Raw genomic sequence first — 288358 nt, 5'->3', positions numbered from 1 at the left:
GGAAGGCTTCTATGCACTCCTTGCCAAATGATACTGGGTCACTGAAGCCATTGTGTGTGAGCCTCTGGAGTGGCTTCAACACTAGGGAAAGTTAGGAATCCACTGATGACAGTGGTACACCATTCCCAAAATCATTCTCACATCCATCTGTGTGAAAGGGTGCTTCATTTTTAGGGCTGCGGAGATGCACTCATGGGAGACTGTCCTTGCTACTTTCTCAATCTGGTTCCTTAGATATTGCATTTCTTTCTGACAGTACTGCAATTTTTAGGGGGAAACCCTGTGCCCATTCTCAGCTAGATGGCTGAGCAGTGCAACTGTGTCCTGCCTGCAGTCTTCTTTGGTCACAAATGGCATGAGCAGATCATTCATGTGCTGCACCAATCTTGACCTATAAGACAATTGTAACGTCTCCAGATGTGTCTTCAATATCTTGTTAAAGAATGAAGAGCTTTATATATACCCTTGAGAAGCCCAACAACACACAAGCGTTTCATCTTGGAGTCTGAATGTGAAAAGGCATTGTCTGTCTTCATGTAGAGGAATGGAAAAGAAGGCTTGACATACATGATGGTAAACCATTCCGCATCAGAGGAAATTAGGAAAGAATCAAAAAAGGATTCTGTACCACTGGACAGAATGGAATAAATGCATTATCTTTAGTTTTTTAATTCGTTTGTGAAGAGCCACTATTGAAGTGTTTCATGGGCTCTCAATGACTTCCTTTCAAATCCCCTGAATTAACATGTCGTCAATAATAGACGTTATACCTGCTATTACTACTGGTAAAAGATTGAATTTGAGCATCTCTGGAAAGACTGCATCTGCCTGAACATGATTTTCAAGGATTTAGCAAATGTGATCAGCCCTGTTTTCTTTCCTATTTAATCCAATACTTCTTTCTTTACTGTCTCTTTCAAATCAGGGGGGGAAATCCTCCATGAAGGGCTGGGTACAGCTTGACTGAGAGTTTGCTTGAATGCTGAATCTGCTTCCCGAGTCTCCATTTTCACACCTTCCAGTGTGCAGTAGATCACACAGTTTAGTTTACAGAGCAAGCCTCTGCCCAGTAGTTTAATGGGACTTGAATTGCATATCAAATATTAGTGGTTTCTGTTTTAAACTATTTTCATAGGAACAGGTGCTAAAACTTTATGCACAACTTACTCGTGATGTCTACAACTTGGATATCTTATGCTTAGAGGGGTCGTTTTGGGAACTCAACGACTTTAAGGGTCGAGGGTGGGTAACTCTAGTATCAATCAAGAATGAAACAGAATGGCTATTCATCTCACCTTCTACATATGGACCCTCTGGTCTACTTCTAGAATTGCGCAAAGCATGTAAGCATTCCCTCTTCTCCCTCAAGCACCATCTGATTGAATCCAATGGGATTCTAGAACATCACAGCGACCTGTGAAGCATTTGTCAATCATGAACAAATCTTCTGAACACTGAACAGGACTGGACGTTTAAACCTCCATTTTGCATTTACGGTTATATCATGGGGGCTTGGGCATATTTGACCACATGTGTCTCTGGTTTTGCATGTTGTGAATAAGGGCCTTTGGTATTGGGATTTCTATTTGCATTGCCTCATCTTGTAGCATGATATTCTGTATTTGAGAAACAAATTGTACTTTGTTAGGATGCAATCTGCAATCTCTCTTCCAATAGCTTACACTATTCCAGAATAAGAATGGGGTAACCTTCCTCAATCCATTATCATTCATACCACAATAATTTCCTCAACCTCTATTCTGTAGGACTACATTCCCTCCTTGAGCGTACTGAATTGGGACACCTTACAAATTCAAGTGTGCACCAACTGGAGGATCGGGACTTGAATCCTTTGTCACTGAACCTCTAAGGCAACCATTCTGTACCAACTTTTCTTGCACTGTCATGTACCTCTTCATCAATTTCCAATACTTTGCATCTTGGGTATCACGGTAATATTTTGCGGGTTACTCTGTCACAACGGTGACAGATATCTTAGCCACCGAAATATAAATCCCATTATAGCCTATGGGGGTTATAGTTTGGTGCGCAGGTTATCCATCACTGTTGTTACAGAGTAACCCGTCCCCCGAGATCTCAATCAGGCCCTTTGTTTGCCAATAAAACACAATCTGAGCAATAATTTTTGTGAATAACTCAAGCACAAAGGTCTAAACGAATCAACTAACATTCCCTGAAATCAGATCTGTATATCGACAAATCAAAGTTCCTTGTAAATCTGCATCACTCTCTCAAAGAAAGTATATACCAACACTTTTTGAGATGCGTAAACCTGTGCACGTTGCTGAAGGAGTAGAGACCCCAACTCCTAGACTGCCTCCTTTGCTCAAGAAGGGGTCAATCATGGGCGTGGTTAGCCAACACCCAAGATGGCCGCATTGGAATAGAGCTCCGACTGACACATGACTCATTTTCCCTCACATCTGTTACAATTATCCATCGAGCCTGCCGTAATGAATGACTGGGGGCTCCTTGAGCTCAGGAGTCACCCGGTCTACCAGTGACGAAAATCAGTCTTCCCCACCCAGAGATATCGGCGCCATAATCCTGCGCCGGGCGGAGGGAGCTCTGGCCGTGACGGTGCTCGGCGCCCGGCTACAATACCCCGGCTGCTTGGAAGCGGGCCCGTAGACCCTGGAGTGTGCACCAGCCTGTCTCCGGCCCAAGACATACCTAGGTTCCTGACCTGTCCCTGCTGCTCATCTCCTGCAGGTATCTGGTGGGTTCCCAGCTGCCAGTGGCTGCAGCGACGTGCCGGGTGGGCCCTGGTGCATACGGACTCCATCAGAACATGTCAGGTGCCGCTGGCCTAAATCCGGTATTGGTGCAGTAGTTGGAGGTGGTATCGGATTTCCGCCCCGCCTTGAGATTACCATTATATCCTGTGCGCGCCTCTGGGGCAATCGGCCATTACTCGTCCAGATGGCCCAGAACTGCATCTCCATATTGCGCTCCTCCACCATGGTGAACATTAGGCCCGATTGAGGCCTTATTGCTGCATTTCCTTTGAGGGTGCGCAATGAGGGGTTGTTGCTAGCAAGACCCCCACATCCCATGACAGTTACTGGATGGACTGCTGGTCGGGGTGTTGACTTGGGGGTCAAGGTCTGTTCTAATATGGCCCCAAGACTGCTGCAAGACCGTGCATCGGTGGTGAAGGTGAAGAACTGTGGGTGCGGGTGATGTGTTGCATGTGTGGGGGACTGCTGCACTGAAGTTGAACTCTTATCCCTGGGGCTGCTGCTGAAGTGGAACACTGCAGGTTCTTGGTGTTGAAACACGGTTGGCTTGTCCTTCCTCCAGGTTATTGGCCGCATCCATCCCATACGTTTGCGCCCCTGCTACCTCTAATACTTGTGGTCTTAATTCCACACTTGGTCCTGACACAATGACCACCACGAAAGTTTCCAGATAGACCCACCTGCTGAAATTAGCAAAATTTGCCCGCTGTAAGCCTGATGCTGCTGAAGAGAAGCACAATGACCCTGAAGTGAAGCACAAATTGATGAAGGGGCCCCAACGCCAATGGATGTCATGGAGGCTGTTTAGGGGGTCCAATCGGCGATGGAGCAAAAGATCAATATGGTGATGACTGAAGTCACCCTTATTCGCACTGAGCTCGTAAACATGGGAGAAGGGGTCAAGGCGACTGAAGATTCAGTCACAACGCTTCAGTACTCCACAAATACACTCAAAATGACGGTTAAGCGACTACCGGCCTGAAGGACTGGGCTATTCTAAGGCCCAGCGGTGCCAGGGGACAACACCTGAAACCTTCGTGGGTTACCTGTTCCGGTGTACAAATCACAGAGACACGGGACACTTCCTTCGGCGTCAAAGATCAGCGTTTATTTACTGCAGGGATACAGAGATCGCAAGAAGTACACAAAGTGTAGGTTCTGAGAGACTGCCTCGAATTGCAAAAATGGATCGCTCCTTTTATACACATTTTCGTCATTGCACAACATGGCAAACAAAAGGTTAGGTTACAACTCAGTTCCCGCAGTAAACTTCAAAAGGGTTGCTTTCATGTTTTCAGGAGCCCGGAACATAATTACAGTAACATCGCCGGTTCCCAACTGTAAAAGCACGTTATCCCACCATTAGGCACATTCCATTCTGGCTGTAAACGAGCTAAGAGAAGAGACAGAAACAGGTGCAAGGAAGACAAAGACAGACAACAGATTGAAAAATAGTGTAGGGGGCAATATCGGAAGCATGATTGCAGGATCAAAGGATTCGTGCCTAATGCATGCACGGCTGAAACAATAGACCGGCACGGCAAGATGAGCCTTGAGCGGAGCCATCTGCCTTTGCCGTGTCATCCCCCTTGTCATAAAGACACCCTCAAAGGAACATGTGTCTTCCGCAAGAGCTTGGGAATCCCAGGGTCACGAAGCGGACAGTGTCCGTTCGCTGGCTACTTGAGTGCAAGAAACAAAATGGATGCCGTATCTAAAATGGAACCCGTGGGTTCAGATGGAGAAACCCACGAATAAGACGAACGGTGCAAAGTAGTGTAGCGAAAACGCGTACACCCACTAAACTCGTCATTTGCGGTTCATAGATACCAAACTTGTCCATATTCGAGGCATGTAGGCAAGCACTAGTTGATATCAGAATCGATCTCGATATTCATCAGATCGTTCAGATGTTGCTGCAACATTATTCTGTCCATCAATGCTTCTTTAGTAACAGATGGCCGTCTTATACACGTTGTAGCACAGAGGCCACATAAGGCAGGACCACACTGCACGCAAAGACAACACGTGAACAGAAACTCCACAACAACCCCTACGATCATCAGAATCTTCCAACCCCAAGTCAACATCAGGCCCCAAAACCATCCTAGTAGCGTCCAATCACCTACATCCACGTGTATGGACTCGGAGATCTTATGCAACTTCGAGATGGCTTGATATACAGTTGAAGCGTTATCAGGAATGAAAATACAGCAACTCGAATGGATCACCTTGCACACACCGCCTCTATCTGCAAGAACAACGTCTAGAACCATACGGTTCTGCAACGTCATAAGCCTATCCGCCTGAAGCTCTGCTGCCAGATTACCAAGAGCACTTGCAGTTATGTTAGCAGTCGATTCTACCACACGAGTCAACTGTCTCAGGTTCCTACTATTAACCATAGGTCCCCAAAATGGCAGGCAACCCTTAAAGAAGTCTCCTGCTTCTTGACCGGCAGTGTCCTCTTTGCTAATAACGCCTCTCACAACTCTAGTCTTGTGATAGTCCGAGGCAACTGTGAAAGTCGGTGGCAAAAGATTCGCAATATAACAGGTGCCCGAGAAGTCACGGGGCAACCACGTATATGCGCGATCATAACATACAAAATAGGTACCCTTGGCAGTCAGGAAAACAGGGGAAGAGAGCATTGGTAAAACATACGTTTCAGTACAAGCACTTTTCCCAAGCTGAGCTCTCAGATTTCGACCAAGACCTTGCAAGCAGAAATTACCGAGGTGGGTTACGATCCAGATCGGAGACGAGCTCTTAAGCTGTCTATCACCCACTGACATGCTATACTCAGCCTCACTCAGATCCTTGTATGCTCGCACCTCTTCCTCCGGAATAAGCGACGCATCAAAAATATCTCTATCTAAGTCAGCAATCGCTATTGCTAAAGTTTTGTGGTACGGGCCGGGACCAAGGTCTGCAGAGCGTGGCTCTCGATGGGGGTAGGAATCTAGTGCACTACGGAACATAGTTTGGAATGCCCGAGCTGACCCCTGGGAGCTGTAAGGAAGAACCAAATACGGAATACCCGTGTGGGTTAATGCCACATACCCAACAGTTAGTAGTATTCATCACCAACTGATGCTGATGTAGGAGTTTGACAAAGGAGTTGTTCATGAATTCCGCACGTCTAACCTGTTCATGTTGGGGCAGAGGATGAAAGGAATGTGGAGAAACAGTGGGAATAGAATTCAGTTCAGGAGAAGAAGAAGTAGGTGAAGCGGAAGGCACTAACGACTGTATTACAAAATACACTCCACCCACCAGTAGTATAGAAACAGTCAGAAACAGCAGGAATACCTGAAACAGAAAACATTTTGTTCATACAACCTTATGCAATTTTGATCTTTGCGCCAACATCCTCTCTACTTCCGACAGCTTAGAGAACTCCATCCTCTAAAAACCGTCCGTAACGTTCTTGACACACTTCATTCTGAGTAGCGATTATCAATTCCCAGGAGTTCCCAGGAATCGACAAAAGTAACTGACCTAGTGTCAGGAACCTGCTAAACAAGGAAGTACCCGCACGGCCCTACGGTCAACCCGGATGAAAGGTTTTTTTGTTTAACAAACGTTCAATTTAATACAAGTCTCCTAGCTGTACAAAAAGAGGAATACACGTGAAAAAGAACTCAAAAATCAATAAAAAATCAATAAAAGATGCAATTGTTCATAATGTTTGTAGCAACAGTAGGGGGGCGTAATATGAATTCAAATACGAAAAAGATATTTTTTTATTAGTCTTTGTCACGTGAACGACTTCTTCCAGGTCGAGTCTGCTCTTCAAATAACTGTTCAGATTGCGAAACAGTGTTCGATCGATCAGATGACAGTTCAGACCTTGAATTCTCCAATGCTGACGATTCAACAGATGTATCTGGCTGCGCTGAATTGTTTCCTACAGGTTGAGCATCACTGAACGGCACATAACGTAGAGGGGTCTTGGTCTCCGTTGCGGCAATTCCAGTTCTGACCCAGTTATCTGCCGGCAAAGGAATTGGGACTTTCTTTGTATGAGTGGCATGCACCCAGTTCTTCCTGCCTTCCAACCGAACTGCAGTCCTTGTTGCCAGCAGAACTTGAAAGGGTCCCACAAATCTTGGCTCGAGATTACGCTTTCTCCCAAAATTGCGGGTGACTACCTAGTCACCCGGTTGGAGCCGATGTCCAGGACCCTCTGTCTGTGCCGGTAGAGCTTCAAAAACCTGTTGATGAATTAAACTCAATTTAGCAGTCAGATCATAAAGATAATCAATCAACATTGGATATTCGAGACTATCAAATGCCTTAGGCCTCGGAACTCCCCAAATGTTCGCAGGACGGCCAAACACAATCTCATATGGGCTAAGCCATACTCGAGAATGCACAGTCGCCCTGGTCGACAAGAGAGCTAGAGGCAGGGCATCGGGCCATGACAGACCAGTCGTCGCTTGAATCTTAGCAAGTTTCAGTTTCAGAGTGCCATTGTACCCTTCCACTAAACCTGCTGACTGGGGATGATTGGCGCTATGGAATTTCTGCCGTATTCCAAGGCACTTACACACACTCTTCATCACACTCCCCACAAACTCACTTACGTTATCCGACCATACGATCCGTGGCATTCCATACCGAGGAAAGTATTCCTTCAGTAGGACTTTCGCTGTGGACAGGGCAGTATTACCTTTAAGAGGATAGGCCTCAATCCATCTGGAGAACGCGCAAACCACAACCAAAACATATTTCAGGTTATTGCATCTCTCCATATGGATGAAGTCCAATTGGATAACTTCAAAGGGACATGTAGGAGGAGCAAAATGACCAGGTGGAGTGGGGGTGCCCTTGCCAGGATTATACATCAAGCATACCATACAATTCTTAACACCCTCTCAGCACACTTAGCAATACCATCATTCTTCCATACAGGAGACAACAACTTACATATACCTTTCGCGCTAATATGTGACAAGCCGTGAGCCATAGTCACAACGGCTAGCACATATGCATCCGGTAACATCCACCTCTGACATTCTGACAAGTCAACCCAACATCCATGCGCGTCTAACTTTCCCGTGCTTTCTTTCCACTTAGTCTTTTCAATCTCGGTAGCCTCATTCTGAATCGTTTTCACGCTCTCAACAGTGTCCTCACACATACCAGTCTCCGCCGGCCATCTCACTGAACTCATAACGTACATTCGAGTTGTCAGATCCTTAGCCGTTTCCTTAGCAATCTCATCCGCAAATGCGTTACCACGACCAACATCATCCGTAACCTTTCGGTGCGCGCTGCATTTAATGATTGCCACCTGCTTAGGCAATGTAAGTGCATCCAAAAGATCGTTCACGAGCTGTCCGTGTTGGATCTTCGTACCATGCGATGTCATAAATCCTCTTTCTCTCCACAATCGACCAAAGCTATGAGCAACGCCAAATGCATATTGACTATCAGTAAACACATTAACTCGCTTTCCTTTAGACGAAACGCAATCAACTCTGCCGCTTGCGCTGAATTCTGGCTCAATCTCGCAGTTTCCACAACCGTGCTCAACGTCACCACAGCATACGCAGTCGTCACATCACCATTCGGCAACTTAAAACATGAACCATCAACGTACAGAGTACCATCAGGATCTGCCAATGGAGTGTTTTTTAGGTCAACACGACCCTTCGTTTCTTCTTCAGTTCTTAGATAACAATCATGTGGTGGTACATCATCTGATTCCATATTAGTCGGCAACAAGGTCGCCGGATTCAGCACATTACAACCCTTTATTTGTATATGACTTGCCAAAAGTGTCAACTCGTAACCAGACAACCTTGCGCTCGTCAAATGTTGAGTTTTCGTTTGATTCAAGAGAGTGTCAACTGCATGCGGAACCATCACCGTAAGCATATTATCCATGACCAGTCCTGAAGATTGCCGGATGGACACCGCAGCTGCCGCTGTCGCTCTTATAGACAACTCGGCAATGCTCTAGCTACTGGGTCCAAGGTCGAGGAAAAATATGCACATGGACGCTGCTTACCGCCAAATTGTTGGGTCAAGACACTCAACACACAACCCTCTCTCTCGTGAACGTATAGTGTAAACGGCTTACTGTAATCAGGAGTACCTAACACAGGAGCCGAACACAACGCATCACGCAATTCAGAAAAACTTTTCTGACACTCTTCAGTCCATGGCAAAGGAGTCGGAACATCCTTGCACGTGAGAGCTAACAATGGCTTCGCTAGCAATGAAAAATTTGGAATCCATTGCCTGCAGTATGACGTGATACCTAGAAAGGCACGCACATCTCTCTGAGTTGTTGGCACAGTCATTCGAGCAATCGCTGCAATTCTTTCTGGGGTCAACCTTCTTCCCTCCTTTGACAATAAGTGACATAGATAGGTTACTTCTTGACAACAATACTGTAGCTTAGAAGGTGACACCTTGTGATGTAAGTCACATAGATGCTGTAACAGCGATACTGTAGCAGTTTTGCAAATCTGCTTAGTGTCAGCAGCCACTAACAGATCATCAACGTACTGAATCAAGGCCGCACCAGCTGGTAACACAAATGCGTCAAGTTGACTCTTAAGAGCTTGGCTGTAGATCGATGGACTCTCACAGTAGCCCTGAGGAGCGCGTTTAAACCTGAAGCTGCGACCACCTAATGAGAAGCCGAATAGATCTCTGCTTTCCTCAGCAATCGGAATGCTAAAGAAAGCATTCTTCAGAACGATTACCGAGAACCAAGAGGCAGAGGCTGGAATCAGAGTCAGCAAAGCTGTAATGTCAGGCACCACAGGAAATTGTGGAATCACAATTTTATTTACCTCTCTCAAATCAATGACAAAACGGTACACAGAAGGCTTGGATGGATCACTTCGTTTCAAAATAGGTAACACAGGACTATTACACACATTTCCCCGAGTTTCCTCAATAACATCCTTCTTGATCAAGTCATAAATGATCGCTAATAGCGCTCATTCACCATCAAGAGAGATACGATACTGGGGGATACGTGGTAATCGCACATTCAATTTCAATTGGACAACATAAGGTGATATGTCCAGCAGGCCCACGTCATTGGGACCTGTTGCCCACAAAGACTCAGGTAGAGAACTCAATTCCGGTGGGAGCTTATCAGTTGACAAGTACATAGGAGAGATCACTCTCTGACCCAATGTAAGCTCCACTGCCGCAGGAGAACAATACAGAGTCGCATATAACCGCTTCAACAAATCCAGGCCCAAAAGATTCTCACCACAACCAGTAGTCAAAATCAAAGGAGCTTCTAGCTCACGTGGCCCAATTGTAAGGGGCAAAGGGCTAGAAACTAGATTGCTAACCGAGGCGGCAGAGAATCCAACGGAAACATTCGTTAAGCCAGACAAAGGTGCGCCAGGGAGTTTCGAATGCATGATGGAACTTTTCGCTGCACCAGTGCCCAACAGAAAAGGCTCAACTACGCCCGATGTGGCAACTGCGACGTAAGGCCCTCTCTGATCAACCGGAACTGATACCACTCCCTCTCTTTGTCTGTGGCTGTCCTAGTAATTACCATCAGCATCAATGTCATGCTCGACGTAATAGTCGTCCACATGATACTGTGCAGATCTACCAGACGATGAATCGCGCTGATCAAAGCAATTGTTCGAGTCCGATGAAGTAGTAGAACGCTCATTCTGATTTTGAGAGATACCGCGACCTCTACCACGAGATGCCTGTTGAGGACCACTACGACCTCCTCGAGCCGAAACGCCATTATTTCGGTCACGTAAAACCGGACAATTAAACTTCAAATGACCCTCACCCCTACAATATGCGCATTGATTATACCCCAGCATAGATCTTGGTGTAGAGGAGTCCTAGAAGACTGTGATTGCGATCGATTTTGCTGTTGTCATTTTGATTCGAGCGCGGAGGATACGCTTGCTGCAACAAAACCTTAGTTTTAAGCTCCTTCGTTTTCTTATCTGCACGATCACTTTCTTCCTTTTCTCTATTTTCATAATATTGAGCCGTGGCTAATATTTGAGCAGTGGTCGAAACAGCCCACGAACTTTCAGAATTTTTCAATTTGTTGCTTAGCTCAGGTAACAAATTTGACACAAATTTATCAACAAACAGTCGCAGACCTCCCTCAGTGCTCATGTCCTGACCACTATGATCGATAAATGCCTCCTCAAATCTGGTAAAGAAATCGGAGACACTCTCGTCTTTCTTTTGCTTGCACACAGACAGTTTATCCCAGTTAACTCTCATTGCTGGCATAAGTGTCTTCATAAGTGTAATGATCCTTTGGGGCAGAGCCGTAATCAACTGTTCAGGCTTAGCCCCACCAACTTGTAGTGCGTCAGCCGCTACAAGTGCGGCCCAATCACCGCCTAACTCAGCTGCGTGATCCTCATGATGGATTTTCGCCCAAATCGGTTGCGGTACTATATTGCCAAACAACATGTCAATATCGGCAAGGTTCATAATAGTAGCATCCACAAGTTGGGATAACTCCTTATAATAACCTGCCGGATTTTTCCGGGGGTCAGGCAAAGACTGTTTCACCTGCAAAACTTCTGATAGCTTCCATGGGAGGTGTATCCAGACTCTCTGGAAGAATGGCAACATTGGAGGATTGGCAGCAGCATTACCTGGCATCCACACTGGGGGAACTTCTCGCATGGGATACTGACCAGGTTGTGCTATCCAATCTTCAGTGTCGTCATCAAACAATAATCGAGGATGCACTGTAGATCGAAAAGCTAACAGACGCTCTAAAGCACGTCGGACATTACCACCCACAATCATACCGTTCAAAAACTGATTCTGGAGTTCAGTCATTTCGGGCGGTACATTGTCTACCTCATCATTATCCCACTCCTCTCTTAAGTATGTACACATTTCCTCAAATACGAATCTTTGTGTGGGCTCATTAAACTGAGAGAATGTGTCAAAAACTATGCGCGGGGTGTACTTAGCAGGATGCCTAATCCATTTACGCGTCATTTTCACTAACGTCTCACTCTCCCTACCACCAGGAATTTGACTTCGTCTCTGAGAAACATCAGAAACATCGGACCCAAGTATCGGTCCGAACAGTGGAGAGTAAAGCTTAGCCACCGCATTAGGTATGCGACTACGGACAGAAGGAGAAGAGGAGAGAAGTACAGGGGCAACAACATGAGGACTGAACGTAGGAGCAGTAGGAGTAGCCAAGATAGCAGAAGTAGCAGGAACAATAGACTGAGAAGGTATAGGCAGTGGAGCAGTAGGAAGAAGGGTAGGTAAGGGAGCAGGGACAACTTGAGGAACAAGTGGATTCGGAGGAACAGGACCAACAGCAGGCTGACCAGCAGCTGCCGGAACAACAGGTTGAGGGACAGGAGGAACAACAGGGGCTGTAGTATCCTGTGCATAAGGAGGTGGTGATTTCAGTAGATAGGACAGCAAAGGGTCCTCTACAGCTTCTTCTCCCTTTTTATCAGAACTTGACGGTAAAACCGGATAACATTTATCCACCGCCATATGATGCAGTCTAGTAAAAACTTCCTTTTCCTTCTCGTCTTTGTCTCGCTGATGCTGTTCTGCATTTCGCATCACCGTAATGATACCTTCTCTCTTATTTTTCTTAATCTGTTTGATTTCTTTCTGCTTGGCCTCTTTGCGCCATAACCGAAAGGAATCAAACATAGCCGGCCTAGCTTTCTTTTTAAACAATTTTGCTTCAAGATTATCTAAAATTGCAGTTTCGAAACTACCATGGGGTGGCCAACTAAGGACACCATCATCTTTAGTATAACGGATCCAATATTCATTATATATGATGGGACCCACTCCGTGTCGACTATAGAGCTCATAAATCGGAGTTCCAACTGGAGGTATCGGACATGAGTCCTCCAACCGGGAATCCGTACCACAACATTTAAGGAAACCAAACAAAGTACTACGGCCAGGCATCGTGCACACTAACCGAGTTTACAAACTTCAAGGGTTTTCGAATTACGATGTCCTCGCAAAAATGCAAGACCCTCGGTTTTTGGCAATTGCAATCGTCAAATAAAAACTCAACAACTAAGAACCACAAATGCAATGGAACCATGCAAACAACCAAGTTTCAGCAACAACAACCAAGGTTCCTGGGAGCGACCCACAAATACTTAACTGAAAGAATAATGGCGTCACCAGGAAGACCCGTCTATCGTCTCGCCGTACAAAGGACTACGCCAGGTGCCAAAACAGGTCGTCAGTCAGGGCAGCAGTCCGTCGCAGCCATCAGGAGGCGGGAATCTTCGCGGGAAAAGTCTTCGGACCACTTATTTTGACAACAGGATCGATGAAGCGGGGTGCACCTTCTCTCGGAGATTTCACACTAAGTTCCTCACGATCGTCGGGCTTTGGACCGGTACCGCTGATGCCGCCCCATGTTGGGTGCCAACTGAAGGACTGGGCAATTCTAAGGTCCGGCGGTGCCAGGGGACAACACCTGAAACCTTCGTGGGTTACCTGTTCCGGCGTACAAATCACAGAGACACGGGACACTTCCTTCGGCGTCAAAGATCAGCGTTTATTTACTGCAGGGATACAGAGATCGCAAGAAGTACACAAAGTGTAGGTTCTGAGAGACTGCTTCGAATTGCAAAAATGGATCGCTCCTTTTATACACATTTTCGTCATTGCACAACATGGCAAACAAAAGGTTACACCTCAGTTCCCGCAGTAAACTTCAAAAGGGTTGCTTTCATGTTTTCAGGAGCCCGGAACATAATTACAGTAACATCGCCGGTTCCCAACTGTAAAAGCACGTTATCCCACCATTAGGCACATTCCATTCTGGCTGTAAACGAGCTAAGAGAAGAGACAGAAACAGGTGCAAGGAAGACAAAGACAGACAACAGATTGAAAAAGAGTGTAGGGGGCAATATCGGAAGCATGATTGCAGGATCAAAGGATTCGTGCCTAATGCATGCACGGCTGAAACAATAGACCAGCACGGCAAGATGAGCCTCGAGCGGAGCCATCTGCCTTTGCCGTGTCATGCCCCTTATCATAAAGACACCCTCAAAGGAACATGTGTCTTCCGCAAGAGCTTGGGAATCCCAGGGTCACGAAGCGGACAGTGTCCGTTCGCTGGCAACTTGAGGGCAAGAAACAAAATGGATGCCGTATCTAAAATGGAACCCGTGGGTTCAGATGGAGAAACCCACAAATAAGACGAACGGTGCAAAGTAGTGTAGCGAAAACGCGTACATCCACTAAACTCGTCATTTGCGGTTCATAGATACCAAACTTGTCCATATTCGAACAAGTCAAAAACGTCATTACGATTCTCACAAAACCTCAGGCCCAAACATCGGACCTTGACGCAAACTGGAGGATTTTGAGGGACACGCACACAGAATTAAGGTGCAAATTTTGGGGGTTCCCGAGCGGGCTGAGGGGTAAGCCACATATCGTTTCGTAGAGTACTTAATTCAAAACCATCTAAACTCCCGGTCCCTCGCACAATACTTCTCAGTGAAGCGTGCTCACAGAGTACCTGGGACCCCCAGAAGCCTGGCGCCCCTCCGCGTCCCATACTGGCTAGGATATTCAACTTCCGCGACCGGGATATCATCCTCCAAATGGCAAGTACTGCCCCACCGCTCAAATTTGAGAACTCTACAGTTAGATTCTTTCCTGACCTCACCTAAAAGATACAAAAAAAACACAGATCCTTTTTGGAAGTAAAGCGGGCTCTCCATGATCAAAACCTGAAATATGCGATGCTCTTTCCGGTCACGCTGCAGGTGCAAGCAGAGGGGAAATTGTGGCTTTTCCAGACTCCGGAGGAATTCTGGGACTGGCTGGAAAGTTGGTGATCCTCTGGTGCGAAGAGGAATTCCTCTCCCAGACGACTGCAGAGGCAAAACGGCCACCTGGTGAAGGTGTTTGATCGTCTGTGGGACTCTTCCCACAGCTATGACTCAACCCACCTCTTATGGTCAGCGGGGTCCATCGATGTACAGCAGTGACTATGAGTACGGGCTAGCCCCATGAGGGCAGGGGTGACTATACAGTGAGAAATAATGTTTGTTGATTGCATCTTTCTTATGCATGCAGTATTGCATTGAACCGCCAGGCAAGTCCATGTACTAGGCACTACTGTCGGGGGTGGGACTGCCAGTTGGGGTTATTTCGGCTCCATGGTAAATAAGATTTATTGCTCCTAACAATATATTCTGGGCTCATGCATTAGTTATTATGGGGGAAAGAGGCTATACACTTGGGCAGTTCTGCTGTGTAGGGTTCCCCTTCACATAGTATAATACTTTTGAGTACACAGGCACTCTGCAAAATTGGGGGGGGGCAGTTCTAAGTCCACGTTGCAGGGAGGCAGGGTGGGGGTGGGTCTCAGGGCATTTTTACAGGCTTTGTTGCCTTTGTTGGTTTTTGCATATGTTTTCAGTGCAGCCTACTAGATGGTGCCACCTTCAATGCAGTATGCGTCGACAGTAATGCTATCAATAGTTTCCCTCAGACATTAAATATATTGTCTCAAATGCTATCACTCATCGGTCGAAATCAGATAGACCTACATTATTGCTTCTTTGTTGTCCTTTGGGCGGAAGGGGCCCTTGCCCCACGTATAAATGAGCACTGATCAGGATGCGGCTCCGCTATTGGGCCGCCTTAAATTACTCTCTTGGAATGTGAATGATTTGAGTGACCGTATTAAGCGGGGAATACTATTGCAATATCTGAAATGCCACACCACAGACCTTGTATTGCTCCAAAAAACACATATCCGGGGAACATCCTACTGCGCACTCAATAGATGGGGATATAAGTTTGTGGCTCACGTGGGTTATGCTAGGGGGTCCAGAGGGTTGGGTATTTTGGTACGTAACTCCCTCCCCTTCCAAATACAAAAGGTTACATGGGGCCCACTTGGTAGGTTTGTCACTGCCTCTATGTGCCCCCTAGACTTCACTCACAAACTCTGATTGACTTGGGTCTGCATATGTTGAACTTGCCTGACGGTGAAGTATTGGTGGGGGAGACTGAAATGCAGCTTTTAATGGATATTTTCACCGGATGCCGCCCAAACAGGGGGAACCACCATGGAAACTACTGACAGACTTCCTGGGGGCACTGGGCTTGACAGATATATGGAGAATCTGCAACCCTACAACCAAACAATACAGTTTCCACTCTGGGGTACACTACATGGGAGAATGTCCTGCATAGATTATATCTTTCCAGCTCCCTATGTTCAACAAAATCTCCTTCCTTCCCTGGGGCATCTCAGACCATTCCCCGATTATGGCATGCAATGGAGGCATTCCATCTACCACTCATCACAAAATGGTACTTAATCCCTGGTACCTCAAAGTTCCAACAATAAGAGACAAACTGGCGGAAACTACCAAAAATTACTTTGCCAAAATTGACGCTTCTGTTGATTCAGATGTAACACTATGGGAGGCTTACAAGTTACAAGACGGTGATCCGGGGTTGTGGGGTTGCTACGATAGCAGGTCATAGCAGGTCATAAAAAAGAAAAAAGGAAACATCTTGAGGCCACTTTGGCGGCATTGGTCGCACCGGATACCATGCATAAGTTAGCTTAAAGCAAAAGGAGTGTAGGGACATTGTGGAGGAGCAAGGGCCCAATATCAAGCTATTCAACATCGTATCTATGATATAAGTGACAAGGCCAGTAAATTGTTAGCAAGGCTTGACAAAAAGGAGATGGCCAATAGGTGGGTGGCTCAGATCAGAGACCAAGGAGGAGTGAAACTACAAGATAGAGCTGGGATTGCGAGGGCATTTGCCGACCACTTCGAGCGGGTAAATACCACTACGCAGCCGTCCACCCAAGTGTAGGTGGCAGAACTGTTAGCCACTCTGCCTCTGCCTGTTCTGAATCCCCAGGATGTTAAGGATCTTGATACCGCCTTGACAACCAACGAGGTGTCAAAGGCGACTGGCGCTTTCATCCAGTAAGGCCATGGGCCCCTGTGGCCTTCCAATGGAACTTTACAAAACTAGTGCCTCTACGATTGCCCCGTTCCTGGTGCGGATGTATGATGAAAGGGCGACAAGGGGTGTCTTGCCTGAGACGCAGCGACTTACGACTATTGCAGTCATTCATAAAAAGGGTAAACCCCCTGAGAAGTGTAGCTCGTACAGACCTGTTTCCCTCCTAGACCTAGAGGTCAAAATATTAGCTAAAATCCTGGCTCTCACTCTCGCCTTATCTTCACAAGCTGATACATCCAGACCAATCCGGTTTTATGCCTGCTAGGAACACAGCGCTGAACCTCCGCTACTCTACGGGGTTCTGGGTCGGGCCTCCGCTATACAGGAGGACTCTGTAATTATGTCTCTTGACGCTGAAATGGCATTCAACATGATTAAATGGCCTTTCTTGTTTGCCTCACTTGAAAGATATGGGTTCGGAGGTCGGTTTTTGTCCTGGGTGCCTCTTCTTTATTCTAGGCCCCTAGCTCGGATTGCGTTTAACGGCGGTCGGTCGGCAACCTTTGCATTGGGGAATGGTTCAAGACAGGGCTGCCCCCTTTCACCACTGCTCTTTGCTTTGGCCCTTGAGCCCCTGGCTATCTGGATAAGGGGGGACCCTCTCATTAGGGGTCTCAATTGGTCGGTGGATTGGATGGAAAAATAATTCCCTCTAGGCCGATGATATCATGCTCTACTTGACAAAACCACGTTTTTCTATCCACAGATTACTACATACTTTTACTGTCTTCCAAAAATACTCCAGTTACACTATCAATTGGGATAAATCACTGATTTACGTCTTGAGCAGAGACCCCCCGATGCCACTCGCAGTTTGCAAAGCCAAAATAGTCACAGATGGCTTTAGTACCTAGGAATATATATAACGCTTGATTTCTCAGTTTTTAATGATCGGAATCTTGTGAATCATGGTACTCCCCGTGTTGCCCTCACTAAGCTCACAAAAAGCTGGTTTGATGGTGGCATTGCCCTGCCCTCCATTAGATCCTACTATTGGGCCTCACATTTAGTGGTTCTGAACCACTGGATGCATCGGCCCATTGCAGGTCCCGCCTATAGGATGGACAGGCATAATATGTTTCTGAGTAATTATTTAAAGGCACTCTATGGTGGTGCGAAACACGCGGCCAGACCCACCCCAACTTCCACCATGGTCGCTCTATGGCATAAGGCTACACCTGCTCTTGGATGGAAAGATAGAATTACGCAAGTCTCTCCATTGCTTGACTCTTGTCGATTGGGTGTGCAGTTCAAGCAACCAGGGTTCAATAAATGGGACCTGATTGGCCTCTCAAAGGTCGGGGATATGTGGAAAACGGGTGGGGCGATTCCGTTTAGTGACCTGCAGAGGGATTACCAGGGGCGGTGACCTTTCGTTACTTCCAGACCTGCAATGCATTACATTGAGCGATCCCTAAGGGAGCAGACTTGCCGGTCTCCTCGCCCCAAGAGGACAGGCTATTGGATGATTATCTCCAGGAAAAAGCTATTTCATTGACCTAACGTAAAATACTGATTAACACACCAGATACCCAGGAGAAAACTCATGCAAAATGGGTAGACGACATAGGAGATATAGACGATGACGCCTGGCGGGAAGCCATGGCCTCTCCTCCTGAGGTGGCGATCTGTTCCTGTTTCAAACTCATCCAACTTAAATTACTCCACCAAGCCTATTATACTAGCTCAGTCCTTGTCAAAATGGGGGTTCTAGATTGCCCGGCCTGTCCCAGAGGATGCAGCTACACCGGTACCTACATACACCAATGGAGGGAATGCCCAATCCTCCAGAAGTACTGGGAGAAGGTTATAACTGTTATGTCCTGGATAAGTAAAGCACCTATTGATGTCTCCCCCCGGCTTTGTCTTTTAAATATCTGGGCAGACACGGTTTTGGCACGATCTGACAAGCTATGGTTCTCTTTCGGCTGCATGGTGGTGAAGCGCAATATAGCTAGAACATGGAAATGGAAGGGAGGGGCTCAGCCAAGATACACTGATTGGGAGTCAGGTATAGATTGGTGTATGCAAGCAGAGAGGGTTGTTTACGAAAGGAGGGGATGCCCGCACAAATGGACAAGAATATGGGGACCCCTTTCAGTGACCCCCCCTCATTGGTGATTGATAATGTGGACATTTAATGTTTGGAATATACAGGAAACTATGAAGCACATGACTGCACTGTAGTCCCTGTGCTGCTATTTGTCTTTACTGTACTAATATACTTCTATTACCTGAAAATGTTGACGACTGCGCCACAGTGCACTTGTTTTTGTTGTATTGTCTTTTTGTTGATTCTTTCAATAAAAAAGATGTAAAAAAATAGAAGAGGCCATTCACCGTTGAAGCGCTAGAAAGCATGTATGCCTTTTGCACCCGATGGGACGCCTGAATCTGTACGCACTATTAAAGGAGGGGGATGCCAACTGCCAGACTGCCTCTGGTGGTCATGGATGGCCTAATCTCTGTGAAAGCACTATAAAGCGCGTTTACCTTTCGCACCCTGGGGTACACCTGAATCTGTACACATTGCTGAAGGAGGGGAGACCCCAACGGCTAGACTGCCCCTGGTGATCATGGAGGGGGCCAATCACTGTGGAACCTCCATAAGGAGTATTTGCTTTTCACGCACCATGGGACATCTAAATCTGTTCAGATTACTGCAGGAGAAAAGACTCTAACTCACAGACTTCCCCTGGTACTCAAGGAGGGGCCAATCACCCTGTAAGTGCTATAAAGCATGTTTGCCTTTCACGTACGGTTACCAGGAGTCCTGGATTCGGAGGGACTGCCCCGGTTTTTTATCAGCTGTCCCAGCTGATTTCAGCAAATTTGGCTTGTGTCCTGGTTTTTAGAGAAGGTCGACTACAAAACTGTGAGAGGCACATGCTTATGTGTTCGAAAGCAAGGATAATTAGCGCATGTTATAAGAAAGCAATTTAACTCACAGGTATGATACTGGCTTTAACAATTGCATTTTAATTATTCTCATAGTACCTATTGTATAATTCTATGTTGATGAGAGGTGTCCTTTGGTGCCTGGATAATGTAAAATTGGGGGCGTTCTTTCATTTTTGGATAATTTCCGGTTTTTGATTTTAAAAATCTGATTACCCTAATTTGTTATCCTGCGTGGCATGCCTGGCCATCCCCGAACACGGCACAGGCAAAGACCGAGCCAAGAATAGGCCGGTTTTCACCCATCAGCAGCCAACAGAGGTCAGGGCAGAGCCCCCCTCTTTCATGGGTTAATCTTTTACCTGTTTGTTTGCATGAATCCTAATTGGAGGAAAGATGGGGGAAAGGAAAGCTGAGGTGGCTCGTCCAGGTAAATATTCCTTGTTCACTTTAACCATTGTGACTTTTTCGACTAACTCTATGGGGGCGATAAACAAAGAGTTTTGCACTGTAGAAGAAAGACTGGTCAAAAATCACAGGGAGGAGATGGGGATAAGTTACAAGACCTGCTGTTTGCATCCTCAGGAGGAAAACCCTTTAAGTGCAGACACAGATGCCTTACGATGGACAAGTAATCCATGTATTGAATGTGATTGGTAGATTATTGGTTCAGCCTCTCCAGGGGATACTCCGGATTTGTCCCGTACCAAGAGATCTAAAGAGAATGTAAAGTCAAAGCAAATACCTAGGGAAAAAGGGGATGACTCCATCCGAGGACAAAAAAGCTGGAATCGAAAGAGGATGCTGGCTGGCACAACAGAACTCACGTGTTCCGGTATTGCATCTCCTAAACACACTTTGTTGGACAATGTGGGAAATATTGTTAACTTCCCCAACCTAGGCCTAAGTAGCAAAGAAAACATTTACCTACATTTGTCCTACCTTGCTCAGCATAACAGTTCTAGCACTGAACGTTTATCCAGTTATGTGGTGAATAAATGTTGATTGGTTTCCTTGAAACTAGCCTCATTAACTATTCATGAGGATTCTTACTAAAATCTCTGCATATGATGTACATAACAGGATTAACATACTCTGTACAGAAGTCATTGCTATCTTCATCCTAGGGTGAAAGAGCTACTTTGGAAAAGTACAGTTATTGATTTATCCTCATCTACATAATCGTACTAACAACATATTGGTTGAGGTACAACCCAGATGCTACATTTTTGGTATGAAAGAACCTCACCTTCAATAGGTAACTAGAGAAGACCCTTCCATGCTACACGAGACACGGAGGTCAATGAACGCTGAAGCTTCAACAAGCTGCAGGCTGACATCCCTTGGGGGTGTCCAACTCATGACCAAGACAGGATCCTTGATTCTCTCCCAATAGGTAATGGGGTTATATATTCCTGCATATAGTCACTGTTTTAGCACCATGGTAGAATTCTACCTTTTATTTACTCTGTTGGTGCTTGTAATCTCTTATGTTAGCTTCTGTCTATTGATTGTCCCAGCACGCATGTTTTATATTAGAATTACGCTGATAAAATAAATGCTTATTGTAAACGTCCCCAACATTTATTCTATGAATCTCTCTGAAACTAAGTAAGCATGATTGACTGAGAGAAAAGGACTGTACTGTTTCCTCGATCCCTGAAGGGTTAAGGGTTGTCATGTTTAATGGTTGCCAGAAACAAATCACTCCTTGGTAAGGTTAGGGGGATTATGGTGGCACTGTGAGCTAGCTGGTCTATAGGCTGACATATTCTTTGGGGGTGTATAGAATCAGTCTAGACACCAATCCCTTAGTTTATGTTGTCCAACAAATGCGCAGATCCTGTGGATTTTTAGAAAGTACATGACAATATATTAGGTACATTGGGATCCTTGATAAGAGATTCATTGGCAAAGTGGGCAGAGGGCATCAGTTCCTGGAAAAGATAATAATGGTATGTCGTGTAACTTGGAAAATTTGCTATACGGACTGTGTGGTGGTGAATTTTAATTATCCTTACTTTGCAGAAAGAGCACTGTCCCTTTCTGCAACCCGGATCTGAGCAGAGCACGCGATCTTAGTGGTCCCGCTAGGCTGCTGTTATTGCACACATTGATAACATTCCAGCAATCAGGGCCCCAGCACTCACAGCATTTACCGGTGAACCGGTGCACATATAATCATTTTATTCCTCTCATGGATGACCAATCACAGGGTTGACTGGAGAAAGTAGGAGAGGCGCAGATGTCACCCCACCTATTTGTAGCTGACATTCTGTATGAAGTGATGGACGTGGAAGTGGTTGAGAAGAGAACAGTCCTCAGAAACATGTAACATTACACCAGTACCCCGGCCACCTCAGTTGACAGAATTAAAGGCCTATGTTGACATATTGCAGGCGTCTGAGCTAAGTTATATGATCCAGACTGATTAAACCTTGTTCATAACTATAAAATTTTGTGTTTCCAAGAAACCTTTGCTGATTGAGCCTTTTTACTTGGAAGGATTCGATTTGTTTTGCTCACCAGTGATCAAATTAAGCCTTCGGAGAGCGAAATGGGTCTAGCACTTCTGTTATCCTTAAACATTCAAGGCAGATTCACCAATAAGTCTGTGCAAGTTCCACATTGCCAGATCATTAGGGTTAGCATGAAGGGTTCAGTGGATCTGTTATTAATTAATTCTTACAACAATATTATTGCTTGTTCAGGATTGAATTTGGTAAATGCGCTAGAACATGATCTGATAAATTTGTTGGATAAATGGGGAAATTATTGTTTTGTTATCTGGCTTAGGGATTTTAAAACACCACAACTAAGGGAATGTTTCAAACAAACTCTTAATGAAAATGAATTTGTGTTTTAATAGTGATATTTGCCATTTTGAATCCGAATATTTTCCAACTTTTGTTAGTAAGAACTACCTGTTGTTATCCTGCCTGGGGCTGACGGTGACTCCTGGTGGTTGTGCTATGGAGGAGTGCTGGGCAACAGTCCTTGTTCAATGGACCTTGAGGAGGAGGGCCAGCAAGGGATTTCTTCTGCTGCCCCTGGGGAATGACTACAAGTCCCATAATCCTCCTGTTGCCTCGCACCTGAGCCACATTGCGTGGTAACCTTTGCCAATATAGTACTCCGTGCTCCAACAGGCCCCACCCAGGCAAAACACTGGCCAAGAGCGAGCCCACCCTGCACCCATCAAAGCCCAGAGGAGGCTGGTTCCGGCCATCCCTTTACCGCCTACCATTTGGAGGTATTGCTGTAAGTTGTTTTACCTGCCTATGCTTCCCCTTGAAAGTGTTATCAGATTTTAGTTTTCATCTGCCCACTATGGTCATCATATTTCTTCCCCATTTGAGTGTAAATCATTCTGGTTTTCAATCCTCTGGGCTGCAATTGATGGCCAAAAGAGAGGCTATGGAGGAAGGCCATGGAGCAGCTAAACCTAAAAAATCCAAGTATACTTTTAAGTCTGCTGGGGACAATTGTGTTGTTGAAAGGATTACAATTTACTACTAGAGTGTGAACAAATGTTGCTGTCTGATCTGGTTGATCCCCCTCCTAGGGTTCCCAATGCATCTATTCACCATTAAATGGTGAACCAGTGGAAAATACCAGAGATGTTTGTAAAATGTAGAAAGCAGGATCAGGATTTCACTGCCTCTTTTCAAATTTGCCGGCCCCCATTTTCATCTCCTGTTTCCCTGGCTTTACCAATTAATTCTAGCATAAAAGCATATCACAATGAAGCTTTTCTCTGTACTAATCATGTTGACCTTTTATCAGAATCTTCAGCTGCACAAATGCCAAAAATGACTAATACAAAGGGGCCGGACAGTCAAAGTACTGGTGCATTCAGTTGTATTACAGTGGCAGCATAGTCAACACAGCCCCTCTGGTGGAATATTTCTTGGAAAAAGGACATTCTCAAAATTACTTCAACTGGCAAGAAATTGACATTTTGCATCCACAGCCCGGAGGGGGCAACAACTAACTGTTCCTGAACAGGCTGGCACGCAAATGCACTCCCCCATGCACTCACCACGGTTTATCTCTCATTCTACATTTACAAGGGCTCAAATATCCCCCTGCATTCCCCTTGGCTCCCATGCATTTACAGGAGCTCAGATCTCACCATGCACTCACATAGACTCACCTCTCACCATGCACTGTCGTAGGCGCGCAACACCCATTGGACGCACCGGGCTTCAGCCCCCCCTGTCGTGTGTGGCAGCCCGGGATTAGACAGATCCCGGGCACACACGGAGTCGCACCCGAATGTTTCACAGGTCTTTAAAAGACCATTTGAATATTAATTAGGTCTTGCAGTTGTTTCACCCCTTCTAAGAGCCCCTGCAGCTCCACTCTGCCTACTGATTAAAGGTTCAGCCCCCCCCCGAAATTTTTTCTTAGCCCCCCGGAATTTGGCTCTAGTTGCGCCTCTGCACTGTCGCACACTCACCTTTCACCATGCACTAACGTAGGTACGCCTCTTACCCTTCATCCACACAGACTCCTCTCTCACAGAGGCATACCACTCACCCTGCATGAACATCAGCTCATGTCTCAACCGGCACTCACAGAGGCACACCCTGAATTCACAAGGTCTGAAGTGCACTCACTGAGGCCCCCCTTTCACACTGCATTCACACGGCTCAGCTGTCACTCTGCTCTCACATGGGCTGAACAGGTGCATCATTCACCCTCCGCTCAGACTGGCTCACCTCTCGGGCTGGAATCACAACTTCAGCTCTCACTGTACACTCACAGCGCCACATATCTCAATCTGCATTCTCAGTCACACCTCTCACACTGTATTCACAGTCACTATTCTCATACTGCATTCACAGCCAGACTTCTCACACTGCATTCACAGCCAGACCCCTCACACTGCATTCACAGCCAGGCCTCTCACACTACATTCAAAGCCAGACCTCTCACACTGCATTCACAGCCAGGCCCCTCACACTGCATTCACAGTCAGACCCCTCACACTGCATTCACAGCCAGACCTCTCACACTAATTCACAGCCAGACCTCTCACACTGCATTCACAGCCAGACCCCTTGCACTGTCTCGCACTGCATTTACAGCCAGACCCCTCTCACTGCATTCACAGCCAGGCCCCTCGCATTGCATACACAGCCTGGCCTCTCGCACTGCATTCACAGCCAGGCCCCTCGCACTACATTCACAGCCAGGCCTCTTGCTCTGCATTCACAGCCAGACCCCTCACACTGCATTCACAGCCAGACCCCTCACACTGCATTCACAGCCAGACCCCTCGCACTGCATTCACAGCCAGGCCTCTCACACTGCATTCACAGGCAGGCCTCCCACACTGCATTCACAGCCAGACCCTTTGCACTGTTTCGCACAGCATTTACAGCCAGACCCCTCGCACTGCATTCACAGCCAGGCCCCTCGCCCTGCATTCACAGCCAGGCCTCTCGCACTGCATTCGCAGTCAGGCCCCTCGCACTGCATTCACAGCCAGGCCTCTCGCACTGCATTCACAGCCAGACCTCTTGTACTGCATTCACAGCCAGGCCTCTCGAACTGCATTCACCCCTTACACTGCATTCACGGCCAGTCCCCTCACACTGCATTCACAGCCTGGCCTCTCACACTGCGTTCACAGTCGCATCTCTCTGAGCGCTCACGCGCGCACACAAACCTCCACAGACGCTCTTCTCCCGGGTTGAAGGAAGGGTTTGGATTGTTGGCGGAGAGAAGTATCCTCTAACAGGATTCCTAGCCTGGGATTTCTTCAGAGAGCGCAGCCTTTGAGACAGCTGCTGGCCCGAATGCTGCTCAGATAAAAAGCATTCTTGAGACTGGCACTTTTTATTCTCAATCACTGCCTGCACAGACAAAGCAATGGGCACGTCTGCAATGAGGGTGAACATTTTCCTACTAGAGTGACATTACAATCTCTAAGAAACACTGGAGGAAAATGCAAGATGTGCGGAAGGGGCCCGCACATGAGTAGGGGCTGAGGGGGGGCCCCCTCGAGGACGGGTAAGCCTGCCCCCCCCCCCGCACCGCGTGGGCTGCAGGGGCCTTTGTTACGCCCCTGTGTTCCTGTGCTCTTGCAGTAGGATTTTTGCTCCAATTACTCTTAATTTCTCAAGCTGATGTAATCACATCATTTATGTAATTTCACATCACAAGAATAATGCATAATTACTAAAATGACTCCAGTGTAATTAAAATTTCTCCAAGGCCTTATCTCAATGCAACATGTATCCACTAAAACATCACTCACTCACTAATGCACTCACACATTCATTTATAGATGACATGCTCTGACTAAATATATTATTAGTATAGAGTAATATTTTCCTATCACAACATGTAGCACACTTATATTTAGGAGGAGCTTAGTGTTGACTGCATGCAAACAGCTTCATTTAGACATGGATATTCTTCTAAATATATTTACGAGACTTTTTAAAATGTATTTTCAAGTAAAACTGTCGCTCTTTTTGTACAGACATGTGTAGCACTTTTTGTTTTGTGCTAGAACAATTTTATCTGCCTACGTTCTGGATTTCTACACCTCTGCTATGTAGGCAGAGAACTTCTTATTGGAGGTGGGAACCCATGCAGTTTGGGGCGGAGTTATTTGCTGACTGTGAGGAACAGGAAATGACATACAAGAACAAAAAGGTCTGATTCACAAACTGCACTTTTGAGAACGTTTGCACTTTTGGGTAAGTTTACTACATTTTTATACTCAATAACTGCACTTTTTTTTTTTAAGTTTACCCTTTTGTAGTAATTTACACTTTTGTAGTAGGAGCAGCACTGCACATGGCCAGCCACTGGTAGTGCTACACCCTCCCATAGAAAATAATGGAGGATGAGACTTAAAAAAACCTATAGGAAAGAATGTTACATTAAATTAAATGATTTTAATAGTTACAAATATTAATAAATATAACTGAATGATAGAAATGTAATACAAATAGTGCACATTTATATTTTATTTTTAAAATATTCCAGATATTTTAAATATGTTATATAATTAAATAAATATTTTCTACATAAATAATAAATATGTGTTATGTTTATTTTGTTAACATTAATGTACATTTATTTATATTGTCAACTTTAGGAATTGGACTGCGGGTTTAGGGGGGTGAAAACCCTTTGCAGGCATCAATCAAAATTCTTGTCAGGGTCAAGTCACAAACAAACCCCAAATTAAACTGTTCTCCACTCTCTTGTTGCATGGCATAGAGCAGTCAGGCTTAACTTAACAGTAATGTGTAAAGTATTCCTGCAACACTTCATACAGTAATAACATTAAAACACACCACACCATATTAGTAACATAGAGTAGGTTTTAATTAATAAAGCAAGATCAAAGTGGCAAAAATTGAAACAGTGCTACCGGAGATATGCAATTTAAAAAATATCAATGAAAATAGCACCAAAAAGCCAAAGCACCACTTGAGACAATCTGGTTGTATGAAAACAAGAGAAAGTCTAAACATCAGGATGAATAAAAGATCGGATACTGGGACCAGGTAGTCTTGCTGGAAAATTATCTTCTCAGTCTAGCGCAGAGCACTGTTCATGGTGGAGGGGGCCACGAGGAGCATAGAAGTGTCACGGACGGTTGTTTATGTAGCCCAAAAAGTTGGGTTGGGCAGAACTCGTGGAGTTTCAACCTAGAATTCTGTGGAGTTACATGAAAACTCAGTGAGATTTCATTAAATTTTGTGAACAGGCGAAATTAGGCATGTCATGCTGCCAAAATGGTGCCAGCACAAGGGGAAAGGACAGGAATGTGCCATAATGTAGAAATCAAGCACATTCCTGCCCTTTCCCAGTGATGCAAGACAGAGTAGCTAGGTGACTTGATACTCTAGTCTGCGCCACTATTTTCATAAATTTGCTTCTGAGTATGTAATGCACCGAGGGGTATGCACAGCAGTGCATACCCCTAGTTGCCCTTACATTCTCTGCAGTAATCACTTCAGAGTATTTAAGGGCACCGAGGAGTATTCCGTGCAGTGCATACCCCTCTGTGCCCTTACATGCTCTGCAGTGACTAGTGGTATGCATAGCAATGCCAAACACCAAATGCACTTACAGCACAAATCTCTCAGTGCCCTTACATACTCTTCAGTAATGAAATTCCACAATTTCCAGCCACCCCTAACAATGAATGGGTGATTCAGAGCTTTGTGGTAGCACTCTCTGCAAGCGGTCAATGCTGGTAGTTCAGTTGGGTTGACACGACTTTGCGATGGAGGGCTGTGCAAGTTACATGGTTTCAGCACTAACTGGCCCATTTGCAGTCATAAGGAGTCCAAAATCATCAATTCAGCCTCTCTGAGGCCACACCTAGGGTCCAGATCCTGAAGGGCACCACATGGAGGATAAGGAGCTTGCTCTGGTTGGATCTGTGTGCTGGTTCAGTGGGCGTTAGCCTATTATGTCCTTGTTGCTCTGCATAGGAGGCTAGCAGACTAGCCCTTTGAATCACTCTGGCAGTCTTGGGTTCAGATGCAGTCCAAAGCATGGGCGAATTTTGCGAATCTGGCGTTCATGAATTTTGCGAATTTACGAACTCGCAATCCGCAAAATCCACGAATTCTCGCGGATTTGCAGATTTTTTTTTTGTGTTCGCAAGGATTTCTGACAGTTCGCGAGGGTTTTGTAACAGTTCACAATTGCGAACTTACATGTCGGCTCGCAACAGTCACGATTATGTTGTTTCTACGTCTGGTTCATCATCACAGGTTCCCATCACCCTCTGTTTCACCCCTGCCACCCTCTGTTTCACCCATGTCACCCTCTGGTACATCAATGCCACCCTCTGGTTCATCATCACTGTAGATTATGGGGGAAAAAGCAAGCACACCTGCCTGCTTCAACTGACATGAATTAATTTGGGGTTGATTTATTAATGTGTCACTGTTTTAAAATTCCAGTCTGGCACCTGCTTCCTTATCTGTAATTTGCTTTCTGTTGCAGTGCAATTTTTTTTTCCAGGACCTTTGTGGCCCACTTGTAGCTATTCTATGAGCCTGCTGTGAGGGTCAGAGCAGGGTCATACAATTGTTGCAACTAGCAACTGAACTCTGGAGGGGCCCTTGTCAGGAATCACTACAGGGAACGGTTACTAATGAAGAGTTTGAACTTTTGAACCTGCTTTCACTTTTGCAAAACTCGTTTTTCTGCAGAACAGCATTACAGCAACTGTAATGCCCCACCAAGCTTATATGAGAAAGTTGATTTCTAATCCAAAAGTTATCCAAAGAAAATCAAAAGGCCTCAAATCCAAAAAAGTGCAGGCAAATGTCAACCTGAGGAGTTATTCTGATAAAAATCATCATTTTCAGATGGTCTATGCTGCTTGCAAGTAGATTTCTTGCGCAGAATTGCAATTTTTGTAATTTCGCGAGTGCGAGATTGTTGCTGCCCGCCGCACCTACATGTTCGCAATTGCGAACTTACACTGCAAAGAAAAAAATGCGCTGCGTGCGAATTTGCGGATTTTCGGTAAATTTGCGAGCGTTCGCGGATTGCGAATTTACCAAAAATCCGCAAAATTCGCGAGCGTAACGGATTTTCCGCCCATGCTTAAGTCCAATCCCTCCGATTCAGGCAGGAAGGCAGCAGGGCAAAAGTGCAGTAATCCAGCAAGGCAGCAGTACAGCAAGGCAGTAGTCCAGCAGCATACCAGCAGGATGGCACAGCAGTCCCCACAAGTCCAGAAGTGAACTGAAGAGTTGGTGTCTGAATTCCAATATTCATACCAGGTGCCTCCTTTGAAGTGAGTGGGAGAAGCTTCTAGAGGTTTCCCTCTGAAGTGCACAGTTTTCCTGACTCCCCTGCCCTGGCTCCAGACTAATTGAAGGGGGAACGTAGCCCTTAGTGTGGAGGCAGGACACAGCCTATTCAATTGTAAGGAGGGCTGTGTCCAGCTCTGTCCTCCTATCCTACCAATGACGGCGCATCAAAGCCCACCTAAGCTCTATATTATGTGTGGCTGTCTCAGAAGGGTATACACCTGTTACAACGCATTTTTTATAACGCAGTACTGTTACAACGCATCTTTTACAACGCAGGTACTGTTACAACGCATACATTTACAACTTATACTGTTACAACGCAGGTACAGTTACAACGCAGGTACTTTTACAACGCATATATATATATATATGTATATGTATTTTTTTTAAAATAATTTTTATATGTTTCATTTAAAAATAGGTTTGATTGTAGTAATATTAAAATAATTAAATAATTAAATTTGTTCATTGAAATTTAATATTGTATATAATAAATATAGGACTGTATATATTTTAATTGTAAAATAATGTATTAATCATAAGAAAAGTTTTTTTGTAAATAATTATATACAGTTAATTATAATTATAATTATATATAGAAAATTATATATTTTATATTATTATAAATTAAATAAATATAAGATATATATTTTAAAATAGTATTTATTTTATTGTATCTATTGTATATTATAATTATAGGAATGTTTATTTAATAATTGTAAAATAATGTATTAAAAAAATGAAAAGTATTTTTTTTAAATAATTATATATCTATTTAAATATAAATTTGGGTATTAATAATTAATTATTTTAAGATATATATTTTATTTTAGTATTTGGTTTATTAATTACTTTAGTATTTTGTTTATTATTATTTTTGGTATTTAAGTATTAATTAATATTTATATATTAATAATAGTAAATGGTTTAAATATATTTGAAAAATATTACATTAATTTTACTTTGTTTAATTTTTTATTTAAATAATTATTATATATGAATATATGTTTATTTTAATTTATTTATTAGATTTAAAATATATTGGAAAAAGTTTACGTTCTAATTTAGTTTAATTAAATTTAAATAAAATGTTTTCTACATTTAGATTTTATTAAGTTTAATGATTTTAAAAGAAATTAATTTATTATTGATTTTATTTGTGATATACTTATATTAATGTTTCCGTTCTCACGCTTTACCATTGTTTTCTATGGATACATTTGTCCTTCATTTATTTTCATGAAAGATCTAGATATGCAGAGCGGTTCGGAATTAATGTAAAGGAAACGAAAGGAAAGAGGAGGAAAAAAGCGGAAAAGAAAGAAGAAAACAGGTATAGTAAGGAAGTATATAATTTACATTATATTATAAAAGTTAAGATACATTATATGAATTAAATAAAAACGAAGAGATATGTATTTGATTGAAAAAATAAGTTTTTATTACATATAAAATATATTAAAAAATTCATTCTTTTTTTTACATTTTATGTATATTTTTGTAAATTTTAACATATACATGTAATCATATATAAAAATAATATTTATTTAGAAATTGTATTATATTACAATGTACAGTAGTCCTTTGTTTATTGTTGCAGCATATCCTGACGTTATTACGTATACGCGTGCGTCGTCGGCCATTTTGTGGGTAACCGGAGCTGGAAGCAGCAGGAAGCAGCAGGACGCTGAACTACGATCAGGTAGGAAAACAATTTAATACTAACTAATAAAGTAAAATAATAAAAGATTTACATTTATTGTAAGGATAAGTTAAGTAGAGGTTGCTCGAAATAAAAAAAAAGGTTAAATAAACAACATGTCGCTACTCGTATTGTTAGAATATGCCGATGTTGGGTCGGTGGGCGTGGGGAACATCGGTAAATATAATTAAAGTAAGATTTAGTTCATTTAGTAGAATGAAAACTTGAAAAACGGTTTCGAAAACTATATCAAATATTTCTAATTGTATTTATGTATGCATAGTATTAAAATGCATTTTCAAAATATATTACAGTTTAGAAATATGGAGTTTGAGAAAGTTAGTTGCTATGTTGTTAAAATATTATATGAATGTTAATAAAGATATTTCCAATGTTATCTTGGTGCTTCTTTGAATCTAATGTGTATTTTCAGAAGATCTTGATCTAGGGTTTGTTTGCGAATAATTGATTGTCTGATCGATTATATTGGTTACATTTTAGTTGTTTTGTATCAATTTGGAAAACATTTTAGCTTTGTTTTTTCTTAGAAAATATGATAGCTAAAATTTTGGAGCCTTTGTATATTTTTTTTGATTGTTTTTAAAGGCTCAATTGATGTTTGTTTATTTGTATTTAATTTAGTTGAAGTCTGTATTTTTTGTATGAGGAGGAGTTGAGAATTTTGAATTTATAAAAATAGGTCATGGAGATTAATTAAGTTGACAAGGTTAGATTGTTTGTCACTTTCTGAAGCCAACAAAGAAAAATTAAAAATAATTTTTCTATGTATGGTTATATGTTGTAGGAATTAGCACTTGATGTGGAAGTATGGAAATATCAATATTTTGATTATATAAATATTTTAATCATTCATTTTAAGGTGTGGTTTTCATAGTATAGTTTTGGAAAAAAATGAAAATGCATTTTTTTTATTTGCACTGTAATTTCCTATTATTTAAAAATGCAGTCCCCAATGTTTTTTTTGGGAAAATATTGATTCTGCTAATTTTTCAAAAGTCTTATGTGAATCAAAAATTAACAAAATATCTCATGTAAGGGATTTATTTTTCAAAAAAAGTTTAAAAAATAAAAACGAGGAAAAATGACCCAACATCAAATATTAAAAAATGTTTAAGGAATAATGTTTTAACCAATTCAAATTAGAAAAATATTTAATTTTGGTAAAATCAGGAAAGTAATGTAAATAATAGTTTAAAAAGAAAGGATGTTAGCTAGATTCTCAAGGTAATCTAAAGCCACACACAACGAAAATTGTTGCAATAGTGCCAATAGTCGTTCAGACATATTCTTAGTTCTTTGGGTAATCCGTGAGTTTAGACTACCAGTGAGAGTTTGTGAAAGTCTCATTTCTTGGAAACTTTGCTCCTTCTTCAAAGTTTCCAGAAATGAATAGAAATTAGGGTGGGGTTTACCAATTACATGATTGAAGGAGTTATGCCATCCCTCAATGGCATTATTTGTTTTGGCCTCTCCCTCTAGGCAACTCGAATAACAGTTCCACCACTGCACATGGAAACGTGGCTTCCTCCTGCGACCCGATCTGCCTAGGTGTCCAATCCATGTGTCTTCCATATAATTTAAAATGGGTGCCAATTTATCTTCGTTTGTTAAATAATAATCTGATTCTGTAATTGCAGTGTAGTACTCGTCTACACTTTCGGGAGGGACAAAACAAAGAGCAGTTAATTTTTTTAATTCGACTTGTAGTTTGCTGTCCGTTGAGTATTCAGTAACTAAGGGTGTTTTTTGTAATTTACGCCAGAATGCCTGGGAAAAGTGGAAAAAACACCCTTGAATTTGGGTATCCGTGTACAGTTTGGTGATCACATTGATCATACTCAATTCAAAATCGATAATAATTTTCCTAGGACTTTGGTTTGTTTTGGATTTAATCACAGATAATAATTCTGTGTAAGTTGCTGAAGTCTTATCAGGCAGCAAACTATATACTAGGGGTATTACACTATTATTAATTTTGCCATGAATAGTATAAATTTGGGTGAATGGATGGGGCGTGCTTTTAAACGTCCCATCCATCATCCAAATTTCACTTGATTCAAGTTTAACAAGGTTGCGTGGGGAACTAAAAATTAAGATGCGCTTAAGAGGGTTTTCGTTGTCATGCAGGAGGAAAGGTTCATTAGAAAAAGTAATAGTAAGTTCAGGAGGAATAACGATGTCAGAAAAGGTGTGAGGTGTGTTTGTTTGAGTGTTACTTGCCTGCTTTTGTCTTTGTATAATTCTTCGCAAATTATGAACGTTGGGAATATTGCTAGCAATATGAGTAGGGACATGTTGTGCAACCTGTCTCAAAATAGATCCAGTGGATTCATTGGAGGTGCTTGCAATAGCTTTCATCTCATTCACAGTTTCTCTAACATCAACTTCCATTGCAGAGGCAGAGTGGTTATGGTCAGTTGTCCTTACAATAATATCATTGACCGTAACCGCTCTGCCGCTGCAACGAGTTGTATGGTATTGCACGCATCTCCAATTAATCCGTGGATTACTTAACCTATCCTTACAATAAATGTAACCTTGATGAGCTAATCATTGTTTTCCTTTTCTGGAAGGAATATATTTAGCAGTTTGTTGTTGTGAAGACATTTTCTGAAAAGAAAAAATAATTTGTTTTAATATTTGAAATATAAAAATTGAAAACAAAGAATTTGTATGCAGTTTTCATTTTGCTAAACTTTAAATATTGTTTATTTCTATTGTATCTTGCACATTTTACATGTTTTTTCACTTGCTAGCACTTTACTTATTGCTGTAATTACCACTAGTTTGGATACTAAGTTAGGCTTTTGGACTATCGTGCACTTTCTGTTCTGTTGTAGTTATCAGGAGTTGGGATAGTAATTTAGGCCTCTTGACTATCCAGCACTTTCCTTACTGTAGCACTTAGTCCGAGTTGGAATAGTAATTTACATCTGTTTAGTATCCTGCACTTTCCCTACTGTTGCACTTTCCAGGAGTTGGAATAGTAATTTACACCTCTACACTATCCAGCACTTTCCCTACTGTTGCACTTTCCAGGAGTTGAAATAGTAATTTACACCTCTAGACTATCCAGCACTTTCTCTACTGTTGCACTTACCAGGAGTTGGAATAGTAATTTACACCTCTACACTATCCAGCACTCTCCCTACTGTTGCACTTTCCAGGAGTTGGAATAGTAATTTACACCTCTACATTATCCAGCACTTTCCCTACTGTTGCACCTTCCAGGAGTTGGAATAGTAATTTACACCTGTTGAGTATCCAGCATTTTCTCTATTGTTGCACTTACCAGGAGTTGGAATAGTAATTTATACCTCTAGACTATCCAGCACTTTCCCTACTGTAGCACTTGGTCAGAGTTGGAATAGTAATTTACACCTCTAGATTATCCAGCACTTTCTCTACTGTTGCACTTACCAGGAGTTGGAATAGTAATTTATACCTCTACACTATCCAGCACTTTCCATACTGTTGCACTTTCCAGGAGTTGGAATAGTAATTTATACCTCTACACTATCCAGCACTTTCCATACTGTTGCATTTTCCAGGAGTTGGAATAGTAATTTACAACTCTAGACTATCCAGCACTTTCCCTACTGTTGCACTTTGCAGGAGTTGGAATAGAAATTTACACCTCTAGACTATCCAGCACTTTCCCTACTGTAGCACTTACTCCGAGTTGGAATAGTAATTTATACCTGTAGACTATCCAGCACTTTCCTTACTGTAGCACTTAGTTAGAGTTGGAATAGTAATTTACACCTCTAGACTATCCAGCACTTTTTCTACTGTAGCACTTTCTAGGAGCTGTTCATATATACTTTGTGTTATTTATTACTGCTTATGTATGACTTATATTTGTATCTGCAAAACTGTATTTCACTTACTATTAGTGTTTTTGATCTTTACTTTGAAGAAATGTGTCCTGGTGTTCTTGTGTAGGTTTTCCTCGAGGTTGCCCAAGTTTTGGTTAGATGGAGTCCTGAAACAAAGAAAAGCATGTGTGAAAATGTGTGACACATAATTTTGGAGGAGACTGATTTCTAAGGTTTTCATCACCGGCATGAGATATCATATTGAAGTTTATTTTAGCACTTTTTCTGCACTTTATTTATAGCAGTACTCATGCAAAGAGAGAAATGCAATTTTGGCCTCTGGATTCCACAGTCCTTTGTGTATTGTAGCATTTATATGTATCTGGGATAGTAAATGACAACTTTACAGTTTCCAGCACTTTCACTACTGTAGCACTTACCAGGAAAAGCAATGTTATGTTATACCTCTAGAAAATCTAGCACTTTCCCTACTGTAGCACTTAGTCGGAGCTGGAATAGTAATTTACACCTCTACTCTATCCAGCACTTTCCCTACTGTTGCACTTTGCCGGAGTTGGAATAGTAATTAACACCTCTAGACTATCCAGCACTTTCCCTACTGTTGCACTTTCCAGGAGTTGGAATAGAAATGTACACCTCTAGACTATCCAGCACTTTCCCTACTGTTGCACTTACTCCGAGTTGGAATAGTAATTTATACCTGTAGAGTATCCAGCACTTTCCTTACTGTAGCACTTAGTCGGAGTTGGAATAGTAATTTACACCTGTTGAGTATCCTGCACTTTCCCTACTGTTGCACTTTCCAGGAGTTGGAATAGTAATTTGCATCTCTAGACTATCCAGCACTTTCCCTACTGTTGCACTTACTCGGAGTTGGAATAGTAATTTACACCTGTAGACTATCCAGCACTTTCCTTACTGTAGCACTTAGTCGGAGTTAGAATAGTAATTTACTTCTGTTGAGTATTTTGCACTTTCCCTAATGTTGCACTTTCCAGGAGTTGGAATAGTAATTTACACCTCTAGACTATCCAGCACTTTTTCTACTGTTGCACTTTCTAGGAGCTGTTCATATATACTTTGTGTTATTCATTACTGCTTATGCATGACTTATATTTGTATCTGCAAAACTGTATTTCACTTACTATTAGTGTTTTTGATCTTTACTTTGAAGAAATGTGTCCAGGTGTTCTTGTGTAGGTTTTCCTCGAGGTTGCCCAAGTTTTGGTTAGATGGAGTCCTGAAACAAAGAAAAGCATGTGTGAAAATGTGTGACACATAATTTTGGAGGAGACTGATTTGTAAGGTTTTCATCACAGGCATGAGATATCATATTGAAGTTTATTTTAGCACTTTTTCTGCACTTTATTTATAGCAGTACTCATGTAAAGAGAGAAATGCAATGTTGGCCTCTGGATTCCACAGTCCTTTGTGTATTGTAGCATTTATATGTATCTGGGATAGTAAATGACAACTTTACAGTTTCCAGCACTTTCACTACTGTAGCACTTACCAGGAAAAGCAATGTTATGTTATACCTCTAGAAAATCTAGCACTTTCCCTACTGTAGCACTTAGTCGGAGCTGGAATAGTAATTTACACCTCTACTCTATCCAGCACTTTCCCTACTGTTGCACTTTGCCGGAGTTGGAATAGTAATTTACACCTCTAGACTATCCAGCACTTTCTCTACTGTTGCACTTACTCGGAGTTGGAATAGAAATTTACACCTCTAGACTATCCAGCACTTTCTCTACTGTAGCACTTACTAGGAGTTGGAATAGTAATTTATACCTGTAGACTATCCAGCACTTTCCTTACTGTAGCACTTAGTCGGAGTTGGAATAGTAATTTACACCTGTTGAGTATCCTGCACTTTCCCTATTGTTGCACTTTCCAGGAGTTGGAATAGTAATTTACATCTCTAGACTATCCAGCACTTTTTCTACTGTTGCACTTTCCAGGAGCTGTTCATATATACTATGTGTTATTTATTACTGGTTATGCATGACTTATATATGTATCTGGAAAACTGTATTTCACTTACTATTAGTGTTTTTGATCTTTAATTTGAAGAAATGTGTCCAGGTGTTCTTGTGTAGGTTTTCCTCGTGGTTGCCCAAGTTTTGGTTAGATGGAGTCCTGAAACAAAGAAAAGCATGTGTGAAAATGTGTGACATAATTTTGGAGGATACTGATTTCTAAGGTTTTCATCACCGGCATGAGATATCATATTGAAGTTTACTTTACCATTTTCTATGCACTTTATTAATAGTAGTACTCATGTAAAGAGAGAAATACAATTTTGGTTTCTGGATTCCACAGTACTTTGTGTATTGTTGCATTTATATGTATCTGGGATAGTAAATGGCAACTTTATAGTTTCCAGCACTTTCCCTACTGTAGCACTTACCGGGAAAAACAATGCTAATTTAAGCTTTCAGAGTATCCAGCACTTTCTCTACTGTTGCACTTACCAGGGTTTGGATTAGTGATTTATACCTCTAGAAAATCTAGCACTTTCCCTACTGTAGCACTTAGTCGGAGCTGGAATAGTAATTTTCACCTCTAATCTATCCAGCACTTTCCCTACTGTTGCACTTTGCAGGAGTTGGAATAGTAATTTACACCTCTAAACTATCCAGCATTTTCTCTATTGTTGCACTTTGCAGGAGTTGGAATAGAAATTTACACCTCTAGACTATCCAGTACTTTCCCTACTGTAGCACTTACTCCGAGTTGGAATAGTAATTTATACCTGTAGACTATCCAGCACTTTCCTTACTGTAGCACTTAGTCGGAGTTGGAATAGTAATTTACACCTGTTGAGTATCCTGCACTTTCCCTACTGTTGCACTTTCCAGGAGTTGGAATAGTAATTTACATCTCTAGACTATCCAGCACTTTTTTTATTGTTGCACTTTCCAGGAGCTGTTCATATATACTATGTGTTATTTATTACTGGTTATGCATGACTTATATATGTATCTGGAAAACTGTATTTCACTTACTATTAGTGTTTTTGATTTTTAATTTGAAGAAATGTGTCCCGGTGTCCTTGAGTAGGTTTTCCTCGAGGTTGCCCAAGTTTTGGTTAGATGGAGTCCTGAAACAAAGAAAAGCATGTGTGAAAATGTGTTACACATAATTTTGGAGGAGACTGATTTCTAAGGTTTTCATCACAGGCATGTGGTTTTATATTGAACTTTACTTTACCATTTTCTCTGCACTTTATTTATAGCAGTACTCATGTAAAGAGAGAAATACAATTTTGGTTTCTGGATTCCACAGTACTTTGTGTATTGTTGCATTTATATGTATCTGGGATAGTAAATGACAACTTTATAGTTTCCAGCACTTTCCCTACTGTAGCACTTCCCGGGAAAAACAATGCTAATTTAAGCTTTCAGAGTATCCAGCACTTTCCCTACTGTTGCACTTACCAGGGTTTGGATTAGTAATTTATACCTCTAGAAAATCTAGCACTTTCCCTACTGTAGCACTTAGTCGGAGCTGGAATAGTAATTTTCACCTCTAATCTATCCAGCACTTTCCCTACTGTTGCACTTTGCAGGAGTTGGAATAGTAATTTACACCTCTAAACTATCCAGCATTTTCTCTACTGTTGCACTTTGCAGGAGTTGGAATAGAAATTTACACCTCTAGACTATCCAGTACTTTCCCTACTGTAGCACTTACTCCGAGTTGGAATAGTAATTTATACCTGTAGACTATCCAGCACTTTCCTTACTGTAGCACTTAGTCGGAGTTGGAATAGTAATTTACACCTGTTGAGTATCCTGCACTTTCCCTACTGTTGCACTTTCCAGGAGTTGGAATAGTAATTTACATCTCTAGACTATCCAGCACTTTTTTTATTGTTGCACTTTCCAGGAGCTGTTCATATATACTATGTGTTATTTATTACTGGTTATGCATGACTTATATATGTATCTGGAAAACTGTATTTCACTTACTATTAGTGTTTTTGATCTTTACTTTGAAGAAATGTGTCCCGGTGTCCTTGAGTAGGTTTTCCTCGAGGTTGCCCAAGTTTTGGTTAGATGGAGTCCTGAAACAAAGAAAAGCATGTGTGAAAATGTGTTACACATAATTTTGGAGGAGACTGATTTCTAAGGTTTTCATCACAGGCATGTGGTTTTATATTGAACTTTACTTTACCATTTTCTCTGCACTTTATTTATACCAGTACTCATGTAAAGAGAGAAATACAATTTTGGTTTCTGGATTCCACAGTACTTTGTGTATTGTTGCATTTATATGTATCTGGGATAGTAAATGACAACTTTATAGTTTCCAGCACTTTCCCTACTGTAGCACTTCCCGGGAAAAACAATGCTAATTTAAGCTTTCAGAGTATCCAGCACTTTCCCTACTGTTGCACTTACCAGGGTTTGGATTAGTAATTTATACCTCTAGAAAATCTAGCACTTTCCCTACTGTAGCACTTAGTCGGACCTGGAATAGTAATTTACACCTCTAGACTATCCAGCACTTTCCCTACTGTTGCACTTTTGAGGAGTTGGAATAGTAATTTACACCTCTAGATTATTCAGCACTTTCCCTACTGTAGCACTTACTCCGAGTTGGAATAGTAATTTATACCTGTAGACTATCCAGCACTTTCCTTACTGTAGCACTTAGTCGGAGTTGGAATAGTAATTTATACCTGTTGAGTATTCTGCACTTTCCCTACTGTTGCACTTTCCAGGAGTTGGAATAGTAATTTACATCTCTACACTATCCAGCACTTTTTCTACTGTTGCACTTTCCAGGAGTTGGAATAGAAATTTACACCTCTAGACTATCCAGCACTTTCCCTACTGTAGCACTTACTCCGAGTTGGAATAGTAATTTATACCTGTAGACTATCCAGCACTTTCCTTACTGTAGCACTTAGTCGGAGTTGGAATACTTTCCAGGAGTTCTTCATAAATACTATGTGTTATTCATTACTGCTTATGCATGACTTAAATGTGTATCTGGAAAACTGTATTTCACTTACTATTAGTGTTTTTGATCTTTAATTTGAAGAAATGTGTCCCGGTGTCCTTGTGTAGGTTTTCCTCGTGGTTGCCCAAGTTTTGGTTAGATGGAGTCCTGAAACAAAGAAAAGTATGTGTGAAAATGTGTGGCATATAATTTTGGAGGAGACTGATTTTTCATGTTTTTTTCACAGGCATGAGGTATCATATTGAAGTTTACTTTAGCACTTTCTCTGCACTTTATGTATAGCTGCATTTTTCATACTGTAGCACTGTTCTACATTTTTTTTCCTTGCTGTAATTACCTAGAGTTTGTAGATGTATAAGCAGTTTGATATCACTCGCATTATTTATTGTTTATGTAGAATTAATACATTTATTTCGTAATCAGTTTTTCACTTACTTTTCGGTTTGCTTTTTTGAATTGTGGAAATGTGTGCTTCGACTTGCTGTACGATTTATTTCTTTCTGGGATTGGTGTGTTTTTCTGAAATTTATTTAAAAACAAATAATATTTTTTTTAATCCGTGTATACTGATTTATTTTTTGACTTAGAATTGCAGTGTTTAGTTATTTTAGAAATATTTAGATTACCTTTAAAATAGGTGTTTGGTATTTTTTTTTAGTCTAATTATGTATCAAGGTTTAATTTACATGTAGTATCGCTTTTATCAAAACATTTTTAAAATGTTAATCCTAATGCGGCGATTTACAATTAAAAAATAATAAACTATTATTCATAGAAATAAGGATGTACCTTATTTTAATTTTCGAAAACCGGTCGCTTTCAAAAATGAATGAAATATACCAAGATTCGTTTGTAACCGTTCTGAATAGATTTCTAAGAGAAATATAATAAATAAGTAACATATTAATACTATTGTATTATAATGAAATCACGTTTTATTCTTGAAATTATTAATTAAATAATTTTTGTCGTACTTTATAGTGGACGTATTTTTAAAACATGGCATTATTTAATTATCTTTTTTTATTGACAGGAATATTTTTCTTACATTTCCATTAATTAAATATAGTTAATATTAATATAGTAGTTATTTATTTAACATGACTATTATTTATGCTGTTATCGTTTTCCGAAAACTTTACTTACTTGTAAATAGTTGGTATTTGTACTATTATGTAGAGTAAGAGATATCGATGGGATGACAGGGTGAAAAGTTCACACAGTGCAATCTCACGTCTGCTCTCTCGGGTAGTTGAGGATCAACTAATCTCAAAATGGTGTCTCAGTACTATTTATAAGTTTGGTGTAGTATAACAAAAATAATCGTAAAAATATGTGTTGGGAATCGTTTTAAATTTTACATTTAGTTCTCTGAGAACATATAATTTAAAAATCCATTAAAAGACGTTTATATTCCGTTATGTTTGCCGTTTTGGCATCCATTTTGGGTATTATGTTGTGGTATGAAATCATTGAAATAATAGTAGGACTCATTATTGTGATACTTATGCAAAATGGCGTCCATGAATACTATATATATGTTTCTTGTATCCGAATACTTACAAATCGTGTAAAAGAATAAGAATGAGTATATTTTTGATTCATAGAAAGGCAGTAAGTTAATTGTTTTAATTTTTACTTATCGAAATACTGTTGTAATTACTCGATTATGAATTTAAATACTCGAGTACTTATTTAATAAATAAATAAATGGAATTCGTAATAATATGGTAGCTTTTCATGCCGTTTTTTAAAACACTTACCCACCCAAAACCCCTATTTTCCCTGCATCCCGTTGACAGGTTTTATTTTACAAAAGAAAATAAAAATATATATTTATATGTGATTTTTTAAAAAGGATGAGTAATTTTTTATTAAATAATAATGAAAATTAATACTCGAGTAATTTTTAAATAAATAAATAAATGGAATTCGTAATAATATGGTAGCTTTTCATGCCGTTTTTTAAAACACTTACCCACCCAAAACCCCTATTTTCCCTGCATCCCGTTGCCAGGTTTTATTTTACAAAAGAAAATAAAAATATATATTTATGTGTGATTTTTTAAAAAGGATGAGTAATTTTTTATTAAATAATAATGAAAATTAATACTCGAGTAATTTTTAAATAAATAAATAAATGGAATTCGTAATAATATGGTAGCTTTTCATGCCGTTTTTTAATACACTTACCCACCCAAAACCCCTATTTTCCCTGCATCCCGTGCCAGGTTTTATTTTACAAAGAAATTTTTTAATATATATATGCGTTGTAATGGTATACGTTGTTAAATGTTGCGTTGTAATAGTACTTTTCCTATTAAAGTACTATTTTGCGTTGTAATAGTACTCGTTGTAAAAACATGCGTTGTAGTAGTATTTGCGTTGTAACATCCGCGTTGTAACGGTATGCGTTGTAACAGTATGCGTTGTAACATCATATATCCTCTCAGAAGAATACACAAAGCCCAACTCAGTCATGTGACCCAGAGGCAAAATTGTAATTTAAAAAGCGACTTTACCATAAGGGAGATTTTTCCCTTATAATTACAATGACACCAAACATGAACTGGTTACCTTTTCTCATTTGTAAGTTGCATCTTATTAAATGTAATAAGGCAACTCCAATGTTTTCCTGTTGTAGAGGAAGGTCTTGCAGTAGAGAAAAACAAATTTAAGAGTATTTCACTAACAGTAACATGTCAAACGTAAAAGTACATGCCCCAATTTTTGAAGACACAGCACCCTGCCCATTGGGCTGCCTATCGCCTACCCAAGGGGTGATTTATATGTATTAAAGGGAACGTTTGAGCTAGGCAAAATCTTTTCTTTAAAAAATTGGATACTAACAATCTCAGGGCGCTCCTCACTATATATCGGGGATAATGTATGTTCTGTACTATATCTAAATGTGGTGCATCTAGAGGAAGGGCGTGTACCCAACACCCCAAATTTTCTGTCACAAACAGAAATTAACACTTTGATAAACCTCTGAGCACTCAACTATATATTAAATCAAGTATACCGAAAAGATGTTCATATGCTTCAAATTACTCAGCAGTCCACAAAATACAGTGATTGAAAATCAAATTTGACAAAGTGAATGTCTCTTGGTCCTCTTCAAAGATTTATTCAAAGTTCCTTGTAAATTCCAAATTTCTGATTATAAATCTTCAATACATCAGTTTCAGTGAGGATAATATTGTTGCCAACACGTGTTTCGTTGTGTGTAAATATCACACCCAGACTTCCTCAGGGCTGTAACAAAAACATATATTGCCCCACATTAAAATACTTTAAGTTATAAAGTTTTCAGGAGAGAAAAGTATAGTCCCCTCCACCTCAAGGAATCATTATTATGTGCAAACTGTCATGTAGGTATTATATGTGAGAAATTCAGAGAGCAAAGATATCCCACAAAAAACCTCAGTCAATAGAGGAATGTGAAGTTCTGTGACTACCTTATAACCCAGTAACATCACAACAGGAGGTAGTCGCCAATATTCACCTGGAAAATAGTAATCCTCTCCTGTACGTTCAACCTCCCCTCTATGTTAACTTGGCCAATGTCTAAGTAAAAACCAGACATTATAGTTAACACTCCCAGTCATATAATCAACAACTCCTTAAGATCGCATCAGAAGCCTTTTCAAAGTAAAAATCCTTCTTGTCAAGTTATACATATATTAATTACTGGAGCCATCGTCCATAGTGTTCATCAGAAACTATGTATCAAACTTAAGGTTAAACCAATCGAGTACGCATGCTGGTTACGTTCCTCAGACTTAAATATAAAGGACTCACTCACCTAAATAGAACATGAATATAAATGTATCTTCGTGTATGGTGTACCACTCTCTAAATCAGAAACGTCCTAAAGAAACAAGTTACCACATTATTATAAGTCATCGCTAAAATTTAAGTCCACTCAACAAGATCATCAAGGTTTCCCATAATATATGTTATGGCAGCTATTATTCATAATGCGGTAATTATAAATCGTAGGTTCAAAATTATATAATAGGCGACATAAAGTTTGTATGTACACCCGAAAACGAGAAAGTGAAAGGAACCTCAACTCACCCACTGCATCCATATATCTCATTGCTAAGGGGCGCTGTAAAATAAGAAATTATGTCGCTCACTATACTATCCTTAAGTCTATTATTTACATTGCTTGTAGTGATTCCTATTAGTTCTTACCCATGTCTTATGTCAATATTTCAGTGTCCCCTTACGTTCCGTTCCGACTACTCAACTCCTCTATTTCGAACTGTAGTCGATATAATGTCTGAATACCTATATAACCAAACAAGATAAAAATAAATGAGACCAAATAGGCGATAGCCGTGCTCTACATAATTAACTGAACACTCCCGGGTCTAATCTTACCGTGAGGTTACTTGAATTCAGTTATGTCCAATCGCGCAATGTTCCTCCTACAAACGGAGAAATCCATTGTAAATAGATATATTGGGTATATATTTTCGGTCGAGATAATATTCTAAATCGCAGCGACTCACGTACCCGTATAACAGCGGCAAGTGTCCTCGCTGTCCGTCGGCGTTATGCGTAAGCGCCATCTTGAAAGATCCATTTATCTGTTAAATTCACAGTCGCCATATTGTAGTGTGCAAATGTCTACGAGATAACGTTACAGCGCTGTTAAATAATCTAAACATTTGAGTGGTAGTTCAAAACGTACTTGTATATTTGTTGAGAACAAAACCAATATTCGTATCGTATTAGTAAATTAATTGACCCGCACTGATAACCATCAATGACTATCGCTCAATGCCTCTAATCTCGCAACATAAAATCCTTGCTAGACGCGATGGTAGTAAGGAAAGGCGGCAACCTCCTACGATCATATGCATTAAAGCGTATATATGAGAGCCAATGCAAAAATAGTTGTCTCTATACATATAGAAATGCTCATACGTGGCTCAAGGTCCAACCTTAAACACGAAAAAAAGTTACTTATCCCAGTGTTTTATGGTGTTAAAAGTTAAAAAGATGTGTAATAGAGGAAAAGAAAGGTGAATTAGCAGATCATTCACCAAAACAAAGCCATAGTCCTATTAATACATACAATAACATTGAACAACAATAGTCCACTAAGGCATATATCTGTACCTATTCTTGTAAAAGGCTATACTTAGGAGATAGCATACAATCTCATCAGCAGCTAATTTTCAACTGTTGGGATCAGTTCATTTCATCTGAATAAAGTTATGTAGTACCAATCGTACACCACAACAGTATCATTAACAAGCATAAGAAAAACCAACACTTTTCACATAAAAATAATACAATTTTTACATTTTTACATTCCATTAAGCATGTCATAGCAACAGAGTTAATCTTGCCCCAGATAATATTGGTACTCATTATCAATATTCAGTCCTCTTTCTACTGCCCTCAGCTTCATGATCCAGATCACTTCTCTTCTTCTTAACTTCAACTGTCTGTTGCCCCCCCCTAGGGTCAGGTGTAATATGGTCAATACCATGATAGCTGAACTGATGTTGTTCCTGATTGCCATAGTTTTGGACACTGTGGGCAGCAATAGGGTATCTCGTGTCACCATTCTTCCAGGCTCGGAAGTGCTCCATCATCCTGTCTCTCAGTCTCCTGATGGTGCTACCCACGTATATCTGGCCACATGAGCAAGATATAACATAAATAACATAAGTCGTGTCACAATTAATAAATGTATCAATGTCAAATGTATCCGAACCATTATAACTAAATTGCAGCACCTTCTTCTTTGCCCATCTACATGAGTTACAGCGTCCACATTTATGGAAGCCCTTCCTTACATCAGTTAACCAAATTTCCTTCCTAGTTCTAATAGGATAACTTGGGCTCAAATCATTGGCTAGTGTTCTGCCTTTCCTGTACGTTATAGATGGTCTTTCTGTAATATATGGTAGCAGATCATTATCTGCCTTTAATAAATGCCAATGCTTCGTGACAATGGAATATAATACCTTAGACTCTATGTTATATTGGGTAATCAATCGTACTTTATCAATGCGTCCATCAGTTTTCTTTTTCTCTGCTAAGGTATGCTGCCTCTGTAGATTTTCTGCTCTCCTTCTAGCCTTCATAATCACATCACTATTGTAGCCTCTGGCTAAAAATCTATTTGACATATCTGATAGGTTGTACTCAAAATCTACATCTTCAGAGCAATTTCTCCTTGCTCTAACCATTTCAGAGTAGGGAATAGACCTCTTTTGACAATTAGGATGACAACTCAATGCATTCAAAACTGCATTGCAGCTGGTATCTTTCTTAAACATTTTAGAACAGAGTTTCATGTCCTTTACATACAATTCTACATCTAAGAACTCAATTTTCTTTGTGTCATATTTCGTAGTAAAACGTAAATTAACTTCGTTGTCATTCAAGTAATCAAAGAAGCTGTGTAGGTCATCAAGCGAACCAGTCCAGATCATCAGACAATCGTCAATAAATGTGCCCCAATATTGGATATTGTCAATCCATCGCTGTCCACGGTGGCCCCAGATCCACTCCGCCTCAAACCACCCCATAAAGAGGTTAGCAAAAGACGGAGCGAATCTGGAACCCATCGCGGTACCAAGGCGTTGTCTGTACCAATTCTGGTAAAAAATAAACACATTATTCTTCAATACCATTTCAGTCATATCTAACAACATCCTTGTATGTTCAAAAAACTCCACTGATCTCTTATTTAGAAAGGTCTCCACTGATGTTATTCCTAGGGAGTGTTCGATATTAGAATAAAGAGAAACAACATCTAATGTCACCAAATACATTCCTTCCTCCCAGATAACATCAGACATAATGTTCAGTACATGTTTAGTGTCTTGGATATATGAGGGCAATGACTGTACATAAGGTCTTAAAAATATATCTATATACTGTGATATCCTCTCTGTGGGACCACCTATACCGGAAATTATTGGTCTTCCCGGTGGATTGTCTCTATTCTTATGAACTTTCGGTAGTGTATATAGACAAGGTGCCCTGGGTGTTGAAATAGTCAGGTAGTTGTATTCATCAATGTCTAATAGTGTTAAGTCATACCAATCCTTGAGTTTCTTGTTAATCTTGGTTTTCAAAGTATCAAGTGGATTACTGCTTAACATCTCATAGTATCTAGAGTCATTCAGCTGAGAATAAATCTCTGCATTATACTTAGTTGTGTCCATGACAACAATATTACCACCTTTGTCCGCCATGCGGATGGTAATATTGTCATTGTTTCTCAAAGTCTTAAGTGCTATTCTTTCTGAAGCAGTCAAATTATCTGGCTTTCTGTGATGTCCCCTTCTAGAGCCCTTGTCTATAACTTTATCAATATCCAGTTCCACCATTTTGTGAAATGTGTCAATAGTGTTACTAGTTCCCAGTTGTGGTGTCCACTTAGATTTAAGGTTTAAGCCACTGCTCACACTCAGATAGTGAGTCGCTGCGATTTAGAATATTATCTCGACCGAAAATATATACCCAATATATCTATTTACAATGGATTTCTCCGTTTGTAGGAGGAACATTGCGCGATTGGACATAACTGAATTCAAGTAACCTCACGGTAAGATTAGACCCGGGAGTGTTCAGTTAATTATGTAGAGTACGGCTATCGCCTATTTGGTCTCATTTATTTATATCTTGTTTGGTTATATAGGTATTCAGACATTATATCGACTACAGTTCGAAATAGAGGGGTTGAGTAGTCGGAACGGAACGTAAGGGGACACTGAAATATTGACATAAGACATGGGTAAGAACTAATAGGAATCACTACAAGCAATGTAAATAATAGACTTAAGGATAGTATAGTGAGCGACATAATTTCTTATTTTACAGCGCCCCTTAGCAATGAGATATATGGATGCAGTGGGTGAGTTGAGGTTCCTTTCACTTTCTCGTTTTCGGGTGTACATACAAACTTTATGTCGCCTATTATATAATTTTGAACCTACGATTTATAATTACCGCATTATGAATAATAGCTGCCATAACATATATTATGGGAAACCTTGATGATCTTGTTGAGTGGACTTAAATTTTAGCGATGACTTATAATAATGTGGTAACTTGTTTCTTTAGGACGTTTCTGATTTAGAGAGTGGTACACCATACACGAAGATACATTTATATTCATGTTCTATTTAGGTGAGTGAGTCCTTTATATTTAAGTCTGAGGAACGTAACCAGCATGCGTACTCGATTGGTTTAACCTTAAGTTTGATACATAGTTTCTGATGAACACTATGGACGATGGCTCCAGTAATTAATATATGTATAGCTTGACAAGAAGGATTTTTACTTTAAAAAAGGCTTCTGATGCGATCTTAAGGAGTTGTTGATTATATGACTGGGAGTGTTAACTATAATGTCTGGTTTTTACTTAGACATTGGCCAAGTTAACATATAGAGGAGGTTGAACGTACAGGAGAGGATTACTATTTTCCAGGTGAATATTGGCGACTACCTCCTGTTGTGATGTTACTGGGTTATTAGGTAGTCACAGAACTTCACATTCCTCTATTGACTGAGGTTTTCTGTGGGATATCTTTGCTCTCTGAATTTCTCACATATAATACCTACATGACAGTTTGCACATAATAATGATTCCTTGAGGTGGAGGGGACTATACTTTTCTCTCCTGAAAACTTTATAACTTAAAGTATTTTAATGTGGGGCAATATATGTTTTTGTTACAGCCCTGAGGAAGTCTGGGTGTGATATTTACACACGACGAAACACGTGTTGGCAACAATATTATCCTCACTGAAACTGATGTATTGAAGATTTATAATCAGAAATTTGGAATTTACAAGGAACTTTGAATAAATCTTTGAAGAGGACCAAGAGACATTCACTTTGTCAAATTTGATTTTCAATCACTGTATGTTGTGGACTGCTGAGTAATTTGAAGCATATGAACATCTTTTCGGTATACTTGATTTAATATATAGTTGAGTGCTCAGAGGTTTATCAAAAAATCTTTTCTTTGCTAGGCAACATAGCTGTTTAAAACTGCACTCATAGGCTGCAATGGCAGGCCTAAGGCAGGTTTATAGGGCTACTTAAATGGATGGCACAATTGGTGCTGCAGCCCACTAGTACTATTGCCCTGGGCACCTATAGTGCACTTTACTGTATACCCCTACCCTATTCCCCTAGATATTACAATTGAAGAGGTTCTATTGGCCCTTACATCCAGTAAAAACAGGAAGGCACTGGGACCGGATGGGGTCCCAATAGACTTTTTTAAGTCTAACTTAGATCTATGGGCCCCAGTGGTGACAAGAGTATTTAAGGCATCCTGTGAGGTGGGGCTACTGAACTCATGGTCCAAGTCAACTATGGTCCCCATTTTCAAAAAGGGGGACCGTCAGGAGGTATCTTGCTATCGTCCGATCTCACTGCTGGATTCCCTGGGAAAGGTGGTGGGTAGAGTCATACTTGAATGCCTCCAGCAGTGGGCGGAGGATGGCGCGATCCTCTCGGACCTTCAATTTGGGTTTTGGGAAGGGCTGGGGACGATAGAACAAGCCCTAAATCTGGTATTGCTCACAGGCAAATATGTCAGTGCAAAGGGAGGCTCGGTATACATGGTCTATGTAGACCTATCAGCAGCCTTCGACTGCATAGCCCATAATAAACTTTGGGCTATCCTAGCGGAAATGGGTGTCGAAGAACCATTGCTGAATTTTTTGCGTGAACTGTATTCGAACGCATCAGCAAGGGTGAGGTTCGGAACAAAGGGCGAGCAAACGGCATCTTTGGGAATAGAGAGAGGAGTGAGACAAGGATGTGTCCTGGCCCCATTCCTCTTCACGTTTCATACCAACGGGCTGGAGAGGGATATGATTACTGGGAGCCGAGACCTCCCTTTAGTAAATAACCGACCGATTCCCGCTCTTCTCTATGCCGATGATGCGATGATACTCGCCAGAACGCCCCTTTGAATTGCAGAAGGCACTAAATAGATATGCATGTTTTATAAGCAACCTGGACCTACGCATAAATATTAAAAAAACCTTTGTTATGACGGTAGGTTCTGGGAAAAAAAGGCAAACCAATACACACTTAGGAAAGGAGAAACTAGATACTACAGGTTACATTATCTTGTGCCCTTCTCTATCCGTTCCCTACCAAGGAAGACATTGAAGGTTTTGTGCTTAGCGCACTTAGATGAATTAAGATTGGCTAAAGAGATTATCAAACCATCTGTGCAACATCCAAACCACATTTTCCATTCAGCCATTCCTAACCTACAACTTTTCTGTGCTTGAAACATTTCTATTGGTTAGATTTAGGCTCAATGTCTTCCATTGTCTGGTTGCCTTTCCGCAGACCAAAAAATAGGCCTTGAAACTACCACCATGCCCGTGTGATGATATTTCGGTGCAGGCAACAATTCATACCCTATTTTTCTGTAACTTTTATACGGAACACAGAAATATATGGCTGATGCTGATATTACAATTCATGGGCATTAGAAGATGCCGCCCGGCCCTGCTCTATTTACAGTTTTTGGAAGAGGAGGGGATATCGAGGCACATTGCTAGATTTTTTAAATGTATTTTCCGACATCGCTCCAATTTGTAACGAAGTTTGTAACTCATAGGATTTATTTTATTTTTAACACTGAATTTGTGCAAATCACTAACTGAAATTATGATTGCTAAATTGCTGCACTAAGTTGTATTGTACATTTAATTCCTTTCGGGATACATGAACTAGTACATACTGTGTTTTAAGTTTTTTTTATCATGTATACTTATTATCTTTTTAAGATGTATAATTACAAAATGAATTGTATTTGCAATAACTGCTTTTATGGGTTTTTCTTGTGATAAATAACCGAATAAAGATTGATTTGATTTGATTTGATTTGATTTGATTTGATTAGTGCACTTTACAAGGGATTTTCAAGTAAATTAAATATGTCAATTGTAAATAAGCCAATGTTCCACATATTAGCACCGGTTAGCAGTAGTAAAGTGCCTAGAATCCTAAAGCCAACAAAAACAAGATCAGAAAAATTGAAAGAGAAAGGAATAAGGTTTGGGGGTGTGTCTGCCATTTCCAAAAACAACCCTGTGTCTGATCAAAAAGACGAGTTTTCATCAGGAGCCAGGAAGTTCTCAGAGCTAGGCATTAAGAAAGTCAAAACCAATTAATCTCTGTGGGGTACTTACTAGGAGCCATAGGTTGTGACGGTAAGTAGCCCCTCATCTACTGCACATTCAGAGCAGGTAACTGCCTCTCAAGCCGCCTTATGCCCTGCTGTCAAAATTGAGTGAAAATCCCGACCTGCAGTACAAAAAAAGATAAAAGATTCTGAACAGTGACCTTTGCTCGGGAGTAAAGGAAACTCACTTTGGAGGGATGCAATGCAGCACTTGTTTATGAGAATGTCATGCATAATATGGAGCTTGAGGCAAGGCACTTCCACCACCAGCCAGTGTCTGTAGTAGCAACAAACCATTGGTGAATGAAACATTGGTGAGAATGCCAAAATGCTAACTTCCTATGTTGTTGGTTTTCAGTTGTATTACTGGGGATAACTCTGGAAAGTTGATATTATCTTTTCAGTTAGGCTGTGAGGGGTCCAAATAAAGCAGGACTGCGTGTTCTGGTGTTTTTTAGGGTTATTGCCTGTTAATGAGAGGGAATGCTTTCACTTGAAGCAACACAATGGACAATGCATACCCCTATGATTGAGATTTAATTAAGGGATTTTAAGATGATATCTGAAAAGTCACTCCAGAACTACATGGACACAATTTAACATTCTCAAAAATCCTAGTATGACTTTGTGTGTCTCTTTAAAGTTTTTTTATTTTTTAGAAGGCCAGACTGAAAAGTAGCCAATTAACATACTACATGAGATTTAATAATTTAATTATGCAAAATCAAATTTCTAGTGAGTGTTTTCAAAAACTTTACCAGCATTAGGCGGACTGAACTCCGGAGACAGCTAATGTTTGGATCAGTCCAACAATGGTTCAAAAAGACCAATAAGCGTTCACCAGAAGGGTTTTCCAGACCATTATCAGACAAAATGACATGTGAACTTCACTGTGTGTTTAGTTTTCAAAATATCAGAGTTTAGTAGATTTTCCTGTGTTGCAACAGGTGTCGGGCCTAAATACAGCTGGTACCTGCATTCCTAAAAAAGGTGGATGTTGATGGAGAAAGGTTTAGTTGTTCATGCCGTGTTTTGAAGCCCTTTATGTTGCAGGTGCTCTACCCAGTCTCATAAGTGCAGAACCATTTTTATTGGGAGAAATGTGAGAATGGTGGGTAGGATGAATGTTTTAGAGCTCCACTGATTCCAGAAAATCCCCTCACAGGAATTTGAGGAAAATGCACAACTTAAGTTAAAATTTGAGTTTTACAGTCATTCTGGGCCAGAAAACCTAGCATGATTCACACAAGTGACACCACCCTACACTCCACTGAATATTGTCTGGGTATAGTAAGCTCCCCTGCCTGCAAGCCAAGCCCAGGTCCAAATGCTAATGATACCCACATTGCCAAAATGAATAGATTTTGTTGGTATACATTTTATGTCTCCATGTTGTATTTTAGGGTCTTTCTTGTCGCAAGCGCCAGGTCTAGTACACATGGGGGAAGTGTGGGAAGAATGGTTAATAGGAATTGTGTGCGTCTCCACAGATTCTGGAACTTTCCCTCACAAATGTGAGAAAAATGCTTGATTTAAGCCAAGGTTTAATGATATCTGGTCATTCTGAGAAAGCAAAAGTGGTTGGATCCATCCAAATGACCAATCTGGAAACACCATGTTATCTAGTTTTCAGAAATGTTTGGGTTTTGTAGGCTTCCATGGGTGGTTGAAGATCCTAAGTTCAAATACCACTGCTAATAGCATACATTTCGATAATGAGCTTCTTTTGACAGCAAAAATGTTATGTCTCCGATTTGGGGGCTTTTCTGTCATGGGAAATAGGCCCATTTACACAGGTGTGGTACTGGTTTAATTGGGACAAGTGTGAGAAGACAAAATAGTACAACATGGGTTAAACATTGGGAAAAAGTTGCTTGTGAATGGAAGTTTCATGTAATCTGCTGCATTTTGCTGTAACTTAAGCAGCATTTATTTACATATTTAGAGTAAACGACTGAACATCACAGGAAAATAGTTGAGACTCAATGCAATATAACGATCATAGTACAAGGCAGGAACATCCATTTCATTAATAGATTACAAAAACGCAGCTGCCCAGAAAACAACAGAATCCATCACCACCACAATGAAATGCCACAAACCAAATGTGCAGAAAAATTCTTGTCACGTTACCACCTTCAGAATCCCGTTTACATAATACAGTGGTAAAAGGTGTTTAGTGCAAGCATAGTCTTAACTTTGACATGAAATCCAAAAAGGCTCCAAAGCACACATGTTACAGGTACTATCATCCAAAGATTTTCTCTATAATCATGCACATTTCTTATTGTCAAATGAAGTCCCAACAAATGACGGTACAGATATCTTGTTTATTGCAAGAACACTTCCGAATGGTCATACATGCCGCAGCCAACACGTGTTTCATCCTCCTGGACTTTTTCAAGGCTGCAAACCCATGTGCAAGAATCATTTGCACCTTTTTGTACATAAAAATCATATTCCTAAAAGTCATGCCCACACCATGGGATATGCCATCACTTTTGCTCATGTAAAATTACAGCAATAGGAACAAATGATAGATGCACCACAAGTAAAATGGTGAATGTTAGCAGATTTGTGGAATTGAAATAAAAAATTACTGAAGTGTGTATTGAAAAACAATCTTGCATGGATGTTTTTCTATCCTTACTCAAGTGAAACAAGAAATCAGTATCAATTGCTTTCACAGCAAATCCCAAATGATTCAAGGATCTCCCAGTTATTGTGACCTAGAAGACAACAACATCCTGGACCCATCCCAATCCGGATTCAGACGAAACCACAGCACCGAGACAGCCCTCATCGCCGCCACAGATGACATCAGGCGCCAATTAGACAACGGCGAAACATCAGCCCTCATCCTCCTGGACCTATCTGCCGCCTTCGACACGGTCTGCCATTGCACACTAAAGACTGGCCTCCATGAAGCCGGTATCCAAGAGAAGGCCCTTGACTGGACCACGTCCTTCCTCTCTGGCAGATCCAAGAGCATCCGCCTCCCGCCTTTCCGATCCGAAGCCACCAACGTCATCTGTGGCGTCCCCCAGGGCTCCTCCCTCAGCCCGACGCTGTTCAACATCTACATGGCCCCCCTCGCATAAGTGGCCCGCCACCACAACCTCAACATCGTCTCCTATGGCGACGATACTCAGCTCATTCTCTCCCTCACCAAGGACCCACGCACTGCCAAAACCAACCTCCATGACAGAATGAAGGCCATCGCCGACTGGATGAGGAACAGCCGTCTGAAACTGAACTCAGACAAGACAGAGGTCCTCATCCTCCGGCCCAACCTCTCATCCTGGGACGACTCCCAGTGGCCTACCACTCTGGGGACAGCACCGACACTTACCGACCACGCACGCAACCTGGGATTCATCCTCGACTCCACCCTCTCCATGCCCAAACAGGTCAACGCTGTCTCCTCCTCCTGCTACAACACCCTCCGCACCCTTCGCAGGATCCACAAATGGATCCCGGCCGAAACTAGAAGAATGGTGACACACGCCCTTGTCAGCAGCTGGCTGGACTACGGCAACGCACTCTACGCCGGAATCCCAGCCAAACACCTACGACGACTCTAGCGCATCCGAAATGCCTCCGCCTGACTGACCATCAACGCACCCCGCCGCTGCCACATCACCCCCCACCTGAGGAACCTACACTGGCTCCCCGTCGACAAGAGGATCACCTTCAAACTCCTCACCCACACACACAAAGCACTCCACAACGCCGGACCAGCCTACCTGAATAGCAGACTCAACTTCCACACCCCCACCCGCCAGCTCCGCTCCGCCAGCCTCACCCTCGCCACCGTCCCCCGCATCCAGTGAACTACCTCCAGCGGAAGATCCTTCTCCTACCTCGCCGCCAAGACCTGAAACACCCTTCCTACCCACCTACGTCAGACCGAAGACCTACTCGCCTTCAGAAAACTCCTCAAGGCCTGGCTCTTCAAACAGTAGCATGCCCCCCCCCCCCCCCAGTGCCCTTGAGACCCTCACTTTTAAGTAGCACGCTTTACAAATCCCCTGATTGATTAATTGATTGATTGACTTAATCGTGCACCTCGACTCGATTTGCCTGTGTGTTAGTTAGGTTGTCACCCAAAATATATTCTGACCTGAGTCACCTAAGCACAATCACTTTTAATACCAATATTTCTTGATAAGTACTTGTCCTCTCATTTATAAACATCCTTATTAACCAACAGTTGGAACTTGTCTATTTGGTTTTCCCCTGGTAAACATGGAGTGAATATTGATTTATTTCTTAGTCCACTATCACTGTCAGAAAGTGTGCTTATGTCTAAATTTGTCAAAATTGCCTATATCGAGGATTAGTCATCCTGATCCTTCAAGAATAACAGTAGTTGTAGATCCCTTATGTCCCCAATGGTAGACGTATTGTCCATACTCAGAGATGGTGCTGCGATAGATCTAGGCAGCTTTTTGCCTTGAAAGTGTTTGTGCAGTTCCAATTTCCTTGTGGATTTAAAACAATTTATATGTAATGAAGTAAAATTGGGTAAAGAACCTGGACAAGAACAAAGGCCTTTGCTGAGCAAATGTATTTCTGCTTTGGTCAATTCGCGGTTAGATAGATTGACAATGTTAATGTTGTTGGCCATTCCATTAGTATTGGACCAACTCACACTGATTGATATTATCTCTGATTCCGAGAGATCAATCTGATAGTGACACCCACCCTTTCCTTTGTTCTTATATCTCTTTCCTGATTTACCCCTCATTGTTTTCTTGAAGCAAATTCATTTTTGTTTACCTGTTTGTTCCCTTTGCAGAATCTCTGCAGTTCTAAAATAGTGGATCTGAACAGGAGGTTTATTTATTTTATTTATTTCATTTCTAGAGTGCACTATCACCTAAAAGGCATCCTGGCGCTGGCAGACTCAATAACAGAGGGGGGACAAACTGATGGCAAACTAGAGCTTCAGGAATAGCCATGTTTTTAAGCTCCTCCTGAATAGAAGGAGGTCAGAGGTATGTCTTACTTCAACCTGAAGGGCATTCCACAGTTTCGCTGCAGCCACATCAAACGATATATCGCCAGCTTTGGCTTTCTTAAACCTTGGTATTGTCACCAATCTAGCCGAGGAGGATCAAAGGTTACGGACTGGCGCATGCCACACAAACTTCCTTTGCAAAAGAACAGGGCCCGACGCATGGAGGGATTTAAAGACCAAGCAGAGAGACTTAATTTGGACTCTCTGTCTCACCGGGAGCCAGTGCAGCTGAGCCAGAGCCCTAGAAGAGGATGATCTTGTGGGCCACCCCAGGGCTAATTATGCCACCACAGACTGAATTCCTTGGAGTCTATCCATAAGGTAGTTTGGGGACTCCAACAGCAGAGAATTACAGTAGTCTAACCTACTGAGCACGGTGCAACGCACCACCTCAACCCGGGCTGAGGACGGCAGCAGAGGAAGGATTTTCCTGAGTAGTCTAATAATGGCCAAACAACCAGCCACTATCTTCAAGACCTGCGTCTCCAGGGTAAGATTGCTGTTAAACATGAAGCCCAGGTTCCGAACTGACTTCACTGGCTGCACCGATGAACATCTCAGCAGTACTCAACTCCCTGCTTGTTATGCAACTGACACTCGACATGTCAGAAGCACTGGTCGATTCAGTTGTATGTGTCATGCGTTCTAGAGTGTCTATTGGTGTACCCCATTTTTATATTCTATTTTTTTGCAACCTTATGCGCTCTACCACTGTTGTAATCTCTTTCATCCCTTTTGATTTTCAGCATTTTTTTCTCCTTTAAGTCAAACTGGTGTTTATGTATTGACACTTTAACCCCTTCCATGCTGGTGACGAACCCCAGCCGTCATGCACTACGGTGCTCGTGTGCTGATGACGGCTGGGGTTCGTCATGGCCCGCCCGTGTCCGGCCGGCGGCCGCACACGGGAAAAAAACCGGCCGCATCGAAGGGGTTAAGAAATTCATAATTCTTCTCTGTGGCGTCCGGTAGGTTTAGATCTCTAATTTCCCTCTATAATGTTGAAATGTACAATAACAATTCCTTTCATATATACATCCCTAGTTAATATATCCATCATTTCTATGGATGAGGTTAGTAATAGTTTCTCCCATTCTTTTAAATGGGTCATATCCATATCCTCAAATGTAGGAAAAATGAGAATGCTTAAGCCTCTAGGCACTTGTTCTTTTTCTATGTATTTGCACAGAACCCTTGCATCCCACTATCTAGATTACTTTAACATGACATGAAGCAAGGACATGAAATAGCGCCAGTCAAAAATGTTTTGCCCGAAATTTGGGATCATGTTCCTGGGTGAAAAATGCTCTAAACACAAGCTTGAAAGCAGAGCCCTATAATAATTGAAAGACTTGAAACCAGAATTGGTCCATATCGCTCATGACTGATCTTCCACACTTGACAAGGCATTGAAGGATGTCTAATTGGCACCGTTTCTTCGTAAATTGGACTTCACCTTCTTCCCTAGCAACCTTATGTACAGTCACTGACGTAACCAAATGGTGAGGTACAGTGCTCTATAAAATGATTTAACAAGTAATTACCACCTCTTGCCTTCCCTCATCTCAGTCTGATTCACTGGGTGAATTGAATATGTCCATTTTCACCAAAACCTGAAGCTGATTTTAGTGTCTGTTGTGAGTCTGGGAATCTAACCAAAAAACCTCCACCACCCCAATGTATTTCCTGTTTATTTTTTGGGTGCTTTTTTCTCCTAGGAATTGGGTTTCCTGCCTGAAGGTAAGAACTTTCTTTTGCATTTCTATTCGAGGCTGGGTAAAGGGCAGAAGGAGATCGGACCAGTGTATAAGAAGAAAAACTGTTGTTTTTCAGTTTAAAGAAGTTGCTTGTGACCTAAGACAGTATGTTTAGATTCCTTCTCTTGTCTTGTCAGCCAAATAGGAAGAGCAACTCTAAGCAGGGGTCCTGACTATGCTGGGATTCCTACTGCTCCAGGAGGAAGTTCCCTTTGACTATTTTGGCAGGTTTGGAACAGGCTAATTGGAGAAAAATGGGTCCTACAATAATTTATCCGGGCTATTTCATAGTATTCTCATCAGACTTTCCATAGCCATATTTTGTCTAGACAACACGGCCTTGGATATATTCAGAAGGAGGGCTCTAATGGACAGTATTTCCAGTGCACAGAAGAAGAAGACCATACTCCCGGTTTCTCTGGTAGAAGGGGGTATGTGTTGCTTCTTCAAGGTATTCCTTGTACAGAAAGCCTCAAGCAATTACATAATGATGATAGATATATTCCAATTACTCGTTTCAAAATGAATACCCTGCGATAAATCGTCTCACTGTTCTCCAGAGGTGATTTTCTTACAAAACAATTGTTTACAGGGCATTTATCTGCATGTACTAGTAGCTCCACAACAAAAGAGATTCCTGAGATTTCCTATAAAAAATCATCACTGGCAATTTCAGGTGTTACTCTTCATTCCCAAGACTTCACCTAAAGTTTTTACAAGGGTTCTGGCTCCGGTATTGGGCCTCCTTCTTGGCCAGGTGGAAATTGCCCATCCATATATAGATAATCGCCTAATCCATTCCACTTTTTGAAATCTTTCCCTAATGGATACAAGAACAATGGTCCATGCCCTAGAGAGATTCGAATATATGGTGAAATGGCAGAAATCTTATCTCACGCCATATGGTCATTAGCCCGCATAAGTTCTTCAAGGGCTCAATAACTCTTACAGGTAGACCGTTAGATAGGGTTAGTGAGTTCATTTACCTGGGGATCAAGTTAAATAAATTGATGTCTTCTTTGTAACCCTGGGTGGAGTATGCGTAGTGCAGCTCCACATAGTAAAAAAAACTTCAGTGGAAAAACGCTGGGTTCTGCTCTGCCCCGGGGCCATCAGCAATATAATAAAAAAAACTAAAAAACACCACTTACCTTGTCTTCTGACTTCCCTGCTCCTTCCCGCGGTGTCTCCCTTCTTCCCACGTCCTCCTCGCATCCCAGTAGGTATTACATCTTCGGTAAACTGCACATGCGCAGTTCACGCATGACGTAATACCTACAGGGTGGCGAGGTGGAGGACGCTGGAAGAAGGGAGACACCGCTGCAGAGAGGAGGTAAAAGGAAGAAGACAAGGTAAGTGGTGTTTTTTCAAATTTTTGTATATAGGGGCTAGCCTCGTACTCGGCTCATACTCCAAGGTGGAGATTTGCCCAACTTCACGTTCCCAGCTTAGCACAGAGTTGGTAAATCTCCGCAAACCCCACTGGCTGAGCGGAGTACCTCGCCCAGAGTTATTTCTTTGCCCCAGATCGAGAGAACTACCCTGAATCTCAGCCAGCATTCTGCTGCCATCTTAGGACGGTATAAGGCCTCTGGAGCGTGGCAGGTGTCTATTGCCCTGAAGTATATAGAGCCATGGCTGAGGACAGTGCATTGTATTGGGCAACATAAACTTGGCCCTGTTGTGGGTGGCTGAAAATATGTTTTTAAGAGCTTAACCAACCTCCCAAAAAACACTCCATCGATTACACTTAGACAAGACATAGGATTTAAGTTATAGGCCCAACTTAGACCATTCCTGTTCTAGCGAAGGCTCAAGCACTTGCCACTGCCAGACCTGAACGATTATTGTTGTTCCTTCCTTCCAGGATGTAGTTCACTATGATACATCTGGTAAAATAAAATGGCTCTCTAATATTAAAAACGTGTTATCGAGACTTGGCTTGGGTGAATTTTGGTCATCCTGTCCTACCACGAAACACCTCTCTGGGGCCTTTCTTAAGAACGTTTTTTGGGATTATTCCTGGATGCAAACAACTAGACAGCATCATGATGTCTTACCGCTCCTGCCACAGAGTCCAAACAGACAATTGTCTGTGCAGTGTCCAAATATCTTTATTGAGGCTGTTGTATTAGATCCACAGAGATGCTTGATCCCTTTGTCTTAAATTCTGTACTGTTTGGAGCTTTGATTTCTGATTAGGTAACACTGAAGACTTCCCTCAGCTTTTCTCTGTCATGATATTGTCCTTTTGAATTGTACAAATCTTTATAAAGATTGTATTTTTATTGAATGTCTTTCTTTTATACAGCATTCTATAAGAGCCAAGAAGAAGGAAATCAGTTTGGATTAAATCGTGGATTTCGGAAATATTGAGCCACCTTTCCATCACAATAAAGTCAGAGACTTTCCTGAACCCAGCTGTAGCCTAATTTTAGATTGTTTCAGAAGAAATTTCCGTCCCAGATTCAGAAGAGAGTACGGCTAAAAGAGATGCAATGTTAAAAACCGGGATTGCATATCTTCTGAAAGTCTCCTGGTGTTTGTGAAAAAATCATTGCATACTCTTATAGTAGATTTTTGGGGAGATTTAGTTATTTTTTAATGGATAACGTATCTGATGCTCTGTGCAGATTAGCAGAATAAAGTAATTCTCATATATTACTCTGTATGATTCTAATTTAAACCTAGACATATATTGTGCAAAATATATAAAATTATAGTCACTGAGATTAGGGAGCGCTAGCACACCTTTCTCCAAATCCTCATATAAAGTGCTTAGTGCAATTCCAGGGTTGTCGTGTTTCCAGATAAAGGACGTAAACATGGACTCAACCTTTTAAAAAAAAAGATGCAGTTAAAACTCACAGAAAGGCTGAAAATTTGAAATTGAACAGCGGAAGTACAGAAATCTTAATCAGCTAAACCCTCCCCATAGTGGTTAAAGGAAGAGACTTCCAGTGTGATAATAAATCCTGCACTTTTAAAAACCGCGGGGAGAAATTTAAATCATATAAATACGCAATTGATGGCGAAAATTTGATTCCTAAATTTCTGTTTGGTTGAGAATTCGCACATGGGGCAATATCTATATGTAAAATGTCTGGCTTACATCCACATAATATTATTTCTCTTTTTGTTCGATTTAATATCCGCCAAAACCTTGATAATGTGTGATAATGTGTGAAAATCTCAAAAACTTTCACCTATCACAGTCTAGAATTAACATAATATCGGCTGTGTATCATTTTAATTTCCCTATAGATGGCAAAGGGGGACCAATATCGGCATTGTCTCTTATTGCAATGGCCATTCGCTCAATAAACAAGGCAAATAATTTGGGGGACAACGGGCATCCTTGTCTGGTCCTACGCCAAACATTGATTTTTCTTACCTCTGTAGAGTTGACAATAATGCTGATTGCGGCATTGTGGTAGATTCTTTGTATCAGCCCTGTGATCTGGGAGGGCATGCAGAATCTGGACAAGATACAAGGTCAAATGCCTTTGCGGCGTCCAGCAAAAGCACCACGCCAGTATATTCTTGGTCTCAAAGTAATCTAATGATTCAGCTAAGTAGTGGTAATTCTTCCCTAGCTGTCTCCCTGCAATAAAACTATTTTGATCAGTTTTGCTCAAATTTGATGCTATTGCATTGAATCTGTTGGCTCAAAGCTTTGTGATAACTTTATAATCCAAATTCAATAGTGTAATTGGATGATATGAGTTAGGATCCTCACCGTCCTTCCCCTTTTTAGGTCAAGCATTCCAGACCTCATGTATATACTTTAGTATATACTTATATGTGTATGTACTTTTGCGGGATCCGGCGATCATTCCTAGGACTTGTCTGCTTTCTCTTATGGACTTTTTTTCTATTCAACTGCCTCTATTTAACTTTCCTGATAGAAAATGACCAGTAGAGGTCATTAAAATACCAGAATCATTTTAGAATTCTCTATATTCCAGTCCTTAGAAATGGTCTTCCACGAGCACCCATACACAAATATATATTTTTCAAATGTTGTATTTTCATTGATATGACCACTGAAGGCCCTGGTTTTATATTAAAAACAGAGCTTTAGACCATACCATTTCCCGCTAAAATGCAATATTTCTCTACATGTTTTCCCAAACATGGTATGTCATGCAGTTTGGTCATTATGTCCCTCCATGTTAAAGAACAGTAGATGTTTCAGCACCCAGGCTAATGTGCTGCATAGCTAAATACATATAAGGTATCAAAGGCGAAATCGATTGCATTGCAAATGCTTGTTTAAAAATTTCATACGATGACCCCGGAGGGGCTCAACGACCAGTATGAAATGTTATGCTTCTTGTAATCCTAAAAATCTGGACATTTTTAAAATCATTATCTGATCATGTTATACAGTAATTTATTTTTGTAAAGGCTTTGCACGTACGGGTACACTCTCTCTCATCGACGTTTCGTGTCCCTCTATCTGTTTATGATATATCCTTTGATGACCTTGCTCATCGGGATCTCCCTATCTATTAAGGGGGACTTCCATAGCTAACTATCAATAATTTATGTCTCTTTATGTCAAGTCCATTATTCTACCTATGATAGGGTAGCTTACCATTAGACTGGGCAGAGTTCATAGATAGCTGTGCACTTCCGCTTTTCGGCATGCACACAAGAGGGAGTTTTTCCAAATAAAAACACAGAAATATTTGTTTAAATTATTTCCCTCCCATTTGTAAACACACGTTCTCCTTTAATTTAATTTAATTTAGAGATTGGTGCGTAATGCATGTGCGAACAAGATCCACAAGGGACATTTTGCTAAGTATTTCCCTTGCCTACTAATATACAAATATCCACATAGCGCAGAGTGTCTGTCTCTATAAAGTTTTCTTGAATTGGAGTGGGCAGGTTCGCATATATCATGTGACTACGAGAGGTGGAGTGTAATACTCTTACAGAAGCGGCCAAAGCGGTTACTCTTGTTTGCGGTTGCAGCCACGGCGGGCTGATCGGCATAGAATCTAATTATTGATTCACGGGTAAGGGTTTAAGTTTTTAGTGCCTTGTGGCCACACTTTATGTTTATTTCAGTGACCCACAACTCAGATTTCTTATACTGACACAAACGTGCACTTCTGCTCCGCAGAGCTGCAAAGCCTTTTGACTTTTGATGAGGAAGCCGGGGAACCGTTTTTGACCTCACATAGAACATAGGTGAAAGCTGTCGCATTGTGATTATCGGTAAGTCTCTCGCTTTTGAGCGCATCATCGATCTCTTGGCAGTTAACTTCTGAAGTATTAGATTCATTAGGTTATTTTGTTTCATTCATAGAGTTACGAGCTCACAAGAAGGACGTGTGTTTTTCTAGTGACATCTTCTCTTTCATCTTCTTTTTCTTAAACACTTTATCTTAAACACTCCTTCTTTATCGCTGGGTGTTTCTTAGGGTGGCCCCCATGCACAGCACTGTACATAGAGAGCCCGCATCTGCAAACCCTACTGTTTATATTGTGACACATACAATGAAATGTGTGAACAACTGCTGTATGTATATATTTCCACAGGCCAACGTGATGAAACCCAAGATCCTATGGACAATGATCACATATTTAAACATGTTTTACCCCTGAAGAAGGGTCGCGAACTGACCCGAAATGCATTAGGTTTTTTGATTTTCATTATCTATGCATGTATATATTGAGCATAAGGATTGTTTCATGAGTGTAAATTCATTTATGATTTTCTCAGAACACCGTTTTCCAATAATGATTCTTTCAAAGAATGATTGAGTCAAATATAAAGGTAAAAGCATTGAGAACATTGTTATGTGCTTCTTGTTGTTAAAGTAATTTGAATATTGAACATACAGTTTTTATGATTATTGTATTAAATTGTTGAAGTTTTCAAAAAGACCACTTTAGGTCTTACAGCTGGAGCGTCTTCCAGACCAGGGTATTCCCTGGCCTCGACAGTATTTTGTTCTATTGTAGGGGGTTGGGTACTCCCCGAGTTAGACTGCTCGCTTCCCCAAAGTTGTTAGCACAGAAAAAGCATAGGTTTATTTTTTTGAACAGCAGATCAATCTTTGGTGTGCAATTCTACATTTACAGTGGGTTTAAAAAGCTCACCACATTCCATTTATAGAATGACTCTGGTAACCGGCCCCCATCCAGCACTGTATTGGCAACCAGTAGAAAATACTCAAGTAGATCCCAGAGAAAGCTTTAAAAAATGTAACCGGTAGACCATCAGGTCCGTAGGCTTTACCATTCGGGAGGTCCCCAATAACGTTCGCCAGTTCTTCTTTAGAAAAGGGGCATATAATATTTACCCTCTCGGTCTCAGACACTTACTGAATATTCTGTTCCAGAAATGTCTCAAGGGACTCACTATTAATCGATTGATTTGATCCATAACTGATCTGTGATGTTCCAGCATTATTTCAGCAATGGCAACTGAATCCTCAAGCTGCATGCCTGTAACCTGACATTTCAATGTAGTAATCCAATTACTCGCAGCTTGTTCCCGATCCTGCCATGCATGGAACCTCCCAGTGACATTTCTTCTCTAATATAACTTTTGCATATAGGTGCAGTTTAAAGTTTCAGATTTTAGATAATATGCCTCACCTATTGCCCATTTAGCCTGATCAAGTTTTCTTTAATTCGAAGGTGAGGGGCATCTTAATAAAATTTAATAGCACTGCTGCCAGCTTCATTCAAAATTTTCATTTGTACTTTACCTTTTTTTTATTTTTTTTGCATCTTTACCTATCCCATCCCACAAATGTATGCCTTTAAGGAGTTCCAAACAGTATGAGGGGGAGAAGTCCTGTGACGAATTGCCCAAAATTCCCTTATCTCTGTTTTACAGTGTAACACCCAGTTTAATTCCTGTAAAAACTGTTTGTTAAAAACACAATGCCTAGGATGTACTAAGATTCTCCCTAACTCGACCACGAAAACAATCATTGCGTGGTCTGAGATTCCAATTTGGTAAGATTAGTTGATTAAAAAAATCAGGGTTTTAGATACGAGGAAGAAATGTATACGAGAAGAAGTGTGAACTTGACCTGAAAAACAGGTATACTCAATCTTAGTAGGGAAAGTTTCCCTCCAGTGATCAATAAACCTGAGGTTCTTACTATACTTTTGTATAGCCTTAAACGTTATTGGTTTTAATTGCCTTTTGGTTTTAACTGAGGAATCACGCCTATGATTTTGCAGGAAATTATGCCCCCCTATAATTACTTTCCCTGGAAATTTGTATTAGAGATTGGAATAATTCTACATGGTAGAGAGTCAAAATATCGAGTTTTTATTATCGACTAGACATAATATTGAGTAAAAAACTATAGAATAGACATATTATCGACTAGACATAATATAGACAACAAAAATATCGAATTTAAGGTAAGTTAATATACATTTTAAATTTTTGTGTAATATAATTCTGTAGCGGGTTGTGGGTTTATAGGGGAATAGGGTGGGAAGTAATTTAATTATAATTAATTAAATATGTTATTTTATTTATTGTTATTTATTTAGAATTAATTCTTAATTAATTCTTAATTGGTTATTAATTGAAATATAATTGGTCATTAATTTTAATTGATTATTTGATAAATATGTTAATTTTAGTAATTTATTTTCTGTAGCGGTTGTGGGTTTATAGGGGAATAGGGTGGGAAGTAATTTAATTATAATTAATTAAATATGGTATTTTATTTATTGGTATTTATTTAGAATTAATTGTTAATTAATTATTAATTGGCAATTAATTAAAATATAATTGGTAATTAATTTTAATTGATTAATTGATAAAGTTGTTAATTTTAGTAGTTTATTTTCTGTAGCGGGTTGTGGGTTAATAGGGGAATAGGGTTGGAAGTAATTTAATTATAATTAATTAAATATGGTATTTTATTTATTGGTATTTATTTAGAATTAATTGTTAATAAATTACTAATTGGTAATTAATTAAATTATAATTGGTAATTTATTTTAATTGATCAATTGAAAAATATGTTAATTTTAGTAATTTATTTTCTGTAGCGTGTTGTGGGTTTATAGGGGAATAGGGTAGGAAGTAATTTAATTATATTTAATTAAATATGTTATTTTATTTATTGGTATTTATTTAGAATTAATTGCTAATTAATTATTAATTGGTAATTAAATAAAATATATTTTGTAGTTTATTGTAATTGATTAATTGATGAATATGTTACTTTTATCACATTATTTTCTGTAGTGGGTTGTGTGTTTATAGGGAAATAGCTTGGCAAGTAATTTAATTGTAAGTAATTAAATTTTTTAAATTTTTTGTCTAATTTTTATTTATTTTTATATTGTAAATTCATTAATTGGTAATTGGTAAATAATTAGTATTAGTAGGTAATTTTTATTATTAGTTAATTTTTATTTGTAATTTTAATTGATTATTTAATATGTTTTATACAATTTTAAAATATTTTAATTATTTTGTAATTGGTATTATTATTTATGTTATTTATATTTATATATGACTAATATATATATATATACTATATATTATATATATACTATTGCATTCACTGGAGTGGGAATAGTAATTTATAGCCCTACGCTATCCAATCGCTTTCCCTACTGTTGCACTCACTGGAATGGGAATAGTAGTTTTTACGCCTACGCTATTCAATGCTTTCCCTACTGTTGCACTCTCTGGAGTTGGAATAGTAATTTTTACCCCTACGCTATCCAACGCTTTCCCTACTGTTGCACTCTCTGGAGTAGGAATAGTAATTTTTACCCCTACCCTATCCAACGCTTTCCCTACTGTTGCACTCACTGGAGTGGGAATAGTAATTTTTATCCCTACGCTAACCAACGCTTTCCCTACTGTTGCACTCACTGGAGTGGGAATAGTAATTTTTACTCTTACGCTATACTGTTGCACTCACTGGAGTGGGAATAGTAATTTTTACCCCTACACTATCCAACGCTTTCCCTACTGATGCACTCTCTGGAGTTGGAATAGTAATTTTTGTCCCTACCCTATCCAACACTTTCCCTACTGTTGCACTCACTGGAGTGGGAATAGTAATTTTTACTCCTACGCTATCCAGCACTTTCCCTACTGTTGCACTCAATGAAGTGGTAGTAGTAATTTTTACCCCTACGCTATCCAACGCTTTCACTACTGATGCACTCTCTGGAGTTGGAATAGTAATGATTACCCCTACACTATCCAACGCTTTCCCTACTGTTGCACTCACTGGAGTGGGAATAGTCATTTTTATCCCTACGCTATTCAACGCTTTCCCTACTGTTGTACTCACTGGAGTGGGAATAGTAATTTTTACTCCTACGCTATCCATATATATATATGTTTTAAATTATTTTTTTTTTTTTAAAGTTACATTCATTATTTATTAATTTTAAGTTTATTTAAGTATTTTAAGTATGTTTAAATTAATTATATTTATTATATTTAAAAAATTCGATATTTTGAACGTCTATATTTTTTCCTATCAGTACTTACCTGTTTGTAGATAGGAAGTCGATATTCTGGCATTCTATATTTTTACCTCGATATTTTGGCAAGTCGATATTTTGACTGTTGATATTCTGTCAGTGATCCATTCTACATATGGCTTGAGGTTATCTTCGACAGGTGCATAAATGCTAGCAAATGTAAGACACCTTAAGCCCAACCTACAGGTCACCCAACACCACCTTCCATTTTTATCATTCTCGAAAATTACCACGTCTACTTTGAATTTTTTCCCCAAAAATATTGTAGTGCCCCGATGCACTGCCTGGGAGGAGGAAAAACCCTGGTATGTTGCTCAGGATCTAAACATGGACAATTCCACTAAATTCCCCACCAGTGTATGAGTCTCTTGGATTAAACCACAGATGGACTTTCGGTTTTAAACCAGGTTTCAATGGCCTGCATTTTCTTGTTTATTGTTAAGGCCATTAACATTCAGCGAAACCACCTTGAGAGTGTTATTCATCTTATCTTAGCTACAATACAATATATTTCTCAAATATTGAAAATCACAATATGGAATGAACATTTGAGTTGAATAAACTCTACCGTGCGAAGAGGGCCCGGACGCTTTGCAAGTTAATAAAATACTCAGCACAGCAGTGGTGCTTCCAATCAAGAAAAAGCTTATAAAATTATTTATCAGTCTGATCTTAAAGTTAAGTATGACAATAAATTGTACAGTGGATCTCTTTTTACACCCTTTCTCCCAATTCCCCCGATACCCCCATACCACCACCAACCCTCCCCCTTTGATCCCTCTGCTCCCCAAACCAAAAGCGGAGCTAAGTGGTTCAGCAACCCACTCACACCTGACAGACTTGTCCCACCTCCAAAACTGCCACCTTGACCAAGTGGCAGGCTTACCCGCTTCACCTTCCACCACCCTGAGCTCTGAGAACGATGAAAGACCCAAGAAGCCAAAAAAGATGCAGAGAGAAAAGCCCCAAAAGAGGTTTAGATGAAAGAGAAAGAAAAAAGAGAGAAAAAAGTATTACATGTACAGATAACCATAGTATCACACTGCTTATCAGATATTCTTGTGCTTCAGAAACATTACAAAAGATGTGAAATCATCCTTTTACAAGCACTTTCAGTTTACTTTATTGTGCGATCATAGCCTTCGGGCCCTGTGTTCCTTAAATAAATGAAGCATTTTAACAAACTCCTTCCATCTTTTGGCAGCCAAAACATATCTGGAAATAAGCGACATAGTGGAACTTCAGGTGTGATAAACTGTTGCTGCTTGACTGCTTTGGATAGAATTTGTTCTTTTACACGATAATCTCAGAATTTGGCCTGTATCATCTGAGGAAATTTTGAATTTGGATGTAAAAGTGCTGGCACGCTTGGGCTCTCATGAGAGTTAGATCCCCAGTGTATTCCGGTATAACATATTTTTTAATAAAGGAGTCAACCCATTAGAGTGGTACTGTCCCTCAAGTCCCTCCGGAACACCAACAATTTGAAGATTTGAACATCTGGAGCAAATCTCCAACTCCTCCAACTTGTATTACAAAGATGACTTTTGGTTCTGAAAAGTAGCAACCTTATCCTTCAATATGGCAACCTGGTCCTCCAACTGTGATATTCTCGCTTCTGCCTCATTTAATCTTGCTGGAATCCAAGTCATAGAATCTTCAGTTTTTTTAATCTGGGCTCGTAGAGCTGCAATCTCTATAGTTTGTGAGCTATAAACTCCCAAATGTCCTCCAATATTAGATTAGGCAAGGTTTTAGCATCCTATTGCAGAGAAAAATAGGTAGCCACATTTGAGGATCCCTGCTGAGATGGATCAAACCTGAACTAATTTTGTCCTGCTTGTGCTTTTGCCATTCTTGGGGGTTCCTGCTCAATGATTCCAGACTCCGAAGACTCCGGCGATCTCCGTGGGAGAGACACTGAAAGGTGCGATAAAAAGTTAAGGTCACCAGTAGATGACATATCCTCTGTTGAGACTAAAGACTGTGAAGCTGTCAGCTGGACGTTCTACAACCTATCTATGCCAGAGCTTACTCTAGAAAAGGGGGCATTCTTTAGATTTTACAGTCCCAGCTTCATGTTCGGAATTAATCCCCTCTAGGTCTTCCACAGGTGTTTGGTTGGGAGAAATCTTCCACCTACTGAGTCATTGGTGGTAGGACTGATTTCTAAATCGCCTCCTGACAACTTTTTTGAGAAAGTTCTGGGGCTGCCGTACTGTGTACCAGATTCTCTATGGACATTACCAGATCTTTCCGCAGGGAGGCAGCGTGGTTTGTTCGGGCAATAGCTTATTCCACTAGTTATTTTTTCCCTCTGAGCCTGGACAGGAGTGTCTAAATGAGTTGCAGCTCCTGCAGCCTTAGAATAATTTTGCATTTGGAAACTGACTCCAATGATTTTATTTTTTGCTTTACTCCCTTTCCTTCCTTCTCTAATTCTCTCTCCTCCTCACCTCCTTTCCTCCTTCCTCTTGAATGATGGTTACTGTCTATGAAAGTAGATTGTAGATTTAAACAAACAAAATGCCATGTATTATCCCCCTGCAACCTCCCCACTGGGTAGCATGTAAGCACTATGACAGAAACCAGCAGCAGAGCAAGTGCACTTACCCCACAATGAAAATCCTGGTGGTCTGCTGCGACAAAGAAACTCCATTTCCCTCCTATGTGTATCTGGTCTGTTACAAATCCTGAAGGAGAGGGAGGCAGCACCACATGCCAAAGTATATCCTATTTAAATAGCAGCTATGACCATTGTAGCATGGCCGTGTATCTCACAGCTTAATTTTTTGTGATCTCCAAAAGGCTCTCAGCTCTGCCAAAATGCACATTTCATAGAAAAGTCAGTTACCCCTTAGCCATCGAGGTCTCATAGTCTGCAATAATCACAGACTTACTGCATAAAACAAACCAGCAGACTTCTTTTAATTCCCTTTTTGAACTAAGTATGGGGAAACAGGAAAGGGTGCAAAGGAGCTCCTGCAGCGGCAATTGAGAAATCAATCTAAAGTGGCAAAGATCTGTTACGGGACCAAGTGTGTACCAAGGTTTCTCTATGCTCCCAGCGTGGCCATTGCCAGCCACGCACGCAGCGTTCCGACATGGCGGGAGGGAGTGGTTTTGGTGAGGTCAGCCGCCGGCCATCCTCCTAGGCGTGTGTCCCCATCCTTCTATGCGTGTCTCAGTAACTTGAATCTGGTTCAAATAAACGAGAGTAAAAATATTGTGCTCCTGATAATTGAAGCAGATGTAGATAGGAGAACCAGGGAATGGAAAAAACTTTAGGCCTCTACTAGAGGTCCAGACCTTACGTGGAAAGCAATGACAAAATGGGAAAAACATGAAGGGTTGGAATTAGCACCTAGAATGTGGATTGAGGTGAATAAACTTAACTTTAGTGTGTTATGTGGTGCTAATTGGCGCTGGATGCTATTTTTCAGCAAATGGCTTTTATACATAACCCCACAGTTTCTTTCCCAGATTAATCCTAATCAGTCTAGCCACTTTTTCTGTTGTTCAAATCATTCCGCAGCTAATGAGACTTATATAATCGCTTAGTGCCCTTTGGTCCAGGGTTTCTGGGATGAAATATTTTGGTACCTGGAGACCGAGTGCTCAATTAAACTGGCATCCAACAGCTGGCTGAAAGTCCTGGGATATGACCCTTCTCTCCACCTATCCAATAAATGGGTGAAGTTAGTTGACATTGTAATGGTGATGGCCAGGTCCCTTCTGCTTCAAAAATGGCATTCATGTCAGGTTCCTACAATGTGTGAGTGGGTTCGGAAAATGGAAAAAGTTCGAAATAGTGAAATGCTATATGCAATGGGATATGGGCGGATTAAGAAATGTAAAAAAAATGTGTGGAAATGGTATTTTGAATAAATATTAAGGCCATATCAAAGGATCTTAACACCATCTTGCTAAGTTTTTATTTCATACAATCAAATCCTTCTGTATTTGGGTGAGATGCACATTGTCTATTTCAAGGGGCGGTTAGTAGAGTTGTATGTACATTATATATCTCAGGATTGACATTTTGCACATTTGCACATTCTTATATGGTTTGCACTTTACGCACTTTATATTTTTTTGTCACTTTTTATTGCAAAAACATGTTCTGTATTTGAACTGTAATTGGTTTTCAATGATTTCTATCAGCAATGTCACTCTCACTCTCATTCTGTTCTGTTCTGTATATTTTTTTATATTCCTGACTATGTATGCTCAGTGTGTTACATGGGTGAATTTAACATTTTGGTGGATCTCAATAAAAATCAAATTTAAAAAAAATGCCTTTTCTTTTTCTGACAGATGACTATTCTGTTTGGTAATATCTTTAGGCGTTGCCTTTTTTTAGCTTAGCTCTGAGATGAAGCATTTTTATTCTACGGGTTTATATATCCTCGCAAAGCTGAACTTATAAACCGTAATGAGATTAGCTGTTAGAGCTTTTCTTGTGTTTTTCTTCTATTTTAAAAAAAATCTTATTAATTGTATATTTATTTGTTTAAGTGTCTTGTACTTTTATGGTTGAAAAAAGACACCATGAAGTATTTGATGATGATAATCCTACTCCATCGCAGAAGCAGGAGTACATAGGGGCATTATTTTACACAACTCTGGTACTGTTATCAGAGCCCAGGAAATTGAGACTGTGAAGTCTCCTTCAGATTATGCTATGATATCAGAAGCTCCAGCAAGGGTCTGGCTTTGTTTCCAGGGAAATATGTTATTTACTGTTTATATATTCTTGATTGCTTGAGCTTTTGAAGGGTTAGCCTACTGATCTTATTTTTCCTTACAGGCTGCAACTCTCATTCATTGGATTCCTCAATATGGGAACTATAAACATCTAATCCCAATCACACCCGAGCTCAAGAGTGTGGCTTGGTGGTTACCACTATCAAGACTGACCAAGGGGATCTCTTCGCCTACCCCAATTCAATAATTTTAATGGTGGATTTCAGTTTGAGGGGCTGGGATGTATTGATAACAGACAAGCCAGCACAGGGCAAATTGGAGGAGTCAGAACGGATGAGATCCTCTAATTTGAGGGAGCTTATGGTGGTCTGGAAGGCAATACAGACTTTTTCACAAACAGTAAGGGGAAGAGCTCTGGTGGTGCACATGGATAGTATAATAGCAATATTCTACCTGAACCATCAGTTCAGACCAGGACCCCCTCCACTAAATCAGATTACTCATCAGATGCGCTTTTGGGCCGAGCACATCGTTGACCCTGAGATCAGTCCACATCAGGGAACAAAGAACACTCAGGCAGGAGAGGTAAGCAGGACATTACCAAGCTCATACAATTCTGTCCAGGCCTCAGCAATTTTTCCAGGGGATATGCAGGCCAGCGGTGAGTTGCTGTAGTAGATGTATTCACTGCCTACAAGAACTCTCAACTTCCACAATTCTTGTCAATATTCCCGAACTCAGGGGCAACTGGAGTAGGTGCATTGACGAGACCATGGCCCATGGAACTGCTCTATAGTTTCCCACATTCATCTAATACATGCAGTCACACAGGTGTTGTGGTGCTTAATTGCCTGGATCTTTAACTGGGGTGTGACTACATCCTCCAGCAATGCCTGTGACTTCTATTGGAAAGGTAGGGCGAGGGTCTCTACAACCATGCCAAATGCGCGTCTCTTTTCCCACAGAGTTGTTCAATTTTAGCAATGGAGTTGGGGCACTTCATTGCCCGGATCCTCTACTAGGGTGGGACTATGGCCCACAGCAATGCCCATGACTTCTATTGGATAGGTGGGGCGAGGGACTTAACAACTGCGCTAAAAGCACGTCTTACTTCCAGCAACACGGGATGTACGCAGGTCATGCCCGGGCGTGAACCCGGGCAAAGACCAGGCCAAGAATGGGCCAGTATTCACTCATCATTGAATGGAAAAGGCTACACCTGCTCACCTTCATTTGTTGTTTGTTGGCCATATTTCCCCTTCTCTGCTATTTTTTGATGCTTAAGTCTTAGATGGTCTCTGGAGGATATTGACCTTGATGAGTGACTCTTTTTTGCCTTGTGCTGTAAGTGTTATTTGAACAGAAATTGTACTGGCTGAAATGTGTTTGTCCCAGGACTTTGGTGTTGCATCTGGCTGCCCATTGACCTCACCGGTTAGTCAACTTGTTAGTCCATTGCCTTATGGTCCAGCTAGTTTGCGGGGCTTACCTGTTGATTTGGCTCTACGTCAGCCACCCTGTGTTCTTGTCTTATGTAACAACATATAATTTGGCTAATTTGAATACCACTCTACCTAGTGATAATGAACCTTGTGCAAAAAAGAAATGCCAAGCCAAGTGTAGGGGTAATATCAAACCACAACCTAATGGTAAACGTGAAGGTGGTTCTAAGAATCAAGTGGTCTCTTTGGTGTCTACTCCCGGACTGATATCTGGGCAGGATCGGAGTGGGACGGCAACTGAAGTGGGTGATTTGCCAGCCTTTGATTGGGTCAGCATCTTGGCCAAATTCACCATTATAGTGCCTGCTTGTCTTTCTCCCGTGCTGGACAAAATCTGCTCACTGGAGAATATTGTTAAACCGTCAACCCCACCCAAAACTGCTATTTGTGGGCAGGTGTCTCCTGTGGAGTCCTGCCGGCAGCCCTTTAGCATTGGTCATAATAGTACCACAGTGGTCCATGTGCCAAGTAATCCAGGTTTGACAAAGTTGTCACATATTTCAGTTGTATATGCTTCTCATTTCCAACAGTCTGGTTCCGGAGGAGCAAATGCCCATAAAGCATCCACTCAGGGCCAAGGTGACTCAGGGACCCTATCTAGCTTGCAGTCAAGTTCACGGCCCCCAGCTTCCCCTACCTGTCAACAAGCCCACTTGACTCATCCCCCTGTTTGCTGTCCATCTGCTTTTCAGGGTTCTGGTATAGACTCTCATGTGCAAATAAAGAGCAAGGTTTGTCATTGGTTTACTATGCATACAGATGTAAATGTTCAAGAATACGAATGTGTAACAAAAGACTTTCCCTTGGTTCAGATATCACTCATAATTTCATTCTCACCACAACTCCAGTACAATGTCAAATTATACTCCCTCTTCCAGCTGTGAATATAAGCACAAAAACTAAAATGTTCCCAAATATAGGAAAATATATTAATTTATTTGTATAAATTCTTATCAAACACATATAAAAACAATCACAAAGGTAAATCATCTCAACAATCCCCCCAAAAATTCTTAAAAACACAAAAAGAGACAATAATAGGTGATTCAATGCGAAAAACATCCTAAACTATTAATTCATTAACATCTATAAACACTGTTGGGTTAATATCATCAATGTCCCAAACATGTAGTCCCTTGAATTTAATGTGACAGAAGCGTCAACGCGTTTCGGTGAATTGCTGGATACGCACCACCTTTATCAAGACCACAGTGATTGAATGCCTCTTTTCTTTTTGGACATAAAAAATGATATTTTCCAATTATCCTTTATTTATCTTTCATCCGCTATGAGACAGCAATAACTTCTTAGGTTTCACTAGCGAGTATCTTCAATTGCTGCATTTGTCGGAAACTATGTAGACCTGATTTCTCAAAGGCCGTGTTCCACCACAGTGGCTCTCTGTATCTTCACTACGAGCATAAATAACCAAAGTCCACACCTCCGCTTTTGCGGTGCAACGGTCCTTACAAAGATCTGCAATATTGTATATATTCGGACAAATAGTTAATTTGTATTTGGACGTTTTAATGCTGTGTAGCGTTCTCAATGTGCCGTGTTTTGTATAAAGCATGTATATTCCTTTTTTGCGGTTTCCAGATACAGAAAACCTTAGGGAAAAATAGAATAATATATTTACCCAATTAAAACAACGCTCTGCATACAAGAATAAGAAGACATCTTACTGAAGAGTGTCCCCTGTCCAGGATGATTCTTTGTTTGCCACCAAATTTTAAGATTGTTTCCTGCAATGTTGCCGGCTTGGCTTCCAAACTCGAGTGTCCCATGTGAGATTCTTTTATTGATTCATTCTATATATGTATATTTCAGAAGACCTGGTCAGTAGTTCCGGAGTACCCAGCTGGGTTTGTCAATTTCTTTTTGACTGATTCCTCTTCGAGAAGGGTAGACTTTCGGGTGGGTTGGCAATGTGGGTTAAGACTTCCCTTTGGTGTACATCAAAAATGACTGAACTAGGCAGCATTGATACCCAGTGTGTTTCCCCTTTTCCTTCCATCAGGCAATGTATATTTTATGTATAATGCATACTGTAAACATGAGGGAATTGGAGCTTAGTTAATATCTATTGTTTTGACTGGAACTAATATGGTTACCCTCCCTGCTAGTGCTTTTAAATAGTGGCAGGAGGAGATTTTAACTGTAAGTTTGAGCCATTGCTTGTCTCGCAAGAGGATCCTTTGGGTGATGAGGACCAAACTGGGGATTTCCGGACTTATCTCTTGCCCTGGTAAAGAGGATGATTGCTGCTATCCTCTGAATTAATGCTTTTACATATGATAATGGCCTTAGGGCTTGCAATGGAAGAACTGCTTTGGATCAAACAGGTAATCATACATACTATCACCCTCATTGTACAACTCTTATTGATTACATTTTATTAGACATAATGCTAAGGCAATCCTTGGTAGATATGGCTGTATTACCCAGGCATGATAGTGATCACAATGCCATGGGATTAACGTTGGGTCCACTCGGTAATTGTCTGCCTTGTTCTCTGTATGAGCCACTTAATTTGAGGTTGGTTCCTGCTACCAACAGGCAGAGGTTGAAGTGGTATTTTATGGTAGGCTCAGAGGTGGCTTTGGGTAAAGAATTTGAAATCATGACTACAGGTTTGGATGCTGTTGCCTCTACCATGGAGAGTCCAGATGAAGCAGATCAGCACACCAGCTTGGGTGAAATTCATATTCGTATGTTTTCATCACTTAGGGATTTGTTTTTGGTAGGTTCCCAATCCATCCTTAAAAGGAACAAAGAATCCTGTTGGTATTCAAAATCATGCTTGTTAGCTAGGAGTGACCTATATCGTGCAATTAACTCTGGGTCTAGAGATGACATCAGGAGGTCTAGGATTCTGTATGAGGGTTTGATCTCTAATACAAAAAGAAAGCGGGAGAGGTCTAACTGGCAGACAATGCTGAGTTCCATTAATAGCAAGGACTATCAGACCTTTTTAGCGCATTGTGGCCAAAAAGGATCCCATGCACCCCTGGATAGTAACATTTTAACCTCTTTTTGGGTATAACATTTTTCCCAGCTATACTCAGGAGTTGAGGCACAGGGATCGAATCAGGTAGCACCCAGTGTCCGCGCACATAGGGAGCTAAGTTCCACCCCAACTACTGGCATTGCAATAGAAACTAGGATGGATCTGCATTGCAAGCAGTTCTCTGTGTCTTTGACACTGACATTTCAAGAGCCTTGGACCAGATTATTCCCAAGAAAGCCCCTGGGCTTGACAAGGTACCTGGTGATCTTTATAAGTACAACAGGGATACTTTGTGCCCTTAGTTTTCAGTTTATTTCAGTGCCATAATGAAGGGTGCACCCATGCCCACAACTTGGGCTGGTGCAGAGATTAACCTGATTTTAAAAAAGGGTTACAGGTCCCTGCCCTCAAAATATAGGCCAATTAGCCTCATAGATAGTGCACAGAAGTTGTTCAGCTGGGTTATCCTGAACCAGTTGAGTAAGTGGGTTTCTGACTGTAATATTTTAACTTCTCTGTATTCTGGCTTTAGGGACAATATAGCAATCTTTGATCGGTACTTCACCTTCAATTAATATACTGAAAATAAGTGTTTTTGGGAGGAGGCAGACTGTATGTTATTTTTGTGAATCTTCAGTCTGCCTTTGACCTCGTCCCTAGAGATCCACTGTGGAAGACCCTGAAGGAGATGGGAATACCGGGGTAACTTGTAGAAATCCTGAACAGATTATATTTGAATAATTATGCCCAGGTCAGGTGAACTAACAGACCCCATTCGGGTAGGCTGAGGGGTGAGGCAGGGATGCGTGTTAGCACCAAATCTTTGGGCACAATTCAAAAATGTAATCTTAGACAAAATCATAACTTTACGACTTTTGGTATTGACAAAATGCATTTTGGAGTAGTGAAGTAAGGATTCCTAACTTTACTACTCCTTTACTACTCCTAAATTAATCACATGTCTGGTATTCGCAAGCTAAACATCCAAACAAAACAAGCATTTGCAATGCAATAGGGCTCTCATTAGTAAAGTTTGAGGGATTATTATTGTAAAGTTTTTTATTTTTTTTATTTTAACTTGTGGAAAATTCTAACTTTGGCATTTACAATGCTAATAGTGTTAATTAGTGGAAATGTGACACCTTCTGTTTGGACTTGAGCACACATTGCTTCCTATTAAAGATGGCAGTAAATGCACTGTATTTTATTTAGCTATCTTTGAACAGTACACCAAAGGCTGCAAAAACTTGTACTTATGGTTGAGCGCTACGTTCGCACATTTCCTGCCCTTTCATATTTTTGAAGTGGTTTCTGTTCACTGAAACCATATCCGGTTTGCGAGTATACAGGGCAGCTTCCTTTCCCTAGTTTTTCGAATACCTTAATTTATGTTGAAGTACAGTACTTGAACGTATTGTGATATTGTTTTGTACTTTTTATCTTTAGGCTGACCACTGTGCATGTCGTTAACCTTTGATAGATAATAGGTCATTGTAATACAGCATGTACATTGTATGACTTTGATGTACACTTGTGTGCATTGTCGTCCGGTGGTGTGGGTGATTTGCGTTAACTGGCTGGGCGTTGCGTGGGTGAGTGGTGTTGCGTGGGTGTGAGTTGTGCTGCGTGGGTGTGAGTTGCGAGGCATATGTTAGAGTGGCGCTGCGTGGGTGACTGTGGGGACTTGCTGGTGTGATAAGGGCATGTACGTGTGTATGTGAGTTGTGCAAGAGAGTCACGTTAGAGGGAGCAGAGCGTGATGGGAGTTGGCGTCTGTATTGAGAGATAAAAAAATGAGAGACCGAGTTAAGGGGGGACAGAAATAATTTTAAAAATATCATTGAATCTAAGGAAAATAACATTTAAGTTGAATAATGGTCAAGGAAAGACGACCTTTCAAAAAATGATGTAAAAATCTAATAAGAAAAGGTATTAAGGACGGAAATTTTCTTGGCGTGTGAATGTGAATGGGGGATGTGTTTTAAGGTGTGGTAAGTGTCTTTGCGCGCAGTACAACAAATGTACCAAAATAATGAAACTTTCCTCTCAGATTTTGATGCAAGTACATAAACAGCAAAGACCAAGTCGGGAAACAACATTTACAACGTCTGATGTGACTGTGGAAGTTCGGTCGTTTCTTGTCCTTGAGTTCCTATTTGCAATTCACAGGGGATGTCCTGCAAGAGATAAGAATCTTTATAGCTCAACTTAAAGCACATCAGTATCCTGGTGTGGTTTCGTGACCGACGGCCCCATCCCTCCCTTAAAAACATGATGTCCCACCCACACATTTGCAGCTGATGTTTGCATCTCACAGAGGATGCCCACCAACAGATAAGAATCTTAATGGCTGAACTGTAAACACTCCAGTCTCCTGCTGTGGTTTTGTCAACACACTCCCCCAGGCCTCCCTTTGAAAAAAAAAACATGATGGACCACATAATTGTAGATTTATTTTGTGTTTGTTTGTTACAAATGTTCAGTGGTTAAGAGGACATAGTGAGTAGGTCTAACTTTTTTTTAAAGAATATTAAGAACACACTGTGAAGGTTTTGTGCATCAGAGTAGGGATGTGGCTTTGGCTGTGGGTAGTGTGTGAAACGAGACAAAGTGTGACGCCAGAGAATGCTGGGGGGAGAAAGTCTGCGAGTCAGACAGATGGCCGTGAAGTGTGACATGATACGACTGCAGCAGGGCCTGTAAAATAGAGGTTGCTTGCCAACTCTGCTATTATATTTTTAAATCCCACAAGTGGGTGGTGTAAAGCTGTACGGCATTGACATTTATGCCATTTCTTCACGCCGTGTGCTCTACTACTGTGGGCTCACTAAAGCACAACTATGCGAGTTAATTTGACAAAAGGAGGAGAACACATGCAGAGAGGGAGGGGTGGGTGGCATGCTCTCACATCTTAAGTGCCAAAATTGCTAGCAATAATAAAATGTGGCGTTGCGTGGGTGAGAGTGAAGCTTTGTGGGTGAGTAGCGCTTCATGGGTGAGTGTGGCACTGCGTGGCCGAGTAGAGCTGAGTGTGTGAGATTGGCGTTGCATGGCTGAGTGGACTTGCGTGGGTGAGTGGACTTGCGTGGGTGTGATTTGCGCTGCGTAGGTGAGAATTGGGCTGCATGGGTGAGAGTTGAGCTGTATGAGTTGCAGTGCGTGAGTGAGTGGCGTTGCGTGGCTGAGTGGTGTTGCGTGGGTGAGTGGCGTTGCGTGAGTGAGAGTGAAGCTGCATGGGTGAGTAGCGCTTCATGGGTGAGTGTGGCGCTGCGTGGGTGAGTAGAGCTGCGTTGGTGAGATTGGCTTTGCATGGATGAGTGGCGTTGCGTGGGTAACTGGACTTGCGTGGGTGTAATTTGCGCTGCGTAGGTGAGAATTGGGCTGCGTGGGTGAGAGTTGCGCTGTATGAGTTGCGTTGCGTGAGTGAGTGGCGTTTTGTGAATGAGTGGCGTTGCGTGGGTGAGTGGCGTTGCATGTGTGAGTGGCGTTGTGTGGGTAAGTGGGGTTGCAAATTTGCATGTGTGTGTGATTCGTTAAAGAGTACACGGATATGCTGGGGTGCAGCTGGAGGGTGTACACAGACATGCTTGTGGTTAAGAGTGGCACTGAGTGGCTGAGTGGCGTTGCGTGGGTGAGTGGCGTTGCGTGGGTGAGAGTGAAGTTGCATGGGTGAGTAGCGCTTCATGGGTGAGTGTGGCGCTGCGTGGGTGAGTAGAGCTGCATGGGTGATATTGACGTTGCGTGGCTGAGTGGCATTTGTTCATATTACCGGTTTTTGAACAAGAAATACGTTATTTAGGTGCTTGAAGCAAATGGAGGACAAAGAACTAACTGTGACTCTCGAGGTGCATTTCATTAGTGCGCACTGTGGTTACAGCAGAGCCGGGAAGCAAGGCAGGGCCTGCGGCCCTGAATAAGTGACGGGCGTCCAGTAGCATGTGGTTACAGCATAGCCAGGAAGCGAGGCAGGGCCTGTGGCCCTGAATAAGTGACGGGGGTCCAGTAGCATGTGGTTACAGCAGAGCCGGGAAGTGAGGCAATAAAAGGGTGCACGGATTAAGCGAGGCAGGGCCTGCGGCCCTGAATAAGTGACGGGCGTCCAGTAGCATGTGGTTACAGCAGAGCCGGGAAGCGAGGCAGGGCCTGCGGCCCTGAAAAAGTGACGGGCGTCCAGTAGCATGTGGTTACAGCAGAGCCGAGAAGCGAAGCAGGGCCTGCGGCCCTGAATAAGTGACAGGAGTCCAGTAGCATGTGGCTACAGCAGAGCCGGGAAGTGAGGCAATAAAAGGGTGCACGGATTAGGCGAGGCAGGGCCCGCGGCCCTGTATAAGTGACAGGCGTCCAGTAGCATGTGGTTACAGCAGAGCCGGGAAGCGAAGCCGGGCCTGCGGCCCTGAATAAGTGACGGGAGTCCAGTAGCATGTGGTTACAGCAGAGGCGGGAAGCGAGGCAGGGCCTGCGGCTCTGAATAACTGACGGGAGTCCAGTAGCATGTGGTTACAGCAGAGCCGGGAAGCGAGGCAATAAAAGGGTGCACGGATTAAGCGAGGCAGGGCCTGCGGCCCTGAATAAGTGACGGGCATCCAGTAGCATGTGGTTACAGCAGAGCCGGGAAGCGAGGCAGGGCCTGCAGCCCTGAATAAGTGAGGGTGTGGGCGGGGCAGCGGAAGCGGAAGCCTTTGATCGTAGCTTCAATTGTGGATGTGGCAGCAAAGCCTTTAATGTTCCAAATGCTGCTGGCAGGGGGAAGGATCGTGCAAGCTCGTCCACGAGCAGCTTGTCACGCAATTCTATTTCTCGTGAACTGTTGGAAATCTGTCTTGAAGAGAGCCAATCAGCTGCCTGAATAGAGCCTTTGGGGAAAGAAGCAGATCAGCGACATAAGGGCTCACCCCTGTTTTCTATTTCTGCAAAATAGTAAAGGGGCGAGCCCTAAAAAACTGATGCAATTTACGGTGTTCCAGAAGTATTCAGACATGGTGCTTATTCCAAAAATGTATTCCTTTTTTCCCTAGTGTTAAGCCCATTTATAACCATGGTCAAATATGAATTATACTATTACCCTGTTAATGTTCTCTTTTCTTCTAAGTTGCATCCACATTTATTTCCCAAAATGTTCCCCAAAATGAACCAATATTTAAACAATGCATATCGGAGAATAAGATAACTGTGTACCTCCGCACCTATATAAGATCATAAGCAGATCATTTTAATTTTGGTCCCAATTAGGAAAGGTTGTGAAGAAACTATTTATCCCTTTATTTCTTTTACATTCCTATATAGAATATATATAACAATACTTACCGATGGAGATGTTGGGATAATCACAATAACTGGAGGATACAGTTTCCCTTGAGGATGCTATATGCTCTTAGGATACCCATTATAATGACTTGGGTGAGTCAATAACTGAGTGACTTTAACAAAAGAAATACAATAACTGAAGTTAGCTGACATAGTTGACTGAATGAGTGGTCTTATAACACTATTTGGCTGGTTGATATTTACAGAGTGGGGGTACAATTGACATGTGGGTTGATATTAGTAGACAAGTCTGCATGAGTTGGTTTTTGTCCTGATAACTAGGTTAAATACTATGTTGTATACTGCAATATCACAATATACCATGTTAAGGGGCTTCATGACTTTTGACGGGGGGAGTTTTCACTATTCATTCAAAAGATGAAACAGATAACTTTAGTATACCATACCAGATTGTTTATTTACACATAGGTATATATCTGAATACTATCTAAGAGGGGCACATTAAACTTGTCTTGATAAAGGTGGCTAGTCAGTTTATCAAAATAACTTTATTTCGCTGATGCAATTTCGGCATAAAAAGTATTCTACAAACATACTTTCATCAAGTAATTAAAAGCGACCATTACAAATTTGGACTAACATGTAATGAAAACATGATTTAAAAGACAGCGATAATGATTTTAAAAAACTATAAACTAAAAGACAGTATTTCCTACATATATACATACATTTTACTCAAGCCAGCGTATTGAGTTGCTTTGTCCCCCTCCTGCTTAAAGCGGATAGGAAAAACGTGGCCAAACAAAAACATGTAAAGGAATCTGACAAGATTATATAGGGCTACATGACATTGTCTAAAATTTATTTTTCGGATAAGGGGGACAATATATCTTTTCTTTCATTAATATAGAGTTTACAATAAAATGGGAACAGCCCAGCACGAACTGCCAAGCCATGTCTTCCCTGGACCGGAAAAAAGCCTCCTGGGACCAGTTACTGGCTAACCAGCTGCCTGGGACCAGTTTCTGGCTAATCAGGATGCTTGTTTCCGGTCCAGGGAAGACATGGCTTGGCAGTTTTGCATGGGCAGTTCCCATGAGGCACAGGGTCAGACTGATTTGCATATGTATGAACTGGTGTGGAGGAGTGAGCTAAAGAATGATTATGGATTAAACCTCGATCAGTTTACTGGGGATGAGTGCTTGCAATGTTCAATACTCTGTCCATCATCCCCTTTGGTTTTGCTTTGTTCGCCCTAAGTTGGCAGGGTATGCCCAGGCGTGGGTCCCTTGCTCACTTTGCCCCTGGATTCAAGCTAACCTGGCTGATGATGGCTGATTAGCCAGAAACCAGTCCCAGGCTGCTTCTTTCCAGTCCATGGTAGACATGGCTTGGCAGTTCGGGCTTCACTGTTCCCCCTGAGGCACAGGGCCAGACTGATTTGCATATGGCCATGTCTGAAGTGGGGTGGTGGAGTGAGCTAGAGAATGATGATTGATTAAACCCAGATCAGTTGAATGGGGGGGAGTATTTGCAATGTTCAACACTCCGTCCATCATCCCCTTTGGTTTTGCTTTGTTAACCCTAAGTTGGCAGGGTATGCCCAGACTTGGGTCCCTTGCTCACTTTGCCTCTGGATTCAAGCTAGTCTGGTTGATGACAGCTGATTAGCCAGAAACTGGTCCCAGGATGCTTTTTTCCGGTGCAGGAAGACATGGCTTGGCAGTTCAGGCTGGACTGTTCCCATGAGGCACAGGGACAGACTGATTTGCTTATGGCCATGTCTGAACTGGGGTGGCGGAGTGTGCTAAAGAATGATGATGGATTAAACCCAGATTACTTGACTGGGGTGAATGCTTGCAATGTTCAACACTCTGTCCATCACCCCCTTTTGTTTTGCATTGTTTATTAGTGCCCAACATACTACGAAAGCCCAGTTGACAGGGATCCAAAATTCAGTTTTTCTCAGACCACTCTAAGATCTTATTGTGCAGGACTCTACTCTAAGATGTTTAAGGAGTTATCAATTAGGGAGATAGGCCTGTAGCAGTTGGGTTGAGAACGGTCCCCTTTTTTGAAAATCGGAACAATGATACTTGTGGACCACAAATTGGGTAACGGGGCATATGTTACGTTATTAAAAACTTTTAAAAGTAGAGGAGCCCAGAAGTCTGGCTTATGTTCCATAAGATCGATGGGTAAGCCATCTGGTCCTGGTGCTTTGTTGCCTCTGCCTGCCTGTTGCTTCTGCCACCTCGGAAACTGTTATCTCTAATTCTGGTTAGCAGCCCTGGCTCGAAATGGTCTGCCTCTTGTGTGGGTGCAGCATACATTTCTGACAATTGTTTTTCCCATGACTCGCTCGCAATAGTGCAGCTGATGGGAGTAAGAAGCTGCCCGGTAGATTGCAGGTCCCTTACGGCTGACCAGAATGTTTAACCCTTTCTATAGTTTGCCGCTACCACTAATGCCTCCCAAATTTTTTTTTACATTTCTGCTTTGCGATTTTTAATTGCAGTTTTGTACCTCAGCCTGGCCAACTTCATTTCGAAGTTATATCTCGGGTCAGCTGATAGAGCTCTGCGTAAATGCTTATTTGCTTCGGAGAACTCATGGTCAAACCATCTGGGGTTACGTTTAGCACAGGTGGTAGGTTGTGACAAAAGAGTTTTTATAGCTTCACAGAGGTTATTAAAATCATGGACAGCTTCAGGGAGTGGATCTTTGGCTGATAGAAATGAGTTAATAAGATGCATTTTGCCCTTTACCACTGTCTGAAACAAATTATTATTATTTACACCCCTCCATATTAATCTTAAATTGTCAGTGGAGGGCGTTAGATTCCTTGCTCCACATTCAGAACGGAACATGGGCTGTGAGGCTAGCCTCCGTCCTATTCTGATGGGGTTGTGGTCCCCTTAGCTCTTGGCAATAACTTCGGCTTCCATTAAATGGTCAGCAAGGAGAGGGGATATAAAAAAGAAGTCTCTGGTCGAAGAGCATCCCCTTTCTCTAAAAGTTGGCACATAATGATTATTATCATGCATTGCGCCTGCAATCTCCATAGCATTAATAACATTATGCTTGCTCAGAAGTGTGGCCAGCTCAATGCCCCTACGGCAAGTAGGGTTAGGATTGTGAAACCCTGAACTATGTGATCAATCTATTAATTTTGCATTAAAATCACCCCACACAAGGATACCAGCATTTTCTGCTGTTTCTTGCTGGAAGTCCAGATGGGAGATGAAATCAAAAAGCTTGAGGAAGTTCCTGTTGGGGACAGAGGTGAAGTCATCGTTGTAAAAATGGATCAGGTAAAAAGAGACTCTCCTATTATACATTAAAACATAAAAATTACAGCTATTAGTGGGTACAACCTTGATGCTGCCTTCGCATATATATTGATACCAATTAGTAGGCCCCCCGAGGGGAGTCCAGATTTGGGGCTGGGGGCTACAATATTATAACAATGAAACCCATTGATGTGTAATTCTGTAGTGGCCCAAGTCTCCTGAAACAACTATGTATTGGTACTTTATTAGGCATAACCAGTCTGCGTCACCAAGCCTCTGTTGAAGGCCAGCCACATTCCAGCCCAGAATGCTTAAATCTCGGTCTACCTTTGCCATAAGTGTTGTTGACTGCTTGTCTAGCATATCAGTGTGTGGAGGAGAGGCAAGATCCTGAGGGGTTTCTGGGCGACCAAGACCATGTTCTGATAAGGGTGTTTGTCAATCTTGTGTATCCATATCTGACAGGGCCTGAATTCTATTGGATACAGGGATCCCAGTGGACATATGATCAGTACATCTAAATTGTGGTTTATAAAATTCCCCAGGGGCAGCGCACAAATACCAGAAGTTTGAATGAATGTTTGCTTACAGAAACTTAATAGTGCATTGTCCTATTTGTTGTTTGTCTCTCTTGTTTTCTGTTTTATCTTTCTCTTGGAAAACAATTTCATTGGATTGTTCTTACATTTAGAATAGTGATATGATCTATAGGCTTTTCTTAAAGAAGTACCTATGTATTGCACTATTTTGCACTTAAATTTGACAAATTCTCGTACTTTTCCCTTTTTTAAAACTGGATTTGTTATCTATGTTTTATTTGACATAGATCAAAGATGTATGGGTTTTTTAATGGTGTGTAAATTGATGAATCCTGTATGATGCACAATTTTTAATGTTTTTAAAGGTTTAAATAAAAGATAATCAGTCTTTCATCATCAATTAGCTGTTCTTTTGTGGCATTGCCAGTATAGACATACGATAAAAACCCTTTAGGACATTGGTCATGATTGGTTGAAAGTGTTTATTTTGGGTAGTGAAGGGAACTTCTTTTTCCTTGAGTGGTTACGCCCTGTCCCTGTGACATGTGAGGCCTCTCTCTCTCTCTCTTGAGTTTCTACAAGTGGATAATACCAATGTCTTCTTCTCTTTAATGCATCCTCAATTACTGGTAGACTTGTCGAAATAACTAAAACTATTGAGCTGGAGTTTGAGAGGTAGAGTTATTAAGTAGTGGCTCTCCCTCTCTGTTTCTAGATCATTACAGGTGACCAAAAGGGATTCTACTCATAGGGCGTACAGCCACCATAGAATTCTTTTGACTCCTGGTTTAGAACCCTGTTTAGACGTAATTCTCTAAAATTTTCCATTTTTTGCAGGAAGTATTTGAGAGGGATCTGACCGTGTCCAATCTTCAACTTCATTGGTCAGCAATAAGAGGATTTCAATCACCTTAGGTTTTCTCAACCTCAAATGATCCTATAATATCAAAACTCTTTAAAGGTTTTGATCTTTTAAGACCAAGGATCTGCACTACCTTCCCATCTTGGGATCTTCCCCTGGAAAAATCTATTTTGCAGAAACCTAACTTCAAACTTCTCGAATCAGCACCTGACAAGTTCTTGACTCTGAAAATCATTTTATTGTAGCTATTACCTCGGATCATTGATTGGGTGGGCCGGCATCCATACCTCAGGATATTTCATGATCTTTTCTCACTCTTTGACTTCAGTGGTCAACTCTTCAACTTCAATGGTCTGTAATAACAGTATTTCAATACTCTTGGGATGAGTTATCCTCAAAAGAACCTCTTATATTGAAAACTCTTTGGAGGTTTTGGATCATTTAAGACCAATGATTTGCACTACCTTTCCATTTTGGGAACTTCCCATGGTCCTATTATTTTAAAGGAGCCTCAGTTCGAACATCTAGAATAGGCACCTGACAAGTTCTTGACTCTGAAAATCATTTTATGATAGCTATTACCTCGGATCATTGATTGGATGGGTCGGCATCCATACCTCAGGATATTTCATGATCTTTTCCCACTCTTCGACTTCAGTGGTCAACTCTTCAACTTCAATGGTCTGTAACAACAGTATTTCAATACTCTTGGGATGAGTTAGCCTCAAAAGAACCTCTTATATTGAAAACTCTTTAGAGGTTTTGATCTTTTAAGACCAATGATTTGCACTACCTTTCCATTTTGGGAACTTCCCATGGTCCTATTATTTTAAAGGAGCCTCAGTTCGAACCTCTAGAATAGGCACCTGGCAAGTTCCTGACTCTGAAAATCATTTTTGGTAGCTATTACCTCAGGCCATTTATCAGGTGTGCAGGAATCCATACCTTAGGGTATTTGATGATCATGTTAATTTTTCCTCAGATCCCAAAAAATTTACCTCAGGTTAAAACTGCTTCCCATGGGACCCAGGCGATTGTCCTTTTTCTATACCCAAAGATGAGTCTGGGAAGTATCCCTTAATTTATCCCCATGATGTGGTTAGAGCTCTAACTAGCTACCACAAGTGAGCAGCAGAGTATAGAGCGCATATTCTCTGTTTGTTAACTAATGGCCAGCAAAAAAGTGTTAATAATCTTCTTCTTCCACCTTAGTAAAATGGATTAGAGCTTTTATATCCACAGCGTAACAGGACAGTGGAGAAGAGATTCCTGAAAATAATCAAGGCATGTTCTACCAGGGGGGTGGCAGCTTGAACGGCTGAAAAGGCTGGTGTATCTATCAGAGATATCTATGAGGCCACTACATAGACGTCTCCGTCTATATTTATAATAATTTATAGATTGGAGATAGTACAGGGATTTGAGCTTGATTACGTTTGAACATAGGTTATTCTGGGATGTATTTTAGCATAAGTCCATATTGTTTTATTTTATTTTCTGTGTTTCCAAAGAATTATAGAGTCTGATCTAAATGTGCAACAGTTTCTTGGAGTGGGTGTTGAATGACGAATACAATTCTTTCCTGCTCTACTAGAATATATTTTAATGTGGTCCTTCTTGCCTGATAAAGATAGGTCTTAGCTTCAGCATAACTCAGCTAGGCAGGGCTGGAATGAGGAAGGGGAAGAAGAGATAATGCTCTGAATACTACCCACAAATCATTATTAGTGTGATTCTTCCTTACTCGTTCCAGAATTTACAAACCTCCCCCTGCCCATTTTTTTTCCTCAATCTCTAACTAAGGGCTTAGTTGAAGAAGAACAGTTAGTACCTTGGACAGGTGTGGGTTTTGTGGGTGGATTCCTTGACTCACTTGACATAGCAAATGATTTTAAGAGTAGGGGATCAATTGTAGTGAATGAGTTTTCTCAGTGAGGAACGACTGGGGTGAGTAAGGAGGAGTGGAAATATTGAAAATTAGCTGGAATTAATCAGAGCGATACATACAAATATATACCCCCGTTGAGGCCCGCATTACCTCAGTTTATCACTGGGCATTTTGTCTGGTGGGCTGAAGTCTTTGGAGGCCAGTTGTTAAGGCAGGGGACAGCTGCTGTTGCATCTTCCACTTCATCCATCTTCCCTAGATAGTTACAGCAGTCGAGGGAGTGGACTTCAGGAGCAAAAGATGACAGAGAAGGAGGGAGCAAGGACTGAGGAGCAGGGCTGATTCTAACATTCTTGCAGGGGCTGCTTTTGTTTTGCAGTCCAGCCTGCTCATGGTGCACAAATTAGGAATATGTGAATTTTTTTATTTTATTAAAAGGACACGAAGGCCTGACGGAAAACCAAAATGTAGAAGACGCTAAGTTAAGCCCTCCCGTACTCTGTACACCCCATAACGCCTCACAGTGACTCAAATAGTAAGTAAGTAATTTAATTTGCATTGTTCATTAAAACCATTGCAATACAAACATTAAAGTCTGCATGCAAAAACAGTCTGTCACTACAAATATTAAAAAGTAGACATTGACATAGCCTTGGAATTCACCCATAAGCGATGCTAGCTACAGTTACTGTCAACAGTAAAGGAGGGTGACTCATATAATACCAAAAGTACACAGACTTGAAAGTAACCTGAAGATTAAAATGCTGGGAGCGCAAGATATATAAACCCACTAAACATTCCACCAGAGCAACTTCACTTTGCAGCAAGTCGTTGTGAGTTTGTCACAGAATCATAAAAAGCCATTTACATCAGCGAAATGTCCTCAGGACTAACCTACAAACAGCTCTATGAGAAATATTATGATGCCGACCTCGGTCTTGCAACATATTTCGGGCCAGACTCGGACTTTAAGCAAGATGCATTCACAGAGCGAAGGGAGATATTTGACAGATGGTTCCGATCCGGTACGTGCAGTGTTTTTCTTACTTTTATTGCTAATGCTCAGTGAATTCATGAGTATAACAAGAACCTGATTATTCAGTAGTGAAAAAAATAAAAATGCTACTTAATTGTGTTAATGAATATCTGATGTCAAACCCAAAAAACTAGCTTTTTGGGGCAAACCCTTCTGCTAAAAAAGGTTTTTGCAGAATAAAGGGGCATATGTATCAAAGAATACATTTGCGATTCTCAAATAGCGATTTTTAGAGAATCACTGTGTGAGAATCGCAAAACTCTATGTATGTACGATTTGCAAATAATTTTGCGAATTCTACTTATTCCTTAATTGCGAATCGCAAATAGCGACTACCAGTTAAGGAATACCTCCCCATTCATTCCTAGGGGCCTAGAGGCCCATAGGAATGAATGGGGAGACATTCTCAATTTCCGATTCTCAATTAGAGAATCACAAATCGAGAATGCAATTTCAAGGGTGCCAGGGTGTAAAAAGGACACCCTGTTGCACCCCTGAAATGTGCATGTGTGCACATATGGCACATATACATGCCCTATATGTTTGCAACATGGCACTTTGTAAAATGCAGGAAAGTGCATTTTTCAAAGAAACTTGAAGTTGGTGGTAATTTGCGATTTCTTAAGAAGAAATCGCACAACTTGGTTGCTTCTTACATCGCATTTAAGGAATCACAATTTGCGATTCCTTAAATGCTTTCGCAAAATAAGGAATCACAAATTTTGCAATTCCCTATTTTGCAAGGGCCTTTTGGGATGATACATCCCAAAAGGCTTTTTCCCGTTCGCAAATGGGACAATTCTGAGACTCGCCCCGTTTGCGAACAGGAACTTGGCTTCATACATATGCCCCAAAAATCCTTTAAAATATTTTTAATGTTGAACCTCAAATACTTTTGGCCTTTCTTTATAGTTTGGTGGGGTGGGATACTTGTTAACAAATGTGGTGTATATATCTCAACCACCATATTACATATCATAGGGTGCAATACACTTGTAATACGGCAGAATGGATATCCATCAAGTTTGTGACAGAATATCCAACCGCCAACCGCTAAATCAAGCAATTAGTCTAAAAATAGTAACTTTCACCCATCACTATTTTTTATCAGCTTGTAGAATTCCACTATATCTTTCAATTGTCTTTCTTAGCTCATTTATTTAGTTTTGTAGTTGCAGGAGCCTAGGCAAATTACCTACATGCAACTAAAAGAACCTATATTTCTAGTTTGCACTTTTTTCCCTATTGAATGATAGTGGAACCCAAAGGTTGCATAAGAATGGTGATATTTACACGGTTTAGTATATTATGTTCCTAAAGGTTCTGCAATGAGTGACATTCAAAAAGAAATGTGGCTCCAAAATGTTGTTGTGCAAGCATGATTTGCCCTTCTGTTATTACTGTAGTTGTTTATAGTCATGCATATAGGTTTATATCTGTGTATCTGTTTATTTTATTTTATTTATTCGATCAATGGCATGATCATACACACATCATAAAACACAACAAATATTTTTAAAAATCTCATTACATACATTCATCGCTAATTTATACAAGTAAAATGAATTAGGAGCATAACATCAGGCACAGTATCAAAGGTATAACAGGAAGTATAATTTTTTAAAGAATATAAATAGAATAAAAGAATGTAAAATATATGGAATCAATTATATGCCAATGAGAATTAACGATTTAGCTTACAACACTATACTTGGGTCAGGGACCTCACTAGAGTTTACCCCTACATCAGTGAAAATGGATCGTTTGGTCGCTTTGGACCTCAACCACCCAGCATATAAAAGATATCTGGATAAAGTAAAAACAAGCCATTTGGTTGTGTTGGAGCTAAATACACGCAAGCCTTCTGAGGAACCGGAAAATGACAGCATCCGGCATGCCGGAACCATCCATTTGTTCCTCAGAGTAGCATATACAGGGCAAAAAAACAAATAATGTTCAGTGGTTTCAACAGCTGAGTTTCAGGATGGGCACATAAGAATGATGGTTGAGTTTTACGAACTGCTTCTAATGGTGTATACCGGCAAAGTGCCAAATCTACATACAGTGCACTTGCCTGCGGTGGTTCTACATTGTCCATATACGTTTCAAATCTAAAACAACTTTTGAGGTTTCAAAAAAGTGTAGATAAAGTGCCTAGTGACATAGATTCAGAGCAATCAGAATGTATAAAATTCCAGTACATTATTTTCAACTGGGTAGAAGTACAGGGCCACGATTGAGATAGCTATTAGCGAGGTTGAGTAGTTAGAACACTTTGAAAGATTGTATAGCAAAACAGCTCACATAACAAGGGCAGAAATGGAGCCTGTAGCCAATTTGGTTTCTACACAAGGTACAGAGGACACACATTTTAAATTTGAGCTCAGTGAGGTCATTTTAGCCATTAAAGCGAGCCTGGGAGGTAAGGCACCTGGACCTGACGGCGTCACAGTTGATCTTTTTAAGCGTAATATTTTATTGTGGGGTCCTCTTTTAACTCAAGTGTTACACGCTTGTAGCAAAATCGGCCCCCTTTCTTCCTGGTATGAATCGACTTTGGTCCCCATCTTTAAAAAAGGGAACAGGTCGGACCCTGCCTGTTATAGGCCGATATCTTTACTTGATTCAACTATTAAGATTATCGGCAGAGTTTTGTTATCAAGGTTACAAGACTGGGCGGAACACCATTCGATACTTAGCGACCTCCAGTACAGTTTCTGCAAAGGCATGGGTACAATTGACCAGGGGTTAAACTTGAACATGATGATTGGCAAATACACTAAAGCCAAACAGAGTAGCCTGTACTTAACGTTCATAGATTTAACTGCTGCGTTTGTTTCTCTAATCCACGAGGAACTCCGGAGAATTTTAACTAATATGGGGGTGGATAATTCAATAGTTTTATTTCTGCGACAATTATACGCAGGAGCAAATGCCAGGATTCGTTATGTGATGGGAGGAGAGTGCACTAAGCACTTTAGGGTGAAAAGAGGTGTGAGACAGGGATGCGTCCTGGCACCCTTCCTATTTATATTACACATTAATGACTTGGGATCCAAGCTGGGAAAAGAGTGCCAGGACCTCCCACAAGTGGGCAAGAGACCTATTCCTACAATAATGTATGCCGATGATGCAGTCTTGATGTCACGTACCCCGGTAGGGATGCAGAAGGTAGTTGACTGCTTTGCTGATTACATGGGCAAATTAGGTTTAGAAGTGAATATCTCTAAAACCTTTGTGATGAATTGTGGGGTAGGGAATAAGCATTTCAGACCCTTTTCAATAGGTAAGAAACCGATTGACTGTTGCAAAACTTTCTCTTATCTCGGTATACTATTTGATAAGAGGGGGACTTGGACCCAGGCCATTAGGACTAGGAGGCTACTGTTTTCTAAAGCGGTAGCCGCACTTTTTAACTTTGGTAAGAAGTTGGCGAAACGGGCGTCAGAGGTCCTATTACAGATATATAAGGCGAAATGCATTTCAATAGCTACCTATGGTGCAGGTATTTGGGGTCATCGAGAATGTTAAAGATTTTTATTGATTGTCCTGGACAGCACCTCTACATATATCTGCCACACTGAATTGGGCCTGTCATACATAATGGATATATGTAAAATTCAACCGGTACTCCTGTGGCATAGAATATGGACTTCTGATTCACTGGAACTCGATAGACAGTTACTTACAGACTGTGGCAAATTGGATGGGGCACGGAAGATTAACTGGTTAGAATACATTACAAATGTTGTTGGTTACCTCGGCCACCCCGAATACTTTTTGAACTCTTTTAGTCGGCTAAATGTAAATAGGAAAGAATTATAAATTGATTGCCTATCCTATTTGGACAGTAAGAGAAGAGCAATAGAATCCCCAAAAGTTTCTGTACAGGCACATCAGCTAATAATGATTACCGATATACTGCAGCCCTACCTAAGCAGGTTTACAAGAGAGCACAATAGATTTTTGTTGACCCGTTTGAGACTGAATATTTTCCACAGGCATGTCTCTTTTCCCACTGAAAACAACTGGTCGAAGGAGCTATGTAAATGCCCATGTGATTACGTGTCTTTTCAATCGACTATTCATGTTCTATTCGTTTGTATATATTATTCTTATATTAGACATAGGTGGGTTTTACCAATTTTAAAAAATAAGGGCCTAAGACAATGTCGTCCTGCTTTTCTGTTTCTACAATCGTTAGGAGAAGAACAATTGTCTGTATCAATTTTAATATTTTTAAAACTACTTTTAAAATGTAGAAATTCAATCATGATGTAATTCATTTTCTTAAATCTTCTTTGGAATTGTCTTGTCTTGCTATTTTATGACGTAATAAGTGAATACTTGCATTGTTTACGTCCATAATTGTAGTGTGCTTTTATGATTATCTCTTTTATCCGAATAAAGCTGATTGAATTGAAAAAACTGGGGAATCATTTTTTTGTTATATGGAACGTGGATTGTCCCACAAGATACCCAACCCTATTTTTATTTATAAAGAGCCACCCCTTAACTTTCCCAAACCAGGGCAGAAGACCTGATTTCTTTTGGAGAAATAGTAATTCTTCCACAGCATCTTTTACGGGTACTTGGGGGTTGCTAGTCGAGAGTCTTACCCAAAACAAAAGCACCCTCCGAACAGCCCAGTGGGAGATCGATTTTAGCCCAAGGTCGAGTCGAAGTGGCAATAGGGGTGTGTTCTTTGGAATATTTAGAAGAGCTCTTAGAATTTTTTTTCAGCATTTCTAGTTTTTTAATATCCTCAAGACCCCAGATTTCTGCCCCATAGAGTACTGCTCTCAAAACATTTGCCCTATGTATTTCTAACATGGGGAAAATAGGGCAAAAAGTTCAACATTTGGCTCTTTTCACTAATGCACAATCTACATGTTGGAGTGTCAGAGCACTTTTCAAAATTTGAGGGGACCACGCCAGATTATCACTAATTCTAACACCTAGATAGTCAAAGGCATTGCCCTGCTCTAATGGTTGGCCTTCCAACAGCACTTTCCCCTTGGCAGTTTTAATTTTCAAACCCCCGGATTTGCAAGCGTTAGAAAATTAAGTTAAAACATTATGGATGCCCTTTGGGGTTTTAGATATGAGAAACGTATCGTCGGCACATAAAAGTGAAGGAATTTGCTTGCCTCCCAATTTCGGTGGGTCACCTCCACAATAGTACAACTCATTTATCAGCTCGTTCATTAAATAGGGTAAACATAGTTGGGGCAAGCACACATCCCTGGCACACTCCTTTCCAAATTAAATATTTCCAGACAACCCCCCATCTTGAATCAATCTGACTCTGACACAATTATCGTGGTGTAACCTGATTAGAAAGTGAAGTAGAGCAAGGGGAAGGCCCATATCTCTCACGGTAGACCAGAGTCTAGTGCGATCGATGGAGTCAAAAGCAGTTTTGAGGTCGACAAACACTACATAAAGGATGCCTTTCTTGAGTTGACTTCTTTCCAAAATAGCATTAAAAAACAAAACACTTGATCCAAAGTGCTGGTAGCAGCTCTAAACCCCGCCTGCAAGTGCAAGAGTATGTTATTGTCCTCTGCCCAGTTTTGGATGTGTGTTAAAATTAGTTTCCTTTTTTTTTTTTTTTTAATGTTTTATTGAGAGTTTATACCCGTAAATTACAAATTCATAAATACATACATACATACATACATAGAAATATACCATCAATAAAAAGGATAATAGACAGGTTAAATAGCTACAATACCAATGAGTCATTCATTTTACACTCTTGCTGCCCTCCAGGCAGCTACTGGGGCCCAAAGTCGCATACCCATTTCCCTTGTCTTGGCTCCCTTTAGTTCATATAGTGCTTCCTCAATGTTATGGATACCCAACATTCTACACATCCACATTTGAAACGTAGGTGCTTCTCTATCCTTCCAAGCTGCACTAATTAAAATCCTAAGGATTGCTACAGAGATAAAAACTAAAGCTTCGGCCTCAGTGCGCATATTTAGTTTCACATCGCATCCAGTTATTATCAGGGTTGGGGGATAGATTAATTTTGACATCTAGCAGCCCCTCTAAAAACCGCTCTATTTCAGTTTCAATGCTTTTTAGTTTTTCGCAGCCATAGAACATGTGTATGATATCAGCTGGACCATTTCCACATCTGGGACAATTGCTATCTGCCGCTTTCCCCCAAGAGAATAATTTTGCCGGCGTATAGTTTAGATTGAATAAAGTTTTATAGTGTTGGGCCCTGAGATTCGAGGAACGCAGAAATCTTTTATCCATAGCTAGAGCCTTATCAAGATCTAATTCCGGATCCCCCATTTTTTTGGACCAGGCAGCTTCCATTTTACCCATATCATCCATTGATGCTTCACTAAATATTTTATATATATCCCTAATTCTATGTCCCCCCGACTTCAGATACTCGAATAATTCATATCTCCTTGTCAAAATGATACGTGGCCTAATTGATTTAATTCTGTTGACAAGCTGTAAGTATTTACACTCTTGATAACCTTGTAATGAATAATGTAGCGTAAGTTCTTCAAGTGTTCTACATTGATCTCTAATCATTATTTGCCCCAACTCTACAATACCCTGACTCTCCCAGTGATGCCACGATCCATCCCTGCTAAGGTTTGGAAAAAGTGTTGAATTCCAGAGTGGTGTGCTATTCCATCCAGGGGGCCCAACCCTCAGGCAGGCGGTGATACCATCAATTTTTCAGCTATTATTGGGAAGTGAAGCATTAGGGGTCTTATTGAGGAGAACCCAGAGGAGTTATTACAAGAAATTTGGGTATAGGACGCTTGAAGATGTATGGTATATGTGGAAAACTGTTAAAAAAACCCTAGATATACCCACTTTTCATCATAGCACACCACTCTGGAAAATTAGTTTTCCAAAGATTTTTGGGGACACATCTATCAGGCTGATAGTCCTATATTTTGCAGGGTCCCCTTTGTCCCCTTTTATAAATATTAGGATTATTTCAGCTCCTTTCCATGTGGCCGGGATCACACCTCCATGGCAAATGGCATTAAAAACTGAGTGAAGCAAAGAGCACCAGATATTGGGTTCAGATTTATACAGATCTCCAGGCAGTCTATCTAACCCCGGGGATTTGCCAGTTTGGAGGGAAGTAATTGCATTTTCAACTTCCACATGTAAAAAACTCTCTTCCTCGTTGCAAGCAAACACATTGTTGCAAACCCTAGGTTCCTTCCCTGCTCGACCTTCGTCCCCACCGTCCTCCTCAGAGTATAGTGCCTGGAAGAATTCTTCCCAGATATGTGACTGTAAGTGGAAATCGTTTTGATCAACCTGGTGAATAACCTCCTTAGAGAAAAGATGCCAGAATAGCCGGCAATCCTTTAAATGCTTTTGAGGAGTTGACCCTCCCTGGTTCCTAAAATAAGGTGAGATATTATCTGAGAGATCTTGGTAGCTGGCTAGGATAGCATCATCATTTGTGTTGTACTTCTTCACAAAAAACTGCACCACCTCTTTGTAAACCTCTGGAAGTATCTTACCATCAGCAATTACATCAGCCCACTTGATTCTCCTATTGTTGTTAGATGTTACTACTGGAACCCTAATTAGATTATGCTGAGGCTTTTGAAACGGTAACCCCGAAAAGCTTAACAGTAGGGCGTTGTGGTCACTATCATTTCAGTTGAGAATGGCCATATCACTTACTTGTGGCCAGTGATTGAGATCGACCAAGATGTAATCTATTCTACTCATCAAGCTCCCCCTCTTAAATGTGTGGTCTGCACTAGGGTCTGAGAGGGTCCTCCCATTACATGCCTGCACCCCCTGAGCTAGAGTGAACAATAAGACTTGCTGAGCTACACAGGTAGATCTTTTAAGTGTTGGAATTTGGAGCCTTTTGATACCTCTAGCTTCTTCCTCCTCCCGAACTAGATCCAGCACATAATCCACCGGCTCATATGTAGTATTATGATGAGGGGGCATTCGTTATTGTCAGTTTCAAGGAATTTAATTAACGTTGTCATGGTGTCTTAGGGTTTGTGTGGGCTTTTGAACCTATTATAAATGATAAAAATTCTAACATGGAATCCCCCTTTGAGTAAAGCCATGTCAATGGCCAGAATCTTCTGGGTGTCTATATCTAGGCACTTTATTTTACAGGCGAGTGTTGTTTTAGCCCACATCAGCATACCTCCTGCAGGTCTGACAGATGATGACTGTTTTGCTTCTATGCTAAATGAGGTGAAACCCACCCTATAGATCGGTTCAATAGCCCAGCTTTTTTGAAAAAAACACAAATGACAGTTATCCACGAGTATACACCACTCAGGGTCATTGAGTTTGGAACAGAGCCCTGGAACGTTCCATGAGAGAATATATAACTGTTGGTCAGTAGTCCATGTCTGACTTACTTCAGGGCTGACCCTTGTTGTGGGTGTGCTGATTACCCTGCTGTCAGATGGACTAAGTGGGGTATGAATCTCTGGTTCATTGGGGTGGGAGACTATGTGCACCTCCGTGGGTGAGCCGGTCTGAATGGAACCCTGAGGTATCACGGGGGCATCTTTGCTGGGCTCTAGTCAATCTAATTTGTCCAGGACTGACAGCACCTCGTATCTATTGCTAATTTCAAAGGGAGTTGTACCTTTCTCATCTGGTTGAGACGTGTTGGTTGGGGATTTTGTAAGTGTGGTGAGATGCTAGGTATAAGATGTCTGTAAAAGAAACCCAGCGTCATTATGCTTATCCAATTAGCTGGACCCCCTCTGAGAGTATTGTTCCCACTCCTGATTATAGACCCCGCAAGGCCTGGACTTCGACAGTTTAGAACAACACAATCTCCGTCAATGGTCTTGCGTAGGGGACCTACCCATCCTACTCTTCTTACCATCAGGATGTCTTTGTAACGTGAGTTATCGTACACAGACGAGTGGACTAGCCAGTGACAAACCTTATTTTTTAGCTGGCCTGCAGATTCTTGAAAATTGTCCTGGAGTGAATAGACCTTAGTGAGTATAACAACATAGGAACAACATTCCAGAGGTAATAAAGGATATCCCTATGTGGTTGATTAACAGAAAGAGCCACAGCAGATGTCTGACTGGGTAGCTGCCTCAAAGGGCAGTCCCCCCTTTGATAAATATCAGAACGCTGAGAATCAGTTCTAGGCATACAAATAGTGGCTCTGCAGTCATATTTGTGACTAGTATCCTCATGGACCCTATTTTCACAGTTAACTTCCCCCATGGCATTCCCTGGTTGATTATCTCTGTGTTTATTATAGGCTGCAGCAGCATTATTATGGGTTGTGTGGAAAGTGCTCTTGTATCCTGCTGGTACTTTATCTGAAGTTTGCAGTGTATCAACCTGGGAAAGAGGAGCTACCTCACCATCATCCTATGCAATATTTGGGGGATTATTCAAGGGGTTGTTAGAACCTGCACCCTGACCTTTTCTTAATAGATTCTCAATAACTGTGACCTTGTCCAACAAATTCTCTTAAGGGACTTTGGCTATTTTATGTGACGCATCTAGACCTGAACCCACCGCAACACTGGCAGCGAACCGAGCAGTCTCTATTTGGTTAAGCATTTTATTCATGGCACTGTCCAGGTGTTATAAGCAGCCCCGTAGTGAGGCAAAGCTGTTGTCAATTAGTTCTTTGATCCATGCAAGAGCAATATCCAGAATATTATCCCCAACAATATCAGGGGCCGCATCTCCAACATCCCCAAAAGCACAGCATATTGGTACGGGAGGAATAGCATCAGTCTGTGTGCTGATGGAACTAGTTTGTAACACCTTAGGATTAGTGTGCCAAGGCCATTTTTGCTGTATTGGTTTTTGAGTGCCCTCACACCTCCTTTGCTTCACTGGTGGCTTGGCTCTCTCGGCTTATCCTCACTAGGTGGTTTAGGGATCCGTAACCTAGTGAAATACTTGCACCATTTAATGTGACCATAGAAGATGCTTCCAGGTTCGGTACGGGAGAAGACGGAAGCTGGCGTTGCGAGGTTGGGGATAAACAGGATTGAGGGGCACCACCCAGAGAAACAGTACCTTATGAAGAGTGCCTCTACAGAATTAGCGGTTCTAAAGAGAGTCACCTCTCCTTCAGGTCTATCTCGTGACTGAGCATTGATTCGACCCTGACAATGAAAGCGTCCAAGGTACCCACCACTCCCTTGCGTTTGCTCATAGTAAAGGCAGAAATAAACAACACCACAGGCACAGGTATTAATAGTCAAGCGATGCAATAACGCCACAGTACCTAGAAATTGTGTAGCCAATATCTACAGTCCCAATGTTAAAGGGATGGCCCAGCCCAGTCTCCTCTGGGCTCCGACGGGCATGGACGGGCCCGCCCTTGGCCTGGGCATGTCCATGTGCCTCCCACGCTGCAGGTGCCCTGAGCATTTTTATGGCACCTCCTGGCGCGTCCTGCCCTCAGGCGTAACGTCCCTGCCACAAGGCACGCTGGGAGGTGTAGTTTCCTACCTCCTAGCAGCGATGGCGAGAGCTGTTGCAGTGGCGGTTGGGGTAGCGAGCACAAGGGCTCAGCAGGCTTCCCTGTGCTGATGACTCTTACCTGTTATTTCTATTGTATGAAGCTAGCCAAAGGGCAGCAGAGTGCATTTTATGGTCAAAGGGAAACTTAAGGTCATTGAGTATTAGGAGATGAAGCTGAGCTGTGAATAGTTAATAGATTGCATTGTAGTGATCTTCTAAATAGGTGGGTCTTAATCACTTTCCTAAATGTGAGCAGAGTTGGGGTCGTAATGATGGATACATGTATATTGTTCCAGATTCTGAGTGCACAGATTGAAAAAGCCTGTTGTTTTGATTTTTCTTTTTGATACAAATGTTTTTTATTTTAAAAAGAACCAGTAGGAGTTTCCTCATGTACACAGCATGACGCCTACAACCCTGTGAATGGCCGGCCACGTAGTTTAGGTAGGCATTCAAGATGCAGATGGGTTTTGCCAATATAGATGGTACACAGCAGGTCGCCTACAACCCATGATGGGCCGGCCACGTAGTAAAGCAGGTACAGTAGTAAAGCTCAATTGTGAGGGTCCTTCAACCAAGAAAAACAGGAAAAATAAACCCAGAAGCAATGTTGGGGAAATATAAAGGGGACTTGAGGGAAATAATCAGGTGAAGGACAGAGGACAGAATATCATAGGGAGGAAAAAAAGGGGAAGAAAAGAGAGATCCCAGGACGAAGGGAGTAAGGGAGAAAGATATAGGGGGACAAAGCCTACGTGGCTGTCAAGTCCGGGGTGCAGGTGCGAAGATTATAGCGAAGAAGACGAGAGGAAAAGAGAGAAAAGAGAAAGAGGGGAGGGTAGTGGCGGGTCGATGAGGCAGGGGTGTAGAGTGAGCAGCACACACTTCAATGGGCCCTGCTTCGAGGGGGACTCAGTCGGGACATGCAAAAGATCACTCAAGGTCGGGGGGATATACAGCATCATCAAAAAAGCATAGGGCCCGAAGCTTCAGAGGTTGGAGACGAGCATGCTCCATTCAACAGAGGTAAGTGACTAGCGGCTGCCATATTTTGGTGAATTGGGTGTCACAGTACTGCAGTCAAGTCAAGTCAAGTCAGAGAATTTATATAGCGCGCTACATACCCAGAGGGTCTCAAGGCGCTTGAGGAGGGGTGGGGAATTAATTGTCAAATATCCACGTTTTAAGTTGCTTTCTGAATGCTATGTGGTTCTGGGTAAGGTGAAGGTAGGTGGGAAGTGAGTTCCAGGTTTTAGCTGCCAGGTAGGAGAAGGATCTGCCTCCCATAGTGGTTTTGTTGATGCGAGGTACCGTGGCGAGGGCTTGGTTGGATGATCGTAGCTGGCGGGAGGGGGTGTAGAAGGACAGTCGTGTGTTGAGGCATTCTGGTCCGATTTCGTAGAGTGATTTGTGTGCGTGGGTTAGGAGTCGGAAAGTGATCCTCTTATTGACGGGAAGCCAGTGGAGGTTCTTCAGGTGACCTGAGATATGTTCTTTACGTGGGATGTCTAATATGAGCCTGGCTGAGGCGTTCTGGATTCGTTGGAGTTTTTTCAGGAGTTTAGTGGTAGTACCGGCGTAGAGGGTGTTTCCATAGTCCAGTCGGCTTGTGACCAGAGCGTGGGTGACCGTTTTCCTAGTTTCGGTGGGGATCCAACGAAATGTTTTTTTGAGCATGCGAAGAATGTTGAAGCAGGATGAAGAGACGGCGTTGACTTGTCTGTTCATCGAAAGTGAGGAATCCAGGATGACGCCCAGGTTCCGTGCGTGGTCTGTCGGGATGGGTGCTATTCCAAGGGCTTCTGGCCACCACGAGTCGTCCCATGCAGAGGGAGAGGTACCTAAGATGAGGACTTCTGTTTTATCTGAGTTCAGTTTCAGACGGCTGTGTTTCATCCATTCGGCTACTTCTTTCATTCCTTCGTGTAAGTTAGTTTTGGCGGTGCTAGGGTCATTGGTGAGTGATAGGATCAGTTGAGTGTCATCCGCGTAGGAGATGATGTTGAGGTTGTGTTGGCGTGCGATGGCCGCGAGGGGGCTCATGTATACGTTGAAGAGGGTGGGGCTGAGTGAAGATCCTTGTGGTACGCCGCAGATGACTTCAGTGGCCTCTGACTTGAATGGTGGGAGGCGGACTCTCTGGGTTCTTCCGGTGAGGAACGAGGTGATCCATTCTAGTGCTTTTCCTTGGATTCAGATGTTTCTGAGGCGCTGTAGGAGGGTGCTATGGCAGACTGTGTCGAAGGCTGCGGAGAGGTCGAGGAGGATGAGGGCGACTGTGTCTCCATTGTCCAGTAGAGTTCGAATGTCGTCCGTTGCTGCGATGAGGGCGGTCTCCGTGCTGTGTTTTGCTCGGAAGCCAGACTGTGAGGAGTCTAGGGAGTTGTTGGCTTCGAGGAAGGCGGCGAGTTGGTTGTTGACAGCTTTCTCGATGACTTTGGCCGGGAATGGAAGGAGCGAGATGGGACGGTAGTTTTTGAGTTCGGTGGGGTCCGCTGTGGGTTTTTTCAGGAGGGCGCTGAGTTCAGCGTGTTTCCAGCTCTCCGGGAAGGTGGCGGAGTTGAGGGAGCAGTTGATGACGTCTCGGAGGTGCGGTGCTATGACGAAGTCTGCTTTGTTGAAGATGTGGTGAGGGCATGGGTCTGTGGGGGATCCTGAGTGGATAGAGTTCATCAGGCGGATGGTGTCCTCAGTGGAGATTGGGTTCCAGTCGTTGAGGGTGTTCGAGGGGGGTGAAGGTCCAGCATGTGGTTTGGTGGGTTGGTCTCCGGGTTGGTTGTCGAAGCTGTTGTGGATGTCGGCAATTTTGTTGTGGAAGAATGAGGCTAGGGAGTCGCAGAGGGCTTGAGAGGGGGTGATGTCGTTAGAGTTAGCCGGGGGATTGGTAAATTCCTTGACGATGTTGAAAAGTTCCTTGCTGTTGTGGGCGTTGTTATCTAATCGGTCCTTGAAGGCGGTTTTCTTGGCCTTTCGGATCAGTTGGTGGTGTATGCGGGTGGCGTTCTTGAATGCGTCCTTGGTGCTGGAGGTTGAGTCTTTTTTCCAGGCCTTCTCAAGGGAGCGGCAGAGTTTCTTGGATTTCTTAAGATCATCGTTGAACCAGGAGGCCTTCTTGCTGCCAAGTTTGATTTGTCGTTTTTCCAGTGGTGCTAGGATGTCGGCGCTGTTGGATAACCACAGTGTGAGGTTGGTGGCGGCTTGGTCAGGGTTTGAGGAGTGGGCTGGGGGGTTTAGAAGAAGCGATGAAGAGATCTGGTCGATGGTGATTTTGTTCCAGTTTCTTTGTAGAGTTGGTTGGGGGTGGTTGTTGGGTTTGGGCTTGTTGTAGGTAAAGTGAACGCAGCTGTGGTCGGTCCAGAGGAGAGCCGTAGTGTGTCTGAAGGAGACATGATTGCTGGAGGTGAAGATTGGGTCGAGTGTGTGACCTGCGATGTGGGTGGGGGAAGTGACCAGTTGTTTAAGTCCGAGGTTAGCGAGGTTGTCCAGAAGGGTGGTGGAGTTGTGGTTGTTGTTCTTTTCAAGGTGAAAATTGAGGTCTCCCAGAAGGATGTAATCTTTGGAGGGGAGCGCGTGTGGGGTGATGAAGTCCGTGATGTCCTCACTAAATTGTGCCCGGGGTCCTGGGGGTCTGTAAAGGAGAGTGCCTCTGAGTGTGGTCTTGGGGTCGATGTAGATCTGGAAGTGAAGGTGTTCAGAGTTGCCGAGATTGGCGTCTGAGCTGGTTGAGATGCGGATGGATTTCTTATGGACGATAGCGATGCCTCCTCCTGTGTGGCCGGTACGGTCCTTGCGGATGATCTTATAACCTTCCGGGATGGCAATGGTGATGTCTGGGGCTGAAGAGGCATTCATCCATGTTTCTGTTAGGAAGGCGACGTCCAGAGAGATGGTGTCGAGTAGATTCCAGAGGTCAATGGCGTGTCTGTGGACCGAGCGGGTGTTGAGCAGGATGCATTGTAGGTGGTTGGGATCGGAAATCTGTTGTGTGTTTGTAGATGAGGAATTGTTCTTGGTGCCGTCGAACTTGCAGGAGAAGGGTCCATGAGTGTGTCCAGGAGCGGCTTGGACGCAGTTGGGGAAGCGGCCGGAGTTAAGGGCTAGGAGGGTGGTGGCATCGTAGGTAATGCGGGGGGGCTGGGCAGTGTGAGGGGCAGGGGGTCTGGCGCTGGGCGCGGTCCAGGCGCGGACGGGCGTAGACGGGCTTACCTTTGGCGCACCTTCGGCGCGGATTGGGCGCGTTCGCTGCGCGTGGACGCTGCGCGCGATTGTGACGGTCATATATGGAAGTGGGAAGGGGGAGGGGCGAGGGCGGCTCAGCTGGGAGGCGGGGCGGGCTCTAGTGACCGCAAACGGAGCACAACAACAACAGCAACAAAATGGAGGGGGGAGCAGAGCAGGGCGCCGGGGGATATCGCGCAATGAACTACAGGTCAGAAATGAACAAAGTTATCACAGTGCAGCGAGCGCTATGAACAGCAGCACACAAATAATCTAGTTAAACACAGTTAAGCTCAATGCAGCGAGCGCTATGAACAGCAGGACACAAATAATCTAGTTAAACACAGTTAAGCTCAATGCAGCGAGCGCTATGAACAGCAGGACACAAATAATCTAGTTAAACACAGTTAAGCACAATGCAGCGAGCGCTATGAATAGCAGGACACAAATGATCAAGTTAATCACAGTTAGGCACAATGCAGCGTAGTGTACGATACCGTGTCTCGGCAGAGATACAGGTGAGCGACCACTCAGCGCAGGAGCGACGAGGGATCACAGCGGCACGCAGTAAGCAATTCTAGGGTCACAGTATGCCACAAACGCGTGAACCAGTAATTTATTGGAGGGGCTGCTGCTTTCTTCCAAAAGAGGGCCATAAGTTGTTTGGCTGAGCCTAACATGTGGAGAGCAATATGCCAATTGTTGCGAGTTAATGTGCTCAGATTGTCAGGCTAAAGTCCTAAGAGTACTGTAGCTGGAGTTTCAGGCAGAGGGAAACCAAGCACCTTTTTATGTGGCTACGGACTTCTTTCCAGTATAAAGTCAAGAGCGGACAAGTCCACCAGATATGGAGAAAGTCGCCTGGGGAGTTTGAACATCTCCAACAGAGGGGGTAGGTGGCAAGGAACATCTTAGGCAGTTTGATGGGGGGTTAGTACCAATGGGTCATTACTTTATATGCAGTTTCTCGCTGGGAAATGCAGCGTTAGACTTTCGGGATATCGCGCCACAGGCGGTTCCAATGAGCGGGGGCAATTTCAGAGGAGGCATCCGACTGCCAATGACGCTGATATGAATGGAGAGCAGCGAGTGGAGGGTGCTGCAAGACGTAATACGTCCGGGATATTAGCCCCTTAGAGTCGTCAAAGGAGCGTACTAGGCGTTCCAAAGGGGTGAATGCTTGAGTAGTGGCCTGCACCAGAGAGGAGGTGTGTACCCAATAACGGAGCTGTATGTATTGTAGTCTGGCTCCCTCCAAGAGGTGGAACTCTTCCTTGCAGTGATCAAAAGATTTAAAGGCATCGCCCAAAAAACAGATCTCTAAGTGTTCTATATCTGCCACCGAGCCAGTCAGCAAACACATGTGGGTTAGCAGCAGTAGAGAATTGTGAGTTTCCAGTGATGGGGGTGTGGGGGGACGGGAAAGTAGTAAGTCCCTTATGGACGGCCACTTTGTCCCAGATGTCGAGCAGTGTTCTGGTGGGAAGGGCAATATAGACACTAAGTGACCATGAGGTTCGGGGCAGCCAGGGGAGGTCCCAAATAGTTCTCCCAGTCACCGCTCTGTCCATACGGAACCAGACCTTCTCGCTCTACGGTACCATCCATTCTGAGATGAAGCGTTGGTGGGAGGCCCAGTACTACACCAGCAAGTTGGGGCAGGCTAGCCCACCCCTGTCCCAGGGTGGAATAAGAATTTTGCTATAGAGGCGCGGCCTACAGCTGCCCCAGATGAAGTTAGTGATTTTGCGTTGGAGACTTTGGATCTTGTGTTCCAGGATAGGAGTAGGGAGACATTGGAATAAATATAAGACTTTGGGAAGCTCCGAAACTGTAATTGCATGTAAGCGGCCCAACCTGGAGAGGGTGAGGGGCTTCCAGACTCGCAAATCCTCCAGGACCGCCCTCTTGCAGTCCTGCCAATTAATTTGGGACCATGTGTCGAGAGAGATGAAGTTAAGTGAAGCCCCAGGTTGCTTTTTCTTTTTTTAACATTTCTTAGTTTGCAGTATAATGGTGTCCTTGCTGTGGCTGTGCCATGAACCACCCAGAAATGTTGAGCTGGTCTACAAGAAAGGCTGGTCTGCTGCTTGGGATTACTTTGCAAATTATACTGTAAATAGAACAGTGACTCAGTCTGATTAATTTAGAATATTTTAAAAATCTTATTGGAGAGGCTGAACTACTCCTCTCAGTGTCAACAAATGAGACAAACTGAGACCTATAGGGCCCGATTCACAAACGTAAACTGAGTCATCTTTATGACTTTCAGTATTCACAAAGGGCATTTACAAGTAGTAAAGTTAGACTTTTGTCTCAGTCTAACTTAAGTGTTGATCTTAAGTTTAAATCAGACTAGAATTTTGGTCTCAGTTACACTAAAAAGCAAAAGTTAAGTTAAATTGAGTCAAAATTCTAACTTTACTACTCATAAGTGCCGTTTGTGAATACCGAAAGCCATAAAGTTAGACTTTCGTCTCTGTTTACCTTTGTGAATCGGGCCACAATATTTGTGAGCCAGCACTGAGCCGCAGCACTTGTTACTTTCTACTTTGTAGGTGTATATTAACATGTGTCTAGAGATATGGTTGAAACTTAAAAGTAGGGGTCCAATTCACAAAGGTAAACTTTGACCAAAAGTCTAACTTTACTTCTTTTCGGTATTCAAAAAGGTAAGTTGCTACTAGTAACTTTGCTAGTAGTAAAGTTACTAGTAGTAACTTACTTTTGTAAATTCAAAACGTAGTATAGTTAGACTTTTGGTCTAACTTTACCTTTGTGAATTGGGCCCTAAGTTTAGACTTGAAGTCTAAGGTTAGACTTCAGGTCTAAACTTAGACTTCATCTCTAAACTTAGACTTCAGGTGTAAAGTCAGACTTCAGGTGGACAGTTAGACTATAGGTCTGAATTTAGACTTCAGGTCTAAGTTTGTCTTTGTGAATCAAGCCCTTAGAGTCTTAAGTTTTTTTCATGTGCTGACACTGAGAGGACTAGTCCAGCCTCTCTAGTTATATTTGAAAAACGTTCTAAACAAATCTGACAGACTTGTATACAGTGTAAATGTCAAGATCCTGAGGAATACAGGTTCAGTCCACTGAATCATTGTCAGTCGTCTTCAAAAGCATACACCAGCAACAAAATTCTAGAACAAGAAAACCAACATAACCCATAGAAACCCCAGTATGTAAAATAGATCACACTGCTATATGACAGTGTTGTAAACAAGAAGTTGCATGTTAAATTATGGTGCTTGTATTAAATGTTCAAATTGATGCTATACTGAGCTCTAGCCTATATACGAACATTATTAAAATTAGATGGTCCTTTTCAAGGCTATGTTGATTTTCACAGGATTCACAAATTCATTAATAAATGCAGTGACAGAATAAACTATTTTCAAAAATCTTGAAAGACAGCTAAATAAAGATTAGAAGCAATTTTGTTTTGCTCCTTCTTATGTGATTATAGCATTGCCAATTGTGCCTACTATGTTTACAATAAAGGATACCTTTCTGGCTTTGTCACATTAGGAACATTCATTTAAATATTAAAGGTAAGAATGCAATATATTAATTCTGTTGCATTTACTGTTGACCAGGAGATGTGAAAGGAGATATCCTGATTAAGTATGGTGGAGCTTTATTACTATCTTCGCTTTTACCAGCATGTGACATCTTCAACGAAATCATCATAATAGATTTTGTGGGCCCTAGTCTAAAAAGTATCAATCAATGGTTGGAGAAGGAGCCTGGGACTACAGTTCCATGTGAACTTGAAAAAGACAGGTAAGATTTCAATGTAAATTGTATTTGTGCCTTACAATTATCTTTTTTTAGGAGCACTTAAGGATTTGATATTGAGGCTTTTCTTTCAAGTATTGAGCCTTGCATTGATGTTTGATCTACTACGATATTAAGCCCTCATTTTTTGTTTTTCCCACGATGTTACATTTGTGGGCATCCACAACATTTTTATCACCTAACATTTTCACACTTCTTGTGATAAAAATGGTACCCCACTAGCAGAATGGGGTTACACCTGGGGAAGGCATTTCTCCCACACTGATATATGCCGAACGGGGACAACTGCTTTAAATTTGACATTATGAGGGAAGCGCACTGTGCAACCTGACGTTACAGTGTCTAAAAAAACACCAAGAATCTCTTTGTTCACATTCTGAATTAATTTTCTAGAACTTTGGGGCATATTATCAAGGGGGTTTATCTCCGCTTTTTTGGCTTTAAAAGCCAAGAAAGCGGAGATAAAATTATCTCCCTATTACCTAGCTGTCGCTAACACCAGTTAGCGACAGCTAGTAGGAGATAGCGACCATCTTGGGCCCCACTTTGCATGTCAGTGATATTTATCACTAATGACATGCAAAGTTGGCGTGCCAAGATGTTAGCGACTTGAAACAGTCGCTAACATCGCTATCTCCTATTACCAACTTTTGGAGATATTCGCGCTAAGCGCGAATATCTCCAAAAGCTAACACCTGCCCTGAGCAGTTCTTAGCCATGTTATCCAATGGGAGGTGGATAACATGGCTAAGAGCATTAGCTCGGTAATGCATGAATATCACTGACTTTTCAGCGATATTCATGCATTGTGGGCAATTTTTATCGCATTTGCGATAAACTTTGGTAAAACCAAGGTTTATCTGCGATAAAAATCGCCGCAACTCAGCGGTAAATTTTTGTCTCTAACCAAGCAATAGCGATAATTATCGCTATTGCTTGGTAATATGCCCCAAGAATCCTTCGAGTATTGTGTGTGGGGGACAAATCATATTCATCCACTACGCTGTGAAGGTAGTGAAGTAGATGAGAGTACATCTATTTTAAAAGGTTAACTTAGTTGTGGAATTTAGGAGTTTTTTTAATTGCCCAGTGCACTACTTCTTGCTATTTATCATTTTTTATGAAGGTCCTGTATTTACAGTGAAAACTGCAAAAACAGCAAAGACTCCTAAATTAAATATAGATTGGGCTTCTGCATGAAAACCAGCAAGCATTTCATAAGGAAAGCGTATTTTGTCTAGGGTTATTTACAACTAGTGAAAGGTATGCATACACGTACAAAATGCTTGAGAATGACCTGCACCAACAAGCAGTCACACCAGAGAATATGGCAACAGAACAGCTCATGAGCATAGAAAAAATGGAAAACTTTGTGAACAATGGGTAAGTCAATAATTGGGAAATACGTGAGAGTATATTGTGTAATGAAAAATGTACACATTCACAGTACTGCTACACATACAATAATGCAAAATACTGCTACAGATGATATTATGACAGTCATTAAAAAATAATCTTCACCCATTTGCAAACAGTTTCACAAAACAGGGGCAATTAAATACCTATAGACCAAAGGTTTTGTTTGGAATATGACGCTTTTCTGATTTGTGCACTGCCTGCCTGAAATCGAGGGACTCGGTATCCTAGGGACCATTGCTACAAGGAGGAGGGGTAGCCAAGCAGCACTCCCGCGCTGCAAGCACTAGTTGCCTCCTGTGGCGCGGGCCAAGAGCGGGCCCGTCCTGCCCTCATCATCAACAGGAAGAGGTAGGGCCACCACCCTTGGTCCTGCCATGTGGTGACTGACCTTCAAGAGGAACCAAAATATTCCAGACCAGATTTGCCAAAGAAAACTCTTTAGAAGGGAGATTGAGCACCTTGCACTTTGCCTATGGACCCCGGATCGAGCAGTGCACACCACGCACTTTATCACAGACCCCTGCTGGCCCTGCGAGGAGGGGCCATGCCGTGATAGAAGTGGAAGAAAGCCATATCTCCATTTTAGTAATCCTGCAGCGCAGAAGATCTAGCACTCTGCACAATGCCTCAGGGATGTCTTAAGGATTTCGGAGGCCCCAGGCCAACTGTAATGTGGGACCCCAGCTCGGATCAACTGTGAATTTATTATCCATTTTCAGTTTTTTTAAGCCCTAAGCAACTATGGTCTGGTCATTGACAATCCTCTCTGCTGGCCCTCAAACTTTTAAGGGGACCCCAGTCCTTCAAGAGGCCTCAATTCAGTGCAAAGCCTGTGAATATTTATGAGATATTGGAGACCTGGAAGGTCTTTTTCATACTGGGAAGGGAGATATTGGAGATCGTTTCTTATTGTGAAGGGGGCCCCATCATTTTTGCGTTATTTCACTGTGTGTGACCCACCTTAACGGTTAATTATGGGGCCCCTAGAAAGGCTGGGGCCCTGGGCCAGAGCCCACTGTGCCCATGCCTTAAAACGCCTCTGCTTTGCCAACAGGCCTTGAAACGAGCACTACATACTTTATCAGGGTCCCTCGCTGGCCCTGTGAGGAGGGGCTAAACTAGAGGTGCAGGAACTCCAGAAATTAATCTCAGCACTCCCGCAACCCAGACGAGCTCAGGCTGGGCCACCACTCTGACCAGTTTTGTAATGAAAGTCAAAGAAACTCTCCAGGAAACAATGAAAACGGAATCCAAGTTAAATCGGTAGAAATAAGAAATAAAGTGTTTCCCCTTTTTTTTTTTTTTTAAACGATGATACCAAACAGTAACCAATAGAAAAAACTCTCATAAATCCTTCTTTGTATTATCCAATGAGAAACGTTGTGAAGCATCCAATAGAAAATGCCAATGTAAAAATTTCCAAGTGAAACAGCCAATGAAAACGATTTGTTGAAAAATGTAAAAAAAACTTCTGAAAATATACTCGTTGCACGCATGGAAACGTATCCCATCCTCGTCGCCAGTGTAATAAAAGTCAAAGAAACTCTCCAGGAAACAATGAAAACGGAATCCAAGTTAAATCGGTAAGGAGATCCTTTAATGTGCAGCCAAGAAACATCAGCGTACAAATTGAATGCCGTTTAACCGCACGGCAACACTATTTAAGGAAAGCATTACATTCAAACCACAACACAGACACGCGACTCAAACCTGCATGCACGCCGCAACATTCAAAGAACAACATACAGACACGCGGCACAAATCTACATACACACCGCACGCGAACACAACACGCGACATACACACATTCAAACCATTACACAATATTTATTGTTTGTGAATGACGCGCGTGCGTTCACGCGCGTCATTTCAAACAATAACCATACACTACACATTTTCTCTGGGACATCGAGACATTAAGAGCACCGGGGTGAGGCCCTGATTTATTCATTTTTCTGCCTGACAAAACTTTGTAATTTGTTTCGGACCATCCTTTATAGACGATATGTACTCGTGTGGAGGAGAAATATAGTAAACTGGAATAACACTGTGTATTTCATGCCCCAATACGGACCAAGTGGCTATAAAAACATCATTCCGGATTCTGAGTGGCACTAGACTTATAATTGTCCTGCATAAGGACACTTATTATCACTGTCTCTTCGACTTTATTGATTAGACCCTACGGGGTTTTGTAATTTTTTGGTCTCGTGGGGACAAGCTCTACAAGATCCACGGTATTATATAGTTTTTGTTATTTAATAAATACGTGCGGGAGATGGGTAAAATAAAGGCAGTAAGTTTAAGTTTATCAAAGTCCTCAGTGGGTTCACAGCAGTCATTAATGGACCATTTAACAAGGGCGATGGGAGCTATAAAGACAACAAATAAACTCGGCGGAGGAGACACTTATTCAGGGTAAAATGGGGGAGAAGGGTGGTCCCCAGTACAGAAACTCCAGTTGGAAATGTTTCTCAGGAACACCAGTCTGAGGCTACTGTAGACCAACAACCCTTGAATGGATGTGTACAAAATGTGTCAACTCATATATATATTAGCGATCAGGAATGTGACCCTCAACACCCTTCGAAGTGCCCTAGAAAACTTGCAGAGGCTTCAAAAGCTTATAAAAAAAAAAGCCATAGTAGTCAGTCCGGAACCTCCCCAAAGATATTTTAAAACATGATGAAATGTAGCTTATCCGAAGAAAGTAGTAAGAGGGGTCAGTTCCTCACTAATATTTTAATTAATAATGATATGGTCGACCTTAGTAAGTAAAGAGAAAAAAATTGAAGAACTACATACATTTATTAGGGACGCCATAATTAATTTATCCACGAGGGTGGCCTCAATTAAAGATATTCAGCCCGATTCATGAAGCTAAATTGCACTCGCAAAGGGCCAGATTCTGAGAATCTGGCCCTTTGCGAGTGCGATTTTTGCATTTGGGATTCATCATCCCAAATGCAAAAATCGCTATTAGCGAAAATGCATATTTGTGAGGAATTGGATTTAAGGAATCTCTATTAGAGATTTCTTAAATGCAATTCATGAACCAATTTGAAATTGCGCATTCGCAATATTTGGTCGCTATTTACCAGGAAGTCTGACTTCGTGGTAAATAGCGAAAAAATAGTAAAAAGCACTTTAGTGCATTTTTTTCTGTTGCATGTTACACACACACGTCTCTTGGACATGTATGTGCGCAACACCTGTTTAGATTTGCATTTCAGGGGTGCTACAGGGTGTCCTTTGGACACCCCTGGCATCCTTGAAATCGCTATCTTATTTGCGATTAGCAAATTGCTAATCGCAAATAAGGAATACTCCCCATTCATTTCTATGGGGCTTTAGGCCCATAGGAATGAATGGGGAGTTATTCCTTATTTGCGATTAGCAATTTGCTAATCGCAAATAAGGAATGCGTAGGAATCGCAACTTATTTTGCGATTCCTACATGAATCCCGTTTTGCGAGTCTGTAATAGCGATTCCTTATGAATCGCTATTAAAGACTCGTAAAACGGGTCTTTGATGAATCTACCTGTTTATGAACAAGCATTTAGGAAATCTGCAATGTTCCTCTAAGGCCAATCTAGCAACGTGCCCAGTTAGAGAGCAAACATTCCTGCAGGCTGACCAACATTGGGTGGGAGTAGGTCCTAACAATTCGAACACGACATTGGCAGCTGCATACCCTCCCGACCCTGTAAAGATAACTATGGGCTCACTTCCACTGTATACGAACACAACTACTGATAATAACAATACAAGAACAAATTTAATGGCATCAGTAAAACTAGACACTAGTTACAACCAGTCAAACCTGCCCCCACCTTTAATTAACTCCCAATCAGATTTGTGTATGCTGGACTTACCGCCGGCAGCGACACCTTACACGATAGTCCTGGCCAATGTACCGAGATTATCGTCTCAGGCAATAGAACCCTGTGATGCTCTGAGAAGCAAAGTGCTATTCTGGTTGAGCAATACAACTGGGCTCACAGAGGCATTATTCGCCGAGTTTAAAATGGCAAGAAGGATCAGCTGGATTGTCAGAGATCACAAAACGCTCCAGGGTGATTGTGTGGTACTGACATTCAAATCCCCACAATTAATTAGAGTGGTTTTGACCAGTGCAGCAAACCAATTTATAACAACTTCTGGTATTAACATAGTCCCTCTGTGATTCTTCTACCAACCGCCAAAAGTACCTTACACTAGAATACAAAGGGGGGATCCTTACAAAAATACTGATCACACTTATGTCACTGTGTATAATCATGTTGCCACCCTGCCTACATTAGAGGAGGTAGACTGACTAAATGCAACAGCCACATGCTCTGCTGAACCCTGGGACGCTAATTTATACTTGACATCTGTTACCCGGCCTCTTACTCCTAATTTGATAACACCTCTGGTAACAAACATTAACCTAGTTTCACCTGTACATCCCTCAGCTTGCACACTGGGCATAATGGTTTCCCCAGAAGAAACACTAACCATAAAGATTCCTCTTAGTAATAAAAAAGTGAGTAATGACGATAATAGCAGGACAAACATCTGCTCTGTACTATTTTGGAACATGGCAGGTTTGCGCTCCAAATTTATTAATCCCTCATGGTAAGATTATGTAGAGGATTTCAACATCCTATGGGGCATAAGTATCAAAAACCGTTATTGCGATTCCCAATTAGCGATTTTTAGAAAATCGCTATTTGAGAATCGCAAAACGGGATGTAATAAAAAATTAGCAAATAGTTTGCTATTCCTTGGCATTTCTTGATTGCGATTAGCAAATTGCGAATCACAATTAAGGAATACCTTACCATTCATTCCTATGCCTAAGAGGCCCATAGGAATGAATGGGAAGACATTCTCAATTTGCGATTCGCAATTAGAGAATCGCAAATTGAGAATGCAATTTCAAGGGTGCCAGCCAGGGTGTCATAAGGACACCCTGTTGCACTCCTTAAAGTATGTGTGCACATGTATGTGTGGCACATGGCACTTTGCTTTTTTCATAAAATTTGCAAATTACCGCTAACTGTCAGTTGGTGGGAATTTGCGATTTCTTATGCCAAATTTGTATAGGTTAGATGCTTTCAACATCGCATTTAAGGAAACGCAATTCGTGATCCCTTAAATGTAATCGCAAAATAGAGAATCACAATTTTGCAATTCTCTAATTTGCTATGCCCTTTTGGGATGATACATCCCAAAAGGTCTTTTCCCATTCGCAAACGGGGCAATTCTGAGATACATATGCCCCTGTGTCTTCAAAAAACATCGGTGGAAAACAGTATGCATATCAATGGATGCAAAACTTTTCACACACATACATCTGTCCATGAGAGAAATAAGGGTGGCCTGTGCACATATGTGTCCAACTGAGTTAACCCCTTCGGTGCTCATGACAGAGCGGTTCTGTCTTGAGCCCCGGTTGGGCTGTGCTTATGACGGAACCGTCCCGTCACGGCCACGCCCGTTTCTTAGAACCTTCAGCACAGCGCGAAAATTCGCGTTGCGCTGAAGAGGTTAATATCAAGCAAATTGAACTAAAGATTTCAGATATTTATTATCAGATTGTGATGTTTACTGTGGACCTAATATATTGTATAGATTTTCAGAATTTTTATAACACCATTACTAAAGATCAGTCAATGGAGGTTCTGAGAAAATTACGAAGCAATATGAATAATGTTCAAAGTTTTATTGGGGGTGGGGATTTAAATTCTGCATTGTGCCCGTATACTGAGGGAAACATATGTTAATTAATGTCTGATGATGGAACTGATCATGTCCATGTCCCTCATACAGCTTTGGGGGTTATCTAAACAAAATAATGTTTTCACTTGATCTCGGCTAACCCTGGCCGTCAAATTCCATTCCGCTCGCGGAAATTGCGATAATTTGACATTTTCGCGTTCCGCAGAGAGCGCGAAAGTGTCAAGATTTCCGCGATCCGTAGCGTACCGGAATTGTTTTTCATGCTTGCGCTGTAAAAATAAGTTCTCCCGCGCGCAATCACCTTACCTGGATCCCCGCGCTCGTCGACAAGTTTTCCCGATCCGGTCGCGTGCTCCACGAGATGTTGGATTGTTAGTAGCCACTTTGCGCTATCTCGCGAGAGTTTTAGCCCGCGATCACGTCATTCGTCTCGCGATCATGCACCTCGAGAGTATGAGATCTCGAACGCGTCATTTTCTACCGCGAGGGAGAGCATGAGGACGCAAACACGTCATATCAAACGCGACAAGGAGCGAGAGAACCCGAACACGTCATATCCAACGTGACAGGGAGCGAGCGAACGCGAACACGTCATTTTGGACGCGCCATTGACATCCGACGGATGTAATGTGAAGCTTGAGAACTCGAATATGTAAAATTTTCAATATGGAGAAGAATATCAGCTCTAGCAGCATAAAACCTTCTGCAAATGATGATTTGGATGAAAAAAAACTCCTCAGATTGACATTTGGCTGTCCTTTTTGTGCAAGGAGTCCTTTTTTTTAAATGGGGGGAGAGGGAGGAAGTGCCACAGAATCTCCAACTTCCTGTTCCTGTCCAGCAGGCTCCTCCCAGTGCTTTGTCCATCTCCTGCTCATTCATCATTGCCATTGGATTCGAGGATTTTTGAATTGGATATTTTACCATAAGTGGTTGTTGTGTCTGTTTGATTTGGGGGCATTGCAGTTGTTGCAACTACAATTTAATTTTGGTAACTATAATTCCTTTTTTTTTTAAATGTGTGGGTAGTAGTAGTCAGTAGGCCCACAGCTAGTCATGGCCTCATGGGTGGGTGAATGATGAAGCAACTGTTACTTTGGTGTTTTTTTTTATGTATTTCATTTTCAAGCATCATTTAGGGCATGGATGGCACTGGATTGAGTTGGGAAATGTGTTTTTTTGGGGTGGGCTTTCTGTTGTTGGCACTGGCCATGTGGCTGGTGGCCATTTAGAAGCCTAAGCCTGCAAGCTTGTCTGGCCTTGTCTGCCAACAGGCCTGCTTTTATCCAGTAGGTTAAGAGCAGGTAGCCACAGCTTTATTAATCAAGTGTTTCTGTGTGGTCTGTTGAATGTAGACATCATTTAGGGCATGGATGGCATTGGATTGAGTTGGAAAGTCTGTTTTTTTGGGGTGGGCTTTCTGATGTTGGGCCTGGCCATGTGGCTGGTGGCCATTTTGAAGCCCTGGCCTTCAAGCTTGTCTGGCCTTTTCTGCCAACAGGCCTGCTTTCATCCAGTAGGCTCAGAGCAGGTAGCCACAGCTTTATTAATCAAGTGTTTCTGTGTGGTCTTTTGAATTTAGACATCATTTAGGGCATGGATGGCATTGGATTGAGTTGGGAAGTGTGTTTTTTGGGTGGGCTTTCTGATGTTCGGCGTCTTAAAGACATGCCTTTGTTGTGTGAGTCTGGTGTGTGTTGGTGTGCAATGCATGCACCCTGCAGACCTTTTTGAGACCTGTGAATTTTCATTTTTGCATTTTGTTGCATGAAAAAGGCGGAGCAGTGTGCTTCATGCATCATTTGCCTGGCTTTTATAGGCATTTTGTCAGCTCCTGGTGTTTCCCAGGCCACCTGCTTGTTGCTTGTGATTTGTGAGTGTCCATGTGGCTGGTGGCCTTTTTTTGTGATGGGAGTTATTGTCCTGCTTTTGCCATATAGGCCTGCATGGTTTTCCTATTGGCTTACTGCTTCCATCCATCCACCCCCTTTGCCAGCAGCAGCTCCATGAATGATGTGATGCTCAAATTATTTAATGGCAAATAGGATCCACCCAACTTACATTACATTTTTATTTTGGTGGTTCTTATTCTCTTTCCTATCCTCCCTGAGAGTGTAGAGTGTGTACACAGTAGCATAACATAGCCCTTGTTGACAAAGTCTCAGAAATGGCTAGACTATATCTTTTGTTTGCACTAGTACAGTAGTAACTGAACCACAACAACATTTGCAATATTTCACTCATGTTATTTGCTTTTAGATGTACAAAAAGCCAGAGGAGGAGGTGTCATCAGCATCACCCGTTGTACTGCCATCCAGACAGAAGTCCTGCTGCGCATCACGTCCACGTGTGACCACAACTTGTTGTGCATCTACGTCCTGCCTGACATCTGAAGAAGATCACCCCAAAGAAAGGTACCAGGTCCAGTACCAAGAAAGTTGCCGGTAAGAAGAAGGAACAGAAAAAGGAAGTGCCATTAACCATGACTTGTGTGCCGGCCAATGTTTTTTTGGGACCAAAAAAGTTACGCCTGCAGTAGCGTTGTCTGGGAACCAAGCTGGGAGCATCACCTCCGCACCAGCGGTCCAACCCCACCAACCTAGGCCCAAGCCCTTGAGTGTCGCAGAAGTAGCCAGTCTACTAACGAGCAGCGATGTTGAAATGTCATTATCGCAAAGTAGTACACAATCAACGCAGGCGGAAACTCAGCAGATAAGTGTGCAGCCGCAACAACAACAGCAGCAGCTGCAACAACAACAGCAGCAGCTGCAACAACAGCAGCAGCCGCAAGAACAGCAGCAGACGTAACAACAGCAGCAGCCGCAACAACAGCAGCAGCCGCAAGAACATCCACAATAGTAGTTGTTGCTCCTGAAGTACGGGCATTTCAGGAAATCGAGCTTCCTACAGACAAAGTGGAGCAAACCACGGTTTCAGAAGATCTATTGTCTTCCAGACCACCAGCAAGGAAAAGGAGGCTTAGTCCATCATCTTCTTCTTCTTCTTCAAGCCCCGCTTCTGATGATCGTGATGCCACTTGGCAGCCACCAGCTCAGTCTGAGAGTGATGCACGCCACAAGACAATGCTTCTGAAAAGGAAGGTTCCAGAAAAACTTAGAGTTATGGAGGTAGATGTAGAAGAGGGGGATGATGTTGATGAAGACGAGCCAGTCATCACGCACATCACTCCAGCCCCAAAAGGGATGAAGACCAACATTTTCATCCTATCCAGAAAGGCTGCTACTGAGCGGGATGTAGCACGGATACCACCAACACAGGTTACACCACCACGACCTCCAGCTGCCATATTGTCAAAGGCCCGGCTGGGACCTACTACATCCAGCTCAACCATCTCAGTAGGTAGTGGTAGTAAAAGTCACAGCGCAGCTGTACAGAGTCACATTCCAAGCACACCCTTTAGTTCATCTGGTATTGAAAGTGGCACATCCAGCAGTGCCAGAATGTTCTCCTCCCCAGTTTGGGACTTCTTTTCTGTTAGCACCAAGCCGGAGAATGTTGCTATATGCTAAATTTGTAGCACAGGTGTTTGCGCGGTAAGCTTGGTACAAACTATGGTACCGGAGGCCAAGCAAGTCATCTCAGAATACACCACACTATCGTGTTGGAGAATAACCTACTTTACTTAAATCAAATTTAAAAAACTCAACCCATTGAAGTTGGGCATGAAGAATCTGGGGGCGATATTATTGCGGTGGAAGGTTTGGAAGAGTGAGGCATTTCTAGCCCTGTCCCCAGTAGTGTAGTGGTACTGCCCACATCCTCCTCAGTAATATCTGAGTGGCACTGCAGTAAGAGCCATACTCAGAGACAGGCTGAGATACCAAGGTGACCAAGTACTGCAATGAGACAAACGACGTCGATGAGCCTAAGTGGGTTAATGAAAACAACAGCACCACAAGGGAAAGTAATCCAGCCTACCATTGAGAGCAGGCTTAGGTGGAGGGGCAGTTCCAACGCAACCACCCAAAAGGCACGGTTGTACAATGCGAAGCTGGCTAAAATGTTAGCACTGAACCTTCTCCTTTTTTCATTTGTGGAAGGGGTGGGTTTCCTTGAATTTGTGTCAGCCATCTGCCCTAAATGGAAGGTTCCCAGCCGGTCCTATTTCGCAAGAATTGCTGTTCCGGCACTATATTATGATGTGCTGGAATTGGTTGGCAAGCTTTGCAGCAGAGTGCTGTTCACAATATCCACCTGACAACAGACATGTGGACCAGTTGCCAAGCCACAGATTACATGTGCATCACTGCTCACTGGGTCTCTTTTGTGGGGGTTAGAGATAGCTGTCTGAACGAGGTGCTGTCGACACAGCTGAGATTTGTAAAGCAACTCAGAAACATGCAACTGTAGCCATGTTCGCCATGGAGAAATCTCATACTGCTGTAAACATTTTGGGAGAGTTTCACAGCAAGGTCTTAGTATTGGTTTTGTTGCAACAGATAATGGCAGTAATATACTTAAGGCCATGAACCTTGGTTCCTATTTCAGGGTTCCTTGTTTTGCGCACTGCATAAACATTATAGTCCAAGACTTCCTGAAAAAATAACCCATAGTCTGCACCTTACTGACCATCTGCCGAAGAATATGCACTCATTTCAGCCATTCTTTTAAAGCTCGGAAGCAGCTGAGGATCATTCAACGTGAATATAACAAGCCAGTCAAAGCACTCATCCAGGAGGTGGCAACATGTTGGAACTCAACGTATTACATGCTTGATCGTCTGTTTGAGCAGTACAGGCCACTCAATTAATATGTCATGCGAAGACTGGATGCTACTGTGAAAGGCATGACCCTTCAGATGGAACAATGGTGCCTAGGTAAATGCCTGACTGAGACGATTCGTCCTTTTTAGGTCTTCACACGTGAAGTCAGCAAGGAGGACTGTACAATGGGCCAAGCTATCCCATTATTTCAAAGGCTAGAGACTTGGTGGAGAGCTTAGCCCGTGACTTAGCTGAAAATACAAGCGAACAAAATAAGATTTTGTCACAAGAACATTACATTTCTGGATCCACTGTCAAAATTGGGACTGAAGGCATTCATTCCTTTTTCAGAGATGGTTTGCCCGCTACAAAACTTGGATAGCTGAGGCAGCGAGTGAGTTTGAGAATGAACTGCTGCTAATTAAAAGCCCGCTAGATCAACCCACAAGAAGTACTGCAGCAGGACATGCAGCATCAAGTGCAACTTCGGAGGCTGAGGGCACAACACTCACCATCACTATCGATAACAGCAACAATAACTGGATCATTAGGCCCAGTAGAATCGTTACACGATTGGTATTTACAGTTAGGCATTAATAAGCACAGTGCTGATGCACAGAGAAAAGAGCCCGAAAGGTTAGCAGCAGCACTCCTGAACATTGAGCGGATGGTCCAGGCCTATCTGGACAACCCAACAGAGGTGTACATTGATCAAAACCCATTGCAGTATTGGTATAGGAAAAGGGCTGAATGGCCACTGATCAGCAGGAGAGGTTAACAATGATCAAAATGAATCAGCACTTCATACCAACGAATTACACAATAAATGAAGCAGGGGAGGAAGATGTGGACAGCGGCTCAGGTGACGGAAGTAGTGTGTCACATGATTATCTACTACTGGCTGAACCCCCAGAGTTTGAGGACGAGCAATACTTCCTTGACAATTAGGCTTGCACTTACTGTCTTCCTCCCTTATTTTCCTTTATTTGTGTGTCTGCCGTTCCGGTTACAAACTTTGAATCACAACAAATCCATTACCACCGTCTTCTACTCTTCTTATTTCAATATACAAGTTTCAGGTGTTTGCATTTCACAGTACAGTCCTCCGAATCCACCTCCTCCGCTCCATCATACTGAATCTCCGTAAATCCATTGCCCTCATGATGATTGGATGATGGAAAATAGAAGAAAAGATAAAAACTTTCCTAGTCCTGCCAAAAGAAGTGGAACATGATGACAACTATAGCTATCCTCCTTTCAGAGCTGAGAGAGACTGCCCATTAATTAAAATGAGATGGAACAGGTAATGATTGAGCCATGCATTGGACGCAGAGTTGCAGACTGAGTGATTTTGTTGTTGTTTGTTGTGCATAAAGTTATGCCATTGTGCACTAATCATCTTTCTACAGTACACACTAAACGTAACTCAAGGCAATTTTCCCCTTCTTGCAAATATTTTTAATAAGAAATGTGTACTTCTCCTGCAGCTTGATACATTGCTTTTGATTGAATACAGGAAGGGGACTCAGTCTGCACCCTGAGTATGACAACAACACCATCCATGATGATGATGGCGAAAAATACAGCCCGTTAACTTAAGATGAGCAGGAACAGGTAATGAAAATGAATGTCATGCATGACACCTGACTCTGAGCCATTGGTGTTTTTGTTGTTTGTTTGTTGTGCATGAAGGGAAGTCAAAGTGTAGTAGTAGTCTTATTACACGCACCAAAGACTGACTCCAGTCAATAATATTTCTACTCTTGTTGTGTAATAACAAAATTTTACTTCTACTGCAGGCCGATCTTCATAGTCAGTCAGTACCAGTATCGGAGATGATTCATGGAATAATAACAAGTCAGGAGGACGTTTCATGAGTGGCATAAAAGGTAAACATGTCAACAACAACCACAGCAGACCCAAATGTCTGTGTAGAAGTGGAGTTGAGTGTAGCGGTGGGGTGACTGCGGTGCATTGATTTACTAACTTAAATTGTAAAATGCTATGTTTGAATATGTGCTTTAAATACCCCTCAACAAACTTCCGTCCAAATATGTTCGAAAAACATTTATCTTAAGTACACATTTTCTTCTCTCATACCTTTCTGCGTGGCCAAATAGTATGAGTTAACTCGTTATTTTTCAAATACCTCTCAACAAACTTCCGTCCAAATATGTTCTAAAAACATTTATCTCAAGTACACATTTTGTTGTCTCATATTTTTCCGCGTGGCCAAATAGTATGAGTTAACTAGTTATTTTCTCAAATTACTTAATCTTAGTCTTATCCATTCTTTTCTCAACCTTTCGAGTAAAAATTCTAACGTGTTCTGTACCATCAAACATTAAGTAAACTTGTACCTGATGCTATCACTATGCCAAATACAAATTTCATTTCTAGATTTGCACACCCTCAGTCACATTATATTTCTAAACAACAGAGTTTCATATCTTTACAGTATTAATCTTCCTACACCAAGTAATTTTACTGAAATTTGGGTTGCAAAAATAGCAGATGAGAATTAGTTAAGTCAAAAGGCAAACGTTTCTTAAAAGTCAATTGACTATCATTGCAGAGCGTCCAGCTTGTTGAAGACTTCAAATAAGCTGTGTAATGTCCTGATGGTGTTGAAGGCCCTTCATGAAAAATAATGGCTACAGTTACAAATGTTCTTCTAGAAATAGATACTTGAGAAGCCACAAAATTTTTAATTAAATTTAACAATTTACTCCCATCAGCTCTGCATCATTGAAACATTAAAATTACGTATTGTCCATTTCTGTGGATAAATAATGTTGATAACATTTCAGAGTTGCATTGAGAGCAGACCATCTTCTGATGCGCATCTTTAACTAGTTTATTAAAGGACACTTCTTTACAGTCTGGTAATGTTAAATATATAAATCTTTCAGTGTGTATATCAGTAGTACTTGAAAATGAACAATTATCACAATTATGTTCCCATTTATAAGAAAGGCCAAAAAGACTATCAATATCTACACCTTCATCTTCCAAAACTGTAAGCATATACATAATAAATTCCTGACAATCTTGCTGAATATTCTGAGAAAATTGATTTAGTCCTGCACATATGTCTAAAACATTCCTTAGTTCTGAAACACTTGCTACTTCACTATTACCACTGCTACATTTTTCGAATACAGAATTTAACGAACAACAAAATGTTTGCTCCCGATTTTGTACAATCTGTTGCTGAAAAAAAACATTAACTACTACATTTGCATAGCAGTTGACACCAGACCTGTTTTAAAACTTAAATCCAACAATCTGTTCAATACTAACCTTTTTCTTACTGCTATCAATGACAGCTACATCTTTTTTTTCTTCGTTTCTCTACTACTTCGGTACATTTTTCCTCATTTCTCCTTTTCTGACCAACCATACACTTTTCAATTAAAGGATATTGAAGACTTGGAGCATATTCTCTTCTTAACCTATTATACTCCTTCACACAATTTAAATCTGCACTAATCTTTGTCTCATCAAAATCAATTAGATAAAGTCCACATAATGTTCTAACTCGAGATAAAGCAACATACGCCATATCCTCTTTGAATACAGTGCTTCCAATATTTACCAATTTTTTTTTTTTTTGAGGTTCTAACAAAAAGTGTACAGGAAAGCCCAGCGGTCACCGATGCAAAAACGCTGCTTGAGAAAATTGATAAAGACATCCAAACATTCAGAGATATTACCATCAATTCTAAATCTGCACAATACGAGAGGGACTCAAAAGCATTCACACTAGAAAGGGCCTACCCATTCCTCAAGGAGGATTATTATACTCAGACGGAGTCACGTGGAGCCTTATACAACTTTCAGGGACGATCAAGAAACCGATTTAAAACCTTTTCTGATACGTCCTCTTCCTCAAACTCATCAGGTTCAGAGGACAGGGGTAATAATCCAAATAAGAAGGGGGCTTTTTTAGAGAAAGGCCAACAAGCCAAAACACGATTCAAAATCCCGTGGGAAATGCGCACCCGCAGAAACTTCTACAAATCATAGAACCCACACCATCAACAATAGTGAACTTATCCACGAAGGTACTAACCAGTGATGAGGAATCTGTCCTCAATCTAGGTTTGAAATTTGTTCCTAGCCAGCAAACTGATTTTACTAGACTCAAATTGGAAACCATTGCCTTTTGTAGAAAAATTCGCCTAAGAGCCTTTTTTGCAAATAAACCACCTGCTGTTGACATGGAAGTAACAGGCTTGAGGAATACATCTACTTTTATTCCCTATCAAAATATCCCCAAGCAGGTCGTTGCGTTTGAACAGATCATGCTATCATCGATAAATAAATTGGAGAGGAGTAAGAAATATGTCAAACAAAATATTACGAAAGGTCAACGTATAGTCCTTAGGAATCTGAAAGATGACCTGTCGGTTGTTATCAAACCCGCGGACAAGGGCGGAGCAGTGGTCATCTGGTCAAAAGATAAATATCTTAAAGAAGGGGCAACACAGGTGAACTTCAGTTGAGTGGTACAGAGAACTCCCTGAGGACCCAGTTAGAGCAACTCAGGGACAAATTTGTGGATATATACAAAATGGTCTGGAGAATGGATTTGTGGGGCAGAAAGAAAGTGAATTCTTGATAAAGAAATTCCCGAGAACGCCCATTTTATATTTCTTACCTAAGATTCACAAGAACCCGGAAGAGCCCCCAGGACGACCAATCGTCTCTGGGTGTGAGTCTTGTCTAGAGTCACTTTCGAAATATATAGATTTCTTTCTTAAGCCCTTTGTTGGTGGTGTAAAATCATACTTGAAGGACACCACTGACTTTCTGTTAAAAATTGAGGGAATGCAATTTGACCCGCTGACGGAATTGATGGTGACAATGGACGTTACGTCCTTGTACACCCAAATTCCTCAAGACAAGGCACTAGAAGTACTAGAACTATACCTCGAGAAGAGGGAAAGGCCCCATCAAGTCCCCACCTCATTTATTCTGCAACTAGCGGAAATAATATTAAAGAAAAACTGTTTCAGGTTTAATGACCGGTTTTATATGCAGATCAAAGGTACGGCCATGGGCTGTCCGTATGCGCCGGAGATGGCCATACTGTATATGGCTGAGTATGAGAACAGATTCATCTATTCCAACAATCCCTTCAGTAAACACATTAAACAATAAGGACAACTTGCCGTATGGGCAGCTACTTCGGATCCGAAGAAACTGCTCTGAGGTGACTGAATATGAAAAACATGCAACAAGGTTTTGCGAGGAGATGAAGAATCGAGGGTACCCCAAAAAACTGCTAAGTCATTCTAAGAAGAGGGCACACTACACCCCACGGGAGTGTTTACTTGAACGAAAGGTGAAACGAGACCTGGATAGGTTGGTATGTGTAACCACATTTGGACCTGACACACATAGAGTACGGCAAATGGTCCTGAAGAATTTGCATTTGTTGGAGGAACTTGAATGTGCGTTCCCGCGGCCGTTATTCGCTTATAAGAAAAATAAGAGCATTGGCCAATGCGTAATCAGAGCGGATGTACTAACCCCCAAACCAAAAAGTGACTCACTCTCGAGATGGGGCCTTAAACCAATCGAGGGGCACCACAAATGTGGTAATTGTATATCGTGCGAGTCTACAATAGAGGGGTCGGAATTTGAACACAGGGGCGTAAAATGTAAAAACAACAGTTTCTCAAACTGCAGGACACGTAATGTAGTCTATGCAGTTGTCTGTGCCTGCCAAAAGATGTATATAGGCAAAACTACACAACAGGTTAACAGCAGGATCACCCAACATAGGTCAAGAATTAAAAAGAAGGTGGTGAGTGCACCAATGGTCCAACACTTTTTGGATTCAAATCATAGCGAAATGGACTTTAAATGGACTGTCCTATGTACAATAGCGCCATCAGGAAGTAAAGGTCCTATTGATATTGAAGACACATTACTTAGAAAAGAGGCATACCTGATTCTCAAATTTAACAGCACGCAAAACGGATTGAACACTCTCTCTGAGGTGTCTAGATTGTAATGGGAGATTTGTGTGGGGCTCCACGGGTATCCAGCAATCCCCCATGTAGGAATGGCAAATGAATAGTGAGGCAATGCGTAATACTAATTTTTTTAAACGTTCAGGGCTATATAACAAATAGTCGCGTCTTTACGCGATCCAAATGCAGGTAACATTGCACATATGCCGCTAAAACCACAAATCCCAGAAGCACAACGGTCATGTGACCGCTATAAGTAACTAGGTAACCTGGCCGCCGCCCTCCATAGTGAAGGAAGGAAGAGCGATAGCAAGCTGTAAAGAGGTAAGGAGAGCTTGAATAGGGGATGAGCTGCGCGCGTAGGGATTGGATCACCTAATGGGGACCTAAAACGCGCTCCGGTTTGTTTTTTTAAACAGTGTATGAACCGGAGAATAATTCGGAAGCAATCATGCGGCGCACATAACAAGAGTCCAGAGGACCGTTGCAAACAAGGTCAGTATGGACGTGCGGTGAACGTGATCAAGTCTTTTTTGATCTAAACAATTCCATTTAGAACCGGTTCAATGTTATATCTTAACAGAGTGCCCGCGCATATAAAACAAGGTGAACATGGAGTGAGACGCTCCCAAAGTTATCGGTGAACCCAATAAGGTATGAAGGTAGTCATAAGCTGTGTAACACGTTTGAGAAACGACATAAGCCCACTAGCAGTAAACCAACTTTGCATTGCCCCTAGGTTAAAAGCATTTCCGAGCCATAGGGAGACACCCATACACGGACTCAAAAAGAGATAAAAAGGTATGTCTTGCAGTGTTTTTGCTAAATTGACCGAAAGGCTAGAATTGAGTTTGGCTCTAATAGGATTTGTTAATATCCTTTAAACTGCATCTCAAAAGACCTAGAATCAGACACAGGACAACTACAGCTACAGTAAAGGTAACATGGACCTTATACGTAGTATAATGTCAGCAGAGTTAAAATATGAGGCTATGGGAATTGACACTGAAACATTGTTTGGGGTTTTCTTTTCCTTACACACATGCAGATAGAAGTGACAAGGCCCTGAGGAGAACCCATAACTGCTGTATGGAGTTCGAAACGCGTCGGCAGAACGGAGATAAAATTTAGAAATACTAATAATTACTGACTCACAAAATTAATGTTGTGTGTTATCTCCTGTTGATTGTGACTTTGTTCACTACTGTTCTTTTCATTGTAAATCACTGGTGGTTAATAAGGCGAGGAGCTGATACTTGCCTTCTGGAACAGTCGAAAATAGATATACAGAAGTCATGTTGTGTATAGTGAATGTATTGTATATATTGATGTAATAATGTTTTTTGGTAAATGTTGTGTATAAGTTGATGTACATATGTGTTATATATGTTGTGTTGTTTTTCTGACGTAGAACCAACGATTTTTTCAAAAAAGAGAATTTAAAGAAAAGGTAAAAATAAATATACCTAACATATCAAAATTAAGATTGATCTGTTGCTTATAATTAAGAGCAAACAAAACAAGTGGGGTGGCATTTTCTAAAGAAACGCAAAATCCAATATTTACCAAAGCACAATCTACACTTAAACCTTGAGATTTGTTAATAGTCACTGCATATGCCAAACAAATTGGAAATTGCTTCCGACGGACATATAAGTCTTTCACAAGCAAAAAGCGAGTTGAACAGCGACTGAATTGTTGAACTTCCTCAATTCCATCAAATTTGATTCTTAAAAATTCAATCTCATCTCTATTTGAGTAATTGACAAAAACAACAACATTACCCATTGCTCCATTTACCAAACCTCTTTCTACATGTAAATTTCTCCGTAAAATAATCCGACAATTTAAACATACATACAGATTTTTTTCTAAGCCAGCAGTTTTAGATATAGATTTCTGAAGAGAATCCAATTTTAACTTCAACTTTTCAGACAAAACAATAGTACTACCTTCATGCTCTATTCTATCTTTAGCTTCCAGTTTCTTAATTTCTTGATTTTCTAACTTCAACATTTTTTCATTGAAAACCGAACATTCTTTGAGAGTTGGCATCAAACCTATGACTGACTTATCTGCTACCTCTTTACTATATATTTTCTCAGGTACATTATCTTCATTACGAAACAGCTTGGAAAGTAATCGCGTTCGTAGAGTTTCTTTCGCATCTTCAGTTAATTTTCCAATCCTTATATCTTGAAGAATATTTCCATATTTAGTATCCTTTGCCTGTCGCATATTTTGAATCAGTTCAGTATATTTGAAATGTGACCATATATTAACATTTCCAATACTGCCCAGGCACTTTCTGGTCTCTTCATGCGTAACAGTTTCAAATGCAGGTTGTCCTTTCACAGGAGCTAGCTGCAGTAGGTCTCCAAAAACTATGACATGTTTACCTCCAAATAACACATCATACTCTGTCTTAAGTATCTGTTGCATTCTTAAATGCACAAAAGCAAGCATTAAATTGGATACCATGCTTACCTCATCAATAATGAGAAGTTTCATTTTTTTAAGGACTCTAGAAACTTCAAAACAAGCTTCTCCAGATAGCTTGTGATATTGTAATTTATTTTGATGTTCAACTGGCAGCATCAGTAAACGATGTAAAGTAAGACCTTTAATATTATGTGCTGCCAATCCAGTTGGAGCAGTAACAACACAAGACAGTGTTGACTGAGTTCTTTGCTGTAGATATGTAGTAATTCCTTTAATTAGGAAACTTTTACCAGTTCCAGCTTCTCCACTTACATACAGTCGAATTGGTTCAAATGACATACATGAGCATTCTTTTTTCTCATGACGAAAGCCATGCTCAATGTGCTCTGTCACTTCATCATATATCTGTCTTTGCTCAAGATTAAATTGCTTCTTCAATTCTTCTAAGTTTATTACTTCCTCTTGACCTTGCTGCATTGCTCTTTCCACCTCATCCATGGCAGTGGCTGCTTCATTTTGGATAATTGGTTGTCCCAGTGGATCTTGACTTAATGATGCAGAACTTTGACTACCTTGTGAACTGTCTCTAGCAATCTCCGCTGCAATTGTTGCTTCTTGCTCTATTTCGTCATTCAACATTTGGAGATAATTACTGAAAACAGGACATTCGATACTACTTTTAGATGCGTTAAATGAATCTTCATAACTATCAAAGTCACCAATTAGTTCCTCTTCTGTACGCCATGGTTTAAAGAGTTGCAAAAGAGCTAAATAGTAAAATTCTCTTTTGTCAGGTGTTTCGCAACTCAGTTTTCGGTGATTAATCAAGTGTCCTTTTCTTTGTTTCACCAGACATCCTTCATGTCCAATTACAGCGTGTACACCTTTATCAATATTCTCCGTAATCTTCCTTTTGAAACTGTACTTTTGAAGTATTTCATACAGACAAATGTTTTCAAGCAGAGTACTTCTATTTGGATAGTATGTATCCAGCATATTTGTTTTCAGAATGTCTGTACTGTTTGGTTCTTTCTGTGCTGAATATTAAATTTCTTGCACAGGTTTCAGAACACGGTTTCGTGTTTCTGCAAGACCCAAACTCACCCACAGGATAGTTCTTGATTTTGCATAAAGACTTGCTGATGATAAGCGATCACAACATTCATATGCTCCAATTTCTCGATGAGACAACATCTTCAAACTGTACGTATACAATTTCTTGCTTAGGCTCTTTTCATGAGAAATGTCTTCCCACATCTCCTTCAGTTCCGTCTTTTCAGATTTCGTGATGTAAGACGTTACATATCGAGCCACAGCAATAGAGTTGTCTGCAACATATTGTATGTCCATGTTAGCATTCTACATGGACAAAATGACTGGGTTATAGTCATTTATATATTTGGACTCTTCACCTCTTCTTAAATTGTACGCATTTTTAGGTGACCTTCTTGTGATGTTATGTCGCAAAGATGACATCAAATTGTTGACTCTTCCTTTTGAAAGTACCGGTCGTGCAAATCCAAAACGACATTTGGTGTAGAATTTAGTCTTTGATTTGAATTTTCGCCGACAATATTTTCCACAACGATGACTTTGAAAGTGTAACACTTTTCCTCTTAAGTCCTTATCAGTTGTACTATTAGGTATGTCACAAGTGGCATATTGTTCAATAAAAGACAGTACAGTCTCATCCGAGTCTGTTCCAAATTTAGGAGCATCCTTGATCCGTAACAGCATATGAATATGAGGAGCACCTCTTGCTTGATATTATTTTCTCCAAAAGAAATCCAGTACTTCACCAAGAGGTGGATTTTTCTTGTTTGCAATAAAAGACATCATAGCTTCAAATCTATGATTAAAATATCTGCAAACATTAACCGGATCCAACGAACACAGTTCTCCAGGTGTCCTGTAGTTTATATTTTCCATGTTTGTATTCGCCTCCCGAAGAAATTCAAGTAAATCTTCCCAAGCATACTCTGCACAGCTTAGAGTTAAAAACCATGTAGGTGCTCCTAAGTTTCTAAGCATGCATTTCAAATCTCCATGACGACGGTACCAATACTCACTAGTACCATGCTGACAAGCCATTAAAATAATTTGGTGTGAATCCAAAACACTTTCTGTTGCACTTTATCCATAAATTCCTTTGCTGAAACATTTTGCAGATGCACTCCACTTTTTAAGATATGGTTTACTGCATAAGAAAGACCAGATAAGTCACTCTCAAACAGAAGATGAAACAAATATGGCGAAACCACGGATCTTCTGCATATAATCTTGTTGTCCGGTACTCAGATGCAGGAATCTGCATAGGTCGATCATCATATCGTGTACCTTCACCTGTAGGGAATAACTGTGGGAAACAACGACCTTCCAAACTTTCTTCCGATACACCAGTAGGATTTCCTTTTGCTTTTTTCATCTGAAATAATTCAATAGCATTCCCTATTGCTTCTTTGGAATGCAGTGGATGAACACTGTAATGCTCATAAATGTCTTCACTTCTGGATAAGTCAACTTTTTCAATTTGTCCAATAGACAAAACATTGTCCTCTTCTTCACTTACTTCTTCTTTTTCTACGTATACATTTTTATAGTATTTATTGTTTTTTTGTAAAATTTTTAGTATTTATTGTTTTTGACTAAATACAACGTTGCCTTTTTGACTGCAGTGTTACGGGAGTCCTCCATTTTGTGTTTTGGTAGAATTGAGATACAAGATGGAGGGTAAATAATGTTCAGAATGGGTAGAAGGGGGTACTTTAGACGTATCCTGACCCCCTAAGTTTTCTGAGGGTGGCTGAGGAGGCTCATATATGTCGAGAAAAAAAATTTAATTTTTCGCGTGGTTAGCTGCCGGTACGCGAACTGGATAGCGAACCGGGAAGCGAACATAAGTGAAAATTAGTGAAAAAAGGTACATTCGAAATTTCAAAAGAGTAAATAAAGTTAAGGTAGCTCTGAAAAGAGCTTTTGGGTTCTGTTTAAGTTCTAGATACTTATAAGTAGGAACCAATACACATTCTTAAATTTAGTATGAAAACTCTGTTCCCCTCATCTGAGAAATGCACGCCATCTCCTCTGTAGATATCTTGCATATAGTAACGCAAGTTATTGTTGTAGATGCAGCCCATTCCATGGTCTCTCATGTAAGCTGAAACAGACTTATTTACATGCTTCCTCGATTTCTCAATTTGTGGACAAAATTGATTGGACCACCTCCATTTTTGTCTTTGGCATATATTGGAATATACCAAGGCAGTTTGAGGAGAAAGTGTCATCAATTGCTCAAAGGTGTCTTTTAGGAGCATTTCCAGACCTACCCCAGTCAAAGTGCCCCAATCGTTTCCTCCACAGTGCACTATTATGAGGTCAGGGTTTGGCAAATGTAAAAAGGTTTTCACCAATGGTATCAATTGGTGACATTTCAATCCTCTTCAGCCAATCCATTTGATTTCCACATTTTGTAAATTGAGGTTGTGTAAATTTTTGTTATCAGCATACCTGTGAGCCCAGTGGGTGTAGCTATGTCCAAGAATCCAGACTGAAAACATGGCTAGAGGAGTTTTTGCTGCAGTCAGATGAAGTGTGGGAATGAAATGGCAGTTGAAATAGTGAAGTTTGTAATGAAAAAAAACTGTGGAGTTTAAGTGCAAATGATTCATTAGCAGTGATTGGTGTATTTCCATTGCTGAAAACAGAAAGTTAGGGTGCATGGATGTGTTCTTTGAAAGATGTAACACTTAGGGCCCGATGTAGGTGGCCGTTTCAGGCCATTTACCGACCGGTTACGGCCGATTTCGGCCATTTCCGACCGGTAAATGGCCAATCGGTATGTAGGGGCCTAAATCCAAGGCCACATGTAGGTAAATCTACATTTACAGAATCTGTAAAATTACCGATTCGGTAAAATACCGAATCGGTAATTTTACAGATTCTGTAAATTTCATATGTAAGTGGGACTCTTCTGAGTCCCAAAGGCCTTAACGAATCGGTATTTTACCATGAAATCCAACTTCATGGTAAAATACCGATTCCGGTGTGCATGCACATGTGTGCATGCACACCTATGTCATGTGACAGGCAGACCTGCCCTTAGGGCAGGTATGCCTGCCACATGGCACCTGTGCCTGTTTTGGGGGTGCCAGAGGGTGTCAAAGTGACACCCCCTGCACCCTTGTGAATTCTTTAATTACCGATTCGGTAAATACCGAATCGGTAATGCCTAATCATTCCTATGGGCTTCAAAGCCCATAGGAATGAATGGGCATTACCGATTCGGTATTTACCGAATCGGTAATTAAAGAATTGTTAAGGATTCGGTAACGAATCCAGATGTTGAGACCTACATACCATTTACCGATTTTGAAATACCGAATCGGTACAAATCGGTATTTTAAAATGGGTAAATGTTTTTTTTACCTACATCTGGCCCTAGAATTGGTATTTTACCATCAAATTGGTTTTGATGGTAAAATAGCGATTCGTAAAGGCTCCTGGCACTCTGAAGAGTCCCACCTACATATGGGTGGCTTCAAATCGGTATATTTACCAATGTTTTATTTTACCGAATCGGTAAAATTACTGATTCGGTAATTTTACCGATTCGGTAATATATTGCCCCCTACATAACAAATTTTGTAAACTGGTCGGTAACGGCCGAAAATACTGTTTTTCATCCGTTACCGACCGACCTACATCTGGCCCTTAAAGTCTTAGGGACAGATTTATGATGGTTGTGCGCCTCTTTTGTGCTGCTGTTGCGTCACTTTTATAATGCAGGAGAGATTTACAAGATGCACCATGTTGCAAAACAGTAGCCGCGGGTCGTGGAGGGAGTTACGGTGGGGCAGGCAGGCGGGGAGGGGGAGGGGCAGGGTGGAGGGACGTAAACACTGGCATATGGATTATTGCAGGTAAGTACACAATTTAATGTGCGTAAAGTTTCATGTGGGCTTTTTGTTGCAGGGTGGGCAGTCATTTGCATGAAAGCCCTGTAATACTATCACTATCACAGTAAAATTAAAAATATTTTATTGAATCATTTTTATAGCATTGCTGAATCTAATTCTTACTGTTATTGATTTACTGTTTGGTAATAGTGGTTAATAAATTTTTTTATTATATTTTACCACAGATTCAACTGCAGATTATTTAGAAATTAGACAATGCCATCTAAGGATAGAATCCGAAAGGCTACGAAACGTCAAAGACAGCAGATTACTAAATGCTTTCAGCAGTCCTCTACATTAAAATCACCTCAACGCACGAAGAAAGCTCCGGGTAAGAGAACGAAATCATTCCTTAGAAACATTTGTAGAAACAAAAGTATAACTACAGAACAAGTTTTAGTCCAGAAAAAGAGATGCAATTTAAATGGAAAGGAAAGGCCCGTCAAAAAAGTTTCTGCTAGAGCAGGAGATAACTCTGTGCATGGCAGTAGAAGGGAAAATACATTCAGGGACATTCGTAGGCGAATGTTCCGCAACAGGGTAATTGTCAATTTGCTAAAACAATTTAAGAAAGTTCAACAGAAAGTGTCATTTTATAAGAAAAAGAAAAATGTAGAGAAAATTATTGATCAGGCTTTCGAAATTAAGCGAAAGTTATTTATTTTGGTAATTAATAGAATTAGGAAACTAAACAAGGTAATCTATGTTTTCAAATCTAATAGTAGATGGAAGAGAGAAGTTAATCGAAATAATTTTTGTGAAGTTTTCTTAGGAGAATGGATGCATAGTTCAAATAGTGAGGCATTTTTTAATGAGTAGAGTTATTTTCAGGACAATGATTTGGTGCATGCAGTTGACAGCAGTGGTCGAGCATATGAGGTAAAAGATGTTCGTCCGGTTGAAAAAGAAATACTTGTGTCTGCAGATGCAGAAGAGGTGTTAAGTGATGAGGTTTTAGGGAGACGTCCTAAGGGACCAGTGTACACCTGGAAGTGTAGTTCTATTTGCAGTGTGCGACAGAATTCTATCAATTTGCTTTGTGAATTTGTACGGACATTTAATAAGAAAAGTTTAAAACAAAAAATAAAGTTGTTGCAAGAATTAGATCCTTGCAGAGTGAGACAAGTGACAGGTTTGCGTGGTCATTCACTGGCTTGTCTTTCTAGGAGAGTGTGCCAGAGTGTTTTTCATCATTTCAGGATGCTAGCAGTGCATCATAATAAAGTGAGGAAATTAGTTAGAATGTTGTATTATGCTAAGAGTCCAGCAATTATGCTTAAAAAATTAAGCAGAGCTCTTTTGCATGGTTCTGATGTAGATGTGAAGAATATTTGTCAAGAAATTGAGTTCTGTTACTTTGCTGGTAAAGAGAACAATGTTGATATTGAACCACTAGAAGAAGGTAATGAGGAAGACAGTGTACAGATTTTCAGTACACATAAGTTTCACAAGGAAATTTCCACGTTTATGGTGAAAACATGTGAGAGGCCTAATTTCACTTGTGTGTGTTGTCGACGGACTTATTATAAGAATCAGACTAAGTTAGTGGATTTATATGCAAAAAGTGATATGGAAAACAATAGTGAATGGAAGGATTTTGTCACATACTTGATGGTAGAAAATTGTTTTGATTTGGGAGCAGAGCAACGTATGTGTACTTATTGCTATAACAAATTAAACCAAAACCAGATGCCTGCTAGAGCGGTTTATAATAATCTGGAATTAGTTGACATTCCTTCTGAATTGAAGGATTTAAATACTTATGAATGTATTTTGATTCAAAGTGTCCATCCCTTCCAGGCAATTGTACGAATGGAGCCAAAGACAGGGAAGTTGCCTCCATCAGATTTACAGAGAGGATTAAAGGGAAGGGTTGTTTATTTGCCTTTGGATTTGAAGAAAAACATTAATACAATTGGAGTAGAGAAAGTGGAAGAGGAACCTCTGGTTATCATAGTTAATGGTGTTCCGACAAAGAGTAAGAAAATCTGGCAAGATTTAGTGGATGTTAGGAAAGTCAAAAAGGCAACATTGTATTTGATAAAAAATAATGAGTACTACAAGAATGTATGTGTTGCAGAAGAGGAAGTAAGTGAAGAAGAGGACAGCGATTTGTGTCCTGGACAAATTGAGAAAGTAGAAGCCTCTAAAAAGGAAGAAATATATGAACATTATAGTGTTCATCCTTTGCATTCCAAGGAAGTCATGGGGAATGCTATTGAGTTGTTTCAAATGAAACAAGCCAAAGGGAGTCCCATTAGTGTTTGGGAGGAAAGTTTGGAAGCTCGATGTTTCCCACAGTTATTTCCCACAGGTCGAGGAGGACGATACGATGAGCGACCTGTTCAAATTCCTGCTTCAGAATACCGGACTTTACGATTGTATGCAGAAGATCCTAGGTTTCGTCAATGCATTCCCTATTTGTTTCATCTATTGTTTGAAAGTGATCTCTCTGGATTGTCTTATGCAGTGAACCACATCTTGAAAAGTGGTGTACAACTGCGAAATATCTCGGCAAGGGACTTTATGGATAAAGTCAATGTGCAAGACAGTATTTTGGATTCTCACCTGATTAATCTGATGGCATGTCAGCATGGTACTAATGAGTACTGGTACCGTCGTCATGGTGACTTAAAATGTATGCTGAGGAACTTAGGAACTCCCACATGGTTCCTCACTCTCAGCTGTGCTGAGTATGGCTGGGAAGACTTACTTGAATTTCTACGAGAGGTAAATGGAAACATTGAAAATATTGAATTCAAGACACCCGGAGAACTGTGCTCTTAGGATCCTGTGAATGTATGCAGGTACTTCAATCATAGATTTGAAGCTATGATGTCTTTCATCACGAACAAGAAAAATCCACCTCTTGGAGAGGTGTTGGATTTCTTCTGGAGAAAGGAGTATAAAGCAAGAGGTGCTCCTCATATACATATGCTGCTATGGATCAAAGATGCACCCAAATTTGGAGCAGATCCGGATGACTTAGTGATGAGTTTCATAGAACAGTATGCTACATGTGCTGTTCCAAAGACAAACGAAGACAAAAGTCTAAGAGAACAAGTTTTACGGTTTCAAAGCCATCGTTGTGGAAAGTACTGTCGTCGTAAATTCAGAAACAAGGACAAGTACTACACCAAATGTCGTTTTGCATTTCCACGCTCGGTGATATCAAAAGGAAGAGTTAACAATTTGATGTCATCGCTGCGACATAATGTGACGAGGAAATCACCCAAAAACACATACAATTTGAAAAGAAACGAAGAGTCCAAGTACATTAACGACTACAACCCAGTGATTTTGTCCATGTGGAATGCTAACATGGATATACAGTTTGTGGCTGACAACTGTATGGCTGTGGCTCGGTATGTGACGTCTTACATCACCAAAAAAGAAAAGACAGAACTGAAGGATATGTGGGAGGATATTTCCCATGAAAAGAGCCTCAGTAAGAAGTTGTACAATTTCAGTCTGAAGATGTTGTCGCATCGAGAAATCGGAGCTTACGAATGTTCTGACCGGTTATCTTCAGCAAGTCTCTATGCCAAATCTAGGTGTATCATTTGGGCGAGTCTTGGTCTTGCTGCAACGCGTAATAGAGTTCTGAAACCTGTACAGGAAATTGAGTATTTGGCGGAAAAGGAGCCAAACAGTACAGATATTTTGAAGACCAACATGTTGGATACATATTATCCAAATCGAAGCAGTCACCTGGAGAATGTTTGTCTGTATGATGTTCTTCAAAATTACGTTTTCAAGAGGAACATCAAAGAAGATATTGATAAAGGAGTGTATGCTGTAATTGGAAGTGAGGGATGTCTGGTCAAGCAAAAAAAATGTCAATTGGTAAATCATCGAAAATTGGATTGCGAATCTCCAGAAAGAAAAGAGTTTTTCTATTTAGCTCTTTTGCAACTTTTCAAACCTTGGCGTGCAGAAGAGGAACTGCTTGGGGATTTCCTCTGTTACAAAGACTCTTTCAATGCAGCCAAGGAGTCCATAGAATGTCTTGTTTTTCCAAAATATCTACAAATGTTGAATGCAGAAATTGAGCAGGAAGCAACAATTGCAGCCGAGATTGCTAGAGACAGTTCTCAGGACAGTCAGAGTTCTGTTTCATTGAGTCAGGATCCACTAGGAGAACCAGTTATCGAAAATGAAGCTGCCACTGCCATGATTGAAGTGGAAAGAGCCATGGCACATGCTCAGAAGGATGCGGTTAACTTAGAAGATTTGGAAAGACAACTTAACGTTGAGCAGAGGAAAATAAATGACGAAGTTACCAACCAAATTGAGCATGGATTAAGTCATGAGAAGAAAGAGTGCTCATGTACGTCGTTGAAGCCTGTCCGACTATACGTGAGTGGAGAAGCAGGAACTGGAAAAAGTTTCCTTATTAAAGCAATTTCATGTTATCTGCAGAAAAGGACTGAGTCATTGCTGTCTTGTGTTGTGACCGCTCCAACTGGACTGGCAGCTCATAACATTAAAGGGATTACTTTGCATCGGTTACTGATGCTGCCAGTGGAGCATGATAACAAATTACAATATCACAAATTATCTGGGGATGCTTGTTGTGAAGTATCTAGAGTGTTGAAGAAGATGAAACTTCTTATCATTGACGAAGTAAGCATGGTTTCCAATGTCATGCTTGCCTTTGTGCATTTGAGAATGCAGGAAGTTCTTAAAACAGAGTATGATGTGTTATTCGGTGGCAAACACATCATTGTTTTTGGTTATCTTCTGCAGCTGACACCTGTGAAAGGACAACCAGTGTTTAAACTGCTTACACATGAAGATACCAAGAAGTGCCTAGGGAGCATTGGCAACGTTAACATATGGTTAAACTTCAGTTATGCTGAGCTTCGTGAAAATATGCGTCAGGCGAAGGACGAAGATTACAAGAATATTCCACAAGGTGTTAGAATCGGGAAAGTGACTGAGCGTGGTAAAGAAGCTTTACATGCATGATTACTGTCAAATTTATTTCCAGAAGAAGACGTTTTGCCAGAGGATATTTTTCAGAAAATTACTGTGAAGAAATCTGGAAAATGTTTGAAGCCAACTCTTGCAGAATGTTCCATCTTCAACAACAAAATGTTGAATTTAGAAAAACAAGAGATTGTAAAACTGGAAGCTATTGACAAAATAGAGCATATGGGAGCAACAATTATTTTGTCTGAGAATTTGAAATCTAAATTGGATTCATTAGAGAAGACTATATCTAAAACTGCGGGTTTTGAAAAGACTTTGAATGTGTGCTTAAATTGCCGTATCATTTTGAGAAGGAATTTACATGTTGAAAGAGGTCTGGTAAATGGATCAATGGGTAATGTTGTTGATTTTGAGAAATACAGAAGTAGAGATGGAATTGAATTTTTAAAAATTAAATTTGATGGCATTGAGGAAGTACAGCAAGGTTTTTGCTTGCAAAAGACTTGTATGTTCGCCGTAAGCAGTTTCCTGTTTGCTTGGCATATGCGGTGACAATTCATAAATCGCAAGGTTTAAGTGTAGACACTGCTTTAGTGAATATTGGCAGTTCTGTATTCAAAGAGGGTATGGCTTATGTAGCATTGTCACGAGTCAGAACTTTATCGGGATTGTACATGATTGACTGTGATTTCACAAACATTTGTGCGGATCTAGATTGTGTTAAGGAATACAATAGGTTAAGAAGAGAGTATGCGCCACATTTGCCTCAATATCCTTTGTTTGAGAAACGTGTGGTAGGCCAGAAACGAAGAAATATCAGTAATAGAAGGGAGGTTGAAGCAAAAACAGCAAAAGTCGATGATCCAAAAATTGTAAGCAGGAATAAAATGAATTCTGTTAAAAATGTTGTTGGTTTTAAATTTGAAAATAGTTCTGGTGTCAACTGCTATGCTAATGTAGTTGTTAATGTTCTCTTTTCACTAGAGACTTTAAAAGAACAGATTGTGATCAATTCGGAACAAAGTTTATGCTGTTTGTTAAATTCTGTGTTAGAGAAATGTAGTGCTGATAGAACAAGAGTAGAAAGTGTGTCTGAAATTCGTTTTCTGTTAGACGAATGTTCAGGTCAAACAGAATTCTCTGAAAATATTCAGCAGGATTGTCAGGAGTTTTTAATGTATATGCTTGATGTATTGCAAGATGAGGTTGTAGATGTAGATTATCTATTTGGCCTTTCTTATCTATGGCAGCATGACTGCGAGAACTGTAGGCTATCAAGTACTACTAGTGTAGACTCAGAAAGATTTATATATTTACCTTTGCCTGACAGTAAATCAGTATCCTTCAATAAGCTAGTAAAGGCAGCCGATCAAAACATGGAGTGTAGCCAATGTAAGTCTGCAATGCTGTCCACGTTAATTTTACGAAGTTATGGCCAGTATGTAATTTTAATGTTCCAACGATGTAGGCCTGATGGAACTAAATTGACAACTTTAATTAATAATTTTGTGGCTTCGCAGTTGTCAATATCAGGAAGGACTTTTATAACTACTGCAATTATATATCATAATGGTCCTTCAACTAATTCAGGACATTATACAGCTTATTTAAAATCTGGAAACGGCTGGTCATTCTGCAATGATTCTGTTTTAACTTTCAAAAAAAGATTGCCTTTCCACCTTCAAAATTCTTACCTGGTGTTCTTACAACCAAAATTTTAGGAAAGGAAGCTTGGGATTTGTTTAGAGGAATTTCCAGAGGTTCTAATGGCTCCTACTCTATATGGCCTTGTGGATAATTGTAGTACAGAGCGAAAACTGTTTGTTTTTATAAGCTAAGTCTAGCAGCAGATCAAAATAAGGAGTAGAGGAAATGTAAGTCTGCAATGCTGTCCATATTTTTTATGGAAACTTATGGGTGAAATGTCATTTTACAATTTGAACTACATAAACTGGATGAAAAAAAGTTGTTAAGTCTAATGAAAAAATTTTGGGCTACACAGTCATCGATTTCAGGAAGAACATTTGCAACTGCAGCTATTATATATTATGATGGTCCTTTGACAACATCTGGATATTACACAGCTTATTTGAAATATAAAAAAGGCTAGTCTTTCAGCAAACATTACTAGTTGAGTACGAAGCAATGTTGCCTTTTGACTTGATTACTGAAGTGAGAATTTAGGGTAGGTAATTGGACTATAATGATTCTAGGTGTTGCTGTAATTTAGTGTGCTGTTTTAAATTGCTTTGTATGTCTCAGTTTTCTTAAAACAATGGAGTTTATCTTTCAGAAAGTGGCGGGCAGAAAATAGTAACAGCACAACAGAGTATAACCTGTTCATAGGACATCCTTTGACGTCATAGAAAGTAAGTTACTTTGGAGGAGTTCTTATTTCTGCTTAGTTATATTATTTGGGTTTTTTAAACACAATCATTTTGATTGTGTTTTATTTTCCCCGCTGTTATATGATGAATACCTTCAACTCACTGTTTTCAGTGAAATTTGATATTTTCTGATAACAGCAAAAATAAACCATTAAATATGTTTAATTAATTTTCTACTTTGAATTGTGATTTATAATATGTATTCATTTTGTCTCATGCTCACTCTTTTTTTACCGTATTTTCCGGCGTATAAGACGACTTTTTAACCCCTTAAAATGTTCTCCAAAGTCGGGGGTCGTCTTATACGCCGGGTACCAAATTTTTAGGAGTGGAAGCAACGTTTCGGTATGTTCGAACTGCGTGCTCAGTCTAGAGACACAGCGGGCGGGCACATGCGCTGATCTGGCGTCTCTCTCTGCGCTGATCTGGCGTCTCTCTAATCTCTCTCTCCCTGCTACTGATCCCCCTTATACCCTATTCGTGCTTATGTGAGTCATACTACAATCCCCTCTAGCTGTACGGTACAGTACTTTATTTACCGTATGCGATTTTATATAGCGCGGACTTTACCCGAAGGTGTATTATTTTTGTTGTTTTATATTTTTTTTGTGTTTTTTTGGAGGAAGGGGAAACAAAAATGATTCACTTCAAAGGGCTCAACAGGAGCAACAACAAAAAATTACTTTCTTGGACGTTTTGGACATTGATGATGTTCATATGCTCTATTTATTAGAGTAACACTCCTCTCTCCACATGAAATTAATTTGCCACAAGCTATACATGTCAATTTCATCTGCCCAAAGTTCTTTTGGAGATTTGGGACCGTTTCCCTTGCCTCTGATTCAGTTATTGCTAGTTCATTGGTGGATGTATTGGCCGGTCGGGGGTTATCCACCAAATCTCTAATTTGTGCAGCACTATAATTAATAGGGTGCCACCTCTCCATGTGTCGATGCATGGTATGATTACGAGAACTATATTTTTTTCGGTCCCTCTGGAGAGTTTATCGTGGCAGATGAGGCAGTTAACGTACCTGGCATTTACTTTCTTTTTATGTGGAGGAAAAGAAAAAAATTGCCAAATAAAATTTTCTTTAACATGGGACGTCCTTGGCATTTCTTTCAAAAACCCCCTTGTCCCTTGCTCCTGTTCCTCGTCTTCCTCTTCTTCCTCCTCTTGTTGGAAGATGACCTGGCCAGTTGGTCCTCTCTTCTTTGGTGGTGGTGGAGGTGGTGGGGATCTACCAGCTGCAGCTACTACAAATGCCATGACTAAGCAAGCAAAAACAGGTCTTTCTCTCATAAAAATGAAAGTCGGAGTGAGGAAAAAAGGGGGGACTTTCATCATTTGGGAAAAAAAAATGTTCTAAACAAATGAAAAGTGTTTATTTTACGTCATATGATCAAGCGTTCCATCATTAGGAAACTAAAAGTAAAATGAACCAATGAAAAGTTTTATGAACTAGTCACATGACCTGTTATGCTTACGTTACGCGCTCCGCGCCGCGCCTCGGATCGTTTCCGGGGCTTTGCGTTTCGCGCCTTGGTTCGCGTTCCAGAACGCTTCCGGATGCGCTAACGCGGCGCGTCATAAGGCGCATTACGCAGTAACGCGATACGTTGCGATTACGCGACGCGTCACGATGTGGCTTTCTAACGCGGTACTTGCACTAAGGGAACGTTTACCGGTTCGCGGACCGGCAGCGAAACAAGAAAATATAACATAAACTATAATATAAATTGAATTAAAAAAATATAATACAAAAATATATAAAATATATTTGTGAATTAGAATAAGAATATATTTTACAGCTATAGATATTAGCTTTTAAAAAAACAGTGAAATTCACTGAAAAAACCATAGGTTATAGACCATATATAGTTAGGGATTAGCATTTACAAAACCTTAAACATTCACTGAAAAAACCATTGGTTATAGACCATATATAGTTAGGGATTAGCATTTACAAAACCTTAATTTACTTGCACAAAACCATAGAAATTTGCATATATAGTTAGTTGCAATAACTATATATCGCGCACCCGCAATCCACTGCTGATGATGTCACATATTACATTATTAAAGACATGGTCAGTGACATCACTGATGACATCACTGATGACATCTCAAATGACATCACTGATGACATCACTGATGACAACATCCAGTGACTATGTTTCTGTAAAGTTAAAATATGTCTTACATATTGAAGAATGAGTGGATGTATAAGTGTCTGGATGAAGGATTTAGTAGGTGCATGACTGACTGTATGAGTGAGTGATTAAATGTGTCTCACTGAGTGCATGGGTTAGTGACTAAACTGTCTTAATTTGTGCATCATTATGTCTGATGTTCTGTAAACTGCTGCATGTGTTGATCAGTAGCTAAATGAGTAACTATATGGGTTATTGATTGGTTGCCCAAGTATTTGTATGGGAGACTGAGTGTGTGTGTGGGTGGCTGGGAGGTGTATGACTCTTTGCATAGATGTGTGAGCAGTCGATTCACTAGATGTATGGGTTCAAAAGTGCATGTGGAAACAGCTGTATGGGCGGTTGACTGTCTGCATGAGTGTATTGGTGAGTGAATGGATATCTCAGTGCTACATGTCAAAGTAAGTACATATGTAAAACACAGTACATGTGAGAGTTGACATATATAAATAATTGTTCATAAGAGCCAGTGAATGTGTGAGTGGCTGTATGGATCATTGTGAACTTGTATCAGGGATTGTATAAGAGAGTAAATATGTGTTAGTATATGTTTGAATAAGTAAGGTGTGTATAACTGTATAGTTGAGGAAATGGAGGTGTGATTGATTCTTTGCATGACTGACTAGGTGTGTGAGTAACTCCATGGATGAGTGACAGTCTGTGAGTGTCTGTTTATACTGAATGTATCTAAGGTTATATTAGAGTCTGAAGAAGTTCATTGTATTATCACATAAATGATATCATCAGTGATGTGATCAGTAATGTCATTTGAGATGTCATCAGTAATGTCATCAGTGATATCATTTGAGATGTCATCCGTGATGTCATCAGTGATGTCATTTGAGATGTCATCAGTGATGTCATCAGTGATGTCATTTGAGATGTCATCAGTGATGTCATCAGTGATGTCTCTGACCATGTCATGAATGATGTAATATGTGACATCATCAGCAGTGGATTGCGGGTGCGCGATATATAGTTATTGCAACTACCTATATATGCGAATTTCTATGGTTTTGTGCGAGTAAATTAAGGTTTTGTAAATGCTAATCCCTAACTATATATGGTCTATTACCAATGGTTTTTTCAGTGAATTTTCAAGGTTTTGTAAATGCTAATCCCTAACTATATATGGTCTATAACCTATGGTTTTTTCAGTGAATATATATATATATATATATATATATATATATATATATATATATATATATATATATATATATATATATATATATATATATATATATATATATATCCCAACAAAATCCAGTACATGAGAAATAAAACTCACTGGTGCCGTGCCCTCAATTTCAACGGTATTTAATTATACAGCAGAGGGTGCCCAACGTGTTTCGCAGTTAACCTCACTGCTTGTTCACGGGTAAGTTGCACAAGTCACTTTCACATATTTAAAGGTACATGGTTCAATTACACTTTGATTCAGTACCATCGAGAGAAAGAGGAGGGAACCGCACAACAGAACTGAGAAAGCTTAAATCAAGAATGATTATTAAGTTTAATACACTAACACCTTTCGGTTTGAACTTTGATGAAGAGATATCGATACACCTGAAATAAAGCAGTACAGTCCATAGTCATACCCTTCCGCCGAAGTTTTTACCAAGTTTTGGTTATTTTGTTTGAGAGACAATTCATTAACTTTGTAACACAGAGTATATTTTGATTTTGTTGCAGAAATGACGAATTTGAAGAATATGATTGATTCTAAGGAATACTTTGAAAATAGCTCACTAGAACTTGACGATTGATATCAAAGATACATTTATTGCGAACTGAATGAATTAAGATTAGCCCACTGGGGCGAGACTCACGACCAAACAGAAAATAATGTTTTTTTGTTTTTTGTTTATTCAAACAACTTTATCAGACAAACGAGCTATTTGCAAAATACCCACTTGGGTTGAATGTAAGCGTCTAAATAATCAAGGTCGATAAAGAGTGGTTGTTTTATTCATTTATATTAATTTAAACAATTTGTTATGATCCAAAAGAATCTTTAAACAAACAATTCTGAAATTGCGCCAACATTGAATGCAATAGTATGTTTACTATGTCTATCTTTACAAAGTGTAATTGAACCATGTACCTTTAAATATGTGAAAGTGACTTCTGCAACTTACCCGTGAACAAGCAGTGAGGTTAACTGCGAAACGCGTTGGGCACCCGTTGCTGTATAATTGAATACCGATGAAATTGAGGCCACGGCACCAGTGAGTTTTATTTCTCGCGTACTGGATTTTGTTGGGATTTATGGGAGTGGCGTCCCTGCCGTGTTGCCCGCCGTGACAGTGGCTTGGAATTTGCAAAAACTACGTTGGGATATATATATGTATATTCACAAAAATCTACTATATACAAAAGGGTCTCAGGGAAACATTTATAGACCTAGCATGGATGTATTCCCCAAAAACATATGAGTAAGCCACACAAATATCCACGGGTCTACTAAGCAATACAAATAATCAAAGCTAACAAAAGTATCAATCTGATTCATTCAACTCAAAAAGGAAACTTTGAAGAACAAACACTTTTAACTGGATGTATTCCCATCAGTCACCAGTGGTGACATATTTCATCATCTGGGTCTCCTCCTAATGTCACATTAGTGGCACTAAGGGCTACGACCCTTCCCTTAGGAAAGGGGAGCTTGCGGATGTTTTTACCTATTACAAACAGGTGCTGTAATTAAACCCCTAGATGTGAATAGTTGATTCTATGGGGATCTTGGTTGCAGTGCAGTGACATTTAAAAGTTATGTGAATTAAAATTCACAGGTCAGAGGTAAGTGATGGTAAGTGACCCCTTCAGCTACTGACGTGGGCAACTTCATGCACACGTAGCAGTCACTGATTTACATACCTTCTACATAATGTACTAGCAAATACATTTAAATGAGTTCTATTTCTAGCTCTTCTATAATGTAAGTCTCACTCATCTGGTGCTTCTAAATCTACTCCAGGTTGCTTAAGACTAACTGCTTTCTCATGTGTATGTATGTCTAGTGTCTTAGGTGAACCTACTTGCTCAGTTATATTAGTGTAATTCTTCATTTCTTTGCTCATTAGGTAAGGTATAGCTAATGCCAATCCAAACCATACTATAACTACTATTACTATACTACATGTGCATATTCTACAACATGTCTTTAAACAATTTATTTATGGTCTTCCCTTAACATTGTAATCAGCCATTTCTGACTAAGGAGATTTTATCCCCTCTTTGTAACTTTTCCACAGACTTTAACCTGTGCTTCTTTTCTCGAGTTGGTCTCACTTCTTCGTCAGTCTGATCAACAATCAGTTCGTCATCACTCAATTCTAGATTTTCGAAATCTTCAAGTATGACGAACGTCCACTCAGGTCCTCTGAACTTGTTATTTATTCTTTTCAAACATGGACTCCTCCTTCGTTAATGCTCTGTGGATGGTCCAGCTTGGCTTGATATTTCATTTACTTGCTCTGGTTCTTCCTTATTGTTTTAAGGCGAAATTTCAGTCTTTTGACAAAACTAGGCCACTTATCTTGTTTTTTGAGACTTTTACCTGGCACTGTGCTTTGACTTTCTTCAAATGCTCTTTTATTTTTATTCAGTTGTGGCACTACTTTTTCTTTGTCAACTTCTGAATTCCTCTATATCTGACTTGGTCCAGGTCTTATTTTCGTTTCTTCTGCCTGGATACTAATCTGGCCTTGTTCAGGAGTTTGCTGTACTTGACTTTGACTTTGTTCGCCTTCTTCTTCCTGAACACATTTTTCTACCCCTATCTGGTCCTGCTCAGGTCTTTAGATTTCTTGATTGTTTTCAGCCTGAGCTTTCGCCCTAATACCTATCGTTCCCTCCTCAGACTCTGGAGTACTGGCTGGAGTTTCAAATGTCTGAGTACACCGATCTTTCCTTATCTGGACCTCCTCAGAATTACCTTTGACTTGGATTTCTGTAATCGGAGTACATTCTTCTTTTCCTGACTCATCCTCACTACCACTCTGTCTATGTAGATAGGTTTGACTCTTAGTTCTCACAGAATCTGCAGGTATGTCGACTACTAGAATCCATTCATCCTGACAGGTGCTAGGTTGTTCCTCATCAACTACTTTGGGATCAACTTCTTGATACCCCTCAGCTGCGCAACCTTCAGCCTCTATTTCATCAGGTCCAGTCACTCTCTTGGTGTGGCTTGGTGGATCCAGTTTGGAATTTCCCTGCACTTTACAGCTGTGGTAGTAACCAATATCACTTGATGTGGCTCTCCCCACCTTGATGCTAGGCAAGATTCTTGAGTATGTTCCTTTATCACTACTCAGTAACCTAGATTCAGGTGATGTGCTGGAGTTGATTGTCTGGCGACCGCGTCTTCCCCAACCTGGTGAGAGATAGAATGCACTTGGTCAGCCAGTTCTTTGCAGTACTCGAGCACTAAATCATCAGATATATTTATCAGCTTGTGTCCTGGTACCCATGCCTGCTTCATTGGTATTCCCATGAGTATTTCATGGGGACTCAAGCCTGTGTTTCTGTCTGGAATGCTTCTGAGTCCCATCAGAACAAGAGGTAAAGCATCAGGCCACTCCAATCTGGTAGATTCATACATCTTTCACAATTGTGACTTGATTGTGCCATTCAGTTGTTCTACCACTCCAGAAGCCTCTGGGCGGAATGCACAGTGCAGTTTTTACTCAATTTGGAATGCTTCACAGATCAGACAAATTATTTCATTATTAAAATGAAACCCTGGGTCTGATTCAATCGTTACTGGAAAACCAAAATGTGGTATGAGTTCCCTCAGTAGTAACTTAGCTACAGTGATGCTATCATTTCTGCGTGTAGGGTAGGCTTCCACCCATTTTAAAAACAGGCAGACAATGACTAGGACGTACTTTAGTCCTCGACAAGGGGGTAATTGGATGAAATCAATCTGGAGTCGTGTGAAGGGACCTTCTGGCTTTCTAATCTTTCCTGGTAATACTACAGTTCTCTTACCAGGATTCATTCTTTGGCATGTTATACACCTCTGGCACAGACTCTCTGCTACATTCCTGACTCTCGCATTGAACCAACTCTATCTGAACTGTTTAATCATCGCGTCTCTACCTATATGTGAGCTTCCATGATACATCCAAGCCATAAGAACAAGCATACAATCTGGAAACACTGGTCTCCCATCAAGGTAAACAATAACACCATCCTCAGCCCTTCTCTGACATCCTATTTTCTCCCACTCTTCCTTTTCCTTCATTTCTGCCTCATTTTGCAAATCTCTCACTTCTTCCCGTGTTTTCACTCTTTCAAGCAACATAAGTTTGCAGCTGTTTCCACGTGCATGGATTTTCCTATTTATTGCCATCCTATGTTTGGCACAATGCTGGGCTAGTTGGTCAGCATATCGGTTATCTGCTGTCACTCGGTCATTCCCAGATTAGTGAGCAGCACACTTGACCACAGCACTTCTTTTGGTAATTGAATTGATTCCAGTAAGTCATTTACATAATGTCCATTTTTAATAGGAGTACCTGAAGAAGTCAGAAACTCACTTTGCATCCATAGTTGGCCAAAGTCATGCACAACCACGTAACCATACTGACTGTCAGTGTATATGTTTACTTTAAAATTTTTCCCAAATTTGCAGGCTCTTGTCAATGCAACTAATTCGGCTACTTGTGCAGACTTGACTCCAGGTAAATAGGATGCTTCCACCGGACTCCACAAAGTACACACAGCATAAGTAGCACTTAATCCTCCTTCCTCATGTCTCATGCATGAGCCATCAACAAACAGCTTATATTCAAATGTCAACAATGGCTCTTCTTATATATCTGGTCGGGGCTTTGTACTGTACTCTGTGAGGTCGATGCAATCATGCTCAACTTCCCCTTTCACTTCTGCGAAGTGTGATTCAGGTAACAGTGTAGCTGGATTTAAAACAGTGCAACTGAATATGGTCACATTCCATGCACCTAGAAGAATTGGTTCATACTTAGTCAGCCGACTAGGAGTCAAATACTGAGTATGTGTTCTGGTTAACAGAATCACCACTGAATGTGGAACATACACGGTTACAGGGTGTCCCATACAGATGGATTCACTTGGCTCAAGACTCATGCAGGTTGCAGCTACTGCTTTCAGACATCCTGGCAATGCAGATGCCACTGGATCCAGTGTGGATGAAAAATATGCCACAGGACGTCTCATTAAACCATGAGTTTGGGTCAAAGCAGACAATGCACAATAGTCGCGTGCATGACAGAATAATTCAAATTCTTTTGAATAATCAGGCATCCGTAAAGCTGAGCAGAGACAGTCCCACAACTTCAAAAAGGCAGTCATGCTTTCGTGATCCCACTCTACTGGGTCTTTTGCTCTTTTCGTTGTCATCCGTATCAGAGGTTTAGCTAGGACTGCAAATCCCACAGTCCACTGCCTGGAGTAACCTACAACTCCAGGAAACATTCTGATTTCTTTCTGTGTCTGAGGTAGATTCATGTTTCTGATTATTTTGATTCTTTCAGAGGTAACTCTTCTGACACCTCTTTCTATCTGATGCCCCAGATACTTTACCGATGTGGAGCAGAATTGCAAGTTCTCAGGTGACACTTTATGCCCTCCTTCTGCCAAATGATTCAGCAAAGCAAGGGTATCAACAACACAGTCATTTCTAGTCTTAGACGCCACCAAGAGGTCGTCTATATATTGCACCTGAGATTCAAGACATTTTTTCAATATCTGATTGAAAATCGATGGACTCTCTGTGTATCCCTGAGGGACATGGTTCCCAACATAGACATGGTCGTCGATTTTGAACGAGAAAAGATATTTGCTATCTGTATGTAATGGTATGGTGTAAAATGCATGGCATAAATCTATTACCGTGAACCATCCGGCTCCCCACGGTATCTGATACAAAATCACTGCAGGATTTGGCACAACTGGACAACATAGGACGACGGTTTTATTAATTTTGCGAAGGTCTTGTATGACCCTATATTTCCCGCTCGGTTTATTTATGCCAATTATCAGTGAATTACATGGACTGCTCATTATTTCTTGTAAAATGCCTTGCTCAACCAATCACTTTATTTCTGCTGCAACACCTGCTTTTATTTCTGGGCTCATTTTGTATTGTCGAATGTTTGGGTAAACTGCACCTTCTTTCACTGTCACTTTTACTGGGTCAACATTTGCTATTAATCCTACATCTTTCCCATTGAAATCCCACACTTCAGGATTCACCGTATGCTGCAATTCTTTCAGGAGGTCTTCCACTAGCATCTTTTTAATCTCTGTTTTTTGTTTGGCCAACATTAATTTATAAACTCCATCTTCATCTGGAGTTTGAATTTCAACACCACCTGGGGTGCAAAAGATTGTGCAATTTATTTTGCACAGCAAGTCCCTACCTAATAGGTTTACTGGACTGGAGTCGCACACTACAAACGTGTGCATTTCTTTGAAATTACCTATTCTGATTTCGATGGGTTCTGTAATGGGGCTACTAATTTGTTTATTAGAAACGCCCACTACTTGGATCGCTTCTCCCGAGAGGGGTAGGTTTGGAACGTCTGCTGTTCTCACAGTAGAACAGGTAGCGCCAGTATCCAACAAAAAGGTAACATAATTTCCCTCAACTTTTCCCTCAATATATGGACCTGACTGATCTACCGGCAAGGATGCGCCAAATACGTACTCCTCGTCCTCCCCTTTCAGGCACCGTCAGTAACTATCTTCCTCAAAAAATGTGTCAGTCAAAAGAAATTGTGATGTCACTGCGCCTCTCCTTCCACTTCCCTCCCAGTTTGTGGTATCCACCTTGTTATTTGCTTGGCTCCCAGAATCTGGCATAGGTGCAAGCGGTAACTGGTTCTGTATTACCTGTTGCTGTGACTTCCTTGACACGCCATTTTGTCTCTGTGGATTCAAATTATCGTTTTGTACAGGGGTACTCAATACAGCTTTACACTCGTTCCTCCAATGCCCCATTTTTCCACACCCATGACAAGAAAATTTCTTCTTGGCCTCCTCTCTGTTCATTCTATCTCTTGGTTTACCCCCATTTCCATCTCCTTGGTTCTGATTATTTTTCACAATGTCTTAATGGCATCTATTTGTTGTTTTGACAAATTTTGTTTGCTTATGCATCTTTTCTTATCGATGTTCATAAGTTCTTTAATCATCCCTCTTTCGAAGCAATTTATTGCATCATTATTGATTTGTGGGATGAAGGTGGATTTCGGTTTAAAATTACTTCCACTGCTCATGTCGATATCTATTCCTGTATTAATGAGGTTCAGGAAGAGATCATCAATATATCCTTCAGGATTTCCCAGTTCCTGTACAACATGTAGTATGTCAATGTCATGGACATTCATACTTGTTGGAACTTCATAGACACCCTGTGATTTTCTATTTTTATGTATGGCAAACCGATTTTTTAGTTTCAACTTTCTGATAAACTTAAAAAGATCTATTCTAGTTTCAGTGTAATTAAAACCTGACGATGGACAGAAAGATAATCCTTTAGCTAAAACATCTAGTTCAACATCAGAGAGTAAATAATTAGAGAGGTTTACCACTGTCATGTTGTTAATTTTTTCACTTGTCTTCCCCTGGTTAGCATTCTCACTGGAGTTCCTCCTGTGCTGATGGGGGCCTAGTTCCTCCCTTTTCCTCCTCTGCCTCCTCGTCCTCGGTTTTGTCCTGGACATTCGCTGCTGGCTTGGATATTTTGTGCCCTTCCTTTTGCCATAAGCGTGATCTCCTTTAAAAAACGGTCTTTTACTCCTTCCATGCTACTGGGGTTATTAGGATCCCTTGAAGTAGCCAATGCATTGCTTGTTTCACCCTGTAATGGTTCCGTTTCCACAGTCGGAGGGGTTGTTGTGTCTTGCTTGTCCTTATCTTTCTCAATTGCATCTTTTCTTAAATGGTGGTCAAATTTTTTACTGAATGTGAGAATCTGCCCATTTTTATAATACGCTTCGTCTCTTTCGAATTTCGTTAATTTCTTTTGTTTGATTTCTTCCTCGATTTTCAATAATCTTTTGGTTATTTTATTCATTTCCAGTTCAAATTCTTCTGGACTGTAGAGGTCTTTTAGTTTCACAGTTATCTCCTCTATTTCATCATTTAATTTATTGCACTCTTTTTCGGCATATTTAATGAGTATTCTTAGCATATTCATTGAACAGTCTTCATTGTTGCCCATCCTTTCATTTATCATTTCCGGATCAGGGTTCTGAAAAGTGGGGATAATATAAATCCGTAGACCTCGTAGTACTCTTCCGACATCCACATATTGTTGTAGAGCCAATGCCTCCCAGCCTTTGGATCGTTCTTTTTTTAATGCTTTCCACAACGCCTCCCATAGTTTGCGCTTGTCATCTGTGACACTGGTAGCGGTTTGTGCTACTGACGAGGCAGTCTCAATATTTGTAGTTTTTGTAAATAGCTTACTTGCAGCCTCCTTCCGCTTAGTGCTTCTCTCCGTTGCCATGTTGTAATGAGACAATTCATTAACTTTGTAACACAGAGTATATTTTGATTTTGTTGCAGAAATGAAGAATTTGAAGAATATGATTGATTCTAAGGAATACTTTGAAAATAGCTCACTAGAGCTTGACGACTGATATCAAAGATAAATTTATTGCAAACTAAATGAATTAAGATTAGCCAACTGGGGCGAGACTCACGACCAAACAGAAAATGTGTTTTTTGTTTTTTTGTTTATTCAAACAACTTTATCAGACAAACAATCCATTTGCAAAATACCCACTTGGGTTGAATGTAAGTGTCTAAATAATCAAGGTCGATAAAGAATGGTGGTTTCATTCAGTTATAATAATTTAAACAATTTGTTATGATCCAAAAGAATCTTTAAACAAACAATTCTGAAATTGCGCCAAAATTGAATGGAATAGTATGTTTACTATGTCTATCTTCACAAAGTGTAATTGAACCATGTACCTTTAAATATGTGAAAGTGACTTCTGCAACTTACAGTGAACAAGCAGTGAGGTTAACTGCGAAACGCGTTGGGTACCCATTGCTGTATAATTAAACATCGATGAAATTGAGGCCACAGCACCAGTGAGTTTTATTTCTTGCGTACTGGATTTTGTTGGGATTTATGGGAGTGGCGTCCCTGCCGTGTTGCCCGCCGTGACAGTGGCTTGGAATTTGCAAAAACTACGTTGGGATATATATATGTATATTCACAAAAATCTACTATATACAAAAGGGTCTCAGGGAAACATTTATAGACCTAGCATGGATGTATTCCCCAAAAACATATGAGTAAGCCACACAAATATCCACGGGTCTACTAAGCAATACAAATAATCAAAGCTAACAAAAGTATCAATCTGATTCATTCAACTCAGAAAGGAAACTTTGAAGAACAAACACTTTTAAATGGATGTATTCCCATCAGTCACCAGTGGTGACATATTTCATCATCTGGGTCTCCTCCTAATGTCACATTAGTGGCACTAAGGGCTACGACCCTTCCCTTAGGAAAGGGGAGCTTGCGGATGTTTTTACCTATTACAAACAGGTGCTGTAATTAAACCCCTAGATGTGAATAGTTGATTCTATGGGGATCTTGGTTGCAGTGCAGTGACATTTAAAAGTGATGTGAATTAAAATTCACAGGTCAGAGGTAAGTGATGGTAAGTGACCCCTTAAGCTACTGATGTGGGCAACTTCATGCACACGTAGCAGTGACTGATTTACATACCTTCTACATAATGTACTAACAAATTAGAAAATACATTTAAATGAATTCCATTTCTAGCTCTTCTATAATGTAAGTCTCCCTCATCTGGTGCTTCTAAATCTACTCCAGGTTGCTTAAGTCTAACTGCTTTCTCATGTGTATGTATTTCTAGTATCTTAGGTAAAACTACTTTCTCAGGTATGTCAGTGTAATTCTCAATTTCTTTGTTCATTAGGTAAGGTATAGCTAATGCCAATCCAAACCATACTATATCTACTATTACTATACTGCACGTGCATATTCTACAACATGTCTTTAAACAATTTATTTTCGGTCTTCCGTTAACATTATAATCAGCCATTTCTGACTAAGGAGATTTTATCCCCTCTTTGTAACTTTTCCACAGACTTTAACCTGTGCTTCTTTTCTCAAGTTGGTCTCACTGCTTCGTCAGTCTGATCAACAATCAGTTCGTCATCACTCAATTCTAGATTTTCGAAATCTTCAAGTATGACGAACGTCCACTCAGGTCCTCTGAACTTGTTATTTATTCTTTTCAAACATGGACTCCTCCTTCGCTGTTGCTCTGTGGATGGTCCAGCTTGGCTTGATATTTCATTTACTTGCTCTGGTTCTTCATTTATTGTTTTAAGGCGAAATTTCAGTCTTTTGACAAAACTAGGCCACTTATCTTGTTTTCTGAGTCTTTTAGCTGGCACTGTCCTTTGACTTTCTTCAAATGCTCTTTTATTTTTATTCAGTTGTGGCACTTATTTTTCTTTGTCAACTTCTGAATTCCTCTCTATCTGACTTGGTTCAGGTCTTATTTTTGTTTCTTCTGCCTGGATACTAATTATGGTCTTGTTCAGGAGTTTGCCGTACTTGACTTTGACATTGTTCGCCTTCTTCTTCCTGAACAGTTTTTTGTACTCCTATCTGGTCCTGCTCAGGTCTTTAGATTTCTTGATTGTCTTCAGCCTGAGCTTTTGCCCTAATACCTATCTTTCCCTCCTCAGACTCTGGAGTACTGGCTTGAGTTTCAAATGTCTGACTACACCGATCTTTCCTTATCTGGACCTCCTCAGAATTACTTTTGACTTGGATTTCTGTAATCTGAGTACATTCTTCTATTCCTGACTCATCCTCACTATCACTCTGTCTATCTAGATAGGTTTGACTCTTGGTTTTCACAAAATCTGCAGGTATGTCGACTACTGGATTCCATTCATCCTGACAGGTGCTCGGTTGTTCCTCATCAACTACTTTGGGATCAACTTCTTGAGACCCCTCAGCTGCGCAACCTTCAGCCTCTATTTCATCAGGTCCAGTCACTCTCTTGGTGTGACTTGGGTGATCCAGTTTGGAATTTCCCTGCACTTTACAGCTGTGGTAGTAACCAATATCACTTGATGTGGCTCTCTCCACCTTGGGGCTAGTCAAGATTCTTGAGTATGTTCCTTTATCACTACTCAGTCACCTGGATTCAGGTCATGTGCTGGAGTTGATTGTCTGGCGACAGCGTCTTCCCCGACCTGGTGATAGATAAAATGCACTTGGTCAGCCAGTTCTTTGCAGTACTTGAGCACTAAATTATCAGATATATTTATCAGCTTGTGTCCTGGTACCCATGCCTGCTTCATTGGTCTTCCCATGAGTATTTCATGGGGACTCAAGCCTGTGTTTCTGTCTGGAATGCTTCTGAGTCCCATCAGAACAAGAGGTAAAGCATCAGGCCACTCCAATCGGGTAGATTCATGCTTCTTTCACAATTGTGACTTGATTGTGCCATTCAGTAGTTCTACCACTCCAGAAGCCTCTGGGCGGTATGCACAGTGCAGTTTTTGCTCAATTTGAAATGCTTCACAGATCAGACAAATTATTTCATTAATAAAATGAAACCATGGGTCTGATTCAATCGTTACTGGAAAACCGAAATGTGGTATGAGTTCCCTCAGTAGTAACTTAGCTACAGTGATGCTATATGTTCTGCGTCTAGGGTAGGCTTCCACTCATTTTGAAATGGCAGACAATGACTAGGACGTACTTTAGTCCTCGACAAGGGGGTAATTGGATGAAATCAATCTGGAGTCGTGTGAAGGGACCTTCTGGCTTTCTAATCTTTCCTGGTAATACTACAGTTCTCTTACCAGGATTCATTCTTTGGAATGTTATACACCTCTGGCAAAGACTCTCTGCTGAATTCCTGACTCTCGCATTGAACCAACTCTGTCTGAATTGTTTAATCATCGCGTTTCTACCTATATGTGAGCTTTCATGATACATCCTAGCCATGGGAACAAGCATACAATCTGGTAACACTGGCCTCCTATCAAGGTAAACAATAACACCATCCTCAGCCCTTCTCTGACATCCTATTTTCTCCCACTCTTCCCTTTCCTTCATTTCTGCCTCATTTTGCAAATCTCTCACTTCTTCCCATGTTTTCACTCTTTCAAGCAACATAAGTTGGCAGCTGTTTCCGCTTTCATCGTTTTTCTTATTTATTGCCATCTTATGTTTGGCACAATGCTGGGCTAGTTGGTCAGCATATTGGTTATCTGCTTTCACTCGGTCATTTCCAGATTAGTGAGCAGCACACTTGACCTCAGCCACTTCTTTTGGTAATTGAATTAATTCCAGGGCCTGAAGAAGTCAGAAACTCCCTTTGCATCCATAGGTGGCCAAAGTCATGCACAACCCCGTAACCATACTGACTGTCATTGTATATGTTTACTTAAAAAAAAAATCAAAATTTGCAGGCTCTTGTCAATGCAACTAATTCGGCTACTTGTGCAGACTTGACTCCAGGTAAATAGGATGCTTCCACCGGACTCCACAAAGTACACACAGCATAAGTAGCACTTAATCCTCCTTCCTCATGTCTCATGCATGAGCCATCAACAAACAGCTTATATTCAAATGTCAACAATGGCTCTTCTTTTATGTCTGGTCGGGACTTTGTACTGTACTCTGTGAGGTCGATGCAATCATGCTCAACTTCCCCTTTCACTTCTGCGAAGTGTGATTCAGGTAACAGTGTAGCTGGATTTAAAACAGTGCTTCTGGCAATGGTCACATTCCCTGCACCTAGAAGAATTCGCTCATACTTAGTCAGCCGGCTAGGAGTCAAATACTGAGTACGTGTTCTGGTTAACAGAATCACCACTGAATGCGGAACATACACGGTTACAGGGTGTCCCATAATGATGGATTCACTTGGCTCAAGACTCATGCAGGTTGCAGCTAGTGCTTTCAGACATCCTGGCAATGCAGATGCCACTGGATCCAGTGTGGATGAAAAATATGGCACAGGACGTCTCATTAAACCATGAGTTTGGGTCAAAGCGGACAATGTACTATTGTCGCGTGCATGACAGAATAATGCAAATTCTTTTGAATAATCAGGCATCCCTAAAGGTGGAGCTGAGCAGAGACAGTCTCACAACTGCAAAAAGGCAGTCATGCTTTCGTGATCCCACTCTACTGGGTCTTTTGCTCTTTTCGTTGTCATCTGTATCAGAGGTTTAGCTAGGACTGCAAATCCCACAATCCACTGCCTGCAGTAACCTACAACTCCAAGAAACATTCTGATTTATTTCTGTGTCTGAGGTAGATTCATGTTTCTGATTATTTTGATTCTTTCAGAGGTAACTCTTCTGACACCTCTTTCTATCTGATGCCCCAGATACTTTACCGATGTGGAGCAGAATTGCAAGTTCTCAGGTGACACTTTATGCCCTCCTTCTGCCAAATGATTCAGCAATGCAAGGGTATCAACAACACAGTCATTTCGAGTCTTAGACGACACCAACAGGCCTTCTATATATTGCACCAGAGATTCAAGACATTTTTTCAATATCTGATTGAAAATCGATGGACTCTCTGTGTATTCCTGAGGGACATGGTTCCCAACATAGACATGGTTGTCGAATTTAAACGAGAAAAGATATTTGCTGTCTGAATGTAATGGCATGGTGAAAAATGCATGGCATAAATCTTTTACCGTGAACAATCCGGCTCCCCATGGTATCTGATACAAAATCACTGCAGAATTTGGCACAACTGGACAACATAGGACGACAATTTTATTATTTTTGTGAAGTACTTGTATGACCCTATATTTCCCGCTCAGTTTATTTATGCCAATTATCAGTGAATTACATGGACTGCTCATTTTTTCTTGTAAAATGCCTTGCTCAACCAATCACTTTATTTCTGGTGTAACACCTGCTTTTGTTTCTGGGCTCATTTTGTATTGTTGAATGTTTGGGTAAACTGCACCTTCTTTCACTGTCACTTTTACTGGGTCAACATTTGCTATTAATCCTACATCTTTCCTAGTGAAATCCCACACTTCAGGATTCACCGTATGCTGCAATTCTTTCGGGAGGTCTTCCACTAGCATCTTTTTAATCTCTGTTTTTTGTTTGGTCAACATTAATTTATAAACTCCATCTTCATCTGGAGTTTGAATTTCAACATCACCTGGGGTGCAAAAGATTGTGCAATTCATTTTGCACAGCAAGTCCCTACCTAATAGGTTTACTGGACTGGAGTCGCACACTGCAAACTTGTGCATTTCTTTGAAATTACCTATTCTGATTTCCATGGGTTCTGTAATGGGGGTACTAATTTGTTTATTAGAAACGCCCACTACTTGGATCGCTTCTCCCGAGAGGGGTAGGTTTGGAACGTCTGCTGTTCTCACAGTAGAACAGGTACCAACAGTATCCAACAAAAAGGTAACACCATTTTCCTCAACTTTTTCCTCAATGTATGGACCTGACTGATCTACTGGCAAGGATGCGCCAAGTATGTACTCCTCGTCCTCCCCTTTCAGGCACCGTCATTAACTATCTTTCTCAAAAAATGTGTCACTCAAAAGAAATTGTGATGTCACTGCGTCTCTCCTTCCACTTCCCTCCCAATTTGTGGTAGCCCCCTTGTTATTTGCTTGGCTCCCAGAATCTGGCATAGGTGCAAGTGGTAACTGGTTCTGTATTACCTGTTGCTGTGGCTTCCTTGACACGCCATTCTGTGTCTGTGGATTCAAATTATCATTTTGTACAGGGTTACTCAATATAGCTTTACACTCATTCCTCCAATGCCCCATTTTTCCACACCCATGACAAGAAAATGTCTTCTTGGCCTCCTCTCTGTTCATTCTACCTCTTGGTTTACCCCCATTTCCATTCCTTGGTTCTGATTATTTTTCAATTTATTTAACTGAAGTTCCTGTTGCTCTGCTAATTTTACTTGTACCTTTTCTTCTTAATTCTTTGGTTTATTGTCAATTTCATCCCCACAATATTTTGCATACTTGAGTATTTCATCTACCGGCTTGGCCTGCCAGCAGATTTTATGATCTTTAATCATTTGCGAAATTTCTGGTTTTAACCCTGACACAAATCGATAAATAAAATGGGTCATGTCTTTCATGTCAATGCTTTCCAAACCACTGTACAGCTTGAATACCTGTAAAAGGTGTTCATAATATGCATGTACTGATTCATCCTTATTTTGGGTAGTTCTGTCTATTTTCGTCCAGTCAGTTTCCTTTGAGGGTACCTTTCCTTTCAAGTATAGTATTACTTGATTATATTTTTTCATAACTTCATCTGACGGGGCTCCTGTTTTCGTGTCTCTAAGGTACTCCTCATTAGGCCAATCAACTGTTATCTTACATTCTGTCCATAAATCCACAGGAACCACAATGTCAAATAACCCATCTAAATCTTTTAGCAACACTTTTGAGACTTTTACAATTCTTTCAACCTGCCTGTACCACTCTACGGGTTTCTCTCTGAATTTCGGGAAATCGTTCGTAAATGACAAAATATCTTGTCGGGACCATGGAACATGCACATAACCTCCTCCAGGCACTTCTCCCATCGGGCACAACCTTTCCACTTTTTCTGGCTCTTTTAATAAATATTCATTTGCAGTATTTTTCGCTTGGGCCTTCTCCCTTTTTCTTTGCCCATCTACCTTTCCATTTGTCTAAATCACCCCACTTCTGTAACAATGAAAACTCCATGATCTGCACTTTACGTCCTGACACATTCATGTTTTCTAAATCTTTGTCAGAAAATTCAGCTCGGTAAGGTTTCTGTAAAACGTTATATTTTCCAATATCAATTCCCATTTCAGAAGCCAAACTCATTACCTTTTCATGAAATGTTTTAGTATTGCGAATGATACTTCGACATATAAACAATTTGTCCTCATTGAGAGTGTTTAACCTTTCTAAACCCACATTTCCAGCCGTCATTTCTTCTAATTCAACTCTTAATTTAAAAATATCCAATACCCTTGGCTGTGATTTTGGTTTTTCTATTTCTCAGGACCATCTCTCTATTTCTTCTGCGGTTACTACAGTAGCACTTCTTGTACCTGAGGATGTTTATAATCCGTACCGCTCTAGAAGTTCCAGGAGTGTTTTTCCTGGCTGAATTATCCACTGGTTCCCTTATAGGTAAATCCATCAGGGAAATCACTGACTCGCATTCACTAGCTTGGTCATCAATTATCAAAGGTTCTTTTCTGGATTGCACTACAGGTGTAGTCAGGACAGGAGGTTTGGGACAGGACTGTTTCTTTTCATGTAATGGAACAACGGGACCTATGGTTACCGGAATGGTCAAGGCTTCAGGACTCATATTTAACTGTGAAATTTTCTGAATTATTTCACTTCTCTGCTTATTTATGGCTTCTTGTTCCCTTTCCTGTAGCACTTTTTCTAACAAAGTTTCTTGCACTACTTGCGGGACCAAAGGTGGTTTTAAGAACGGAGCACTAGGGTTAACTCTATTTTCTTCTTCATGGTAAGGTGGCGGACTTTTCATTAACAAATCCTTCAAATAGTCATCATCTGATTCACCACTAGTCATTACATTTTTTCATTTTCTCTGTGCATTTGCTTCCTGACGCTTCCTCTAAAGTCCGTACAGGATAGAATCTTTCTACTAACATAGACTGTCTCCAATTCTTCCTTTGTTTATCTCTTGTCTCTTTTGGAAATCTGGGATGAAATGTACTTCAATGTCTGTCGCTTCTGGGTCTATCTCAGGCCTCAGTCTCCCATTCCTCTAATGCTTCGTACTGAGATAATCTAGGCTGGGATCTAGTTCATTCTTGCGTGGTCTTAAATTGTACATAACTACCATTAAAGGTACTATGTTCTGGAAATGCCAAAACCCCATCATCTTTTGTGTACTCTGTCCAATTCTCTAACCAAACACAGGTGTGGTAGCCCCCTTATACCATCATGTATGATGTAGGCGTATTTGGTGGAGGAATAATAATAGAATATTAATTCTTAATTCTTTTAAATAGCGAAATTTTTCTCTCTCCTCCGTACATGATATAAGGTCTTCTCCTTATGTACTGCTCGTGCCCAAAACCTAAGTACCTCCTATCGGGTCTATTTCCTATAACTGTTGGATCTAAATGCCACATATAATTTGCACCAATAAATTTAATATGCAGCTACACAATTGTTTACTAAATTCTTCATCAATACCATTGCGTTTTTTTTAATTTCGAGAACCAATCAGTTTTTTTAATTCAAATTACTTTTGACCAATGATCGCGTTGCTTTTCTCATGAGACAAGTTCCCACGCTCCTGCACTCACCCCTCCTTTACAATTACCTCAGCTACACACCCGCTGTCTCAACCAATAACTGCGCGGCTCTAAGTGACATCAGCACAGCTGCAACTGACACCCTATTTTGCAAGTTAATACGAGAACTTATTTATTTTCAGTTTAAATATAATACTTATTAATTAACAATGTAAAAACATTCGCCACTGTTTCTAACTGACTAAATTCAAAGGAAAGACGATTTCTTTTACAGCGAATAAATCCCTTCCGCTTACTCTTCATACACTGCAAGTAGATCCCTTCCGCCTACTCTGCATACAAGCATTAGAGTACCTGTTACTCCCTCGGGCTTACCCTTTCTAGGTGATATAAGGCCAAAGTTTCACCAGCGAACTCCTTTGCTATAATTTATTCACACATTTATACCAAAAATCCCTAATCAGTGCTTCCAGTTTTACCTAACCATGCACTTACTTCCTTAGACAAGTGACCTCACTGCAAAGTGGCTTCCATTTACCACCCGCTATTCTGCCCCCGGGGATTCCAAACAAACATAGAACAATACAAACGGGTTTTGGTTAATACATAAAATTAATGCAATTTAAAAAATAATCAATACACGACTAACTACCTATCTTAACTAAACCAACCACTACTCTGCTACCAAAATAATTACTGATAGAGCGCGGGTTCACCTGCCTGCGATTATACCATACTCACCTGGACCCATAAACACATATATACTTTGAACAGGTAAACCTACGCTTAACCAGTGATTTAATTTAATCCTTTTATTTGGGACCTATAACTTGACTTACCAATCCATGTCACGGGTATCTAGAGTCCTAAGGGATCAAGGGAGTTATCAAGAAAATAGGTAGGAAATAAACATTTGCACTCATAAAATAACCACAGACTCGGGAAAGATTTAACTAGCAGATGAATCAAAAATCGGTATTCCAAGTTCTTATTAGCGAAAAATAAGGAATCGCTAATAAGGACATGCAAACCGTAATTGCATCGATAAATTCACTAAATATTACCGAATCGGTAAAAATTGCAAAAACATGGCTGCGAGAAACCAAAATGAAGATTAGCAAATACCGAATTAGCAAATACCTAATCGGTATTTGCGAATTTGGTATTAGCAAAATGGCAAAAAGACGCGGCGCATCGGAAGCAGGCTGATGACATCACAACCAGGAAGTAGCACAGCCCATGCTTCACTCGGTGCCCTGAGGAGCTCAGAGGAGGAGGCAAAGCACAGGAGCAGAGGAGCAATACATAGCCAGCAGTGACCAGGACCTACACAGCAGTGCATTATGGAGAAAAAGCACCCAAGGGAAAGGACACCCCAAGGAAGAGAAAACAAAAGTTCTCTGACAAGGAACTTGAGATTCTAATAAAGGGCGTCAGCAGCAGCCATGAAAGGCTGTTTGGCAAGCTCTCCTTGAAGGTGCCAGAGGCGGAGAAGAGGAGGATGTGGCTGCGCATCAAGGACAGCGTGAATGCTGTCGGAGTCACCGAGCGCAGCATCGAGGACCTTAAAAAACTGTGGTAAGACCTCCGCAAAAGGGCTAATTAGAGGATTGCGGAAAGGGTGAAGGATGCGGCTGGCACAGGTGGTGGGTCCTCCAATGTGACACCGAACACAGCCCTCGACGACCTTGTGGAGTCAACAATCGAACCGGAAGCTGTTGTGGGGGTCACCCAACTGGACAACTCGGGTGCTGCGGAAGGTGGACAAGGTAAGATGCATGCCAGCGCAGATATGCAGCGTCTTGTCAACACCTGCCCATTTCCCCATGCCAAACACAGTGCACAAGTAGCCGTGCCTAAAGCACAATCCCTCAACAGAGTGTTGCATCATGGGAGTTGTAGTCATAACATGAAAGAGTGCATGTCTGACCCCTGAGGTGTATGATATGAAAACAGCAGCAAAGGGCCAAATGTCAGTCCCTATATGTCCTTTATGTAGATGACAAAAGCAAAAAATAACAATATCCACAAATTCATAACCATGCTCTGTTTCACACACAGATGCCTCCCCCATGGAATCAGATGAGAGCGGCCGCCTAGTCATCTGTGAGACCCCAGTGGTGACCGATGCGGAGAACACGCTGGAACATGGAAGCAGTCCTTCCCCTTCACCACCACCGCAACCATCACCACCACCACCACCACCGTGGACAAGAACACCACCACCACCACCGCGGACAAGAACACCACCACCACCACCGCGGACAAGAACACCACCACCACCACCGCGGACAAGTACACCAACACCACCTCCACCAGTCTTGTCAACCACACATAGCCGCAGGGCAAATGCCCCCTCCCTGCAGGACATGGAGACGGAGCAGAGGCCAGCAGCCACAAATGTACAGCAGCAGGCTGTCGTCACCCCAACCGCCCAAACAGCAGCATGTCTGCGAGCTAGACAGCGGGCCGGATCCCTGGGTAGGGCTGCTGCGACAACAGTTGATCCTGCATATGTGTATGGAGTCGTGGAGACCCGGATGCTGCGTGTTCAGCGCCTGCAGGGGAGAGACATGGGTGCAATAAACATGAGCATAACAAGAATGTACAACAGATTTGCATCAATGACTGAGGTTGTGCGATAGCTGACCACAGCCATTGTAGAGGGCAACAATGACATTAAGGAATGCCTACAGGAACTCACACGTGCTGTTGTTGCAGGCCAACGGAGTGAGCACCGGAGACATAAGCAGTACTCACTCAGTACCAATGCCACAATTAAGGCCATCAAGAAGCTGTGCAACAGCACAGCTGTGCTAGCCCGCCGATCGGTGTCCCTGCAGGTTGACTTTGGCCATTATTGTGGGGATGTGGTAAGGACCCTCGATAGAGTGACCACTGCAGTGGAGCATCTGCAGTCTGGAACTGCCAGTATTAGCAGTGTGGGAGGGGATGAGGTGAGTGAGGCAGCCTCAAGTGTGAGCAGCGTCACCATGCCTGAGACAAGCAGGAGGAGGCGCAGCGCACCAGCAACTGAAAGTCATCAAGGAGATGTTGATGAGTAACGGGACAGGAGGCTGGGTGTCCGTGGAAAATGTAAATAGCCATGATGCAATGGCTCCCTGGCCATGGTGCGGTAACCATGGGCCAACTGTAGTGCCACATGCAGCACCTGTGTTGTCAATGGACATTTTCTCTTTTGATTTAATTCACGCTGCATCATATTTCTGTTAGATTAATCAGCACCAGTCAGGTGTTAATGGGCATTAAACCCTTGCAATGCATATCATCTTGTCATGACTCTTTCTTACTTGTCTCAGAAGTGATGCCGTGTGATGTATGTCCGCCTCTTTTGCCCTTCTGCTGTGTTGGGCACATGTGCCTGTCGGTGTTGGGGGGCGGGGGGGCTGCTGTGCACGTAGCTCGTCCTCACCGTACACCTCTATGGGTATCCCCCTTCTTGTTGCGATGTTATGCAGGATGGCACAGACAGCTAACATCTGGCAGCAGGTCACTGGGTCGTACTGCAAGGCACCTCCTGTCTTGTGCAATATTCTGAAGCGACTCTTGAGGATGCCGAATGTGCGCTCCACCACATTCCTTGTGCTGATGTGTGCTCTATTGTAGAGCTGCTCTTGTGGTGTTGCTGGGTTGAGGTAGGGAGTGAGTAGATACTCACGCAAGGCGTAAGCGCTGTCACCTGCAGGATGGGGAGAGAATGGTCAGCGGCATGATTGCAATGGTACATGTGGGGATGGATTAAATGATGTTGCATCAATACGTGCCTAGTAGGTGTCCAACTCCAAAATCACTGTTGATCAGGCGCCTGTGGATGCCACTGTGACGGAAGATGTATGCGTCTTGTGTGCTCCCTGGGAATTGGGCTATGAGGTCCGTTATGATGTGCTTGGCATTGCACACAACCTGCACATTAATGGAGTGGTATGACTTCCGGTTGCGGAAGATGTATTCGGTGGCTGAGGGAGGACAGATGTGGACATGGGTGCAGTCGACACACCCTATTACATGGGGAAATTGTGCCACCTGGTAGAACTCAAGCTTGGTGCGGTTCAACTGCTGGGGGGTCGTGGGGAAGGTGATGTGGCGACGTATCGATGCTAGTATGGCATCCAGGAACCTGTGGAAGAAACGTGATCATGTGCTTTGCGACACGCCTCCGGCTTCTGCAATTACCCCCTGGAATCTTCCAGATGCCAGCAGCTGGACCTGGACATGGGCTGGTATTGCGTGGGTCCTAAGGGTCTGGTGCTGCAGTTGTGGTGCCAGATCTGCTATTAGACGCATGATCATGGCAGGGCTGAGTCTGTACTTATCGTACACCTGCCCCTCTGTTTGCCCCAGCAATGTGATGCGCACCTTGAAGACCCTTTCCTGGATCATCCTCCTTCGCTGGGCCTTGGCATTGATTCTCCTCCTCCGAGCAAGCACGTAGGGGGCAGCCATTTTGGTGGACTAACAGGGTTTCCAGGGTCATTTTTAAAGGGTTACTTATTGTCAGCACCTGTCGGAATTTATATATATATATTTTTTCTTCATTCGAACAACTTTACCTCCAGTTTAAGATTCCCCTTATTTTGCTCATGCTAAATAGCGATTATTGAGGTTTTCGGTATTTGCGATTTTTGATGCATTCCGTTGCGATTATTTATTAGCGATTCAGTATTTCCGGGGCCTGCTTTGGTTTTCGTTATTTTCGATTGGCTGGATAGCGATTCGGTAATTTACCGAGGGGATTTTTTTTGCGATTCTTTAATATTTACTGATTTGTGTTGATGCATTGCATTTGGGGGTTTTGCGGTCAGCATCGGCCTGTTTTACCGGATCGCTATTTTACCGGTAGGCATTTTGCTTGATGCATCTGCCTGTAAATGCTTTATCTAAATATTTTCCTAAATGTTAGAGTCCATACTAAATCAATCAGAGTTTGATACATTTGAAAGAATAGAATCGAAGCAAGATGATGTGAAACTATCATGAAACGTTCTTTAAGCATTGAATTATAGGAAGGGTAAGAAGAGGGAAACAGCCCAATGACATATCCCACTCAGCTTTATATTTACCTAGAATGGTGTGAAGACCAACCCTGGTCATGGGCTGGGATAAAGGACAGGACCCCTGATAGTGCAGGTGCCAACAGGATAGAACAGGTGCATACCAGAATCAGGCTAAGTACGGACCAAATTGGATCAGGACAAGAACACCGCAGGTCAAGACTGGCAACCACAGCTAAAGTGCAACACCAGCTTCACACCACTCTCTGCAGCTAACAGTCGGACCCCGATTGGGTTAGCAAATCTTCTCCCTCAGGAACCCCGATTGGGTTATCGAACTCCTTTCCAGAACACCGATTGGGTTATTGATTCTTCTGACAGAGTGCTCCGCCAGCACCTCTGCTCCTGAATCTTCTGACAGAGTGCTCCGCCAGCACCTCTGCTCTTGATCGCTTATTGAGTGCGTTGGGTCAGTGACAGGTCAGCTATTCGGACAAGTCAGACAATCTAACTAGCTAAGCCTACCTTAGTTATACTATTTTCCTGGCAGTGTACCACCCCCCAATGTTGCAAATGTGTGTATTCCGTCAATATGATTGGTCAAAAGATGAGGAGAGGTCATCACACCATACCAGTTATGAGGTCATGCTCTTCAATATTCAGATTAATGTTCCCGCCTAATATTTTATTTTCCCATGCCCTTTTATTCCACCCATCAATGAATGTTCCAATAGTAAATACAATGTATAATTTGACATCCTCTTGGAGGTTCAGGAGGTCGAGTTCCCAGGAACATCTTCTAGCAAGTTGAGAGTTGGCAGGAATTCAATGCCATGGCTTGTAGACTCAGGTGAATTTGGCGCATGCCCAGTTTCAGGACCCAAGATGGAACATCAATATCCTAGATTGGACAGAACACAAGCTAATAGCAAAGTCAAAGAGAAACAGTTTTAGAAACTTTTATAAATGAATGCACTGTATACCACTTATCTCTACTCTATTCCCATTACTTTATTTTAACTACAGCATTAATGATTATGCAGAACGAACAACTTAGTTAAAGCAGCAATGCAAGCATTAGCGCATGAGAACATAGAGCAGCCATCTTTAGTTTAAGTGCCCAGAAGCAAAGTTTTCCCACCAAAGCAGTAAGTACGTCATGTCACGTGAGTATGACAGACGCATACGCAGAAAAGTTTCAGCGTTGCAGCGGCCATTTTGGGTTTATCGAGTTAAGGTTAGTAAAAGCACATATGCAAGCTTCCCCAGCTTACAATAAATGTCGTGTTTTGCATGGTTAATAATATGACACATGTTGGTTAATACTTTACTTATTATTTTGAGAGGGTTGAGTCCAAGCAAGGCGCTTTTCTTGCGAAACCTTGCTCCATCAAAGCATGTGAGTGCTGCTCATTTTCTGCGCACGCTTTGGGTGTATAGTTCGGAACTTGTTGGTTGCCATTATTCTGTGTATTTCAAAGATGTCCGTCATGCATGAGTTTAGGGACAGCTTAGGAGTGCTGTAGGAGATTCTACATAGCACATAAGCATGGGTGAAGTGGAAACGGGTGAGATTTTGATGCAGGAACAAATTCTTGCGTTTACCAGAGATACCTAGACAATGCCATATATTGTTTTAAGGAGTCATTGATGGTCCTTCAGTCAATTCAGATACTTATCTTAGTGACAGGGCTTAGCCTGTTCGATTTTTGTTAAGTCGTTTTACACTTGCAATACCTATTTTTTCCGTAAAGCTATATGATCTTTAGGGGCTGAAGTCATGTTTCCGAGAAAACCCAGGTTTTTATTGCTTTTCTTGATTCTTGATAATTGCTAATCATCTATTTTCTTGGGGTATGGTGTTCCACACTTTGCAGGTTTGATCCTGTGGTGTGGGAAGATTAGTAGCAGTGCAATTATTCTTTATAAGGTTTGCCTTTGAGTATAAAGGGAACATTTGATGATTGGTCCACTGCTTTTGGCTCTTTGGTGAAGCAGATGGCTTTAAAGGATACTTTTCTGCAATAGATAATTAGTGTAGGACCTTTAGGACAGAGGTATATAACTAAATATTTGGAAGCATTCTGAATTTGATGATGTCTTGAGTATGCAATGTAAAGTATGTTGGTGTAATGTGGGCGGAATAGAAATTCTGTCGTTGAGGCTTGAACCCTACGGATGTGATATATATAAAAGGAGGAGGAGTTCTGCCATAAGGTTCTCAGCTATTTGAACTGTCTCTTTATTGCCATGATGAGCAAGGTTTATGTTGCATAATAGAGGTGCGATCATTGAGCCTTGAGGAAATTCGAATTTGTGTTACAATTGTGACGGTAGATACGTTTTTTGTCTGCAATGTTGGACTACATCAATTTTTGGTCAATGTTTTTTCATTTCTGTATGAGTCAATTGATTTAGTATTTGTTGTATTTAACGATGTTGTGCTGCAGTTGTTTCTATTGATACATATTGTTTTATAGGAGCTCATAAGACGTGCTTTTGGTGTGCTAGATATGGTTTGCTGAGGTTGCGATGAAAGGTAAAAACAACCTTAATAGTCATATTTCAGTGATTACAGTTGGTAACTACTTCACATGTGCGATCTTCAACAATCCACCCATTAGAAAGAAAGAATGTGTTTTTCAGTAAAACAACAGTTTTTTTTATTAAATTAAAAATTCTACATTCCTAATTAGATAATTAACTAGTCTCTCATGTTTTACCTACAAACAATCTAATTCAATATTGCACTTACTATTTTCAATAAACATTTCTCTGTTGGAAAAAAAATTCTATTCAAGTTCAATTACACAAAATGACAAAATCGTAATAGATATACATCCAGTAACAAAAGCAACAAGAGCTTCCCACTTTCTCAGGCGACCCTTGGCACCATGTTTCATGAGTTCCGTATGACCCTTAAATGTCAATACAGGACAATAGTACACATTTCCCATTAAGCATTCCTTTTATTCTGTGGCCCTGTTCATGGCCCTTAAAAATCAGTTCTACAGACGTTGTTGACTATTATGACATTTTGTAAGCAATGAGTCACAATTCCTGCATGCATCTACCTGTAGACACTGTTAAATTAAGTGGGAGCAAACTTGCATACCTGATGATGATGGAATAAAAGAGAATAAAGGTGGAAAAATAAAGTTAGATCTTATTCATTTTTAACGATAGACATGTTTTTCTATTTTTTATGAACTCTTCTACTGACATTACCTTAATTGGATCAGACCCAAACTGGTGAGCAGATGCATTGCTTTATATATCAGGTGCTCCCTGTCTCTAGAACTTCAGGGCAGCAAATATATGTCTGTTTGCAGTCTTTTCTTGTGATGTGAATCATCTGCACTGAATATTGATGTGTCTAGATGTGGACATGCATCACTTATTAGTGATTTGTATATTGTATACTTGACTAGGGGAGAGATACCCTAAGATACTCAGTCGGCCATTTCCTGTGCATAGTTCTGTATTTGTGTAGAATTCCTGCAACATGGCGCCACCAACAATTGGTCCGGTTTTTATTCACGAGATCCCCGAGTAGCGCTTGTGCTTGTCCACAATCCCCTCACTCCGGTTTCCAGAGACATCCGTGGTGTGAGGGCCAAGCCTCCTATATTTATGTTTTATAGGTTTTTCAAGATAGAATTTTAAAAGGTTTAGCTCCTCTATTGACCCACTTTTGTGCTGCCATTCTACTGATTTGGTATTCTGCATTTATTATGGCAGTTGGTATTGCGGCACCACACCGTGCTGAAGTCACAGCCCATTTGACTCAACATGGAGTCCCTAATGTGGGGGCTGATATTATCTTTCTTGTCAAGGCAGATGCAGCTTACCGCTTCAAGGTTTTCTATTCTTGGGTAACATTTCCAGCTGTGAATGGGAATAATAATTTGTTTCATGAATATAGCGCATCTGCTGTTCCGCGGAATTATCGCCCCTATTGATTACTTGAAGTTCCGTTCACAGCCTGGGAGCATACCATATGGTTTAATGGCGCCCTTTCTCACCCTACTTCTGTGGTCCATTTAGGCCCCTTGTTAGTTGATGGGGTCACGTGGCCCATTTTGTCTGGTTTTACACCACTTTCAATTATCTTAATGTGCCTCTTGCAGAGTTACATACACTGTTGATCCAGATACATAGAGCTGTTATACAGTTTATGTCATGTAATATTCAGCTGGCTCTGGCTGGAACCACTCCCCAAACACCAGAACATGGGGGTGGTCTCGTCATTCGTCCCATCATGATTAATTCAGTGATGGGCTAACGATCTCAGAATATGGACGATTTCCCTTACTGGCTTGCAGAAAAAGGTGAGCAAATCGAAGCTGTGTTTTAGATACTAACCTGTGCCAAGGTCAGATGTGCTTGTATTCAACAGAGCAGCAAACATAACAATACGGCAAAACAATAACCCAGGAATAACACAACAATCTACCTATATACTTTGTTATTCTCGTTTCACATGCTTGTATATGTATGTGACATAAAAATCCTCGGCAGATAGTTCGTTAAAAATGATGCTTTCAGTAAAATCAAAATAACACTTAATCGGTAGACACTGTTCAATGAGATAGTTCATGTCCCACTTCGGCATATACATATAGTCTTACCGCTGCAATACCGGCATGCCAGGGGGGAGATCAAAGTGGGTGGCCCAGCCCGGCCTTATCCGGTCTTTGAAGGGCACAGACGGGCCGGCTCCTGGCCCAGGCTTTGGCCCGCTTGCTTCCCGTGCTGCGGGAGCCCATGTCTGTTTTTCAAACGCCTCCAGGCACTGGATATGATGCTGTTGGTAGGCACCACAAGGAGCAGGCAGGCAGTGCGGACGTTGTCGTCCTCTCCCCTGGACCAGTGAAGGCAGCAACAAAAAGTGGGACCCCAAAAGAATGTTGCAACACACTAGAGCAATTGTAAATAAAGATCGGAGTTACCCTATTGCCAGGCATTTTAATGAAAAGCATAATAGTAGTCTTAAACATTTTAACTATTTTGTTTTAGACGCAATACCACTACACAAAAGAGGAGGCAACAGGGAAGCTAAACTAAGATGCTTAAAAACTAGATATATACTGGAGCTCGATACAAAGCAACCAGGGGGACAAAGGGGCCGATTATGATGGTGGACGGACCTGAGTCTGTCTGCCACCATAGAGTAGGAGGGACCGTCCGCAGGGGCAGTGGCGGGCCCTCCGTCCAAATTAGGATGTGACCGCCACCCTGGTGGTCACATCCTGTATCTTCAACATTGCAGCGGGTGCTGCTTGAAGCAGCACCCGCCGCAATGTTAAAAATGTAAGTTGTGCATTTGCATGCACAAAGAGGCAGGCACCGCGTGGTGCCTGCTGCTTTGTGCACACAAATGTAGGGGGGCACCATAGGTACCCCCCATGTGCATCCCCCACCCCCCCTTCACCCAGGGGGTCCGCAATGGGCCCCCAAAGTAATGGTCAATATGCTTTTCCACGGCGGAAAAGCCGCAGTGGAAAAGCATACATTTTACACCATCTTAATATGGCTGGCGGTGTCTGATAGAAACCGCCAGCCATGTTAAAGCTTTTCTGCTGCGGTCGGAAGGCGACAGTGGCGGAAAAGCTGCCAACAGATTTCAAGACCCACCGCCATCCTAATATGGCGGTGGGTCTTTTGAGGCTCAGCAGCGGTTTTCCCGCATCCTCCGGGCCGGCGGTGGCTTCCGGCCTGGAGGATGCGGGAAAACCGCGATCCTAATGAGCCCCTAAATGCGAGCAAAGACATGCACACATATTTATAGGCCATTATGTTGCTAAAACCATTATATATATCTGGGTATCTAATCCCTTTTATCTAACTGAATTAATGAATTTTGTTTTGTGTTTTTTTCTAATCAGAATTTTTTCTAATTAGAACTTTAGAGGTTTTAGTCAATTTTATCTCATTTTATGCAGTTGAAATGAATTTATATAATATATTAATATTTATTCATTGATATATTTATATTCTCATTTGTGGTAATTGACGACATATAAATGATAAATATTGAGACCTTTTGTGGAGGACAATCCTCAGTGAGCTTGGCAATAGTAGAAAGAATTATCCAAATATGACACTAAGGATTTAACCAACAACAATATGGTTACATTAGAGTAATATTATGAATGTATTGCTGCTATTCAATAAATATCTTATATTGCACATATTTTTACACTAAATTTTGCACTAATCACTTTCTATAGATAGACTTGCACGGTAGGTAGGAACATAGGCAATATTCACTTTAGTTTTACTATAGGAGTTTATATATGAATAACTATTGCAAATAGGATGACACCAATTTTTCAGAATTATTGTATATAAATAAACAATTTCTTGAAAAATCGGATTTGAAACACAGTATTTTTTAACAAAGAAAAATGTTTTATCAATGTATTTATACATGATATTGCAGTGATATGAAAGCCGATACTGTGCAACACATTAAAGTATGTCATCTATGTTCATTATTGCTGCTGTGGAGCACTGCCAATTTAAAAAGAGAGAGTTCACCCCCTGGTGTTGTCATGTGATCAAGGCCGGTACGGCCGAAACGCGTCATGGCGGTAGGGTGGTATGCTGAATAAATAAGATTATTTACGCACCGAATTGGGTCCGCTCTCGTTTATTCTCCTAGGACGTAGCAGCAGGCAAGCATCTTTATATATATATATATCAAAGATGGGTGTGTATTCACAAAAAACTACTATATACAAAAGGGTCTCAGGGAAAAGTTTATAGACCTAGAATGGATATATTCCCCAAAAACATATGTGTAAGCAACACAAATATCCACGGGTCTACTAAGCAAGACAAATAATCAAAGCTAACAAAAGGATCAATCTGATTCATTCAACTCAGATAGGACACTTTGAAGAACAAACACTTTTAAATGGATAGATTCCCATCAGTCACCAGTGGTGACATATTTCATCATCTGGGTCTCCTCCTAATGTCACATTAGTGGCACTAAGGGCTACAACCCTTCCCTTAGGAAAGGGGAGCTTGTAGATGTTTTTACCTATTACAAATATGCGCTGTAATTAGACCTCTAGATGTGAATAGTCGATTCTATGGGAATGGTGGTTGCAGTGCAGTGATGTGTATACGTGATTTGAATTAAAATTGATCAATGAAAATTATTTATTCATGCCTCACCTAGATCAAAATATAAAAACAGTGCAAAGAGACAGTCTTGAATAAATAACTGTCTAGATTTGAAAGGTCAACATGTTTCAGCAATAATGGATATATTATCCAGTGCCTTCGTCAGGACCATAAATATTGCTACTGCAAGTGAATGTTGTATATAGCCACCTCCCCGACGGCTCTTGGAAGCGCCAGAGGTACCGACAAAGAGAGCGGTGCCTTCTATGTCCTGAGCCATGGCCAGGTGAGGCGATGTCTTATCCTCTTAAAAGACGGAATCATAATTTCCAGAGTAATTGTTATTCATAACTACAGGTAAAGAGGTTGCATCAGTCCCAACTCTTTACACACATGACAGATTATTTATATACAACATTCACTTGCAGTAGCAATATTTATCCCAGGGCTGAACATTTCTGAAAAAGCTAATATAAGTGCTCAGAGTAGAGGTACTCTGACCCTATGTTTGAGAAATAGGATATTAGTGACACAAGAAATGTGATGTTCGTGACACAAGTTACGTATCCCAAATTCTTTTTTTAATCGTATGCCGTATACCGTTGCGGGAACATTGCAAATATCATGACAACACCGTGAATGTTGGTGGGAATATAAAAAATATATCAGTGAATCCTTAATACTCATTGTTATAGAGATAATGAGATTCTGATAAATGTTTTTATAGAGTTAATTATATAGTGAGTTATCTACTGTGATGGTTAGAATTGATAATATAGTTATAATTTTTTTATTGGGTGGTGGCTATTGAATTCCTGCGTTTTTTCTCTGCATTCGCAATGTAACCGCGTGGATCGTGATGACCAATGTTATCATGATCTCCGGCTTCACCGTGAAATGGGAAAATAGGTTTTACAGATGGTAGTTCTAGAAATACACTAGAAAAACATGATTTTAGAGAAAACTGTAAGAAACTCCTAGTGTGTAAAATACTGTAATATGTGTGGATTTATGTGTTTTAGACTTTATGGAAAAGACGCGAATGTTATGTTTAACAACATCATCACAATGTCCTGAATAACCTTGAAAACAGAAAATAGGTCTGCAAGATAGTTTTTAAAGAAACATAACAAATATATGAGTTTAATTTTTCTTTGAAAGAAGTATGTATATAGTAATATGTGTAGTGCAATGTTCAGATTTGATTTTTTTACATATTATTTTTGGATGTGTTGGTGGTCATTGAATGTATGCTTTTGTCCTTGTGTTTGCGACGTGTCCGTGGGAATTGCGAATACCGACGTCATCACGCTCTCCAGCGTCAATGCAAAAACAGAAAATAGGTTTTAGACATGGTTTTTATAGAAACTCTCTAGAAGAACATGACTTTAGGGAATACTGTAAGAAACCCCTAGTTTTTAAAATACTGTAGTATGTGTGGATATATGTGTTTTAGCCTTCATGGAAAAGGCGCGATTGTCAGTGCATTGCGGGTGCGTGAGTTGTAGTTAGCTCAGCCAACTATACTGCTGAATTTCTCTGGTTTTGTACGAGTGAAATGTCAGCCTAACTGTAATGTCCCTATAACCTTTGTTTTTTTCAGTGAATTTCTAAGGTTTTTTTAAATTATATTTTCAAACTATATCGTCCTTGTAACCTTTATTTTTTTCAGTGAATATATATCTATGCCCCTTAAGAAGTGGGGTTCCTGATACCCTGTGTCCTGTAAAGTTGTTTGTATCGTATTTATTCTCGTCTGTGGAGTGGATGTTGTCTAACGGCTATAGCAGATGACCTCGCAGCAAGGGATCTAGTTTCGAGTCTCAGCAGGGACTCTCAACATCCAGTGATTCTTTGCAATTCACTGAGTCTCCCCGTGCCTAACAAAAATGAATGTTTCTGTCTGTAACACAACTGGTATTCGTGTAAAGTGCTCTGATACCTTCTGGTCTGGTTCATAGCTATATAAAACTCCAAAAGAAAAAGTTGGGGACAACCAATCTGAGAGCTTCTGGTCTGCTAACAGAGCTTTTGATCTGCAGAGCCAAAACAGATAGCGGCTGAAATATCTCCTTCATACAATTAGTTCTTATTTTATGTTTGTATTCAATTCAAACATGCAAAACTTGGATTGGTGTACCATTTGCAGAGTAATAATCCAGGCATCTGTAACATTATTGATGGTGACATGAATTTTAGAGACTCCCATGACCATTTTTTTATGCTTTTCATTTTTTTCTGTAGCAGTAGCAAAGGAATCTTATAGGAGGTAAAAAGCAAAATGCCACTTTTAATCCACCTTTTTTCTCTAACAGACAGAGACAGACAGACAGAGACAGACAGACAGAGACAGACAGACAGACAGAGACAGACAGACAGAGACAGACAGACAGACAGAGACAGACAGACAGAGACAGACAGACAGAGACAGACAGAGACAGACAGACAGACAGACAGACAGACAGACAGACAGACAGACAGACAGACAGATAGATAGATAGATAGATATTCCCTTATTTGCTTAAGAAAAGTTAAAAACACCGTGAAACCCCAAAACCCCGAAATAACTGTTATTCTTAGCTATCCAATCTATGAATCTCAACCAGCCATGCAGACCAAAACTTACACACCCAATTGAAAGCTTCTTACATCAACCACAATGTGAGCCTCACACATGACATAAATGATTTCACACATGACATGATATATTATGTTACCAATATCATTATCAATGACATAAATATGGATATAGTAATATATTGTTTATTATTTTGTTTATATTGTTCTTTTAAAATACGGAGATAATGCATAACCACTGTCTGGAGTTGAGGATGTAGCAACTCTGCAAGTTTTATTTATTTTGTCTTCCTGGACTCTAGTTGGAGCATGTGAGTGCTGCTCATTTTCCTGCGCATGCTTTGGGTGCATAGTTGGGAACTTGTTGGTGGCCATTATTCTGTGTATTTCAAAGATGTCTGTCATGCATGAGTTTAGGGACAGCTTAGGAGTGTTGTAGGAGATTCTACACAGCACATAAGCATGGGTTAAGTGGAAAAGGGCGCATTTTGATGCAGGAACAAATGCTTGCAGTTTCCGGAGATACCTAGACAATGACATATATAGTTTTGAGGAGTCAGTGAAGGTCCTTCAGTCAGATCAGATACTTATCTTAGTGACAGGGCTTAGCCAGTTCGATTTTTGTTCAGTCATTTTACATTTGCAATACCCATTTGTTCCGTAAAGCTTTATGATCTTTTAGGGCTGAAGTCATGTTTTGGGGAAAACCCAGGGTTTTCTTGCTTTCCTTGATTCTTGATAGTTGCTAATCATCTATATTCTTGGGGTATGGTGTTCCACACTTTTCAGGTTTGATCCTGTGTTGTAGGAAGATTAGTAGCAGTGCAATTATTCATTATAAGGTTTTCCTTTGAGTATAAAGGGAGAATTTTGATGATTGGTCCACTGCTTTTGGCTCTTTGGTGAAGCAGAGGGCTTTAAAGGATACTTTTCTGCAATAGATAATTAGTGTAGGACCTTTAGGAAAGAGGTCTATAACTAAATATTTGGAAGCATTCTGAATTTGATGATGTCTTTTGAGTATGCAATGTAAAGCATGTTGGTGTAATTTGGGCGGAATAGAAATTCTGTCATTGAGGCTTGAACCCTACGGATGTGATATAGATAGAAGGAGGAGGAGTTCTGCCATAAGGTTCTCAGCTATTTGAACTGTCTCTTTATTACCAAGATGAGCAAGGTATACATTGCATAATAGAGGTGCGATCATTGAGCCTTGAGGAACTTCGAATTTGTGTTACAATTGTGTTGGTAGATACGTTTTTTGTCTGCGATGTTGGACTACATCAATTTTTGGACAATGTTTTTTCATTTCTGTATGAATCAATTGTTTTAGTATTTGTTGTATTTACCGATGTTGTGCTTGCAGTTGTTTCTATGGATACATTTTTTTAGGAGCTCATAAGACGTGCTTTTGGTGTGCTAGTTATGGTTTGCTGAGCTTGCCATGAAAGGTAAAAACAACCTTAATAGTCTTGTTCCAGTGATTGCAGTTGGTAACTACCTCACACGTGCGAACTTCAACAATCTCCCCATTAGATAGAGGGAATGTGTTTTTCAGTAAAACAACAGTTTTTTCATTAAATTAAAAATTCTACATTCCTAATTAGATAATTAACTAGTTTCTAATGTTTTATCTACATACAGTGTAATTCAATATTGCACTTACTATTTTCAATAAACATTTCTCTGTTTGAAAAAAAACTATATTCAAGTTCAATTCCACAAAATGCCAAAATCGTAAAAGATATACATCCAGTAACAAAAGCAACAAAAGCTTTCCACTTTCTCAGGCGACCCTTGGCACCATGTTTCATGAGTTCCCCATGACCCTTAAATGTCACTACAGGACAATAGTACACATTTACCATTAAGCATTCATTTTAATCTGTGGCCCTGTTTATGACTCTTAAAAATCAGTTCTACAGACGTAGTTGACTATTATGACATTTTATAAGCAATGAGTCACAATTCCTGCATGCATCTACCTGTAAACACTGGTATTTAAGTGTGTGCAAACCTGCATACCTGATGATGACGGAATAAGAGAGAATAAAGGTGGAAAAATAAAGTTAGATCTTATTCATTTTTAACGATAGACATGTTTTTCTATTTTTTATGAACTCTTCTACTGACATTAACTTAATTGTATCAGACCCAAACTGGTGAGCAGATGCATTGCTTTATACATCATGTGCTCCCTGTCTCTATAACTTCAGGGCAGCAAATATATGTCTGTTTGCTGTCTTTTCATGTGATGTGAATCATCTACACTGAATATTGATGTGTCTACATGTGGGCATGCATAATTTTTAAGTGATTTGTATATTGTATAACTGACTAGGGGAGAGATACACCAAGATACTAATATGAGCTGTGGTTAAGCATCCACATAGTTAAAATGTTCTGCCTTGTGTTAAGACACATCTATTTGGATATTTTGCTGAAACACAAGGTTATTCTTTCATTTGTCAAGGAGACTCTTGACCGTGTAGTTTTCCCCTAGCTTATTTGTAAAATGTTGTTATAGGGGCGACAGATGCTTTGAGGGTGGAAGTAAGGGGAAGACTGTGTTGGGGGAATGTTGTTTCATACAGAAATGTTATTTTGAATTGTTTTCTTCTCAGGTATTCACCACACAATCTCTCCACTGAACTGGTGAGTCATCTCCTGGAATTCAAATGGTCTCCTAAACCGCATTAAGAGATCAGTGGTTCTGTGATATGTTATGAGATAAAAACAAGGGATCACTGACATAATATAGAATGACAAAATATAGACTTCCCAAAATATCGTCGCCAAAATATAGAATGCAAAAATATCAAATTCCTATCTACAAATAGGTAAGTACAAAAATATTGAATCAAAAATATAGTCTGTAAAAAATATAGTAAAAAATATAGTCAGTCAAATTATCGAATTTTTTTAAATGTCTTAAAAGTTATTTAAAATTAATGAAATAATAAATACAATTAACTAAAACATACTAAAAATACTTAAATAACCTTAATTAAGATATTATTAATTTAAGTTAAAACAAAAAATACAATATTATTTTGTAATACATTTATCTTAACGTAATATTAATAAAAAATATACAATATTTTTACCGTAGGATAGCAGGAGGGTAAAATTTAATATTACCACTCCAGTGAGTGCAACAGTAGGGAAAGCTTTGGATAGCGGAGGGGTAAAAAATACTATTCCCACTCCAGTGAGTGCAACAGTAGGGAAAGCATTGGATAGTGTAGGGGTAAAAAATACTATTCCCACTCCAGTGAGTGCAACAGTAGGGAAAGCGTTGGATAGCGGGAGGGTACAAATTACTGTTCCCACTCCAGAGAGTGCAACGGTAGGGAAAGCGTTGGATATTGGGAGGGTAAAAATTACTATTTCCACACCAGAGAGTACAACAGTAGGGAAAGCGTTGGATAGCGTAGGGGTAAATAATACTAGTCCCACTCCGGAGAGTGCATCAGTAGGGAAAGCGTTGGATAGCGTAGGGGTAAACATTACTATTCCCACTCCAGAGAGTGCAAAAGTAGGGAAAGCGTTGGATAGCGTAGGGGTAAAAAATACTATTCCCACTCCAGAGAGGGCAACAGTAGGGAAAGCGTTGGATAGCGGGAGGGTAAAAATTACTATTCCCACTCCAGTGAGTTTAACAGTAGGGAAAGTAATGATTTAATATTTGATTAAAAATAAATTTAATCTCAATACAAAGAAAACATTAATTGAAATTAATAACCAATTTAATATTATCTAATAATTAATTGGAAATACAAATACATATTAGTTATTAAAAATCAATGACCTATTCATAATTATTTAACAACTAATTAATTTTCAATAAAAAAACGAATTAATAATAAAAATTGATAACAATTAATAATGAACAGTAAATTAATTATCAATTTACAAAAAGTATTTTTAATAAGTAATTAATTCCAATTACATTACTTCCCACCCTATTCCCCTATAAACCCACAACCCACTACAGAAAATACATTAATAAAATTCTCATAATTATCAAATATTTAATTAATACAAATGAATGACCAATTAATAGAAATTAATTACCAATTAAAAATTCATTAACAATACATTTAAAATCAATACTAATAAAAAAAATTATTTACTTAATTACAATTAAATTACTTCCCACCCTATTCCCCGATAAACCCACAACCCGCTACGGAAAATAAATTAAGAAAATTAACATAATTACCAATTAATCAAGTAATAACAATTAATTGCCAATTAATAGAAAATCAATTACCAAATAAAGATTAACAATAAATTCAAAATGAATACCAATAAATAAATACAAATATTTAATTAATTACAATTAAATGACTTCCCACCCTATTCCCCTATAAACCCAAAACCCGCTACAGAACTAAAAAGCAAAATGTAATTAAAAATAAATATTAATTGCTAAAAATGTATATTTAATTTAATATAATTAAATTACTTCCCAGCCTATTCCCCTATAAACCCACAACCCGCTACAGAATTAAATTACGCAAAAATTAAATAACATAAAATTCATTACTTAAAATAAATTAAACATACTTTACAAAAATTAATATACACTTTTGACACATACACTAACATACAAAACACTTTAAAAAATTCGATATTGTTAAAAATTCAATATATTTAATGCCTATATTGGAACATTATACATTTTGACTTCGATATTTTGACAATCGATATTACCTACCTTCAATTCGATATTTTCAACCACTATATTGTGTCAATTTGATATTTTGTCCATTCTATATTTTTTCTTCGATATTATGCCCATTCTATATTTTGGAATCGATATTATGACTGTTTACCAAAAACAAGATGTGGTCCTGCTACAAGAGACACACCTCCTGGGAGCTCGGTGTTTTTTTTTGGCAGATTTGGGTAGGACAGTGTTTACCATGTGAGCTACTCCAGAGGCTCAAGAGAAGGGTTGCAATTCTCTTTCATACAACCATCCCATTGGTGGTGTCAGCTTTCCATGAGGATCCCCAGGGGCAGTATGTCGGCATTGAGGGATACATAAAAGCTATCTACCTTACCTTTGTTTCCTGATATGTTCCCCTGCAACTATCCTACGCATCCACTCCAATCCTTGATAGCGGCCCTCCTTCTGGTGACAACCATGATCAGAAGGGACTTTAGCATGGGCCCAGACTCTAGGCGGGACACATTGGATGCTCTATGTGTCACGTGGTCCATATGGACATTGTTGTGTTTCACTAACTTAGCATGTTGCAGCTTGTCTGATGCTTTGCACGTGTTACTACAGAGCTTTAGTTTTTGTAATATTTTCAAAGACTGCTTTCTCATGAGAACGCATCGCTGTGTTCTTTTCTGCATGTACCGGGAATGTTGAATGAACATAATGTGCAAGGTCGAACAACAATGATGATTGCTATTTTGTTCTGGCCAGTCCTTAGACCTAACACAAAACATTGCAATGCAGCTGTTGTTTGGCAGCGTACTTGGGTTTTAGTGGGGTGCACAAATAGGTGACATACATTTGAAGAGGGACATTTCCAGGGAGAAGAGCACCCATGATGTAGATCTACCATCTATAGGCTAAGGTATGGGTCTGCTGACAAAGCCCCGAGATCTTCTATTATTTAATAATTCTTCTTCTTAGCAAGGGCAAGGAGGTTAGGCACTATTGTCCTTTCTCCATTGTCTTTCTATGATGACATCTCCCTTTATGATTTGTGGAATGATTGCAAAGCTGACAATATTTGTACTGTGCATTTTCCTAGTTGTTGTGGCATGTATACTGCATGTTAGGGCTCGTTAGTTTACATTTATATTTTAAACTGTTTCATGTCTCCGTCAGATCTTATTGTGGACGAGTACAAGAGAGTAAGGGAAAAGGTGTGTCTTGTTAAAGCAATTCCTGAGAGATCTGGGAGTGTTGTGTTCTGGGGTGCCTAATCATTTGGTTCTCAGTGAATGAGTAGGAGAGCAAGTGAGGCACTATAGCTAGCCGGTCCCGGGTTTGGGGATACTAAGGTGGTATGAAGACTTAGTCCCAATACACCAAGGTCCCATTTCCTGTGCATAGTTCTGTATTTGTGCAGAATTCCTGCAACATGGCATCACCAACAATTGGTCTGGTTTTTATTCATGAGATCCCTGAGTAGCGCTAGTGCTTGTCCACAATCCCCTCTCTCCGGTTTCCAGAGACATCCGTGGTGTGAGGGCCAAGCCTCCTATATTTATGTTTTATAGGTTTTTCAAGATGGAAATTTAAAAGGTTTATCTCCTCTTTTGACCCACTTTTGTGCTGCCATTCTATTGATTTGTTATTCTGTATTTATTATGGCAGTTGGTATTGCGGCACTTAACCGTGCTGAAGTCACAGCCCATTTGACTCAACATGGAGTCCCTAATGTGGGGGCTGATATTATCTTTGTTATCAAAGTAGATGCAGCTTATCGCTTCGAGGTTTTCTATTCTTGGGTTACATTTCCAGCTGTGGATGGGAATGATAATTTGTTCATGAATATACTGCATCTGCTGTTCTGCGGAATTATCGCCCCTATTGATTATTTGAAGTTCCGTTTGAAGCCTGAGAGCATACCATATGGTTTAATGGCACCCTTTCTCACCCTGTTTCTGTGTTCCATTTAGGCCCCTTATCAGTCGATGGGGTCACGTGGACAGTTTTGGCTGATTTTACATCACATTCAAATTATCTTAATGTTCCTCTTGCAGAGTTACATGCAATGTTGATTCAGATACATAGAGATGGTTTACGGTTTATGTCATGTAATATTCAGCTGGCTCTGGCTGGAGCCACTCCGCAACCACCAGAACATGGTGGTGGTCTTATCATTCGTCTAATCATGATTAATTCAGTGATGGGCTAGCGTCCTCAGAATAGGGATGATTTCCCTTACTGGCTAGCAGAAAAATGTGAGGAACTCGAAGATGTTTTTTTACATACTACCCCTTTTGAGAAACACAGGGTTCTTACAATGAGTTTACCGAGTGGAATCGTTCCGACATTAGCTGAATACACTACCTGGGGAATGGTGTTTGCTGTAGTGTATACACTGTGCTTTGTCACCCCCCATGAGAGTTCTATCAAGCGTTCTGAAGAAGGATCAAGATGAACATAGGGCTGGTCCAGCCCTGGAATTGGGAATAAGATTAGTGGGCATGTTCCCTATTGTATCAGATATGATTTTGGCCAATGTGAAAGGTGAAGCAGGTAGCTTACAAGTGCGTCAATGCCTCTCGGTTTGTGGCAGGCGTTGATTGGCAGCGGCTGTTACCGATCATTATTGCGGATGTATATACATAATTGGGTCATATTAGTTTGGGAGTAAGACATATACTCAGGTACAAAATAAACCCTTTCCGGACAATTATGGTCATCCAGTCTTTCCTAAAAAGACATGGAATAAAAAATAGCGGCAGTAACAACAGAAGCCAAGCTCTTCTGCTGGTTCACCAACACCTGATGCTTCTGACCGTAGATATGATTTGTGTGACTGTGCTAAAATTAAAACACCTAAGAGGTTCCAGGTCCCTGATCCTCATTCTCCTCATTCCTTTCAGGAATCATCAGATCAACAGTTTAGTGGGGCGTACGTCAGAATCGCAGAGAAGACGAATCTGCGCAACCACAACGTTACCCGCCGCGCCAGTTTGACGTAAATGCCAAACCGGAGGAGCCACCTGAATACTGTGCCCCTTTTCAAAAGAAAAAAGTTGCTGCACTGACCTCCAAGTATGTCTCAGATGATGAGAACCCTGCTTCTTGATTGAAGATGGGTAACACTCTTTGACAGCATGGTAGAAGTTACCATAGTGCAGAAGGCACTCCACCAGTGCCTGGAGGCGAAACCAACTGAAATGTTCATTAGTGTGGAAACAGCTGACACACAAGTTCCACCCCTCAATAGGTTTTATGAGATAGGCCTCCAAATTGAAGGTGATATTAAACGCATGAGTAAGGTGGTATTTTGGGACAACCTTACTTCTTCCTATGATATTTTGTTAGCGGAAGTTGATTGGCTTCTTCTAGAGGGGAGGATGCTATTCTCCCGAGTTTTTTGCGTTATGTCTCGGAGGAGGCTAAACAAGATTACGTGTCAGAGTGGGCGCTAGCGCTTGCCCAGGCCTTCCATTGTGATCAGGTGGGCTAGGATATGGAATCTCCAGCTCATGATATTTCTTTACCATCAATACCACAACTCCAGCCACAATATCCAATCAAACGCGAAGCGAAAGCTTCCTTCAGTGAGATCTTGACACAATTGGAATATCATGGTGTATTTGAACCCTGTGTTTTATCTATGAATAATCCTCTTTTCCTGATATTGAAACCAGATATTTCATATCGTATTGTTTTGGACTACCGTCATTTTTATATTCATGATCGTATCTTTGCGGTACAGAACTCCCACAGCTCTGCGTTAGTTGATACCATTATTCGTAAAAAATATAAAACGACTCTGGATCTCTCAAATGGATTTTACAGTCACAACATGTCTCCTGAGAGCCGTGACTTGACCGCATTCAGCACCCTCTGCAATCACAAAAGATATACACGTTTGCCTTTGGGGTATAAGAATAGTCCCAACGCTTTTCCGGCACGCATACTGTCTCTTTTGCAAGAAATTTACCCTGATGCTTTCTCTTACGTCAGTGACATTTATTTGATGGATGATGAACTGATACTGCATCTTGTGCGTGTGAACCGCATCATAATGTCCTTTACTGACATGGGGTACAAATACAACTTTCCAAGTCACATTTTGCCTTTTTAGCAATACTTTGTCTAGGTTATGAACTCACCAATGAAGGTAGGGGGTTGGCCCCCCCACTTTATGGAGAAATGTGCTCAATTGCAACGTTCTCCTTCCTTAAAAAACTACAATCTTTGCTGGTTTTTTTTTATTTTGGGGGATTTATATTCCTGATTATGCCCAGCATATCAAACCCCTTTATTCTTGTATACAACCTTCTTTTTCGGATTCCTGTTGGCTTCTGAAACATATCACAATTCTTCAGTCTCTGCAATCTGATCTGCTTGTAACCAACTTCTTGTTAACACATAACAATTCCATAAATTTGATCATATGGATCGTACCAGACACGTTGAGTTTCACTTACTTGACATTCAATGAGGGGGACATGATCCCCATATAAATTGCATTTGTACACTTCAGCTGAGATCATTTTCTCTCCTACAGAAAGTTTTTGATGGCTGTCCAGATGGCAACTCTAAAAGAATGCTCTCTAGCTCAGGGTAAATGTATTTTGATAGTCACAGTGTCTCTTTTACAGCAACGTTTCTGGTGACATGTTTCATATCAACAAACAAAGTGGAATAACACTACCTTGTAAAGACTAAGGAGTGTTTAAAGATATCTTGAAAGTAAGGAAAGAATTTTAGTTCCACAGTAGAGATTTGATAAGTCTGAGGGAACAGGTCTGTTGTGTGTATTGACCTTTCGTTGTGCCTACTTCACTTGCGTGCAACCAACTTTCTCCGGTGCCTATGTCAATGGGCCATGGATGTCTGCTTGTTCAATACCATACATGCTGCCCTAAATTACGATCTGTTAATGGGTCCATTGAAGGCCCATGACCAGGTATGTGCCAAGGGTAGGCATTTGGTGTGTGATCTTCTACTCGGACCAAGAGCAGACTTGAATACCTGTGCTCTTGCGCAGCGCTTTGTAGACTGCAGTTTCATCGAGGTTAACACAGGTTGCCCTAAGATGCTTCTAACAGCCTCTGGATATGGGGAGCTTGTGTGTGCTCGTTTGATCTTCTTAACTTGATGGTTTACCTTTTCACAATAGAGGGAACAGACAACATTATGGAATTCATGGCATTCTGCTTTTCACTCAACATTTTTGACTTTGAGGACTAAAATGTAAGCTTGGAAATTTTTGAATGCACAATTGGCAACATTTTTGTACCTTATAACCTAGCGGTACATATACAAAAACATTTTTGGGGCTTCAAAGTTACACAAATTGGTTTTTGACAAAGGTGCTTTGCCTCTACTTACCTCTGGTGTTTGTTTTTGCATAAAGGTGTCATGTGGCCCAAAGGGACATTGTTGTTTTTCACTAATTAAACTTGAGCAGGTTGCAGCTTGCCTGCTGCTTTGCACGCGTTACTTCACAGCTTTTTTTTGGCAATACTTTCAAAGACTGTTTACACATGAGAACTCATCGCTGTGTTCACTTTCTGCATGTTCCTGGGATTTTGACTGAACATTATGTACAAGGTCGAACAACAATGCCAATTGTTATATTGTTCTGGCCAGTCCTTAGCCCTTACATAAAACATACAGATGCAGCTGTTGTTAGGACAGCATACTTCGGTTTTTAGTGGGGTGCCCGGCACGATATAAATAGGTGACACACACTTGGAGAGGGACCTTTCCAGGGAGAAGAGCACTCATGATGTAAATCTACCATCTATAGACCTAAGGTATGGAGTATTCTAACAAAGTCCAAAGATCTTCTATAATGTAATAATACTTCTTCATAGCAAGGGGAGGGTGGTGAGGCACTATTGTCCTTTCTTCATTGTCTTTCTATGATGACATCTCCCTTCATGATTTATGGACTGACTGCTAAGCTGACAATATTTGTACTATGCATTTTCCTGCTTTTTGTGGCACGTATACTGCATGTTTGGGCTCGTCAGTTAAAATTAATATTTCAAACTGTTTCATGTCTCTGTCAGATCTTATTGTGGGCGAGTACAAGAGAGTATGCCAAAAGGTGTGTCTTGTTACCACATTTTCTGAGAGATCTAGGAATGTTGTGTTCTGGGGTGCCTAATCATTTGGTTCTCTGTGAGTGAGTAGGAGAGCAATTGAGGCACTATAGCTAGTCAGTCCTGGGTTTGGGGATACTAAGGTTGTATGAAAACTTAGTCCCAGTACACCAAGGTCCCTTTTCTGCACATGAGAACTCATTGCTGCGTTCACTTTCGGCATGTTCTTGGGATTTTGACTGAACATTATGTACAAGGTCGAACAACAATGCCCATTGTTATTTTGTTCTGGCCAGTCCTTAGACCTTTAACAAAACATACTGATGCAGCTGTTGTTTGGACAGCATACTTGTTTTTTTTGTGGGGTGCACTGCACGCCGTGAATAGGTGACACACACTTGGAGAGGGACCTTTCCAGGGAGAAGAGCACCCATGATGTAGATCTACCATCTACAGGCTAAGGTATGGGGCCTGCTAACAAAGACTAAAGATCTTCTATTATGTAATAATACTTCTTCTTAGCAAGGGGAGGGAGGTTAGGCACTATTGTCCTGTCTCCATTGTCTTTCTATGGTGACATTTCCCCTTCATGATTTATGGACTGGCTGCTATGCTGACAATATTTGTACTATACATTTTCCTGCTTGTTGTGGCATATATACTGCATGTTAGGGCACATTGTTTAAAATAAATATTTGAAAATGATTCATATCCCCGTCAGATCTTATTGTGGACGAGTGCTAGAGAGTGAGTAAAAAGTTGTGTCTTGTTACCGTAATTCCAGTGAGATCTGGGAATTTGGTGTTCTGGGGGTGCCTAATCATTTTGTTTCTCTGTGAGTGAGTTAGAGAGCAAGTGAGGAACTATAGCTAGTGGGTCCTGGGTTTGTGGGAACTAAGGTGGTAGGAAGGATCAGGGTCAGATGCATCAAAAAAATGTTTTGCGATTCCCTTAATGAGTCGCAAAACGACATGCATGAAAATGTGCAGTACACTTTCTGTGATTCCTAAGGGGTCGCAAATGACTTACCTCATGAATATTAATGAAGTAGGTTGCAATTTACGACCCCCTAGGAATTGCAATACTCACACGGATGGTGGCCTGCTGAGATCAGCAAACCACCATGTCTGTGATTGCTTTTAAATAAAGCAATTGTTTTTTTTAAAAGCAGCCCTTTTTCCTTAAGGAAAAAGAAGATGCTTTACAAAACGAAAAATGAAAAGTTTTCTTTTTGTTTTTTAAGAGCAGGCAGTGGTCCGTGGGACCACGGCCTGCTCTTGAAAATGTTTTTACAAATATTGACAAAGGGGAAGGGGTCCCTTGTGAACCCCTTCCCATTCACGAATGTCTTACCACCTACTTGAAGTAGGTGGAAATATGCGAATGTTTTGCACCCACACTCTTGGTCACAAAACATTCATGCATACTGTTAGGATTCGCTATTTGAAAGGGACACCATAAACACGCACCTTCCAATTAGTGAATTGCAAACCCATTTTGCAATTTGGTAACAGGTTACCGAATCGCAAAATTGGCTTTGATGCATCGCAAAAGCAATTTTTGTGATTGCAAACGGGCTGATTCTGCAAATTGGCCAGTTTGCGAGGAGAAAAATACTTGATGCATCTGGCCCGCTGTCCCTAAACACCAAAGTCCCATTTCCTGCGCTTAGTTCTGTATTTGTTCAGAATCCCTGCAACACAAGCACAGGTAGGCTGGCACGTTCTGCAAGCCTTACTTCATGGACAGACTCAATGGGTCTCTGTGACGGCTGGCATTCCTGGAACCTTGCACAGAGGTCCTACATACACCTTTTCACAGCCCATAAAACCAAATCCAGAATTTACCTTCTCTGGCTGCCGGCATGTGACTTGCTGCAAGTGCAATGTGTTCCACTTTTACCAAGAGGCATATACGATCATGCTCCTCTTCTTTTTGAGTGGGGTATCCCAGCTGACTTACTTCATTCGATGTGGAGGTTCAATGTGTGGCACCTGACTGACTAGGATTACAGAGATTTTTTGGAAGAGGAGATACACACCTTTCATAACAATTCGGGCTCAGTGCATTCTGTGGGGACCCCATGGGTGGCAAGCAAACTCACCTTGCAAGGTCATCCTAAGGGCAGGCAAAGGTGGTGGAATTGAAGGCCCAGATTCTTGATTTAGAGCAGCGGGCACGTGATGTGGGGTTGCAAGCCGTTCCTCATCCTTTGGGGGGACTGAGGACCAAGCTGCATCAGGCCTCTTTAGAGGAGGTACAACAATGCTGGAGGGCATCTACCCAGAGAGTTTACACATCAGGAGACAAAACAGGCACACTGCTATATTGGCTAGCGACTTGTGAGTAAGCCTGGGTGGAGAATGTAAATATAAATGTAAATGTCAAGGTACTTATAGAGCGCGCTGTCACCAGATATCACCTTGCGGTGTCGCCTATTCGGCTTCCTGGCGCTGATACTCATACCGCTGTGGAACCCCTCCTGGCTTTCCCTGTGAAGTGTCCAATCCTGGGAACCCCCAGGGTGAAGCCAGGCATCCTTAGTGCTGTTGGGGCCGGTGTGGAGGCTAAGCAAGCTATTGCCCAGAGTTGCAGCGTGGGGCCCGTGGTTAGAATAGGCACCGATGCGAGAATGAACAGGTCTGAGGAAATTGAGCCCGAGACCCCGCCGAGGCGGGAATCGAACCCTGGTCCCTGGCCAGAACTCTGCATCAGGGTCTGCCGCTCTAACCATTGAGCCACACTCCTCCACAGTATGCAGAGTGGCACTCCGCAGAGTTCCAAGGAGTTAAAAAAAACTCAGTGGAACTCCGCTCTGCCCCAGTCCCACCGCAAATTTAAAAAAGGCTAAAAAAAACACTTAACTTCTCTCTCATGTCTGCGGGCTGCCCTCCTCCTTGCCGTGTTGTCTCATGCACAGTTCACCCAAGATATAAAATGTAGGGGGTTGCGACCAGGAACCAGGAGGAGGATGGTGGCAATGAGGAGACATGAGAGAGCATGTAAGTGTTTTTTTTACCCTTTTTTTGGGGCCTGGTGGCGCAGAGACCGAGGGAGTTACTCCGCTCCACCACAGAGTCAGAGTTTTGCCTCCATTTTACGTTCCTGCCCGGAGTTACTCGTGAGGTCTCCACCAGGGTAGTTCCAGGTATTAGAAATTCCTATGCTGACCTGTGTGAGGAACTGCCCACAATGCTTCAAACGTTGGCAACATTTTATTTGGGACTGTACGCAGCACGCCTGATTCCACCGGAAGAGCTTGAGTGCCCCCCTTCTTGGAATTGTGCCCATGCCTGAGAACTGGATCTGTCACTATTGATGGAATAAGTTGGGCTGGCAATATCAGATCTCCAGTCCAGATAGGATCCCCAGGATACATTTTAAATGCTACAGAGATCTCTTGAATCCACATATATTGATTCTCTACACTGAGGTGCTGAAGCATGGCTCTTTTCCGCCCGACCTTGATATTGCCACTATTGTAGATATCCCCATAAACAATTCTGTGTGGAGGGTCAAAGGGAAATATTTACCGACCTGTCTTCTCACTCCCTTACTGTCAATAATGAAACACAAAAGAGAAGACCAGGTCAAAGTGGTGTTAACCTTGAAAAATGTATAGCTACTGCAGCTAAAAAATTATAAGTGCAAACATTGCAAAAATTATATATATAGTGTGATACATATAACTACCAGTAACTTGGAACACCAATGTACACTGGAGAAAGAGAAAGATATCTTCTTCCCATCTTTGTGTGGGTGATGACCTCACCTTGCCCGGCGACCGCTCGGGAGAATGAGGCCCCGCTCTGTCCGTCGTTACCCCTTGTTGAATGACCGAGCGGTCATTCAACAAGGGGTAACGACGGACAGAGCGGGGCCTCATTCTCCAATGTTTGCACTTATAATTTTTTAGCTGCAGTAGCTATACATTTTTCAAGGTCCTGAAGAAAGCCAGAGCAAATCTCTTATTGGCTGAAACATGTCGACCGATCTACACAGCGCCATAGTGTAGCCTAACTCTTCAGCTACTAGGCACAGTTTTAACCCTGACACTTAGATAGATCTTAAGTAGAACATGGTCTGCCTAAGTAGTTAGTTTTATCCTTCACTATAATTTGAGCACTGCACTATATAAGCACCATTCTTTGGGCACAATTTGGCCTCAGGATGTCTATCCGCACCATTACCAGATGGTCCAGGCGGTGTTTGGATCAATCGACCAACTCCCACATGATGATACTCCGCCGTAAGGGTGGTCTGATGGGATTTTTCTGAGGCCATTTGTGACTCAATTTTTTACGCATGACCTCCTTGTCTCCTAGACACTAGTATAGCTTAACACCACTTTGACCTGGTCTTCTCTTTTGTGTTTCACTATTGTAGATATACCTAAGGCAGGATGGCTTGAAGACTGTTGCTCCTTCTATCGCCAAATTTCCCTTATTAACACAGGTATCAAGATTTTTGCAAAGGCCTTGGTGACCAGGCTGAGTCGAACTCTCACATGCCTCATACACCGAGATAAGTGCAGCTTCATGCCACTTAGGAGCACCTGCCACTGAATTCAGAGGATGCAGCAGGCCGTCTCTCTTACCTCCTGGAGAATGATCTGGTCCTCCTTATTGTCAATTTATAAAAGGCATTTGAAATGGTCTCCTGGTCGTTCCTTGAGGCCAGGCTCCAAAGGCTGAGCTTTGGACCCACCTATTTTCAGACTGATGGGATTGCTGTACAGTGTCCCAACCAATCAGGTTCGGGTAAACAGGTTTTTCTCCCCACCTTTCCTGATCCGCAGGGGAATGCGTCAGGGCTGCCCCTGCTGCTCTTCCCCCTCACTATAGAGTTGCTGGCGTGCCTGATGAGATGTGATGCGAGGGTTCAGGACTGGGGCAGCAGGGGTGGTATGGAGGACCGTATAGCCTGTACACAAATGATGTCCTGCCTTTCCTTAGTGAGCCACATACATCTGATCCTAGATGCCTTGAGATCCTCCGACTTTATGCATCCGTCTTGTATGTTAATACCAGCAAGTCTGTCCTGGTAATTTTAGCTGGTGATGCTGCAGAATGATGTTGGTGCCCTGATATTCCTACCAAATGGAGCTCCTTTATATACTTGGGGATGTCTCTTCAGGAACTGTGGAACCAATACAGCCTATCTCACACACAATTCCCTCTCTATTCACAGCTGCACCATTCTCTGCTGGCTCACCTCCTGTCAGGCATGCAGATCCCTGAACATAGCCCCCTTCAGGTGAAGCTCATAATGGGACATTTGGCAGAGGTGCAATCTACGTGCTCTATTCCTCAATAATGATCTGTTCTTACCCGTGCGTTGTAGGTGGGAGGGCTGGGTGGGTGTTCTTGGGTCTCTTGGAGGGGGTTGGCGAGTCCCGCTTGGAGAGGATATTAATAGGGGTAGCATCTTTAGTGGCTGAGCGAGATATTGCTTTCTACTGAAAATGTCCTGAACCTCTCTCTGTGGTGATATGGTGGAGAGGTGTCAACTGGTGTATGCGCTAGGAACAACCTTTTGTGAGGCTTGATAATGTCCCCCAAAATTGGGAGAATATGAGGTGGATGGTGTGCTTATCATGGACTACCAATGTAAACAAAGTAAATATACAGGGAGACTACCAATGTTTAATGATCAGGTCACTTACATGTAAATGACATTGGATAATGCATTGCACAGTTAAAGCCAATGACATTTGGCTATTAAAAAACAAATTTAGGGGAGGAATCCTATGCTCTACCTTGACAGCTTGGAACAATGAGCATTCTCTTTCTCAGAAAAACTTCTCTGTGTGGCCAGTAAATTGCAACACTACAACATTACAACAAAAAATACAATAACATTCCAAGCCAATTTAGTTACAAAGAAAATAATGTCATTGTTAAAATGACAAAAAAAGTGAATGTGATGTAATGAATCAGGCAATTTTAACAACATGAATTGTGATATTTCTAAAACTCAGAAATTCTCTGGAATGTAAAAAATTAAACTATTGTCTGGCTGTCATTTTCAAATCTCTATTCAGGGTTCATCAATGTATTCTTCTTTAGGACTCATACTAAGCGGAGCTACAACACTTACTGCTGTCTTTTTGACATACAATTTAAACTCTCAAATATGGGATCCAGATTTTCACTGCCATATTCTAATTTCATAAATAGGATGTTTTGAAAAAACACATATTTGGAAACTCTGCCAGCCAGAGTGCTCAGAACATATGTCTAACTGGGGCAGGTACTTAGATGTCCTCTTTATGTTATGTACAGCTAGCCTTCTCAAATTACAAATAGTCTTTGAGCAACTAAACAACACCTACAATATACATTTTACTTTCAATCACAACAAGAAGTCTGTTGAATACCTAGCTGTTTCCCTGTACAGACATAACAATTATATTGCCTCTAAACATTACTGTAAACCAACAGCATGTAACTCATTCCTAATATTCTAGTAGTTTCCATCCTAATTCTCAATTGTTTGCCATTTCCCTGGTTGAGATGCCTGGACTCAGGAGAAACTATAAAAATTAATCTAAGAAGCTGGCTCTGACCATCAAATCCATCTGGAATTTTAGCTTTTTGATCACTTGGTTTTTGACATTTTATTGTGGGAGAGCCTCATAACCTGTGACTCACCTACTGTAAACTCATAGTAAAATGGACTGCACATGTTTACCATCAGTGTCCACCTTTTCAGATAAGGCCGCTGTAATGCAGAAAGAATAAGAGGTATTTGGCTGGTTGCATGTCAACACATTTGCACATGCGCGTGCACACAAGCAACAGTTGTGCATGGGAGACTCCTGTTGTGCGCAGTCCTAGAGCTGCGCACCGGTAGACTGACACAAAAGGAACTATGCAGGGTTAAGTCATTTCCTGGAATAGCCTTTATAATGTGGGTGTACACATGTAGGGAGTACAAGTGGGCTTTGCTGTCTTGACTGCAGTGACGTTCCATTATACTCTTATGAGAAAGGCGGCCTTAAGGTGCAACTCCAGCTTCCCTTTGTCTTTAGATTCCAAGGTCACACCAATGTACACTGTAACATGTGTGAAAAGAACAACTCTGTACAGTCAAAAGGGAACAGTACAGCTTATGGGTCATCCAGGAATGCCATGTTTATTTGGCTCAGCTCATGCTCAGAGCCCAAGCCTGTAGTCACCCTGTTGGGCAGAGTGCATTACTTTTCCCTTCAGCAGGAGGAACGCAGGCCCCCCCACCCACAAAGGGAGGGATTACGCTTGATTAGGCCCGCTCCTGAAGAGGAAGGGGTGGATGGAACTGTTCTTCATCAATCGGCCAGCTGTCATCCTGTGCCAGGAAGAGGGCCTGCCCAGGCCTCTCAACAAAGTGGGTAGTTGAGTCCTATGGAACTAAACCAAAGGAGGCTCCTTTGAAGATTTGCTGTGGGAAGGCTCAGGCAGTAATTTCAATGAAGGGTGGAGCTGAGACCCCCAGAGTACATGTGGCAAGTGATTCCTGGGTGACACCATTTGGGGCCATCCCAGAAGACTGAACAAGGAGTTTGGGACAGGGGCAGAGAGGTGATATGGCACATCAGGATAGGCAAGAGTCACAGCCCGCTGGACTCTCCCTTCCCCACTCAAAATATCTTGCACACGGGGGAGAACTCTCTTGGTTGTACCTTTCTGCAGAACACTGGGACTGGAGGCTGGCACCTTGGGGGAACAGCGTTTACAACATAACTTTTACCACGCACTACCTTTACCACGTAGCTTTTACAACGCAAGTCGTTAAAACGACTTGCGCTGGGGGGCGCTGTAGGATAGGGAATGGTTTAATTTACTATCCAAAACCTTCCCTACTATCCACGGGGACTGGAGTTGGAATAGTAAATTAAACTATTCACTATCCAGCGCCCCCCAACGCAAGTCGTTGTAACGACTTGCGTTGTAAAGGTTGCGTGGTAAAGGCATGCGTTTTAAAAGCATGCGTAGTAACGACATGCATCCGCACCTTGGACAATGGGAAGGATGAGCCCCCTGACTGCCCACTGGATCAAGGACTCTGCCTCTGAATGACTCCAGGACCAAGATGGCACACCCCAGTACCCGGGAAGCTGGTCCTTTATACCCCCTGAGGACTATTTGGTGGAAAGACTGGCTCTGCGCATGTAGAAGGAGAGTCTCAGAGGAAAACAAGGTGAAAGATTGGTGCAGCGAGACAGTGAAATATATTTCTTACAATGTTTCTCCCTTGGACACCAGAAGGAAGTGGTCCAGGTAGCTACAGCTCACCACCAGGAGCAAAAGGAGCCCAGGATCATCAGAATTGGTCCAACTGGGCCCAAGTTGTGGCTAGCTAAAGTTGGGTGATCTTTGACCTATTTGTTTTGGCAAAGAGGGGCCTGGGGCCCTGCCACCCTCCTGATTCTCTGGCTCCGGGGTTGGCCAGTGCCCAGAGGCTGCCTCAACAAAGGAAATCTGCAGGGGAAGATCTGTCCTGCTTTCTACCAAGAATAATGGGGGGCCAGGACCCCATACCTGGGCCCTAAAGTAGCAGCTGGAGAATTCTGTTGTGCCCCCTCCTCTACAAATGCCAGAAAGGGACCTAAGACCCCATCCCTGGCCCTGTACACACATCAGGAGTGAGCAAGCTCTGTCACGTCCTCTTGAAATGTCAAGGAGTGGCACAGCATTCCATCCCTGGGTCCCGAGATGCAGTGAGGACTGGGGGAATATCACTGTACTCTCTCTGACATGCCCTGCTGTCCCCACTCCTTGCGCCCATGTCCTTGGGGAACGGTAAAGGCAGCAGAGCAGTTCCCTTCTGCTCATAGGAGTCGGCAGACTCATGCGGGGAGTGGGTGATAGCAGCCAGGGGTGGGCGCTCCCTGAGCCACTTTTCCACTGAGGAAAGCTGCACATGGGGTGACCAGATGGGACCAGGCACCCCAAAAAATATAAAACCCTGGCACGAGGCTGCTTGAAAAAAAGAAAATAAACCAGAGGAAATACCTAGCTTCTCTCCCAATTGCAGCTGTAGAGCCGCAGTGTAATATGCACACTCACGGAGAAGCACCCCATAATTCCCTGTGAGGGTAGTTAACCCAAGGGACCCTATGGAGCCAAGGGGACTTCATCCCTAACCAGCACTGCACCAGAAGGCATTTTTGCACAATGGTGGAGAGAGGGGGCGTGGCCTCTGACAACCTCACAGCAATGCTGCTGTGTGGGACTTACTGGAGGTAACAGGAAGGGTAGTTGCCCCCAAGGACCATCAGCAGCCAAGGGAACTAAATCCACTCACTAGTAGTGCAACTGCAGGCACATTAGTAGAGTAGTGGAGAAAGGGTGGAGAGCCTCCGAAGTCCTCTCAGCAATCAGACGGTGTGGGACTTACTGGAGGGCTTGTTGGCCTCTAAGGACCCTCAGCATCCAAGCAGACTTCATCCCCCAAACAGCAGTGTGCCAGAAGGTACTTTTGCAAAGTGATGGAGAAAGGGGCATGGCCTCCAAAGACCTCTTAGCAATCTCACTGTGTGAGACTTACTGAATGTAACAGGAGGTTTTTTTAGCCCCAGGGAGCCTCTGGACCTAATGGGGACGGAGCCTACGAAGTCCTATCAGCAATCAGGCGATGTGGGACTTACTGGAGGTAACTGGAAGGCTTGTTGGTCTCCAGGGACCCTCAGCATCCAAGCAGACTTCATCCCCCAAACAGCAGTGTGCCAGGGGGTACATTTGCAGAATGGTGGAGAAAGGGGGCGGAGCCTACAGCGCCTTGCTGGCCAGCATTTACAAAAAAATTAAGTATTTTCTTTGCCACTTACACATCCAGTCACTCACCCTTACAGCCACTCCCATAGCCACACACTCACTCATTCAGCTACTCACACACCCACTTATTTATCTACACTAGTTTTGAGTTTATGCCCAAAATGTAAGTTGTCATGAAATTCATAAGATCGATCAGTAAGTCCAGCTCGTCTGATTGAAAATTCTGCGATTCTATTGATGTTTGTAGTGTAGTTAATAATATTTCATACCAATGTGGAGTAGTTTGCGTGTGCTTATCAACTACTGGCGAGAATTCAATCTCCCAGGTTGATGAGATCGTGAGGTGCGAAGAAGCACATTGCCATCCGCATGGAGATGGTCTTATTTTTATTCCTGGACGGAGTTTACTCGGAACTCCGCATGGGACAAAAATACTCTGCCAAACTCCGCAAGCTTTGAGGTGCATTACCTAGCACTATTCGCACTGATTTTTAGAGCCAGGTGTTTGTCTGTTGTTTAAATATCAGCGTGAGTGCGTCACACACAGTGAAAGAGGGCGCTGCTTCTTTCTACCACTCGTGTAGAAGTTCTACTCGAGCAGCAGCTACCTCAACGCGAACGGAAGGTTTCTCAAAGCAAGCAGTAGCGACCAGCTGCGACTGCACGCTTTGAGAAATCTCGTTTGGAAGCGGTCTCGAGTTCATTTTTCTCACTTGCAATCATCAACTTGCCATTGGCGTGAATGAGGACAAAACTCCGCTTCCCTTTGTGGAGTTCTTCGGAATGTCCCAAACTCCCCAGAGAGCGGAGTGAAAAAACTTCAACTCCGCTAACGGAGCTGAGTTCACTCCCCAGGACTACTTTTCTTTACGTTTGATCAGGTAGTTAGCGGATTTGCTGTTGACGTGTGGTGTGGAAGCACCGATTGAGGTACCTCTCATGAGGGGTTTGTGATATCATGGAGTTCCTTGGTCAATGAGGCTTTAGGCTGGTGTGTACTTGCCTGTGGATGTGATAGTGCTTCCTCATTAATATGCCTAATATGGTTTGCTGACTCCTGTTGGCCAGTCATGAGAGACAGTGATTTTATTGAACCTTGAGTGGGTCCTGGGAGTTGGTTTTCATCTGAACACAGTGTTTTGGTTTCCATGTCATGGGGAATATCTGTATTATTTGATAATGAAAGGGAATGGGTCCATGAGCTATCATTTTGGATGTCATGAAATGTGCCTTTTGAATGATAATAATTGATTGTTGGGCATTCGCTTTCGGCATGGTGGCCCATAGATCGATTAGTATTTGTTAGTTAATTTTGGATAGATGGTGGCCTGATGGCTTGTACCTGAGCAGTTATCAGTATGGTTACACCATGGCAAGTATTCCAATAAGTACCTACGTTTTTTAAGGTGTAGCCTCTGCCTCTGACTGTGTTATTCCTGTTCTTGGTGAACAGGGGCCTTTTGGCCTTTCCTGATTTGTATTTTTTTATAAATCTTTTTATTAATCTTTGCTCAGTACACCTTTCCTTACGCAAATAGTACAATAAATTCACACCGACATTTCCAACACAATGCTATCTGAATTGTATTGATATCTTTCCCCCTTTCACCATCTAATGCTGTTGCGCCTACAGGACTCAGTGCTCTCTTTTATTATATATCTTCTGCACAAGCCTTGTTTTGCTTTCATACCTTCACACACTTTTAAATTTCTCTATATGTATTCCATTGTCCCCAGATTTTTTCCCATTTTTGTGGGCTTCCTCTAGCAATGTGTGTTACTTTCTCAGCCCCTGAACACCAATCTAAATCTTCTTCCCATTCCCTGAGGTCTGGTGGTCTGGATGTCCCCCACTTTTTGGCTATATTCCTTTTTGCCAATATTGCTACTATGTTGAGCCATATAAATGTGTATTTGGCCCATTTTATCTCTCCTGTCACACACAGTAATAGCCACTGTGGTTCAAGTGGGATCTCTACATCGGTGACATCCACCATAATTTGTGTTACTTCCCTCCTATAATTATGAATGTAGCTACACTCCCGGATAATATGAAAGAAGGAGCCCACCACTCCACACCCTCTTGCACAATACTGTGATGCGCCTTATCCCAATCGCTTTAGTAGTGTTCTGGAGACATAGGATCTATATGAGACACACAGTTGAATGAGATGGAACCTAGCCCTCGTAGCCACCTTTTGAGGACTCTGCACCGCCTCCTCCCAGTCATCATTCTCTAGGAGGCCCAGCTCCATTTCCCATGTTCCCCTTAGGTGATGTATCGGGTTAGGCGAATTGTTGACTATTTTTTTATACATTAATGAGGTGGCCTTGGTTACCATTGGGCCAATTAACAGTCTATCGTCTAGCGGGGCATATTCCACCAGGGTTTCCCCTTCCCATATATGTTGGCTCAGGCCGTGCCTCAATTGTAAGTATCTATACCTTTATCTGCTATATCGTATCCGGTTTGTAGATTCTCAAACATAAGCTGTGCATGCCCCCACCAGATATCGCCCAGGCTTTCAATCCCCAGCAACTCCAAATTTTTAAACCCAGAGAGTTTCCGTACCTCTCATAGCTGAACACTGTCCCATAGTGGTGTCTTCCCTGTTAACATCCCTTCCCACCATAGGTACGTGGAGGTCTCTCGCCAGACGCACCCTAGCGTCTGTTTATGAGGTGGGAGCAGTCTTTTTATACTTATGATATATAGTGCAACTGGATAGCCCCTTTTTCCCATAGTCCAATGATGACCCTGAAAGGCTAGGTCATTCGATCCGAGAATGCTCCCCTTCATAAACTCCTCTTTGTAGCTTACACTATGCAATTCTGGAGCAGACTCCATCCCACAGGAGTTTTCGCTGCTTGCTCTCGATACCCTGGAATACAGTCATCTGTATTTTATATGGGGTATTTTGCAGGATATACAAAAGTCTAGGTAGAGACATCATTTTAAAAAGTATAGCCCTGCCCATCAATGATATTGGTAGTTTTCTCTAGCATTCTACGTCGCTTTTCAAATGTTGTATCTGAGGATATAGTTTCCCTATCAGGAAATCTTACTCTTTCGAGGACATTCTTAAGCTGAGGTATCTAAACATTTGTTTAACTATTAGCGGTCTCACTTTACTTGGAGCACAGGGGGAAACAAAGGAGGAGGCTTCCCCCCACTCAAAACCTACATAAAAAACAAGAGACTCCTCCGTCAGGACACAGCTTTCATTATAAATGTGACATCTTGGGAAAGTCAATTTTCTTTCATTCCCTATTTATATGAATTTGTATTTATTCATATATGTCACAGTGTCAAATTCATAAAATAAAAGACCACACGTTAACTGCCACCTGCAAACCCCACATTACATATAATGAAAAAATGTGTGGAGAGAGAGAGAGCACCTCACGGAAGAAACGCCACAAGGGGTTACTGGCTAGTGATTACCAGTTTACCCACTTATCATCATTGGTGACTCTCTCTCACTCGTGAAAGGAAGAGAAAAGAAAAGGAAGTGAAATTAACAGATAATTTCAATATTCAGGACACACAAAAATTAGCTCCCGCTTGTACACACATCAACACAAACGCCCCTAGTGAAAAATAAAAAGTGTAGTTTACACCTCTAAAATTGAGAAGCTTGCTGGCCGCTTTGACTTTTATTCTGGGCTGCAAACCTTTCAAACTAAAATTGGTTTCTGTTGTACCCAACCTAATATTGAATTGCCAACATGTTTCGTTGCTGTCTTGTATCGCAACTTCATCAGGGCTCACAGGGGTTCATCCTTTCACTCATTCCACGGTGTTTTTCAGTTCAACACCTGCAGTGGTAGACAATGACGTGTGGATAACATTAAAAACCGCTGTACAAAACAAACACGGTAATAACAAATTACCCGTAGTGGCACTTGGATCATTTAAAACACATTTACCTTGAGGTGGCGAAGTTGCAACATACCCGCACACCTCCTGTCAGGGTCTTCGTGTCAGCTGATCACGTTTCCCTGTGAAACCCACCGTACTGCTGGGATTCTCTAGGGTATGTAAAAGAAAAGGAAAAGAATTGCTCATGTCAATAAAGAGAGAGTGGAAAATGTATGTCCTATAGCTGTGTAGAGCTCTTGGCTAATTTCCTGTTGAATGTTATGGATGCCATAGTGGGCCTTAGTGATTATTTCCTTAATTAATTCTCTCCTTCTAGCCCCTTGGTTTATACCACTCCTCTCCGCAAGATCTATTGTAAATCAGGTTTGATGACGATTTTTGAGAAATCTTGCCTTTCAATATTGACTACCGGCTGTAGGACGAGTAGGGCCGTTTAAATCACTGCGGAAGTCGGCGTCCGTAGTCTGAGCTCCTAAACGCCGGTGGGCTATAGACCCGAAGTAGTTTATCAAAACTCGGGGATATAATATCCGGGCAGATTGTTCTTTATGAACGCATACATACATTAGCCAAGAGTTCTACACAGCTATAGGGCATACATTTTCCACTCTCTCTTTATTGACATGAGCAATTCTTTTCCTTTTCTTTTACATACCGTAATAGAATCCCAGCAGTATGGTGGCTTTCGCAATTAGTAATGGGAGCTGGAAAGCACTGCATCTTTAACAAATCATTATCTCTCCCTCTTGTGCAAAGACAAGCCATGTAGGGTTACCGTTGTCTGTTGGAAAGTGGGCTATTAGTAGTCGTAAGTATGCATCTACCACATGCAAAAAGGCCACTAACAAGGTCTAGGGCTCAGTATAGGTCTCAATAAATGTTCCCATGCTCAGCCCTAGGTAGCTTTGCTGCAAGCAGGCAGGTTTAACTTAGGAGACAGGTATGTAAAGCATTTAAAAAACACCAATTCAGTAAATAATTAAAAACAACACACAGAACCATTATCTCCTCCTCTATGGTCTCCGAGACCAATAGGTTCGCTTGATCTCTTGATATTTTTGGCAGATCCGCCTTACTTAACCAAGCCTCTATACACTCTATCCCTCACTGGCTGTAGTTCTTCTTTATAGAGGGTGCTCATATACCCCCAAGCTTCCGCTCTAATGTCTGTATCCCTCTTTAAGAGCACCCCTGTCTCCTGCTCCATCAGACCCTGTATAGTATTCCTGGCCTTATCTACCCAAGCTTTTCAAGCCATGAGCTGACTACACCTCTCTCCATAGGCAAAATGCTGCAGCTTAAAGACTCCATCTATCCTGAATTCTCTTTTCAAGCTGAGACTCATACTCTGCCTGGAAATTCTCCAGTTCTCTTTGAAGGAAAGGTACTCTGGATGCTCCCTCTAGTGAGGCCTTCTGGAGATCTAGGTCTATCATCTTGATTTTTGCTAAAAGCCTCTCCACCCTCCCCTGCATAGCACACCTCTTACCAGTCATTATAGCACTTAGTACTGCCCTTGAATATGCTGTATAGGAATCCCACACTACTTGTACCTTATCAGATCCTTTATTAAAATGAACTAAATAGGTAGACTTATCCCCAGACCCACAACCACCTCTTCATCCAGTAGTATGGTTCAATCAAGAGTTCACCTTCTCTGTCCCTATTCTTTACCATCTGCTGAGTGTAAAACTACAGGAGAGTGGTCCGAAGGTAAGGCAGGGACATAGGTAACTGACTCCCCTTCATTGCTTAAAGCCTGGCCAACCAAAAAATGGTATTGTTGTGAGTGGTGGCCATACTTTTTGCTATAGAAGGTGAAGTCCCTAGCTGCACCCATCCTCCTGGGCCAAACTTCTCATAAATTGATATTATGTATTTAGCCTTTGATGTGCTATCCAGATCTTTATTTTAAAAGAAAATAAAGTCGCCTCCAAAGATGATGGGAATCATAACCTCCAAGCGACAGGATTGCAGCTTCATCAACGCATTTGGCATATCACTCTCAGGACCGTATTAGGTTGCACATGCGACCTGCCTATCTCAAATCCCAAAATTGGCGACCAGCCATCTACCGGAGCTATCCAAATCACACTTCAGTAGTTTTATTTCTGAGCTTTTTCTTATAACTAAGGCCACCCCTCTAGTACTTCCTCTATGATCTACTGCTTACTAAAACAAAGTCTACTCTAACACCTCTCCAAATGGGTCTCCTGAAGCATTATAATGTGTGCTCCACTGTCCTTGAGACACCCTGCCACCATTGCCTTGTTTTTCCTAGATCTCAGCCCATTCACATTCCATGTTATAAATTGAACTTGTTACTCCTTATTCATTGCCTTATAACCTCATGACACCTCGCTGCGAGCTATCTACCTTAACCTTGAATGGTAAGGATACTGGTTCGGTGGAGGGTATAGAATTGGGGCAGGAAGAAATGGCGCTCAAGCAAGTACACAATGGAGTCAAGGATGAGATAATGAATAGGGTGCAGCAAGGTCAGGGTAAACAAACCCAAGCAAAAAAACAACCCCTGCGTGTGTGTAGGTCAGGTCTCACACTGCAAATTAAGAACAAAGGGGCATATTATCAAAGACCGGTGTTAAAATTTTCGCCGTTTTATCGGCAGGAAACTGGCGGTAAACCGGCGATAATGGGCTTGATAATACGCCCTTGTTAATCCCTATAGAAGTCCATCTTCTAGTGTTAACATGGGCTTCTATGGGAATAAACAAGGGCGTATTATCAAGCCCATTATCGCCGTTTTATCGGCAGTTTCCTACCAAAAAAACAGCGATAATTCTAACACCGGTCCTTGATAATATGCCCTGTGCACACGGTTTAAGAATATAGGTGTCAGTGTAAAAAAAACAACTTTCAAAGTACTTTGCGTTCTGAAATTATGAAGGTCAACATCAAGAATATCTTAAAGAAGATTCTTTTATAACAATTTTTTTAGGTCAATACAGAAAGAAAACCAGCCGGCAGGTGTTTTGTCACAAAGACATTGACTTGTGACTCTTCAGGGCTGGGAAGGACACAAAGCATAAGGTATAATACAAAACCGAAACAAAAGACAAAAAAACAGAAAAGGGTGCAAAAATGAAACAATAGTGAACGTGAACATTCTGCAGGCACCCATAATCTCGTGGATACCCTATTAGAGTGGTGCAGGGAGAACATAATCGTGACTTCACTGCACACAAATATCAAGAGTCTTGTGACATAAAAACAATAATAATCCTTATGAATCAGGAGGAGGTAGAGATCCCCTATGAAAAAACATTTAAACAGACTATCCTAATCAGGTATGCCTATTAGGTGGGGGATTATTAAAGACATACTTCCCAACAAGGTATTTTTAGGTGCAAACAGTGGGTTGGTGTATCAAGATGACTTCATGACCAAGTATACAGTAAATACAGTATGCCAAGGTAGTTCAATTATAAAAAATGCTGTAGGCACACAAAAAAAGGAACAAAAACAAGATAAACTAAATTAAAACAACATTCATCCCCAATCAAGCCGTTATTCTGTTAAAACTACTTGAATGTCTGCTAAAGTAAGCATATCATAGGAACAACAACACCAAAACATGCCGTGTTGATGTAGCACTATCATTATTCTTATACTGTCTAACAATGTCATGTGGTCGTGGCACGAGCGGATACAGAATAGAAAGTACAGAGTCTACCTGTAAAGAAAGACAATCCGTGATGCCTAAGGAAACATGTGTAATAAAAGCGTTTAAAGGGGAGAAGCGTACGACAACTTGAAGGTTTACAACAAGGTAGCATCTATAAAGGGGAAGAGGCATTGGAACTCACCGCAGTACCGGTGATAATTCCAACCCGGTGTCGGCACAGGTGATAGAGCGCGCAGGTCACCCTATCCTTATTTTACCAATTATTCACTACTGGGCCCATAACGTGTTTATCATTCTATTTCATAAATCAGGTAACCTACACACCGCTATCAGTAATTCGAGTTTCCTTTCTATTTATTTCCGTGTTCCTGACTTACCAATCCTCGAGAACAGGTACCTATGATCACCATGGATCAGGAGCTAATTATGAGATTCAGGCAGATAAACACCTATACCATATACATTTATATTTTGTCTATACCTTGTAATAACCACAAACGCCAGAAGTTTTAAAAGCTTTATCTAGTCAATAAAATCATCATATGCCATGAGAATGAAATTCACACAGATCACAACATCTATGACCAAGATTAGAAAAATAGTATAACTATGAATCAATGTAAGGAACATCTAACATTTGAAAATTAAAGGTAAAGGGAAAGAAAAGGAACACACTAATTTTGTCTTAACAGATTTTTATCACGTTACTAAAGGTTGGGTAAGAACAAGGGAACATTCTACTAAAAATGCTAATTTGAATATACTGAAACGATTTAGAAGAAACAATACTTTTCAGATGCATTCAATTTCTATAGGGAGGGTAACAATGGAACATACTAGATAGGCAAAACAGTTCAGAGTTTGAGTAAGGATAAGGAAAAGATAAGGAACACGCTTAAATAATACTTTTCTCGAGAGTCTAAATGTCAGAGATAAATCACATAGGCAAGATTGCTTTATTAAGAAGAATAGGAGAGAAAGCTATAGATAGACAAACCCCCACATATATTTATATTTACCTAGGACAGAATGAGGACTAACCCTGGCCACAGGTCAGTTGGGAAAGGCGAGAAAGGACCCTCAAGGTTTTGGAATGCCAGTAGGCGAGCAGGTACAGCTCATGGACAGTCAGGACAGGATCACCCCAGGATTTGGATCAGGACCGGGCTCACCAAAGGGTACGACCAACACCTGCAGCTTCGGATGCAACGCCTGCGCTACTCCCTCTCTGCAAGGAATCTGTCAATAACCCCGATTGGGTTCTCGAATCTCCCAGAAAAGTGCAGTTCATTTTGCACAGCAAATCACGTCCCAATAAGTTCACAGGACTAGAATCACAGACAACAAATCTGTGCATCTCTTTAAAATTCCCTATTGAAATCTCCATTGGTTCAGTTACTGGGGTACTAATTATCTGATTTGACACACCCACTACTTGGATAGCTTCTCCCGAGAGGGGTAGGTTTGGAACGTCTGCTGTTCTCACAGTAGAACGGGTAGCACCAGTGTCCAACAGAAAGGTGACGTCATTTCCTTCAACCTTTCCTTCAATGTATGGCCCTGTCTGGTCTACCGATAAGGAGGTGCCAAGTACGCACTCCTCGTCCTCCTCCCTCAGGCCCCGTCAGTAAGGTTCATCACAGAGGAATGTATCATTCAACAGGAATTGCGAGTTTGCTGCATTTCTATCCTCCCTTTCTTCCCATACCTCGACCCCCTCATTCTGCTGAGCTTTGTTCCTATAGTTAGGTCTAGGTGCGCGAGGCAACTGATTCTGTTTTACCTGTTGCTGGGTCTTTCGTGGCCCCTCTTTCTGCACCTGTGGATTTAAATTATTAGTTTGGACATTACCATTCTGTAGCATTGGATACTCGTCTCTCCAGTGCCCTATCTGACCGCACCCGTGGCAGGGAAATTTTTTCATGGCTTCCTCTCGACTCATTTTTACTCAGGGTTTCCCTCCTCCCCCAGACCTTGTGTTAGGGGTATTATTATTCAGTTTACCTAATTGTTTTTCTTGCTGTACTGCCAATTTTACTTGAGCCCACATGACCTTTTCCTTTAATGCCTTTCGTTTGTTCTCCATCTCATCTTCGCAGTACTTGGCGTACTTCAGGACCTCATCGATGGGTTTTCCCTGCCAACAGATTTTGTTATCTCTAATCTACTGTGAGATTTCAGGTCTCAAATTCAACACGAATCGATAAATGAAATGAGTCATATCCTTCATTTCAATGTTATCGATTCCACTGTAGGTTTTGAATACCTTTAACAGTCGTTCATAATAGGAGTGAACAGTTTCATCACGATTTTGGGTAGTTCTATCTATGCGGGTCCAATCAGTTTCTTTGGCTGGCACCTTCCCTTTCAAATACAGTATTACTTTGTCATACTGTCTCATCACCTCCGGAGAGGGAGCTCCGGTTCTTGAGTCTCTTTCATACTCCTCACTGGGCCAATCAACTGCAATTTTACATTCTGTCCATAAATCTACAGGAACTACAATGTCGAAGAACCCATCTAGATCCTTCAGGAGGCATTTTTGAACTTTGACGAATCTCTCAACCTGCCTATACCATTCTACAGGCTTCTCTCGTAATTTTGGGAAATCATTGGTAAATGACACAATATCCTGTCGGGACCATGGTACATGTACATATTTTCCACCTGGCACTTCTCTCATGGGATACAAGGTCTCTGCCTTATCGACTTCTTTTAGGACATATTCAGAAGTCCTCGGTCTAGCCTTACTGTCTTCCTTTTTCTTTGCCCATCTGGCTTTCCATTTTTCTAAATCTCCCCATTTATGCAATAGATTCAACAATTCCCTTATCTGTACTTTTTTCCCTGACACATTCATGTTTTCTAGAACCTTATCCGAAAATTCGGTTCTGTAAGGATTTTGTAAGACTTTGGATTTGCTAACATCTATTCCCATATTAGCTGCGGTGTCCATTAGTTTCTCATGGAACACTCTGGTCTTTCGGGTAAGGCTCTTGCATATAAACAGTAACTCCTCCTCACTAAAGATGTTCAATCTGTCTAATCCCACATTTCCGGCTATTTGTTCTTCCATCTCTATTCTTAGTTTGTAAATATCTAATGGTTTTGGCTGAGGAGTTTTCTTTTCCAATTCTCGAGTCCATTGGTCTAATTCTTCCGGAGTCACTACTGTGGGGCTTCGGGTACCTGAAGATGTCTCTATCAGGACTTCCTTTGCCCTAGTCTGAGTTCCTTTCCGCGGTACACTGCTTTCCGGCTCCCTTATGGGCAGATCCATCAGGGAGATTACAGATTTGCATTCGCTTGCCTGATCATCAACTATGAGAGGCTCTATTCTGGGCTGTGCTACAGCTGGTGTAATAACTGGTGTTTTTGGACTAGCCTGTCTATCCCCATGAAGAGGAACAACGGGACCAATAGTCACTGGAATTGTCAGAGCTTCAGGGCTGGGATTTATCTGAGCTATTGTCTGAATGAGTTCATTTTGCTGTTTGATTAAGGCTTCCTTTTCTTGTTCATGTAAAGCCCTGTCAATTGATGCGTCATGTAATACTTGTGGAACTAAAGGAGGATACAGACTCGGGGCAGTTGGGGCTGTCACACCTGATCTCTCATCACCGAATGGTCTATAATTTGGGACAGTAGGGTCAGGTCTACAAAATCAGTCTCTACTAGTTTTCCTATTGCCTATACCTGCTGTATCTGTTTCACTAGCACATCTCCTTCTAGGATGTCTGAAGAATGGGTTTTTCGAGCTCAAAGACTCTAAATCCTCATCATATGGGGGTGGATTTTTCATAAATAAATCCTCCAGGTATTCATCTTCCGAATCACCCATAGCCATTAATTGTCGGGTTTTCTCTGTTCTTTTTTCTCCTACATGCTCGTCTATAGGAAGTACTGGAAATAGTCCCTCGACCATCATATTCTGTCTCCACTGTTTCATCTTTTTTTCTTTGGTCTCTCTCTGCATTTTCGGGTACCATTTACTCACTCCCTTGTCCATTCTGGGCCTGTCTCGCTCTAAAGCCTCAATCTCCCATTCTTCTAAAGCCTCATATTGCGTCAATCTTGGTCTGTGATGTAAGTCATTCATTCGGGTACTCAAATTAAACAGAATTCTACTATTAAAGGTACCATCTAAGGGAAATGCTAAGATTCCATCTTCTTGGGTATATTTTACCCAATTTTCCAACCATACACAAGTATGATAACCTTTATCAAACATCATAAATGATGCGGGAGTATTAGGTGGTGGAATGATTACACCTTCTCTAGTTTTAATGGGCTTGTCTTTCTTGAAATAATTTTTGACTTTGTCAGCAAATGACATATTCCTCTTGCTTCCGTACATATTGTAAGGTCTGCCTCTTATCATCTGATCCTTGCGAAAACCTAAATGTTGTGGATCAGGTAAGAATTCGGGATACCACATATACTTCGTAACCAGACGCACCGTGGATAGCTACGTCTTTTGTTTACAAATCCTCTTCCAATGCTAGGGCGTCTTTTAACTTTTTCAACAACCAATCAACACTGTGATTGCAAATATTTCGACCAATGGGTGCGCAACCTTTTTCGCAAGACACGGTCTCACGCTCCGGCACTCACCCCTCCTTTACAATACTAGCTTCGTTACACGCCCGCTGTTTCAACCAATACCAACTACAATGTCGAAGAACCCATCTAGATCCTTCAGGAGGCACTTTTGAACTTTGACGAATCTCTCAACCTGCCTATACCATTCTACAGGCTTCTCTCGTAATTTTGGGAAATCATTGGTAAATGACACAATATCCTGTCGGGACCATGGTACATGTACATATTTTCCACCTGGCACTTCTCTCATGGGATACAAGGTCTCTGCCTTATCGACTTCTTTTAGGACATATTCAGAAGTCCTCGGTCTAGCCTTACTGTCTTCCTTTTTCTTTGCCCATCTGGCTTTCCATTTTTCTAAATCTCCCCATTTCTGCAATAGATTCAACAATTCTCTTATCTGTACCTTTTTCCCTGACACATTCATGTTTTCTAGATCCTTATCCGAAAATTCGGTTCTGTAAGGTTTTTGTAAGACTTTGGATTTGCTAACATCTATTCCCATATTAGCTGCGGTGTCCATTAGTTTCTCATGGAACACTCTGGTGTTTCGGGTAAGGCTCTTGCATATAAACAGTAACTCCTCCTCACTAAAGATGTTCAATCTGTCTAATCCCACATTTCCAGCTATTCGTTCTTCCATCTCTATTCTTAGTTTGTAAATATCTAATGGTTTTGGCTGAGGAGTTTTCTTTTCCAATTCTCAAGTCCATCGGTCTAATTCTTCCGGAGTCACTACTGTGGGGCTTCGGGTACCTGAAGATGTCTCTATCAGGACTTCCTTTGCCCTAGTCTGAGTTCCTTTCCGCGGTACACTGCTTTCCGGCTCCCTTATGGGCAGATCCATCAGGGAGATTACAGATTTGCATTCGCTTGCCTGATCATCAACTATGAGAGGCTCTTTTCTGGGCTGTGCTACAGCTGGTGTAATAACTGGTGTTTTTGGACTAGCCTGTCTATCCCCATAAAGAGGAACAACGGGACCAATAGTCACTGGAATTGTCAGAGCTTCAGGGCTGGGATTTATCTGAGCTATTGTCTGAATGAGTTCATTTTGCTGTTTGATTAAGGCTTCCTTTTCTTGTTCATGTAAAGCCCTGTCAATTGATGCGTCATGTAATACTTGTGGAACTAAAGGAGGATACAGACTCGGGGCAGTTGGGGCTGTCACACCTGATCTCTCATCACCGAATGGTCTATAATTTGGGACAGTAGGGTCAGGTCTACAAAATCAGTCTCTACTAGTTTTCCTATTGCCTATACCTGCTGTATCTGTTTCACTAGCACATCTCCTTCTAGGATGTCTGAAGAATGGGTTTTTCGAGCTCAAAGACTCTAAATCCTCATCATATGGGGGTGGATTTTTCATAAATAAATCCTCCAGGTATTCATCTTCCGAATCACCCATAGCCATTAATTGTCGGGTTTTCTCTGTTCTTTTTTCTCCTACATGCTCGTCTATAGGAAGTACTGGAAATAGTCCCTCGACCATCATATTCTGTCTCCACTGTTTCATCTTTTTTTCTTTGGTCTCTCTCTGCATTTTCGGGTACCATTTACTCACTCCCTTGTCCATTCTGGGCCTGTCTCGCTCTAAAGCCTCAATCTCCCATTCTTCTAAAGCCTCATATTGCGTCAATCTTGGTCTGTGATGTAAGTCATTCATTCGGGTACTCAAATTAAACAGAATTCTACTATTAAAGGTACCATCTAAGGGAAATGCGAAGATTTCATCTTCTTGGGTATATTTTACCCAATTTTCCAACCATACACAAGTATGATAACCTTTATCAAAAATCATAAATGATGCGGGAGTATTAGGTGGTGGAATGATTACACCTTCTCTAGTTTTAATGGGCTTGTCTTTCTTGAAATAATTTTTGACTTTGTCAGCAAATGACATTTTCCTCTTGCTTCCGTACATATTGTAAGGTCTGCCTCTTATCATCTGATCCTTGCGAAAACCTAAATGTTGTGGATCAGGTAAGAATTTGGGATACCACATATACTTCGTAACCAGAAGCTCTGTGGATAGCTACGTCTTTTGTTTACAAATCCTCTTCCAATGCTAGGGCGTCTTTTAACTTTTTCAACAACCAATCAACACTGTGATTGCAAATAATTTCGACCAATGGGTGCGCGACCTTTTTCGCGAGACGCGGTCTCACACTCCGGCACTCACCCCTCCTTTACAATACTAGCTTTGTTACACGCCCGCTGTTTCAACCAATACCAGTGACGTCAGCGCAGCTTCGCGACCGACTCCCTCCTTCTCAAGGTAACGGAAACTTTGAATTTTTCTTAAAGTGCAAGTGCTCAATTTAGTTTACAACATATAACATTCGCCACTGTATTTCAGTGTCTAAAAGAAAAGATTTTGTTTTACTGCAAGTAAACCTCTTCTGTTTACTTTTCATACACTACGGATAGACCCTTCTGCCTACCCTTCACACAAGCATTAGAGAACCTGTTACTTCTTTGACTCATCCACTCTCTCCGGGATATATACTAAGTCTAAAGTTTCACCAGTGAACTCTTTTGCTATCACTCAAGCTCGGATGAACCTACTACTCCTTCCTCGTGTGACCCTTACTAGGTAATATCACAACTGAAGTTTCATTAGCGGACTCGTTGCTACCATTTATTCAATTGCTCATTCAGTAAACCCTAATTAGCGGCGGGACATGAGAAGGAAAGATGGCGTCAGCGTGAGCAGTCGCAGCGGCGGTGCTCTGAGACACTGGGCTGTCTCTATTCAGTACATGCTTTCCCACAATCTAGCCGAGTGATCAAGACCCCCGCATCTTGCATTTATTTCCCGTATCCTTCATCCTGCATTTTCTGGTACTACCAGCGCCATGGACCGTCGGAGGGAAGGAAGAATCTGGAGGCACTAAACCGGACCGAGCTGTGCATTGGGAATGCCATTACGAATCTCGCATATGGGGGAAGTCCCAAATTAACCTCGACTTCGACCTAGTTTCGACCCTAGCTGCAAGTAGTTTTTACATTTACATTACATTCTGATAATTGACGTTTTGGCACATGGCGTTGACATCGTTTTGCATTGAATTACACAGCAGAGGAACATATTTGCAGAAGGGCATATTAGCGTGCACACGTGCTATCTGCCATTGTCAGCTGATTGATTCACTGGATTGCTAAAGCGAGTGAGTGAGTGTTCATCCTGTTCAACCTCTGCTGTTCAATTTATCCCCCGCATGACATTTTGACCTGGGCCCTTCACAATTTAAAAAACCTCTTGTGCCTTTATGAGTCTAATTCCTGACCTTCGCCTGGCATCGCATCGCGTTTTTGTTAAAGCCCTGATCAAAGCCTGGATCTTTCATTACCTTTAAAAACGTAACAGGCTCAGTAACTTTTCAGCCTTTCACTGCCCTTGAGACGCTGGAGCTTCTCTCCCCATCCGCCTCCCTTCGATTCTAGATTCTAGACTTCATCTGCAGACGGGAGAAAACCGGACTTTAACTCTTACGTGTACTGCGCTGCGTGTTTGAGCACGCCCCACGTGTCCTGTGTCCTGTTGCCTGGCCTGTTGCCTGTTGCCAGGGAGACGCTCTGTAGGTGAAAGGAGGGCTGGGAAATCAATGGTGCTTAGGAGAAGGAGCAGATTTAAAACGCAGGAGAAGCAGTTTATTCCTCAATCGCTCTCTGCAAGTGAGACTGGAGCTGGAACTCGTGCTGTCTCATCTGCCTCATTGCTTTTTTTGGGGACTGGAATTGTGACTGTGGTTAATACTAGCTCTGTATTTATATCTGTGTCTATTTCTTTATCTGGCATTACTGCAAACCCAGCAAAACCAGCGAAACTAGCAAAACCTCAAGTAAAACTTCAAATAGGGAAGAGCTACCTTCTTAACACTGGTTCTTTACAGAGAGAGCAGAGAACTTGTCTGAAGGAGCTTAAGGGCACAAAAGTTCAGAAGAAACGCACTACTACCGTGAAACAATTTTATTACAGGCACAAGAGGAAATTTCATGGGGGAAATCGGCAGGGTGCACTGACGTCAGTAAACTGTCTGAAATGGATTGTGATGCCCTTAAAGCCTTCTAAAGTTACAGATATGGAAGGGAATACCGGAGAGAACAGGGAGGGCAAGGAGGACAGAGGGGAGAGGCTTACCCTGCTCACCCTGCAAGAGGAGCAAAAAGGCCAGAAAACACAAACAGGGGCAGTATATAACGCCGCTTTTAACAAGGAAAAAGGGGATGAGGTAGCCGAGATTCTACAGGGAGAGATATCGACCCAACAAGAGCGTGAAAAAAACGCAGAAATGGAACTGACACCTGCCCAACACACAACTAACAGACATAAAGGTCCTGAAACCAGAGGAATTAGAGCAAAGGAGAAAGGCCTGACAGGAGATGAGGTTCAAGATAAAGGAAGAATTAAAGATAAAAATATGGAAAAAAAGCTGGAAAAAGAAAGAGAAAAAACCAAACGAAAGGAAGAGAAAGAGAAAGAAAAGGAGAAAGAGGCTGGCAAAAAGAAGGAGAAAGGGGTTGAAACGGAGGAAGATGCCAAACTGGAGTTAATGGCCAAAAAAGCACAGAGATTACAGACTATAAAAAATTTAAAGGCAACTGCAAAAAATACCGGTATAATTGAGTCATCCCAGCCAAGAATATCCAATATATTCAGCCCTCTACATAAGGATTACCAGAGCGATGTACCAAATAATGGGGAAAAAATACAGATCCAAATGCAGAATAAGAACACTGAGGAGTGGAATGAAAGCTGTAAGGATGTTCAATGTATACCTCCAACCAATTTGGAAAGAAGTGGAGCTATAGGCACTGGCGAAGGAACTTGGAATGCAGATTCAAAAGTGACTCAGCAAGAGATAAGGGCACCTATAGAGTTAGACGTAGTAACATCAAATCAGAGAGAACAAATGGAGCAACTTGATAAAAAAAAAGGGAACAAGGAAACGAAGGATCTGAACCCTTTTGTCAACGCTCCTAATTTGCAAGATCTTCCAGTGGGGAAGGAAGTACATTCAGCTAACTACTCTCTCTCGGATGAAGATTCAGAATCCGAGGTATACGAAACAGGATTGTCTATCTCTAGTGACCTAAGCCAACTGAGCAATTCAAGAGAATCAAGTCCAAGCGCTCGAAGGGGCGCCGTATCTCTGGAGCTCTCTGGCTCCAATGATTCAAGATTATCTATCGAAATCAACACCAGGAAAAAAAGGAGTGGGGGGAAAAAAAGGTCAAAACACAAAAGAGAACGAAACGTGTTGAATGAGGAAACCACAGACCCTGGTAATAACACGGACTATGTCAAAAGTAGACCTAATCCCCCCCGAAGAAGCCCAGAAACTAAATCAACAGGGGAAACACCATGCCAAACCCTGAGGGTACATGAAAAAAAAGATAGACACCAAAAAACTACGGAGCCCTCGTTGAGCCAGGTGCTCAGCTCAATAAAAAACTTCCATGAGGATGTGAAAAAAGACAGTCAAAAGAACCGCATGGCCATTGAAAAATTACAAGGAGCAGTGAGGAAAGTGGGCAGTATTTGCTCCGAGATCTCTGAAAGAATGGTCATGATGGAAACCCGTACTGAGAATCTTGAAACCGATGTTGCAACGCTTCAAAAAAGGGAAACAGAACAAGATGGAACAATAAAGGATCTTATGGCCAAAGTGGAAGATCATGAAAACAGATCCAGAAGAAATAATCTAAGGTTTCTCGGAATTCCGGAGAATTTTGAGGGAAGCGATGCTAGAGGGGCAATGGTTAACATACTCAAAACATCGTTTCCGGAATTGGAAGCCTGGGATATGGAAAGGGAAGTCCAGCGGGCCCATCGTTTTCCTCTAATGCTATCAAAAAACTCTAACAAGCAAAATCAATATCCCAGGGCAATGCTGGTCTGCTTTGGGAATTTTCTCCTCCGTGAAAAAATCTACGACCTTGCAAGACCTACCACCCAAAGAGAGCATAAGGGGTTCAAATTTTTTGTTAGACCGGACTTCGCTCACGCCACCGTGGAGCGAAGATGGAAAATGCGTCAGCTATTTGGACCCTTTGAAAAAGTTGGAGCAAAAGTATTCTTGCAAAATCCGGCACGCCTGAAAATTATATTTAAAGGTACAACAAGAAGCTTCAACAGCGAAATACAGGCGGAGGACTATCTTCGAGAAATTTCAGAGATAACCTCTCGAAATCCAGGGAAATAATCTAAATCAGATTTATAGACTTGTAGACTTAAAGACTTGTTGTAAAAGGAATATATAAGATGAAGGAACTATTGCAATGTATATCAAGTAGAAGGTATATATTGGGAAAGCGTGGACTGTTAGTGGAATGGCTGAACGATTTGGGGAAATTAAGTCTGAAAAATTATTTAAAAATTTAGGCTTAGGGTCAACTTTAAAAAATAAGCATAAAACTTATACTAACAAACTAGCCTAGTTCGCAGAGCCTGCTTGCGCGGATGTCGCACCCCTGGTCCAGACAGGCCCAGGTAACCTTCAAAGGTGGTGGTGGGTGGGGGGGGGAAAGGGGAGGGGGGGAGGCCGGACAGGTTAGACATACAGGGAAGTAAATCTATGTCAATAAGAACTATGGAAATACCTATAGGGATCACAGGAAACCAGATTGTCTGTGATATAAAATATGGCACTCTTTTATTAGGAACATGGCTGGGATAAAAATATTATCTCTGAATATTTGTGGTCTGAACGATCTTAAGAAAAGGCAAATGGTGGCAATTGGTCTACAAAATTGGGGAGCCAACGTTGTATGTATGCAGGAGACGCATATTGAAGGGTCCCAGAGCCAGTTGTTAAATACACTAGGGTATAAACTGGTGTGTGCTACCTCACAAGGTGCTAAAATTCGGGGGGTTGCCATTCTGGCTAAAGGGAGTGGATTGGTGTTTAACAAATCTAAAGCTGATAAGTTTGGCCGCTGGGCTATTACTGAATGCAGCTATCAAACAGGGCAAAAAATCACAATTTGTGCTATTTATGGGAGCAATACAGATGACCCCAGGGTTTTCGATGAGGTCTCTAATGAACTTTCACACTGGCCTCTTCCAGTGTTGGTCTGTGGGGATTTTAATATTAACCTCCCGGCTAACTGGTCTTTAAACGATGAATGGGTCTATAAAGGATACAAACCTAAAGTATTTCGCTCCCTTAAGGATTTGTGTCTTGTGCATGGACTTGTAGATAGCTGGCAGACGTCAAATACTAACACCGGGGACCTTGGATATACCTTTTATTCAAATCCACACCACACGCACACCAGAATTGACTATATTTTACTCTCAAATTCACTACTCAGGAATTCCCAAATTGTTAAATTGCCCCGGGTACTATCTGACCATAACCCCCTTCTCTGTACACTGACTATTAGGCTAGCTAAATCAGAGCCTACTCTGTGGTCATTTGAAAAAGCACTACTGAACGACCTTCAGTATTGTATTCACATGAAAGACTGGATACCCAAGTTCCTAGCAGAAAACATTAATAGTACGTCAATAGAGGTTGTTTGGGACACATTGAAAGCAGGGGTCCGGGGTGAGACTATGTCATATTCCCTCAGAGCAAACAGGCGAGAGAAAGAGGAGATGCAGAGGCTGCAGGATGAGCTTATGCTAGCTGAAGTAGGGCTCATCAGTGTCACCAGCAATAGAGACTCAACTGGGGACATCTCTAGCACCTTAGCCCAAGTAGCAGTTGCCAAGGCAGCAATTACCAATATCTTTTCAGATAAGGCAATCCGGAAAGCCACGGCACGAAAAGAATTAATATATGAAGTCAATGAGCAAGTGGGTCATCAATTGGCGGTGCGATTGCGACAACAGGTCAATGCTAATCTAATAAGGGAAATTATAGACCCAGTGGAAGGCCAGTTAAAAGACTCAGAGCTGATTAAGCAAGCATTTTGGAGGTTTTATAAAGAACTATATACGGATAAGGGCAATGAAGATATTACAGAAATAGAAAGGTACTTAGAGAATTGTGATATCGTAAAGCTTGAGGTAAATACTCAGCTGGCTCTAGAGGAAACTCCGAATATGGAAGAGGTATTGACCGCAGTTAATAGCCTCCCTAAAGGAAAGGCAACAGGTCTGGACAGTATCCCCTCGGAGTTCTATAGCACATTTATAGACGAAATCAAACACATATTTAGAGACTTGATTATCCATATTTTCTCCGGGGGGGAACCTCCCAGCTCCTGGTCCAACGCCAAAATTGTGATTTTCGCTAAAAAGGGGAAACCCCCAGAACATTTAGGATCATATCGCCCCATAACCCTTATAAATGCTGATTCTAAAATATATTCCAAAATCTTGGCAAATCGAATTGCCCCTATAATACACAATGTAATCGTCAAAAGCCAGCACGGTTTTGTCCCTGGAAGGTCAACGATCAATCATATCCAGAGGGTAATAACACTTTTTGATGGAACAGAAACTACAGGAGACCCTATGGCCCTGATCCTTTTGGATGCAGAGAAGGCCTTTGATAGGGTCTCCTGGCAGTTTCTCTGGAAAGCAATGGCGATGATGGGATTTCGAAACAAGTTTATTCAGGCGATACAAAAAATGTATAATAATCCTAGGGCTGTCGTATCTATCAATGGAAGTCTTACTAAGGAAATCGCCATCTCCAGGGGAACACGTCAGGGGTGCCCTTGCTCGCCATTGCTCTTTGCAATATATATAGATTCCTTTATTCGTTATTTGGAGAAAAATAATCATATAACCCCCATTATATCACAGGGGTATACAACAAAAACATTAGCATACGCCGATGATATTGCTATAGTTACCGCTGACCCCATAGTAGCAATGTTGATCATTGAAGCCGAGGCTAGGAAATTTGGTCTTGTCTCTGGCTACGCGCTAAATCAAGGAAAGACACAAATTGTTTTAAATCAAAAAATTGGGATGGATGACCCTAGGGTGGTGAAGGGAGCGACATACCTGGGTGTCACAATCTCTTCAAAGCTAGAGGAAGTAGTGGACATAAATCTTAAGCCAATGCTGAACACGATACAAAAGGATCTACGACGGCTAGACAATCTTCACCTGTCCATCATTGGAAGAGTAAATGCAATTAAAATGGTGTACTTTCCTAAAATATTATACTTATTCAGGGCAATTTGCCTAGAGTTCTCTAATCAGTGGTTTACAACAATGGAACGTACCTTTTCTAGATTTATATGGTCATACGCTCAACCCCGTCGAGCATATAAATATCTTACCCTTCCTAAGGACAGAGGTGGGTTAGCACTTCCCAATTTAAGGAGATATTACTGGTCATGTGTATTACTTTACAGTAAGGAATTATTGCAAGGGGGGAACAACACAGAGCTACATACCGCTTCAATCTTTCAGCTATTGGTGGGGAATTCCTGCTATGGCTACTTTTGGAGACACATACATGACAATTGCCACAAAAAGGTCAAATTCAAGACTCTCTATAGCTGTTTTAAGGTATGGAAGGCGGTAAAAAAAGTACTAGGCATAGGACGATTCTCATATTACACTCCGGTACTAAACAACCCAACTCTTCCACCAATAATCTTTAAAGATAATTGCATTAATAAATGGTATAATTTAGGAATTACACAACTTGGGGATTTTTATACCAATCAGGGGATTAAATCGTTTGAAGTTCTGAAGGGAGAATTTGGTTTAGACTGGCGGGATTTTTTTAAATATCTCCAAATTAGGGACTTCCTAACTCACAAATCTGGAGCAAGGACACTCTGGGAACAATCTACTGTAGTGGAGACAATTATACATTCAAGGAAACAGTCAATAGGTGGAGTGTATGTGTCATTGCTGGACAGGTTCCCGGATGATCTAGATAAAACGGCAATGAGGTGGCAAGGCAAACTCGAGATTTCTAAAGAAGGATTTTTGTACTCCTATCAGCTAGCTCAAACTATTCTTATTTCGACTAGACTCCAGGCACAATTTTATAAAACCTGTTTTTTTCTTTACTATACACCCGATAAAATTGCAAAATGGGGAACCAGTAATGGGACTTGCTGCCCGAGATGCAATCTATTTAAGGCAGATTCCATCCATATCTTTGCCTCTTGCCCGGTGTTAATACCTTTGATACAAAGTATAGAGAGGTTTCTAACTTCAGTTCTTCACAGAAAGGTTGCCTTGTCACCAGAGGTAATGGTACTTGGGGTGGAGGAGCCAGATAATCTTGAGAGCGGCCACGATTTTATATTTGTTGCTATGGCTGTTTGGCGGCTATGCCTAGCCTCGGCTTGGCTAGACCCGCTACCACCTACTTTCCAACAGTGGCTAGCTAGGCTCTTAGCTGTGCATAATATCGAGACAGCTATTTATAAGCGTAAAGGCAGACGGCGACGTGAAAGGGGTATGAAAATCTGGACTCCTCTCACACACTGGCGAGCTCTACAAAACTGATTTATTATCGATACTGTAATGTATTCATGCTACTGTTTTAATTGGTTTTTTCGTGATGCTGGGAATATATTTTATTTTGTAAATTCTCTATAATGTATATTTATTTATGTCAAACACAACGAAAAGTTCATGATGTTAATGAACAGAAAGTCTGCCTGTCCGGGGGGGGGGGATAAATATGTAAAAATCAAACAAAAAAAAGAAAACCCTAATTAGCGCTTCCAGTTCTGCCTAACCATGCACTAATCTTCCTCAAACCAATGACCTCACTGCAAGTGGATTCTCCTCACCACCCGCTATTCTGCCCCCGGGGATTTTTCCAGACAACATATAACAACCACTAACATTGTTAATCCAAAAACATCATATAGCAGCATTTTATAAAAACATTTTAAACATTTCATAACATTTCAAACCAATAATTTTTTTTAAGTCGATCGATCTTCAAGGGAAAAAAAATATTTTTAGCAGCACATTAAAATTTTCACGATTTGTCAACACTTAGCCTATCTACCTGTCTCAATTAGTCCTAACCATCATCTTGCTACCAGAAAATTACTGATAGAGTGCGCAGGTCACCCGATCCTTATTGTACCAATTATTCACTACTGGGCCCATAACGTGTTTATCACTATATTTCATAAATCAGGTAACCTACACACCGCTATCAGTAATTCGAGTTTTCCTTTCTATTTATTTCCGTGTACCTGACTTACCAATCCTCGAGAACAGGTACCTATGATTACCATGGATCAGGAGCTAATTATGAGATTCAGGCAGATAAACACCAATACCATATACATTTATATTTTGTCTATACCTTGTAATAACCACAAACGCAAGAAGTTTTAAAAGCTTTATCTAGTCAATAAAATCATCATATGCCATGAGAATGAAATTCACACAGATCACAACATCTTTGACTAAGATTAGAAAATAGTATAACTATGAATCAATGTAAGGAACATCTAACATTTGAAAATTAAAGGAAAAGGGAAAGAGAAGGAACACGCTAATTTTTTCTTAACAGATTTTTATCACGTTACTAAAGGTTGGGTAAGAACAAGGGAACATTCTACTAAAAATGCTAATTTGAATATACTGAAACGATTTAGAAGAAACTATACCTTTCAGATGCATTTAATTTCTATAGGGAGGGTAACAGTGGAACATACTAGATAGGCAAAACAGTTCAGAGTTTGAGTAAGGGTAAGGAGAAGCTAAGGAACACGCTAAAATAATACTTTTCTCGAGAGTCTAAATGTCCGAGATAAATCACATAGGCAAGATTGCTTTATTAAGAAGAATAGGAGAGAAAGATATAGATGGACAAACCCCCACATATAATTATATTTACCTAGGACAGAATGAGGACTAACCCTGGCCACGGGTCAGTTGGGAAAGGCGGGAAAGGACCCTCAAGGTTTTGGAATGCCAGTAGGCGAGCAGGTACAGCTCATGGACAGTCAGGACAGGATCACCCCAGGATTTGGATCAGGACTGGGCTCCTCAAAGGGTACGACCAACACCTGCAGCTTCGGATGCAACGCCTGCGCTACGTCCTCTCTGCAAGGAATCTGCCAATAACCCTGATTGGGTTCTCGAATCTCCCAGCAAAGTGCTTCGCCAGCACTTAAGGTTTCTCCACCCCAGACTATGTTTGTGGAAATTACGGACAGAGTGCTCCGCAGCTCTCTGTATCAATCACCTATAGAGTTCGTAGGGTCAGTGACAGGTCAGCTATTCGGACAAGTCGGACAAATTCTCTAGCTAAACCTAGGCCAGTTATACTGTTTTTGGGTCAATGTACCACCCACAAATGTTGCAAGTGAAAGTTTCCCCAACTTCGGATTGGACAAGAGAGGCGGTTAGGTCATGACACCACCTATAATTTGAACTTTCCCGGAATTAATATTCAGTTTTCAAACCCACCCCTTACATTCCAGTTCCCATGGCATGGAAATTCAGAGCACAATAGGGCATACAAATTCATCGCAACATGTTACAATTTCAGGTACAAATCGAAGTCTTCTCCTGGAGCAGGGGTCATTTTCCCAGGAGCATCTTAGCTTCGGCAGCCAGCTGGCTAAGTTCCACTACTGCAAGATTTGTTTCTCCTTCATCATGTGGTTAGTACTACACAGGCTTCAAAGATGGAGTGGCTCACCGCTCCCAGGCCCACAATGAGCGATACATGAAAAGTAAGCGAAAACAATTTAGAAACACAAAAAATATTGAAGACACTGTATACCATGATTAGCTTCACTACATCCCTTACTTTATAATATCTATAGCATTAGGAGTTAAGCAGAATACAACAGCTGAGCAAAAGCAACGGTGGCAAGCGAAGAGCATGTTAGAACAAAGCGGCCATATTAGCTGTACTGCACATGAGCGAAAAATTCCCTCCAGAACTACGAGTGCGTCACATCACATGGGTATGACCGACGCATGCGCAGACTGGAATCCCGCATAGCAGCGACCATATTAGCTGCAAGCGTAGTTAGGATTAGTAAACACATAGGCAAGCATCACTGGGACACCCGCGTGTAGTGTAAAAGTGCAATATTAATAAACAAAACAAGTTGATTATGACGTTAACATTATGCGAGGTTCTTGAGTTCAAGCAAGTCGCGTAACGTGCGAATCCTTTCTCCATCACAGGTTCATCAAATGGAAGACGCGGGTTGCTTGTGAAATGGATGAATTGGGAAGGCAAATGAGTCGCTCTTCTCCAGTGTTTTGAAGATAAAACAAAACATAAATGAACGGACGTGTGCGTCCGTGTAGCAAGGAGACCTGTAGAATGGACAGTGATCAGAATATGAGAAAACTACTAGTAGGGGACAAGGAAGTGCAGTAGGCATGTGAGCAGAGGGCTTACCTCAGCTCCCTGCTTCGTCGGGCGAAAGAAAAAACACGAGTCCAACAGTGAAGGGATAGAAGGGGAAGGCAAGTTGTTGCTTTTCCCAGTGTTTTCGAGCTCCACCGAAAACACAAAAAGACGGACATGTAGGCCCGTACCGTCGGGAGACCTGAAAGAAGGCGGGGGAAAAGATGATCAGTAAAATGGAAACTAATCTCGGGGGTACCAGGTTGCAAAAAACGGTGTGCGTGTTGCCGGCTTACCTAAGTGACCTGGTTAGGTCGGGTGCAATAGAAGTCGCGATTTCCGGGTAAAGGAAAGAGATGTAGGATAGAGGAGGTGTTTAAAAGATTGCCCCTGTGGAGGACAGGAACGTTAACCACGGTAAATGGAAAAAAAGGGTCGGAAGTGAGTATTCTACAAGCTGGGGTGAAGTAAAAAAGGAAGAAAGACTATCTTCATGCTAAAGTTGGAACAGGCTCAATGTTAAAAAGCATTTCATGCACGAGGGCTACTAATTACATTACACTTAAGTAGAGGGAGATCAGTAGGCAGAAAAGAGGACAGAATAAGTCAGAAACTAACGAGTAAGGTAGAAAGTGTGTAAATTATTACCATTATTGCTAAATTAACATTTGAAAGAGGCACCACTATGGACAATACTTTAGCAATGTATATGCTGGGTTTAACTAGTGACAAGCAAGATTAAGTGTTTTTTATCTTAAATCATCAGCGTGCCAATCGATATTATGAATCAAACGGTTAGGCTATTCCGAAAACATAATAAAGAAAATTTCAAATCTAAAGGTACAAAAATAACACACAGGCTCAATGAGCAATGAATATGAAGTACTGGTGCGAAGAACACGTACCAGCAAGAATATATCTATACATTCCAAAAATACTAAATAAGTAATGCATACACAAGTGTAGAACTGAATTTAAATAATGACAACTCAAACCCTGAGCTTATCCAATTGATAATTGAATGGATTAGAAACCCAGAAAGTATTGAGGTTCATGGTCGATGTTCAGACCATGTTTAACTGTATTCAGACTCATCCAAGTTGCCTCAAACCGTCTCAATTGCAGTTCGCGATTGCCACCCCTGATGCTAGGTTCTGTGACGTCTATTCCAAAGAATGTTAGTCTTTTGTGAGATCCTTGGGTTGCACATGATGCAATGTGCAAAGCCATAGTGCTCCATTGTGCATTGCCCTGACATGTTCCATGATTCATTCTTTCAAGGGCCTTAAAGTACTCTCAACATATTGTTTCCTGCATGTACATTCAAGAACGTGTACAACATATTTGGTGTTGCAGTTGATGTTGCGATTAATGTTGTATTTGGGTTTGTTGAATCCTGTGAAGTCTTTTGTGCCATTTGGAGCCCATTTGCAGACTCCACAGCTGCCACATTTGAAAAAACCTTTCGTGTGTGGAGTCAGCCAGGAAGACATAACAGTTGTGTGTGGAACGGTGGGACTGAGTCTGTTTCTTAATGATCTGCCCGCCGGAAGGTGATCTGGGGTCTTGTAGTTATGAATTCTCCCAATGTTTTATCTGCTCGTGGAGTTTCCCAGTGTTTTTTGAGACTGTTTCTCTTTATCACACTCACCTCGTTGTAATCCGTGATGAGCCTCACTGGTTGTTTAGGTGAGGTGATGTGATGTTCTCCATGCCTTGAAGGGTCATGTTTCTTTCAGTTTTCCCAATTTTTCTTGCAGCTTTATTTATGGCACGTGTTTTGTAACTCCTTTTGGCAAATCTGTTCTTCATGTCGGTCAGGCATTTCTCGAATTCTGTGTCTTCACTGCAATTCCTCCTGGCTGTAGTGAATTCCCCATAAGGAAGGGCCTGTATCTGGTGTAAAGGATGAAAACTTTCAGCATGTAGCATGGAGTTGCAAGAGGTTTCCTTACGGTAGAGTCTGCTCTGTAATGTGTTTCCTTTCACATATAATTCAACATTCAGTAAGGTTACACTGGTGGGGCTAGAGTGACATGTGAACCTCATGTCCGTGTCATTTGAAGTAAGGTGTTCACAGAAAGTCTCAAGATGGTCTTGTGATCCGTACCAGAGGAGAAGACAGTCATCAATGTACCGTCAGCAGTATATGATGCAATCTGTCCATGGGGCTCCCTTCTTCCCCCATATCCATTCAGATTCGAGTGACCCCTTGTATAGGTTGGCGAACGAGGGTGAAAACCTAGAGCCCGTGGCTACACCTTTGATTTGTCTGTACCATTGTCGGTTTTACATGAAACAATTATTGTTGAGTATGATTTCCATCAAAGATATGATCATGTTGGTGTGTTGTCAGAGTGTGGCGAGCCTGTTGTGTAGAAACTGTGTGACCACCTTGAGACCTAGGTCAGGCTTAATGGAGGTATGGAGTGATACAACGTCTAGTGTGGTCATGATCATGTCTGGCTGCCATTGAACATCTGCCAAGACCCCAAGAATGTGTTTCATGTCTTAAATAAAGGAAGGTAAATTCTTGACCATCGGTTGAGGAACAGGTCTACATATTGTTCTAATTTCCCTGTGGGACCCCCTATACCAGATACTATGGGTCTCCCTGGTGGAAAGGTGGCCTGTTTGTGAATCTTGAGAAGAGTGTACATCCAAGGGAAAGTGGGTCTTACAACTTTCATGTAAAGTGTCTCTTCTTCATCAATAAGACCTTGGGTGTGCCACTTGGAAAGATTATTGGTAATTAGAAGAGTCAAAGGACGTGTGGGGTTGCTGGCCGGCTTTGCTAATGACTTTTGTTCCCCCACAGTACCATTTAATTGCACATGTAATGGTAGAGGGACAAGCTTGATTATTGATTATGTCCTGTTCTCAAACAGACATTCTAGTAGATTGATTAGCTTTGTGACCCACAACAACGATTTGAGTGGCCATTTCCCACTAAGTATCACTTTCGAATACCCATGTAACATAATAAATGAAAAGGGTAATTCCAAACATATTATACAGAAAATTGCAGTGAATAAGATTAATGGCTATACTCTGCGCTGGCCGATGGTGGCACCGACCAAATTTACAAAGTCCCTTGTAAATAATCGTAAACAAGATTTCTAAGCCTAGAGGTTAAAATAGCCCTACTTGTGGAAAGTAAAAAAAACTGATAAGAAGAAAGGATGGTTTAATGCCAAATGTAATAAAGCCCATTGCGCTTTGAAAAATGCTCTTCATATATCCAAGAGAAACTCTACAGAAATTAAGATAGCCAGAGAGGATATAAACATGCCCTTAAGGATTGCAAGGGCCCCTTGAGGGATTAACAATGGCTGGCCTTGCATGAGGCTTCTGAACTTAGAGACAATACACGGTTTTGGAAGGCTAACTGCCCCTTTCTAGCACCTCAAGACAGTCCATCTAAAGAGATTACCATTGATGAGGATCAATGGGTGAACCATTACTCATCAATGTATAATGATAATGCACAGGCAACATCAATTGTTATGTTCAATAATTAACATAAATTCACGTCACCTAATTTCCACCCAATTGATGTTTACTTTACTCTGGATGCAGTAATATGTGCTATAAATGCCTGTTGACCTTTATAAGTCAAATTGGCTCCTCGGGGGCCTTTAATAACTCTAGTACTGAGAGCATGTTGTTCCTATGGCTTTATTTTAACCTGGACAGAATCAATCTTGGTCCCAGTTTTTAAGAAGGGAGACTGCAATAATCCTTCATGCTACCATCCGATTTCATTATTGAACTCTATGGTCAAAGTTGCAGGCCGTATTATTTTGGATTGACTCCAGACTTGTGCTGAAGACGCAGGCATTATCACAGAAATACAATACAGCTTCCGACAGGTGGAGTGAGCTAAAGAATGGTGATGGATTAAACCCAGATCAGTTGACTGGGGGTGAGTGTTTGATTTGCTCAAATGCTCCGTCCATCGTCCCCTTTGGTATCGCTTTGTTCGCCCTAAGTTGGCAGGGTATGCCCAGACGTGGGCCCTGTGCTCACTTTGCTACTGGATTCAGGATAGCCAGGCTGATGAGGGTTATGATCCCGAAACCGGTCCCAGGATGCTTGTTTCCGGTCCAGGGAAGACATGGCTTGGCAATTCAGGCTGGACTGTTCCCATGAGGCACAGGGTTAGACTTATTTGCATATGGCCATGTCTGAACTGGGGTGGTGGAGTGAGCTAAAGAATGGTGATGGATTAAACCCAGATCAGTTGACGGGGTGAGTGTTTGATTTGCCAAAATGCTCCGTCCATCATCCCCTTTGGTATTGCTTTCTTCCGACAGGACCTAGGCACGATTGAGCAGGGCTTAAACTTAGATATCATTCTGAGTAAATACACGTGGGCAAAGGAGGGTAAGTTATGTTTGGCCTTTGTAGATCTTAGCTCTGCGTTCGACTCCAACAGGCAGGATAAACTACTGGAGCATTTTAGAGGACTTGTGTGTGGAAACTTCACTCATTAACTTTATGAGCCAATTATACGAGATGCTGAAGCCAGGGTCCGTTACGGAATTCATGGAGCGTGCACTGCAAAGGTTGCAATAGGGAAAGGGGTATGACAAGAATGTGTCTTGGGGCCAGATGCACAACACTTTTTAGCGCGTGCAAACCAGTCTTAGACTCGTTTGCGCAAGCTAAAAAAGCATGAGCCCATGTACAAACAGTATTTTGCGAGTCGCAAATAAGTTGTGACTTGCAAAATACTGTTTTGTGACTCGCTATTGGGAAGGGGCCTTCCCTTCCTAATAGGGACTGCAAAGTTTTGTACCAATGTTTTGCAACCGCAATTGCGGTCACATAACAATCACAAATTACCACCTACTTTGAGTAGGTGGTAATGCATTCGCAAATGGGAAGGGGTCCCCAGTGGACCCATTCCCCATTCGCAAATGGGAAGGGGTTCCCAGGGGACCCATTCACCTTTGCAAATGCATACAATATTATTTTTTAAGGGCAGACACTGGTCGCAGGGACGCTTTCCACCCTTAAAAAAATTAAACAAAAACATTTTTTTTTAATTCATCCTTTTTTTCCTTTAAGGAAAACGGGCTGCATATATAAAAAAATGTTTTTATTTAAAAGCAGTCCCAGACATGGTGGTCTGATGAGCCCAGCAGGCTACCATCCCTGGAAAGGCCTGACATTTCCAATGGGCTCGCAAATTGCTAGAGGCTCATTAATATTCATGAGCCTAGCAATTTGCGACCCCATTGTGAATCGCAAACAGTGTTAAACACACAGTTGTACATGCCAAATAGCGCCTCGCAAATGCGACACAATTTGCAAGGTGCTATTTGGCAGGTCGTACATCTGGCCCGAAGCCCCTTTTTTATTTATTCTATACATTATTGGCCTAGGCCAGGATGTAGTGAGTCAGTGTCAGGATTTGCCATATATAGATAAACGTCCAATTCCAGCCTTACTGTATGCAGACAACACTGTTTTAATGTCACAAACACAACTTGGGCTCCAAAGAGTAGTGTCTAGTTTTCAACTTTTATGTACAATTTGCGTCTATGGGTGAACACTTCGAAAACTTTCATCATGAAGTGTGGAAAAACAGTGCAAAATGTCGAGACATAACCATAGACAATAATACGGTCAAATTCAGCAATAGATTTTCTTACTTGAGCATTCTCTTTGATCATAAGGGGACATGGTCCCAAGCTGTCCAAGTCAGAAATTATTTATTTACGAAATCTACAGCCTCTCTAGTTAACTTTGCTAGAAAATTGAGAAGACGCCCACTAGTAGAACTACTGCAGATTTATAAAGCTAGATGTGTCTCACCTGCTTTGTACGGCGCAGGCATCTGGGGTTATACCCATATTCAGCCCCTGCAGTGATTTGAGAATGCCTTCTTTAGAAACATTCTGGAAGTCCCAAGTATTACAGCCACTTATATTTGTCATGCTGAACTAGGGATGCCACATATATCTGACTTAATAAAGACCCAACCAATTTTATTATGGCATACGATCTGGACAACATCTAATACTAGTTTTAATAGGAACATTTTAAATGATTGTTTAAACTTACAACAGGCATCCTGTATTCCTTGGTTAAACTACGTTAAAAACGTTATTTTTCCTTTATCACCCCAAATACTTTGAGAACCTAAACAGCTTAACTACATTCCGAAGAAAAACTTTGAAAAGTGACTCTTGAAAGCCCCTGGAGATAAAAAGACTTTCAACAAAATTTTAAAGCCAACTGTTCTGGAGAACCCAAAATTAGTAATTACCTACAACATACAACTGTATTTGGTATTTGTATTGGGGCTTATGACAGGATGGTGTTGACCCGCTTTTGACTGGGCAACTTTTAGAGGTTGATAAGCTTTCCAGACATGAATGACTGGTCTAGAAACATGTCCTTATGTCCATGTGATGACATGTCCTTGCAATCAACTATGCACATGCTACTATTTTGCAAATTCTATACCGTCCCATGAAAGCAATGGATTTGAACTATTTTAAGAATTTTAGGCTTGAGACAATGCCAGCCAGCGTTTTTAACATTACAACTTTTAGAGGATGAAATGTTTGCGAGACTCCTAGCTGTGTATATAATTTTTTTATTGGATCTAGGAAAACTATGTGATATATGAATTTGGCAAATCAACAGTTTTTACCCATTCCCAATACTCTTTTTTTAAGTCTGTTTATGATTTTGACTTGCTCTTAATAACTTGTGATTTATTGTGCTTTTTATGATTTAATATTTTTATATCGAATAAAGCTTATTTGACTTGACTTGCCTTGAACAGTCAATTGAACGCACAATAATGACCAATAATTTGCAACTGGTGAAATACAAAATTTGATAATAAAAACTATAACAACCACTTTTAGTTTTGCATGGATTAAGCCATGTACTGCTTCATAATGGTGCTCAATGCTCAGGTGAACACAAAGTGAGTGAAAGTTGACAGGTGCAGGGTCTGTATATTATAGATAGCGAAGAAATAAAAATAATGTTAGATTTACGCTGTTTGGGTTATATAGTCTCAGACACCATATCAATTCATTGACACTTTGTTCCAGTTGCCATAATCACAAATGGCATCATCGAACAAAACAATTCAGGTGAAGCAAATTATTGTTCATGTGTGTGCTTCTAATTCACTAATCCGCATGCAATATTGTCTCACAAAATATTGCAGGATGTATGTGTTATAGCATGTTTAGCTCTCTAGTTGACTCAAAGTATATTTAGGCCTATGGGATTACAGAATTTTTCTGGAATGGGAACAAATTAGGTTGGTTGTTTCATTGCCGACAGGTATGTAAGAGACCAGTGATTCACTTTATTACTCTCAATCAAATGTTTCAAACCAACTGTGAAACTCTTGTAAGACATAAAAACTCAATTTCAAAGACGAAGATGAATGAAAAAATATTTGACTGGTGTAGGATTGGGGAGTGCCTCTGAAACGCTAGGAGGAAATGTATTCATTGGAAACCCCAAACAATTGTATAATGACATTGGGTAGATATCTTATTCTTCTTTCCCACTACTTCCTTTTCCCACCTTCTATACCTTTTTGATAGCCTGCCAGCTTTCCTCATTGACATCCCCTTCCTCTTTCATAGTGTCATGTACTTCACTGTACATGACCTTTTATGAAGGTCCTCTCTTTGCCATTCTCTAAGCATGCAGTCAGAAACTCCAATGTTTACCATTTGAGCTTGGCCATATTCCACAAAAATACTATTCCTGCAGTCATTTAATCTATCAGAAGTGATGATACATAATCATATTGTTACTTTTGCCTCAAATTGTAAAGCGATCTGATATCCTTTGGGATCAAGTTTGCGCTATATAAAACTTTATAAATAAAAAATAAAAAAAATCAGATTAGATTGTTGATGAGTGCATCGGGGGATTGTGGCTTAACCTTAAGTGTTAGGTGCCTGATAAGGTATCCTTTTTGGGTTTCCAGCTATCTACACTATTAAATTACACAATGTTATCTTCAATTGATGTTGTTGATGTCCCTATAGATCTTTATGATCTCCAAAGTAATGTACATAAGCAACATGTTGGCTTCTATCTAAAGAGAATGGGTACTTCAAATAGAGAGCCAGCAGGGCTGGGTTGAGGTTATGAAAGAAAGAGGATGTGAAAATGCCAGATCATATCATACACCAAAACAGGCATTAGCCCTTTTAACCTCCTCAAACAGAGGGATTGCTAGTTAAAACCCACATTGGAGGAAAGAAATCATACCAGTCCAGATGAGATTTGGTTAGCAAGACCATTAACGAAAAACAATGAAAGGCTAAGGGCAAGTATAACACTATTGAAAAAGCAAGACTCCCTATTTTAAGGTTGGTGTTTGGGTCATTATCAAAGTTTCAAGATTTATTGACAAGTACATCGCTTACTTCCATAAACCCATCAGGCTGGTGAGTTTAAATAAGGGAATTGCCATCCCAAAGGATAGAAAATTTGAAAATATTAGGAGAGTGGCAAAAAAGCAAGCATGAGGGAAGATGAATGCAACCAAGAAAGTTAATGGCCGTGATAATGAGCACTTTTTTGTAGATGTTACCTGAATCCCCTTTATGCCAATAATGGATTTCTGATGGCTCCTATTTCAGACTCAAATGGTTAGGAATAGTTCTCCACTCACATATTTCCTGAACAATCCACTAGCGGATACAGGAGCGACCAATCAGCACAATATGGTGGTATGGCTGATAAGAGAATTTGGTTACGGTTGGTTTTATGACAGTAGGTGTGTGATTCATCAGAAGTCGGTTTAGGTTTACTCGCTACTTGCTTGCTGCATGTTTACACTTAACTTTCTTGTGTTGCGACTCTTCAATAGCAGACCATAGGTTAGAATAGGGACAGATAGTCCTCTTTCATCTTTGTGTTCTGTGATAACTATATTTACAGGCTAATTCCGAGAGCTGCAGGTAATCTGCAGGTAATCAAAAACATGTTTATCAATACCACTTTCAAAGGCCACAGAACAAGCAGGGGCTACTGGGCCCAACCTTGGTGGTTGAGGTCTTTTACTCCTGATGTCTAGAAACCCGACCTACTACAGATCCTGCTCAAATGGGCCAAGTACCACTTCTGCACTTGATTCTCAGTGGTAGCTATAGTTGAGCAGTCAAGGCTCTCTCAGAGGAGGGGGATGTAGATATAGATGAGTGAACACTGCTTGTAACCCAAAATGCAAACAGTGTGAGCAATAAGTGAATGTCCAGCCAAATGCTTGCATTTTAAGAATAGTAGTATTTTATTTCTAACTCTACACATGCAGAGAGATGCAACATTCAAATGCAACAGCACAACCTTCTTGAGATGGGATTTAGTAGTTGCCTGATGAATCCCATTCCCACTTTTCTTTGTGTGATGTATTTAGGGGTTTTTCTATTCACTGGTGGCCGCATCAGAGAATGCAAACTATTAGGCAGTGCTCAAGAGTTCCCTTTTGACTCTTCAGGATTTCAGTCAAAAGTGTCCCTGGTTAGGCAGTACCTTCAGCAGTGAATACTCCGAGGCCCCAGACCGAGCTCAAGTCTTATTTGATCCTGCAGCATGGAAGCGTCCAGCTTAAGAGATGGTAAATGAGATATCACATGCGAGATGTAGTGCTGTTAACGCGCAGCATTGGAAGCGTTGAGCATCAAAGTGGGTGCCATCAGCATGGGCACTAGTGAGATCCGATCCTGTTCAGGGAAGTCAGGCTGCTAGTGGTACACGCACCAGAATTGGGCAGGCACAGGCTCACTCTCTAGAGTGGAATGGGTGCTCTCTCCAGTGATACGAGCAGCTTCCATCTCACGGCGATGTGCTAAGTCAAGTTCTGCCCAGTGGGTGGGGAATTCAGTCCTTCAGCTCCTGACTGGAGTCCCACGTAGGCATGTCGTCCTCCTCGTTGTCTTCCTGGTCCACGGGATAAGTCAGGGCAGATCCTTCATGGGGCTAGATCTGCCAGCCACAGCATCACTCAAGCCCCAAGAGACTGCCTGAAGGCTTCGATATTTAGTCCTAGCACCCTCCCTAGGTACATGCTGGTGGCAGTACCTTCCGGACACAACATAGAGTCCTAAGGTGCAATCGCCTGAACCACGGTGGTCCCTCCTCTCATTTGGGGTCATAAGTCAGATGTTCATGAGTCCTGGCATGCTGGCCATGCAACTTCTTTACGAGTGGCCCCTCTGGCATTCAGGATCAAAGCATTGAGGCCATATGTGCTAAATGCCCCCCATACAGAGCTTGATACCTGCTCAATCTAAGGCATCCCTTTTCTGTCAGACGGTGGGAAAACAGTCATAGATGCATTCAATGGCCCGATCAGGGCCCAGCTGGATCCACATCACACACAGTGCGTTTTAATGATAGGGCTTCCTACTGGACATCACTCCCTCCAGTGCGTTCTCACTGGAACACTCATCTTCGCAAGTAGGCAGGCATGGGCTCCAGGCTATGGGGTAGGTGGTCTTGTTTTACCTGGGTGATGTCCCCTCATCCCTCAAGGGACCTAGCATGTCTTGGCCTCCAGTCCTGGTCACAGGCAGAAGTCTTGCATAGCTTCACCTTATCATACAGCCCATCTGGTTGTTTGGCAGATGGCAAATCTTTAGAGACTCAACCCCTTCTTCTTATAGTCCTTTTCCAGACACTAAATGTGATTTGGTGTCTGGACCTTTTATGTTTTAAGTTTGGGTTCTGCTTCTTTTGTAGTGAGCACTTCTCTTTTTCATCTTACTTTATGAAAGAGGTCTGCCACAACATGCACAGCTCCAAAGCTGATTGTCAACAACACAATTCATGGGAGTGACCAGAGTTCACACCTGGATTTCACTAACAGTGATATGTGCATCAAAAGAGTATTCCTGACCCCTAGCCCAACTTTTTATGATTCTCTTATCAGCCCCATCTCACTTCCTGAGATGTTTCCAAGCCCATTCCTTGTGATGTATCACTGAATCAAAGAATAGTCTTTGGAAAATCTTAGAGACCAGCTTGGCGAACACCCTCAATACCTCCAACCCTGCTACCACCACCAACCTCGAACAGGGAGTGAAAAACGTCAACGCCTAGATCACCACTTGAAAAGACAAGCATTATCCACATCAAGAACAACATCCAGAGAAAATCCTCCAAAATGGCCAGCTGGTACACCCAAGAACTCAGAACAGTGCAACAAGACAACAAACTACTGAAGTGGAGATGGTGCACTAGCAAGGACACCTCTTACAAGGCAGCTTTAAAGACCTGGTATTAACTAGGAGATAACTGTTCTGATAGAAGGAGAAGCAAACCTATTCGGTAGCTTGAGGAAACTCGTGAGTGGGCAACCATGCCAGAATCCTCTGAATCATCATTGACAACATGATCACCATGAAATCACAAATCAATGCCATCTCCTCCATCTGCTTCCTCACTCTGTGCATGCTACATAAGATCTTCAAGTGGCTACCCCTACACACAAGATGCACCATGACACAATCCCTCATTAACAGCCGACTAGACTATGGCAAGGCCCTCTCTGTAGGAATCACTGCACACCTCCAACAGAGACATGAGACTGAAGCAGAAATGTGGGACGTTCCTTCTCCCACATTGCAACAAAGCCCTGGAACAGCCTCCCAACATACCTCCAGGCCACCACCTCACTTCTGAAATTCAGGGATGGCCCTCAAGACCTGGCTATCCGGAATCTGTAAGTGCCTAGATTGTGACATCATCGCAGCCAGAACGGAGGCGGCTCAAAGTAAAGCTTTCTTCTCTACCTCTGACGGCTTGGAATGGTCTGAGGTGGATGGGGATGGTGACTGTAGTCCCTGGGGGACTCTGATAGTGAACTCGAGACGGAACATCCAGCAATGGCATTGAAAACTTCAACAGCTATAATAAAAGGCCTGAAAGACCCCCGTTGTGAACTCAGCTGGGATCACCCTCCCTCTGTATCTGCACAGGACAGCCCGGATATTGAAAGAGCTCAAATGTCCCTATTGGAGACAAACCACCAGGAGATTATAGCCCATAGAGAAGAGACACGCCAAGAAAGCCGTAAAACACAAGCAGCCATGAGAAAAAGGAAGGGCGTGGTTAGGAAATTATCGAAGGCCTGTATTAACACAGGGGACAGAGTATCAAATTTGGAGGACAGGATTGTCTCAACAGAAGCAGAAGTCGAGGTGGCTGTGGCAAAGGTTAACGCACAAAGCTCTCAGGTTGTTGACATCCAGTGGAAGCTTGAGGAGATGGAGAACATGCTCCGCAGAAACATCCTGAGAGTCCTGGGAATTCCGGAGGGATCAGAAGGGTCCAACATTAGGTCATTCATGCTAAAACTCCTCAAACAGGCTTTTCCTGAGCTTAAGGATTGGAACTGGTCCAGAGAGCTACAGAGAGTCCATCACACTCCCTTCAGAGTCAAAAAGAGCATGAAAGCAGGAGATAAACCCAGGGCGATCCTGATCTTTTTAGAAAATTTTAATATATTCGATTTAGCAAGACCTAATGCAAAACGAGGTTGTGAGGGGTTCTCATTCTTCGTGCGGCCAGATTTCTGCCACACGACGGTAGAAAGCCGCTGGCGCCTGAGAAACTTGATTAAACCCTTTCAGGACAAAAAGATGCAGGCATTCTTAATAAACCCCGCGAAGCTAAAGATTAATAATGAAGGGAGAGCAATGTTTTTCTCATCGGAGATCAAAGCAAAGGAATATTTGGACTCCATCGGAAACTAAACTAAGACGTTTACTGAAATTAACTATGGCATTAAAGGCGATGGAATGGGCTGTTGGGTGCTGGTTTTCAGTTGTTGCTGAATTTAATATGTATTTTGTGTAGATTGGTAACTTTTGAGCTCCAATGATCGGTAATTGTTTGGGGTAATGATATGGTAGCTCTCACCGCATGCACCTTGACCCATCACATGCTTAGACAAGGTCTGAGCACCTCACAGAGGAGGGTGGTTGGGGGGTGGAGGGGCAGGGGTTGGGCTGGTTGGGGGGTTGGGTTGTTGGGTGGGGGAACGAGGGGAGGGGGTGGGGGCTGGGGTGAAAAACAAGGAAAGAAGGGAATGGTGCAATATGGAAAGAGGACATCAAGAGCAAATAAGTCTAAAAGAAATATCTGATCAGTTTCTCGTTGTGGGTGATCATGTTCAAATAAATGACGAACATTAGAATTCGTACATTGAATGTGGCCGGTTTAAATGACTGGAAGAAAAGACAGAGATTAGAATACGTGGTGAAGTATAATAGAATAGACATTCTTTGTCTCCAGGAAACCCATCTCCTGTGGGCTAAGAGAAATCTACTATTTTTAAAGGGATTTGAACTAGTGGCATGCTCAACTAAATCATCAATGGTTAGGGGAGTTGCCATACTAGCAATAACTGCCTTGGGCAAGGCCAGGAAAGTGAGAACGGATTGTAATGGAAGATGGGCAATTGCTGAAATGGATCTAGGTTTTTCAATCTGTGTAATTTACGGTTCAAATGATGATGATCCAGATTTTTTTTACTTTTTAGAAACAGAGTTGGCTGGGTGGCCCACCCCATTGGTAGTCAGAGGAGACTTAAATATTTCTTCAGACTGGGGTAATGATATATCTTATGTAGGACGGAAACCCAGAGTTTTTAGATAGATCAGTCCGGGCTCTTATTAGCTCGCACGGGCTGTTAGATGTGTGGCGAACAAAAGAACCCCAGAACCCCGCTTACACATATTTTTCAAATCCTGCTCAGAAGTATTCGAAATTAAATTACATCTTTATCTCCACTTCAGAAATAGAGAAGGTGGAGATTATTAAACTCCCAAGAGTGATCTCTGACCACAACCCATTGCTGCTTATCTACGATCTGGGAAGAGTGGAGAGGACAAAGTCTTCTTGGTCATTTGAAAGGAGATTGTTAGCAGATGACAGGTTCGTAGATCATTTGAATAAATGGGTGGGAGAATATTTTGCAGCAAATAGGTACAGTACATCACGGAACGGGGTCTGGGAGGCTTTTAGAGCTACGTTAAGGGGAGAGACGATTAGCTGCTCATCAAGACTTAGAAAAGAGGACAGGATGGACGTAGAGAAACTTATGGGCAAACTCTCCACTGTGGAAGAACAGCATATTAGAGATATTGCCTCCGGGGGAGATGGGAAGGAAAGCCATAATGTCTTGGTGACTGTTAAAGCGGCCCTGCAGAAGGAAGTAACACAAAGGGCAATAAGGGATTTTCAAGCCTCCAGAGCAAAAAAGGTATGAAACAGGAGAGCAAGCGGGCAGAGCCTTTGCCTTTCGGTTAAGGCAAAAAAAATTAAAAAAATCACATTGCCTGTATTGATGAAGATGGAAATACCTACACAGAAATTAAGGATGTTTTAAGGGTGTTTCAGAATTTTTATAAAGAATTGTATGATGTGGGAAAGACTGTGAATAACCAGGGGCAGAAATACCCAGATAACGGTCCTTGTTTGAATTGGGTAACCAGAGCGGACCTTGATAAAGATATATCATATGCCGAGGTCCTGACTGCACTGCAGGAGTTAGCGCCAGGAAAAGCTGCTGGCCCAGACGGGATACCCCTGGAAGTGTACAAAGCATTGGAACGCGAGATTGTACCAATGTTGGTTGATCTATTTAATGGGATTGTGTACTCAAGGGTTGTACCCGATTCATGGAGGGAAACTAATATTGTAATCTTTCATAAGAAAGGTAAACCAGCGGAGAAGCCGGGATCTTATCGGCCAATATCCCTGATAAATACCGACACAAAGCTTTATTCAAAGATCTGGGCGAAGCGGTTGGGCGGGATCATTGGCGATCTCGTCTCCCCGTGGCAGCATGGGTTTGTCCCAGGACGGGGCACAACAGACCATACATGTAGAGCTCTAACCCTTTTCGATGCCCAGGCTGCCACGGAGGGGGAGGTTGCCATGATCCAGCTAGACGCAGAGAAAGCGTTCGATCGCGTTGATTGGGGCTTTCTCTGGGGGATATTGGCAGGAAGAGGATTCGGGGAGAAAGCCATCAGAGCACTCAAAGCCATGTACGTGGACCCGACTGCGAGAGTTATGGCTATGGGGGAAAAGCCGGATGTATTCTCTATAAAGAGAGGGACACGTCAGGGTTGCCCCTGCTCTCCTATCCTTTTCTCGCTATATATTGATTCCCTCATTTAGAAAATACTAGAGAACCCAAATATCCCCCCTGTGATTTTTAACAGACATACTAATAAACTACTAGCGTACGCTGATGACCTGGCTATATTTACAACGAACCCCCAGCAGACATTACCGGTTTTGGTACAGATGGCAAAGGTTTTTGGACTGGGCTCTGGGTATCTCCTAAATGAATCCAAAACTCAAATCTGTTAAAAAAACATTGTGAAATCTGATTCCAGATTTGTGGATTCAGAGGTTTATTTAGGGGTTAATATTATTGCCTCAGTTGAAAGAAAAGTAAAAGAGAATTATCTCCCCTTAGTTAAATCTATAGAGGCAGAATTGAAAAGAATTGTTGTATTGCATCTCTCTTTGGTCGGCAGGGTCAATGCTATAAAAATGGTAATGTTCCTCAGAGTCCTATACCTCTTTAGGGCTATTCCCCTTCTTATAGACGATAAAATAATGAACAAGTTGGAATCTGTCTTTATAAAGTTTATATGGCATCACAGTAAGATTAGACGCTCCACTAACTTTTTGTCACTGCCAAGGGAAAGGGGTGGTATGGCACTCCCGAACCTTAGATTGTACCATTGGTCCTGCCTTCTAATTCAAATGTCCATTCTGCTCCAAAGCGATGCCAAACCGGTTGAGGGAAATCTAAACTCTGGGACTCAGGGACCACCCCCAATCTATGAAATGCTGTTGGGGAGGAACGCTACTGGTCTTCTGCTCCGTGAAGTCGAGCGCAGGTTCTACAAAAAGGCACACTTTAAGACACTATTAGGGGCCTGGGCTGTTTGGAAAAATATCCTGAAACATTGTAAAGCCCCAAAAGTAAATTCCTATCTCCATCTGGCAAACTCATGTCTGCTACCACAATTGAGGTCACATAGGAATTTTCAGGATTGGAAGCGTATGGGGGTTAAGACCATCGAAAATGTTATGGAGGGGGGATAAGATCATAGGGTTCGAGGACCTGCAAAAAATGCATGGCATCCCAGCTAAGCATGGGCGAATTTTGCGAATCTGGCGTTCGCGAATTTTGCGAATTTGCGAACTCGCAATCCGCAAAATCCGCGAATTCTCGCAAATTTGCGGATTTTTTTTTGTGTTCGCAAGGGTTTCTGCCAGTTCGCGAGGATTTTGTACCAGTTCGCAATTGCGAACTTACTTGTTGGCACGCAACGGTCGCGACTATGTTGTTTCTACGTCTGGTTCATCATCACGGGTTCACAGCACCCTCTGTTTCAACACTGCCACCCTCTGTTTCACCCATGCCACCCTCTGGTACATCAATGCCACCCTCTGGTTCATCATCATCACTGTAGATTATGGGGGGAAAAAGCAAGCACACATGCCCTGCTTCAACTGACATGAATTAATTTGGGGTTGATTTATTAATGTGTCACTGTTTTAAAATTCCAGTCTGGCACCTGCTTCCTTATCTGTAATTTGCTTTCTGTTGCAGTGCAATTTTTTTTTCCAGGACCTTTGTGGCCTACTTGTAGCTATTCTATGATCCGGCTGTGAGGGTCAGAGCAGGGTCATACAATTGTTGCAACTAGCAACTGAACTCTGGAGGGGCCCCAGTCAGGAAGCACTACAGGGAATGGTTACTAATGATGAATTTGAACTTTTGCACCTGCTGCTGAGTGGTTTCAGTTTAGCAAAACTCGTTTTTCTGCAGAACAGCAAATGTAATGCCCTAAACAAACTTACTTGTGAAAGTTTATTTCTAATCCAAAAGTGATCTAAAGAAAGTCAAAAGGCCTCAAATCCAGAAAAAGGGCAGGCAAATGTCAACCTGAGGAGTTATTCTGATAAAAATCATCATTTTCAGAAGGTCTATGCTGCTTGCTAGTGGATTTCTTGTGCAGAATTGCAAATTTTGTAAGTTCGCGAGTGCGAGATTGTTGCTGCCCACCGCACCTACATGTTCGCAATTGCGAACTTACACCGCACGCCTCAAAATTGTATCACCAAGAAAAAAAAATACGCTGCGTGCGAATTTGCGGATTTTCGGTAAATTCGCGAGCGTTCGCGGATCGTGAATTTACCGAGAATCCGCAAAATCCGCAAGCGTAACGGATTTTCCGCCCACCCTTAATCCCAGCTACTCATTGGTTCCTATATGAACAAATAGCCCATACCCTATGGGGCATAAGACCTAAATTAAAGTCCAAAATATATATTCCTGTTGTTGAGGTATTGGGTAGAGGGTGTAGAAAGATTAAAGTAATATGTAATCTCCCGGTAGATAAGATTCAGGATGACATTGAGAAAATGGAAAGTGGTTGGGCTAGTAAATTGGACAACCCCGATGTCGATCTTGACCTTGCTCTTGAACTGAACAAAAAGCTTTTCCGGGCTTCTAATCTACGGGCCCAGCACTATAAAACAGTATTTAATTTGTACCACACTCCGGCTAAATTATTCGCTTGGGGTGTTAGGCCGGATAACTGCTGCCCCAGATGTGACTCACCTCAAGCGGACTTAGTACATATGTTTGTTACATGTGATAGGTTGGGCCCTCTTAAGGATGAGATAATGAAATTCTGGGAGGGGCTGCTAGGCCACACGATCGATCTATCCCTGATGCTGGTATTAATTGGTACAGACTCAAAATCGGGTCTTGAAGAGGATGAGGAAGCCCTGGTTTTTATGTCAGTAGCTGTGATGCGAATACTGTTTTCAGCTGGTTGGAAAGAGGTAACTGCCCCCTCCTTTCAGATGTGGCTCTCGAGACTCCTGGGCATTCACAATATTGAGTCCTGTCTATTTGAATTCAAAGGATCTAAAAAACGAGAGATGGGAAGACGTCTTTGGGCACCCGTTTTGAAATGGAGGGAAACCAGAATCAGAATATTATCAGAATATGACTCGAAGTCAGTATTTTTATTTGTATATAATTGCTGCTATTGAATTCTAATCCCACATCACGAATTGTACATCTGTTTATATTTATCTGGAATACTATATTTATGTCACTTTATATTTGCACTTGGTTTTAATGCTCTATTTGTGTCTATTTAACTGTATAATCCTTGTATTGCACTTTACCTTCAATAAAAAAAAAAAGAAATATAAAGGAAGTCTCTTCCTTTTCCCACCAGTGTGTTACCAACCAGCTCAAATGAATGCAGCAATATACAAATCTATATAAGGGGATTCCTTTCCTCCTCATGTTTTTACTAGGCAGGCATGGGCTTCCCAAAATAGAACACAGGGTCCTGCCTACACTGTACCATTTCAGGCACATTCTGTCAGTGTACATTCATAGCACACTTTCTGTTCAGCATTAATACCTCTAAGCATTGTACCCTCACATGTACAAATGCATTCAGTACACATACTAAGTCTGCGCACACTGTTCATCACTGAAGCTCTTCTATCTTTATCCGTGGTGTGTTATTTCAAAACATACGCTTTGCCAGCACACATGCTCACTATGTACTATGTAAACACTGTACAACTCTTCACCCTTCATTTGTTGTCCATCAGCAAGCACGCATTAACCCAGCACATGCAGTTCACACATGCACTGCACAGCACTACATCACTCATGTAATGTATTCTGAGAATGCTCTGGGTCAATCCTTCCAATTTACTCAGGTCAATAGACCATTTTTGTAATCTGTGAGGAAAAGGGGTTAATGATAAATTTAAAATCTCCTAGACAGTGTGATCAATTGGACCACACATTAAAAGTCAGAGTCTGTATCCTAAAGTTGAAAAAAAAGATTTGTTAGCAACTCAAAGCCAAACGAATTTAAATCAATCACAAAAACATACTATACATATAGTATTATTAAAGGAAGACCAAACCGGTGTACAATATTGGTCCTCAATAGCAAAGAACATATAAGGATTTCTTTGGCTGTGATGCAAAAAAAAATGTAATAAAATTTTATGATTAGATGAATGGTCTAGATCCTTTTCCCATACATGGAAAATATTCACAAAATCTATCAATCCCTATACTAAACAAAAAATACAGAAAGCCCTATTAAATGTAAGAAACAAGAAAGATGTCCGCATCAGAACCTCAGTTGAAGTTCTGTGAGCAAACGTCATGTAGAGCATGAAGCCACACAATCAGATATGTCAAGAGATCTGTACATCTTCAAGGTTGTGTTTAGGAAACACCCAGAAAGTTCTAGAAGCATGATCTCATCTATACTACTATTATAAGGAGAGAACTGTGTCCTTTGAGCCAGGTAAACTCAAAAAGTACACCACCAATCGCAACACCCAATACAGCTTTGGAAAGGGGAGGTTCAGGAGATGGACATAGGCTATATAAAAATAAAAAAAAACGTAATTAAAAAAATTTACCATAAAAAAAGTAGTCCCTTGAAAGTAGCGCCAGCCGCGAGGTGCGTCATGACATCAGGAGCGAGGGAAGGAGCGGCGTATGCTGACGTCCGAGCATTGATTGCAAAGAGCAGAGACTGGAGGACTGGTGAGACGTGATTGGAGCAACTGACGCTGACGTCCAAGCATTGATTGCAAAGAGCGGAGACTGGAGGACTAGTGAGACGTGATTGGAGCAACCGAGAGGCAAAGAAGGGGCGACCCGATAAACGAGAGACGTGTGGCGAGTAGCAGAGAGGGTCAGGAAAGGGGTCACTTGTGTGATAGTCCCAAGGCAACAGCGCTAGGAACGGGGCGGAGTGACGTGATGCTGAGGCTGCCAGGGAGCAGGTATTGAGGTACAAAGACCGAGCGCACGGGAAGGGGTGCTGTGACAAGGTGTAGTAGATGCTGCGTGGGAAGGGAACAGGTGACAAGGTGTAGTAGATGCCGCGTGGGAAGGGGTGCTGTGACAAGGTGTAGTAGATGCCGCGTGGGAAGGGAACAGGTATGATGTATACAGCCAGCTGGAGCGCAAGGGATATGGCAGAAGGCTTGAGAGGGCTGTTATGCATAGAGAGAACCAAATAGCGGCTTTTGCAGTACGATCATCCTTCAGCACAGTCAGAAAGTCAGTGAGCAAACTAACAAGAGTGGATATGATGCAGATGTGTCTACAGAAGTCGAAATAATGCTGCCCAAGCATCTAAAAAGGTGACCAGGAGGTGGAAAAGTGGGCTCTTATGCAAACCCAAAACATGGTCTGAAAGAAAAGGTTTAAATACACCCAGAGCCTAACCGATCCCTTTTTCTACGTGCAGGCGGGGGCTCTGAAGCCTAATTGCTCCCGGACAACGTCGGGACGGGCTGCTAGTACCATTTAAATTGTATTCCAATTTCCCATAAATGGTCTTTGCACCTGCTACGAGATTCCCATCTTCCTATCCCCGCATCTAAAGCGTCCTTGGATTCTTCCCTTCAACAGATATAGCCAACTGGTAGCACCCCTTTGTTCTTCATTAAATGTAATTTACCTTACCAGTTTTTCCTTTCCTCACTATCTCAAGATTACAATGTGCCTTACACTAGCTAAGAATGCTTTGGTCTTGCACCTGCAAAGATGGAAAAAATGTCACAAACAATGTTTAAGTTCAATGTTAAATGTCTCATTTGTAAGCTAAGAACCCACAGTCACACTAACTTAGCAGTTAACCCTAAAAGCATGTTAACTTTGCAAAACACACATATAATCCTGTAAATGAATCAATAATATGTACTCCTGTATGTGAATACTCTTTATTAAACTAAAACAACAACTGATCATGTTTATAAGAACTGCACACAAATAATCCATTCATTCTAGTCTTTGGAGAATGCACTGCATTAAAATGCATTTTAGCACTCCCCTATAATCTAAGGCCTATAGAAGAGTATTATAGGCAATTCAATTGTCCCTAAAAGGAAACAGTTAATATGCAGACACACAGAAATCTCAAAAGACACAAATAATACACCTTCTGTATTGTAGTGCACCACATTTCATTGATTATTATTGCATCAAACAAGTACATAAGGCCAAATGTGAAAACATATATGTAGCCTAGTCAGATGTAAAAGAATGGAGCAGAATTATGCTACTCCAATTCCTCCTTGATGGCAATTAAGCCTTCACAGATAATGATCAGATCTTTATCAGATTTGACAAATCAAAATCTTGAACTCCTGAGCATCTTTCTTCTGGGGAACAGCGTTTACAACGCAACTTTTACCACGCAGTACCTTTACCACGCAACTTTTACAACGCATGTTGTTACAGCGACTTGTACTGGGGGGCACTGTAGCATAGGGAATAGTTTAATTTACTATCCAAAACCTTCCCTACTATCCACGGGGACTGGAGTTGGAATAGTAAATTGAATTATTCACTATCCAGCGCCCACCAACGCAAGTCGTTGTAACGACTTGCATTGTAAAACCTGCGTGGTAAAGGCATGCGTTGTAAAAGCATGCGTAGTAACAACATACATCCCTTTCTTCTAGACTCCTCTAGATACTTCATGTCTCATAATATCTACTCACACCTTCTTTTAACTCCACATCCATTCTCTTTCTCTGCTCTCCCTGCCTTCCTTGTCTCACTTGTGCATACTGACACCTTTTAAAGATCATGAATGGGATTATTGCACGGATAGTGATAATCACAAAAGGTTTCAAGATGGCACCAAAAAGCCCATTTCCCAAGTTTCCAAACCACTTGCTTAAAGCAGAGACCCCCACTTCCAATAGCTTCCAAAGCACCTTTTGCCTCCAATTCCTTCAAATCTTTCAACAATCCAGATATATTCCTTATGGTACGGCACAGTTACTCCGAATCTTTTTCCCCGCTGACTTTCAGTCTGCATACCATTACTCTGTAAGGTCTTTGACCACGCATACCACCACTCCACATTTTTTCACAACGCATGTGCATTTACCACACATTCTTTAAAATGAATTAGGTTGTAAAGGCATGTATGGTAAATGCACATGCGCTGTGAAAAAAAATAGACTTCAAGAAGATGGAACCAGGAGGAGTGTGGAACCACGACGACGAGAGAGGTAAGGGGGTTTGGGTTAATTTTTTAGGAGTGGGGGGTCGTGCTGGGGTAGTGATTGTGTAGTGTAGTGTAGTGTTACAGTAGTGTAGAGTTGTGGTGGTTGTGTAGGGTCGTGCTGGGGGTAGTGTTATAGGGTTTAGGGTAGTGTTGTAGTGTTTGTGTAGTGTAGGGTCATGCTGGGGGTAGTGTTTTAGGTTTAGGGTAGTGTTGTAGTGTTTGTGTAGTGTAGGGACATGCTGAGGGTAGTGTTTTAGGGTTTAGGGTAGTGTTGTGTTTGTGTAGTGTAGGGTCATGCAGGGGTAGTGTTTTAGGGTTTAGGGAAGTGTTGTAGTGTTTGTGTAGTGTAGGGTCATGCTGGGGGTAGTGTTTTAGGGTTTAGGGTAGTGTTGTAGTGTTTGTGTAGTGTAGGGTCATGCTGGGGGTAGTTTTTTAGGGTTTAGGGTAGCGCTGTAGTGTTTGTGTAGTGTAGGGGCATGCTGGGGGTAGTGTTATAGGATTTAGGGTAGTGTTATAGGGCCCGATTCAGAGAATGAACTTGAGACTCAATCCTAAACTTACTACTATTTTGGTATTCACAGAATAAACTTACTACTTTTGGTATTCACAGAAGTTAGGATTTTGTCTTAAGTTTGTCTTAAGACTAACTTAAGACAGACTTAAGACAGACGTAAGACAAAATCCTAACTTCAGTCTGTCCTAACTTCTGTGATTACCAAAAGTAGTAAATTCATTCTGTGAATGCAAAATTAGTAGGTGCATTCTGTGAATACCAAAATAGTAGTAAGTTTAGGATTGAGTCTTAAGTTCATTCTGTGAATCGGGCCCATAGTGTTTGTGTAGTGTAGGGTCATGCAGGGGTAGTGTTTTAGGGTTCAGGGAAGTGTTGTAGTCTTTGTGTAGTGTAGGGCCATGATGGGGGTAGTGTTTTAGGGTTTAGGGTAGTGTTGTAGTGTTTGTGTAGTGTAGGGTCATGCTGGGGGTAGTGTTATAGGGTTTAGGGTAGTGTTGTAGTGTTTGTGTAGTGTAGGGTCATGCAGGGGTAGTGTTGTAGGGTTTAGGGAAGTGTTGTAGTGTTTGTGTAGTGTAGGGCCATGCTGGGGGTAGTGTTTTAGGGTTTAGGGTAGTGTTGTAGTGTTTGTGTAGTGTAGTGTCATGCTGGGGGTAGTGTTTTAGGGTTTAGGGTAGTGTTGTAGTGTTTGTGTAGTGTAGGCTCATGCTGGGGGTAGTGTTATAGGGTTTAGGGTAGTGTTGTAGTGTTTGTGTAGTGTAGGGTCATGCTGGGGGTAGTGTTTTAGGGTGTAGGCTAGTGGTGTAGTGTTTGTATAGTGTAGGGTCATGCTGGGGGTAGTGTTTTAGGGTTTAGGGTAGTGTTGTAGGGTTTTGGGTAGTGTTTGTGTAGTGTAGGGTCATGCAGGACGTAGTGTTTTATGTTTGAGGGTCGTGTTTGTGTAGTGTAGGGTAGTGTATGTGTAGTGTATGTGTAGGGTAGTGTTTTAGGGTTTAGGGTTGTGTTTGTGTAGGGTAGGGTATGTGTAGTGTAGGGTAGTGCTTTAGGGTTTAGGTTCATGTTAGTGTAGTGTATGTGTAGTGTAGGGTAGTGTTTTAGGGGTTAGCATAGTGTTTGTGTAGTGTAGGGTAGTGTATGTGTAATGTAGGGTAGTGCTTTAGGGTTTAGGGTAGTGTTGGTGTAGTGTAGGGTAGTGTTTGTGTAGTGAAGGTAGTGTTTTAGGGTTTAGGATAGCGTTTGTGTAGTGTAAGGTAGTGTAGGGTAGTGGGTAGTGTTTTGGTGTTGGTGGAGTGTAGGGCAGTGTTTGTGTAGTGTAGGTTAGCATTTTTTGCAGGGTACTCACTTACCTTTAAAACTTTTACAAGGAGTATACCTTTAACATGCATGCCTTTGCGTTGTATAGGCATGCGTGGTAAAGGCATATTAGTTATGAAAGTTTGCGTTGTGTTAATTTGCGGAGTGATAGTCTTTGCGGAATCATTTTTGCGGAGTGATGGTATGCAGGGTATTTGTATACGGAAAAACGTCACAAATTCATTCCTTATATATCCTTTTAAGTCCTTACTTTCATCTGGAGTATAAGTAGAGCATTGCTGAACTTTAAGCAACTGGCAGACTTCACCCTCTTTTGCGTGTAAAAAATCTAATGCAAGTCAGTACTGCAGAACTATGGACCTATGTCCAACCATCTCAGTATTTACAAGCAATAGGGAATTCGCAGTGCTAGAAGCCAATTGATGCACAATAGTTTACAGTGTTCTACTCGTCAAATCATTTAAAACTACCCTACAGATGTGATCAAGGCACCAAAAAAGTATCCTACTACTTTTACTGCACTAGCTCCTCTCTTTGATCTGGATGTCTTTCTCCAAACAGGATCCTTAAAATGTTCAACATGCTAAATCTTTGGAAATACTATACCTAAGTATCACATGCCATCTATACTGTACTTTAAAATATGCATTTTGTCCACAAATGAAATAAATTCTCAAAATCACAGGGTCCAGTCCTTCTAAGAATGAGAATATTGATTTCCACTTCACTTAAAAATCATGGTCACAATCACTTCACCTGAAGAAAAGAATGTAAAAATAACTTTGATCAACATGTATGCACAACTTTCCCTTGTGTTGCCAATCTAAAGTAAAAGCTAGCAAATTCCTTTTCTCTTGATGTTCCGATTCTTCACTTCTCCCCTTGTGATCTTTAGGACTTACATCCTCTTCTGTGTGTGACTTCATATTTCTTCACCTACCTTTCACAAAATTCAAACATTCATTTTGCACCTCTGACATTGAACAAATCAATTTATATCTATGTGCATAGGCTGCGTCTAGTGTTTTGAGCGGTGCAAAATATTTACCTGCAAACTCAGTACCTTTAAAATATCAATTCTTATGCAAGTGATTGAGAAGGGGAACCTGTGGGAGAACAACCCAGTAATTCGAAAAATTATATTGGAAACTACCTTCTGCAAAACAATACTTAATAAAAGACTACAAGAAACACAATATATGTCAGAGGGAGAGAATGATGAGTAATCCCCTCTGAAGCAAAGGCAGGCAACTGGTTACAAACCTGTCCTTAAGACTCATACTCTCTAAATATTCAAAAATCAATCTAAAATAAACATTCAAGGATTAATCCCCTGTTGATGCATCTGTGTGTGACTGGATATAACTGAGTAGGTACAATTATCAATGCTACACCTACAGCTAATAATATTCCTGTGATAATGTATCTGTGCCTAGTAGTATTAGTAATGATATTAGTATTGGCTTCCATTTCTACATTGGAATCTAACTCTGGGGTGAAGAGACTTCTTTGTTGATTTCCAAAAGACTTCTTTAGCCCTAGTCTGTGTTCCTTTAAAGGAAAACCTTAAGCTCCTTCAGCTATCCTCGGGCCTTGGTACTCGTCTTTCTTCCCTACAAGATTTATGAAGTGTCTTTAATAATATATTGTTCTATTTCATTCACTACTGGTACAAGAATAAAATGTTTAAGTTCATCAACTGGAACAGGAAACTCAGTTGCTTTCGAAAAGGAAAATTCAGCCACATCCAAGATAAGATGTCTCAATGCACTCAGTCTTGTCAACAAAGGAAGTTCGAATGTAAGAACAAACTGAAGATCAAGATTTCATAGTTTTAGTTGAATTTTCACAGTGATCTCAGAATGCCCAGAGCATGTTCTCCCTGTTATTTGCAAGGAAATATGTCCATTCAGGAGATGCGTATCTTCGACTTGGTACCCTCGCTCTCTTGGACCTTCTGCATGCTGACTCTAATCCTCCTTCACTCAGATCCAAATCTACTGTTACTCCTGGGATACCTGGAAGATCACTTTTTTTTGTGGAACCAGTCTCTCTCTATACTTCTCGGCCAATGATATTCTGATGCCCCTCAAGGTTCCCCAACATTTGGCCCTTCATCAGGGTATGGATCTGTTTCTGCAACAACTCCTGTATTTGTTTCTCTTTCACCAGTATAACCATCCAGCTCTCCAAGACCCTCCTTGGGCTAATTAAGTGCTACTTCAGTTTCTGACTGTTACCCTACGGTTTGACTAACCTGCTCCCATGGTCTCGCGACCACCACTGGCTCTTCTGGGAGAGGTACTGTTATTTCATCAAGGAAATATGGAAACCTCCAAGTGTGAGCAGCGTGAGTCTGGCTGAAACATGTAGACCACACCTGGATGTAGGAGGTCCTAATATATTCTCCATCCACATCCACTTGCCTTTTTAATGCTAACAGAGTCCCAGATATTAAAGATTAATTATCCCCTCGGGTACTGGGACCATTGTATAACCTTTTTAAATTTCACTATCACGTCACCCACACTGCACACTCAGCAACATACTAGCTCCACTGTAGCCAGGCGTAGTAGCACACCCGGGGGACACTCAGTGTCACTGGGTGGGCCTGATGATGAAGCATGCCACCAACTAGGTTGGTGGGTGAGGGATTCATGAAGAAACCTAATTGTTTCCACTTTGTCATACAGTCCTGAGACCTGTACTTTTCACAAAAAGGCTTGTCCTCTCTGATTAACCAATCTAAATAATGCACACTCAATTGTGTGCAGAGATAAAATTTAAAGAAACTAATGGTGGCCCAGTGAAACCTCTAAAAGTAGCCCAGTGAAACCTCCCAAAAAAACGGAGGTGACCAGGCTCGTTTTTCGTCTGCCTGAAAGAAGAATCATATGGTAGTGCTGGCCATCACTGTCATAGTTGTCCATGTCGGATTGGGTAGTAAAAATACTCTGTAGGCAAAAAGCAACAAGGAAAGTACCCATTATCTTCAGGAGTTTAGAGTCCCTCTTCACACCATGGAGCACTGATTTCAATGCAGCATTACAGATATTTCTAGAAAAGTAATTAGTTATGATGTAGAGGCAAAACTTTCAGTTCAGCACATCATCATGCAAGCCGATTATCAAGACGGTTCAGAGTGAACTTTACAGTTTTTTACAGCTTGCCGAGGGGTGTAGATTATGTCTGAAGAACAATTGTCACTGACGGTTTCTTCTTCTACCTCCTGCCGTCACTTACGAGGTGTCAGTTTTTTTATATATTCCATAGCTGCCTTGGGGGTTATAAATATCTTAAATGTACCACTGTGTTCTATTTGCAGTGTTCTATTCGTAGGCGGGCCGGGTAGAGCATTAAATACGGGATCTCCACCTGCTGAAGCCACTTCTTAGGCAGCAGGAACTACTTGCGTGCTGCCTGTACTGTTGTGGTGAAATCCGAATGAAAGTCAATTGCATTACCTTGGTAGCTGATGCTCTTTTCATCCTTTGTCATCTGGTAATTTGGCAGCTTCACAATAATTGGTCGTGGGAGGTCCCGGGCTGAGAACTTGCCGTTCGATACCTGTGCACCAGTTCAACCACTAGTAGAGAGGAAAGAGTGCCTGTTCCAAATATTTCTTTCAGCATTTTCTCTACATACAGTTCCATTTTCCCTGTATTTCTTGTTTTAGGTACCCCCGTAATGCGTATATTGTTTGCCTCCAAATCCTCGTTCTTTGCTTGGATAATAGCAAGCACTTTTTCCATTTGGAGACATTTAGAAGTGATTACATGCACCATGTCCACTATGTTGGGGATGCAGTGTTCAGCCTCATTTAAGCTGGAGGTAGGTTTCTCCAGTTTAGTTATCAGTATAGTTGTCAAGAGATCCATGCTAAGTAGTAAGCATTCTATCAATGGCGGTTAGGCTGTGCTGCATGGCCAATAGCGTGGACACCAGCATAGAGGTCACCGCGGATACAGTTGCAGATTCCCTGCCTTCAGAGAGGGCGCGCTTATGTTCACTTGTTTTTTGCCTGACTTCAAAGTCATCCAGGGCTGATGTTTATCTACATTTTCTATTGTCGAAACTCTGTTCCACTTTAGAGCCTATGAGCAGCGCACCTCCCAGAAACACCCAGACCTGTTGGCAGGAGAGCTAAGTTGAGTGCAATTTTTACCTCACTTGTGTGGAAGCAAGCAATGTATGTGCCTTCTGCGGCAGATGGGATTCATCCACCCCACTAGGTACTCCCTCTGTATGTGTCTTCTATCCAACGTGTGCCTATTAATACTGTCAAGGGGGGGGGGCAAGCTTCATGTCTGTTGGCCTGCCCAGGGACCCAGGAAAACATTCCCTTGGGAAATGCCTGCCAGTTCCCCCTCAGTAGCTGGCCCAGAAGGCAGAGGGGAGGGGGGGCAACAGACATTCACCAACAGGGCCCCCGACACTTCTATCACCATCAGACAGGCCTCAACTATCTTCCCTGGCAAGGGCCAACACATGCATCAGTACCTCTCCCCGTAGTGCCGGGGTTGCCGTACATCTCACAGGCCTCTTTTTCAGGCTGGGCATACTGTTTTGGCCGCAACCGCAGAATCTTGTGGCCTTCCTGCCCTGCACACAGGTCAGCAGCACCCGACAGCACTGAGATGCCACTCGGCTAGCTAATGGTTCCCCGCCATGGCCTTTCTCCTCATCTCCTTCGGGCAAACTCCGCCATCTTCGCCACTTCATAGCTGCAAGTAGTCAATTGGGCCCCACTTATCCGCATTGGGGTAGAAATGCAATACATTGTAATATAGGACTGCACTGGCACCTCCCATATGTCAACACAGAGACCAGGTCAGCCCGCAGCCGTGCCACTCATCAACACAGCTGTCTCACCTACAGGCCTCCTCATGACATGTAGCTCAATGCTTGTGTCGGCTTATCACAGCTTGTCATAGCAACCTATCTATTCTCCTTAAACGCAGCAGTGGTTCTGCGACTGATGAGTAGGATATTGTTAGGGTTATGCCGCCTGGCCCACAGAGCTGCACTACAGAGTGGCTATCTTGCTCTGGACTCTCTTCCCCACCCTCTGTACGTTTAAAGGTGATTCCCAAGTAAGTAAACTCAAATCTAGCAACCCTGGAAATAGATTCAAAGGTCCAAATCCACTCCGATGTACAAATAAATCTGCACTACAGCACAAGGAGAACTCGCATTGAATGGGCTTGAAGGATCAAATACAAATTCTCCGGCTCTCTAAACTCATCGGCGTAACCTCTGATACTTTTTGGTGAGCAGAAACAGCTGAACTTTAAATCTCATCCCCCTGAACCAGGTTTATTTTTAGAAACCACTGGCCCAATTGTAACAGGAACTGTAAGTGCATCTGGGATTGCACAAGCAGTAGAGGTTCCAGGAATGCAAGTCTCTGAGTGCCCTTCCCTCAATGTTTGGGTAACTTCCACTCTGATCCTCCTGTGCAGGAGAAACACCTATCATATTAGGACTTGACCCTTCCGATGCAGTAACGATTTAGAAAAGGGGGTGGTGATGAACAGAGTGTCTGAGTTAAACAGACCACTCTTACCCAGTCCAAAGATCAGGGCTTGATCCATCACCGTTATTTATCTCACTGCCCCATCCCAGCTCAGAACCTGGCTATATGCAAATCAGTCTGTCCCTGGCCCAGTGCATCATGGGAACAGGGCAGACTAAACTACCAAGCCAATTCTTCACCAGAAAGGAGACAAGCTACCGGGGACCGGTTTCTGGCATTTCAGCCTTCTTCGGCCCGGCTTGCTTGAATCCTGATGGAGCAGTGAGAAAGGGACTCATGTCTGAGTATACCCTGCCACACCTATAGTGGCCAAAAACGATTTAGAAAAGGGGGTGGTGATGAACAGAGTGTCTGAGTTAAACAGACCACTCTTACCCAGTCCAAAGATCAGGGCTTGATCCATCACCGTTATTTATCTCACTGCCCCATCCCAGCTCAGAACCTGGCTATATGCAAATCAGTCTGTCCCTGGCCCAGTGCATCATGGGAACAGGGCAGACTAAACTACCAAGCCAATTCTTCACCAGAAAGGAGACAAGCTACCGGGGACCGGTTTCTGGCATTTCAGCCTTCTTCGGCCCGGCTTGCTTGAATCCTGATGGAGCAGTGAGAAAGGGACTCATGTCTGAGTATACCCTGCCACACCTATAGTGGCCAAAAACGATTTAGAAAAGGGGGTGGTGATGAACAGAGTGTCTGAGTTAAACAGACCACTCTTACCCAGTCCAAAGATCAGGGCTTGATCCATCACCGTTATTTATCTCACTGCCCCATCCCAGCTCAGAACCTGGCTATATGCAAATCAGTCTGTCCCTGGCCCAGTGCATCATGGGAACAGGGCAGACTAAATTACCAAGCCAATTCTTCACCAGAAAGGAGACAAGCTACCGGGGACCGGTTTCTGGCATTTCAGCCTTCTTCGGCCCGGCTTGCTTGAATCCTGATGGAGCAGTGAGAAAGGGACTCATGTCTGAGTATACCCTGCCACACCTATAGTGGCCAAAAACGATTTAGAAAAGGGGGTGGTGATGAACAGAGTGTCTGAGTTAAACAGACCACTCTTACCCAGTCCAAAGATCAGGGCTTGATCCATCACCGTTATTTATCTCACTGCCCCATCCCAGCTCAGAACCTGGCTATATGCAAATCAGTCTGTCCCTGGCCCAGTGCATCATGGGAACAGGGCAGACTAAACTACCAAGCCAATTCTTCACCAGAAAGGAGACAAGCTACCGGGGACCGGTTTCTGGCATTTCAGCCTTCTTCGGCCCGGCTTGCTTGAATCCTGATGGAGCAGTGAGAAAGGGACTCATGTCTGAGTATACCCTGCCACACCTATAGTGGCCAAAAACGATTTAGAAAAGGGGGTGGTGATGAACAGAGTGTCTGAGTTAAACAGACCACTCTTACCCAGTCCAAAGATCAGGGCTTGATCCATCACCGTTATTTATCTCACTGCCCCATCCCAGCTCAGAACCTGGCTATATGCAAATCAGTCTGTCCCTGGCCCAGTGCATCATGGGAACAGGGCAGACTAAACTACCAAGCCAATTCTTCACCAGAAAGGAGACAAGCTACCGGGGACCGGTTTCTGGCATTTCAGCCTTCTTCGGCCCGGCTTGCTTGAATCCTGATGGAGCAGTGAGAAAGGGACTCATGTCTGAGTATACCCTGCCACACCTATAGTGGCCAAAAACGATTTAGAAAAGGGGGTGGTGATGAACAGAGTGTCTGAGTTAAACAGACCACTCTTACCCAGTCCAAAGATCAGGGCTTGATCCATCACCGTTATTTATCTCACTGCCCCATCCCAGCTCAGAACCTGGCTATATGCAAATCAGTCTGTCCCTGGCCCAGTGCATCATGGGAACAGGGCAGACTAAACTACCAAGCCAATTCTTCACCAGAAAGGAGACAAGCTACCGGGGACCGGTTTCTGGCATTTCAGCCTTCTTCGGCCCGGCTTGCTTGAATCCTGATGGAGCAGTGAGAAAGGGACTCATGTCTGAGTATACCCTGCCACACCTATAGTGGCCAAAAACGATTTAGAAAAGGGGGTGGTGATGAACAGAGTGTCTGAGTTAAACAGACCACTCTTACCCAGTCCAAAGATCAGGGCTTGATCCATCACCGTTATTTATCTCACTGCCCCATCCCAGCTCAGAACCTGGCTATATGCAAATCAGTCTGTCCCTGGCCCAGTGCATCATGGGAACAGGGCAGACTAAACTACCAAGCCAATTCTTCACCAGAAAGGAGACAAGCTACCGGGGACCGGTTTCTGGCATTTCAGCCTTCTTCGGCCCGGCTTGCTTGAATCCTGATGGAGCAGTGAGAAAGGGACTCATGTCTGAGTATACCCTGCCACACCTATAGTGGCCAAAAACGATTTAGAAAAGGGGGTGGTGATGAACAGAGTGTCTGAGTTAAACAGACCACTCTTACCCAGTCCAAAGATCAGGGCTTGATCCATCACCGTTATTTATCTCACTGCCCCATCCCAGCTCAGAACCTGGCTATATGCAAATCAGTCTGTCCCTGGCCCAGTGCATCATGGGAACAGGGCAGACTAAACTACCAAGCCAATTCTTCACCAGAAAGGAGACAAGCTACCGGGGACCGGTTTCTGGCATTTCAGCCTTCTTCGGCCCGGCTTGCTTGAATCCTGATGGAGCAGTGAGAAAGGGACTCATGTCTGAGTATACCCTGCCACACCTATAGTGGCAAAAAACGATTTAGAAAAGGGGGTGGTGATGAACAGAGTGTCTGAGTTAAACAGACCACTCTTACCCAGTCCAAAGATCAGGGCTTGATCCATCACCGTTATTTATCTCACTGCCCCATCCCAGCTCAGAACCTGGCTATATGCAAATCAGTCTGTCCCTGGCCCAGTGCATCATGGGAACAGGGCAGACTAAACTACCAAGCCAATTCTTCACCAGAAAGGAGACAAGCTACCGGGGACCGGTTTCTGGCATTTCAGCCTTCTTCGGCCCGGCTTGCTTGAATCCTGATGGAGCAGTGAGAAAGGGACTCATGTCTGAGTATACCCTGCCACACCTATAGTGGCCAAAAACGATTTAGAAAAGGGGGTGGTGATGAACAGAGTGTCTGAGTTAAACAGACCACTCTTACCCAGTCCAAAGATCAGGGCTTGATCCATCACCGTTATTTATCTCACTGCCCCATCCCAGCTCAGAACCTGGCTATATGCAAATCAGTCTGTCCCTGGCCCAGTGCATCATGGGAACAGGGCAGACTAAACTACCAAGCCAATTCTTCACCAGAAAGGAGACAAGCTACCGGGGACCGGTTTCTGGCATTTCAGCCTTCTTCGGCCCGGCTTGCTTGAATCCTGATGGAGCAGTGAGAAAGGGACTCATGTCTGAGTATACCCTGCCACACCTATAGTGGCCAAAAACGATTTAGAAAAGGGGGTGGTGATGAACAGAGTGTCTGAGTTAAACAGACCACTCTTACCCAGTCCAAAGATCAGGGCTTGATCCATCACCGTTATTTATCTCACTGCCCCATCCCAGCTCAGAACCTGGCTATATGCAAATCAGTCTGTCCCTGGCCCAGTGCATCATGGGAACAGGGCAGACTAAACTACCAAGCCAATTCTTCACCAGAAAGGAGACAAGCTACCGGGGACCGGTTTCTGGCATTTCAGCCTTCTTCGGCCCGGCTTGCTTGAATCCTGATGGAGCAGTGAGAAAGGGACTCATGTCTGAGTATACCCTGCCACACCTATAGTGGCCAAAAACGATTTAGAAAAGGGGGTGGTGATGAACAGAGTGTCTGAGTTAAACAGACCACTCTTACCCAGTCCAAAGATCAGGGCTTGATCCATCACCGTTATTTATCTCACTGCCCCATCCCAGCTCAGAACCTGGCTATATGCAAATCAGTCTGTCCCTGGCCCAGTGCATCATGGGAACAGGGCAGACTAAACTACCAAGCCAATTCTTCACCAGAAAGGAGACAAGCTACCGGGGACCGGTTTCTGGCATTTCAGCCTTCTTCGGCCCGGCTTGCTTGAATCCTGATGGAGCAGTGAGAAAGGGACTCATGTCTGAGTATACCCTGCCACACCTATAGTGGCCAAAAACGATTTAGAAAAGGGGGTGGTGATGAACAGAGTGTCTGAGTTAAACAGACCACTCTTACCCAGTCCAAAGATCAGGGCTTGATCCATCACCGTTATTTATCTCACTGCCCCATCCCAGCTCAGAACCTGGCTATATGCAAATCAGTCTGTCCCTGGCCCAGTGCATCATGGGAACAGGGCAGACTAAACTACCAAGCCAATTCTTCACCAGAAAGGAGACAAGCTACCGGGGACCGGTTTCTGGCATTTCAGCCTTCTTCGGCCCGGCTTGCTTGAATCCTGATGGAGCAGTGAGAAAGGGACTCATGTCTGAGTATACCCTGCCACACCTATAGTGGCCAAAAACGATTTAGAAAAGGGGGTGGTGATGAACAGAGTGTCTGAGTTAAACAGACCACTCTTACCCAGTCCAAAGATCAGGGCTTGATCCATCACCGTTATTTATCTCACTGCCCCATCCCAGCTCAGAACCTGGCTATATGCAAATCAGTCTGTCCCTGGCCCAGTGCATCATGGGAACAGGGCAGACTAAACTACCAAGCCAATTCTTCACCAGAAAGGAGACAAGCTACCGGGGACCGGTTTCTGGCATTTCAGCCTTCTTCGGCCCGGCTTGCTTGAATCCTGATGGAGCAGTGAGAAAGGGACTCATGTCTGAGTATACCCTGCCACACCTATAGTGGCCAAAAACGATTTAGAAAAGGGGGTGGTGATGAACAGAGTGTCTGAGTTAAACAGACCACTCTTACCCAGTCCAAAGATCAGGGCTTGATCCATCACCGTTATTTATCTCACTGCCCCATCCCAGCTCAGAACCTGGCTATATGCAAATCAGTCTGTCCCTGGCCCAGTGCATCATGGGAACAGGGCAGACTAAACTACCAAGCCAATTCTTCACCAGAAAGGAGACAAGCTACCGGGGACCGGTTTCTGGCATTTCAGCCTTCTTCGGCCCGGCTTGCTTGAATCCTGATGGAGCAGTGAGAAAGGGACTCATGTCTGAGTATACCCTGCCACACCTATAGTGGCCAAAAACGATTTAGAAAAGGGGGTGGTGATGAACAGAGTGTCTGAGTTAAACAGACCACTCTTACCCAGTCCAAAGATCAGGGCTTGATCCATCACCTTGCTCATTGCACCATCAGGATTCAAGCAAACCGGGCCGAAGACGGCTGTAATGCCAGAAACCGGTCCCCGGGAGCTTGTTTCCTTCCCAGTGTAAGAATTGGCTTCTGTAGTTTGGTTTGTCCTGTTCCCATCATGCACTGGGACAGGAACAGACTAATTTGCATACAGCCAGGTTCTGAAACTGGGATGGTGCAGTGAGCTAAAAAACGGTGTTGGATCTAGCCCTGATCTTTTGACTGGGTGAGAGCTTTCTGCTTAATTCAGAGACTCTGTCCCTCACCACCCCTTTTTGTAAATATTTTTGTCCACCCTAAGCGTGGAAGGGTATTCTCAGATGTGAGACCCTTGCTCATTGCACCATCAGGATTCAAGCAAACCGGGCCGAAGACGGCTGTAATGCCAGAAACCGGCCCCCGGGAGCTTGTTTCCTTCCCAGTGTAAGAATTGGCTTCTGTAGTTTGGTTTGTCCTGTTCCCATCATGCACTGGGACAGGAACAGACTAATTTGCATACAGCCAGGTTCTGAAACTGGGATGGTGCAGTGAGCTAAAAAACGGTGTTGGATCTAGCCCTGATCTTTTGACTGGGTGAGAGCTTTCTGCTTAATTCAGAGACTCTGTCCCTCACCACCCCTTTTTGTAAATATTTTTGTCCACCCTAAGCGTGGAAGGGTATTCTCAGATGTGAGACCCTTGCTCATTGCACCATCAGGATTCAAGCAAACCGGGCCGAAGACGGCTGTAATGCCAGAAACCGGTCCCCGGGAGCTTGTTTCCTTCCCAGTGTAAGAATTGGCTTCTGTAGTTTGGTTTGTCCTGTTCCCATCATGCACTGGGACAGGAACAGACTAATTTGCATACAGCCAGGTTCTGAAACTGGGATGGTGCAGTGAGCTAAAAAACGGTGTTGGATCTAGCCCTGATCTTTTGACTGGGTGAGAGCTTTCTGCTTAATTCAGAGACTCTGTCCCTCACCACCCCTTTTTGTAAATATTTTTGTCCACCCTAAGCGTGGAAGGGTATTCTCAGATGTGAGACCCTTGCTCATTGCACCATCAGGATTCAAGCAAACCGGGCCGAAGACGGCTGTAATGCCAGAAACCGGTCCCCGGGAGCTTGTTTCCTTCCCAGTGTAAGAATTGGCTTCTGTAGTTTGGTTTGTCCTGTTCCCATCATGCACTGGGACAGGAACAGACTAATTTGCATACAGCCAGGTTCTGAAACTGGGATGGTGCAGTGAGCTAAAAAACGGTGTTGGATCTAGCCCTGATCTTTTGACTGGGTGAGAGCTTTCTGCTTAATTCAGAGACTCTGTCCCTCACCACCCCTTTTTGTAAATATTTTTGTCCACCCTAAGCGTGGAAGGGTATTCTCAGATGTGAGACCCTTGCTCATTGCACCATCAGGATTCAAGCAAACCGGGCCGAAGACGGCTGTAATGCCAGAAACCGGTCCCCGGGAGCTTGTTTCCTTCCCAGTGTAAGAATTGGCTTCTGTAGTTTGGTTTGTCCTGTTCCCATCATGCACTGGGACAGGAACAGACTAATTTGCATACAGCCAGGTTCTGAAACTGGGATGGTGCAGTGAGCTAAAAAACGGTGTTGGATCTAGCCCTGATCTTTTGACTGGGTGAGAGCTTTCTGCTTAATTCAGAGACTCTGTCCCTCACCACCCCTTTTTGTAAATATTTTTGTCCACCCTAAGCGTGGAAGGGTATTCTCAGATGTGAGACCCTTGCTCATTGCACCATCAGGATTCAAGCAAACCGGGCCGAAGACGGCTGTAATGCCAGAAACCGGTCCCCGGGAGCTTGTTTCCTTCCCAGTGTAAGAATTGGCTTCTGTAGTTTGGTTTGTCCTGTTCCCATCATGCACTGGGACAGGAACAGACTAATTTGCATACAGCCAGGTTCTGAAACTGGGATGGTGCAGTGAGCTAAAAAACGGTGTTGGATCTAGCCCTGATCTTTTGACTGGGTGAGAGCTTTCTGCTTAATTCAGAGACTCTGTCCCTCACCACCCCTTTTTGTAAATATTTTTGTCCACCCTAAGCGTGGAAGGGTATTCTCAGATGTGAGACCCTTGCTCATTGCACCATCAGGATTCAAGCAAACCGGGCCGAAGACGGCTGTAATGCCAGAAACCGGTCCCCGGGAGCTTGTTTCCTTCCCAGTGTAAGAATTGGCTTCTGTAGTTTGGTTTGTCCTGTTCCCATCATGCACTGGGACAGGAACAGACTAATTTGCATACAGCCAGGTTCTGAAACTGGGATGGTGCAGTGAGCTAAAAAACGGTGTTGGATCTAGCCCTGATCTTTTGACTGGGTGAGAGCTTTCTGCTTAATTCAGAGACTCTGTCCCTCACCACCCCTTTTTGTAAATATTTTTGTCCACCCTAAGCGTGGAAGGGTATTCTCAGATGTGAGACCCTTGCTCATTGCACCATCAGGATTCAAGCAAACCGGGCCGAAGACGGCTGTAATGCCAGAAACCGGTCCCCGGGAGCTTGTTTCCTTCCCAGTGTAAGAATTGGCTTCTGTAGTTTGGTTTGTCCTGTTCCCATCATGCACTGGGACAGGAACAGACTAATTTGCATACAGCCAGGTTCTGAAACTGGGATGGTGCAGTGAGCTAAAAAACGGTGTTGGATCTAGCCCTGATCTTTTGACTGGGTGAGAGCTTTCTGCTTAATTCAGAGACTCTGTCCCTCACCACCCCTTTTTGTAAATATTTTTGTCCACCCTAAGCGTGGAAGGGTATTCTCAGATGTGAGACCCTTGCTCATTGCACCATCAGGATTCAAGCAAACCGGGCCGAAGACGGCTGTAATGCCAGAAACCGGTCCCCGGGAGCTTGTTTCCTTCCCAGTGTAAGAATTGGCTTCTGTAGTTTGGTTTGTCCTGTTCCCATCATGCACTGGGACAGGAACAGACTAATTTGCATACAGCCAGGTTCTGAAACTGGGATGGTGCAGTGAGCTAAAAAACGGTGTTGGATCTAGCCCTGATCTTTTGACTGGGTGAGAGCTTTCTGCTTAATTCAGAGACTCTGTCCCTCACCACCCCTTTTTGTAAATATTTTTGTCCACCCTAAGCGTGGAAGGGTATTCTCAGATGTGAGACCCTTGCTCATTGCACCATCAGGATTCAAGCAAACCGGGCCGAAGACGGCTGTAATGCCAGAAACCGGTCCCCGGGAGCTTGTTTCCTTCCCAGTGTAAGAATTGGCTTCTGTAGTTTGGTTTGTCCTGTTCCCATCATGCACTGGGACAGGAACAGACTAATTTGCATACAGCCAGGTTCTGAAACTGGGATGGTGCAGTGAGCTAAAAAACGGTGTTGGATCTAGCCCTGATCTTTTGACTGGGTGAGAGCTTTCTGCTTAATTCAGAGACTCTGTCCCTCACCACCCCTTTTTGTAAATACCTTCCGATGCAGTAGGCAATCTAGTATTCCCTCTTCCAAAATAGCTCCCACTGGCTTCTGTTTGAGTCTCATTATATGGAGGTGCTTGCTCTGATATCAATTTTTCGAAAGACTATCGCTAGTATTACGATCATCATCCTCAGTTCTTTCTCCAACTTCCTTCAGTTTGTCATTCTTCTTCTTTTCAGTTCCTTTTCCATTTTCTAATAATGGATGCAATGTTGCCTCTTCTATCATGTCCGTCCTCCACCGTTCCTCCTCTGCATTCCACCTTGCATCCGCATAAGTGCGCACTGCCTTTCTCCCTCAACCCTGATATCTTTCCTTTTCCCTCTGCAAGGTCCCAAGCGTTAAGCACTTCAAATTGTGTGGATCAAGGCTGTGGTTTAATTTCATGTAAAATTCTTCTCAAACTTTCAATAAATCTCAGATTAAATGCAACATAATGTGGAAATGCAAGTGCACCTTCTTTCTCTGTGACCTTGTGCCATTGTTCATTGTTCAACCAAATACATGTATTTAACTCTACATTTATTGCCATATATTGACCTGTGGTATCTTCAGGCAGGGACTTTGCCCCCCCCAAGAGCTATTTGAATATCTACTCTGAACAAATCTAGTACAACTTTAAAACATTTCATTTAAAATGTATCGTTCAACTATGTAATTCAAAGCAAAATCAAGATCTCACTCCAAATCATCAACCAATAACAGCGCTGCGCCGTGAGATGTAAATTTCCAATAACAGCACTGCTTTACAAAAACTGACCTACCTCAGTGCGGCACACTGTGACATTAGTCTTAATCCTTTCAGCAGTTCACCTTCCTTTACAATTTCATGAACACACTCTTTCATCCATCTGTATGCAACTAAATACAATGCAATAGCAACAAGCAAATATTGTCTGCTCCTCTACAGGACGCAATCACACAAGAGAGACTGGAACAGCACTTCCCAGTCTGTATGAATACACATACTAATGAAACCTCTGCCTGCGGGGTATCATCCTGATCAGGACAGCTTCTCTTTGCGTAGAGGTCTGCCACACTAATCATACCTTTCATTTACACGAAGAAAAATGCCCCTATCTTGATTGAGCTTGTCAACGACCTTTCATGTCAAACCCTACAGAACCACAGCAAACAAATGCAATACAGTGTCTTCTACACTTTTGTATCATTCAGTGATCTTAGGCTATGTTGTACCCAATAACTACTTCATCACGATAAACACTACACTCAGGCCATCAACCAAAACATTATACGCAAACTCTGCAAGACACCACGCAATTCCCAGAAACACTGCAAGCTAAGCATAAAGTGTTTACACATGACCCTATTAATATAACTTAGTCTCGAGCCTTTGGAACAGCACTGAATTTTCAAATCAACACATAGACATCAGGAATCAATAGTGGATGTAAACTACTCTAAAAGGACAACATTTTAACCCCTCCATTTCAAGTAAAAACCATCCACGGTCTGCTAACATCTGAGAATGCTCTGGGCCAATCCTTCCAATTTACTCAGGTTAATAGACCTTTTTTTGTAGCCTAAGAGGAAAAGGGGTTAGTGACAAATTTGAAATCTCCTAGACAGTGTGATTAATTGGACCACACATTAAAAGTCAGACTCTGCATCTTAAAACCAAACTCACCTAAATCAATCACAAAAACATACCATGAACAGTATTATTAAAGAAAGACTAAACCGGTGTACAATATTAGTCCTCAATAGCAAAGAACATATAAGGATTTCTGTGGCTATGATACAGAAAATTTGGAATACAATTTGATGAGTTGATGAATGGCCTCAACCCTTTTCCTCATACATGGAAATTGTTTACAAAACCTACCCTAAACTAAAAATAGGAAAAGCCCTATTAAATCAAGGAACAAAAGGTGTCAGCATCAGAACCTCAGTAGACATTCTGTAACCAAAGGATCATGTATAGCATGAAGCCACTCAATCAGAAATGTCAAGAGAGATATCTGTTACTCTCCAAGTCTAAGGGGCATCTGCCTAACTTTGAGGTGAGTCTACTAAGAAGAAACACACAGAAAGTTTGAGAAGTATGACCTTATATCATTCAACTTATTATTCAAATTAGGGTCTCAGGGCCTGGTGCAATACTCTCATCTTCCAGTCTTCCACCGTCCTTGGATTCCTCCCTTCAACAGACATTGCCAACTTGTAGCACTCCCTCTCTTCTTCATTACATTTATTTTGACCTTGCCAGTTCTACCTCGCGCCACTATCTCAAGAATACAATGTGCCTTACACTAGCTAAGAGTGCTTTGGTCTTGCACCTACAAAGAAGGAAAAAATGTCGAAAACAACCTTCATGTTCAGTGTTAAATGTCTCAACCATAAGCTTAGAACCCAACTTAGCATTTTACATTAAAAGCATGTTAATTTTGCAACTCACATTTTATCACCACTCTGTGCTGCACAGCACTCTACAGTTACCTGATGTAGGGTGCGGCACAATACTCCACAACTACCTGATGTAGGCCAAGGGTGAGTAAGAACACAGCAGCGGAACCTTTAAGAAGGTGAGTGAGCTGTAGAACTGACTTCAATGACACAAGGTAAAACGGTCTTGTTCACTACTACTGATCACCACAGCACTCATGCTATTTATCTCTTGGTGAAGACAGTAGCCTTCCACTCCTATGAGGGTAGCACTTTGGGAGACCTTCCCAATCCAAGAAGACAGCAATCCATGAGATAGGCATATGTCATGGCTCTCCTGCATGATCCGTATACACATATGACCAAAAATCAGCATTAGGCATTCAAACAGCAGTAAAGTTGAGCACTCAGGACAGGTGTACATGTATTTACCATGCAGAAAACGTTTCTGTCCTAACAATGTTCACTGCCGATTTCACATTTTAGGTTGAGTTCAGCTTGCACATTAGCACCAGGAATTTTCTTCATGCAAGTTTCCCCAGTTCTAACATGGTAGAAAGTTATGAGCTAAACAAAGGTCAGAAAAAGGGTAAACTTTAATTCGGAAAGCTTTTGAAATGTTCTAAGAGTCACATGTATTCACCACTATTGCAAAATTGATATTTCTTTCTGCAATGGGTGCTTACCACACTTCAAATGTCCAGAAGATTGATTTAACCCCTTGCGTGCGGGGCGTATTTTCCGCCTGTGCTGACTCCGCCTTGCGCGGGCGGAGTCATGACGGAATGGTTCCGTCATCAGCACAGCTCAACCGATGCTGATGACGGAACCGTTCTGTCATCAGCACGCAAGGGGTTAAATATGAATGTGTAAACAAATGTTGCTTTCTTCATTCTGAAGATCTCAACCGACAAGGTGCATATAATTAAGTAAATTTAATACCAATAAATGTAACACCTTCTTCAAACTGATGCTTACAGAAATTAGAACTCATTGTTAACTAAAACACTCTTAGTCAGGAGCATCTCTAAAACTAATTTCTCATATTATTTCCACATACAATACAATACTTATGACCTCAGTAACAAAAAGTAGGATGTTTTCACACAGCAAACCCCCACACATATACAAACAAAGTGATCATACTGTATCCCTAGTAATGTCATTCATCATGTTGAGTATAAGGTTATATGTCATGTAAGTAGTGAGATTGTTAATATCACTTTAAGGTCATTTGTAACATCATTGAAGAGTTCATGAGCATTGCTCTTGGTTTGTGAGTTGTTGTTTTCATTGCATTTGAGGGAGCAATGATTTATGGAGGGTATTTTCCATTTAATTTTATAACAATAATTGCAGTTTACTTGTGTCTTTTACATATAGATATATTTTCACAGAAAAACAAAAGATTAGGTGAAGTTATAGTTAGGTATGGTAAGAATACCTTACTTTAAAAATAGAAAATGCTTGAAAATCACTGAAAAAGGTTAAAGTGATGTTATAGTAAGGTGAACATGCCAGTTAAAATGTACTATTTTTAACAAAACAAACACTAAAATTCACCAGTTATAGTTAATTCAAGTAACTATAACTTGTGCCCTTCTCATGCACAGTGCGACCACAGTATGCCCAGTGATGCATATTTGGCTGTGTGGCTGGCTAACCCCCCCCCCCCCCCCAACCCAACAGATATCAACCCCAACTTTTAAACAACATTTATTTTCCCAATCCTGTGGTACTCAAGCAAGAGTCCCGGAAGTTGCACGACTCCCTAAAGATCCCAATGCCTCCCAAATAAATATTTTAATTTGACCCCAGGAGCCACCCACATGGTCCAAGGAGACAAGGTACCCCTACCATGCACTCTTATATCCTACTATATTATTTTCAGAACAGAGTGGTTAAATCAACATGTCCTGTAATGGCTGCCGCAACATTTCTCTTCATGTTGTGGCCAGCGAATAAGAACTTGGGCTCCAACTGAAATTGCAAGCACTTTTCACTCCCGCAGGAGCGAGGCAGTAGGTGTGTGAAAAAGTCCCCTTACCCAATCAGATTGCTCTATCATTTAAAGTTGCATGCCAGCAGAGTTCCTGCTGGACTCCTGCATTCCCAATTGTCCAGACATATACATTTTGAAGATTAATTTCTCAAAAACAGAATAACAGATTTACTTTAAATCATGAAAAGGGCACTTTCTGATGAAAGATCTATCTTTCGGCAATATTTGATGTAATTCTGCTCAGCTGTTTTTTTGTCGTTTGATGAATTTCCTCTAAAGTTTCCAAAAATAGTTAATCTAAATCAGCTCCTTCATAGCAAGTTTAAGAGTGATCCATCAAGTGGGGGACGGGAAAAAAGGGGGGATCCAAAACAGCATTTTCCCATGCAACTGCAATAGGAAATTTTAGACAACAACACAGAAAAAAAGGATGAACTGAATGACAACAAATTTGGCAGAAAGCTTGCTCTTTAGTGAGAAACTGTGTTTTTTTCTGAATTGCATAAATCTGTTCAGGAATGTTTGAGGACCTAAGGTTTTGAAATTAGAGATCTGCACAGGACATGTCCAAATATGCTCTAATTTGCCACTTTAAATGGGACTAGTCAACACTGACTGGTTGGTCACAACTTGGAGAATATCTTGTGGCTCCCATTGAAGGACTCAGGAATATTGTCCCTGTTTTGTGAAAATTAATCAAAAGAACATATACGACGGCAGGTTTAGCTCACCCTCGCCACAAAGACCATGTTGGGGGTCCAAAAGAGCCCCCCTCCACTTGATTGGCTGGCCACAACTCATTCTGATAGATATTTCAGGACTCTGGGACATTGCTCTCACTGAAATGCATTGTAGAGAAAGCCTGTTTATGAGGGTCACCAAGGGAGCACCTAAAAAAGGTGATAACAGATTGTAGTCACAATATAAATTATTTGTTGGTGGTGCCATAATAATTTTAAGAATTGTGGCATATTTTAAGGTGTTTTTACCCTTTGTACAATGCTGATCCTTTGCTGGGATTTGGTCAACCATGCCTGAGGGAAAACTGTTTTCTCTAATGATTTTTTTAGGAGATCTAGAAACAAAAACAGGAACATATTTTCTGTAAATTCACACTGTCTTCCTCAGCCATGTAAGAAGAAAAGTCTGAAATACTGTGTAAAACGTGTACGTCCAGCAGCAGCTGAACCCAGTCACTTGTTTCCCCAGTGTGCTACTGCAGCCTCCTACAGAGTTCTAATAAACAACTAGAGTACTACATTTCTTATTTCTGACACAAATGTGGACCGTTTTAGCCATTTTGACTGAATTAAAGCTGTAAAACTTAAATCCCAGAGCAGGAGGGAACCTCCGCATGGCATGCGGAGTTCCCTCCTGTGCAATTAGGATGTGACCACCACTCTGGCGGTCACATCCTCTATTTTTAACATTGCGGCGGGTGCGGCTTCAAGCTGCACCCGCAGCAGTGTTAAAAATGCACACATTGCATTTGTATGTAGAAAGTGGCAGGCACCGTGCGGTGCCTGCCGCTTTCTGCATACAAATGCTGGGGGGTACCATAGGACCCCCCATCTGCACCCCCCACGCCCCCCCTTCACCTAGGGGGCCCGCAACGGGCCCCTGCAGTGAAGTTCCACATGCTTTTCCACGGCGGAAAACCCGCCGTGGAAAAGCATGTATCAGAGCCCATCCTAATCTGGCTGACGGTGTCTGAGAGACACTGTCACCATATTAGTGCTTTTCCGCCGCGGTTGTAAGCCAACCGCGGCGGAAAAGCTGCGGACGGAAACCAGGACCCACCAGCCATCCTAATGTGGCGGTGGGTCTTTGGTGGGTCCTCTGCAGATTTTACGCATCCTCCAGGCCGGAGGTGGCTTCCACCGGCCCAGAGGATGCAGAAAATCCGCAATCCTAATAAGCCCCTGAGTTTGGATGTGTAAAGGGAGTGGGCTCTCCATAAAGAGTTGTCCATGGGACACAGCGATTGCATAGTAAGGGCTTGACTGCATAACAGGTTTTGAGAATCTGGAGGTAGGGAACTTTCTGTGAAAATTTCAGCACAGCGTGGTACATATGTGTAGTAGGTGTTTGACGAACGAACGGGCCTTGAGAGTCTGGAAATAGTGGGCTTTCCCTGAAAGGTTGATCAAAGGGTGGAGAGTATGTGTAGTAGAGGCTTTAACTTCTAACAGTGTTTGGGTGACTGGATAGAGGAAAGTCTGTGTCAATAGTTGGGTTTAGGGTAAAGACTGTATGTAGTAGTAATGTGGCTACTTAATGAAGCTTAGGTGTCTGGAGAGAGTGTGCTCTCTGTGAACAATTGGACACAGGTTGAAGACTGTGCCTAGTAATGTTCATGTAATTTATGCTTTACATAATTATGGACCATTTACTACTTACATACATTTTTGAGATACTGTACTGACTTGAAGAATACATTTAACAGTAGTAGTTTGAATGATGCCATCAGTGATGTCATCAATGATGAAATTCAACATGTAATGAATGATGTTATATGTGAAGTCATAATCAGTGATTATAGCTAATTTGTAGAGCTATAACTGGCGAACGTCAGTGTTTTTTTAAGTTTAAAAAATCTTATTTTGACTGAACTTTTCACCTAACTATAACATTCCTTTAACCTTTAGTTTTTGAGTGACTTTACAGGGACGTTTTGTTTAACAAAAGTTACGTTTTGTTTTCTAGCCCTACCAATAACTTCACATTCACCTCTGTGGTTTTTTACAGTGAATTTCAGAGGTTTTATTGCCATAAAGTAAGATGTTATTACTGTGCCAAAGTTTTTTCACTGGATTCTTGTTATTGTTGTAAAGTATTTTCTAATTTAATTTTACAATGACATTATTTTAATTTGTAATAAATAAAACAAATTATGAAATATTGTTGTGTTTTTTTTGTTGGCCTTTCCAAGGTCCATTAGTTCTCTCACAAACATATCACAAGAATCTCACCTATCACATAGCCAATAAAAAGCCCCCAGAGGAACTTTGAGTGGATATTACTTCTTGCTCTGAGTCTTGCGATCATACTAGGAGACTGCCGTAATATCTAAAAAGTTGTTTTTACTATGAAAGAATCATTTTTATTAAAGTGCAGGCTTAGAGGTTTAATATCTGGGACAGCGTATGAAGATCTCCTAAGAGTTTTGTGTAAATATTGTCTTTTTTTATTTTTGCTGTCCTAATGGTGTATTGCAAGAGGTCCACAAAACTGATGACACGCCCATACACCAATTTTGAGTGGTTAAAATCACTGTCTCTCTCTTCATTTACAGGATTACCACCCCTTTGAAAATCATTTTGATAGAGAGCTTCGCTGTTGCCAGTTGATGTGCTGAGCCTGTCTCATTTTATTTTGACAATTGTTTTGTAATTTGGAAAGGGAGTGTTAAAATGACATCAGGCGAGAAGAGAGTGGTCCTGGTGGAGGAAGAGGAGCAAAAGATTCATCTGCCAAAGAATGAATCCCTGGTGTGAAAGTTCTTCAAGATTCCATTCAGTAAGAAAATGTGGTAGACATAGTAGTGGAGTGCAACATCTGCCACAAACAATTCTGCTGGGGAAATAGTTAGAAAAACATTGCTATGTACCACAGGCTTGTAGAAACCGATGTGAACCATTGACACATGATACCTAGCTCGAGCCCAAAGAAAACAAGCTAGGGAACAGCCATCAACTTAGTATACAGTAACTGTGGCTCCTGGGAATCTGTTACCACAGAGGATTTGGATTAGGGACAGGAAATTAACTTGTGAAACCAAAAAAGGATGGTTATATACTTTGGAATGTGCAAGCCTATTGTTGTAGTTAGAGAGCAGTCAACCTCCTTGTGCAACAAACGTATTAGGGAGCAGAAATGTCCCACGGAGTAAAAAAAGATTTTCCATAATAACCTGCATGTTTTGATACTCTTTTTGCAGTTTAATTTAAATCACATTTTTCAGAGATGACAAAAAAGTTGAAAAACAAAAAGAAAATCTCTTATAAAAACCACCTGTTTTAGTTCAGAAGTAGAAATAAATCATGTTGTTTGACATGTATCTTTATGTTTCTATATGTAAATAGTCTGCAAAAGGCTGTGTGTGTGCGTGCAAGTGTGTATGTGAGTGTGTGTGTGTCTGTGCATCTGTGCGTTACTGTGTCAGGCTATATCTGTGTAGGTATGTATATGTATGAGTGTATGTGGGTGTGTGTATGTCAGAGTGTGTATTTAGCTGTGTGTGTGTGTGTTCGAAAGTGTGTGTGTGTGTGTATGTCCGAGTATATGTGTGTGAGTATGTGTGTATGTGCTACCACAAAAGTGTGTTCCTATCTGCTTGGGTTTGTGATAGTGTGTGCCTGTATATGTGTGTGAGGGTGTGTATGGGTGAGTGTGCATGTGTGTCTTAAGTGTATGTCAAAGTATGAATGTGTGGTATATGTTTATGACTATGAGGATATGCGTTTGTGTAAGTGTCAACAAGAGTGGTTTTGGTGTATGTGTGTCTTACATCAGAGCATGTGTGTGTGTGTGTGAGCACTTATGTGTGTGTACAAGATGATAGCTGTGAGTAGCAAGGTTTGCTGAGGGTCTGGCCTGCTCACAAATACCGCTGTACAGAGCGAACACTATGGGCCTGATTCACAAAGATAACTTACACTTTTCATTAGGTTTACACTTTGAGTAAGTTTACCCTTTTAGGTATTCACAAACTGCACTTAAGTAGTAGATTACAGTTTTCTAGTAAGTCTAGGACTACACATAGCCAACCACTGGTAGTACAACACACTCCAATAGAAAATAACAAAAGTGTACAGTACTACAAAAGCGAAAGTTAATACAAACATGCAGTTTTTGAACACCAACAAGTATTAATCTTACTCAAAAGTGTAAGTTACTACAAAAGATAATTTTGTAAATATCACTTTGTAGTAAGTTTTGTAGTACCACTGTAGCACTAAAAATACATAACAAATTGCAGTGTGTGAACAAGGCCCTGTGCGTAATAGAGTTTAGTAAGGGACTGGCCTGCCCACAAAGACCTCTCTACAGTGCAAAGGCTGAGTGTGATAGGGTTTGGAAAGGTACAGCCTGTCTGTAAAGACCTCTCTCTACACAGGGCAAAGATGCATGTAGTAAGGTTTAGTGAGTGACTGTCATGTCCACAAACACCTTTTTATAGGGTGAAGGCTATGTATACTAGGCTTTGGTCTGTCTGCAAAGACCTCTATACAGGGCAAAGGCTTTGTGTAGTAGAGGTTAGTAAGCAACTAGCCTGTCCCCAAAGACCTCTCTACAAAGCGAAGGCTGTGCATAATAGGGCTTGGAAAAAAACTGGCCTATCTATAAAGACCTCTGTACAGGGCAAATGATGTGCATTGTAAAGTTTTTTGTGGTACTGCCCTGTCCGGGCAAAATTTGTGCATATTAGAAGCATATCCTGTAAAGCACATTATATCATTCATCAGAAAACTTAAAGCAGCAGTACACTATTACATACCAATTTCACCTTAATTGTACTTTATATGTTCTTCTTGTTAGTGCAGATTTGCTGATTTCTCATTAATTTTTAAGCATAGACTGTCATCTTAATTCAAATACTGAAGGTCTTATATTATATTAACTTGTTTCAATATACATGTTTAAAACATGATTTCCTCTTCTGTAGTTGTTGTTCGTTCAATTCTTCTCTGTAGTCAAAAATATAAAATATCATGATGAGGCATTCAAAACTTGTTATTTGCATTTTATCACAATATATTTTTAACAACAACCCTATACAATTCATTGTCCACTTCTCTACAAGATGAATATGGTGCATAATACTGCATTTACCATATATTGAGGATTGGATGTCTGAACTGAGGCACCTCTCTGAGAACACCTCTGTAAAAGGCAAACACTGCATGCTAAGGCCTTGCCCATCCAATAATTCTTGAGCCTCTTGAGGCAAATGGTTTGTGCATTAGCAACTTGGCCACCAAAAAAACATTAAGTGTTTGTAGAGAATATGTCTCCATAAAGATATTTGAACAAGGAGCAGAGTGTGGGTAGTATGGATATGACTAAGTGATGGGGCTTTCATGTATAAAGGGAGTGTATTCTCTGTCATGAGTTCAGTACAAAGTGAAGGCACTAGCCAGTACTGACTTGTTCACCTACTGGGCTGTGCTTGTTTGAAAAAGTAGGACTTCCGTGAAATCTTTTACAGAAAAAAGAGGGCATCCATAGTATGGGCTTGATCATCTAAAGGAACAGTTTTTGTAAAATAGTCTGATAGTAATAATCGACATATTGATAATACATAAAACAATTATTTGTTGTTTAGACTATGCCATTTTTATGAATAAATTCATATGCCATTTATAAGAACCATTACATGTTTAAAACTTCTAACATTTCAATGTAATGATTGACATCCCTGAACTATAAGGAGAATAATCTTTTGAATTAATAAAACAACATAATAACTGTTCATATCAGACTATAAACTGTAAAGAGTAGATACTGCACATTACTATCTATCAGCCATCAGTTCCTCTATCTGTTTAATACATGTGTACAAAAAGTAAAATGTTTCTTAAAAAGCCCATACGTAGTGTAAAACAAAATTAGACTCTAATTCGGATGTTGCTCCTAATATCATCATGCTGCCTAGCAAGACCATTTTAGGTATTCCATTTTTTGGGGAGGATACCTTTAATTATTATTTAATGTTCTTTTATGTCAGCATGTATATAGTTGTTTTATAAGAGTAAAGGTGGTGGAAGTTTGTTGTTGTGCGTCCTTGCAAGAGTGGTGACTCATTTACATCTTCTTGACTCAAAACATTCTGAATAACTCTCAATATAATACTAAGTGTAAAGCAGACTACTATATATTTTCTAGAATTTTTGTTACAGAAGTAGGAGACTTGGTAATCTGTTTCTAAATGTAAGACAAGTGTTGTTACATTGAGACTATCCAGACCTAGTCTTTAAAGAGACTGTGTAGTAACCTGATCTGATGTTCGGACCCTCATGTAAAATGATACCACCAGTGGTATATGTTACCCCACCCTTTGATACCTGATCAATTTTAAAGTTTGTGAGATCAGCATTAAGTTATGTGCCATCAGCTCCATATCTGTGCAGTATCAAGACAGCATATTACCTCCTTTTCCTAATATGTAAAGTCAATACTACTTCTTCTCCACAGTTTGGACATAAATTATTCAGCACAGATTTCGCTCAGTCATTTATTGAATTACACTTATTTCTAATCTGGTATAGTTGGATACACAAATCGCTCTGAATCAATGGCACTTCTTGATGAATAGTTGTAATTACCACATTTATGTTCCCAGGAATATCTGATTCCAAACAATTGAGTGATTGGAATACACTCATTTTCTAAAAAGCCTTGCAGTACCTTAAACAAATCCTTGGCATGTTCTTGGGAATTTAAAGTAAATTATGTCCACCAGTACAGATGTCGACATTGACATCACATCTCCTAGCGATTGGTGTACAATTTGCTGTACTTTAATTACACCAAATGACACCAACATATGTGAGAATATACTAAACTATGGGATGACCAGAGCCCTACATCTAGCACTATTTTCATAGCCAGAATTGTACCATTGCATCCAAAATGGACGTTGGAGCCATTTTCCGGTAAAAAAATTGAGCTAATCACAACAGAATATGAACAGCAGCAGCCATCAGTCAATAACGCTTAATAACTAGGACGTTTGTGCCACATTACTCAATATTTATGCAAACTGACTAATTGTGAAATTTCCAGTAATTTTGCATCTGAAGTGTAGTCTGAAATTGTGGAAATTACTCAAATTACTCCCGCATAATTAAAATTTCACACAGGTCTAAAGTATACCTGTTGCAGACTGAGACATATCTCTATCAGCTTGCACTGCACTCAGTAGAACTGACAGTTCTCTTCATACGGGCTTTTCTCTGTTTTGATCAATTTTCTCAGTAAGTGTAGATAGCTTAAATAGATTATTTTCAACTACATTACAGTAACAGTATACTCCAGATAAGTTTGATAATTGAGAGCCTACCACATTCTCTACTTGTTCTATATTTAATTATTTCTGCAGGTCCTGCTTCACCCTCCTAGTTTTTGTGCCTTTCCTGTTTTCAAAGGTTTTATCAAACCTCTGGTTACTACAGCTTACACATTTTTCAATGGTAGGGTATGGACCCAGGTGAAAAGAGTAAGAAATTGGAGATTTAGTCGGGTGGGTGTGGGGGGGGGGGGAACCTACCTCAAATATTAACCACAATCCTTGTCAGAATGAACTACAAAAGTCACTTAGTAAGCCTGTGCTTAACCCTCTGGTACCTTTGCACAAAAGCAGCCAGGCAAAATGTATCAGCATTGTGTAAAATATGTATGCAGCACTCAAACAGCAATAAAGTGAATTCGCAACAAACATAATCCCATTAAAATTACATAACAATGACAAAAATCCAATAAGTAGAACCAGAGATGTGAATTTTTAAAGTTTACTGTCCATAATAGAGCAGTGCCAAAAAGCATTAGGTTCTAACCAAGGTCATCTGATTGAAGGGTAAGGTTTGAGGTTAACAAATGATTGAGAATTTGTTAGAAACAGGATCCAGGTTCTTGCCAGTAAACAGTTTTACCATTAGACTTAGTCTCTAAGATGGAAGTCAAAAATCCTCAGTGAAGGAACAGTTGCAGGCAACAGCTGAGAGGGCCCCACAAGGCTGAACAACTTCGCTGTGAGGTCCTGCTGGATTAGGTTTGCTGCTTGCAAGAAGAATATAGCAGGGGAAACCTGGATCTTTGGCACAGCAGTAAAGTCTCTTCATTGGATTGTCTTGGCAGGATGGTCCTAGTCCCCCAAAAGTGTGGCTGTAGAAATGGGTAAAGCATCCCTTGTGGTCACTCCAAACAAACAATTATGGCCAGTCCAAACCAGTCCTGGGGCAGCTCCCTTGCCACTGGGTTACACAGGAAGAGGTGGCACCAGGAAAAGTTTCAAATTGCCTTCACTTCCCCGCAGCGCAGGACACCTCACTAATTGCTGCTGGAGTGAGTGGCAGACCCAGGACTTACAGGTACAAAATCCTGCTTGCTACACAGGATATGGTGAGGCTAGGAAAATATATACACAAAATGGGCTGCCCCTTGTTTGGGTCCCTACAATATCCTACAGATTTCTATTGAGGTGCATTACCAGTAGGGGCATCTCGCAAAAAGTGACAGACTGGCCTCACACACCACCCGGTATCATGCTTCATCATAGGTTGTCCTCGCCCTCTAAAAACTTCATTTGATAGAGGGCGGGCATACACCTGAAGACAGGGATGCACTTCTAAAGCGGAGTGCTGGCCCGTGAGGTGGTGAGAGGTGATCTAAAAAAAATTAAACTTGACGATAAACTATTTTTATTCAAGAAGCCAGTGCATGGTATTAAAAGAAAGTGAACAGTGACATGGGACGTGTTAAGTGTGGCTAGGAAAATGCCTCAAATTGTGTTCATTTCCCAGGTGAAAACTGGGCCAAGAAAGGCCAGTCTGAGACCAAAAGACACATTACTGGGCCACCCCTCTTGCCCATCTGCTCAGGTATGCCTAGAATAGCCATAGGCTGAAATGCACTCTCCACTGATTAATCAGAAAAAGAAAGAAAGTAAGAAATTTCGTGGCATATGGGAGAAGAAAAGTGACTTGGCTTCTAAATTGTATTGCATGATCAGTTTCAAAATATGCCTAATACTTGTGACCAGACTCACAGATTTGAAGACATTGGAGCAAAATCTAATATTTCACTTTGCGGAATCCATGCTCAAAGTTGAGGGATTTAGAACAGCTCTATTCTCTCACTGAATGTAAAAACTAAAGTGCTTTGAATTCTATTTTTCTGAAACCACTGGCCCTGGAGAATTGTGTAAGTTTAACTACCGGACAAAATGATGCAATAGCAAATCCTGATCTTGAAAGTGGTAGGAGAAACCAAGAATCAAAATATTGCCTGTCAATGGAGTTATGTGTTCTAGTTGCGCCCATGTAGAAATGCTGCCTTTGTTTACCATGAACATGCTTCTTAAGTTGCCTTTCATTTAACACAGCAACCTTTTACACACTTTTGCCTGCGCAACAATGTTGGATTTGTTTCTCTGAAACTGCTTCGTTTACAGATCCCACTTCACAAGACCATTATCATGACTCTTTGAACAACATGTACGAGGCCGCTAGACCTATTCTGCAAAAGTGGGTCTATTTTTCATCCACAGGGCGACATGGATATGTATAGACCATAATTATGCTGGCTTGCACAGGTATCGCAAGGATGCTCTTTATCATAAATAAATAAGCATTTCTGGATTTAGTTAGAGGAGCGCTTTTTTGTCATTGGTGAAGTCTCTACATTCTGAAACTTTGGCCCAGCAGCTTGCTGATATCTCTGTAATGGTGCCCAGCTCGAGACCAAGATGGGGATTTACATTCTTTCCCTTCAGGTAACTGGCGTTGGATCAGTCAGTACAGAGATTCGTGGCAGAACACACATACGCCCTAGGATAGGGACTGCATAATAGGAGTATGTTCAATTTTCTATATTGTTTTATATGCTTGCATATATAGATTGTCTTATTACAATGGTGAAACTTTTTATTCTGTTTACTGTCTTGGTAATTCTCATAACTTTCATCTGCTTCTGTCTATTGACCATTGCGGAAGATATTTTCTATACAAAAATCACGTTGGTTCAATAAACATTGAAAACTTTCCTCTGTGTATTCCTTCTGTACTGCTATGAAAATATGAGAGCAAGAGTGACTGAGCAAAAGGTTCTAGATCTATTATCATGATTCCTGGGGGGATCAGGGTTGTCATGTTCAGTGGTTGCCAGAGCAATTTGCTACCCACCTTGGTGTAGTTGTACTTATGGTGGCACTGTAAGCTATCTGGCCTGTATGACAACATATCCTGAGGGGGTGCATATAATCAGCCTGGCACAATTTCAATGGTTATGCTGTCCACAAATGCGCAGTTCATACCATAGAGTAGAAACTACACAACACAGGCATGATTTACTCTAGGGAAAGGGGACTGTGATAACTATAAAAATAGTATTTCATCTCCTCAACAAGGTACAGAGGGCCAAAATGGATTATTTGCTCTTCTCTGCCAACTCAGAGAAAGCATTCAACAAGGTGCATTGACCTTACCTAAGAAAAGGTGGTTGACACTTTCGGCTTAGGGCACAGATACTGAACATGAGTGTTAAGTGATTATAAATAAGGCTCCCTGATTTAGTGTTTAGTGATTAAGTGTTAACTTCTTTATTGGGAACAGCTAAACATTTATCATTAGTAAAGTCAGATTTTAAGCTACAACATTTTCCTGCCATAACTATTGGGTGCCTGCAGCCTGTTACTGGGTCACATGAATGGGTGAAGTTGGCAGTTGAACTTTGATTAGCTATACAATAAAAGGATTAGGTATGTGTGTAAGGATGGGGGGGCGACAGAGCGTGTCAGGATGGGGGGGCGACAGAGCTGGGCATAGCCCCACTTGCAAATCAATAGGCTGTGTCCTGCCTTCACACAAAGGCCTTGTCACCCCTGCATTGTTCATTCAGCCTTGTGGAGCAAAGGCAAGGAAAGCAGAAAGCGTCAAGCACTACAAAGGGTATTCTCTAGAAACATTTCCTACTTCAAAGAAGGCACAAGGTAGAAAAATGTGACCCTGTGACCCACCCTTCAGTTCACTTTTAGGACCTGCGGAAGAACTCTCAGAGAACTGCCCACTCCTGTAGCCTGCTGTGTATGACACAAGACTGCTTTGCTATGCATGGAAGAACTGCGTTGCTGCCTCTGGCCTGTCTCTCTTGAACCCTCACAGGTTTGCTCTACTTCTTGAGCCCTGTCCCACTGCTTTACCCCAGGGCTACCAGAGAGACTCAAGGGCTAGTCGGCTGGCCTCCTGATCAGCGCCTCAGGAACAGAAAAGTCTTCAACCATCCTAAACTGACACCTGGACACAACCTCAGTGAGTTCTCTCTCCCCCCCTCCCCCGAGTGGTGCCCTTCGGGTCTGGACTCTTCGTTATGGTGTTAGAGGTGCCTAGATACCCCAAATCTCAAACTTGGGACGTGAAAAATGTTTTGACTAAAAACTACTGTGAGAACCAAGAGGAGACCAAGACCAACCTGCCTGTACATCTGCCCAAGGTGCATCAATCCATCAATCATTCGGGGGTTTATAAAGTGCGCTACTCACACGTGAGGGTCTCAAGGTGCTGGGGGGAGAGGGGGGGGGTTCAGCTCCAGATCATTTGAAGAACCGGGTCTTGAGGCCCTTTCTGAAGGTGTTCAGAGTGGGGAAGCTTCTGATGTTGACTGGGAGCCTGTTCCAGGTCTTAGCTGCGACTTAGGAGAAGGTAATTCTGCCTGCTCGGGATCTGCGGATGCGTGGGATCTCTGCCAGGGCGAGGTCGGCGGAGCAGAGGTTCCTTTTGGGTACGTTGAAGAAGACTCTTTTGCTGAGGTATTTGGGTCCGATGTTATGGAGGGATTTGTAGGTGTGGGTGAGTAGCTTGAAGGTTACTCTCTGCTTGATGGGGTGCCAGTGAAGGTCTCGTAGGTGCTGGGTCATGTGCTTGTGTCGTGGGGTTCCAAGGACGAGTCTGGCAGAGGTGTGCTGGATGGTTTGGAGCTTGTGTAACGTGTTTTGTTGATGCAGGCAAATCGGGAGTTGCCGTAGTCCAGTCTGCTGCTTACGAGTGTGTGGGTGACGGCTTTGCTGCATTCAGGGGTGATCCACTTGAAGGTCTTGCGGAGGATTCAGAGGGAGTTGAAGCAGGTGGAGGCGACGGCGTTGATTTGGCGGGTCAAGGTGAAAGAGGAGTCTAGAATGATGCCGAGGTTCCAGGCGTGGTCCGCCGGGGTGGGTGGGTTTCTGAGGGAAGGGGGTCACCAGGAGCTGTCCCACACAGTGGGGGAGGGTCCGAGGACGAGGACCTCTGTCTTCTATGAGTCCAGTTTTAAGCAGCTGTTACCCATTCAGGCTGCAACATGTTTCATTCCTTCATGGAAGCTGAGTCTGGGGTCTTCGTGAGAGAGATTGAATTGGGTATCGTCTGCGTAATATTCTATGCTGAGCCCATGCTGTCTGAGGATGGTGGCGAGGGGGGGCCATGTAGATGTTGAAGAGCGTGGGGCTGAGCGAGACCACAGCTGATCTTTGTAGGTTCAAAGAGGAAGTGAGGGAGTCTGATCATTTGGGTTCTGCCAGAGAGAAAGGAACGGATTCAGTCGAGGGCAGTTTCTCATATACCGACCTCATGGAGTCTGGCTGCGAGAGTGCAGTATGAGACGTCGTTCAAGGCTGCAGAGAGGTCTAGTACAATGAGGGCCACATTGTGGCCCTGGTCGAGTAGCATGCGGATGTCATCTGTGGCTGCAAGGAGGTTGGTCTTGGTGCTGTGGTTGCTACGAAATCCGGACTCGAGTCGAGGATGGCGTTCTCTTCGATGAAGGTGGTCAGCTGGGCATTGATAAATCTCTCTGTGACTTTGGCTGCGAAGAGAAGGAGAGAGATGGACCGGTAGTTTTTCAGGTGCGTCAGATCGGCCAAGGGTTTCTTGAGGAGGGGCTTGACCTCTGCCTGCTTCCAGTCATCAGGGACGATGCCAGATTAGAGGGAGGCGTTGATGGTCCGGCCTAGTTCGGGTGCTATTGCTGCAGTGGCTCTGTGGTAGATGTGGGGTGGGCAGGGGTCAGTGGGGGCTACTGAGTGGGTTTTTTCATGGTCATGGTGGTGTCTTCAGTGGTGGCAGGTTTCCAGGTGGTGATGGTCGGCTGGTTGTCGGTGGTGGAGAGGGCGTGGTGTTTGGAGTCTGTTCGCTGAAGTTGTCGGAGAGGGCATTGATTTTCAGGTGGAAGTTAGGAGCTGAGCTTGTTGCAGAGATCCTGAGATGGTGAGATGTCCGTGGCTTCGCAGGGGGGTTTGGTGAACTGCTATATGATGTTGAAGAGTTATTTTGTGTTACTTGCGTTGGTATGGATTTTGTTCTTGATAAAGGTCCACTTGGGGGCTCTTAGGCGCTGGTGATATTCATTCATGGCATTCCTGTGATTGTTCTGGTCTTCGATGGTCTTCCTGTTTCACCAGAGCTTCTCAAGGTGTCTGCAGGAGTGCCTGGCTTCTTGGAGGTAGGTGGTGAACCAGGCGGCCTTCATGGGGCATTGTTTGACAGGGTGACAGAGGGGTGTGAGCTTGTCAGCTGGCGATCCAGCGGTGTAGTTCTTTGGCTCTGGAGTTGGCGTTGGTCATGGCAGAGGGGGGGGTCATGGAGGAGGGTGGTGTTGAGGTGTTCCTCTGTGATCTTGCTCCAGTTCCTTTGTGGCAGGCAAGGAGCACGTTTGGGTGCGGTGGTGGTGATGAAGGTGAAGTTTATGCAGTGGTGGTCTGTCCAGAGGGGCTGCATTGTGTGGCTGAAGTGTATGTTAGTCCCTCCTGCGAATATGGGGTCGAGGGTGTGTCTGGCTCTGTAGGTGGGGGTTGTGACGAGCTGCTTCAGTCTGAGGTTCTCCAGGTTGTCAAGGAGGGTGGTGGAGTCGGTGTTGCTGCAGTTGTCGAGGTGGAAGGTCAGGTCTCTTATAAGTATGTAGTCCATGGAGGAGATGGCGTGGGGTGCGACAAAGTCAGCAATGGTGGTGGCAGAGAAGGTGTGATGGTCAGGGATCTGCAGACAAGGGCCCCTTGCAGCATTGTTCTGCGGCTGGTTTGGATCTGGAAGTGGAGGTGCTCTGTGTTGGAGAGGGGGTCGTTTGTGCTGAAGGTGGAGAGTTGAAGGGAGCTCTTATGTGCGATGGTGAGTCCTCCTCCTTGGTTGTTGGGGCGGTCCTTTCTTTGGATCTTGTATCTGTCTGGGATGGCGGTGGCAGTGTCGGGGCAGAGGTGGCGTTGGTCCATGTTTCCGTGAAGAAGGTGATGTCTGGTGAAATGGTGTTGAGCAGGTCCCAGATCAACGTGTCGTGTTTGTGGAGAGAGCGCATGTTGAGGAGTATGCACGTCAGGGCTTTGGTGATGCAGGAGTTCGACGTGGCTTCAGTGATTGTGGGTGGGCTGTTGATGATGAAGGATTGTCGGCAGTGTAGGTAGGAGAACTTGGGTGGTGTTCGGCGTCGATCTCTGGCAGTTGTTGTTTCTTCTGGGGTTGAGTGTGAGGAGGGCGGCGGAGTTGTAGCAGTGGAGGGTCATAGATCCAGGATTCCTGGTGCTGGTCGTGGTTGGGAGCAGACAGGCTTGCCTTTGAAGTGCCTTGGGTGCGACCGCGCAGCGGCTGCCATTAAGTAGAGGAGGGGGAGGGAAGAGCAGCTGGGATGCGGGAGGCAGGAGGCGGGAACCGGCAGGGGGAGGGGCCACGGGGCAGCAGGAAGGGCCAGCAGAAGAGCAATGCTCCCCAACTGGACCACCAGGGATGAGGCATAGACAGGAGCCTGTGGGTGGCGGAGGGCCTCAACACCCACCTGGGAAGCAGAGCACAGTGCGTGAGCGGTGGCACTTAGGAGCAGAGTTTCAGGGCGAGAGCAGGTCCCTGACCAGAAGGTCAGAGGTCTTGTATCACCAGTAAGGGCTGATTTCGTGGCCTGACTGACATTCTTTTCCATAGCAGCAAACCCTGTTCAGCAGTCTTTCCCCAAATGGGTATCAGGCCCTGTGGAACGTTTGATTTTTAATTTTTTACATGGCTGTTTTGGTGTCAAATAGTTTTTTAAAATGTACTCTATTTTTTTAATTGATTTATGATTTTTCTTGTGTTGTGTTTTCAATATATTGCTGATTGTGTGTTGCTCCTACTTTACACATAGCCTCTAAGTTAAGCCTAGTTGCTTTTGTGCCAAGCTCCCGGAGAGTTATGCACAGTTTAATTTAGTGACTTTTGTGGTTCATCCTGATAAGGATTGTGGCTGTTGCTTGAGGAGGGTTAACACCTCACTCAACCAACAAACCAATGTTTCACTCATTTGAAGATCTCTTTCCTGATTGTGTAGGTCTCCGTCAATTGTGCGGAATATAAAACACGTTGTAAAATCACTACTAGTAGTAAATTTACCAATATATTAGAGGTTGTTACTGACTCCAATCCCTATTCCAGGGGCTGGGTACATGGAAGTCTACACTTGTGAGTAAATTTCAACTTGTGATTGGTGAATAGCCAAAAGAAGTAAAGTAACTCAAAAATATAAGAGCAACTTCACGCATGTAGATTTACTCAAACATCAAGTTATTTTTGTGAATACTTTGAATCAGTGCAAAGGAATATAGAATAACCTAAATCTTTCTTTTCTTTGTTGAGTAAAGGTCGAGGTACTGTTGTCTTTGAGTGATATAAAAGTTACAAATTAGGCCACTATATTTATATTTTAATAACGTGCAAAGATCTTCCTCTTAGTAGTTTTGCTTGAAGGATCTTTTTAACGAATGCTTCCATTCCAAGCGAGGCAAATTCGAAAGAATATACGTGGTTATTGTGTATTTCACATACCATAAGTGGCATATACGCTGTGCCGCATCAGTACGAACACTCCCACAAGACATTTGGAATTAAGCCATGTGATATGGAATTCAGCCCTGTTTCAACAAGTAAAACACTGCTTAATGTACCATTTGTAAGGCATAGTTTAGTTGTGCCATTCAACATCATAGACTTTAACATCTCTACCCCCACTAGGTGCCTTTTACCTGTGTTCCTGATTTTATCTCTGTAAATTGCAATAAAATATTTTGAACAGTAGCCCGGATAAGAGTTAAGAAGGAAAAATGGCATGCCGGTAATTATATTATGTAATTGTGGTTTACAGAGAAATATGGACAGAGAAAGAAGAGAAAATGAAAAAAGTCATAAAAGATGTGGTGAAAGCCGAACTTCCTGAATCTTACCCGGTGGCCCCAGGACTTCGTGTTCAAGCTGACTGCATCTTGAGTGAATTTTGTTTGGAATTTCTGAGCAGGGATGAAATGGCCTATTGCAAGGCCCTCAAAAGTATGTCATCACTGCTAAACCTTGGTGGTTGTCTCGTAATGTTTGCTTTCCTTAAATGCACCTTTTACATGGTCGGAACCTTCAAATTCCCAATGTTATGCTTGGAGGCAGAATTTGTGAAAAAGGCTGTGATAGACTCAGGCTTTATCATTAAAGAATTTCATATCACTCCTAGATGTAATACTACTTTGTATTCGACCTGCGATTTTTCTAGTAAGTTGTTCATTCTTGCACATAAAGTAAAGGTCGTGGAATAGTTCCATAGGGGACCATAATAGAAGTTTGAAACAAAAAGCGAAAATCTCTGGTCTTCCTTGCTGAGCTATGTTCAGTGAACTGCTTTATAGATTTGCTTAATATCGCACTAAATTGTTTGCATTTATCTAAAATCAAATTAAAAGGCGTCTCACATGTTTTTTATATGGCTGTAAATCGATTTAAAAATAAAAACCCATCAGTTGTTTTACGCTTTGCTCAGTAGCATAAACTATACAATTATCGCTTCTCTAGATATTATCATAGATGTTGAAACTTGGTTCATAGTTTTTAGAGCCTATTTAATAATAACTTCCATTGAGTTTAAAGATAAGGTACTACAGCAATAACAAATATTGAGGTTAATGGTCTTGCTTTAGGGTGAGATGAAATGCTATTGAAATGTAAAACTATTTGGCTTGAGAAAATGCTTGTGAACGAGAAGAGATAGAAATGCAGTCTAATATCATGAGGAGTTTCTGCTGCTTTTGGTGTTAAGGAGGGCAATTTTGGTGTGACTTTTACTACTGCATTATGGAAGCAAATGTGTGAAAAGAGAATTTGTATACATTTAAGTAGGCAGACTGCAGTACAGGCACGGCATCACCACAAAACCCAACACCTCAGTTCAAAACCACACCAGAGTAAGAGCAATAAAGGAGAGTACCACAGCTCAGTTCAACAGTACTGCAAACGGTAGTACAAGAGATTGCAGCAGCACGACACACTCAACAAAATAACACAGCACAATACCACACCAACACAAAAACACGAAAACGAGGAAATGTGCTATCCCTCCTTCTAATCTGTAGAAGTGGAAATTGGGATGTAATACTGCACTAGAGAAACACCAAACACCAAAATAATATGTTTGCTGTTCTCCAGCCTGTATTGACTTCTACTAGTATCACTTCCCTTATATGATGACTGTAAGAAATTGGGTCATTAGCTCCGAAGGATGTGATTCCTTCACAAGTATTAAGTCTGCAACTTTCTATTAACTGAAAAACAATTAACTCATTGAAACAATTGTAACAATTGACTTTCTCAGGGTAGCAAAGCAGAGCAGTATAAGTCCTACTCAGGAGAAGTAGTTTGGTTGTAAAAGGGAAAAGTACTTTATTAACCATGCTACTACATAATAAATATTAATTTACAAATATATACAAGTAGGGAGATGGCAAAACGTGGGTGACACGTAACATATTTCACACCTATCAAGTCTTGAAACCTATAACCACAATAACACCCACTTACAGTGGACAATATACAAGGGTTTGCCGTTGTCAATAAGTCAGCTTATCAGGCTTTGTCAGGGTGTCACTACATTAATAAAAGCAGAAATTTGGCAAAGTAAACCAGTTTCACACCATTGAAATCAATATGGATAGTACCACCTTGCATTGACACTCATTAAGCCCTGGGATGGCTCACTAGTAAACTTGGGGTTATCAGTATAGAATTTCCAAATATGTTACATGACCATCATTAAAATATGAATGATTGACTGTTAACTTTCTTCTTTTCAATGAAATCTTTTCATGACTTTTTAACCATATAACATTCCCCAACCAATACTGTTATTGTTAATAAAGTTTAATTAATTCAATTCAATGTGTACTCTAGTCTTTCTTTTATTATGCTGCAACTGCAGCTTTAGAAACAACCAACAGGGGTCTCTTTACTCCAGATCATATGAGCAATAGCTCCAGGAGTATTTAAATATGCTTGCAACCACTCCTGGAGTCATATACAACCCCCTGGAAGACTGAGGGCGACCTTGGGGAAAACATATGTGGGACTCAGATGGGTGATGCTGTGTTCCTTGCAACACAACTCCCAGAACACTTTATTTAATGTTGGTAGTGCCCCTGCCCCATCACAAGCCAGATTCTGCTAATTTTCAAAACCACACTAGGGCTTAAAGGGCATACCTGCGACCCCTTGAGCAAATGTTTGATTAGTGGCTTCCCATTTTCTCAAGCCACAATGTTTTTGTACAAAAACAGCTTTGCAAAGCACTTTATTTTTCCATGCTGGGTGCCTAGACCCTCTGTTGGGGCACCCATCATATGCTTCCTGTGCGATGTGAGTAAGCCCATTCCTATGATCTCTGGCTGGCACCCTGCCAACCTGACAGTATTCTCTTCCACCACAGGAGTCTCCATGGTTTTTTTCCCCCACCCATGTGGAACGTGTTGGGAACTTTTGCTGGGTGCATCCTCCCCTCCAGAAACGGACAGAGGGTGTTGGGAGAAACACTCACCTCACTCTTTGGTCCTATAAGGTGGTTTTTCTGGGGATAATATTGATAGTGTCATGATTGATCTTTGAGAATGGGTCCCACACACACCCTCTCACCATGAAAATATTTGCAGGAGGTCATGCTGACCCGGTAGGCAGGACAAAAGGCCTGAAACCTGATTATAGGAGAGTCTGGGAAAAATGACAATTCATCAAGTCTACACCAGGTCACCACAAATTATTGAGGGTCCCTTCTGCAACAGGGTACCTTCGCATGAGTATTGGGCTGAGTTAAGTGTTAATTTCACACATTCAGCCCACAAATGTGAAAAATCAAGTGTGATCTCTTGTTCGCATGTGACTAGCCCAGAACCTCTTAACATAACTGCGCGGCAGCGGTCTTATCTAGAAAGACTGTGTAAGAAATGTGATTCCTGTCTGAGGAAGATGAAACCCTACTCAAGCAGCAAGTACAATCCTTGTTATCGTGAGGTCACAAGTAAAGTCCAAATTAACCTGTGCTCAATCCTCTGGTTGTTTGGAACAGATCAATCAGGCTTAACCTAGAGGCAATGGGCAAACTATTATGCAGTACTTTAAACAGTAATTAAGTAAAAACACATCACCTGAAAAATCCTAAACCAATGTAGAAAACTAGAATACATTTAAATAAATTAATCAAGACAGAAACAACAAAAACCAATTAGTAGAATCTGAGATATGTATTTCAAAGTTTTCAGTAAAAATACCACCAAAATGCACAGTTTGCAAACTGTGGGTATTTGGTCTTGCTGGACCGGGAGAAAGTCAGACCAACTACAATGGAGCATGAGCCAGCTACAAGAACCCACTTAGATCCACTGATTTTAGGGCCAGATGTAGGTAATTCCAATTTACCAATTCTAAAATACCGAATTTTACCTATTGGTATTTCAGAATCGGTAAATGGGATGTAGATAAAAATTCGATACATTTTACCGAATCTGTAACATTTGGTATTACCGATTCGGTATTTGTATTGAGAAAGTCTGCGCAGCAGTGGTGATACATCAGTTCTAAGGGTTATGTGTTGAGCAGCAACGGTAATGCACTGGTTCAGCGAGAGATGTACCATGGAGAAGTTGCATTGATTTTGCTGAATCCACAGACAGGCTGGCAGAGCACCATCCGACCCACTGGCACCAATTGAAAAAGGCAGGCCTCACAGATAAAAGAGTACAGGTGCTGGGCTAAAGGTGGTTTGCAGCCTCTTCTGTTCCTAAGGCTTCTGATCTGGAGCCCAGCCAACTAGCCCTTGAAGTCACCCTGGGTTCTTGAGTTTAGAGATGCAGGTCCAGTCCATCTTACCCAGGCAGGAGAGCAGCAGGCCAGCAGGTTAGCACAGCAGGGCTGCAATCCTTCAGAACAACATTTCAGCCTAATGCCAGTCCTTTCAGCAGCACAGCAGTACTTCTTCCTGGCAGAATCCATAGGCCCAGAAGTGTACTGGAGAGTTAGATCTAAGTATCCAATTTTTATATCTGGTGCCCACTTTGAAGTAGAGGAAGCTTCTAGGGGTTTCTATTCCCTTGAGTTGTTAGGCACCCACTTCCTCCTTGTCCTGGCACAGGCTTATTTGGGGTCACAAAAGACCAGTGTCAAACCCTTTGTGAGAGTTCCCAGGCAAAGATTTGTGATGTGCAAGTGAGGTAGGTCACAGCTCCTCCCGCTCATTACCTCAGTGTGGCCCATCTCGCCAACAGCTATCTTCCCTTTGTATCATTGTCTGGGAGCAATACACAAAGACCTACTACCAGGTACACCTAATCATATGACCCACGATTAGACTGGAGGCACCAAAAGGGTACAAATAGAAAATGCCAGCTTTCGAAAATTGGCATTTTCAGAATTGTTTTTAAAAATCCAACTTTATCATTAAAGAGGGCTTTCATTACAATTCATAGTCACCAAACTCCGCCTGTCCACCTGCTCCCAATTGGAAGTTATCACTTAATAAGTGTAATACGGTAGCCCAATCTTATCCTAAGGGAGAGGTTTGCCTTGCAACAGTGAAAAAGGGATTTAGGAATTTTTGTCTACTGGGAAATGCAAAACCTAAAAGCATATATACTGAATTTTAAATACACTGCACCCTGACCTCTGGGCTGTGTAGGGCCTAACCTAGGGGTGAATGAAAAAGGAAGGTTTGGGCCTTGCAAAATGTTTATTCTGCAATGTCTGTGTCAGAACCATACAACACCTAAGACCCTCACCTCGACTAGTGTTCAAATTGTATACAGGCTATTCTGTAAATAAACAATAGTGAACTGGGTAGTTTGACACTCTCGTATTTCCTGCAGTTCAGTTTTTTTTAAATTTTAGAACAACTCAAAACATTTAATTCAAGAGGTAGTTCAGGGAGTCCTATGCTCAGATTTTCCTTGTTACTTAGCTTAGTTTGAACTACACTTACCTGAATTACTGCGAGTAGTCTTGAATCCTCTGGTGTCTTAGTTTCCTAAGTGAGTCACAGAGTCTGTAAAATTCAAGAAAGAGTGCATGAAGGGGGGGCGCTAGGTGGCACTAGGTGACGCGCTTGCAGATGGCCGCTAGTTAGTGTGATCCTGCCACCCGGCATCATTTATCCTGCAAAAATATCCTTTATTGGCCCATCGGCGACCAACGACTTAACGGATCGCTAGAGCTACCTGCTCCGCGACTGCCTGGTGAACATCGCCCTTTTGGATTGCCTGCAGCCCCGGTAATCGGCTGCGGAGGCTGGTCCCGCCTGCTCGACGCACTGCTGGAGGCTGTGTATTGGCCTCTGTGACAACTTCAGCCCGGCGCTGCGGGAGGGCCGAGCAGGCCGCGCAGGCCGCAGATCCACATGGCGGCTGCGGAGGCCATTACCTTCCGCGAGGCTCCTCATCACCGCTGGCGGATTCCCCCCGGCGGCACCCGATACATGGAGTGAGACCTGAGAAGCGGCGGTGAGTGCTGGCTCCGACTGCTGCAGCCGTGAACTCAGGACCCAGCGCTAACGCTACCCCTGCGACGCGGCTCCGCCATTTTGGATGACCCGCACCTAACGCTGCCACCGCCGGAGTTCATCGCACTGAGAGGGCACCACATAGACTGTGAGTGAGGCGATTTCACTCTCCCTGTAGCCCCGAGGAGCCTTATGCCTGCTTAGCTTCCGGTGCGGGTGACATTGGAGGACGCCTGGGATATCGCGCTATTGACGCCATCTTTCCATACAGGGCTGGTGCAGGTACAGGGAGGTCGGGGCAGCTGCGGCCTACGTTTGATCTCTGGGGTATGAACCTAGGACCACTTTAAACGAATTCTGGCAAGGGACAGGCCTGAATCCTATGCACACGCAGCAATGTACCCCTGGTTGTACATACTGACACTGTGACAGCATACCTCCTCGCATTCTCTGAAAGACCTTTGCTGCTAATAGTTATCCACTAAGCCTTCCACCCTATGGAGACGCTGACCTGGCATAAGATACATCTTGCACCACCACAGGGCCGGCACGCAACTCTCCCCCCACTCGTCTTCTTCTTTATCTCTACCTACGATGCGCGCCAGCAGACCTCCACGTCTGTCCAGTGGGCAGGCCACATCTCTGAACACGACAGGAACCGCACCTGAGTTACCTTGGCGCTATGGGTAAATCTAATACGCGACAGCCCAAACTTAATTTCGATGCTGCTAAAAAGGTCACTCACACTGGGCAAGATGACCAGGAGCAAGTTGGGAACAGTGGCATTCTTGACGCCCCGACTTCTCAAACCACCGATATTCAAGACATCCTTTGGGAGATGCGACAGGGGTTTGCCACCATTGTGGATAAAGTGGACAGGGTGTCATCAACAATGGATGCGATTGCCCAAAAGCTCGATGGACACGACGAGAAGATTAAGGAAGCTGAACTGCGCATCTCAGACTCGGAAGACACATCTACTCATCCCACGTCGCAATTAACTCGCATGGACAACTTGTTGAGAATTATCGCAGCGAAGAACAAAGATTTAGAAGCGCGCAGCCGCGCAACAACGTTCGCATTTTGGGCATACCGGAATCGACCAACACTGGGCGTATGGAAGACTATGTGGAGAAAATGCTTCTGTCTGCGAAAGGCTCAGAGGCCGTTTCCACTCAATTCATCGTTGAACGCACCCACAGATCGCTTGGACCTCGGCTCAAACCTGGTGACACCCCAAGACCCATAATAGCAAGGCTCTTGAATTACCGGGACGGGGATGTGGCCCTGCGAGCATCGCGCAGTAAACAGGTACTATCCACTGATGGCAACTTATTTTCCATTTATCCCGATTTCACACCGATGGTCCAGTAGGAAAGGAGGAAATTTGTGGAGGTTAAGAACAAACTACGCAAGGCCCAAATTGACCATGCACTTTTATAC

General features: G+C 41.8%; 1 protein-coding gene across 1 annotated transcript; it reads left to right on the top strand.

Moving 5' to 3' along the window:
* The first annotated feature begins 89385 nt into the window (after positions 1 to 89385).
* Positions 89386 to 281887, top strand: LOC147667206 (nicotinamide N-methyltransferase-like). The gene is made up of 3 exons (XM_086948850.1): positions 89386 to 89581; positions 107901 to 108087; positions 281267 to 281887. The coding sequence occupies exons 1-3, from the start codon at positions 89434 to 89436 to the stop codon at positions 281703 to 281705; spliced, it is 774 nt and encodes a 257-aa protein (XP_086804976.1). The 5' UTR covers positions 89386 to 89433; the 3' UTR covers positions 281706 to 281887.
* The last annotated feature ends 6471 nt before the right edge of the window (positions 281888 to 288358 follow it).

Source organism: Lissotriton vulgaris, unplaced genomic scaffold (assembly GCF_964263255.1).
Source record: "Lissotriton vulgaris unplaced genomic scaffold, aLisVul1.2 SCAFFOLD_957, whole genome shotgun sequence".
NCBI lineage: Eukaryota > Metazoa > Chordata > Amphibia > Caudata > Salamandridae > Lissotriton > Lissotriton vulgaris.
The sequence above is the reverse complement of the archived record's forward strand: the minus strand, read 5'-3'. Positions and strand labels throughout refer to the sequence as shown.

Excerpts from the sequence above, each read along its gene's own strand:
- LOC147667206 (XM_086948850.1), top strand. The coding sequence starts at position 89,434 with ATGTCCTCAGGACTAACCTACAAACAGCTCTATGAGAAATATTATGAT. Across the intron at positions 89,582-107,900 it reads TGACAGATGGTTCCGATCCG|GAGATGTGAAAGGAGATATC; the intron begins GTACGTGCAGTG and ends ACTGTTGACCAG. Across the intron at positions 108,088-281,266 it reads TGTGAACTTGAAAAAGACAG|AGAAATATGGACAGAGAAAG; the intron begins GTAAGATTTCAA and ends TGTGGTTTACAG.